General features: G+C 41.8%; 5 long non-coding RNA genes across 11 annotated transcripts; 4 read left to right on the top strand and 1 right to left on the bottom strand.

Annotated features, from left to right (window-relative positions):
* The first annotated feature begins 12,388 nt into the window (after positions 1–12,388).
* LOC123334452 lies at positions 12,389–16,244 on the top strand. 5 transcript variants are annotated; one of them, XR_006552313.2, is made up of 4 exons: positions 12,389–13,061; positions 14,182–14,271; positions 15,720–15,861; positions 15,991–16,244. It is a non-coding gene; the product is annotated as an uncharacterized LOC123334452 (long non-coding RNA). The 5 variants fall into 5 exon arrangements; XR_006552309.2 differs by having other exon boundaries at positions 12,390–13,610; XR_006552314.2 differs by lacking the exons at positions 12,389–13,061; positions 14,182–14,271 and adding an exon at positions 14,281–14,625 and having other exon boundaries at positions 15,725–15,861.
* Positions 16,245–34,915: 18,671 nt separating this feature from the next.
* On the top strand, positions 34,916–118,715 carry LOC123334449. Of its 3 annotated transcripts, XR_006552304.2 has the most exons (5): positions 71,465–71,587; positions 80,774–80,860; positions 115,950–115,993; positions 116,492–116,578; positions 117,565–118,715. It is a non-coding gene; the product is annotated as an uncharacterized LOC123334449 (long non-coding RNA). The 3 variants fall into 3 exon arrangements; XR_006552305.2 differs by lacking the exons at positions 71,465–71,587; positions 80,774–80,860 and adding an exon at positions 34,916–39,796 and having other exon boundaries at positions 117,565–118,714; XR_006552306.2 differs by lacking the exon at positions 80,774–80,860 and having other exon boundaries at positions 71,461–71,587; positions 117,565–118,714.
* Positions 69,311–71,034, bottom strand: LOC123334450. The gene is made up of 2 exons (XR_006552307.1): positions 70,902–71,034; positions 69,311–69,737 (listed from the first exon to the last, which is right to left on the bottom strand). It is a non-coding gene; the product is annotated as an uncharacterized LOC123334450 (long non-coding RNA).
* LOC123334451 lies at positions 74,687–79,843 on the top strand. Its single transcript, XR_006552308.2, has 2 exons — positions 74,687–74,744; positions 78,815–79,843. It is a non-coding gene; the product is annotated as an uncharacterized LOC123334451 (long non-coding RNA).
* A 46,569-nt stretch (positions 118,716–165,284) lies between the features above and the next one.
* On the top strand, positions 165,285–171,628 carry LOC123334447. The gene is made up of 2 exons (XR_006552302.2): positions 165,285–165,592; positions 171,352–171,628. It is a non-coding gene; the product is annotated as an uncharacterized LOC123334447 (long non-coding RNA).
* The last annotated feature ends 72,165 nt before the right edge of the window (positions 171,629–243,793 follow it).

Genomic DNA, 243,793 nt, shown 5'->3' with positions numbered 1-243,793 from the left:
ATAAGCAGGGTGACAATATACAGCCTTGACGAACTCCTTTTCCTATTTGGAACCAGTCTGTTGTTCCATGTCCAGTTCTAACTGTTGCTTCTTGACCTGGTCTAGGTGATTTCCAAAGTCACCTCATCCAAATAAAAAGTTATGTTTATTACTCTCATCATAGGAAATTCCAAGGGTTTGATAAGAAAGACAGTGAAAGTGTTAGTCACTCAGTTGTGTCTGAGTCTTTTGCAACCCCATGTACTGTAGCCCACCAGGCTCCTTTGTCCATAGAATTCTCCAGGCAAGAATACTGGGTTGGGTTGCCACTCCCTTCTCCAAGGGATCTTTCTGACCCAGGGATGGAAACTGGATCTTCTGCGTTGCAGATTCTTTACTGTCTGAGCCACCAGAGAAGCCTCAAATACATATATCTCATTAAAAGTTACTCTATCACAGTCACAAAAATTTAAGTTTCAAGAGGGGAGGACTTGGGAACTCCTCTCCCTAGGCCTGTTGGGGCCTGCATGTTGAAGACTGGAGATCTTGGCAAAGGGATGGTAAACTTCCCATAAGTGCGTTTCCTAAATCACTATGAATTCCAGCACTGAATGGGGGTTAGGAATAAAAATCTCACCTCTCTGCCCATCAAGAGTTGGTTAATCTTCATCTTCACACACAAATGAGCAAAATTGTTTTATGAAAGAAGCAAAGAGAAAATAATCCTATGGGCTGTTCTTATAGCTGGCTGTTGTCCTTTTGAGAGAGACTTTTCTGTTTGTAAATGAGGAGCTTGGCTGTGAACCAGCAATTCATTAACTGTGATTCACTGAGCACTTACTATATCCCAGGCTAGTTTCAGAGAGAAAAGTGAAAGTGTTAGCCCACCAGGTCCCTCTGTCTATGGAATTCTCCAGGCAAGAGAGAATTCCCACTGGAGTGGGTAGCCATTCCCTTCTCCAGGGGATCTTTTTGACCTAGGGATGGAACTCGGCTCTCATGCATTGCAGGCAGGTTCCTTAGCATCTGAGCCACTAGGGAAGCCCAGTCTCAGAGAGAAGAGGGATGTTATTCTTTCACTGCCACACTCTGCTTTGTTTGGTTGAGTCTGTTCGCCTTTCCTTTTGTGTCTGTGTTTTCTTTTCCTTGACCTGCTTTATTTACTCCTCCTCTTGGCTTTACTTACTGTTGCAGGAGGGGAGAGGAAACAACAGTAGCACTGCTCAGGGACTGGTGGGCAAATCCTAACCAGGGCTTTCTCGCGGCTAATAGTGAGATGGGGGCACATCCCTTTCCCCCTTGAGGCTGATTAAGCATCAGTCAAGTGAGCCCATTGAATCAGACAACTATTTCTTCTTCCAGTGCTGACACTCCTGGCCTTCCTCTGCCAGTTGGAGCTTTTTATCTGCAGAAGTTCTTTCAAGAGGATATTTATTTGTTGTAATTTAATGTAGCTTCATTATGATAAATGCCTCTAAGTAGTTTTGTTCTTACTGTGGGATTTTTTTTTTTTTTTTTTAATGTGGCTTTCCCCTGTAGTATATTCATTTCAGCAAGAGCCTGAGTCTCTGGCATATACTCATGGGACTGATGGGACTGACTTCACTCTTAGTACTTTTCAAGGGGAACACATATAAGTCTGGGAGCATTAGGACTGAGCAGGGTCCGACCTTCAAAATCCACTCTTGTGCACTGACTGGTTGTCCATTTACAAGACTGGCAGCCAGTGAGGACGTGGCAGCTCCAGAGATGCTGGGTCATTCAGATGCTTTAGACAGTATAGGACACTCAGAGTGGCTGCAGCAGGTACCTCCTGGGTTATCTGCTCTGCCCTCTGCTCTAAGAACTGCGAAGGTACGTGACTCCTTATAGCCATGTTTGCCCCTTGCCTCTGACTGATAAAGGTGGGCATTTGATTCAATGTGGGCTCACCATAGAATTTCCCTGAGAAAACAGAGTTAGGGTGGAGAAAGAGATTACTCTTTAAGGTAGCTGGACCGCTCTGAAGGAGATGTGGGCGGATTTCCCCAGGCAGAAACAGAGACAATTGTGCTACAGAGAGAAGGATGAAGTAGCTTTGTGGGTGGGGCTGTGATGGGAGATGGTGATGGCTGTTTCCCAGTTTTTCCTTTTGAGTCCTCTGAGGCTTGGCTACATTTCTATACTTCAGACATGGCCACATAGCTTTGATTAGTCTCATCACTAACAAAGGACCCTTTCCAATAGGGTATTTAGACAAATATAAGCTGGAGGCTCATATTGAAGAAAAATATTTCTTCCTATACTATTGTGCCCTTCATCATTTGTCCATTGATTAATTCATTCATTCACTCATTTAATAAGCATATATTAAGCTATACTACATACTGGGTATGTGCTCTGTAGGGACTGATGAGTGATACGGACACAGGGCCTGACCTCAGGGAGCTTATGGTCTGCTCCTGTGGCTGCCCTAGCAAGTTACTATTAGTACAAACATGGTCACTTAAAACAACAGAAATTTATTCTCTTGCAGTTCTGGAAGCCAGAAGTCCAAAAAAAGGTGTCAGAGTCTTCACTCCCTCTAAAGACTCTAGGGGAGAATCCTTCTTTGCCTCTTCCAGCTTCTGGTGCCTCCAAAAATCCCTTGGATTATAGCCACATCCCTGTCTCTGATCGCACCTGGTCTCTCCTCTTCTCTCAGTGTGTCTCTCCTCTGAGTGTCTCTTGTAAGGACACTTGTCATCGGAGGTAGGGCCCGTCTGGATAATCCAGGCTGATCTCACCTCCATTTCCTTAACTTAATTATACCTGCAAAGACCCTTCTTCTAAATAAGGTCACATATATAGGAACCAGAGATTAAGACATGAACACAACTTTTTGGGGGCTACCATTCAAGCTACTACAGATTGGTGAACCAATTTTAGGAGCATGAAACACGTTACAAAGGGAATATGTAAAGTCCTCAAGAAAATGGTGCCACAAGTTTTTGGAGGTACCAGGGAAAGCTTGTCAGAGGAAGGGACATCATCTGAAACCGGAAGGAAGAACATTACAGAGGGTGGAGCCTTACAAAGGAAGGAAGGGGGAGAGTTAGGAGAGGACGCACCTTCCAGGGAAGAAGGGGGAGGCACGGTGGCTGGGGTGGGGCATGCAGATAGAGTGGAGAGGCTGTGTATTCCCACTGCACAGCCTCAGGGCTGTCTTGTGGTTTTATCCGGAGGAAAGTGATTTGATTTGCATTTGTAAAGAGATTTCTTGGTTCCTTCCCTTTTTCTCAGCAGCCTCCAACTCCCTAATTTTCTGCTGATGGCCAACGACATCATTGGTGGGAAATCCATGACAATCCAGAAAGGCGCAGGAGAGGGAAGCCGCCTAGGTTGAAAAGTATCAAAAGCCCCCAATTAGCATCTAATGTGCCACTCTCCCCACCTCTCATCCCCTCCTGCCTTAATTTTGGTTTTGCAAATTTTAAGTCGGTAAACTGTTATTTACCTCAAGGCCTAAGATACCAATGGCAATTTAATATTGTGAAAAATAAGACGTGTCTTTGCTATTCTGACATTTATTCTTTCAGAGCTCATTATTATTATTTTTTTTTTCCTAATGAACGTTTATTTCTGTCCTTCCTCTTATCGGTTTTAACACATGCCATTTACTACCTCCGACCTGCTGATTACAGGGCTGGGCACAGGCTTACATCACTGTCAGGGGAAGGAGAAGAAAAATGGCAAAGTAAATGGCAAGATGTCGGGGCGATAGCGAGCAGCAAAATTTGCAGCGCTTAGGAGAACGCGCCACCCAAATGAAATTCCGGGCTCCGGGCCGGCGAGGTGCGGCTGAGCCCCAGGCAGGTGCCTGGGCCACGTGACTGATTATTCAAATAGGCCGATGATTAACTCGGTTTATATTGATGCAAATAATCTTGCCGGAGCCGGCAACAGCTAATGCATTTTTGGAACTGTGGTTTTCCATTGATAGCACAAAATAGTGTAGAGGAAAGCCATTTTCATAATATTAATAATGGAATTACAGAATCAGGTCACTTAAAGGAACGGCGCTGACTCAGCGAAAGCAGCGTCGACTTGACTGTGGAGATTAATACTGAGCAAAATGAAGCACAAACCTTGTGCAGCTGTCTCATGGCATGAAACACACGTCCCTTACCGTTTTCTTTTTGAAAGAGAATGAGCTTGAAAAATGGTTCGCGCTAAGTACAGTTCTCAGACGAATTTATTGCTTAGGAAAGAACTGTCCAGCGTGCTGAGGGAGCCTCTTCTGAGGTGTTTGTTCCTTTTTTCTTTGATCAAATATTGGGTTTACCTTCCTCGCCCATGCCCTGGTTTAATGCCCGCGTCTTAGAACAACTGAATGAGTGCTTAAAATTGCAAATGAAGATCCACAAATGCCCTCTAAAGAAATGAATACATTTACCAGTGAAGATCTTGTCCGGTTGATGAGATATACTGGGATGATCTCCCAGGATCTTCTGCTGGGTAGAGTGAGCCAAGATGAGCTCCTGGGAGTGTTGGAGGGCAGTGTGGGGATACAGTGGCGGGGACAAAGGAGGTGGCTCTATCTGTGAATTCTAAACAAAACAAAATAAAAAACCTTGAAAATATTTGGAGGAGGGCACAAATGTGTACATAGGGTGAGGTTCACTGCAGTGCTCTTATGAAGATGAAGCAACCAGAGATGGAATACTATGCAGATGTTGAAGATCACAGTGAAGGGACAGGAAAAATGTTCATGGTATATTAACGGAAGGAGCAGGTTACAAACATTTTAAAAAGAAAGCCAAGGGGTTCCTGTCATGATTATTTATCTAGCCCAGTTCATCTTTCTAACAGCTTGATGACTGAGAATAGGGTAAGAGGCACCTGGGTAAGAAGCCAACTGCTTCTCCTTCAGAAATACCTCTTCTCAGGCAAAAGAAGGGACTGGAGAAGAATTATGGGACAAAACGTAACTTGGAAGGGAGTCAAATGCTGTTAGAAGTTAATGCATGTCATGTTCTTTTTAAACAAGGAAAAATTGTGGCAAAATATGCAGAACAGAAAATTTAGCATTTTAACTGAAGTGTACAATTAGTGGTTTTTTTTGAATTTTCCATTCACAGTATATAAGCATCAACATTCTTTCTCAGTTCTGAGGTTTCTTGCAAACTGAGAAACTTTCGTTTCACATACGTATGCAAGGAATTGGAACAGGGCTGAAGACCCATTAAGCACAGGCTAGAGGTTGTCTGCTAATCTAGGCTGATCTCCATGCATCAGCCAATAGCTGGGTTATCACACCATGAAGCCCCTGCCAGCGGTCGCAGAGCCGTGCTGTGGCAGGATCATAGGGTGGAGAGTCAGATCAGTCTTCTTGGTTGTATCTGTCTCTCTGGTACTTTCCCGGGTTGTTACCACAGCTGGATCACTTACAGTGTTGGAGGAGGTCATGAAGAGAACATAATTGCAGGTTGGACCTCACCAGTTGGACCTGTCCTCGGAATGTACTTCCTGCCCACTGTTCTCACAGTGGAAGCCCTTTGCAAAGATGCAGCCTTGAGAGAGCAAAGCGGTGCTGAGGCCATCTTTATGGTACACATGACTGAATCCCATTAAGGCCTCTAGATAAACTTAAAATTCTGACTGGGGGGTACTGAGATCTATTCAACTTGTGGCATCCAGTCAAGTCTCCTATATAAGTTCCCTGGCTTATTAAAACTGTCACCTGCCAGTCTGGAGTGGGTTGCCTCTTTCTCTGGTCTCTCCTTGCCCTCTGTGAATGGGGGTTAGTGATGCCTGTCTTTCTTTTCTCTGTCAACAAATCTCAGGCCAGGATCTGAGCTGGGTGCTATGCTCCTCCAGGAGATAGATGGGGAGAGGGAGTGGTAATCAGTGGAGTTTTCTTGTCAAGATACACATTGATCAGGGGAATTGGGTGAACTCTATACCCACCAGGATTATGTGAGGGGAATAGGGCAAAGAGTGGGTGAGAGGATAATCCAAAGGTTAAAAGAGGAGGTTCAACTTCTAGGAAATATTCCTTTTGGTGTCCTGAACAGAGGGAAATTTTTACATTAAGGATGCTTTTATTATTATTTTTTAAACCACAGTATCTTCTTTCTTCCTTCCTTATTGTGATCTATGGTCGTTGTTTTGTTTTTGTCAAGGTGCCTGTTGGAAACACTATTCAAGCATTTCACCTGGCTGTGCCCCTGGTACACTCTTGGGTGCAACTTAGTCCCCTGGCAGCTTTGCTAGCACAAGTTTAACCACCTTCAGGATAACGAGAACACTGGGCTCCTTATTTTTAGCAAACAGAGGGGAATGCAGTCAGCAGAGGGTGATAAATACCCCTTTATACTAAACATTTCACAGTAATGAAAAAAACAACCTCTGCCTTAAAATTGGACATTTTTTTCAATGTAATTTTTTTTTCAGGGCAGACAAATTGGCTAAGTCGGGGTGGGCAGATGTAGCTCTCATCAGCCCTGGATAGATTTCCTGGTGACTGGCCCAATGGGGCGTGCAGAATTTCCGCCTGTGGTCCTCTGCTCACATTCATCAGGGAGCAGGCGAGGGGAATGTTGCTGGCAGAAGCAGCCCAGGAGAAAGGATTCACCTTTGTGAGCAAATAATTTTCAGCCCTGGGAGCAGCTGGGATGTAAAAATCAAAGCCCCCACCTGGGATCTCCACTGGGCTGGTTCATTTACACTTGAATATGAGCCTAGAGGGAAGGTAGCAAGCTCTTTGTGATTAAGGAGGGGCCACAGGTGCTCTGATGGCAGGGGCGGAGTGCTGGCAGCTCCACCTTGGGAACCTGGTACTGGGGGCTGGTGGCCTGGTTGAGGAGTCACCACACTGGGGCCTGCGAGGCACAGAGATTAGATTTTCCAGGCTGATGTTTGGTTCTCACTGTGGTGGTTTAGGCTTTATTTCTTTCATTCCAAGTGTCAACTGAAAAAAAAAAAAAGCACAGTGTGAGAGTTGTGAGTTCAGTTTCTCTGGGGCAATATGAGAGGAGCCTGGTGCATGCATGGGCCATGGTCTGGTGCTGCTACTGCTGCTAAGTCACTTCAGTCGTGTCCACCTCTGTGCGACCCCATAGACGGCAGCCCATCAGGCTCCCCTGTCCCTGGGATTCTCCAGGCAAGAACACTGCAGTGGGTTGCCATTTCCTTCTCCAGTGCATGAAAGTGAAAGTGAAGTCGCTCAAGCGTGTCCGACTCTTAGCGACCCCATGGACTGCAGCCTACCAGGTGCCTCCATCCATGGGATTTTCCAGGCAAGAGTACTGGAGTGGGGTGTCATTGCCTTTTCCGATGGTCTGGTCCATAGGGTCACAAAGATTTGGACACGACTGAAACAACTTCTCACTCATGCACGTGAGGACTGCAGCCTGGGAGCCAGCACCTCAGATAGCTCTGAGAAACTGCTCCAAAGAGGTAGTGGAGAAAAGACAGTATACATGTGATTCTGGCAAAGGGGGAGTACATGCAATCAAGCACATATTTTTTGTAGAAAGTTTCTGCTGGTTTCATAAAGCTTTTGCTAGTCACGAGAAACAATTGTCACCATGAAGGATTTTAGTGCTTTTTTAGAGATGAGGAGATATAAGAATTGGGCTCAGAAAATCAGCTCCTGAGAATATCTGACTATCTAAAGGCCTGTCCTGCTAGTTTTCCAGGAGCACAGAGTGCCTCAGTTCTGCTCTCCACCCTGAAATCCTTCAGGGGGTGTTAGAGGTCCGCAGCTGCAGCAGCACATGATTAATCCCTATAAAGGTAGATGGCAAGCCCACAGCAAGTGCTGATTTGTGGTTGACACAGGGAGAGTCACAGGGTGACTTTTTTTTTTTTATTAATAGACTTTATTTCTTAAAGCACTTTTAGGGTTATAGAAAAACTACGCAGAAAGTACAGCAACTTCTCACAGACTCCATTCCCTGTCCCATACCCACCAGTTTCTCCTGTGATTGACGTCCCGCATTAATGTGCTACATTTGTTACAACTGTTGAACAATTAACTAAAGTCCATATTTTACATTAAGGTCACTGTGTTGTTGGGCTCCCTAGTGGGCTCAGTGGTAAAGAATCTTCCCACTAATGCAGGAGATTTGGGTTGGATTCCTTGGTCAAGAAGATCCCCTGGAGAAGGAAATGACAAGCCACTCCAGTATTCTTGCCTGGAAAATTCCACGGACAGAGAAGCCTGGCAGGCTACAGTCGGTGGGGTTGCAGAGTCGACAACACACTCTCTTGTACAGTCCTATAGGTTTTTACAGTGTCCCATGGGAGCCAGTGATTTTCCCAGAGCGTTTACTCCTACAAGCAGTGCCCAGGCTCTAGTGGAGCCCTTGTGGGCTAAGCAAAGGGGTCACGAGTGTCAAGCTGTCAGAAATAAGTGTTGCTCGTCTCTGTCTAATGGGAAAAGAAGAGCTGCTCTCAGGCATAAGGATGAGTGTCACTGACCCTAAGAGAGGTCACTTGGAGAAGTGTTAGGTTTGCTGTGCAACAGGTGAGGAGTCTGCCTTGATCCCCCTCTCCCACCTGGATGTCCCTTCCCATCAATCTTTGGGTTCACATTTTCTTGGGCTATTGGGATGGGTGGTGTATTCACGGGGGCCATTGGATGATGTCAAGAGGTCCTGTGACCCCCCTCCCCCCACCCAGGACCACTGGCTTCCAAAGGCTCAGGTTATCCCACTGCATTTGATGATTTCTTGTGGCTCCCTGGGAGCAGAAGAGGTGGGATGTTCATTAGGCCTTGAAAATGGGGTTAATGAAATGAACAAAGATACAGAAGCTGGACATAGTAAGATCCAGCTTATTATGTGCTCAGTCAATGCTGAGCACTGACTATATCCTAGGAGAGTTCCAAGAGTTTTGCTCTCCATGAATTAACTCATTTAATCCTCAAAAGAACTATGTTGTTCATTATTACTACCCCTATTTTATGAGAAAACAACTTAAGAAAAATTAAGTAACGTTGCTCAGGTGAGTGGGTCTAGAGTCTTATTCTGAGTTACTGGAAGCTTAGTCAAGGCACTGTTGCTGTTGACTGAGCCCCACTGCACGTGGGGCCAGATACCTACACACACTCTTAAATTTAAATCTTACTCCAATTCTATGAGGGAAGGCATTTGTCTTGGACAGAAAGACTGAGTCTCAGAGTGGTCAAACAACTTAAGCTCAGCCACACAGCTCTTAAGTGGCAAAACGGGCTTGAACTCAGAATTCCCTGAATTGAAACTCAGACTCACTTTCTCATATATTAGTAGCTGTTGTACCTGGAAACACATCTGAATAACCCAGGGAGCGTTCATAAATCCAAACTCCTCAGTCCTCTCTCTGGAGACTGGTTTAGAAGCTTGGGGGCAGGTCTGGGAATCTGTATTTTATAGAAGCCTTTCTTGGTGGTATTGCCAGCTTATCAGGTGTCCAAGTCCATGCCTAGAGGGGACACTCTGCCCCCCACAGCAGCACCACAGTCTGGTTGGGGTGCAGGTTGCACAGCAGCATTACTTTGTGGCACATTTCAGTTAATGAAATCACTCTAATAATTTGAGTGGACGTGGGGATCTGAATCACCCCATGAGCCACTCATCTGGGAAGTCAATCCAGAAGCAGATGCAACTTTACTGACTTGCTACAAGGGTCCAGGGGGCAAGGAACCTGCAGGCCCATTCCTTCTGCATGGTGAGGCTCTCCTATCCCCCTGCCTATAGTGGATGGACCCCAAGAGAACCCAGATCACCAGCCAGAATGTGCCTCGGTGAGATCTAGAGTCTGAACAATGGCCGTCATCTCAGTCAGTCTTGGCTGCACATAGCCTTGCTTTGGGGAGACTTTTGAAAGAAGACTGATGCCTGCTACTGCTGCTTCAGTGGTGTCCGACTCTCTGCGACCCCATAGATGGCAGCCCACCAGGCTCCCCCATCCCTGGGATTCTCCAGGCAAGAACACTGGAGTGGGTTGCCATTTCCTTCTCCAATGAAAGTGAAAAGTGAAAGTGAAGTTGCTCAGTCGTGTCTGACCCTCAGTGACCCCATGGACTGCAGCCCACCAGGCTCCTCCGTCCATAGGATTTTCCAGGCAAGAGTACTGGAGTGGGGTGCCATTGCCTTCTCCGAGACTGATGCCTACTCCACCCTAAACCAATCAGATTTGAACTTCTGAGGGTGGCGATAGGGGATGAGTATTTTATAAAACCCTCTAGCTAACTCTGATGCAGGGGCCAGGTTGTAAACTGTTGATTGGATGAAGCTGATGTTTAGTTGCCTCTCTGATGTTTAGTTCTTTGAGTGATTTCTTTCCTTTACCAAGTGCTGCGGGTTAAATTTTTTTTTTTTTATTTAACTAATACACTTTATTTTTTATTACAGAGTCCCCATAGATCCTTACCTCCACACATGCATGACCCCCATCAAATGCTATTTTTGGTACAAATTTGCAAGACTTTAAATAACCAAAGGACAACTCTCAGATTTCCTATCCTGAAAAGATGCTTCCTAAAATTGCTCAGGCACAAAATTGACAGAAGTTTCATGGCAATGGCTTGAGTGACTGGTTGAATCTCCAGCTCCTCTGTGGTCACAGTGTTGAACGGGGCGGCTGTTCCTTCTGCCTAGGTGCAAGCAGGCTTGCAAGATTTCTCTGGCGGAATTTCTGTCGGTGAAATCTGCCTGTCTCAGGGACCAGTCTGGCAGGCACTCCACGTGAGTGAGCGTATATCAACAGAAATGGGCTGCCAACTAGATTTTAAAACAATCATGTTCAAATCCCCTTGAAACAAGGGAACAATTCCCCTCACCTCCACTGTTGCCCCTATTTCTTTCTAAAATTCTCTTCAGCTCTATGAAAATCTTTGCAGCAGTTTCTCAGCTTATTAAATATGAAAACATTTCACTAGGGGGCACTTCAAGACTGAGGAAGGAAAAAACTCTATCAACTTGGTGACAAAGGATTTCACTTCATCATTAACTAGGTAAATAGTCCTGCACAAAGCAAAATATAAAAAATACATAAGGAATTAAATATGTATTTAGCTGAAACTGTGATTCAATTTCTGTGGGTTGTTTCCTTGAAACCGGACATGGGAGGAAAGTGGCATTCTTGGGCTTACTGATAATTTTGACTTGAATATTAAAATGATAATAACAATAGTCCCTTTACCTGGTTTAAGATGGACACTTTGCCTACTGCAGTGCTTTAGTGTAATAGAGTGTTTAAAGCTTTTATTCCAATTTATGTTTAAGAAACGTCTTTTTTTGTTGACATTCATGAAGAGCATTAACGTGGTTCCTAGCAAGTCCCTGCTGTAGGGTTGACAGAGGATTGTGTGTGGAGGAGAGAAGGTCTACAGGTGCATCAGGACCTGAGTTCTGGACCTGGACTCGTTCTGTCCAGCAGTATGACTTTGGGCCAATCACTGCCCCACTTGGGACCTCAGTATCCTCATTTAAAAAATATATCTCTTTCTGATGGAACATGCTATAAGAATCTCCCAAGCTATCTCTTTGTGGTTTGCTTTTCTCCTGAACAGGTTATGCCCTGACTACATCCTGCCCAGGTGGGATTCTGTAGGCAGCTTCAGTGCATTCCTATCCGGAAGCCCCTTTGGGGCCAGGTGTGGACACCCGCATTCTTACCACAGGGTTCCTGCCAGCACTGGCACCAAGATTTTTGTTGCTTATCCCTCTGCTACAACCATGTGTCTTGGGGTGTATTCATTTCCTAGGGCTGGCTGCTGCATAAATTACCACGAACTGGGAGGGTTAAAACAGCAGACATGTATTTTCTCACTGTCCTGGAGGCCAGACGTCTGAAATCAAGGTGTGAGCTTGCCATGTTTTCTTGAAGGCTCTGGGGGAATATCTTTCCACATCGCCTCCACCTTCTGGTGACTCTCACAGCCCTACGTGTTCTCTGGCTCTGGTAGCACAATGGCAACTCTGCCGCTCTCTTCACGTGGTCTTTTCCATGTTTCTGAGCACCACCACATCTATCTGTCTTTATTAGGCCACCAGTCATTGGAGTAAGGCCCACTCAAATCCAGGATGACATCATCTTAGCTCGATTACGTCTGCAATGATTCTGTTTCCCAAGGAAAGTCAGAGCAAGGAGATCAAACTAGTCAATCCTAAAGGAAATCAACTTTGACTATTCATTGGTAGGACTGATGCTGAAACTCTAACACTTTGGCCACCTGATTCGAAGAGCTGACTCATTGGGAAAGACCCTGATACTGGGAAAGATTAAGGGCAGGAGAAGAAGGGGGCGACAGAGGATGAGATGGTTGGATGGCATCACTGACTCAATGGACATGAGTTTGAGCAAACTCCGGGAGATAGTTAGTGAAGGACAGGGAAGCCTGGCGGGCTGCAGTCCATGGGGTCACAGAGTCAGACACGACTGAGCGACTGAACAACAGCAACGAGGTCACAGTCACAGCACTGCCTTTATTCACAGGTATTGGGGGTGAAGATTTCAGCATCTTTTAGGGAGACGCTCAGGCTCTGATGCGCCTGCAGACCTTCCCCTCTCCTGTGCAGAAAATCCCCTGTTAATCCCACAGCAGAGACTCGCCTGCTCTACATTAATGCTGTGTGTTACGTTCCTAGTGTCTTCTTGAGAAAAGACATTTCTTGAACATAAATTTCTGAGTTTAAGCTTCAAAAAACACTGAAGTAAGCTAAGGATCCTTGTTAAATCAGATGAGAATATTATTAACCAGCATTAACATCATTATTCTAATCCTCAAGTCGAAGTCACCAGGAAGACCAAGAACCAGGGGTTAGAGCTTCCATGTGTCTTTTTAGGGGACACAACTCAACCCACAATACAGGCTGTGACAAGCAGAGCTTCCTTGGGAGGGTCGTAAGCCAGGCTCCCTCACTCAGGATAAGAAGCAGAGCTCCCAGTGTCTCCCAGCATTTCTCAAGCAGTTAGGGTTCTCTCTGCAGGCTTGGTCCCTGACTTCAGAGATGGGTCTGCTGGGTCAGCTGACTGTCAGGATATGGAGGTGAAGGACAATGACAACCTTGTTCTGCTTTCCACATTCCTCTTTTGCAGATGCTGGCTGAGTTGGCTGGACAGTGAGCAGCAAGGTGGGGGTGCCTGATGCGTTTGAGTATATCATACATTCCCGTTCTTGGGTGGTCAGCTTTGTTCTCTGCACCAGCCCTTTCTCATTTCACTCTTTGGTTCCAAGTGGTGCCTCTGGATGAAAAGTAACCCACAGGCACATGGGGAGGCTGAGATTTAGCCGGCAGGGCTAGGAGCTGTTTTCTGACTGCAGATCAGTATCAGGAGAAGCAGACATTTCTCTGTGCTGACTTGAGATCCCAAGCAAAACAAAACAGCTACCAAGCACTGCTGCTCTGATGTGCAGCCTGCTGCCCCGTGGCCTAAGAAAGCAATGGGTCAGATTGATCGCTGTGCTCTTTCTAGAAATTTCTAGGAAACGCCTGGGATGGTACAAGTGGCCTGAAGCCAGAAAGTATTTTTGCTTCTCCGAGTTGAGTGTTTATCAGATGTTTTTCCCCCATAAAACAAACTCTGTTGATTTGAATGCCATGATCTTTCCTTAAAGAGTGTCTGGTCATTATGGATTCAGTTCTGTGAACATCCACTTCTCAGTCTTTCTCCTGAGCAGGGTGAGCTGTGGGTGAAAGTTTGAATCTAACTCGCCTTAGCAGTGAGCAAGCACGTTTCCTCTTAGCGAAGCAACTTTTTAATGTGTCTCTGCCAGACACTGCTCAGAACACCTCCACCCGGGCACTTAGGCGCCGCGCTGAGATGTTAAGTACGGAGGATGGCGGGGTGTTTTTGTTGCTGTGCTCTGCAAAGCCGACTGCTTTTTACAAACACATTAAACATTAATATCTACAGAATGGGCAGTTTTAGAGTGCACAAGCACAAGTTTCCTGGACACGGATTTATTTATTTTTTATTAATGTAACCTTAGCATGCTACATATTTCTCGCGGAGCTCCAGATCTGAAAAGGCCTTGGCAAGGCCCAATGAATACTTCATGATTCCATTTAAGACCAAGGGAGCCAATAAACTCACCTCAATTTACATTTCAGCAGAGTCTTATAAGTAATGCATGTCGACCGCCTCCCAGCTGTCTCCTGGGCCGCCTAACATCTCAGCACATTCGTGGCCTTTTTGGGAGATGGAACAGAGAAGTACTCTTTTCAATCTGTTTTCTGTTTCTTTTTTCAGGTTCTCGAATCCCTGCTCTGGTGGTCGTGACTAGATGATTGGAAGGAGCTGGTCACGGAGAGCGCTGTGGTCTCTCTCCTCTCTTCCTGGGTCAGCCAACACCCCTCCCCTTCCCTCCACCCACATGGTTTCAGCATCACCCGCTGAGCCAAGCCTTTCAGATGACAGCGCAGCCCTGGGCCCATGGGTCAAGCCTGTCCTGACTCTCCAGCTTTTCTGATTCAAGCTGGTTGAGCAGCTTCCATCTCAGACCTGACTTTCTTAGATCAGGAACCCCATTTTGCTGTCTTCATGTCAGTCTCACAGCTGACGCTGCTTGTTCAGCTGGCCTGGCAAGCACGGGCTACCCTGCCTATGCCCCTTCGTCCGCTCCCTCCAGACTCCTGATCCAGGAGCTGATGACTCGGGGCCGCCCTCCTCCAACCTGCACCCTGTCTACACGGGGTGAGTCAGAATGGCACTACCCTGCAGAATCTTCCAGTGGTTTCCAACTATTCAAGGCCCACCTGAGTATCCAGCTAACAGCTGCCCTATGGGCTTCAGACTTGCCACTTCGCACAGTGGGCAGAATTGGCATAATTGCATGTGCCAATCCTTGAAATAGGCTTCCCTGGTAGCTCAGACAGTAAAGAGTCTGCCTGCAGTATGGGAGATCCGGGTTAGATCCCTGGGTGGGGAAGATCCCCTGGAGAAGGAAATGGCAACCCGCTCCAGTATTCTTGCCTGGAAAATCCCATGAACTGAGGAGACTAGCAGGCTACAGTCCCTGGGGTCGCAATGAGTTGGATACAACTGAGCAAATTCATTTTCTTTCACTTTCAATCCTTGAAATAAATATCTCTTCCTATGTATGTGTGTATGCATGTGTAATATAAATATATATAATAAATATAACTATATGATAAATACAAATATGTATATATTTATATGTTATGTGTATAAATATATATGTGTGTGTGTGTGGACAGTCACTTCAGTTGTGTCCAACTCTTTGTGACCCTATGGACTGTAGCCCACCAGGCTCCTCTCTCCTTGGGATTCTCCAGGTAAGAATATTGGAGTGGGTTGCCATGCCCTCCTTCAAGGGATCTCCCTGACCCAGGGATCAAACCCACATCTCTCCTGCATTGGCAGGTAGGTTCTTTATCACTAGTGCCACCTGGGAAGCCCATATGTATATGTTTATGTCAATTTATATGTATAGGTATATGTATATCTCTTCCCTGTCTCTCTGGAGAACCTTGACTGATGATTCTGGAGCACTCCTTTTACTAACCATCTGGTATAAGAGGCTATCCTCCCACATGGCTCTCTGTGATGTCTACACATCCTTTGATGTTCTTCTCATAGAAATGTAGAGACTAATTCCTCTCCCTTCCAGTACCAGCCAACCTTAGTGACTCACTTCTGTGAATAGAACTCATGAGCTCTGAGGCTGCATTAGGAAAGGCAATATACTGTCAGCCTCACGCTCTCTTTCTCTCCCTGTCACTCTCTGTCTCTTGCTCGTGGAACCTTCCCACCACTTTGTGAGAAAGCTCAGGACATGAAGAGAAGCCATGAGAAGGTGTTTCAGCCCATGGGCCCATCAAAGTGGCAGCTGCAACCAGCATCATCTCCAGACGTGGGAGAACAGCCTTGGGTGACCCAGCCGCCCACCTGGGAGCTGCCCCGGTGACAGTGAGTGGAGCGGAGACACTGTCCCCACAGAGCCCAGCCCAATGTGGAGAGTCAAGAGCAAAACCTCACGATTATTACTCTTTAAAGATATATATATATATTTAAATTTACTTTCTTTTGCTGCTTCAGGTTCTAGTTGCAGCACACGGATCTTTCGCTGTGGCACCTGGGCTTTGTTGCCCCCCAGCATGCCCCTGAGTGAGGATTCAACCAACCCCTGCATTGCAAGGAGGATTCTTAACCACTGGACCACCAGGGAGGTCCCTGGCGGTTGATTTTTATAGTGCAAAAGATAACTGGTGAACATTCTCCCTCTGTTTATGCTGATGGCTTCTTATTTTTCTTACTGCTCACTATTTGGAATAAAGTTATTTATTTCTTAACTTGTTTATTTTCTACCTCCTTTATTACACAGAAGGTCCATGAAGGAGGGAACCTTTTCTATCTTATCCATTTTTCCAACCTAGTGCCTGTAAGAGCTTTTGGCACAAAATAGGTGCCCAGTTAATATTTCTAGAGTGAATCGACTCTAGAATACTCTTGAATCTACTAAATTACATTCTTTTTGATTTTCCTTCTTCTCTTCCTCTCTCTCTTCTCTGCCTCAGTCATTCTCTTTTTTCTTTCTTTACTTTCTTACTTCTGCCTTTTGCCCTTCCTTTCTGATAATTTTATTACCTCTTACCACTCAAGTACTACATGAGATAATTTTCCTTGTAAAAAAGTAAAAATATTTCAGATAAAGCTGAATTCTCCTTCTCCCCATGCCTGGCCTCTTTCTTCCTCCCCCAACATCCTCACCTGTGTACTGCCTTGGCTCTCAGAAGAGAGGAGAAGCCTCCCCGACCCCTCACCCAACACCCAGTGCTACAGGGGCCTGGTCACTCCTCTGCCTCCTAGCCTCACTCTCCTAACACCACCTTCATTTCACTGGATCACTGTCCCCAAGCTCTGCCCTGAGGGGCACTTGTGCCTGAAGCATTCAAAGGGTCGGGCCTGTGCTTGATAGCCCCTTTCTCCCCGCCGCTCTGAGGCTGGGATCTTAGACTCTACGGGCAGGTGCGTCAGAAGAGTCACTGTTGATAGCAGAGCCACAGCTGCATGACTTTGATGGGGAGCAGTGGGAGGGCCTGGCACTGAGGAAGGGAGAGGACCCATCTGGACTCAACTGGCTGTGAGTGGTTTTCCCAGAGCCTTATGCCTTCGATTATAGATCCAACACATTCGATAGGTATTTATGGAGCAGCTGCTGTGGGACCCACGCTGTGCTTCATGCGAGGGCTGCAGTGGTAAATACAGCAGGCGAGTTTATGGGCTAGTGGGAGAGACAGGCAGAGAAGTGGCAAGTAAACAATTCTAATTTGACATGATCAGGGTGCTTCTGGAGATAAGTCAGGAAATCATGGTCATATCAAAGGGGCATAGGTCTAGTGTCGGAGGCTAGAGGAAACCTCTTTAGAAAAAGGAACGTGGAAGGTGAGATCTTAAGGCCAACGAGCAGCTCACCAGATGCAGGTGGGAGGTGGGGGAGAGGAAGCACAGCACAGTGTCTGGAGGAGAGAAGAAAACAGAGAGGATACGACCTCAGGCCAGAAGACCGGCAGAGTGACAGGAGCCTGGGACCTGTTTACCAGGGCTACACTTACCAGATGGAATTGTTATTAGAACTTCAGCTTGTCACCTTAAGGAGCCGGGAGGGAAGGCCAGCAGTCCTCAGCTTGGGACACCAGCACTGGGGCCCTGCTGGGCTCCCCGCGGGTGTGACCTAAGGCCTGGAGTGGGGGTCATTTCACATGTGGGTGCCAGGAACCCAGGTCAGATGTTGCCCCCTTGTCCAGGTGGTCAGGCTCTTCACATTCCCCACTCTGACCTGGACACAAAATCTCTTCCCTTTCCAGGTTTCTCCAGGAAGGCCACCTCTGTGGGTGCAGGGGAATTGAATTGCTGCTATTTGTGAAGGATGTGTGGGGTTGGGGGTGGGTTTGTGCTCACATAGCAGAGCCCAGGGCACCACACACCCTCAGACATGGGTCTTTTTTCTTCCCAGGCTTCTTTGAATGTGCCGTTGACATGGAGTCTCCTCTCTCTGCTCCTCGTTCTCCCCCTTCTTCCCCTCCTCCACCTCCCTCTTACCCTCCTTCTCTAAAACAGAGCAGTCACTTTTCTTATCTTATGCGGAGCAGCCCCACCTGTGTCTCTAATCCCAGCCCCGGCTGACCTGAGCCTGAGTGGTTTATTAAAGCATTTGCCTGATGAAAGTGGGTCACTCCCTGGAGGAGAGATTCTCATGGCAGCTGCTAAAAGGAAAAAAAAAAAAAAAAAAAAAAAATATATATATATATATATATTATTGCAGGGGAAGATAAAATAAGCCTGGAAACACTGGTAGCTTAAGCACGTAATCGGTGTGGTCAGAGCTCCCCACCAGCTGAGAGTCAGCTGAGGGTAAAGGCACCCGTGCTTCTAAACACACAGGAGTGACTTTCCCCTGGGCTCTCAATATGCTTTTGTAGGTGGTGAACTCACCTGCAGGGAAGCTATGTCACTTTAACTGGAATCATGGCCAGACTGGCTTTTTGTCTATTCTCCTTACTTCCTGTCTTTTAATTCCTCCCCCCCAACCCTTTTTCACTCTTGACATTCATAACTATTTACTGAAGGCCTCCATGTGCTAGGATTTAAACTAGGCCTTTGCTAAGGCGAGAAATACTTTCTAGATGAATGTAGGGAGCCTTAAGGGAACTGCTGCCCACTGTCCCCTTCCCCCAGGAAGTGCTCGCCTCCAGTCCCCATGGCTACCACTGGCAGCTTGTGTCCATCACAAATGGTCTTCTTATTGAGATTTTTGGTCTTGAGGTTAAGAGGCATTAGTCAGCTCTCCTGATCTAGAAGCTACACAATGTCAAGCTCAGGTGCTTTAGGGAGGGCCACGTTTCCCCTCAAGTGTGGAGAAAAGCAGGGGTACACTGAAGAAGAATAACCAATACCTAGAGAGAAAGGGGAAACTTGTAGAAGATAATCCTGGTTATAATCGTTCTCCAAGCTCCCGCCGTCATAAAGCTGGGCTGCATCTCTGCCCATCCCACAGTCTGGCTTCTTAGTTTTTCTTTGCAGTTGAGCTAATAAATCTCTGATTTTGCCAAGACTGGTTTGAATTGTGATTCTGTCACTGGCATCCAAACTAATAAAGGAGTCATTAAAATTGGACACATAAGGTACTTTGCAGTAAAAGGGCTTCTCTGAAAACTAAGAGAACAAGGCCAGAGGATTGATGACTTCATGTCATTATGACCCAGCTTAAGCGAGAAGTTCTGTGAAGTGTCTGGGTGTAGCGTCTGACAACATAGCAGGTCCCCTACCAATGTTAATTTCCTCCCTCCCTCCCATCACCTTATCTTTTCTTCCTGGAAGCTTATTTCAAGTTAGACGCCAGAAAGCAAAAGACATTTTAAAGCAGGTTTTGTGTGCGCTTTTAGATTGCTAATCTCCTAAGTGGTATGAAGTAGCCTGGGTGAGCCAGTGCTTCTCTGATGTCCTACTTTTCCATGGGCTCAAGCTGAGTCTGTACTTAATATACAACCAGAATGATATCAAAAAAATATGAATCACAGAGGCATATAGATGGGGAGCTCTGTTACAGGGAAAACATAGCTTTAAGAGAATAGTTTTTATAGAGACTCCCAATCCTGGGGTTCATAGCATCTTAGTTCGATTATTCACTTTAATTATAAACTGTTGGATTTAACATTCATCAACTTCCCAGCTATTTATCTTTATCCACAGTGACTCACTGACCAGTTTCTAGATTACCCTAGCCCCTTACCTTTAGAAATGCTTTCTTTGTTCTTATGAGGTTTGCTATTTGTTAATTCCTGACTTCTATCAAGACTGTGTGTTTTGAATACTTTTTCACACAAGACCATGGTTTGTCTTTGAACTAAATCTCCATCTTGCTGGATAGTTGCTAAGTTACAGACTTTACAATATAACTGTTTACTTTCACAATAGAAATATTTATAACAGAAGGGTTAATTGATAAAGGAACCAAGAACACTGTGTATGATAAGAAATAGCTTAGAATATATACATATGCAAAGTTGAGGGCCATGCTGCCGATTCTGAGTGACAACTATCACCAGAAATCCAAGGATTCTGATGCCTGCATTGAAACCCCCACAAAAGTCCCAGTTTAAGCTATGGTGGTGGTTTAGTTGCTAAGTCTTGTTGCACTCTTTGTGACCCCATGGACTGTAGTCCACCAGGCTCCTCTGATTTTCCAGGCAAGAATACTGGAGTGGGTAGCCATTCCCTTCTCCAGGGGATCTTCCCCACCCAGGGACTGAACCTGGGTATCCTGCATTGCAGGTGGATTCTTTACCAACGGAGCCGCTAGGGAAGCCCATTTTAACAGTGCAGCAGTTCTAATTGGTATGCATGGCTTGCACATGACATAAATAGTTGTAACCTTTCTGCAAAGTGCCAAGTCAGGAGATGTTAATCCACAGGGAAAGCATGGTGAGGCTGCAGCTCCAACCTGATCGGTAATTCCTGTTCTCTGATTTGAAAAAAGAGATTCCTCTCCCTACAGTAGCCCAGCCTCTATTATGCTGTGTGTGCATTAGTAAAATTGATCTCCATAAGAGTTCTTCAAACTGAATTACTTAACAGCCTTGTTGAGGGATGTTGCAGAGGGAGAAAAGTCAGCGGAACCAGGCCTTGAGGAAGCCGCTGATGTTAAGGCTGATTAAGGCTTCCGCACTTGGCTAAACGGGCCATGCTGTCGATTAGGGAAGCCGGCTGCACTTTACACCTGGAAGACAGGCCCTCTGAGCGAGGCTCCTTTTGCATTAAGACTACTCATTTGGAGGTGGTGTGAATTTTCTGTATTCATTTCAATTCACTCCTCTGGTTCCTCAGGGTAATGACACAATTCGGGCTGATTTTCAGGTGGAGAGCTCTCAACTGTTCCAATTCTAAAGTTTTCTTTTTCTTTTTAAAAATTATATAAAATTCATAATAGGGTGGGCAAAAAAAAGGGGGAAAAAAAAAGAAGAGAAATCAAGTGAACTCAGGTATTACCAAGCCAGGAGTTGTTTTGTTTAGAGTCTTAGGGTCTGGCACAGGCTAGGGGGTCCTGCAGAAAAAGACCTTAAGGTGAAAGTTGGAACCCACAAGGGATGCTTACTAGGGGCTTTGCATGGAAATACCTGAGGAGGTGCTGGGGGAGGGGAACGAGCAGTTAATTTGCTTTGGGCACAAACTTTAAGGAGGTGCTAAAAAGTTTGAGAATCAAGATACATAATATATTAACACTTTCTTTTTTTAATAAAAATTAGGGCAGAAAGAGCTATGATGAACAAAATACCAACATTTTAAATGGAGATAGGATCCAACTCTGCACTTTCTGACTTCACTCTCCTTACTGGTGTCCCAGCCCAGGTACCTTGCACACACAGCCATGTTTTCTGCCAGCAGCTGCCACCCCCATCATCGCCACACTGCCCAGGTGATAAGAGCAGGTCAGAGTTACCCTAGTGGAGTTCTCACTTTTTGTGATAATTATGACATCCTCATCCAAGGTTATATATTGTGGACTCATCTTCCACTCCACACACTGTGTTGAGTGCTCTACACCAGTAATTCATTTAATTCTAGCAGGTAAGGTAGGTGTTTTTCCAGTAGTTATGTATGGATGTGAGAGTTGGACTATAAAGAAAGCTGAGCGCCGAAGAATTGATGCTTTTGAACTGTGGTGTTGGAGAAAACTCTTGAGAGTCCCTTGGAGTGCAAGGAGTTCAACCAGTCCATCTGAAAGGAAATCAGTCCTGAATATTCATTGGAAGGACCGATGCTGAAGCTGAAACCTCAGTACTTTGGGTTCTTGAAGCGAAGAACTGACTTATTGGAAAAGACCCTGATGCTGGGAAAGATTGAAGGCGGGAGGAGAAGGGGATGACAGAGGATGAGACGGTTGGATGGCATTACCGATTCAATGGACATGAACTTGAGTGAATTCCGGGAGTTGATGATGGGCAGGGAAGCCTGGTGTGCTGCAGTCCATGGGGTTGCAAAGAGTTGGACACGACTGAGCGACTGAAATGAACTGAACTGAACTGAAGGTAGGTGTTAAGAGTCCACAGGTGTGGAGACCAAGGCTCAGAGAGGCGGTGTCAATCAAGACCGAGGATTCTCGCTAGACTGGTGCGATTTCGAGGCCACGCCCCTAACCTTGCAAACACTCCAGTTCCACTGCGAGCCGAGCTTGAGAGGGAACACGTTAAGGGCTGCTAAAGAGTCTAGGCAGAATTTAACCTGATTGTTCTCTTATTGATGCAGTGCTGTGTACGCTCTCCTCAGACCTCTCCAGTAGTGGAGGATCCTTGCTTTCTGCAGCAGTGTTCTATTTTGGGGACGTTTATGTTTTTATTGTGGAGAAGGCAATGGCACCCCACTCCAATACTCTTGCCTGGAAAATCCCATGGACGGAGGAGCCTGGTAGGCTGCAGTCCATGGGGTCGCTAAGAGTCGGGCAGGACTGACCAACTTCACTTTCACTTTTCACTTTCATGCATTGGAGGAGGAACTGGCAACCCACTCCAGTGTTCTTGCCTGGAGAATCCCAGGGATGGGGGAGCCTGGTGGGCTGCCGTCTATGGGGTTGCACAGAATTAGACACGACTGAGGCAAAACTGCCCCCTCATCACCTCCATACATTGTTCCCATATTTGTCTTTTGGAATAACTGTTTCTTTGCCTGTAATACCTTTTCTTGCTATTATCTGCTCTCTGAACTTCTAGTCATTCCCAAAAACCCACATTAAATATCCCCTTATTTATGTATATTTGTCAGATTCTCTAGATCAGTTGTTCATCCCCCATCTCTGATCGTATGGCATTTTATACTAGTTTAGGTTCTCACATTTACTACATTTTTGGGTATAGTTATTTGTTTTCACATTTACCCCCCACTAGACTGTGGGCCTTCAGTCTTGTTTATCATCGGTTCCCAAACACTCAGCCCATTGTTTGGTACACACTAAGGCCTCCAAGAAACACCTGGAGTAACAGGCAGATTTGGCCTTGGAATACGGATGAAGCAGGGCAAAGGCTGATAGAGTTTTGCCAAGAAAATGCACTGGTCATAACAAACACCCTCTTCCAACAACACAAGAGAAGACTCTACACATGGACATCACCAGATGGTCAACATCGAAATCAGATTGATTATATTCTTTGCAGCCAAAGATGGAGAAGCTCTATATAGTCAGCAAAAACAAGACCGGGAGCTGACTGTGGTTCAGACCATGAACTCCTTATTGCCAAATTCAGACTGAAATTGAAGAAAGTAGGGAAAACCACTAGACCATTCAGGTATGACCTAAATCAAATCCCTTATGATTATACAGTGGAAGTGAGAAATAGATTTAAGGGCCTAGATCTGATAGATAGAGTGCCTGATGAACTATGGAATGAGGTTCATGACATTGTACAGGAGACAGGGATCAAGATCATCCCCATGGAAAAGAAATGCAAAGAAGCAAAATGGCTGTCTGGGAGGCCTTACAAATAGCTGTGAAAAGAAGAGAAGCAAAATGCAAAGGAGAAAAGGAGAGATATAAACATCTGAATGCAGAGTTCCAAAGAATAGCAAGAAGAGATAAGAAAGCCTTCTTCAGCCAACAATGCAAAGAAATAGAGGAAAACAACAGAATGGGAAAGACTAGGATCTCTTCAAGAAAATCAGAGATACCAAAGGAACATTTCATGCAAAGATGGGCTCGATAAAGGACAGAAATGGTATGGACCTAACAGAAGCAAAAGATATTAAGAAGAGGTGGCAAGAATACACAGAAGAACTGTACAAAAAAGATCTTCACGACCCAGATAATCATGATGGTGTGATCACTGACATAGAGCCAGACATCTTGGAATGTGAAGTCAAGTGGGCCTTAGAAAGCATCACTATGAACAAAGCTAGTGGAGGTGATGGAAGTCCAGTTGAGCTATTCCAAATCCTGAAAGACGATGCTGTGAAAGTGCTGCACTCAATATGCCAACAAATTTGGAAAACTCAGCAGTGGCCACAGGACTGGAAAAGGTCAGTTTTCATTCCAATCCCAAAGAAAGGCAATGCCAAAGAATGCTCAAACTACTGCACAATTGCACTCATCTCACATGCTAGGAAAGTAATGCTCAAAATTCTCCAAACCAGGCTTCAGCAATATGTGAACCATGAACTTCCTGATGTTCAAGCTGGTTTTAGAAAAGGCAGAGGAACCAGAGATCAAATTGCCAACATTCGCTGGATCATGGAAAAAGCAAGAGAGTTCCAGAAAAGCATCTATTTCTGCTTTATTGACTATGCCAAAGCCTTTGACTGTGTGGATCACAATAAACTGTGGAAAATTCTGAAAGAGATGGGAATACCAGACCACCTGATCTGCCTCTTGAGAAATTTGTATGCAGATCAGGAAGCAACAGTTAGAACTGGGCATGGAACAACAGACTGGTTCCAAATAGGAAAAGGAGTTCATCAAGGGTGTATATTGTCACCCTGCTTACTTAACTTATATGCAGAGTACATCATGAGAAACGCTGGACTGGAAGAAGCACAAGCTGGAATCAAGATTGCCGGGAGAAATATCAATAACCTCAGATATGCAGATGACACCACCCTTATGGCAGAAAGTGAAGAGGAATTCAAAAGCCTCTTGATGAAGGTGAAAGTGGAGAGTGAAAAAGTTGGCTTTAAGCTCAACATTCAGAAAACGAAGATCATGGCATCTGGTCCCATCACTTCATGGGAAATAGATGGGGAAACAGTGTCAGACTTTATTTTTCTGGGCTCCAAAATCACTACAGATGGTGACTGCAGCCATGAAATTAAAAGACGCTTACTCCTTGGAAGGAAAGTTATGACCAACCTAGATAGCATATTCAAAAGCAGAGACATTACTTTGCCAACAAAGGTCCGTCTAGTCAAGGCTATGGTTTTTCCTGTGGTCATGTATGGATGTGAGAGCTGGACTGTGAAGAAGGCTGAGCCCGGAAGAATTGATGCTTTTGAACTGTGGTGTTGGAGAAGACTCTTGAGAGTCCCTTGGACTGCAAGGAGATCCAACCAGTCCATTCTAAAGGAGATCAGCCCTGGGATTTCTTTGGAAGGAATGATGCTAAAGCTGAAACTCCAGTACTTTGGCCACCTCATGCGAAGAGTTGACTCATTGGAAAAGACTGTGATGCTGGGAGGGATTGGGGGCAGGAGGAGAAGGGGACGACAGAGGATGAGATGGCTGGATGGCATCACTGACTCTATGGAAGTGAGTCTGGGTGAACTCCGGGAGTTTGTGATGGACAGGGAGGCCTGGCGTGCTGTGATTCATGGGGTTGCAAAGAGTCGGACATGACTGAGCGACTGATCTGACCTCTGATCTGAAGGCCTATTAAAAAATGCTTTTGTGAAAATCATAGAGTTAAACAGATTAGCCGGGAACACTCAAAGTTTGTTACAAAGAAAGGAAGTCTGAGTCTGAAAGTGAGTCACTCAGTCGTGACCAACTCTGCGACCCAATGGACTATACAGTCCATGGAATTCTCTAGGCCAGAATACTGGAGGGGGTAGCCTTTCCCTTCTCCAGGGCATCTTCCCAATCCAGGAATCAAACCAGGGTCTCCTTCATTGCAGGCAGATTCTTTAACAACTGAGCTATCAGGGAAGCCCATAGAGAAAGGATTTGGAGTCAAATAGAACCATGCTTGAATCTAAGTTCTGCCTCTTCTGTTTCCTAGATGAGTGCCCATGGACCAATCATTTAAATCCTTGTTTTCTTCCCTGCCCTATTCTCCTTCCTTATCTCTCTTTCCATCTTTGCTCGTTACCTGTCCACAGGTAGCTTCTTGCAGTGCCGTAACAGAGCCTAGGACCTGGCTAGTTCCTATAGACAGTTCTTGGAGATCCCATGTTGAGGCTATTCCTGAAGTTTGAGGATGGACTCTGCAAAGAGAAAGCTATGAGATTCTATGCTGCTGCCCTGTACTTTCTCAGGGGGCGTCAAAATGACCCTATAAAACCCCTCCCCAAACCCAGCATTGATCTTTGATTTTAATAATGCAAACTGTGGCAGAGAGAAATCCTTCTTCTAAAGTGGAGAAGCCTCCAGTGATGTGGGGAAAACCAGCAGCAAACGACAACCCCTGGACGCCTGGAACTTTGGGGCCAAGTTTGCTTATCGCTGCCACTTGCTGGAGCACAGTGAAGGTTGAAGATGAATCTTTTCCTCTCTTCCTTCCAGGTGGCGCTAGTGGTGAAGAACCCGCCTGCCAATGCAGGAGACTAAGAGACACGGGTTCCATCCCTGGGCGGGGAAGATCCCCTGGAGGATGGCATGGCAACCCATTCCAGTATTCTTGCCAGGAAAATCCCATGGACAGAGAGGAACCTGGAGGGCTACAGTCCATAGAGTTGCAAAGAGTTGGCCAAGACAGAACCGACTTAGCACACACGCATGTGCCCCCACCCCAAGTTTCCATTATGTTAAGAAAAGGGCTTTAAGCACTGGCTCTATTTACAGTTTTATTAGATATACTTGATTGCGTCTGTGATATGAAGCCTGGGGCAAAGCACTGAATTAAATGTCAAAGAAACAAATACACAGAAAACTTCAGTGAATTGCTGAGATATGTGCACCCACATATCTCAGTGGGCTCTGTGCTAAGAAACAGACACCCAAATCTGTGCGAGAAGCACAGAGCAGCCCTTATCCTTTAGAAAATTCTGAGCCTGAGTCCTGTCATTGCCAAGGTCAGCATTTTAGGAATTCTGCATTTTCAAAACTTGCAGCCCAGGTGATGGAGGGCATGAAATTCGCATCTCTTGTTCTACCACCTCCTGCTGCTTTTGAGCTCAGTAAGAATTTCAGAATGCCATTCTTTTTTATGCCTCCAGTTAATTCTGCACCACAACCTGAGGCAGTACCGACATGTAAAAGATGATTCCACAGATTGTAGCCACCATGCTGTTTCCCATGTCTGACAAGCCCTGGGCAGTGAGCGACTGCAGGAGGCGGGGAGGGGGACAGCGGGAAGAAGAGGAAGGTGAGCCTCCAAAGGGGCCAGGGGGAGGTTATGGGAAACGAGACTCTGTTTTTTGTAAATCTGTATGCATGGTGGAAATATGTTGTTTTTGTTTGTCTTGTATGTATCATTTTGGTGAATAACTCCTCTGCTACTATATGGCTTTGAAAGTTTGGGGTGGGGGGTAAATAACAAGTGAGATAACATTGTTTCTGCAGATCTGCACTCCACCCTTCTCTGCCTCTCTGCCTAAGAGGCTGAGCTGCAAGACCTTCATCTCCAGGGTTCTGGTTGGTTCATCCATTGAGAAGTGCTAAGAGGGGATAGGAGCTGGGAGAGTGAGCCCCCTTCCTCCTGTGTTCATTCTCGATAAAGCTCTGGTCTCTGCTTCTTCAGGTGCCTTCGACTTACTCTGGTAACATAGCCTGGTCTTGTCTCCCTTGATGTCCTTTCTGTCTGGGGAAGTGAAACTCCTGGCTGTGCCCAGGGTAGGACACCATCCCTTGTCAATTTCCCCACTCCTGCCCACATCTTTATAAACTGCCCCTTTGTTTAACTCTCCTCGAGCTTCCCAGGTGGTGCTATTGGTAAAGAACTCACCTGCCAGTGCAGGAGACAATGCAGTTTCGATCCCTGGGTCAGAAAGATCCCCTGGAGGAAGACATGGCAACCCACTCCAGTATTCTGGCCTGGAGAAGGCCATGGACAGAGGAGACTGACGGGCTACAGTCCATGGGGTATCAAAGAGTCAGACACGACTAAAGTGACTGAGCGTGCATGTACCATTGTCCCACTGAGTGTGCTGTTTCTTATTGTCACCCTGACAGATACACAGCATGTCTCATTTCCCCTCAGTATCCCTCTAAAATGAAAACAAAACACCACGGACAGGCAGATCACCCAGACTAGTTCCTTCATTTCTTTAGAGATTGCTGTCGATGATTTCTTATGATCCAGGTTGTTCTGGGGGTTAGGAACACCAGGATGAAGGACAGACCCTCCCTCTATCCTCATGGCTTTTATATCCTAATGGGAGAGACTAAACAGAGACAGACCTGAGGTCATCTCATACTCTAAAGAAAAGGAAAGAATGACATTAGAGCCTAGCTGGGAGGGTGTCGGTGGGTGGGTAACATCAGATGGGGTGGCCAGGGAAAGTTGAGAGGCACCGTGAATGACAATAAAAATGGTGACAAGTGCAAATTACATGGAAAGGACAGCAAAGTGCCAGTGAATAGGAGCAGAAATGAGCTTGGTCTGGTTCAAGATGAGAAAGGGGTCAGTGCAGCTGAAGTTCAGAAAGCCAGGACGTGCGGGTAGGTGCTGAGGCCGTAGAGGTGCTGGCCCTGATTATGTGACCAAGAAAATCAGGGGTTAGATCTTATTCCGAGTGGGACAGGGGCCATTTTAAGATTTAAAGATAGAAGTGATGTAATCTTTTTTTACATTTGTAAAAAATCCCCATGGTTGACATCTCAGGAGGAATGCTTGGCTGTACAACCTCCAGCCCCATCTATGTGTGTCTTTGACTGTCATCCTTCACAGCTGGCTGCCCTGGCTTGGGGAATGGTGTCCTGTGTACCACGTGATCAGGTAGGAAGCTGACCGTCCTCTTTGACTGCTCCATCTCATTTATCTTCATCCATTCAGTTGCCACATCCATCCTTTCTGCCTTTTTTGAAATTCCCCTCCTGGCTTTCATCTCCTCTGTCCTTACTTAGATTGTGAGCCTCAGCTTTCTCACCCTGGATTTCTGCACATCAGCATCTCTGCCTTCAGCCTCCTGCCTCCCCCGTCCATCTCCCACTTCTCTGACAGGGTTATTTTTATCAAACACACTCCCCAGATTCTTGGTTTTCCTTGACACCTCACTGCGTCCCTGGCCAGCCAACACTTAGCCTTTGCCCGTGATGCTAACAAGTGCTCTGTGATCTTGTGTTTCCTCAGAGGATATGCTACTTCCTTCACTCTACACCTTACCGCTGATGTTCCCTCTCCCTGGGATGCTGTTTCTCTGCTTGTCTCAGTCATAGCTGGTTTTCGCAACACCTCTTGGGTAAAGCCAGTTGTGAAACCCCAGCCATGAGGTGGAGTTGGCCCGTCCTCCTTACTTCTGTGAGCAGCACTATTTTGGCTCTTGTCACACTGTTTGGCAACTCACTGTTTGCTTGTTCATCTTCTCCATGTCCCTGGTGGCCCAGATGGTAAAGAATCTGCCTGCAATGCAGGAGACCCGGATTCGATCCCTGGGGGGTGGGGGAAGATCCCCTGGAATGGCAACCCACTTCAGTAATCTTCTTGGAGAATCCCATGGACAGAGGAGCCTGGCAGACTACAGTTCGTGGGGTTGCAAAGAGTTGGACACAACTGAGAGACTAACACTTTCACCTTCTTCTCCATTAGCCTGTGGAGGGGGAGCAAGGTGGAGTTTTCAAACACTAGCAACCAGGAGTGCAGGGGTACCAGCCCTTTGGAATGGAAGCCTTGGAAGGGGTCCTGGGGACCAATGATTCTGCAGAAGCCCCAGAGCAGGAGTGGCAGGAACACTTGTCTTGGGCCTTGCATAGCAGTTATTTTCCAAGTGTTATGGTATTGACTTTCCAGCACTTTAGACGCTGTTCAATAAATCTTTGTTGCATGATCGAAGGATGAATAACACCCTACCTTCCCATGAAGCATCCTCCAGTCCTTGCCCAACAGCTCTTTCCCTGTTAGAATGGAAGGCTTCCTGAGAGGCTTCCCTAGTACTCTCATACCACCTTGCCTGGGGGCGAGGAGCTACTATTTATTGAGCATTTGCTATAAACACAGGGCACAGTGCTAAACACATGTCTCCTTTAAACATCGTAGACTTCAGTGAGAAAATAAAGACAATATCGAGCACTTCCATGTGTCAGACCCAGTTCCAAACATGTTTTAACTCAACTATTCCTTATATTAACTCTAAGAAGTGTGTATGTGTGTATGTGTGTGTGTGTGTGTGTGTGTGTGCTCAGTCACTTCAGTCATATTCAGCTCTTTGCAACCCTACGGACTGTAACCTGCCAGGCTCCTCTGTCCATGGGGATTCTCCAGACAAGAACACTGGAGTGGGTTGCTATGCCCCCCTCCAGGGGATCTTCCTGACCCAGGAACCAAACCAGCATCTCTTGGGTCTCCAGAATTGGCAGGCGGGTTGTTTACCATGAGTGCCACCTGCGAAACCCTAACTCTAAGAGGTGAATATTATTGTCTCCACTGACAGATATTGAGATGGGGGCCCAGAGAGGTTAAGCAGCTTGTTTAAGGTCACACAGCTGGCTGGTGGGAACTCTTGTCAGATTCTCAAGCTCATGCCTTAATGACTGAGCTAGTCTCCCTCTACCTGACCTTGGTGATTGATGGATAGGGTAAAAGTTGGAGGTTCCCCTGGGGTTCAAGATTCCTGGACTTCCTTTTAACCTCATTTACACACTTCACACTTGCCTGAGAGGGGCTGGCATGGTGAAGGTTTTCACAGGTGTGTGCTGGGTGATGGAATGAATGAAGGGAGGGGCAGAGGTGGCAGATGCTTGGTTTTCTATCAGCTGTGGGGCTTCTGCTCCGTCTGTACTCTTTCCTGAGAATTCTTGTTCTTCACTTTGGATTTTTGCTCAGCGGGGAACATTTGAAGGTGTTGAACCCTCATGGGCCATGCATGTCAGGCAAACTCCTGAGCTATTATACAGCTCTAAATATGTACCTGAAATGGTCCCCTGTGTTTTATGTACAATGACTCATCTAATCCTCAAGACCGCTCTGTGATAGAGGGGCTCAACGCATCCCCACTTTACAGATGATGAAATGGAAGCACAGAGAGGAGAGTTCCTGTCCCAGACCTCTCCTCTTGTGGGGGCCAGTGTTGGGATTGGAGCCCAGGCAGGCTGGCCCCAGAGTCCACTCTCAGCAGACACTGCAGGGCAAAGGGGAGCCTCTGACCACAGCCCATGCTGCTGCCTGGTCAGCCCTCATGGGCCTGGCTGCTGCCTCTCCTTTGGGACAGAGTGATTTGGAGCTTGGACAGACTGAAAACTCAAAACGGCATTTGCTTTTGTCTTCCACCTCCTTTTTAAAGTTACTTGAAATCTTTTAAAGACAGTGCCAGTGACATTAAAAACATGAGCAATACCAGGGAGAGTAACCTTGGGCCCAGCTACTTGACATCTCTGTGCCCCAGTTTTCCTGTTGATCAAATGGGGGTAATAACAATACATGTTTCGCAGAGTTGTAGGGATGAAATGAGTTAATACGTGCTAAAGGCTTACAACGGTGCTGTGTACACAGTAAATACTCAATAACTCTCTTTTTGTTATCTCCTCTCTTTCCTCCATTTTCCTTCTTCATTTCCTCAGGGAGATCTTTCTTAAACCCTAGATAAGGTCAGGTATCCCTGAGAAGCTTTTTAATAGTGCTGTCCTTCCTATTTTGTAATGCTTTTTGCAATTGTGTTTGCATATATATATATATATACATATATATTTATACATTTAAATATGTATATGTATTTAAGGCATTATTCTAGATCATCAACTCTGCAAGTGCAAGGTCTGGTCTCCTGTTCATCACTGTACCTTACTACTTGGGCTTCCCTGGTGGCTCAGTTGTAAAGAATCCACCTCCAATGCAGGAGCCATAGGAGATGCAGGTTTGGTCCCTGGGTCAGGCAGATCCCCTGGAGGAGGGCATGGCACCCATTCCAGGATCCTTGCCTGGAGAATCCCATGGCCAGAGGAGTCTGGAGGACTGCAGTCCATAGGGTCCCACAGAGTCAGACACAGCTGAAGCGACTTAGCATGCATGCATGAACCCTAATGCACATCATTGTCCTCAGCGCAGAGCAGACACTCAGTAAGCATTTCCAGAATGGGTACTGTGAGAGAAGTTCCCCCACCACCCAGGACTGGATGCTGGCCTCCAGTCACACTTAGTCTTCTTTTCACTACAGCCCAGCACTATTGCTTCCATAGCCCCTGCCAGCCTCTCTGGAAGGAATCTGGAGAAGTTGTGTGTACCATGAGCTGGACTCAGGGCACCTCCCCAAACATCTCTCTCCTGAACCTTCTGCCCACTTCCATCAGGTCCATTCTCTTCCAGCCTTCTTTTTTTTCTTTTTCTTTTCGGCTGCTTGGGGTCTTAGTCCCCAGCCAGGGATTGAACTCGTCGCCCTTGCATTGGAAGTATAGAATCTTAACCATTGGACCACCAGGGAAGTCCTTTCCATGGGACTTCTTGATCTCATCTTGTTCCACGTGACTTCTCTGTTCTTTTTCCTAGTTTCATCTGTTACTTCCTCACTTTTAACTTACTCTTTCAACATAGCACTTTGGGGCACCTCTTCAGGTGAGTTCCTGAATGTTTTATTGTCAGAAGGGCTGAACAGAAAATGCCTTTCTACATTCACTGGCAATATGAGAATGGATCTTTTGCTTTGGTTCTTATCAGACTTACCCTGCAGACCCCTCTGTGTATCCTCAAGGTTCTTCAGGCTGGAGTTGAGCAGGAAGTGCATTTAACAAAACCTTCATTTGAGGTCCCAGAGACCCAAGCAGCAATGAGCAAGGCTTGGTCACTCTGTGAAGACAACTTCAGAACAAATGGATTGAAAACTTGGCAAGCCCCTGGTTCCTGAATCTCTCCTTGCCCAACATGTCTTTGATTCAGAGCCATTCTATATTCACGAGTGTGGTAAGAAATACTGTTTGAAAACATCTCATTTCACTTTTCAGTACATTTGCTTTGAACCCCCCTTAACTTTCCGACATTTTCTTATCTATATTGTACCAAAATTTAATTTCTTCTCTCCTTCACAGAGATGGATGGGCACGAGCTCTCTGCTGACAGGATGGTAGATGGATTTATGCCCGTAATAAGAGGTAAGAACAGAAGGGACTTTCTTTGGCTTGTGAAGAAATCAATGCCTCTTGAGAACCAGCCGAGACCGAGACCTCTGGTGTTCCAGCACAGAGTCTGTGGCCAGTGGCACCTTGGATGAGGCTGGAGGAGAAAACAGGTGCATCTTCCTGTCTGGACTCGGCTGCCCGGCCACAGTCAGGATGGAGTCAGGGAACCTGTGAGCTCCTTCCTGGGTCTCCATCCCAGGCTGACTCCTGTGAGGATGCCAGAATTTGGGAAAAGAAGGAAAACAAAATAAAAAAAGGAAATATAGGCTTCACAGGACATTCAGGTTTAATCCTGAACCTCAAGGTGTCCCAGCTTTGGGCTCTGTGTGCCCTGTCCAGCACATATGACCCATCCCAAAGCATTTCTCTGTACTGTTTATCTCTGTTGATTCAAATACTGTTTCAGTGCAGCTTTAAAAAAGTAAGAGGGCGGATGGAAGACACCAGGGTGTTTTCTTCAGTCTCAGACAGGCTTGCAAAAGCAAATGACAAGTCCAATCCAGCTCTTCCATTTCCTCTTCTCTTAGTCTTTTTTTTTTCTCCTGTCCACATTTTTTTTTCCTGTCCAAAAAAAAAAAAAAACAAAAAAAACAAACAAAACCAAAAAGAAAAACCACATTCTTGTGACTGAGTATTGGAGCGGCTGGTACAGGTTAAGTTTTAGAGAAGTGTGGGCATGCTTGGTATCGTAGTCAATCTGAAACAATTTTCAGAATGCCAGGCCCTTTCTGCACTTTTACTTTCTTTCAAATGAAAATAGCTTTATTGTTTTGACTGATTGGAGAGGTAAGCAATCTGTGTGGTTTCCTGGGTTAGAATTCAGACTGAGGTCAAGTTTCTTTTTATATTTAGGTAAAATGGCTTGACACCAGCTTGCTACTGCAGAAATGCATTGGCTTTCCTGGGGTCTACTTGTTTTTCTCCTGTGTCAAGTCCAAGAATCCAGGAACTGACTTGATTCAAGCTGTCAGTCCTGGTTACAGCTGCCTGGCGTGGGGAGGCATGGGTAGCCTCTAGTCGGGTCTGTGGATTGTGGCCCCCAGACCAAGGCGGGAACCAGAGTGCTCTCCTTAGTCACTGCGGTGATGTCAGCTGGTAGGTCTCCTAAGGGTGTCTCTTTCTTCAGGGAGTTCTTGAGATTCTATGAAAGTAACCTGCCCACTATTAGAATGACCACTAAAACTACAGTTTCTTTATTTCTCACTTGTCTGATTCTTACCACTGACCCCTTCTGTCAAAATATGAGCCTGCCTATGTGCATACCACACACATATAGACATACATACAGACACACACAGACACATATACACAGATACACACAGATACAAACAAGACATCTGCATCTCCCGTTACCCCCACAGAACTCCACTTCCTAACCTTGGCTCCACCTCCTGGTATTTAAAGTGTGGTCCAGGGCCCAGTAGACCCCAAGCTTGTTAGAAATGCAGAGTCCTAGGCCACACCCAAGGCCAATTGACTTGAAATCTATCTGTATGTGATCTCTACTGATTCATATGTGCTTCTCTCCTTCTGCTGGGAAACCTTGCCTTTTCCAGCCATCAAAGGCTCTTTGGATGTGGCTTGCCTTGCATCTGGGCCAATACCCAGGGTCTGTCATGTTCCGGTCTGCCCAATAGCCTCCATCCTGCTGTGGTTCCCCCTCGGAAGGTCTTCTGGACCCTGGAGGGTGAGTCTTGTGTGTGTGTTTCAGATTCTCTTTGATCTCTGATTCAGCGCAGGTGAGGAAAGTGGTTTGTCTTTAGAAGACTGCTCTGGAGCTTGAACTCGCTCAAAGCCGTCTCTAGATGCTTCCAGGATGCACCGAATTTAAGGGAGGGAATCCAGGCATCCAGATTGAACCCGTCTGGTGTCCTGCATCCTTGGGCTTTGGCCCAATGATCTTCCCTAGCATGTCTGTCTGTATGCGCCGTGGCATAGCAGTTACCCTCCAGAAGTCGAGAGAGGGCAGCCCTGAAACCTCTCACGAGATAGTGACCTACCGGTCCCCCAGAGCCTGATTCTCCCTTTGTTTTCAGATGATACACTTGGAACTAAAGCCTCCTGTTGCTGCAGGTGAATGAATTCCCCAGACTCCTTGCTTTGGTGAGGACGTGTTCTGCTGCTTTCAATAGAAATCCAGCGACACTGGTGTAACCAGATAGAGGTTTATATTCCTTTGCTAACAGTGTGTTCAAAGGGGGGCTGTCCAGGGATGCTCTGGGGGCTCTGCGATGCCATCAGAAACCAGGCCCCTTCCAGCTCCATGTGCCACCATCCTTAACATGTGGGTCCACCCCCAGGCACCCCCGGGCATGGGATGTGTACCACAGGCAAGACGAGACGAAGATCTGGTGCCAGATGAGTCTGTTACTGTTTGTGTCAGAAAAGCAATGGCTTTCTGGGAAGCCATACCCTGTGCATCTCATTAACCCAAATTGGGTCATGGGGATGTGTGAATAAGGGAGAAGCGAGCCTGGGGTTGGATAGATACTGAGCAGAGTCTTCACAGCTGTAATTCAGGATGTATTGCCAGGTGGTGGCCTGAGTTGATCGGATGTGGGAGTGATTGGGGAGTACAAAGGAAGAATTCAGAGGCTGCTCTGATAGTCTGGGCAAAAGTGAGGAAGATGTCCTTGTGGATGGGTGAAGCCCACATGGGCCAGCTACAGGAAGGACCCCCATCTTCATGGTGACACCCCCAAGCCCCCCGCTGCCCTCATGTGGACCCTGTGGTTGCCTCTGGGTTCATTTCTGCTTTTGTTTGCCTTCTACACAGCAGCCGTAATGATCTTTAAAAAATACATACATCCAAACTAGGACAAGTGACTCTCTGTGGAGAAATTAACTGACAATATGTATTCAGTCAGGCTCTCCTGTCCCACTCTCTCATGACCTCATATCTTATGTTCTGTAAACAATGATATTGCTGAACTTGGTAGCACTGGGCCTGTGCACCCACTTGGCCATGGGCCACTTTTGTCTGTCTTAGTATATCAGTAGTCTTTGAAGACTCGCTGCTGCTGCTGCTGCTGCTGCTGCTGCCCAGAAAGAATAAACAGGTCTGCAGTCCCCACACCTCCTTGAGTCTTTTCTGTCTTCCCTGATTGTACCTTATCTACCCTGGGATCAGGGAACAATTTGAGTGGCAAGACAATTGGCTCAGTCAGCAGGATATCCAGCAGGTAGGGAAGCCTGAGGCTCCAATGGAAGGAAGAAGCCACCACAGTGCATTGGGTACCCGGTGGCCACTGTCCTCTCGGCATGGGTCCCAATGGAAGACTGGGAGGCGGTGAATGGGTCACCGGATGATATTGAAAAGACATTATAGGTGGTGAGCTCTCGCTTTCTGGACAAAGCAGCCGTACATACTGCTGCTAACATCGTGAGGTGGGTTTTATTGACTGCCTTGAAGGCGAACATGGAGAATGCTCTCCCTGATGCTGCGTGAGTGTACAAAAAGTATTGAAAAAGCTTTATAAGCGGCGAGGTCTCGCTTGCCAGATAAAGCAGCATGCGCTGCCACCAACACTTTGGGGTGGACTTTGTTGAACATGGAGATGCTCTCCGTGATGCTGTGTGAGTGTGTGAACTGCAGAGATGGGCAGAGGAACTAGAGCAACAGGTGCAGTTGCTAGAACAAGAGCTGCATGGCCTTGGGGGCTATGGTGTCTTGGACTGGGATTACAGAATGCCAGGTGACTCATGCAGGGTGCACCTAATCAAACACACAGCCTGATGAAATGGATTGATGCTGCCATCTGCACCATGTGGACGAAAGCAGGAGAGTTCCTGGATTCCGTGAGTAAATGGCACACTTATGCTGAGTTAACCCAAGTGGTGAGCGAATTGGGCATGAGACAGGGCATGTTTAACCTAAATGCCCAGAGCCCAGATGATGAACGTTTTACTGGCTGTATTCAGGATGCTGTTTTAACCAATGCTCCGCCCACCTATTTTGGATCCTTGCCTGCTGTACTTACACCCTATTTGGGGCACCCCGTCTGGCTAGCTTGAGAAACACAAAGGGGCCGTGTCAGGCTAAAGAGGTTAGGGCTGTGAAAACCCTGAAGGTCAGCCGAGCTGACAAATGCCCCATCTGGGTGACACAGGCGCAAATGTGGGCTGATGCACTAGCAGCAGGACTTGACAGAAATAAAATTGACAAGCAACTAATGCTGTACTCCTAGAGCTGTGGAAGCAATTGAGACCAGAGCAGCAGTTTACTAAATGTGGAAAGTGCCCACAGCATGAGGAACAGGCGGTTCAAATAGAGGACTTTATGCCAACTGGAGATGTCTCTGCTGATGCCCTGTTCCATTTTGAATAGGGCTCAAACCAAGGTGCCTGCCTAGAGAGCCCAAGTGGGGACTGGAGGCTCCTTGTGAAACTTGCAATTCCCTGGTCACCGACCAATGTACAAAGAGTAATGGCCCTGGTTGACACCGGTGCTGGATGCAGCCTGGTACCTGGCAAACCAGAACAGTTTCCTGGCCGCAATGCATATATTGATGGCTATGGTGGCCAAAACATTGAAGTAAAGGTTGTGTCCTTGACATTGGAAATTGGGTGACTTTTTGTGCAAGTGTACACAGTGTATGTGTCCCCAGTTCTGGAATATATTTTGGAGATAGAAATCTTGCAAGGTCTTGTGCTGTGGACCTCTGTGGGGGAATTCCGTCTCCAGTGCGTGTTGTGAAGGCAGTCATGAGGGGATATGCCAAGCATCCCCCACAGGTGTTGCCGACACCCCGGAGGGCAGTGACTGTGAGACAATATCGTCTACCAGGTGGCCACAGAGAAATAGATGCCACCATTGCCGAGCTAACAAAAGTGGACATTGTATGTTCTACACAAAGCCCATTCAACTCGCCTATGTGGCCCGTCTGGAAGCCTGATGGCTCTTGGTGGATGACTGTGGACTACAGGGAACTGAATAAAATGGTGCCACCTGTGCATGCTGCTATGCCATTTATCCATGGCTTGATGGACCAGTTAACTACAGCGCTGGGCACTCATCACTATGTGGTGGACTTACTAATGCTTGTTTCTCCATAGTTATAGCTGCTGAGAGTCAAGATCAGTTTGAATTCACTTGGGAAGGGTATCAGTGGATGTTCCAAGTCCTTTCCAAGGATATCTGCATAGCCCAACAATATGTCATGGTTGCAAGAAATTTGGAAGAATGGAACTGCCCTGCATCAGTGAAACTGTTTCATTATATTGATGATGTGCTACTAATTAATCTCTGATTCTTTTGCAGATGTAAAACAGTGTACTGTAAAGCTGTATCCTATGATGTAGACAGTGTACTGTAAAGGTTGTAACCTCAGATTTAAAAAAATGTAATCATGTGGGTGAAACAAGCTCTTCCTAATGAGGTGATGCCTTGGCTACACAGGCACCTACCATCAAGCAGGGACAAAAGCCAAGTAGGCAATTGCCAGAGGGTGGGATCTTCCTATTTCTTGGAGAGAAATAGCAGATGCCTGCCATGATTGTTCCACACATGCCCGGGAAGTGCTTCACCCCTGCAGGCTGGCAGCCACTGATGGACAGGTGGTGAGGGGAGAGTTCCTTTGACTCGGTGGCAAGTGGACTTTGTAGGGCCTCTGCCACTATCAGAGGATGCCAGCTTCACTTTAATAACTGTAGATACAGCTACAGGTTTGCTGTTTGGCCATGCAAAGCCGCTGACCAATGCTGTACACTTAAGGTGCTTGACTGACTGATAGCCATGTATGGCTGTCCTCTGATTACAGACAGTGACTAGGGTACTCATTTCACCAGAAAGGAAGTGCAAGACTGGGCACAGAGGCTGGGAATTCAATGGGTATTTCATGTCCCATATCACCCACAGGCATCAGGCATGAGTGAGTGATACAATGGTTTGTTAAAACAAGGCTTGCGGCTGTCTATTGATTCCCTCCCTCCTTAAAGTGGTGGACCTGATGCCTATGGGGGGTTTTACGGGTCCTCAATGAAAAACCATGCAGCCTCCCTGGTCGAGGCTCTTCTGAATGGAGCTGCTGCGCTGATACAACTGCAGATGGCAACAACAGATATTCTCCGAAAACCTGGCTATGGAACCCAAGGTAATATCTTGTTGCCAGCCCCAACGGAGATTGCACAAGGACAGATGGTGGACTGGACTTGGCCATGGAAGATAAAGGCCCACCCCATGCGTTGGGTAGCTCTCCTAGCCCCATGGGGGCAGAGGCTGCAACATGACTTTCAGGTTTACCCTGGGTGACAAGCCCCTGGCCCCTTCATGTGCATGTGACCTGGCCAGGACCACAGGGAGCTGCCTCAGTGTTGAAAGGTGCATTTGTACTCTCCCTGTGGCCTGTCATGAATTTCCCTATTATGCTCCACGTGGAACCACAGGATGTAAGCAATCCATGACGTGCAACGCCTAGCTGGAGACACACTGCAGGAGAGGTGGGCCAGCCTGTCCAGTACCCGGCACTGGGTTTTGCTCTGTAGCAGCTGTGCAGCCTGCACTCTAGTGGTTTGTTGTTGTAGCCCTTACTGTTGTTGTGGAATGTGCAAGCATTCTGGTGCAAGCAGCCGTGTGCACCAGAAAAAAGCCACAGGGGGTCGAGTCTGTGTAAACAGTGGGACAGAAGACCCGAGGAGTGGATTGTGGAGAAATTAACTGACAACACAGGCTCAGTCAGGCTCTCCTGTCCCACTCTCTCATGGCCTCATACCTTATGTTCTGTAAACAACGATATTGCTGACCTTGGTAGCACTGGGCTTGCGTGCCCACTTGGCCATGGGCCACTTTTGTCTGTCTTAGTGTATCAGCAGTCTTTGAAGACTCGCTGCTGCTGCTGCTGCTGCTGCTGCCTGGAGAGAATAAACATGTCTGAAGTCCACGCAGCTCCTCGAGTCTTCTTCCAGCTTCCCTGATTGCGCCTCATCTACCCTGGATCAATGAACAGTGTGAGTGGCAAGACACTCCCTTTGCTTGGTTTGAGTTTCTTCCCATTTCATGTATAAACCCTAAATCCCTACCATAGCTGAGGAGGCCCTAGCACATCTGGTGCCTGAGGAACTTCTCACCTTGTCCCCTACCAGTCCCCTCTTCCCTCTGCTCCAGCCACACAAGCTCCCTCTGCTTTTCACCTACACTTGATCTGGCCCCAGGACATTTGAACTCTTCTCCCTCACTCTGCCTCCAGCACTTTGTTCCCCAACATTGGTGCCCCACAGGCTCTTTCTCATCTTACAAACGCCATCTCTTCTGAGAGGTCTTCCTTGATTCCCTATCTAAAGTCATCAGACACACCATCACCACTTCTTTTCTGTGGACCCTTCTACTGTTTATAGCACATGTGCTTCCTGGGAGTGGAAATCTCCATCTTATGCACCCATGTCCCTGGTGCTCAGAATGGCGTGGGACACACACAGGAGTGCTGAGCTGCTGTGCTGTGCTTAGTCGCTCAGTCGTGTCTGACTCTTTGTGACCCCATGGACTGTAGTCCACCAGGCTTCTCTGTCCATGGGATTCTCCAGCCAAGAATACTGGAGTGGGTTGCCATGCCTTCCAGGGGATCTTCCCAACCCAGGGATCGAACCCAGGTCTCCCACATTGCAGGCAGATTCTTTACCATCTGAGCCACCAGGGAAGCCCAAGAATACTGGAATGGGTAACCTATCCCTACTCCAGGGGATCTTCCTGACCCAGGAATCGAACCAGGGTCTCCTACATTGCAGGTGGATTCTTTACCAGCTGAGCTACCAGGGAATCCCTAGCAGCGCTGTAGCTAGTTGTTACCTGCAGGTGATGAGATGAATTAAGGACTCATTCAAACTGCGGAGGAGGAGCTGGTGTGCCTTCCTCAATGTGAGACAGGAGACTAAAAGCAGGGTCAGTGCCCGAAATGCATCCAGTGGGCTTGGCCCCTGGGTGAGAAGCCCAAGGTTTCGTAAGCAGGCATCCACCTCAGATGGGAAAATGGGAGCCTAGAGCAGGATCTGGAGAACAGGTGAGTGGTCAGAGACTGGAGCAAACGCTGGGCAGGCAGGTGCCTTCCAGGAGCCTGGTGCCATATGGCTTGGCTACTTTCTGAGCAGAACAGTCCCATTTGCCCAGTTACAAGTTGTCTTTAAAGCCCTACCTCATGTATCACCAGTTCCTTACTTAATGGCTGATTGATTCTGAGGGATGAGGGGAATCAAGGAGGCCACTCAAGCTCTTAGCAAGGTGACAGTGACGTGGGTGATTCTGTTGACTAAAGGGGATCACGAGGAGAAGTCATTGGTTTAAGACATATGAGGATGAGTTGCTCAGGGTATTATGGATGCTTCTCCAGGCCTCCTGTTCCTGGGAATGTGAGTGTAATGAGGGGTGTTTGCCTAATCACTCTGTGATCCCGCTTTCCTTTCCCCTCTTGTGGTCTGGCTGAACCACGTCTTCCTTTTCATGCTGTCTCGGCAGCACCCCCACTTCCCCCACCTGGCTCCTTCTGCCTGGTGACACTTCTCCTGGCCCCTTCTGGCTCCCTCTGGGATAGATCTGTGGGCTGTCTGTTTCTTGATTACACGGAAGCAAAATCAGGACTGATTTTTTTCCTCCAGTCGTGAATTCTGGTGCAATGGAATTGCTTCTGTAGCAAAAAATAAAGAGTACTGACGTATAAATGGAAAGCAACCCTCTGCCCACTGCTGAAGGTTTAGTCTGGTGTTTACAGGAAGCCTTGTGGCAGGACTTCACCAGGCTTTCCAGACTTTGTGTAATTACCCTCCTCGTGTGCTGGAAAGCTGGAGGAGGGCACAAACCATTGGTGCTTATATAACAGAAGGAGAAACTGAGGCTGTGTTTATTCTTGTAAAGAATCAGTGAAACAAAGCAAGGCCTGACTCCTTGCCTTGACTTATTGCTCAGAAAGGAGGGTGGCCATTCTCAGGGAGCTACCCAGCACATCGTTGGGGGTCTGTGGGCCAGGTCTGAGGTTTGCCCAGCCCCTTACCTTCATCAAGAACTTCAGGCCAATCAATCTTTGGAAAAGAGCCAAAGCCTTAACCGTGGAGCCTGACTGGGTCAACTTTTAATAAAAAGCATCTGTTCACAGCTTTTGTGGGTGATGTGCTGGTGTAGAAAGACAGTTTAAATCAAGCAAAGATGAGGCATAAACCCTGGAGAGTTCATTGGGTAGGAAGCTGGTGGCCCAGAACCAAGATTAGCTGGTACCTAGGTAATTCTAAGCACTTGGAGCAACAGAATAAAATGTTCCTTTTTTCCTGGCTGAGTTCTGCCCGCATCTGCCCTTGGCTATGATGCACTCCATCTCCATTTCCATCTGGCAACTCACTCATCCTTCAGGTTAGCTTGTGCTTCATCTTCCTGAGATTGTCCCTGGGTCCTGGTTGGAGGGAAATGCACATTTCCATTACAGGTTTGTGTACTTATTGTGCTTTCTGCCTGGAAGTTTTTGCAGAGTTATCTGTCTGACATCTTCCCTCACTTCTTCCAGGTCTCAGTTCCAATTGGACCGCCTCAGAGATGCATTCTTTGATCACTGCCTATACGAACACCTGCACTGATCTCTCTCCTTGATGCATTTTCTTTAGAGACACTAATATTACTTGATTCTCTCTCTCTCTCACACACACACACCCCTATCTACCTACTTACCTATCATCTATCTCATTGTCTATGCAAATTTTGGTCTGTAACCTCCATGAAAATATAAGCTTCATGGGTAGAGTATAAACTTAACGGTCTTGATCACAGCTGCTCTCCAGTTGTGCTAGCCTAATGCCTGGCATAGTTTGTTCAACATGAAAATATTTGTCAGTGAGAAAACTGATGGATGCCTGAACTCTGTGTAGCCACAGCAATCTCTTTTTACTTCTATTGTAGCACTTCCATATACTTTCTATCTTCCCCTTGAGACTATAAGTTTTTTTTCTTCTTTTTTTTGGAGCAGGAAATCCTATAATTTCTTTTCTAGAACTGCTTGCCCTTTGCTCAGAATCTGGCACAATGCAATGCTCAGAAGTATGATGGGTTGGTAACCGACTGACTTTCTGAATGTCCTGGTGAGAGACAAAGATGGACCAAGGTTATGGCTGTGGGGTCAGAGAAGGGCCAAGTCAGTAGCAATTAGTGACAACTTGTATAGGACGGGAAGTAGCAGAGGGGGTTGTGCTTAACTCTGACAATTTCAGCAAGAGGGGCCTTGTGGGTGGTGATATTAACTGAAATATCAAACCCAGGAGAAGGTGCAGGTAGTCAATGGGAAATGGGGGGTAACTCATCTTAAGTCATTTGCATTATCTGACCTCCAATAAGCAGTTATCTTATCGTGTTCTTTTTATCCCCACACTGAAATAAAAATAATATTTTCTCCTTCTTTTCTCAGAAGGATGCCATTAAATAATTTTAATACATAAATAATTTTGTCAAACCAATATTAATGCTTATGATGGGCTAAACTTTATGATGAGACAATGGATAGGAAAGTTGCTTACATGCTTTGCCCCCTTTGTTTCGGAGTGTCTTTTCTCTTTATCTCACTTTATTAAATGCCCTGAAAGATGATGCTGTGAAAGTGCTGCACTCAATATGCCAGCAAATTTGGAAAACTCAGCAGTGGCCACAGGACTGGAAAAGGTCAGTTTTCATTCCAATCCCAAAGAAAGGCAATGCCAAAGAATGCTCAAACTCCCACACAATTGCACTCATCTCACACGCTAGTAAAGTAATGCTCAAAATTCTCAAGCCAGGCTTCAGTAATATGTGAACCATGAACTTCCTGATGTTCAAGCTGGTTTTAGAAAAGGCAGAGGAACCAGAGATCAAATTGCCAACATCTGCTGGATCATGGAAAAAGCAAGAGAGTTCCAGAAAAACATCTATTTCTGCTTTATTGACTATGCCAAAGCCTTTGACTGTGTGGATGACAATAAACTGTGGAAAATTCTTCAAGAGATGGGAATACCAGACCACCTGACCTGCCTCTTGAGAAATTTGTATGCAGGTCAGGAAGCAACAGTTAGAACTGGACATGGAACAAGAGACTGGTTCCAAATAGGAAAAGGAGTTCGTCAAGGGTGTATATTGTCACCCTGCTTACTTAACTTATATGCAGAGTACATCATGAGAAACGCTGGACTGGAAGAAGCACAAGCTGGAATCAAGATTGCCGGGAGAAATATCAATCACCTCAGATATTCAGATGACACCACCCTTATGGCAGAAAGTGAAGAGGAACTCAAAAGCCTCTTGATGAAAGTGAAAGTGGAGAGTGAAAAAGTTGGCTTAAAGCTCAACATTCAGAAAACGAAGATCATGGCATCCGGTCCCACCACTTCGTGGGAAATAGATGGGGAAACGGTGGAAACAGTATCAGACTTTATTTTTCTGGGCTCCAAAATCACTGCAGATGATGACTGCAGCCATGAAATTAAAAGATGCTTACTCCTTGGAAGGAAAGTTATGACCAACCTAGATAGCATATTCAAAAGCCGAGACATTACTTTGCCAACAAAGGTCCATCTAGTCAAGGCTATGGTTTTTCCTGTGGTCATGTATGGGTGTGAGAGTTGGACTGTGAAGAAGGCTGAGCGCCGAAGAATTGATGCTTTTGAACTGTGGTGATGGAAAAGACTCTTGAGAGTCCCTTGGACTGCAAGGAGATCCAACCAGTCCATTCTGAAGGAGATCAGCCCTGAGATTTCTTTGGAAGGAATGATGCTGAAGCTGAAACTCCAGTACTTTGGCCACCTCATGGAAGTGTTGACTCATTGGAAAAGACTCTGATGCTGGGAGGGATTGGGGGCAGGAGGAGAAGGGGACTCAGAGGATGAGATGGCTGGATGGCATCACTGACTCGATGGACATGAGTCTGAGTGAACTCTGGGAGTTGGTGATAGACAGGGAGGCCTGGCGTGCTGCGATTCATGGGGTCGCAAAGAGTCAGACACGACTGAGCGACTGATCTGATCTGATCTGAACTTGGACATTTTACAGGGTAAAAGTAGCTACGCTTTGTTGTTGTTCAGTCGCTCAGTCATGTCCCACTCTTTGAGACCTCATGGACTGCAGCTTATCAGGCTTCCCTGTCCTTTATCATCTCCTGGAGCTTGCTCAGACTCATGTCCATTGAGTCAATGTTGCCATGCAACCATCTCATTCTCATTGTCCCCCTCCCCTCCTGTCTGCAATCTTCCCAGAATCAGGGTTTTTTTCCAATCAGTTGGCTCCTCACATCCAGTGGCCAAAGTATTGGAGTATCAGCTTCAGAACCAGTCCTTCCAATGAATATTCAGGGTTGATTTCCCTTAGGATTGACTGGTTTGATCTCCTGGCTGTCTAAGGGACTCTCAAGAGTCTTCTCCAGCACCATAATTTGAAAGCACCCATTCTTTGGTGCTCGGCCTTCTTTATGGTCCAACCCTCACATCCGTACATGATTACTGGAAAAACCATAACTTTGACTAGATGGACCTTTGTCACAAAGCAGTGTCTCTGCTTTTTAATACACTGTCTAGGTTGGCCATAGCTTTTTGTCCAAGAAACAAGCGTCTTTTAATTTCATGGCTGTAGTCACCATCTGCAGTGATTTTAGAGCCCCCCACAAAACAATCTGTCACTGTTTTCATTGTTTCCCCATCTATTTGCCACTAAGTGATGGGACCATATGCGAAGAATTATGGACCATTTCAATGTTTTTTTTTTTTTTGGCTAGGGGAAGTAGAGAGAGAAAATGGAGTAAACTTTAGGGTAGGGTCTCCAAACTCTGGAATCTAATGCCTGATAATCTGAGGTGGAGCTGGTATAATAATATTAGAAATAGAAGTGCGCTAAATGTAATGCACTTGAATCATCCCAAAACCATCCTCCCCACCTCTGGTCTGTGGAAAATTGTCTTCCACAAAACCGGTCTCTGATGCTAAAAATGTTGGGGACCATTGCTTTAGAAGACAGCATTTGATTTATGTCTATACCTTCCATTTGTTCATCTTTTATACATATCTTTTGTGATCTTCCAGTTTTGCTTGTACCATTTTCTGCCAGACTTTGAAAAATAACATATCTTTGTAATTTCAGTTTTTTCCCCAAACTAGAACATCAAAACTGAATACCTTTCAAAATGTAAAGTTTTTATCTTATTAGTTTATATGCCAATTTTCTAAATATATAGGACATAGAAGAAATGGCTCCATGGAAAGATTTGGGCTTTTAATCTGAAGATTAGTTTCTATATAGTTTACAAAAATAAGTATGAGACATTATTCCACTGAGGGAGAGTGATCCAGATCATAAAATTTCTATTTCCATTCCTACGTTAATCATAACATATTAGAAACACAGACTTTAACTCCCCAGTTTTACCATTCTTATGTAGTACAAATTGTTTCCCAGATTGTCTAGTTTCGATTTGAAATATTATGTTCATAAAACTCCGAGGAGCACAATTTCTTTGTAATGCCTTCCTCTCATCACTGCTGCTGTGTATAATTTATGTAGCATCTCTGACAGTCTTTGTGCTTTGTGTAGCTGAGATTCCAGTGTTAGGTCTTTACCCTGAAGAACTTAGAATTCAGAATCTAAAGATCCATGCACTGTGAACAATAAAGCCAGAAATGATGGTGGTGGGTGGAGGTTTCAAGGTCTCTCTAAATCTGCTCTAACAAGGTTCTCACATCATCATTGAAATGGGTCCTTTTTGTACTCAGTAGCCAGGATTAAAAATGGGACCTTGGGTAACCCCAGTTCTTTTTCCTGTGAAGCTATGAGAACTTGTCAGGCTCTATAGTCTTAATTTTCATGAAAACTTATCAGAGTGGCAGGTTGTTTAATTCATAACAATGAATGTCTGCCCCTGGGTACCATATGTACTATTTTACCTAGCATGTAAATTTCCTGGGGGAATAGCCTATGTGTTTTGTATTTTAAAAATACTTTCACTATGTTAGAACTATGTCTAAGTCTTATTATTTCAATATTGAGTAAAAGAATCCCTAGCAAAATGTTTAAACAAACATAAAAAAGGGAATTCATTGACTTAAGAACTTAAAAAGCTAAGGGGTTGTCTGCTTCATGTGTGGCTGGTTCCAGGCTCAAATGATGTCACAAATGATTGTCAGGTCCTGGTGTCTCTCCATCCTTCCATTCTACTTCCCATGGTTTGTTTTTATGGTTGTCAGCTCAGCCTTCTCCTCTTGGTGGCAACCTGGCTCCAACTAATCCAGGCCAGAAGATAAGAAGATAAGACAGCTTTTCTCTATATTTCTCTGTCTCTGTCTCTCTGTGTTTCAAGCAAAAGTCATTAGTTTTAATTGCTTATCCATCCCTGACCCATCATGGTAGCTGAGGATGTAATGTTCTCATTAGCCAGACCAGGTATGGCATTATTATTGATATAATCTAAGCATCATCAGATGAGAGTGAAAGAAGGAGTATTTCACTGAACAAAATTGGGCTATTATTTCTGTATAAGAGTGAGGGATGCTGGCTAGTCTATCAAAAGAGATAGTTGGTAATCATTTACTGACAGATGAATCTGAATCATTTAAATTTGGACTGTCATTTGGATTTCTCAAACCCTCATCAGGAACTGCTAAGAGGACAAAGCAACATATTTATTTTCATCAAGTCAATATTCCTAAGAAAGACTGCTAATGCAGGACTGTTCAGAAACTTTTATATTAACAGCCTTGTTTTCAAGTCTAAATTAACCATAAGAATGTTACTCACTGATGCATTCAGTTAATCAGTTATCTAGACCAGTGTCACCCGTTTAGCCAAACTTTGAGGGACAGAAACTGGTTTCCTCTGCTTTATGCAATAGTGTTTGGAACCTGGATCCTGGTGGCGTTGAACAATGCTATTGAATGAGGGTAGTTATGTAGAGGTCTCCTGAGTCTTCATTTTCAAATAGGTAACAGAACACTGCAAGGCTGGTGACAGGACACGACACTTCTAATATGTTCCATCACTTGGGGAGGGTTTTTGTAAGTTAAATGAGATCTCCTTTGCTCTTCCTTTAGGCCAATTCCCTTGCAAGGCAAGACATTTATTTCTGACCTTAAGGCGTCATCACAGGGAGCTGACAGTGCCTTCTGGGGAAGACCTAGCTTATCTCCTTTGTGTAGCAGTCTCTGAGGTCCCAATTCCCCATTCACCAGTTAAACTCAAATCCAGGTTAACTGTGCCTATTAATTTGTAGACAAAAATAACAGTTTAAGTAGCAAGAAGGAAGTTTGCCCTTAAGGGAATACCCAAATGCTATACTGGATTCTCACCAGAACCACCTGCATCAATTTTAAAAGAGTTTTTACCAGCACAGGAAGAATTTTCTGCAAACGTTTGTGTTTGTGGAGCTTGTTTACCTCAGCTGGAAATTGCAGTGGGTCGCAATTTGAAGAATGTTTACTTTTTTTCTTCTAAATCATACTCAGTGGTAATTATTGGGATCTGGATTTTGTTGTTCTCGTCTGAAAGTGGTGGGAAGTAAACTTAGATTGGGTTCAGACTCTGGAGACCTGATGAAATAGGAAAGGTGTAATTCCAAATGATTTCTGGAAGGAGAGAACAGATCTGGAAGAGTTCCTGTAGTTTGGGCCCCTCAAAATAAAGTCTTTGAGAGATATCTTTGGGATATCTTAAGATTGACCCTTAGGTATTACATGAGTCAGAACATCAAAGATTCTTTTATGTTTAATTGACTCTAGTTAGTAAGTTGCAAGTCATAATTGTCAATGGAGACTTCTTAAAGAATTTGTAGTAAAAGTTTGGCATAAAAATTTTTTTGGTCTTGGTCCTGCAATTGACAAGAATTTCAGCATCCCGGCATACCTTCTTTCTTGAGGATCCCAGGGAATCCAAGCTGTATAGTATCCGGCGGGGTGGTGGTGGATGGAATGGTTTGCACATATGTACCAGGGTGCCAGAAGTGGTAGGATGTCAGAAATTAAAGCCTCAGAATATCAGATTTTGGATGAATCTTGAGGATCTCCTTCAGTATTTTTGTACTATGAAATTAAAAATATTAAAAAGATATTTTCTTTGCACATAGTGCTAAAATAGTGGATGGTATGTGGTTAGAGAAAGCCACCTTAAGCAGCATAAGAGACATTTTCTTCAGTTTAAGAACTAACCTTCAATCTTGTAAACTTCGTTGTTTTCTTTTCTGAATCTACTAAAGGAAGAGTCTTTTTTTTTTAACCCATGTGTATTCACATTTTATGGCTTCCCAGGCGGCACTAGTAGTAAAGAACCTGCCAGCCCATGCTGGAGATGTAAGAGATGTGGGTTTGATGCCTGGGTTGGGGAGAGTCCCCTGTTGAAGGCATGGTAACCCACTCCAATATTCTTGCCTGGAAAATCCTAAGGACAGAGGGACCTGGTAGGTTACAGTCCATGGGGTTGCAAAGAGTTGGACATGACTTAGTGACTCAGCAACAACAATATTCACATTTAAAGAGTATGGCAGTAAAAGTAATGTATGCAAAATATTTCATTTATTCACCTACATTTTCCACTGGTCTTGCAGTAAGGCAAGGCCGAGTGATCAGTTTTTGTTGGTGGACTCTGTATTTTCCTCTTCTGGTTTAAGACATAGATGAGTAGGTGTGAAATTCCTGTGCATTCTCTTTTGCTGTTGTCACTCAGGAGGCCTTGTGTTCTACCACATGGTACAGTTCAGCTGGGTGGATTTTCAACTTTTGAGTTAATAAGTAAGAGCATTATCCCCACTCCACCTCCCCCCACTGCTAGCCCCGTGAACTTGTAGCAAGTTAAGGCACTTAGATATTGGGTTTGTTTATCACTGCAGCAGAATTCCACCTAATATACTAATTGTATGAGATTGTTGTATAGAAATCAAATGCTGATTGGTTAAAAAACCTTTTATTTTGTATTGGGGTATAGCTGATTAACAATGTAATGACAGTTTCAGGTGAACAGAGAAGGGACTCAGCCATACGTATACGTGTATTCATTCTCTCCTTGAATCCCTCCATCCAGGCTGCCATATAACACTGTGCACAGTTCTATGTGCTGTACAAGTGGTCTTCTTTGGTTATCCATTTTAAATATAGCAGTGTGCACATGTGCATCCCAAACTCCCTAACTGTCCTTGCCCCCAGCAACCAAAGGTTCATTCTCTAAGTCTGTGAGTCTCTATGTTTTGTAAGTTCATTTGTATCCTTTCTTTTCAGATTCCACATGGAAGGGATGTCATAGGATGCTTCTCCTCTGTCTGACTTTCTTCACTCAGTATGACATTCTCTAGGTCCATCCATGTTGCAGCAAATGGCATTCTTTCTTTCTTTTTAATGGCTGAGTAATACTGTATTGTGTGTACCACATCTTCTTTATCCATTGCTCAGTCAATGGACATTTAGGTTACTTCCACGTCTTGGCTATTGTAAAGAGTGCTGCAATGAGCACTGGGGTGCATGTATCCTTTCAGATCATGTTTTTGTCCTGATGTGTGTGTGTGGTAAGTGACTTCAGTCATGTCTGACTCTTTATGATGCTATGAACTGTAGCCGGCCAGGCTCCTCTGTCCGTGGGATTCTCCAGGCAAGAATACTGGAGTGGTAGCCATGCCCTCTTCCAGGGGAACTTCCCGACCCAGGGATTGAACCTGGGTCTCCTGTATTCCAGGTGGATTCTTTACTGTCTGAGTCACCAGGGAAGCTTTTCTCCAGATATATATAAACAGGTCTATCTATCTATTTATTTATCTATATATCTATATCTGCAGATTTTAAAGTTAGGAATGATAAATGTCAGTGTTAAAGGGCTGCACATCTGAGACCTTAGATCAGTGTTTTCTTTCCTTAAAGAAGATCAGGTGTTCATTTCCTAGGGCTGCTGCAACAAATTCGCACAAAACTGATGGCTTAAAACGACAGAAATTTCTTTTCTTACAGTTCTGGAGACTGGAAGTCCAAAATCAAAGTCTTGGCTGGACCCCATTGCCCCTGAAGGCTCTATGGGGGATCTTTACTTGCTCTTTAAGCTTCTGGTGACTTCTGGTATTTCTTGGCTCATGGAAGCATAGCTTCAATCTTTGTCCCCATCTTTATATAGCCTTCTTTTTTTGTGTGTGTTTCAGTGTCTCAAATTTTTCTTTTTCATTATAAATCCAATGACATTAGTCACTAGAATCTAGGATTTTAGACACTAAATCCAATGACTCTAAATCCAGGATGACTCTATCTCGAGACTTCTAATTTAATTACATCTGCAAAAATTCCAATTTCCAAATAATGTCACACTTACTGTTAAGTGTGGCTGTTAGGACTTGGAAATACCTTTTTTTTTTTTTTTAAATTATTGGAGTATAGTTGATTTACAATGTTGTGTTAATTTAAGGTATACATCAGAATGAATCAGTTTTATATATATATATATTCCCTCTTTTTTAGATTCTTTTCCCATAGACGCCATTACAGAGTATTGAGTAGAGTTCCTTGTGCTATTTGGTAGGTCCTTATTAGTTACTCTAGTTATTATTTATTTTATATATAGTACTGTGTATATGTCAGTATCTTTTTATGAGATAAAACTCAACACACTAGAGACTACATGGGACATCAAATGACAGTCAAAATATTGTTTGTTCAACATGGACTCTGAATAAACGGAATTAGTTGCATGAGTTATTCTATTTCTTTAGGTTGACTTTGCTTATCTCTTCTCTGATCCCTTTTTTATTAGTCTTAAAGTTATAATTCCAGTCTTATTTTCCCTATTTCTAAATTCTTGAAAATTTCTCATCAGCACCTCATGTACTACATGTATCAAGAATTTCTCTCAATAGTGAGGGAAACTTCTTCAAACTTGTAGCTGCTTCCTTCACTTTGTTCCTAGTCTATCCTCCACCATGTAGTTTAATAAGCATTTATTTTTACATGCCAATTCTTAATAAGGTATTGATACATGAACTGAAAAACATATTTTTTATTCACTTTTCATAGTTTCTGTTTCTACCTGAAGGTATTTAACAATATGTGAGATAACTTTTGCCTTTTTCTCTGTACTGCTGTTTTTTCCTTTTTTTTTTTTTTTTAAGCAATCTTTCTAATATAGTTGCCTCTGGCATTAAAACATACCAAGACTACAGTTTTCTCCTACTTCATACTATTTCATAGAGACAGAGTTAGGAACAAAAGCCTATGTGACTAAGATTTGAAATTGAGGAGGAGGGCCCTAGGAGTGGGGAGTGGGGAACTAGGAAAAGAGAGTTGGAATTTGCACTTGGACAAAATTGTAGGGTCAGGATAGCAAAAGTCACTTGAAGTCGCCTTCTAGAAGTTGAGGAGGGAGCCAGCAAAGGCCCTTATTGGTTTTTCCAGTCCACACAGGATGAGATGGTTTGATGGCATCACCAACTCAATGAATAGGAATTTGAACAAACTCCAGGAGATAGTGAAGGATAGGGTAGCCTGGCGTGCTACAGTCCATGGGATTGCAAAGAGTCAGACATGACTTAGTGACTTAACAACAGCAACAGGACTGGGGGCAATTACTCGAGGGTGAGCAATTTTGAAGAGTGTTTTTCTTAGTTGTGGTTTGCTGGTATGCTTTGGATCACAGATCCGTGCTTTGGAGACCCAACTATTTTAACACCATTAGCATTTCTGTAATCATTTTTTTTTCTCTGTTAGATTTTAATAAAGCTCTTGATGAAAATGTCAGGCTGTCTTGGGAATGACGTGTGTATACATTTTCAGGTCACCATTTTAAAGAGAGGGCCACGGGGGCCTCTTCTACGGGAGGTGAGTCAGAGTGAGAAAACTGGAAGGAAAATAAATGCAGTTTTGGCTATTGAGAATGTTTGTTTCTGTAATTCCAACTTGCACCTGCTTTTGCTTTCAGGCATTATCACACCAAACATATATGGGGGAAGATTAGATTCTGTGTGATTCAAGTGTTCTTTTGGGAGAGGGAGGAAAAGTAACAGAATCGCTTGCGTCCCTCTTGTGGGTGATAGGAGGAATATAAGGACCAACTGCCAAGTTCTTGAGGCCTCAGGGGCCTCCTTTTGGGATCTTATCTTTGTCTGCAGGACCTGAAGGAAACTTTGATAATGGCAAGTGGTAGGTTGGGGAAGTAATTTTCCTCCATCTGGGTAAAGTCTGCGTCTGTTATACTAAACGGGGAAAGAAAACACCTAGAAAGCATGCTCTCATCCCCGCAGTCCACGTCCTGGCACATATGGCTAATTAGACTTTGTACTTTCTCATTGACTTTAGATCAAGCTTTATAATTTTCAACATAGCACTTAGCTCAACCATCATCAGTCAATAAGACTTGATGTGCTGGGGAAATGTAATTGCCATTTCTGAAATAGACTGCCTCTATTTCAGTTTCCAGAAGGCAGAAATCAAGTCTTGACCTTATTTGTATTTGTAATAGCACTTAGCTTAATTCTGAACTCAAGGTGTTGCTCAGTGATTTGTTGGGAATAGCACCGGGTAGGAGAAGGCTGAGGATGGCTTCCTAATTGCCAAGGCGGCCAAGCACAGCCAGTTCCCAGACAGCTGTGAGGCTGTCCTTCCAGATCCTGAGGTTCCATTTTGGTTGATTTCTAGTAGGAAGAGCTTCATGTTTGCACCTTGTGTCTATACCATTCTGAGGTTCCTTGTTAAAAAGGAATCATGGTAAGCTATCTATCATATATAGGATGGATAAATGACAAGATCCTACTGTATAGCACAGGAACGATGTACACTATCCTGTGATACACTATAATGGAGAAGAATAGTTTTTAAAAAAGATACGTATAACTGAGTCCCTTTGCTGTGCAGAAAAGATTGGAATAACATTGTAAATCAACTGTGTGTTGTGCTGCTCTGTGCTTAGTCACTCAGTCATGTCTGACTCGTTGTGACCCCATGGACTGTAGCCCACCAAGCTCCTCTGTCCATGGGGATTCTCCAGGCAAGAATACTGGAGTGTGTTGCCATGCTCTCCTCCAGGGGATCTTCCCAGCTCAGGAATTGAACCCAGGTCTCCCACATTGCAAGTGGGTTCTTTACTGTCTGAGCCAGTAGGGAAGCCAAAATCAACTATACTTCAATAAAAAAGAACTATGAAATATATTTCTTTTCAAGAAATATTATTTGGAAACGTTGATATTTTATTATTGCTAACAAGTAATTTTCTACTTTCCAGTCAATAGACTTGTCCACCTTTATACTCCCAGTGCTAAGTAGAGTGTCAGTCATATAAGTGGTGCTCAATAAAGTGAATTTACATGTTGGATCTTCACATTTTCAAAAGGCTCTTGAACTTAGAATACTGGTATCTAAATATCTTTTGTCTCCCTGATGACAAAATAAGAGGAAAGTAAATTAACTGCAATGATCCTTCCATTAAACAAAAGCAGAATTCTTCCTAGGGAGAGTGGATGAAAATTGAAAGGGTTAGTGAGTGAAGGTCAAATTTCTATTTTTGGGGGGACAGCTTTTAAATACGTCTCAGCCTGAAGGTAAGAAGAGACTAAATGACCTCTCTAAGTCCTTCCAAACCTGGAGACACTGTCTTTCTAGAGAAGAAAGAAACCCTGGAGAGCATTGACTGTTCTAAGCAATTACTTATATCAAAGAGCATTGTTATCCCGTGACCAATGGCTAAATGGCAACAGAATAAGGACTCTCAGGGGCATCCTGAAAAATACAAGTGAAACCTTAAGGTCAGGAAGTTATACTCATTAAGCGTGATCTCCTGGAGATGAGTGAGTGTACTTACAACACTGCTAATATTTTATCAAGAGTTAAGGACCTATTAGCATTTTAATTTGCGATAGTGGGTTTGCCTAGGTTCTGGTACACAACTGCTGTCTCTTTGGCTGATAATATTGTGTGTGTGTGTGTGTGTATGTATGTTTTTCTTGGGCTTTTATTTCCCTTTCTCATTCTTAGCCTCAATTTGGTAAGCTGTAGTGACAAAGCTTCAAAATATAGCCATTGATCTTTTCTTGATTGATTGCAATTCCTTAAATGAGAAATCTCACTTTGCGAGAGGATTGACTAGGAGAAAGATTTGTAATTTCAACTTATAAATCTCTCTCTTTTGATTTCCTGGTTTCTTGGTTACCTGGATGGGAAGCTAGTAACTTTTTTTAAAGAGGCATATGGAAGAGACTGTCTAGCTGTCCATCAAACTCATTTTGTCTTCTTTCTGAGACTGTGTTTAGACCGTATTTGCCATACTATCTCGGGCTTTCCTGGTAGCTCAGCTGGTAAAGAATCTGCCTGCAATGCAGGATACCCCGGTTTGATTTCTGAGTCAGGAAGATCCCCTGGAGAAGGGATAGGCTACCCATTCCAGTATTCTTGGGCTTCCCTGGTGGCTCACATGGTAAATAATCTGCCTACAATGTGGGAGACCTGGGTTCGATCCCTAGGTTGGGAAGATCCCCTGGAGAAGGAAACAGCAACCCATTCCAGTATTCTTGCCTGGAAAATTCCATGGACAGAGGAGCCTGGTGGGCTATTGTGCATAGGGTCACAAAGAGTCAGACACGACTGAAGTGATGCACGCGCACACACAGACCCACTTGGGGAAAATATCTGGTTGGAAAGATTACATGGCTCATTCCCTCTTCTCCCCTCCTTGAGTCCTGGGAAAGTCTATTCCAAGAGACTATTCCTCCAACCTTAACATCTATAACTGGTTCTTGTAACAGAGACCTTAAAGAAAAAACTTTGCAAGAGAATAACCTTCTTTAAGTGATTCAGAAAAAAATCTTCTTCTTAGGGAATAACTGTACTGTCATTTAAATATAAACTCACTGTGGGTTTGAAAACATTAAATGTGACTAGAAGGTAAGATTTAATCTTGGGGGCTAAATTTCACAAGGACATCTTCATGGGGAAAAATAAAAAGCCCAAACCACAAGGATGCAGTAAAAGACTGAGAAAAAAGGAGACTACAAAGGTTTCTCAAGGACAACTTTTGTCTGCAGTTCCTTTAATGAACTAGAAGCTGAGGCTAAGAGAAACGATTATGTGTGTGGCTGGTGGCAGGTGGCTTTATCACATCACAGACCCACCTCCAGCCTCTAGTTTATTCGTTCTTATGCCTACAGATGTGGTTGCTCCAGGAGTTTCTTTCCTAACAGAAGGGGCAGATGCAATACCCAGCTGATGACTCGGAGGCCCTCAGAGCTGAGTGAGGGCAGACATAATCTTTTCCTTGGTGGTTTTTTTGCCAAGTGTGCTGCTATTTGCACATTTCCCTCCAGCTACCAGAGAAACAAACCATCTCCTCTGGGATACCACAGCCTCTTTGTTCAGATATTTATCATAGTGTTTGGCACTTTGCACTGTGTTATCTTTCTCCCTGCTTTGCCTCTCCCACTAAATCTGCACTTTTTAGAGGAAGGGACTCTGTCTTGTTTATGAAACATTCCCAGAGCCGAGCACAGTTCTTGGCAGGCTACAGATGCTCAATAAATATTTGCTGAAGGAATGAGTAAATAAATGTATGAATAAAATAATTAACATGCACAGAACAAAAAACATAGTCACTCAGCTGTGTCTGACTATGTGCAACCTCATGGACTGCAGCCTGCCTGGCTTCTCTGTCCATGGAATTCTCTAGGCAAGAATACTGGAGTGGCTTGCCATTCCCTTCTCCAGGGAATCTTCCACACCCAGGGATTGAACTCAGGTCTCCTGCATCACAGACAGATTCTTTATCATCTGAGCTACCAGGGAAGCACATAACAGGCTGAACATAATTCTGGGAATTAAAAATATGACGATCTCTGAACATCCAAAACACCAAAACCAAAATGCAAAAAAAATGTTTTATTTATAACATTTTTGTAACTTTGGATTTGATAATTCTTGGAGTAGTTAATCAACTGTATGAGGTAGTTATTTTGTTTGATAGGAACTGAGGACTGATTGTAGGGACTTAAATGAATTAAGACTTTGTTTTCTCCTATAAACAAAACCCAAAAGTAGGGGATTCATACCAGCTGCAGCAGCATTATGAAGTTGTCAGGCACCCAAACCTTTTCTCTTTTTCTGTCCAAGCCATCCTTAGCGTGTGGCTTTCATTGTCAAGGTTACCAGAGGGCTGTTGGAGATCCTGCTAGTATGGATACAACTGTATGCTGTCTCATATTGTCAGCTTGTTATTCAACTCAGTTTTACTTAAGAGTTTTCAATGACTGGGTAGAGCAGAGTTTCAACTCAGGTCTCAGAAGTTATACAGAATCAAGATCAGATCCTCAATAAGGCATCTCATCCTCACAGACTATAAGAGTGCTGGCTTTCATACTTGTGCTAGAGAGTATGCTTGCCTGGCATCCTTACCTTAAGCCAGGACAAATTCTGCAGGATAATTTGTAGTTCCAACAACACTGAGAGTTCAGATTGAGGCTAGGGCTTGACCTGAAATGGCATCTTTGCTGGGCTTCACCACTCTCCTAAGCTCTTATCAGTTTCTTCTAGAAGCACTTTCTTAATAAATTGCTTGCATGTGAATCCTTGTGTTAAGAATTTGCTTTTGGGGAACCTTGGAGAAGGCAATGGCACCCCACTCCAGTACTCTTGCCTGGAGAATCCCATGGACGGAGGAGCCGGGTAGGCTGCAGTCCATGGGGTCACTTAGAGTTGGACACGACTGAGTGACTTCACTTTCACTTTTCACTTTCATGCACTGGAGAAGGAAATGGCAACCCACTCCAGTGTTCTTGCCTGGAGAATCCCAGGGATGGGGGAGCCTGGTGGGCTGCCGTCTATGGGGTCGCACTGAGTTGGACACTACTGATGCGACTTAGCAGCAGTAGCAGCAGTTTGGGGAACCTGACCTAAGATAATGCCTGCTGAGGAAAAGCTGAGACAAAGTTCAAGGTCAAGAGCAAGTAACCTGTATCCAAGTCAGTCTCTATGCCTGATGATGACGCAGGCATTTGCTCAGGGGCAAAGGGCGGGCTTCTCTTTTCCTAAACCCTCAATGGTTGGTGCTGGGTGAGATCCCTTTCCTAGCTGGTGCCCTATGGCCTCTGACTTTGCTGAGGCCCTTGGCTCCCTGTCTTTGATGAGACTCAGAAGACTTTGCTGAAGATTTTTATGTAGAATCTGCCATAATGAAGAGGCTGTTCTGAGCAAAGTAATCTGTACTGCTGCCAAGATGCTTAGTGCCTCTGGTCTGACCTGATGGTTAAAGCCTACTGCACATCTGTAAAAAAGACTCATATGGATGGATCAAAGTAAACATTTAGGAACCAACCTGTGTCTGCACGTTCACACCCACAGCCCCACACTGGGAGCCCTTGTTCATCAGAAGCTTCAACAGGTTCATGAAGACTTTGCTGCCCTACATCTTACACCTTTTCTATTTCCCAGGGTTCCTGACTCATGCACCAGAAGCTCACTGTCACCTGAATTAAACATAAATGTTAGTTGCTCAGATGGGTCTGACTCTTTGTGACCCCAAGGACTGTAGACTACCAGGCTCCTCTGTACATGGGATTCTCCAGGCAAAAATACTGGAGTTGAGTTGCTATTTCCTTCTCCAGGGGATCTTCCTAACCCAGGGGTTGAACCTGTGTGTCCTGCATTGACAGATTCTTTACCATCTGAGCCACTAGGCATATCCCCTCACTAAAATACATTATTTCCTGTGTGGAGTACTGCTGTTGTCAGATGAAGAGTCAGAAAGTGGAGAGGAGATTGCATGCCTCTCAAATAACGAGAAGGGCTTGAGGGGAATGGTATGGAAATCTGGCCAGCTGATCCTCCCAAACTTACCAGCCAGATATATCATCCCACTCCTCTTCCCATCATTTTCAATTGGATTTAGGGTAGAGAGGACCCAGGAGATTTATACTAAAGGGGCTCCCTACAACATGGAAGGAAACATGAGAAGTGGGAAACAAATATTCTTCTTTATATTTTCAAACAGTACTTTGGATTTTCAGTCTCCATGACCAGGTACTTCAGGAAATGCTGCCACAGCCCTAATTCCCACTCACTGTGGAGACCAGTTTGGTCTGGGCCCATCTTGTTAGTGCTATTCTAGTTGGCTATGTTTGGATGATGAAGATGAAGATTGATGAAGATAATTCCCTATCCTCCACTGTAATCACTGAGGACTGAATATTGATCTGAATATATATTTCTCTTGAGGTATACTAATTTTTCCATTTCTGTTGCTATTATAATTTTGTCAGCTCAAACCTGTATAAAACTAATACCCCTAGATAAGTTTTACATGAACAGTTATTAAACTAGATTACTTCTTCCCTACTAGTGCCTATGATTTTTTTGAACTTAATTCAAGTGCAATAATCTTTCTCCAACTTGAAAAAATGCTAAATTGGAATGAAATCTACTTCTGCACACCTGTTTGGTAATTGTTGGAATTTTAGTTCCAGAAAAACAGAATTGCATGGATTGTGAGTCACTTCTGCTGAGGATAATCAGAAAGAGAGGAAACTGGGAGTTGGAATAGATAGGGGAGGTAGAGCAGATGGCGGAGGAAGGATGGAGAGTTTTGCAGTGAATCCTTGGGGAAGACAAAGGAAAATGAAGCACAGCAGACTCAGGATATTCAGGTGACATCTGTGAGGAGGAGGTGAGGAATTGAGAGCTGAGATGTGAGAGAGAATATTTGACAGGCATGTGATCCAGGGAGGAGGTAGAAAGCAGCTTCTGAGTCATGTAATCAGGAAGGCATTGATCATTTGAATGGAGAACCAGGCAAAGAAAAAAAGAAATAGAATTTACAAGCACTTCACTGAAATTTTAAGAAACTCAAAATTTCAAGAAAGTTAAATGGAAATTAATGTCATAATATCCATACTACTAATCTAATAATATAATTATTCTTTTATTTTCATAAATGCAAAATATATTTAAATGAGCTTTCATAGGTTCCATTCTGATTTCAGTTTCTTGATTTCTGTTCTATTATCTTAATTTCCCAACCTCAAAATCTCTGGCAATAAGGATTTTCTGAGCTTCAATCAGGAGGTTGATAAAGGGATGACAATAGTTACATTTATCACCCCTAAATTTCACCTTGTGAGCTTATAAAAGAAATGTTGATGGACTTGATCACTTAAAACTACAAGCTTCCCTAGTGGCACAGTGCAGAGGGAAACAGGCTTGATCCTTTGTTCAGGAAGAGTTCCCATGCCATGGAACAATTAAGCCTGTGTACCATGACTACTGAGCTCATGCTCTAGAACCCACAAACTGCAGCTACTGAGCTCATGCCACAGTTACTGAAGCCTGTGCACCTAGGACCCATGCTCCATACTAGAAGCCACTGCAACGAGAAGCCCACGCTCCACAACTAGAGAGGAGCCCCTGCTCTCCAAAACTAGAGAAAACCTGCGTGCAGCAACAAAGACCCAGCATAGCCAATAATAATAAAAAGATTTTAAAAAACTTCAAATTTCTTCACAGAAAAATGCAACAGGGACAGAATAAAAAGTCGAACAATGGACTCCGAGGATATTTGCAGTACATATGAATGACAAGGATTAATAACCATAATTTACAAGCTGATAAGGAAATGACATATCACTCAACTGAAAACTAGGTAAAAGTCTGGAATGAGCAACTCAGAAAAGAAATGATATGTGGACAGTAACCATGATAAGCTGCTTAGCTTCTCTGGTTTATCAAGAACATGCAACTGAAATGAATGAGAGAATATACTGGACAGCAGAGTAGCAGAAATTTATAAAGTTGTAGCAATCAGTGTTGGTGAGGATGTGGGGAAATAGGACATCTTATACATTACTAATAGGATTATTAATTTTTATATACTGTTGAAAAAATATTTTAAAAATGAACATATTCTTTGACCCAGAAATCTTTTCCAATTTCCTGTTAATTCATCCTACAAGAAGAAAAGCAAACTAGCTAAGCATATGTGTACAAAGATGTTAATTGCAATATTTTTGCAGTGGAAAAGTTTGAAGGCATCTGAATACTCATCAGTAAGGGAGTTGATGAATGGATTATGGGGCATCCATATTATGGAGCCTCAGTGAGTTATTAAAGTAACCATGTGTTTCTCCATGATATGGGAGTCCAAGATCAACTTAAACAGATGGGGTACAGAGAAAGTGTGGAGAAGGAAATGGCAACCCACTCCTGTATTCTTGCCTGGAGAATTCCCATGGACAGAGGAGCCTGCAGGCTATAGCCTATGGGGTCCTGAAGAGTCGGACACGACTGAGCAACTAAGCACAGCACAGAGAAAGTGAAATGTAGAGGGAGGCTTGGGAGCTGGGAGGGCTTTAAAGGAAGGCCAAGGGCCACATGAGCTTGGATGAATGGGATGGGGGTCAACGCATTCCTACAAATGCCTCTGCTTCATTTCCCCTTAAACATGGATGAAGAAATGTATTGTCTGCATTATCTATCGTATCTAATTCAATTCCAGATATTTCAGCTCTTACCACCTGATAGAAGAGGGTGAATAGTTGCTCTTTGCTTTGTTGTTGCTTTGTTTAGTTGTTAAGTCATGTCTGACTCTTGTGACCTCATGGATTGTAGCCTGCCAGCCTCCTCTGTCCATGAGATTTCCCAGGCAAGAATATTGGAGTGGGTTGCCGTTTTCTTTTCCATGTTGCTCTTTAAGATTTCCTAACTCTGATATTTTCCTGCCTGCACTCTTTTCTTTCTTTCTTTGATTAAGATCTTCTAAGGTGCTGAGCCACATATTCTGCTGCTTCTGGTTGGTATAAGATTATCCAGCCAAGATGACAAGGCGGAAAAGTCAGAAGACAGAAAGTTTTTAAAGTCATGTTGTTTTGCAAATGGCATTAAAGCTGTATTTACACTCACAAGGAGAATGCTGCTTCAGCATATTGTTAATTAGGACACTACCCGAGATTAATCTCCTCAAATATGCTTACTGTATAGAGTAATCATGATTAATTAGCAGAATCGGTCCACAGGATTGGTCCAAAATGAGAGGATTTGAGGACAATCTGGTTTTGTCTCCTGTTGGAAAAGCTGCAAAACTTCTAGCTGAGGCGCCTTTAGCACATAGTCCACTAGTTCATCTGAATAGGTACCATGGTATTAGGTGAACAAGAGATGATAAATAGACAGCCAGTAATACCCTTTCAATTATCCTTGTAAAACTGCTACTTAGAGACCTCAAGGGTATTAGATCAAGACACTAGCAGGCTAATGGGCAAGATGCCTTTGGAGAGAGCTTGGCACTCAGGAGCCAAAGAACTTAAATTTGCTCTAATGTCTGACCGCCACTTGGTAGCACTAACATTTCTCCCATTTTTAGAGTGCTTGCCTAGAGGTGACCCAATGTGTTTCCTAGGGATCAGTGGGATTGTTGTTAATGCTAGGCTGATTTTCTTTTATTGTTTGATATTTCTGCACAAGGCCACATGGCTGCCTTGGGTACTGCCTTATTGTAATAGTCTGGACTCCACCTGCTTAGGCCCAGCTCTGTGGACCTGTGCCTTCTCCAGCTTTGTTTTGCTGTGTCCTTCTCTGGATCATCAGGGCTTCCCTGGTGGCTCAGATGGTAAAGCATCTGCCTCCCATGTGGGAGACCTGGGTTCAATCCCTGGGTCGGGAAGATCCCCTGGAGAAGGATATGGCAACCCACTCCAGTACTCTTGCCTGGAAAATTCCATGGACAGAGGAGCCTCATAGGCTACAGTCCATGGGGTCACAAAGAGTTGGACAGACTTAGCAACTTCACTTCTCTGGATCATAGCTCCATCTCAGGTGTCATTTTGTAGCCAAATGTTGCAACTCCTGCCTCTACTGTGCTAGGTGTTCTTTGAGATACTACAATGAACAGGATTTAGTTCCAGCCATGGGCAACTCCTGGAGAAGGCAATGGCATCCCACTCCAGTACTCTTGCCTGGAAAATCCCAGGGATGGAGGAGCCTGGTAGGCTGCAGTCCATGAGGTCGCTAAGAGTTGGACGCGACTGAGCGACTTCACTTTCACTTTTCACTTTCATGCATTAGAGAAGGAAACGGCAACCCACTCCAGTGTTCTTGCCTTGAGAATCCCAGGGACGGGGGAGCCTAGTGGGCTGCCGACTTTGGGGTTGCACAGAGTCAGACATGACTGAAGTGACTTACAGTACAGTACAGTATGGGCAACTCCAAGGGTGACCTTGGGAAAGGGCTTTATTTTCCCACTCATTCTCACCACTCTCCCAAATCCATCCAAACTCAACATAGGGTATGTATTAGCCAAGATCCTTTAGAGAAACAGAACTGGTAGAATAAATATCTGTCTTTCTATCTAACAAAAAATATATATGTATTATGAGACATTGGATGATGAGATTATGGAGGCTGAGAAGTCCCATGATTTGCTATCCACCAGCTGGAGATCCAGGAAAGCCAGTGGTATAATTCAGTCTGAGTCCAGAGGCCTGAGAACTGGGGGAGCCAATGTTTTAAATCCCAGTCTGAGGGCTGAGAAGATGAGACAAGATGACCCAGCCTAAGCAGGCAGGGAGGAAGCAAAAAGGGCAATTTCCTCCATCTTCTACTTTTCATTCTATTCAGGACCTCAATGAAATGGATGATGCCCACCTGCATAGAAGAGGGCTGTCTATTGAGTCCAGATTCCAATGCTAATTTCATCTGGAAACACCCTCATAGGCACACTCAGAAGTAATGTGTTATATGGGCATCTGATGGCCAGCCAAATTGACACATAAAAATACTATCAGAGAGTGGTAGTAAACACTGGGAGCTTGAAATGTAATCAGCTTCATACAACTCCAAAGAAATATATAGAATTGTAGGAGAACTTGCTGTAGTGTGCTTGCTGCACAAATGGAACTTCTAGGTAAATCCCTGGAAAGAGATTTACTAATCAGATTACTGCCCGCTGGTCCCCATTGCCACCTGAAATTCAGGAGCCTCCACTGGACCAATATAGGAATAATAGTCTGGTGGTGGAGGCAGGGAATTCCCCAAAAGCCTCAGTCAAAAGCAGAGTGTGTACAGGACTCTAGATAAGATGTAAGTGTTGTGAGAGAAGAGAGAGTGGGCAAAATTTTTGACTGTTGTAATAGATAATCAGCTTCCCTGGCTTCCCTGATGGCTCAGCAGGTAAAGAATCCACCTGCAGGAGACAGAGGAGACGTGAGTTTGATCCCTGGGTTGGGAAGATCCCCTGGAGAAGGAAATGGCAACCCACTCCAGTATTCTTGCTTGGGAAATCCCAGGGACAGAGGGGCCTGGTGGGCTACTACTGTCCATGGGATTGCAAACAGTTGGACACAACGGAGCAACTAAGTACACACACAACAGATGATGTTCAAGAGTGGGTATGTCTCTTGATCCAAGGTAGTTTCCTTCTGAAACAAGAAAAGGGATACATAACAGAGGACTATACTTTGCTGACTCAATAAAAGAACAGTACAGAAACTCACAGGGGTTAGCTTTAACTAAGCTGCAGAACCCAAACCGCATGTCATCTTAGAGCACTGGGGTAGGGGCTCAGCCATCTGGGTCCTGTTAAACCAGGGATGAAGAACTTAAGCCTGAGGTTGAGGCTGCAGACTCATTAGCTGGGAGCTAAAGGCTGAAAACTAAGCTGTCTGTGTTTGGTCTGAAACCCTGGCTTGTGACAGTGAGCTAATAGACTCTCCCCAGGCCTCTGTCAAAAGGGGCCTTTCCTTCAGAGAAAATGGGGGATTATGTCCCTGGGAGGTTATAGAGCTTCTCTCAGGGCGGGAAGTAAATCAATACTGATGCTGGTAACAGAATCACATAATTCTGCTGACTTGCAGTGGAGTGGTGTCTCAAATATTATCCTGAGCACCATGGAGACACCCCAGGTGAAGTGTAGGTATGTGCGTGTGTGTATGTGTGTGTATGCACACACAGAATATACAAGAGCTCATTTTTCACGCTTCCTCTGGCCTTCAGAGCACTTTGTGTGTTTACTACCCCATCATGCCCTTCACTGGGGTTGTGAGGGCATTTGCATGCCCTTGCTGGTCTGTAAGCACTGTAGGAGCAAGAGGAAAAAGTTCTTGCTTTGTTTTATAATGCTCACTGTGCTAAGCAAGAGACTATGCACTGAATGGGCACAGGAGTTACAGCATCCTCCAGTAACAGGGCAGGAAGTGAGGGGGGTCTGGGGAACACGCAGAGAACAGCTCACAACCCTCAGGTTTTCTGTGCTCTGCCAGTAGTACTGAGCCACCATTGACGTCACAGTTCATAGCTGTGGTCATGAAGCACTATTTGGAGCTCCATTTTGCAAATGGTGCTCTGTGGAGCACTGTTTAGCAAGATGTTAATAGCATTTTTGCAAATAAATAAGATGATTAAGTTACGTAAAAATTTAAAATGGTCTGTATTCAAGTAAATAAATCTATGATACACTATAGTCCTGCTGGTGACTTGTGACTTAATGGTTTTTCTTTTTGTTGTTCTTTTTTAAAACTCAGCTAGACAACTAAAAAGTTACATACTTTTACTGTTTATTTATTTATTCTATTGAAATGTAGTTGGTGTCTGATATTAGGTTAATTTCAGATATACTGCACGATGATTTGATATTTGCATACATTATGAAATGACCACCTCATGTCTAATAGCTATCTGTCCTCATTCACAGCTATTACAATATTATTGACCATATTTCTTACACTGTGAATTCCATGCTCATGCCTTCCTTATTACAGAACTGGAGGCTTGTCCCTCTTAATCCCACTTATCTATTTTGTCCACTCCCTACATCCCTCCCTTCTGGCAACCACCCAGTTTTCCTCTGTTTCTGTGAGTCTGTTTTCACTTTGTTTTGTTTTTTAGATTCCATATATAAGTGAGACCATGTGGAATTTGTCTTTTTCTGTCTGACTTGATTTGCTTAGCATAATATCCTCTAGATCCATTTATATTGTTGCAAACGGCAAGATAGCTTTTTATAAGCTGAGTAATATTCCATTGTATATGTATGTACACACACACATACACAGACACTTAGATTGCTTTCATATCTTACATATTGTATGTAATGCTGCAATGAACATTGGAGAGCATATATATTTTTGAACTAGTGTTTTTATTTTCTTTGGGTAAATATTAAGAAGTGCAATTGTGATTCATTTGGTAGTTCTATTTTTTGAGGAACCACCACACTATTTTCATAGTGGTTGCACCAACCTACAATCCCACCAACACCACATAAGGATTCCCTTTTGTCCGCATCCTAGAGTTATTTGTATATTTTGATATTAACCCTTTATAGAATATATTGTTGGCAAATATCTTATCCCATTCAGTTGGTTACATTTTCATTTTGTTGATAGTTCTGTTTGCTGTGCAAAAGTTTTTTTAGTTTGGTGTAGTCCCTTTTTTTCTTGCTTTTGTGTCCTTTTCCTAAGAAGACATATTAAAAAAAAATATTACTAAGACAAATGTCAAAGAGCATACTGCCTATGTTTTCTTCTAGATGTTTTATGGTTTCATGTCTTACATTGAGTTCTTTAATCTATTCTGAGTTTATTTTTGTATATGGTTTGGGAAAGTAATGAATTACTTAGATACCAGTTACCTTTAACTACATAATTTCTCTTTCTTAGGAATTTTAAAGGGAACCAGGAACCAAAGGGGATAAGAGAATCGCCACCTTTGGCCAAGGAAATGCCCATGCTATTAATAAAATACCTGAAACCTTAAAAAAACTACTGGGAGAACAGGCAGAAAAGAAATTAAGACAGAACAAGTATTTGTAAGTAATTATAGGGGCCATGAAGCTCCAGTACTTTGGCAACCTGATGCAAAGAGCTGACTCATTGGAGAAGACCCTGATGATGGGAAGGATTGAAGGCAGGAGGAGAAGGGGACGACAGAGGGTGAGATGGTTGGATGGCATCATTGACTCAATGGACATGAGTTTGAGTAAGCTCTGGGAGATAGTGAAGGACAGGGAAACATGGTGTGCTGCAGTTCATGGGGTCGCAGAGACATGAACTGAGCGACTGAACAACGGCAACCACATTACGGCAATCAAAGTAACAGACAAATCTAACACCTCCCAAGCTTTCTGTGTCCTTTCTCCCCATTGAGTATTTTTTTTTTTTTTTGTGGTAATAATACTTAAGACAAGATCTACTCTCTTTACTTTTTGAGTGCAGTGTTGTAGAGCAGATCTCTAGAACTTATTCATCTAGCATAACTGAAATTTTATGTCCAGTGAACAATTCTTCATTTTTCCAAAGTCTATATCCTCCATTTGTGAAAATCTATTCTTGATCCGTAGCACCTGCTAAGCTGTATGATCTCATAAACCATCTCTGTTCAACTTCTGTTTGAAGAGTGTGCTCTGCCAGCTTGACTTCTACTTCTTGTGGGTTCCCTGTCTAAGCCCCATCACTCATCAGGTGAGAATGGATTGTGCACATGTGTGTGTGTGTGTGTGTGTGTGTGTGTGTGGCAGAACTGGGAGGACAGCAGTGGGGGATAAAAGAAGTAAGGGCTGTGCTTGATAAAAAAATACTTGCTTTCACTACTGTTCTATTTTTCTAGGTTCCTATTTCATCACCTCACACCGTCCTATTCAACATTCTAAACTTATTTTTATTCCACTCCCCAGCCTGCACCATCCTATCTCTATCTCTAGAGATACTATCCACATTCCCACTCATTTTGAATGCAATGTAAAGTATAAAAACGCACATACATATGCCTTTTTCTTTTTTATATGTTACTCTCATGTGTATTATTCTGTTTAGTTATCTCATTGTTCTTATTTTTTTTTTAAGATGGAAATTATTCCCATTTTTCAGATGAAAAAGCAAATACATAGAGATAAAGGTGATCAACTGGGGATCTCAGGCCATGGGAGAGTGATTGTATTTGGAATTAAATCTTTTGTTTAGTCAATAATGATTGTTTGCAAATTGCTTCATTACATTAAGGGCAATGAGGTTGGTAGCCTCTCTCTTTCCCTCTCCTTTCCAGTTCTGGGCTGTTTGACCCAACTACTCTTGGTTATTACTTTTGAAACATGGCTTTACATTTTTTTCCTTTTTGTTTTTTCTTTTAGAACATCTTTCAATTTCTCTTCTAGAACTGGCTAGTTTCCTGGAGGACTGCTTAGGTGAGCAAACTTCCCACTCCAGCCCACCTTCTTTTTCTCTCTGTAGTTTTGTTCTTCATCTTAGTTAATGACTACACTAGCCAGGTGATCATTCAAGCCAAAATTCTCAAAGGTATATCTAAATTCACAAGAAGAACTTGACGTCTTGCATTGGATGATGTTGAACAACTACCAGAAAGGGAACCAACTGTGTACTTCCTACAGGCCAGGCTTTGTATGAGGCATTTTAAGTGAGATAATGAGATTCAGTGGAACAGATTGCTGGTATGATTGGTTCCCATCCTGGAGGAGGTGATGTTGGAGATTAACCTGGAAGGACAGGGATTTAAATAGGTGAAAGGAGGAATTAACAAACCAAGAGAAATATTAAACAAGGAGCTAAGAGCCAAGTAGCCTTAATGGTTGCATGTCTTGTGTCTTTACAGCATTTTTTTCTTTTTTTAAAGTCGCTCAGTCATGTCTGACTCTTTGCAACCCCATGGACAATATAGTCTATGGAATTCTCCAGATCAGAAATACTGGAGTGGGTAGCTGTTGCCTTCTCCAGGGGATCTTCCTGACCTAGGAATTGAATCAGGGTCTCCTGCATTGCAGGTGGATTCTTTGCTAGCTAAGCTACCAGGGAACCTCATTTACAGCATAGGTCTTGTGACTAATTCCTATAATAGACTAGAGTAAGACTAATCTGCTACACTCCTTGGAAGGAAAGTTATGACCAACCTAGATAGCATATTCAAAAGCAGAGACATTACTTTGCCAACAAAGGTCCGTCTAGTCAAGGCTATGGTTTTTCCAGTGGTCATGTATGGATGTGAGAGTTGGACTGTGAAGAAAGCTGCGCGCTGAAGAATTGATGCTTTTGAACTGTGGTGTTGGAGAAGACTCTTTCGAGTCCCTTGGACTGCAAGGAGATCCAACCAGTCCATTCTAAAGGCGATCAGTCCTGGGTGTTCTTTAGAAGGAATGATGCTAAAGCTGAAACTCCAGTACTTTGGCCATCTCATGCGAAGAGTTGACTCATTGGAAAAGACTCTGATGCTGGGAGGGATTGGGGGCAGGAGGTGAAGGGGACAACAGAGGATGAGATGGCTGGATGGCATCACTGACTCGATAGACATGAGTTTGGGTGAACTCCGGGAGTTGGTGATGGACAGGGAGGCCTGGTGTCCTGCAATTCATGGGGTTGCAAAGAGTCAGACACGACTGAGCGACTGAACTGAACTGAACTGAACTGAATCTGCTATAACAGGCGGCTCAGTGGTAAAGAATCTGCCTGCCAATGCAGGATACACAAGAGTCACGGGTTCAACCCCTGGGTTGGGAAGATCCCCTGGAGAATGAAATGGCAACCTACTGGCAATGATTTTGCTGGGAGAATCCCATGGACAGAGGAAACTGATGGGCTATAATCCATGGGGTTGACTGAGTGACTGAGCCCACACAAGCTGCTATAACAGAGACCTGACAATACAGTGGCTTAATGAGTAAAGCAGTTTTTTTTCCTCTTATGAAACAGTCCTGTTGTGAACAGTCCAGGTGGGCTGGTCTGCTGTCGTCTGGGGCGCTGCCATTTTCTTCATGTTTGAAGCTGGTTTGATGTCACATTCAGGTTCCAGCCATTGGAAAGGGGAATGGGGAACACAGAGGAGGCACGTTCCATGCCCCACAACTAGGTCAAAGGGACAAAAAGAGGCTGGTTGTGTAATCTAGCTAGGCTGCCATGTGCTCTCCTTGATTCCACTTCATTTAACTTGGCAGGTTGAGAGAGTGGATGCAGGGTACCCTGCAGCCTCATAGCCATCCCAATGATTTCCTTCATTCCTTTAAAAAAAAAAGTTTTTATTGTTACACCATTGTTTATGTTTTATGTTTTTGGCAGTGAGACATATGGGATATTAGCTGTCTGACCAGGGATTGAACTGGTACCCCCCGAATTGGAAGGTGAATTAACCACTGGACTGCCAGGCAAGACCCTTCCTTCACTCATTCGAAACTTTATTGGGAGTGACAGTGGGCTCGCTGGGAGCAGGGAGAAGTGTGTGGCAGCAAGAAAATGAAAGCTCTTTCACAGAATCAAAAGCTGTGGTGTGAAGCTTACACTATGTTCCTGCTGACCACCTTGAACAGAGCTGTTCTACTTCTAGAATCAAACAATCAAAGGAAACTTTTGTTAATTTATAGAAACAACAAAGTTAACAGTGAGATTAAAATGCTGATGACTTAAAACTGTCTTCTGGTAATTTTCCATGAAAACTTTGGCATCTGCCAAGGCTTAAGGTCAGGAAGATCCCTGGAAAAGGAAATGGCAACCCACTCCAGTATTCTCGCCTGGGAAATCCCATGGGCAGAGGAGCCTGGTGTGCTACAGTCCATGGGGTCGCAAAGAAATGGACACAACTCAGTGACTAAACAACAACAACAACAAAGCTTAAATGCAAATAATGTGAAGAGATGAGAAAGTAAAGGAACACTTGGCACATTGAGAGGGTGCTCTGATGCAAAAAGCTTTCCTAGCCACACCCTCACAGTTCACATTTTATTTCAGGGGCCTATGTGTTTCTGGTTGAGATTTCACTTGAAATACACATCATGCAGTTATGCGTCCTGCCAGAGGAAGAGTTTTCTCTCTTGTAAGCTGGAATGAAGCACATCATTATTTCGCATGGCAGAACCCCGACAGCTCCCAGGCACTCCTCCACCTGAGTGTGTCTGAGAATTGTTTGTTTAGGAGACGAGAACAACCTGCTGTTTCATTTGCTTAGAATAATCCCACCACCTGCCTCTGATGGCAGGTGTCATGGGGTGCGAGGTGAGGGACCTCCCTTACAAGGATATATCCTGAGAAATGCTGCTAGAATCTGTTCTCAGGTTGGAGAGGGCACACACACACACCACACACAGAGACACACACACATGCTTGAATACATATAGCACAATCCAAACTGGAGGCAGAGTGGGTCTGGGCATGAGATGTTTTGCCCCTACCTTCTTCCCTGAAGCACACGCCAGTTGGTGGCAGTTTAAAACTTTGCACTTAAGAAGCTTAATTTTTTTTTCCAAAGAGCAAGACTCTTCTGGGCTGACATCTTCTTCACATGCAGCCTGGTGGGAATGAATCCTGTAAAAATGAGAACCAGGCCATCTCTTATCGTGCCTGAGAAGGTCAGGGAAGGGGCATTTCGCTGCTCCGCCTTGCGATGTTTTCCCTCAGGGTCCCATCTGCCTCATCAAATTCTGCTTCTGACTGGCTGATACCAGCCCCCTGGGGGTTGTTCTTGACATCTGAAATCAACAAGCTGAGCTGTCAATCTTCCCAGGCTTCCTCAACTGCGAGGGGCTGCCTTTCCTGACTGGGCATTTTGGGAGAAGCCAGAATTCCATTTTTATAGCAGCTCACTTGGTCCTCAGTGAAGCTGGCTAATTCTCAGGATTAATTGCCTCATTAATGAGGAGATTCACACAGTATATTTGCTTTTAGCCAGGTTGTCAGATACCTTTGAAAGGGTTTAATGTCAATAAAATTTCAGTGTAGCTGTTAGTTTAGTTAAGTAAGCATTTAACAACTCCACTTGGGCCATCACTGCTCTGGGAAAAGACCAAAGCAGGCTATCTGCTAAATTCAGGGTTCCATGGGGACAAGAACTTGGATCCAAGTGTAAAGAGGTTGCTCGGTGAGTCTGGGGAAATCGGGGGAGGCTACAGGAAAATGAAAATAAATAAGAGCTAGACTGAACTTGAATATTAGTCATGTATTACATAGCATGAAATTAAGCATGCCATCTGATTCACCAAATACTTGGTTCAAATTGGAAAGCCTCAGCATTGTGATTTACGGACATCCTTTTTTGCATAGTTATATCCTGCCCCAGGACATTTATATCTGCTTTTCTTTCTACATCGATGTTTTTCTTTAGGTATTTACAGTGATTCCCTCTTGAACTTTTTTTGATTCTTGATTTCAGTGTTCCTACCATGGGGAGATTCTTTCATCACCTTGTTAAAAATAGTTCGACCTGTCATCACTCTATCATCTCTTTTTGAAGTACTGACAAGGGAGCAGGTGCTTACACGTTTAACATCTGTCTTCCCTGTGGAGTGGAAGAAGGACCAGACTTGTTCTGTTCACAGCCATACCCCCAGAGCCAGGAACAATTCTTGGTATAGTGTACCTGCTCAATAAATAAACAACAATTGAATCAATGAAATATTAATAAAAGAAACAATATTAATTATAAGAAAAACTTTCCAAATACTCTCATCCAGAAATAAACATCGTTCATATGAGGAATCCACCTCATTTCAGATACTGTTCTATATTGTTGCTGTTGTGAAAGTGGAAGTGTCCGTCGCTCAGCTGTGCCCGACTCTTTCCCGCCAGGCTCCTCTGTCCATGGGATTCTCCAGGCAAGATTACTGGAGTGAGTTGCCATTCCCTTTTCCAGGGGATCTTCCCAACCCAGGGATCAAACTCAGGTCTCCAGCCTTGCAGGCAGATTCTTTGAGCCACACTGAGCCGCCAGGGAATCCACCCTGATGTTGTTCAGCTGTTGTTGTTCAGTTTGACTGTTTTTGACCCCGTGGACAGAAGCACTGCAGGCCTCCCTGACCCTCACTATCTCTCTGAGTGTGCTCACACACACGTCCATTCAGTCAGTGATGCCATCCAGCCAGCCAACCATCCTCTGCCACCCTCTTCTCCTTCTGCCTTCGATCTTTCCCAGGATCAGGGTCTTTTCCAATGAGTCATCTATACATATTTCTATTAAAATAGGATAGGACTATCAGTGCTCTTTTAAGAGTGTTTTAAGTTTAATTTCATTTGACTGAACAGAAGAGAAAAATGAAGATAAAAGGTGAAATTTTAAACGGATTTATTTATTTTTTTTTACTGTAAGAGATGTTATTTCCTAAAATATTCCACTAAAAAGATTATGCAAAATATTGACAAGTTGGAATCACTATCATTTTTTTAAAAAATTACATTTTGAGTTTGAGTTTCTGCCATAAAAGATTAGTATTCTCATATTCCCTCTTTTCCGATTTTTAAAGTTATTTCTCTTATAGTGTTCATAGTTTACTTTTTCTTTATTATCTGTAATTCAAACAATTGTCAAGTGTTTTTTTTTTTTTTTGTTTGTTTGTTTTGTTTTTAAAAGGAGTCCCTACCCACCATCAGTCCTTTCTTACTGGAGCTCTGCCATCCCTGAGGTTAACATCTGCTAAAACTCTCACTTAACTGGATTCCCTTGGCAAGTGGATTTTCCCACCAGGCCATGGGGTGGCAGTGTGGCATTGCTATTAAAGAGGGAAGTTTCTAGAGTCACCACCTGGGGTTAACATTTCAGCTCCACCATTTCCTAGCTGTGTGACCTTGGGAAAGTTTCTTACTTTCTCTGTATCTTAGTCTCTTTATTTGAAACGTGGATAATAATAGAACCTACTCCATAGGGCCATGCTGCTGTGCTGTGCTCAGCTGTGTCCTAGTCTTTGCGACCCCATGGACTGTAGCCCACCAGGCTCCTCTGCCCGTGGAATTTTCCAAACAAGAATACTGGAGAGGGTTGCCATTTCCTCCGCTCTTCCCCACCAAGAGATGCAACCTTGGTCTCCTTTGTCTCCTGCACTGCAAGCAAATCCCCCTGCAATGCAGGAGACCCTGGTTTGATTCCTAGTTTGGAAAGATCCTCTGGAGAAGGGAAAGGCTACCCACTCCAGTATGGGATCGCAAAGAATTGGGCACAACTTTCACATCACATCACATATAGGGACATGGATTAGATGAGACAATGCTCTTCACACAATCCTTGGCACCCAGTAAACCTGCCCCTCGAACTCCCCTTGAGAGATCTCATTCCTTTCAGGGTTGCCTGCCCCAAATAGCTCTCATCCTGCCTGGCTGTGGAGTCCAACAGATCAAAGATTCTTTCTTCCCTAGACCTCACACTTGAGTTACACAAATACTGCCGTTTGCTATTCCCAGTCCCTTCCAATTAGGACTTGTGAGTTCAAACGTTAGGCTGTCTATGACACATGCAGCAGTGAAACTGACTGACAGGGAGCAGAGGCAGCTGTGGAGGGAAGCCAAAGGCGGCCCTGGGAGGTGGCCCGGTGCTGTTGAACCATTTTGGAATCGTCCTCTGGAGCCTGGCAGCCCCGGAGAAGGTTTGTAGCTTGGGATGCAGCCGGAGCCTGTATCTGACAAGTTTATTTCCACAGTTGGATGTGATTTGCCTTAATGCTGGTATCCCTCCTGCCAAGGTGCATGCTGTTTGCTCAGATGTTGGTCACATTTTGATAATCATTTAATCTTTATTTATTCTGTGCACCCTGTGGTGTAGATAATCATCTCTGGCTGCCAGAGGAGGAGACCTGCTAGAGTCAATATGGAACCTGAGTACCCTTTTCCAATGGGATTCTTTTCAAGAGATGGATGTGTCGATTTAAACGGAAAGTTTCTCGCAAAACTAATTTTTAAACAGGACAGGCATTTAAAAACTTACGGCAAATGAAAAATATGGGGGAAATTTTATGTTTTCTCTTAGGAAATTCTGATTAAGGCTCCTTTTTTTTTTAATGCTTGCTGCTGCTGCTGCTAAGTCGCTTCAGTCATGTCCGACTCTGTGCGAACCCATAGACGGCAGCCCACCAGGCTCCCCCATTCCTGGGATTCTCCAGGCAAGAACACTGGAGTGGGTTGCCATCGCCTTCTCCAATGTGTGAAAGTGAAGTAGCTCAGTTGTGTCTGACTCTTAGCGACTGCATGGACTGCAGCCCACCAGGCTCCTCCGTCCATGGGATTTTCCAGGCAAGAGTACTGCTTATGTTTCGGTAATTTCTCTACTGTTAATCCTTGACAATTCAAATGTTCTTGAATCTATCTATTTCCACAACTGAATTAGAGAGATGATGATATCGAGAAGAGTAAACCAGTATAAAGGATTTTCAAATTTCATTAGTGAATTCCTGGACCTATTCTTGAAAGAAATTGGCACTATAAATTTAATTCAGTATGTGTAATTTTTTAAATTTAAGAAATATTTTTTAAGGATTTGTTATAAGGGTTATGGTGAGTGAGTGACCGAGTGAAAGTCACTCAGTTGTGTCTGACTCTTTGTGACCCCAAGGACTATACAGTCTGTGGAATTCTCTAGACCAGAATACTAGAATGGGTTCAGTTCAGTTCAGTCACTTAGTCGTGTCCGACTCTTTGTGACCCCATGAATCACAGCGCGGCAGGCCTCCCTGTCCATCACCAACTCCCGGAGTTCACTCAGACTCACATCCATTGAGTCAGTGATACCATCCAGCCATCTCATCCTCTGTCGTCCCCTTCTCCTCCTGCCCCCAAACCCTCCCAGCATCAGGGCCTTTTCCAATGAGTCAACTCTTCACATCAGGTGGCCAAAGTATTGGAGTTACAGCTTTAGCATCAGTCCTTCCAAAGAACACCCAGGACTGATCTCCTTTAGGATGGACTGGTTGGATCTCCTTGCAGTCCGAGGGACTCTCAAGAGTCTTCTCCAACACCACAGTTCAAAAGCATCAATTCTTTGGCCCTCAGCTTTCTTCACAGTCCAACTCTCACATCCATACATGACTACTGGAAAAACCATAGCCTTGACTAGACGGACCTTTGTTGGCAAGGTAATATCTCTGCTTTTCAATATACTATCTAGGTTGGTCATAACTTATCTTCCAAGGAGTAAGTATCTTTTAATTTCATGGCTGCAATCACCATCTGCAGTGATTTTGGAGCCCAGAAATATAAAGTCAGTCACTGTTTCCACCGTTTCCCCATCTATTTGCCATGAAGTGATGGGACCAGATGCCATGACCTTAGTTTTCTGAATGTTGAGCTTTAAGCCAACTTTTTCACTCTCCTCTTTCACCTTCATCAAGAGGCTTTTTAGTTCCTCTTCACTTCCTGCCATAAGAGTGGTGTCATCTGAATATCTGAGGTTATTGATATTTCTCCCGGCAATCTTGATTCCAGCTTTTGCTTCTTCCAGCCCAGCGTTTCTCATGATGTACTCTGCATAGAAGTTAAATAATCAGGGTGACAATATACAGCCTTGATGTACTCCTTTTCCTATTTGGAACCAGTCTGTTGTTCCATGTCCGGTTCTAACTCTTGCTTCCTGACCTGCATATAGGTTTCTCAAGAGGCAGATCAGGTGGTCTGGTATTCCCATCTCTTTCAGAATTTTCCACAGTTTATTGTGATCCACACAGTCAAAGGCTTTGGCATAGTCAATAAAGCAGAAATAGATGCTTTTCTGGAACTCTCTTGCTTTTTCCATGATCCAGCGGATGTTGGCAATTTGATCTCTGGTTCCTCTGCCTTTTCTAAAACCAGCTTGAACATCTGGAAGTTCACAGTTCATGTATTGCTGAAGCCTGGCTTGGAGAATTTTGAGCATTACTTTACTAGTATGTGAGATGAGTGCAATTGTGCAGTAGTTTGAGCATTCTTTGGCATTGCCTTTCTTTGGGATTGGAATGAAAACTGACCTTTTCCAGTCCTATGGACACTGCTAAGTTTTCCAAATTTGCTGGCATATTGAGTGCAGCACTTTCACAGCATCATCTTTCAGGATTTGGAATAGCTCAACTGGAATTCCATCACTTCCACTAGCTTTGTTCGTAGTGATGCTTTCTAAGGCCCATTTGACTTTACATTCCAGAATGTCTGGCTCTAGGTGAGTGATCACACCATCATGATTATCTGGGTCATGAAGCTCTTTTTTGTACAGTTCTTCTGTGTATTTTTGACACCTCTTCTTCATATCTTCTGCTTCTGTTAGGTCCATACCATTTCTGTCCTTTATTGAGCCCATCTTTGCATGAAGTGTTCCCTTGGTATCTATAATTTTCTTGAAGAGATCTCTAGTCTTTCCCATTCTGTTGTTTTCCTCTATTTCTTTGCATTGATCGCTGAAGAAGGCTTTCTTATCTCTTCTTGCTATTCTTTGGAACTCTGCATTCAGATGTTGAAATCTTTCCTTTTTTCCTTTCCTTTTCACTTCTCTTCTTTTCACAGCTATTTGTAAGGCCTCCCCAGGCAGCCATTTTGCTTTTTTTGCATTTCTTTTCCATGGGGATGGTCTTGATCCCTGTCTCCTGTACAATGTCATGAACCTCAACCCATAGTTCATCAGGCACTCTATCAGATCTAGTCCCTTAAATCTATTTCTCACTTCTACTGTATTATCATAAGGGATTTGATTTAGGTCATACCTGAATGGTTTAGTGGTTTTCCCCACTTTCTTCAGTTTAAGTCTGAATTTGGCAATAAGGAGTTCATGATCTGAGCCACAGTCAGCTCCCGGTCTTGTTTTTGTGGACTGTATAGAGCTTCTTCTCCAGGTGATCTTCCCAACCCAGGGATTGAAACCAGGTCTCCCACATTGCAGGCGGATTCTTTATTACCTGAGTCACAAGGGAAGCCCAAGAGTACTGGAGTGGGTAGCTTATCCCTTCTACAGCAGATCTTCCAGACCCAGAAATCAAACCAGGGTTTCCTGCATTGCAGGTGGATTCTTTAACCAACTGAGCTATCAGGGAAGCCCCAGGGTTCTGGTGGTTTGATAAAAATAAACAAGGATGCTTTCTATATTATTTTTTGTTTAAACAGTACTTACATAGTATTAGAATTATGTATTTCTATTTGACTCATGAGCTTTTAAAAGTAATTTTTTTAATTCTCAAAAGAACTTTATATACTTTGTTCTCGGATGTACTTATCAATTTCCTACTATCATACTTTCAAAATATATGGATTATTCTTTTCTAAAAAATTGCATTTATTTATTTAAAAAAACATGGATTATTCTTAATCAAGAAAAACATTACTTGGGACTTCTCTGGTGGTCTAATGGTTAGGACTTGATGCTTTCACTGCCATGGCCCTGAGTTCAATCTCTGGTCAGGGAACTAAGGGCCTGCAAGCTATGGGAGTGGCCAAAAATTAAAATTAAAATAAGTAAAAATACATACTTAAAAAAAAGAAAAACCTTACTAGAACTTTAGACTTTTGCCTATGAACATTATCTTCTTTAGTCTGTGAATCAAAAATTCAGTCAAGGGAGGTAATGTAGACAGAATAGAGTGAAGGGCATCTGAGAGGTTCTTTTGTTCCAAATCATCAGAGTTTGGGGTGAGTGGACCTCAAAGGCTTGACTTTCTGCTTGACACCGAGTTGGATTTTGTGCCCCCAGCTTACACTGACAGATGTAATCAAAGTTTTGTAGAGGGATTGCTGAAGACATTGTACTCTGTGTTACTCTGTATCCTCTAGGTAGACCTAGACAACTCTTTCATTTAGAACTGTGCTGTCCACATGTGAAATATGGCCAATGCAACTAAGAAAATAAATTTTATTTAATTTTTAATTAACTTAAATTTAAAAATGAATATTCAGTAATTGGAAAAGCTTTAAGTATGTTGGAATAATTTGGTTATGTGAATCTACTTTTTCTACTGTGCTGTGCTTAGTTGCTCAGTTGTGTCTGACTCTTTGAGACCCCATGAACTGTAGCCCAGGCTCCTTTGTCCATGGGGCTTCTCCAGGCTCCTTTGTCCATGGAGTGGGTTGCTATGCCCTCCTCCAAGGGATCTTCCCAACCCAAGGATTGATCACTGGTCTCTTGCATTGCAGGCATATTCTTTACTGTCTGAGCCACCAGGGAACCCTCTGTACAGTTTGTGAAATCAAGATATATTAGGTTGGCGCAAATATAATTGCTGTTTTTGCATTGTTGAAATTTGATGTTTAATATCAGAATACATTCTTAATAAATGTGGTTATTTTATAGATCATTTTAATACTCATTTCTCACTTTATGTTTTTTGCTAATGACTTATTATTTGCTATTCATTTAATATTTATTTTAAACTAGGAAATGATGTTGAACAAAAAGCAAATTTGAGTGATTTTCTTATTCAAGTTCAAAATGAGTCATAAAGCAGCGCAGACAACTCTCAACATCAACAACGAATTTGGCCCAGGAACTGCTAATGAACATACAGTGCAGTGGTGGTTCCAGAAGTTTTGCAAAGGAGACAAGTGACTTGAAGATAAGCAACATAGTGGCCAGCCATCAGAAGTTGATGACGACCAATTGAGAGCAATCATGGAAGCTGATCCTCTTACAGCTACACGAGAAGTTGCCAAAGAACTCAACATAGACCATCCTTGGTCATTCAGCATGTAAAGTAAATTGGAAATGTGAAAAAGCGCAATAAGTGGGTGTCTCATGAACTGACCAAAAAAAAAAAAGTCTGAAATGTTGTCTCTTTTTCTATGCAACAACAATGAATCATTTCTCTATTGGATTGTGATGTGTGACAAAAAGTGGATTTTATAGGTCAACTGCTGATGACCAGCTCAGTGGTTGGACCAAAAAGAAGCTCCAAAGCACTTCCCAAATCCAAATATGCACAATAAAAGGGTCATAGTCACTCTTTGGTGGTCTGCTGCTGGTCTGATCCACTACAGCTCTCTGAATCCCGGTGAAACCATTACACCTGAGAAGTATACTCAGCAAATCAGTGAGATGCACTGAAAACGGCAACGCCTGCAGTTGCGTTGGTCAACTGAAAGGGCGCAGTTCTTCTCCACTACAACGCCCAACGGCGTGTTGCACAACCGCTTCAAAAGTTGAATGAATAGGGCTATGAAGTCTTGCTTAATCTGCCTTATTCACCTGACCTCTCGCCAACTGACTACCACTTCAACATCTTAACACCTTTTTGCAGGGAAAATGCTTCCACAATGAGCAGGAGGCAGAGCATTCTTTCCAAGAGTTCGTTGAATCCTGAAGTATGAATTTTTATGCTACAGGAATAAGCAAACTTATTTTTCTTTGGCAAAAATATGTTGATTATAATGGTTCCTATTTTGATTAATAAAGATGTGTTTGAGCCTAGTCATAATGAAATTCACGGTTTGAAACCACAATGACTTTTGCACCAATATAATAGATCAAGTATTTCCAACGAAAATTTAGTGCCTCTGAGAACTGCTATGAGTGTAAAATGTACATTATATTTTAAAGACTTAGTATGCAAAAAAAAAAACCACATGGTTAATTTGTCTATTGATTATATACTGAAATGATAATACTTTGAATATATTAAGATTTTATAAAAATTAATGTCATTTTATTTACATTTTAAATGTATTTATTAGAAAATTTAAAATTGCATATGTGACATTATATTTCTGTTGGACAGCACTGGTACATACTAAAGTTTCAGGAAAAAGCTTTGCTTCTTGGAAGGAAATCGTATATCTTTTTTCTTTTCTGAAAAAACCTGGATTTTATAATCATATTAGTTTATCTAAAAAGGTAAATTCTTGGCCACCAGAACCTCACAACTCTATTTTTGGCTCAGTGTTATTTCCTCTAAGATCTTATCACTTTCATGGCTTTATTTAATTTTTTCCACTGGTCTTATCTTCCTGCTATATCTTTATTTTCTCTGGCTGTGATTTAATTTGGTTTACATCTTATTCTTGTGAATTGCACCAAAATCACGTTATGGAGAACCCATCTTCCTCATGTGGTTTGCTGTGAACCTGTCTAGGTTACAAGCATGGCAGGATATGGATGTTGCCCTGATGAAACCCTTAACGTTTGAAAGGAAAATGATAGAAACAAAGTGATTGGCATTTTGAAAGCCCAAACCTCCATAAAACTCAGTTGTGTCTGACTCTTTGTGACCCCATGGACTGTAACCCACTAGGCTCTTCTGTTCATGGAATTCTCCAGGCAAGAATACTGGAGTGGGTAGCCCTTCCCTTCTCCAGGAATCTTCCCAACTGAGGGATCAAACCCAGGTCTCCTCTGTTGCAGGCAGATTCTTTACAGTCTGAGCCACCAGGGAAGCCAATAGAACTCAACACAAGTCCTCTATTTTTTGAAAGCCACTTCAGGTTTGAGGTAAGTTTCTGGAGATCTAGAAATCTTTCCTGGAGTGATTTTTGTGTGTGTGTTTTTTTTTTTCAGGTGCCTGTGTGGCTTGTGGGATCTTCTTAGCTCCCTGACTAGTGATTGAACCCAAATCTGTATCTTCAAAAATGGCCTCAGTTCTCTGAAATATTGATGACTAAAAAGGCTCTGAAATTGCAGAGTCATTTCTTTAAAGAAGGTTACCTGCATTCAGGCAGCAGCCACCCTGTGATTGGCTGGGACCAGTGTGCTTTGGGGCACAGCTAAGTTCTTTCTGGTGAGAGTTACAGAAAGAAGAAAGGGAATGTCATTTTATGCTATTAAATTTTTTATTGAGAAAGTGACACATCAATTAACTGTTATAAACATAGAATACCTCAATTATGATGAGAGTTAAATGATAATATATTCAAGCCTAGCTTTAGGACTTAGTTTATAAAATAATAAGCAAAAGCTCCTCTCTTTAAATGTTACTTGAATAGGTTGGGATAAAAGGCTGTGATGTGAGGTAGGGGTTCAATGTAATTCTTTTGTGTTCGAAAATCTGATCATCCCTATCACTGATTCTTTACTTCTCTGACAAATATTGTTTTTCCTTCTTTCAATATCTTTAGAACTTTAAGAATTCATCTCAACTATCACAGAAAAGTAGGACAAAATTACTCTTCTCATTACTTCACCTTTTAAGGGTTAACTCCATTTTTGACAAATATCATTTAGAGAGGAACAGCATCCATGGACCACTTTTCCTCAGTAGGACCTGAAAACAGCAACTTCATTTACTGAAGGGACTAACATGTGACAAGCAGCTTGTTACGGAACTGTAAACTTTTATGGATAACTGAAAATAGAGGTTTTCCAAGGTCCTCTAGGGTTAGATAGTCACCTGTACTCTTCCTTTGTATGTCAGAAATAAGGTTGATCTGGCTGTTTGGAAGTCACTGATATCATGAGGTTATTTTAGCACCCAGAAGATAATCAATATGTATACACTGATTGACGGGCTTGAGGGGAGATGCATCTGGCAGAATCTAAGTCCCATTTTGATTTTGACAGCTCAGGGCCCACAAGTGTGTTTATTCATTTTTCAACAATTTTTTTTGCTGAGGGAAATTTGTTGCCTTTCCTTTTTGGTAAGACTTTTTCTTTAAAGAAGGGTTACAGTTCCTATAGGGCAGCTGCAACTTTACCAACTTATTTTATTTCAAGAAAATGTAATGAGCATCTATTACGGGCTAAGTGTTTTATGCTAGGCATTGGGAATCCCAAGAAGAACGAGAAACAGTTGCTTGCCCCAGGGTAACTCAACAGTGCAGTAAGGGAGAGAGATATGTATGTATTCAGGTGTAATAAATTATTGAAAACTGAAGATAGTACTTTCCAGAAGTACAAGAGTTGTGATATTTTGTAGTAGTGGACTTTGGACCCCAGATGCCATGTTTCATATATTACCCCTACGACTGTGTATATTACCTCTACGACTGTGTATGTGGGAACTGGTTACTTAACTTCTATGAGCCTTACTTTCCCATTTGTAAAATGGAGGTAATCAGATTTAACTCAGGGTTTTTTTTTTTTTTTTTCAATTGAAATATAGTTGCTTTACAATACTATGTTAGTTTCTGCTGTATGATGAAGTGAATCAGTCATATGTATACACATATTCCCTCCTTCTTGGATATACCTTCTTCTCCCACCTTTCTGGGTCATCATAGAGCACTGAACTGAAACTCCCTGTTCTATACAGCAGCTTCCTGCTAGCTGTCTATTTTATACATCATAGTGTGTATATGTCAACCCTAATCTCCCAATTTGTCCCATCCTTCCTTTCCCCTCCTGTGTCCACATGTCCATTTTCTATGTCTGTGTCTCTATTTCTGCCTCAGAAATAGGTTCATCTGTACCATTTTTCTAGATTCCACATATATTCATTAATATATGACATTTGTTTTTCTCTTTCTGACTTACTTAACTCTGTATGATAGACCCTAGGTCCATCCACAAGGGGATTTATTGTTTACAGTATAGTAGAGGTATGGAGATATAACAGGTCAATGTTTCTGTCTGGCAAGCAGTAGTTGCTCAAGAGCAAATGTTTTTAAAGGGCCCATGCAGTTGCGGTCTCTCTGCATGATCATCTAAGGCAATCTAGGGCACAGGTACTCTCCCCATTTTATTGATGAAACCAATTTATGAAGGTTAAGTTGTTTGCTCCAACCTCCATAGCTAGTGAGCCCCTGCTCATTGGAATTTGAATCCAAGTGGTCTACTCATGGAACTTACTCTCTTAACCACTTTTGTACACTGCCTTTCGATGGAATGAGTAATGTCTTCTGGCCCCACACTTGAAGGAATAATTATTTAGAGTTGAGATAATCACGGAAGGTTTCCTGGAGGAATAAGACCTTGAGCCTGGCCTTAGGTATAATAGAAAAACTTTAGTTTTTTTTTTTTTTCTAAGCTCTAGTTTAAACACATGGTATTGTGTTAACACTAGGAGGACAGAGAACAGTATTTTGATTTTCTAAAAATGTCCTGGGGTTAAAACTTATCTGCCAGCTTCCTCCTGATGTTTATTAAACTCGACGATGCTGCATTTGTCTAACCATCACATTTCACTGTTCAATACTGTGAATGACAGCATCTCCCAGAAGAGCTGTGGTGCAAAGCAGAGGATAAAGCTATGGTCCAGGGCCCGTCACTCAGGGTTAGTGCTTTCACCGCCTTCAGCAGGATATGAACATCATAGTTTAAAAGGGGGTAGAAGTTGAATTTGCTTCTTCAGGGCTATTCCTAGCTATACAGTAAATGTTCTTAATACTTGATAAATGTCAAAAAAGCCCCTCCAACTTTGCAATCTGATAAAATTGACACCTTTCACTGCTCAGGTGAGAACTCTGCCAAGCTATAAGTTTATGTGTTTCCTTGTTGATAATAGACACAGCTCATGATGATGGAAATTTGTCCAATTTGTACCCACTATGATTATTGGAGAATATTCTTCTAAAGTGATTGACAGCACACAATATAGTGAGACCTTTTTATTCCCTGTATTAATATAATATGAACTGTGAGAAGACGAAAGCCTCATTTACATAACCTGAGATAAAAGAAGGTGAAATGTTGTAATTATCCTTTCAAGCTAAATTTTCAACTGCTATTTAAATTAACCTAGGTGAAGAGCAAGTTAACCCCAAGGAGAGCTCTTGCCCCATGAAATCTACTTGAGAAATCAGGACTGTTGGCAAACTGGCCAATCAATGAGCTGTTTCCTGTTGAGATACAAGGGACTTCCCAGGTGACTCAGTGGTAAAGAATCTGCCTGCCAATGCAGGAGATGCAGGAGACGTGCATTCGATTCCTAAAAGAGAAAACACTGATTATTTCACAGTTAGGGTGGTCGGGAAGATCCTCTAGAGGTGGAAATGCAACCTATTCCAGTATTCTTGGCTGGAGAATCCCAAGTACAGAGGAGCCTGATGGGCTACAGTACATAGGATCTCAAGAGTCAGACATGACTTAGCAACTAAATCACCACCACCAGAGTGGGTCAGGAATCTAGATGAGGCTTATCTGAGTGTCTCTGGTTCAAGGTTGTGTGGTTGTAGCCATGCTGCCGCAGTCTCATCTCAAAGTTGACTAAAGGAGGGTTCATGTCCAGAACCTCTTAAGTGACTGTAGGAAGGAGTTCCTACTTTGCAGCCTGTTGGAGTGAGAGCTTCAGTTTCCTGCTGGCTGTTGATTAGAGGACTCTTCCATCAGTTCTTCATTTTGTGGACTTCATCAGATCAGATCAGATCAGTCGCTCAGTCGTGTCCGACTCTTTGCGACCCCATGAATTGCAGCACGCCAGGCCTCCCTGTCCAACACCAACTCCCGGAGTTCACTGAGACTCACGTCCATCGAGTCAGTGATGCCATCCAGCCATCTCATCCTCTGTCATCCCCTTCTCCTCCTGCCCCCAATTCCTCCCAGCATCAGAGTCTTTAACAATGAGTCAACTCTTCACATGAGGTGGCCGAAGTACTGGAGTTTCAGCTTTAGCATCATAACTTCCAAAGAAATCCCAGGGCTGATCTCCTTCAGAATGGACTGGTTGGATCTCCTTGCAGTCCAAGGGACTCTCAAGAGTCTTCTCCAACACCACAGTTCAAAAGCATCAATTCTTCGGCGCTCAGCCTTCTTCACAGTCCAACTCTCACATCCATACATGACCACAGGAAAAAACATAGCCTTGACTAGATGGACCTTTGTTGGCAAAGTAATGTCTCTGCTTTTCAATATGCTATCTAGGTTGGTCATAACTTTCTTTCCAAGGAGTAAGCGTGTTTTAATTTCATGGCTGCAGTCACCATCTGCAGTGATTTTGGAGCCCAGAAAAATAAAGTCTGACACTGCTTCCACTGTTTCCCCATCTATTTCCCATGAAGTGATGGGACCGGATGCCATGATCTTCGTTTTCTGAATGTTGAGCTTTAAGCCAACTTTTTCACTCTTCACTTTCACCTTCATCAAGAGGCTTTTTAGTTCCTCTTTACTTTCTGCCATAACGGTGGTGTCATCTGCATATCTGAGGTTATTGATATTTCTCCCGGCAATCTTGATTCCAGCTTGTGTTTCTTCCAGTCCAGCATTTCTCATGATGTACTCTGCATATAAGTTAAATAAACAGGGTGACAATATACAGCCTTGACGTACTCCTTTTCCTATTTGGAACCAGTCTGTTGTTCCATGTCTAGTTCTAACTGTTGCTTCCTGACCTGATACAAATTTCTCAAGAGGCAGATCAGGTGGTCTGGTATTCCCATCTCTTTACAGTCAGCAAAAACAAGACCAGGAGCTGACTGTGGCTCAGACCATGAACTCCTTATTGCCAAATTCAGACTTAAATTGAAGAAAGTAGGGAAAACCACTAGACCATTCAGGTATGACCTAAATCAAATCCCTTATGATTATACAGTGGAAGTGAGAAATAGATTTAAGGGCCTAGATCTGATAGATAGAGTGCCTGGTGAACTATGGAATGAGGTTCGTGACATTGTATAGGAGACAGGGATCAAGACCATCCCCATGGAAAAGAAATGCAAAAAAGCAAAATGGATGTCTGGGGAGACCTTACAAATAGCTGTGAAAAGAAGAAAGTGAAAAGCAAAGGAGAAAAGGAAAGATTTCAACATCTGAATGCAGAGTTCCAAAGAATAGCAAGAAGAGATAAGAAAGCCTTCTTCAGCGATCAATGCAAAGAAATAGAGGAAAACAACAGAATGGGAAAGACTAGAGATCTCGTCAAGAAAATCAGAGATACCAAGGGAACATTTCATGCAAAGATGGGCTCGATAAAGGACAGAAATGGTGGACTTCATAGGGCAGCTCAAAACATGGCAGCCGAATTCCTCAAGGTGAGTGAGTGAATGAAGGGAAATGAACATCCAGGACAGCAGCCACAGTTTTCCTATAACCTGATCTCACGAGGGACATCCCATTGCTTTTCTACATTAATTAGAAGCATGTCAGTAATTTCAATATGCCCTTAAGGGGAGAGGATTATGCAAGGCTGTTAAACCAGAAGATGGGGATCACTGGGGTCATCGTAGAGGCTGTCTCCCACAACATCAAATGTTCCTCCACCTTGTTTACTTCAGAACAGTGATTTTGGATATAGGAAGTGATTATTCTGTGTCTCTAGCTAGAGGAAAACAATAATCTTTACAACAAGATGCTATTTACTTAAGGAAGGTAAATTCCAGCCCTACGTTGAAACATGTGAAATATTGGCAATTGCAATGACTTTAGAGGACTGTCAATATAAGAAAATTAATAATCATTTAATGTCAAGGATGTAGAGGAGAAGCACAGATGTGCCACCTTATAAACTGAGTTAAGTCTTCTTGGTTGGCTACAGATAGCTTGTAATCATAGTTTATCAATCTTCTGTTTGCTCCGAAGTCACATGAAAACTCGTATATTTTAGGTTGATTATTGCCATAGCCTTTTCCTATACTAGGCATGGTGACAAATGTTGTTATTCTGGGTCAAATAGCTAAGTGGACGCATTCGTCTTGGTGCCCTCCTTCCCTTTCTGATTCTCATCATCTCTGCCAAGTCCTGTTGGCAAGAAGAGATATGAAACCAGTAACTTGGAAGCACATCAAAGTATTAGCTCATCCAGTGGTATTTGCATTTTAAGCCTGGCTTTGTGGAATGAAATCTTTGTCCTCTGAGGAAGGAATTTCAGCAAAACAGGTGGGAAAGAAGTGTTCTCTCCAGAGAGAGAAGCAGAGGGTAAAAAGCCTCAATTCACATTTAGTAGGAATTACCTGTCCTTCCTAAAGGTAAAGTCCGATTTCTGTTTCCAACCATTGGTCATGGAACAGTGTGCTGTGTTGAAGGTCATTACTTTTCTGGTTCACAGCAGATTATACCATTTGTTTTCTGGTATTTAGCTCCTATCCCTTGTGAAGATAAGAAAGGGACAATCTTGCTGGAGAAGAGCTCTATTATTTCTTTTATAGAGAGCAGAGATGGTGAATAAGGTGGGTTTGGTGATGGGAAAGGAAATTGACATAAATTGTGTGCTGTTCATGTCATGTTTTACTTTTATCTATGAGAAGTAAATGTTAGTATTTCTAGTTTTCACATAAGAAAATGTGTATTTAGTAAAACTGGGTGATTTTCTGCATCCTCAAAATCTGGATAATGCTAGCCTTTCCCTCATAGGGTTAATTGGATGAACACCTAAAAGTGTTGGTTAAAGGCTTGTGTTGTTCTCATCACTATTATTGCAGTTTGACAAAGTCACGTAGTTAGGAATTAGCAGGATGAGGCTATGAACCAAGATACCTTATTCAACCTTTTCTGCTTCCTCTAAAATAAGTAATTCGATAGCTGGTGATGGGATGTTGATTCAGGTGGATGAGAGAGCAAGGGAGAAGGGAAAGAATTGCAAGTAGTAGAGGAAAGAGGCTGTGAGATGGTTTATGTGACAAGAGCAGCTGAGGAGTGTGGGAGTTGATATAGGCAGACATGAATTGCTGGAGGGCTTTAAAGTCAACTGTGATTTATTTGAATTTGATATGATATTGAATGCCACGGGAGGATGTTGGGAGGATGCATTATTTGGTCAAAGCAGGGGTGGGGAAAAAGTTTTATGGGTGACATTCTCAGCTACTAATAAAGAAGGTCGGAGGACAAGAGGCTTCTTTTAAAAATAAACCAAGACCTGGGATAGGAGGAATAGCCGGCAGTAATACCTTTGTTGTTTTTTAGCCAATAAGTCATGCTGACTCTTTGGACTCTGTGGACTGTAGCGCCAGGCTTCTCTGTCTGTGGGATTTCCCAGGCAGGAACACTGCAGTGAGTTTCCATTTCCTTCTTCAGGGAATCTTCCTATCTCAGGGGTTGAACGCACATCTCCTGCATTGGCAGGCGAATTCTTTACCACTGAGCCACCAGGGAAGACCCAGGATAGGAGGAAATAGCAGGTAGATGGTACCTTAGAATGGGCTAAACAAACATTGGACTGCCTTAGTTCTTGGCCATTTCCCCCACTAGACTTAGAATCTATGACGGGTTTCATCGAGATAATGTGATTGGCACCTGGGGACGATATCCGAGCACTATGGGAATGAGCGGTTTTGCATGGAGCCAGAAATCCAGGGAGAGTTGCCAACACATCTTCAGGGTTTGATATTTGCCAGTAGTGAGGACCAAATGAGGTGTGGGTTTCTGCAAAAGACTGCACAGATGAAGTTTGAAGAATTCAAAAAGTAGAATTATCCACAGAGGCAGGGTGATTGCCAGACTGAAAGTATGGTGAAAAGCTCTGTGATTCAAGAGTTCCTGACTCACATTGGAGTCGAGATGGATTAATGTGAATTAGAGGCAGTGGAAAGTGCTGTGATGGTGAGGAGGGTGCCTGCAGTGACAAGGCTCCAGTCTTTTTCTTTTTTAAACTTTCGTTCTCCCTTATTTATTTATTTATTTTTTTTGGCCAAGCCATAGGGCATGTGGGAATCTTAGTTTTCAGGACCAGGGATGGAACCTGTGCCCTCTGCAGTAGAAGGATGGTGTCTTAACTGCTGGACCACCAGGGAGGTCCCAGAGGGTTCTAGTCTTGAAGGGACTTTAAGCTAAGCTACATGTCTGGGCTTTGTTTAGTGGAAGAGAGAGGTGAATGCCATGCTCCTGTTCTCTTCTTTATGTAGTGGAGAAATGCCAACTCCAGTGGGCTGAGAAGGGCATAGACCCTGTTTGCATGTACTAATTGATTTCCTTTTCAGGGAGATACCACCTTTTATCAGTAGGGCCACAGTTTTCAAGATGCTAGGCCATGGGAAGAAGTATTTTGTTCACCTGTGCCTTCCTGGGAGTTGACTAGATTGATTGGTTGGTCTCCCTCAGTTTCAGTCAATTTCTGAGCTCATTCAGACCTGGGCAGGAAATGTATTAGCAATCTGAGCTTCTCTGCCTGGTGGTGTCTAGATCATATTTTGGTCACAGAATCGTAAGCATCAAGGATGAGTCCTTCCTCACTCCCTCTGAGGGATCTGCTCATGGTATCTCCAGCCTCTGACTGGATTTCCTGTGAATCAATAAACCATCAGGAACCTTCTATAATTGGAGACATTATTTTTAGTGAAAACTTTTGTTTTGTTACTTGTTGCAAAGTATCCTTTCAGTTCAGTTCAGTTCAGCCGCTCAGTTGTGTCTCTTTGTGACCCCACGAATCGCAGCATGCCAGGCCTCCCTGTCCATCACCAACTGGAGTTCACTCAAACTCATGTCCATTGAGTCATCCTGGCAACTTCTTGAGCCACCTTACTTCATGTGTATTTTCTCAGTAGTCAAGATATGGAAACCTAAGGATATATCAGTGGATGAATGGATGAGAAAGATATATATATATATATATACACACATATACATACAGTGGAATTTATATACCCATAAAAAAAGAAACGCTGTCATTTATGACAACATGGATGAAATTTGAGGGCATTATGCTAAAAGAAACTAAACAGAGAAAGAAAAATACGGCATGATATCACTCATATGTGGACTTAAAAAAAAAATTTGTTTATTTATTTGGCTGTGCCAGGTTTTGGTTGTGGCATGTGAATTCTCAGCTGGGGCCTTTGGGACCTAGTTCCCTGACCAGAGTTTGAACCCCAGCCCCCTGCATTGGAAGTGTGGGGTCTTAGCCTCTGGACCACCAGGGAAATCCCCATATGTGGACTCTTAAAAGAAAAAAAAAGACTAACTCTTAGAAAGAGAGTAGAAAGTGGTTGCCAGAAGCTCAGGGGTTGGGTTTATCAGAAACAGAGGAAATAGAGAAAGATTGGTAAATGGGTACAAACTTTTCAGCTATAAAATGAGGGGGGTTTAACATATTACATATAGTTGGTAACATTATATATCTAACATTGTATATCTTATATTACTATATATAACTTATTACATGATATTTTGTTATATATAAGTTATATTATATAATCAAAGCTTTCTAAGAGAGTAGAACTTGGATGTTCTCACCAAAACCACCCCCACAATATGCATATGTTAATTAATTAGATGGTGGAATCCTTTCACAATGTGTATTTATATCACATATATGTATATCATATCACCATGATGTATATTTTAAATATCATGCTGTTTTAATTGTCAATTACATGTTAATAAAGCTGGAAAAAATCCAATTCTTAATTGCTACATCAAACTGTGGGCTTCCCTGGCGGTTCAGTGGTAAAGAAGCTGCCTGCTAATGCAGGAGATGCAGATTCAATCCCTGGGTAGGGAAGATCCTCTGGAGAAGGAAATGAAAACCTACTGCAGTATTCTTGCCTGGGAAATTCCATGGATCGAGGAGGCTGGCAGGCTCAGTCCATGGGGTTGCAAAGAATCAGACATGACTTAGAGACTGAGCACGCATGCATGACACACACACATCAAAATGTCTCCTTGACAACAGCTAAGCATCAGAAATAAGTTAAATTATGTTCAGTGAATTCTGCTTGAAAATGTAGGCAAGGAACTAATATACTTTAGGCATATTTAAGCAAAAGGCTGACGACTTAATCTTGTAAGCTTTAGTTATCTGGATAAACCACTTAAGTGGACTAGACAGACAGAAAAAAGGAGCCACTGTGATGCTATGTCGTATTAGGCGCACTCTAAGCAATTACATCAAATATTGAATAGTCACTTTGAATTTTGTCCCTCAAGAGGTGACATCAGCCTTTTGCTTCTCATTCTCAGTAGAGATCTATTCACAGTGTCTTGGATCTTTGCAGAATCTCTCAGCTCTTTGTTCAGACCCCATTTACTTTATTTCCCCAGTTTATGGAATTTGAGGTCATGATGGTTTTTTTTTTTTAAATGGTATAAAAGTTGTTAAGATTTCAGTAACTGAAGTTTCACGGATCTAGATGCAAGTTTTCTGTAGCACAATGAGAATGCCTTTAAAGTCAGTATGTTAGGTTTGACACAGTCTGTGTCAACTACAAGTTTCTACATACTTATTCTGAATTCTTTATCTGATATCAGAAGTTGTTTATTTGTCTTCTCTTAACCTCTTTTTTTTCCCTTAAGTTGTATACTTCTTCCCTGACATAACATGAATTTCTTCAGCACTGCAGTTTTGATTTGTCCATGAAATAAAGGCCTGTGCTCCTCTACATAATTCTTCAGAATATTTTTTCCTGTTGTATAAAATGCCTTGATTATTTCTGAAATCATTCTGAGGATCTATAATGTGTCCCTTCTATTTGCCTTTGGACACTTAGATAATTTTCTAAAAACCCTGAATAGTATGGATGGTTACAAACCTACAGTTTAGTCTTAAAGTTAGTATCAAAATCCAAATTCTGCAAAGACATATTCTAAAGAGTATTTCTATTGACTGTTAAAATAACAGAGCATATTATTTTAAAAACAGCCACTTTGCTTTTGAGTGCATTTTGTGTTTACGTTTGAACAATTTTCCATTTCTCCCCTTCCTTCCTTCTTGCCTTCTTTTCTTCCTCCCTCCCTCCCTCCCTTTCTTCTTTCCTTCCTTCCATAAATAGTTATCAAATACCCACAGGTGGCAAATCCTGATCTAGACACAGGTGTGTTTCAGGAAGAACAAGATGTCAGTGTGGCTGGAACAGAGTGAGGAGGTGATGGTAGGAGATGAGGCTATAGAGGTGGAGAGGTGACAGTAGACAAGATCTTGCAGAGTCTTAGAGGCCGTTGTAAAAATGTCACCTTTTGTCTGATGAGTTGTGGGGCTGTCAGAAGGTTTGAACAGCAAGGTGACATCATCTAGCTCACTGTATCACTTTGTTTGTCAATATGTTGAGAATAGACTCTAGAGGGAGGACAGACAGATGCAGGAAGCCTAGCTAGGGAACTGTCATAATAATCTAAGCCAGAGGTGATGCTTTTTGGACCAGGGTGGAAGTAGGGAGAAGTGGTCAATGCTGGATGTATTTTGGAGGTAGAATCAATAGGACTTACAGTTAGAGTAGACATGATGAGGAGAGTAGATGAGGGGAAGAAAGGACTAAGGGGGTGATTCTAAGGAGTTTGAACTGAGTAACCACAAAAAATAAAAGAGTTGCTATCATGAGGCAGGAAGAATGAGGGTAATTTTAGACATGATGGGTTAGAGATGCCTGTTAGGTGTCTAGGTGGAGATATTTTACCTACATGTGGTGGTTTAGCTGCTGAGTCGTGTCCGACTCTTGCAACCCCATGGATTGTAGCCTACCAGGCTCTTCTGTTCATGGGATTTCCCAGGCAAGAATACTGGAGTGGGTTGCCATTTCCTCCTCCAGTTTCCATATATAGTTGGAATTTCAAACCATGAGAATAAATGAGGTGTCTAAAGTGAATGATGATAGGGAAGAGTTTCCTGTGTTTGGAGGGTAGGGGGATAAGGGGAAACCAGTCAAAAAAGAAGTGATTAAGTGAAGAAAATGTTTCAAGGAGCAGAAAGTAATAAACTATGCCACATCCTGCCCTTAGATACATATGAGGACTGAGAGCTGTCCCTTGGACATGGAAATATGAAGAACTGGTAAAAATCTGCAAGAATAGACAGTTGCATTGATCTGTTTTTCTGGAAGGAAATGCAGAAGGTGGAGTAGTTGAAGATGAGAATCTAAGGCAAACTGATATTTAACTAATGTCATCAGAATCAACTGTAAGAGAAGGTGGCAATCTGAGTGACCCAGAACATTCTAACTGCTTTTCATGTTGTCTGAGAGGATAAGTATCTTGGACACTATTAATCTTCTGAGATTTATCAGTCATCAAACTTGGCCTTTCAGGTCTAGAAACTTCAGTAATGAAGGGATTTTGCAAAGAGACCCTGATTGACTAGACTCTTAAGGCTCAATCTAATTAGAACCTGGATAAAAAGCATTAAATATGCTTTCAGCTACTTTGATTGATTTTTGAATTAAATTATTAATTCATTTGTTCAAAATATTTATTAAGCATTCACTATGTATGTGTGAGTCAGTTGTTAAAGACAGAAAGATGAGTGTGGTGTAATCTTGAAGGGATAAACACATAAACCGATAGTGACAGTACAAACTGATTAGGCTACAATAGAGGGACTTCAAAGGCACTTCAAAATGCTGTAGGAACAGTAAACAGCAGAACACAGCAGGACTAGAGATTCATAAGGCAACTAAAAAGAGAAAGCACTGACACCCCACTCCAGTACTCTACCCTGGAAAAGACCATGGATGGAGGAGCCTGGTAGGCTGCAGTCCATGGGGTCGCGAAGAGTCGGACGGACATGACTGAGCAACTTCACTTTCACTTTTCTCTTTCATGCATTGCAGAAGGAAATGGCAATCCACTCCAGTGTTCTTGCCTGGAGAATCCCAGGGACGGGGGAGCCTGGTGGGCTGCCATCTATGGGGTCACACAGAGTTGGACATGACTGACGTGATTTAGCAGCGAAAAGAGAAAGGGGATTTAGACCTCCAGCAGGAGGCTGGATTGGACAATGTTGAGTGGTCCTTGAAAATTTGAACTTCATGAAAACAGTGAATGTGGTCCTCCATCTGGGCAAGAAGAGTCAGACTCACATGTATATGGGAAAATCTTTATCAGGATACAAGATAAGAGAGTCTGTATAGCCCCATGTTTGACAACACGGCTGGAGGAAGGTTAAGTAATGCCCCAAGACCAGATCAGCAATTGTTCTCGCTTTGCCCTTCCATCACTTACAATAAGAGGCTTAAGTATGGGTTACGTAATAGGCTGATGAGTTAAATGCTAGCCAGATCCAGCCAGCTGTGTTTACAAACAAAGGGGAGTGGAAACTCTCATTTCATGAAATGGAAACAAATGTTATGTCTAAGCACACCTTCAAACCAAAATTTAAAATTTTAATTACCCACCATGTCCCCCAAAACTTTTTTTTAAAGTAATATAAAGGTAAACATGACAAAAACAATGATAAAGAAAAAACCCCAGTCAAGTTGAGATTGACTGTGAAAGAGTTAAGGACACATTAGCTAGGGAGAAAAACTCTGAGGTGCCTCCCTTCCCTTCCCTTTGTACCCTAAACACATATTTATTTTGTCTAATGGTGAATTCACATCTCTTGTTTAATGCTGGTAGACAGCAACATGAATCAGATTTGAAGGTTTAAGGAGATAGTTATTATACATGGCTGAGCCTAGAGGGAAAGCCAGGATAATCATGGTGCTTTGAAAGGATGTAGATCTGCGTATTAATTAAGCAGGTTTTCCTTATGATATGCTAAGAGCTCAGGACCTGGCAATTACTTCTTTGGACAACAACCACATTCACAACAGCACTGCAATTACAGGATGAAGAAGAATTAACTTTTTGTAAAGAACTTAATATATATTTGACATTGAGCTCCATATTTATCATGAATTATCTCACTGAAACCACATAACAAATTTTCAATGAAGTAATACTGCTATTCATACTTTATAGATGAGGAAATTGAGCATCAGAGAGGTCAAATGGAGGGGGCGTTTGAATCCAGGTGTGTTTGGTTCAGTCTCTGTGCTACAAAGTTATCTGTGTCCATGATGCATCTTGCCTGTTATTCTGCAAACTCCTTTCAGTGGAATTGCATCTAGCTGACCCTTATAACTCTCCTGATGTCTGCTATAGTAGTAAACTTATTGAGTAAATTAATGAATGAATGGATGGATCCTGCTTCAGTGATTACACTTGCCCTTAAGAACTAGTATTTTATAATTCCTCAGTCAACAGCATTTTATTTGTATCCAAACTCTTGGAAAAAGGCAATAATAAAGTAACAACTATCTATATTAATTTCAACATCATCTTATTTTCAGTATTGCTCTAGGATTTCTCATTTAAAAAGGCAAAAGTCTCATTAAGCAAGAATCTTGAAACTAGCAGTGTGCAATGTATTTGTATATATAGGTTTTTTTTTGTGTGTGTGTTAATGCTTTGTGCTCTTAATTTTTATCTCTAACACAGAATTAAATCGCTTAGTGACCTGAAAATTGAAAATTTTCTCTGTATCAAGATATAAAGGATCATTTCTGGACTGAGTGTGCATAAGTGTTCTCTGTTTAGCCCCTTAGCTCTTTACCAGTCAAATGTCAGAGAGTTGTATTTTCCAGATTATTGGTCTAGGCAAAGATTATGTACCATCATGCTTCATAGTTAATACTCATATTGTTTTGAAAGCAAGGTAATTTGGTGTTTTAAAAGGGAGATAATTTTGTGTTTTCTGGCTCATTCTTCAGGGATAAAAATCAAGTAGAGAATGTGCACTTCTCATCTTTATTGCAGGGGAGACAGCAATTGATTAATTAAGTTGTCATCCAACTGTAAACAGCCTATGTCAGTTATTCTACAACTTTAATAAAGTTTTTAGAAATTTACATCAAAATTTTAATCAACATTACATGTATTATTTATAATACCTAGATAATATCTCTGTGGTGTATTTATAAGTATTGGATACGGTACAGAATTTCAAACTTGATCCTTTATTAAATTTTAATTCCCAAACTCAACTCCTCTAGGTGAGGACACAGAGGAAATAACAAAGTTCTTGTCCATCTTGGATATGAAAGTGCTCTTCAGACTCGTCAGGGCCTCTTGGAGCCCAGTGGGAATGCATCAGAAGAGTTTCCAAAATCCTCCACCACTTTGACACTTTCTATTTTTGCCTATTGAATTGCTGAGTTTACCAATATTCCTACATACTCAGCATTGTGTTCCAGCTAACTGGGAGTAAAAATACTTTACAAACCCATCAAATATCTTGGAGGAAATAGATTATCCAAAGTCCAGGATGACTTGGATAAATGGGGGGAGAAATGCAGAAAACAGCAGGAAAGGATTGAGGAGGTGGAAGAAGAGATCTGATACATAAAAAATTCATGCTGAGCCTTCCTAAGCTGCTCAAATGAAGAGTGATTAAAGCAAAACTAATGTCTTCATGTCATTTAGAGGCAGGAAGACATACTTTTTAGAGCAGACTTTAATTTTCTTCTTAGAATATATGTGAAGGGAAGGGAACATGGGAAATGCAATTAAAACAAAATTTTTGTTCAACATGTGCCGTTTAGATTGGCACTCATATTAATTCAAAGAGCGGGAAGATTATCATCAAATATTTAACATCCTTTTGTGTGAATATAACAACTTCAGTAAACAGTCTCTAACTTTTTGGAGTTATCTTTCTAATGCAGAATTAAGATATGGTATGCAGAAATCTGACCATTTAAAGACAGGGACAGTATTCTCTGTGGTTTGAGATAAGCAGAATAAACAAATCTCTTCTTATGCAGGAGCTGGGTTTGCTAGTTTGAAAAGTGCAACTTTCAAAGCTTGAATGGATCACCGCATGCTTCTCATGGGAGAATTGTTCTGTTCATTTAAAAATAGCTTTGGAATGACTAAGGCCCTTTTGCAAAGATTATTGACACCTTGGTAAATATTGAGAAGCCAGAAAAATGTTTCTTAAAATTTGCCAATGGGCAAATGGTTTCACTTATGGAGTAAACGGTGAACATTTTTCTTAAAAGAGTACAACATGAATAATGCTTTTGCTCTTTGTCTAATTTAACTGATTAGTAACCACCAAATGCTCTAAGGACATAACCATTCCTTCAAATTTCCCCTGAGGATATGGACTGTATACTGACATCTGGTGGGCCACATGGCCCTGGAGATATATTTTCTTTGGCTTAGAAAGTACAAAGGGCTCTTGCTGATTTTCTTTCAAAACAAACTAACATTTAAAAACTGGGAAATTGTTTCTAAATACCTAGATTTATGTTTTGTCTTGAAAAATTATGGCCATACCATATTTTAACACAGGCACAACTTAGTTGCAGCTACAAATGGTTGCATTTTTCCATACCCAAGTTCTTCAACTTCCTGATATTTCTAAACATTTTAATTGTTTTGTTCTTCTAAGAAACCTTTGGAGACATTTTTTTCCCCTTCTAATTACTTCCCCATCTCCATAAAATTGTAATACCATGGATATACTATGTATCTGTTTATGTACTGTGGCCCTTTAGAGGACCATAAACCAATGTAATATATAAGGATTTTGTGTTCTCAAGAATTAAATTTTGCCTCCTTGGGAATGATATCATTCCATGGAACATACATGCTGATCTAAACCCTATAGCTCTTCAACACAGAGCCTGAATGTGTTTTGTGGGACTGAAAATAAAATATATATGACAAAATTGGAATACCACAACTCTTTATACCTCTTCTGTTGTTGTTGTTGTTGTTTAGCCACTAAGTCGTGTCTGACTCTTGTGACCCCATGGACTGTAGCCTGTCAAGCTCCTCTGTCCATTGGATTCTTCAGGCAAGAATACTGGAGGGAATTGCCGTTTCTTTCTCCATGGGATCTTCTTGACCCAGGGATAGAAACCAGGTCTCTTGCATTGCATGTGGGTTCTTTGCTGACTGAGCTATCATTAGGAAGTAGTATCTTTAGACTTCATGAAAGCAAGTTCAGGGTTCAACTGTTGGGGTTTATTTGGTAATTAGGTGATGGGTTAGATTAGAGGACTAGTGCAAGTTGTGGGAGAAGGCAATGGCATCCCACTCCAGTACTCTTGCCTGGAAAATCCCATGGATGGAAGAGCCTGGTAGGCTGCAGTCCATGGGGTCGCTAAGAGCCGGACATGACTGAGCGACTTCCCTTTCACTTTTCACTTTCATGCGTTGGAGAAGGAAATGGCAACCCACTCCAGTGTTCTCGCCTGGAGAATCCCAGGGATGGCAGAGCCTGGTGGGCTGCCGTCTCTGGGGTCACACAGAGTTGGACACGACTGAAGTGACTTAGCAGCAGCAGCAAGTTGTATGCCTAATGCCCACCGAGGGGCTTTTGTTAACAATACTGATTCTTGTTTGCTGCTCTTGTAGGTGTTTCTGGGGTCAAGTGAGTCCAGAAACTATTGGAATAGAAATCACTGGGCCAGATGAACTCGTGTGATTCCAAGTATCAGCCTCTGAAGAACTAAAATATTTTAGGACCTAAAAGATTAATCCAGCAGGAAATTCATCAGATTTCTAAACTAGCTGGATACCTGGTACCAGCTGGTAGCTGGTACCAGCATATTTTGACACTTGGTGTGTGTAAGAAGTGTGTGACTCCAATATGGAGTCAGATTTGTTCTTCCTTATTACAATCATGTAAGAAAACCATGACCTCATGTCTCTGCTGTGCTGATTCTGATCATGCCTCTGTCTGTTTCATGGGCAAGCTATAGTTTTCCCAAAGCTTCAGACTGTGTGTCTTCTGCCTGAGATACACCAGAGACCTTCATGTCAGTCTTTCCAGGTGTAAATTTCCAACCCTCAATAGTGATGCTTTTCTCAAGGACATAAGCCTTGATTGCAAGCCATTGAGATACTCTAAGCAGAGAAGAGAAAAATAACGTTGCCTAATGAGCAGATCAGAAAATCCTAGGCTCAGAAGTTCCACTAAAAATCTGAGGAATTTCTCATTTGACAGCCATTTATGCTTTCACTTACTCAAGGAATTCTTTCTCTTCTGTATGAATTTCTCCTGAAGAATGCTAATTAAAGTAGACAAAGGTCCCAGAGCACTGGATCTGTATACTCTATATGGGGAAATACTGTTTCAAAAAAGACTGTAGGAAAACACAGCCTGCAGGGAAGTCAGCACACCAAAGCTAGCTGCCTAGCCTTCAGTTAGGCAGCAACTTGGCCTGACAGAAGGATTCATTTGGGAGGAAACAGAGGGTTTGCTAGCAGGGGCAGTGGTTCCTATGGTTCATTGGACTTCCTCAGACACCTTCTACACTTGAATCATGGGCATTTTAATGCTAGAGGGTCTGCCCCTGGTTGCATTGTTCTCCACCCCGATCATATGTTCTCCTTCCCTTTTCCCGATCTCACATATTCAATACCAATAATGCAAACTGATGAATAAGACTAAAACAATTTTGTGGAAGAAGCAAGGTAAATCGTCACCAAAATTAAATTCACCTTTGATAACAATACTTTGAAGAGGAAGGACCTCCAGACTCCGAAATCTTCTTGGAGTTGTGCTAACAAAAGATGGTGTTCACCTTGCTTTACCTTTTTGAGGCCTGAAGAAGGCCTCATGGCTGAGAAGTCATATCTAATTTTATTTTCTATTCAGAGCTAATACCTCCTTCTCCCTGTTTTTATTTTGTAGGCCCTCTGTTGATCTTGCACAAGTGGGCAGGTTTTTTTTTTTTTTAAATGATGATGTTATCTGTTCACTATTCAAATGCAATTTTAAATGGTTTGGCTCAGCACATTTTGAATCAAAAATCCTATTAAAGATGCAATAGTCTTCTGCTGCCTTTTTTTGCCCAGTGATTTCACATGCTATTCCTTTTTCAATTGGAATATAATACTGTATATCTGTTCAGAGTGATGTGATTTCCAGAATTGAATCTGCAGTCCTTAAACGAGCTGTTCACCTTCCTATCATGGAAATTTGGTATTCATGCATAATTCCCACCCCCCAACATTTACCAAATGCATTAGCAACCATGTGCTCCGCTCTATAACTTTTTCATTTGAAATCTTCCAACTTATTATTTTTGCTCCTACCATCTGATAGAAATCATGAAGTTGCTGAGTGAAGATAAACACCTTTGTTTCTTTCTTCCTTTTTACCCCCTAAGCATGATTGGAGATGGTAGAGATGAAGAAAAAGGGATAAAGAAAGAGTGCATTAATCATTTACCTTGAAGCCAAAAAAGTTCTGACCATTGGATTGATGGCAGGCATGTTTAATTCTAGATATTTAGCATCTACTTAGCTGCCAAATTGTACGGGTAAAGCTGTAAGGGAAAGAACACAGCTGGAACCTAAATCTGTTTCAGCTAGTTCTAAAACACTGATGGGAACACGAGAGGCTGCATTTCTCCTCTGGTAAATTTTGAACTTCTTCAGAGGACACTGTTTATTAAACAAGGCAGACTTTCTGCTTGGGCAGGCTTTTTCAATTACAGAGTCTTCCCTGCAGTATCTAGAGGTGGAATCAGAGACCACACATGCATTCCAGGCTGTGCTGGGCAGCCCAAAGCCAGCGAGTCCAACTCCCAGCTTCTCTTTCTCAGTGTGCTGCAGCCTAGGGTTGTTTCCAAGTGCATTTGACACGATTTTTGTGCAGTGAATATGTGGGGGCAGGTTGCCTGCAATAATTGGACAGCTGGGATTGCCCACTCTCAGAAGCTCACCAACATCAATTGAATCAATTGAAATAGTTGCCTTTCTGTTGTTCACAAAACATGTGTGTGTGTACATATTCATGCATGCTCATATTCATACATATATACCTGTGGCTACTCAGGATATTGTTTTTTAAAAGATTGTTTAGAAATCTGGGACTAAATTATAATGGTACATTCATTAGGGCAAGGAAATCCACCTAGGTGGCCTTGGAAGGTGGCTAATGTGGGACAGAATGTTGGTGGGCATAGTCAACATATTTTAGCTAGTAGCTGGGCAACCCCAGTTATGATAATTATGAGAAAAACAAACATAGTAATACAATAGAACAATAATAAGAACAACAACAATAATAACAACAGTGCTCAGTGCTCAGTTGTGTCCGACTCTTTGTGACACCATGGATTGCAGCCCACCAGGCTCCTCTGTCCATGGGATTCTTCTGGCAAGAATACTGGAGCGGGTTGCTGTTTCCTAATCCAGGGGATCTTCCCAACCCAGGGATCCAACCCACATCTCCTGCATTGGCAGGAGGATTCTTTACCACTATGCTACCTGGGAAGCCTGATAACAACAACCACAGCTTAATGTAATGTGTATAATCTGTGCTGAGCTTTACTGGGCTAAGTCTTTCATGAGCACAATCTCATGCATTGGCGAGAGAGAGGGTTCTAGAGCCAGACTCTGGATGTGAATCTTGACTCTATCACTTTCTGTTGTGATTTGGGACAAATCGATTAATCTCTCTGTGCCCCAGCTGCATCAACTGTCAAATGGGAATAACAATTATACCCAACTGTACCAGATTATCTGTTGTTAGCTTACTGCATCTGTACCACCTTCTAAATCTCCTGTACACTGTGAAGAAGCCTGTTCCCAGGATATCCTTTCACATACGGCTTTGGCTGTCATCTGATGAAGAGAGACACTGGTGTGATATTTTCCTGGCAAAAGAAAAGGGCACATTATGTCCCCAAAGGAGATAGTTACAGGCAGATGTGTGGGCGGGAAGATGCGAGGTTCAAAGTGGCTTTCAGGTGAGCCTACTGAGAATTTTCTGTCTCAGAGCTGCCTGCAAGATAGGCCATGAGTGTCCCAGAGGCCCGGAGGATGTGCATTAATCTCAGGATGGGTGCTGAGCCCATTTGCATAGACACATCAGATCTGGGTGGCTTCCCTAAAATCCATTGCCCAGCCTTTCCAAAAGACTGTGTAAGGAAGGCCTTGAAATTCCTTGCACTGGAATTACTGATACTTGGAACATTCAAGGTAGCTTCTGTTTTCCTGACCAAACGCTATTACACTGTCTCATACGATTGTTGTAAAAGTTTTATGGGTTAAAATAACTGCCTGGACTTGTGCTTTCCATTGCAGATCACAGTTCATAATAAGTGTTTGCTGTTTAGCCTTCATTTCAACCCCAAGAGGTGGTGACGAGTAGGGAGTGATTGAGAGTGTAAATTCTAGAGTTCATGTGACCAGCTGTGGAATGTCTGGTTCATTCAGATATGGGCCTAAAGATACTGAACAAATTTATATATCCATTGGGGAGAGGAATATCAGTTGATTTATATGATTGGTCAGGAAGCAACAGTTAGAACTGGACATGGAACAACAGACTGGTTCCAAATAGGAAAAGGAGTACATCAAGGCTGTATATTGTCACCCTGCTTATTTAACTTCTATGCAGAGTACATCATGAGAAACGCTGGGCTGGAAGAAGCACAAGCTGGAGTCAAGACTGGCAGGAGAAATATCAATAACCTCAGATATGCAGATGACATCACCCTTATGGTAGAAAGTGAAGAGGAACTAAAAAGCCTCTTGATGAAAGTGAAAGAGGAGAGTGAAAAAGTTGGCTTAAAGCTCAACATTCAGAAAAAGAAGATCATGGCATCCGGTCCCATCACTTCATGGGAAATAGATGGGGAAACAGTGGAAACAGTGTCAGACTTTATTTTTCTGGGCTCCAAAATCACTACAGATGATGATTGTAGCCATGAAATTAAAAGACGCTTACTCCTTGGAAGGAAAGTTATGACCAACCTAGATAGCATATTCAAAAGCAGAGACATTACTTTGCCAACAAAGGTTCATCTAGTCAAGGCTATGGTTTTTCCAGTGGTCATGTATGGATATGAGAGTTGGACTGTGAAGAAAGCTGAGTGCCGAAGAATTGATGCTTTTGAACTGTGGTGTTGGAGAAGATTCTTGAGAGTCCCTTGGACTGCAAGGAGATCCAACCAGTCCATCCTAAAGGAGATCAGTCCTGGGTATTCATTGGAAGGACTGATGCTAAAGCTGAAACTCCAGTACTTTGGCCACCTCATGCGAAGAGTTGACTCATTGGAAAAGACCTCCTATGCTCCTATGATTGGGGGCAGGAGGAGAAGGGGATGACAGAGGATGAGATGGCTGGATGGCATCACTGACTCGATGGACATGAGTCTGGGTGAACTCTGGGAGTTGGTGATGGACAGGGAGGCCTGGTGTGCTGCAATTCATGGGGTCACAAAGAGTCGGACACAACTGAGCAACTGAACTGAACTGAACTGAACTATATGATTGTTGAGAAGACCAAGAGAGTTAATAACACATAAAGCAAAAGTGCTTGCCACTGAGTAAGCCCTTAGTAGTAGTAGTATGTCTTGATAACTTGTCCAGAAAATTGAATTATTGGAGATTAGGGCTCCATCCATCTCCCTTGAGTCATCCAAGAGACCAGGGATTAGCTTTTGTGACCACACCTGGACTTCCTTAAGTGTGCCCACATTTCTCCTGTGATCTTCACCTTCCTCTTATACTGGCCTCCAGTCTTCCTTTAGCCACCTGATCCTTTTTGCTTGGCCTCCCTGCTATTGAATACTCTGTGTGGATTGCCTTCATGATCTGCCAATTCATGCCCCGAATACCTCACTCTGCTGGCCCCTGAACTTCCTCTAAATCATCTGTGGTATGCTAGATTGGCTGGAAGACCAAGAAATACTTGTTATTTCTTATCAACCAGTCACTGCCCCATGTAAGTCCTATAGGAGAAACAGTTGTACTGAACAAAGCAAGTTAAGTGAATTTATTTCCCTGGCTGGACCCTGGGTCCCAGATCCAGGTGAACAACTCCAGTGAGTGTGGTTGGACCATGAGAAAGTGAAAGTGAAAGTCACTCAGTCGTGTCTGACTCTTTGCGACCCTGTGGACTATACAGGCCATGGAATTCTCTAGGCCTGAATACTGGAGTGGGTAGGCTTTCCCTTCTCCAGGGGATTTTCCCAACCCAGGGATCAAACCCAGGTCTCCCACACTGCAGGCAGATTCTTTACCAGCTGAGCCACAAGGGAAGACCAAGAATACTGGAGTGGATAGCCTATCCCTTCTCCAGTGGATCTTCTCAACCCAGGAATTGAAGTGGGGTCTCCTGCAGTGCAGGTGGATTCTTTACCAGCTGAGCTATCAAGGACCATGAGAAGGCTACCTTTATTCTTAAACTGGATCCCCTCATGTGGCCTGGCACCAATGCAAACCCAATTTGTGGACCACGCTGGAATTTTAGATCATTCTAGTCCAGTCTGGGGAAAAGACAAGCACATTTTCTGCCTCTCATAATGAATCTGGACGAGTGAATTACCACCAAGGCTGATATAAAAAGATGACTGACCTATGACTGATGTTACAAGTTTCAAAGAATTTTTGACAGTAACCTAGAATAGCCTCAGATCTCTTTCTAAAAGCAGAGACAGCGAGTGACTTGAAATCAGATAGATATGGGTTAAAATGCTGGCTTAGTGACCTCATTGAGTCTGCAAGCCTTTGGGCACACTTCAGCTTTCTCATCTATGAATATGTAGTTGATTATATTAATACTTCAGAACTGTGTTCAGCATTTGAAAGACAATTTTTTGTGAAAAAGCCAAGCTCATAGTATGTGTTGAATAAATCTGATTTCCCCTTCTATTTAAATAGTTTGTCCAAATATCCTCTTTGACGGTAACGAGGAATGTAGGTTTGATTTAAGGATTAACATATGTGAGTATATATGCTTAAAACAGATTGTGAAACATCAGAAATGCTACTTGGGTGTTAGCTAAAATAAGCATTTCAATTTCATCATGAAAAGAGATAGACATTTGATAATAAGGCATGGACAACCCATAATTATACATTATAGAGGCTTAAGGATAAACCTTGCACATTGACTTGCCTGACTATGTCAATAACGGTGGGAGAGTTTCTAAATTATATTTTTTCTAAATATAGGGAACTGAATAAATCCTCCTCAAAAGTGGAAACTTTACAATTAAATTAGAAGGATTTTTAGCAAGTGTCATACTCTTGCCCTAAGGCTTCTTTGAACCAGGTCAGTGGTTTGAAAGATTCATGGGTAGCTGCAGAATTCACATCCTGGTATAAAAATTCAAAATGGTGGCTGGGGTACAGACAATTCTGTGCAAATTCCCACATTTTTGTCATTTGCAATGGTGACATTTTTCAAGTGACATCCCTGTAAATACTGAATAATAATATATCCCAGACAGAGAGCCCTCAGGGGACAGGAGAAGAGAATGAGGATGGAGCGGAATTAAAACTGACAAGAGTGAGAGACGGCCTGTAAGATAAATAGCAAGCGCGGCCCTGTCAGAGGAGCGCGGGTTGCAGAAGCGCTCAGATGACTGCTTGATTGATGGAATCGGCGGTGGAGGAAATGTCCAGTAATGTAGCAGCAGATTAGTATTGAGAGATAAATCATCCTGAAATTGTGCGCTGCTATCTCAGCCCTAATGGGGTTGAAAAACAGCGCAGTTTTGAGGGAGGTCCTGAGATAATTGTTTTCCAACAACTTGTTCCCGTGTATCGGCAAGGAAGTTAAATCAAACTCAGGACAGCATTGCAATGCCCCTGATGTAAGGACTGGGAGAGCAATAGGCTTTCACTACCAAGCAGGAATTTCAGCAGTTTTTGGACTATTTGCCAATCTAAAGGCGAGAGAGCCTCTTTGGGTTGCAAATACGATGCACATCCCTGCGCCAAAGTGCGGCTTCACTCACCCGTCTTCCTCCTGAATTTGCTCTGGTAATCCCGCAAGGAACTTCCTGGCCATCGTCAGCCTAGAGCACGCCTTCAGGGACATCGGGAAAACTGTTTTTTAAAGCATGCTATCCATGACCTAACGAGTTAGCAATTACATAGGGTAGAGAAAAGCATAAGGGAGAAAGCGGGTGGGGGCTTCCCCAGGAGCGTGCAGCGGTAAAGAATCCATCTGCCCAATGGTGGAGACAGGGTTCCGTCGGTGGGGGAAGATCCCATATGTTGGGGAGGAACTAAGTCTGTGTATCACAATTATCGAGCCTGTGCTCTAGAGCTGGGGAACTGCTACTACTGAGCCCACATGCGCTAGAGCCCCCCACCCCGTGCTCTGCAACTAGAGAAGCCACTGCAATGAGAAACCTGCCCCCCTCAACAAAGAGTAGCCCCTGCTCCCTGCAACTAAGGAAAAGCCCAGGCAGCAGCAAAGACCCAGCGCAGCCCAAAATAAATAAATAAATTTTTAAAAAGGGAGGAAGGACCCTCACTGTCATTTGTTGAGTGCCTACTGTATGTGTGTGTGGAGATAATAAGAGAGAAGAGGGTTAGCTCCTTACTAACTTCAGGAATCACAAAGGATGCAATCAGGGGAATCCATAGGAGCTGAATCTGTGAAGATGCATTGTGCTCCTGTGTGCTCAGTTGCTCAGTGTTACCCAATTCTTTGTGACCCCACGGACTGTAAGCCTGCCAGCCGTCCTAGTGCATGGTATTTTCCAGCAAGAATATTGGAGTGGGTTGCCATTTCCTCCTCCAGGGGATCGTCCCAAGCCAGGGATTAAATGCATTAAGGCAAAAAGCACTGTTTTCAGAGCATCTGAATTCTGAGCTCCTGGCTGCTCTCAAGCAGGGACTGGGGTGGGCATTTGTTCAAGTTGGAGAAGGCATCCTCAGACAAGGGGACTCTTGAGATTAAAGCACAGCATTCTATGGATTAAGAGGGATTCTTATTTTTTGCCCACAAAAATTTAAGGGTAAATGCTCCTCTGAGAGAGATACCATTGACAACTTACTTCCTATTTTAATCTGGGTGACTGTGCTGGGTTAGCCAAAAGCATGATCTGATAGGACTTGAAGGAGCTAAAGAGAATGCTTCTGAAACTAATTCACAACATATTCCTTTAGATTTGTGTAACATGTATGACATTTGAGATGCTTTTTGTATCTAAGAATGTGACAGGAACATTGTAGGTATGTATATGTATTATATATATTACATATAGTGTATAGATATTTTATATATAAATATATACATTATATGTAAAGTATAAGGATGGATTTATAAAATAAATCCATTCATATATAAATCCATATGTATAAAATATAAGGATGGATGAATATAAGACTACACATACACATACACAACTTTAATAAAAGGAACAAATCTCTCTTCACATGACCCTGAGAAGTATGTCGTCTGCCCATTTTATGATAAGGCTATTAAAGTAAAGCAAGCTAGTTTTAAAACTGGGATCACGCTTCCCCCAACCCCTATTATTATTATTTTTTTTTACTTACGATTCTTCCAAAGAAGTGATTGTTCATGTCAGGAGTGCTCCTTTATTCCTTCTACAATCTTAAGATACCAAGGCATCTGCCAGCAACAAAGGTCTGTTTCACCTTAAATACTCTGAGGTCATGACTCTGTCTAATTGCTAAAGTAACACAGCTAAATATAATTCTGAACTATATTCTTCCAAAATAGACTCTAAGGTTTTCTGCAAGTTTCTGAATAGAATATTCTCTGTTCTGGGCTAAGTTTACCCAGGCACCGAGGCAAAGAACTCTGATGCTTAATTTAGAGGAGTAGCTTGAGTTCAGGTGTGATCCTCATAATTGTTGGGGATTCAACAGGATTTCAACTTGCTGTTATCTTCACTGGTGGACAGAGATTTGCAGGGAGCTTCCTATAGCTTTGTAGCACGCTGAGATCTATTTTAATCCCAAAAAGATGTTAAATTCACTCTTAGACTATTAAACTTGGAAGGTAATCCTTAGAGATAATCTAGTCTGGCAACTTTATTCTACAGAAGTGGAAGTTGAGGTCTAAAGATTTAAAAAAAAAAAATTCAAAGCTCACACAAAGATTGCCAAAGATCAAATCTAGCCATTAGCCAGAGATTTGAAACGGGCTCTGGGCCTTGCGCTGGAGGGGCCAATTTATTCCTGTTTGCTCAGGACTTTCTCAGTTTTAAAATGGAAAGTCTTATGTAGAATTGTCATAGTCCTGGACTAACAAGGATGGCTGGTCACCTACCTTGTGCTCTCTTGAAGGTGTCAGTTACTTATTTCACTGGCATGATACGAAATGGACAGATGCTGGAGGGGACTCGCACATTGCAATTATTGATGGTATTCTAGAAACTGGATGGACAGATCCCAAGCATTCTGTTGTGAACTACCTGACATGGAGCAAATACTCAACAAACATTTGTTGAATCAGTGGATGAGTGGATACAAGCCCCTTGAAGCAGGAATATCATTAATCTATGTTTTCATTGTTACTCTAATTCTCAGAAGAGGCTATCAGTGATTTTCTGTTTTTTAACTTGCCCAGATTTTGATCTTGAGTTATTGGATAAGAGGAAGTCTTGTAGAACCTACAGGGCTGCTATTTTGCAGATGGTTCTTCCTTTGGTGTTTTTCACAGCATTTTTGAATCATCTTGGCAATATCGCAGAAAAGATGGCAAAAAGAAGGGAAAGAAAAGCTATCATAATGAGAAGTGACAGGAAGACCACTCTCTCATTGGGAATATCAGGGAGAGAACTGTTGAATAATTCAAATAACAGATTTATTTATTTCTAAGCCATTTCCCATCCCACCTTTGGAGACATCTGTAGAATAGTTCTGGATGAGGAACTATCCCAGAACTGATTTCATTGTTGCTTTGGGAAGGATCATTTGAAGGGACTACTACTGCTACTGCTAAGTCGCTTCAGTCGTGTCCGACTCTGTGCGACCCCATAGACGGCAGCCCACCAGGCTCCGCCGTCCCTGGGATTCTCCAGGCGAGAACACTGGAGTGGGTTGCCATTTCCTTCTCCAATGCATGAAAGTGAAAAGTGAAAGTGAAGTCGCTCATTCGTGTCCGACCCTTAGCGACCCCATGGACTGCAGCCTACCAGGTTCCTCCATTCATGGGATTTTCCAGGCAAGAGTACTGGAGTGGGGACAAGTTCCTTCAAATAACTTGGGGAAATCACCATGGTTTGAGGTCACTAGCAGAATTTTCTGGGTTTGCTGGTCCCAGTTGCTTCTTCCTTGCCCCAGGAAAATATGGACAGGACAAATACCTCATAGGTCTCTGGGAACAAAATGTGCTGTGCTTTCTTGGATAGACCAGCAATTTTTATGGCAGCTACTCAGTGCTTCCCTGGTGGTTTGGTAGGTAAAGAATCTGCCTGCCAATGCAGGAGACCCAGGTTCAATTCCTCAACCAGGAAGATCCCTTGGAGAACGAAATGGGAATCCACTCAAGTATTCTTGCCTGGGAAATCCCATGGACAGAGGAACATGGTGGGTTACAGTCTATGGGATCGGAAGAGTCAGGCACAACTTAGTGACTAGACTACCATCAGTATTTCTACTGGTTGTTCTTTGTTTTTTAAGTTGTGTCTGGGCACAGATAGAGGTAGGAACTGGCAGTGAAGCTCACATAAGTTATGAGTCCAGGTTAAAGTAATTTGGCTTCTTTTAAGGAATTTCTGCAAAAGTTTAGAGGTTGTAAATGGTGAAAGTTATATTTTTGGATAATCTGTGAAATCCGTTTATCCATATTATCCCCAGCCTTGTTATCACAGGTCACTGAGGGTTGGCTGTACTTGTTCCTTATCTGCCCCAAGAGGACTCGAGAAGGATTTATTATTTCTTCACACTAAATCCCTGACCATATGTGTATCACTTTGCCGAGCAGCCTCATATTCGCTTGGGGACATCCCTGAGAGATGGTCCTGTCATAAGAGTGTGCCGTGAGTTCTCACTATTACAAATACCACCTCACATTTGATAAGTCTTTACCTTTTTTTTTCCCAGGGTAATTTCACAGGTATTATACTTTTATCCACAGAATTCTACAAGGGAGGGAAAAGTGGTATTAATATCCCCATTTTCAACAGATAAGAATATGGAAAGAAATAAGGTGATTTTTCAGAATTTAATTCATGTCAGAGCTGCTTCTAGAATCCTGGTCTTGCATCACCCAGTCCTTGCTTACCAAGTCTTATATGAAGATCAGGAATTTAAACATTCACCATTTTCTGCAAGTGCTTTTGAGCACCTCTAATATTTCTAATTGAATGGTAACCATTTGATGAGATGGAGGAAATTCTTGCTTTGTTGGATATTCTTATTGGAAAAGTCCATCAAGCTTAAACAAATACTAGCTTATTATCAATCAGAAGAATTAAAATCTACTCCAATTAAGCTGAAAAGGAGTTTGTGTTGATTTAGCACTTTTTCAATGCTAGTCATTGTAGCAAGTGCTTCGGTACGTTATCTTTGATAAATTTCATGAGGTGTTTATGCTAATGTCTGGTTTTAAGATGGATAAGGGCACAAGGGGGATGTTTAGGACAATGTACAGCTTCTAAATTACAAGGCCTTATAAGCTACTTGGTTTGAGTACAAATATATATATAGTCAAGTAGTGAGCCAATTTAATTTAAATAAGATTCAATACATTTTAGCTGAGACTCACTCACTGTGCTGGAAACTGAATGAAACATAATCCCCTCCTCAGGAGTTTGTCGTCCAAGGAAAGAACTCGAACACCAATTAAAATGTGAGTACTATGGGAAGCAGTATGGTGGTTCCTCAAAAAACTGAAAATAGAGTTGCCATGTGATTCAACTATCTCACTCTTGGGCGTATATCCAGGCAAACTCTAATTTAAAAACAATACTTAAACCCCTATATTCATAGTAGCACTATTCACAATAGCCAAATATGGAAGAAACGCAAATGTCCATTGACAGGTGAAAGGAGAGGGTGAGAAGATTATTCAACTATAGAAAAGAATGAAGTAATGCCATTTGAAACAACATGGGTGGACCTAGAGATTATCATACTAAATGAAGTAAGTTAGAAAGAGCAAGACAAATACCATATGATATCATTTATATGGGGAATCTAAAACGTAACATACATGAATTGACTGCAAAACAGACGCACAGACACGGAGAATAAACTTGTGGTTGCCAAGGGGGAGGGGGTGGCGGAAGGATGGTGTGGGAGTTTGGGATTAGCAGATGCAAACTATTATGTATAGAGAATGGATAAACAGCAAGGTCCTACTGTATGAAAAGTGTGTTAGTCACTCAGTCGTGTCCAGCCCTTTGTGACCCCATGGACTGTAGTCTGCCAAGCTCCTCTGTCCATGGAATTCTCCTGGCAAAGATACTGGAGTGGGTTTGCTATGCCCTCCTCCAGGGAATCTTCCTGACCCAGGGATTAAACCTGAGTCTCTAGCATTGCAGGTAGATTCTTTATATTTGAGCCAACATGGAAGCCCACTGTATAGCACAGGGAACTATATACAATATTTTGTGAAATACTAGAAAAGAATATGAAAAAGAATGTTTATGGCTCAGTGGTAAAGAATCTGCCTGCGATGCAGGAGTTGCAGCTTCAGTCCCTGGGTCAGGAAGATCCACTGGAAGAGAGCATAGCAATCCACTCCAGTACTCTTGCCTGAAGAATCCCATGGACAGAGGAGCCTGGTGGGTTATATATAAATATCTTTGCTGTACAGCAGAAATTAACACAACATTGTAAATCAACTATACTTCAGTAAAATAAATTTAAAAATACAGTCAACAAGATACTTGGCTGGCATACATGTGGCAACTCAGCAACAACATATGGTAGAAACAATCCACAAGAAAACCATGATTATGTTATTAATGGCCATATCCCCAGAACTTAATTGTTTCTTAGATTTAGTGAATGAAAAAAAAAAAAAAAAGAAGGAATGAATTGTTCTAGAGAAGCATGTTGGAAAGAACTGTTCTGAAAGGATTAGGGAAGGTTTCATAGGAAATAATGGTTGAATTTCATATTCAAGGATGAGTAGGATATCAGTGTATAAAGTTGGAGTTCCTGGAAAAGAGCTAACAAGAGGAATATTTGCAACATCATGGGCCATTGAGGGTTCTAGAGGCTGAGAAATAATAGGCCTTGGAGTAAGGTCTAGAAACCTGGAGGGGATGAGGGGGAAGTTTGAAAAGTGAGCTAAAGAGGTAGAAAATACCAAGCTAAGGTTTTAGATTATTTTGTACTATGGAGAGCCATCTTGTATTTTTAAATAATAGAACAGGCTCCAATTTGTGCTTTGTTAAAGCCAACTCTTGTATCTATAGAGGAGAGTTTGGAGGTGGAGAAGGCCTGGGGTCAAGCCAACCACTTACCTATTTAAGAAGTACTGAGATTCTTAATTGCATTTTCAGCAGAATGGGGGTGGGAGGCAGGGGAGTAGGTTTCCACATCACTAGAGAGTTAAAGGGTAGAGTTTGTTGACTCACTAGGTGTGAGTGGGGAGGAGAGGGTGGAAGGTAAAGATGACTAAGGTTTCTAGTCAGGCACTTGGGTGAATATACTCAAATTGCACATTTACATAGTCTGTGGGTTTCTGAAAAACCCAATGATTTTAAACCCTGCTAACTAGATGGAAAAGTTTAAATTAGAAGTGCAATTTCCATCCCAAATTCATGAGTGCTTTCTCTTGCAGCTTTGCCATCTTTGGTTTCTATTAGTATATATTAAAAAAGGGTCAAGATGATGCCTCTTTTTCATTTTGTGAAGAAATCAGGGATGATAGTAATTTTTGTTTTGACATTTGCACAGTTTAGGCATGCCTCATAACCAGCTTTTTGGGCTTCACTAAGAAACGCAGTGACCAGAAGCTCCAAAATGGGATTTAGAAATTTCCAAATGATACCCAATTAAAAAGTGTTCCAGGCAAAAAAGCAGCAAACCTTGCTTTGAAATGTACTCACAGTTCCGTTTCCCTAAGATAGGGAGGGAGCTTGGCAACTCCTGGCTAATGTTAATGCTAAAAGTATTTGATTGCAGCCATAATTATGGACAAGCAAACTATGATCCAGAATTAGGATTATCGACAATTACATCATATGACTCAGAGCAGGATAGGTTCATCAGTTTCTGTCAACCATTTTGCTTGAGGCACATGTAGAAGCCAAATTTATACAGTTTAGCACAGGAAAATAGGCTAAGAAAGAAATTGCCTCCATGAGCTACTTGAAAATATGAAATTAGTTAGTTGATCACTGTGGCTTTTATCACTAAGATTATACTGAATAAATGAGAAACTCAGAATTGTAAGACTTTAAGGTAGGATGAACTCTATTATAATTCTTTTAAATTGAAGTACAGTTTACAATGTTGTGAGTTTTAGGTACATAGCACAGTGAATCAGTTACACACACACACACACACACACACATATACTTTTTCAGATTTTTTTTTCCCTTATTGGTATTATAAAATATTGAGTATAGCTTCCTGTGTGGTACAGTAGGTGATTGTTGGTTTTCATAGTAAGGATATATGTTAATCCCAATTCTTAATTTATCTCCCCTTTGGCACTCATAGACCCACAGAACTTTAGAGTTAATTTATTTTAATCATTTTACTGAGGAAACTGAGGCTCAGAGAAGGTAAGAGACTTGCTCATGGTTACGAAGGTTGTTAATTAAAACTAGAAGAAAGGAATAGGCATTCTAGATTGATGGCCCAAGCTTCATCAAAAATGGTTTATCCAATTTTATAAAGGAAAATTCATATTAATAAATTTATATTTAATGCATATGTGTTCATGACTATTGCTGGCAAATTTTGCTTTACTTTTTGTTTTTACACACAGCGTGAGATCTACTCGCCTATCAAAATTTAAAGTATATAGTACTATTAACTATATGAATATTATTGGACAGCATATTTCTAGAACTTTTTCATCTTACATGATTAAACTCTATGCCCACTGAACACCAACTCCCCAGTCGCCCCTCCCTCTAGCTCCTTGTGACCACCATTCTGCTTTCTGTTTCTATGAGTTTGACTACTTTAGATACCTCATACAAGTAGAACCATGGGCTTCCCTAGTGGCTGAGATGGTAAAGAATCTCCCTGCAGTGCAGGAGACCCGGGGTTCGATCCCTGGGTTGGAAGATCCCCTGGAGGAGAGCGTGGCTACCCACTCCAGAATTCTTGCCTGGAGAATCTCCATGGACAGAGGAGCCTGGCAGGCTACAGTATATGGGGTTGCAAAGAGTCAGACACAACTGAGTGACTAAGCACAGCACAGCACACATGAGGTATTTGTCCTATGGCTGACTTATTTCACTGAGCATAATGTCCTCAAGGTTCTTCTGTGTTGTAACATGTATCAGAATTCTCTTCCTTTTTTCAAACTGAATAATATTCCATTGTATGTACACACAATTTCTTTATCCATTCAACTGTCAATGAACATTTAGGTTGTTGCTAAATCTTGGTTGTTATAATCACTGCTGCACTGAATGTGGGAATACAAACACTTCTAGATTCTGTTTTCAGTTTTTTTGGGTAAATACCTAGAAGTGGGATTCCTGGATCATATGGCTGTTGGTGTCTCTGTTGGTTCAGTAGTAAAAAATCCTCCTGCCAATGCAGGAGACATTGGCTTGATACTTAAGCTAGAAAGATCCCCTGGAGAAGGGAATGGCAATCCACTCCAATATTCTTACCTGAGAAATCCCATGGACAGGGGAGCCCAGCAGACTACAGTCTACAGGGTCACAAAAGAGCTGGACAAGACTCAGTGACTGAATACAACACATGGTTGTTCTATTTTCAGTTTTTAAAGGACAATCCATACTGCTTTATGTAGCAACTGCATCAATTTAATATCCACTAACAGCGCGCAAGTGTTCCAATTTCTTCACATTCTTGCCAGCACTTACCACTTACATAATGGTCATCCTGACGGTTGTGAGGTGATATCTCATTGTGGTTTTGATTTGTATTTCCCCAATAATTGGTAATGTTGAGCATCTTTACATATACCTATTGGCCATTTCTGTGTATTCTTTAGAGAAATGTATATTCATGCCCTTTGCCCATTTCTTCATTGTGTTATTTGACTTTTTTTGCTATGATTTGTAAGAGTTCCTTTTACATTTTGAAAATTGACCTCTTCTGAGATACATTGTTTGCAAATATTTTCACTTATTCCATAGGTTGCTTTTTTATTCTCTTTGTTTTCTTTGCTGCTCTTCTATCCCTGACTGGCCTCTTCACCTTGCCCAGTTATTCTCTACACAGTGGCCAGAGGGGTCCATCTAACGTTAAATCAGATTATGTCATTCATTTGCTTATAACCTACCACTGGATTTCTACTGCAAAGGAAAAAAAAAAAAAAAAAGCCAAAGTCTTTTCAATGTTTCTAAGTCTCTGTAATCAGCCCCTGATTCCTCACCTTTGCAGTCACTCAGTTCCAGCTGTACTGGCTGTTTTACTGTTCCATGACCACACCAAGCGTGCTTCTCCTTCAGAGGCTTGTCCTTGCTGTTTCCTCTCTCTGGGAATGTTCTTTTCCATATCCATATGGTTTACTTTCTCACTTCCTTCTGGTCTCTGCTCAAATATTGGCTTTTCTGGCTATCCTGTATAAAATAGCAATTCTCTATCCCTCCTACACAGCTTTAGTTTTTTTACACAGCAATTACCATTTCTTATGCGCGCATGCTAAGTTGCTTCAGTCATGTTGGACTCATTGCAACCCTATCGTCTGTAGCCCTCTAGGCTCCTCTGTCTATGGGATTCTCCAGGCAAGAATACTGGAGTGGGTTGCCATGGTCTCCTCCAGGGGATCTTCCCAACCCAGGGATGAATCCTACGTCTCTTACATCTCCTGCATTGGCAGGTGGGTTCTTTACCACCAGTGCCTCCTTAACACACTGTTCTCTAGTGTAACATAGTCTTATTATTGTTATATTTTTCTGTTGCTCTTTCCCACAGCTAGAATGTAAGCTCCACGAGGGTTACAATTTTGTTGATTATATTCATTTCTGTATCTCTAGTGCCTGGCAACAGTGCCGGAATGCCAGTAAGCATGCAATTTCTCGATAAATATTTGCTGGATAAATGAATGAAAGTATTAACACATGGATCCTGTTGGATATAAACTGAACTGTAATCAGGGGGAAGTAGCCAGACCAGAAAATTCCAAACCATAAGAAATTATTGTTGATTCTAATTGTAGTTGATTTTTCTCTTACAGCTTATAACATATCTGGATGCTGAGTTTTCAGAAGATAAAGCATAGTGAGTGGTTTCAGCTATTTGAAGGACTGGCTTGTGGAAGAAGAAGTTAAGTTATTCATGAATTCCAAAGACTAGAACACCAGCTCATGGGAAAGGAACTATAGAGAGACATGCTTATTAAACAAGAGGAAGAAGGTGCTCTCTATCCATGCAGACTTTCAAAAAATGAATGGGCCACCTTGCTCAAGTAGTGAGCTCCCCATCATAGAGATGCTCAAGCAAAGACTGGATAAGTAGTTAATGGAAGGTGGAGGTCAGATCAGAAGACTTCTGAGGTCTCTTTCAGCTTTAAAATTCTAGAATTCTACAGACATGAGAGGGAAGCAAGAATGTTTCTAACAAAGTATTCCACTGCAATGTGATAGCCATTTACTGCATATCATTTACTATAATAATTTTTTCATAGCTGGGAAGTTCTCCATTACGTGTAAGAATCCAAAAAATATTAGAAAATATCTAATGTTAGCTATTTTATTTTTCCAAATTAAAAAACACCAGACCTGTGTTCGTCACTTCCCTGGGTGGACAAGCTGACAACAGTGGACTGTTGGACCCTCAAGGACAGCTCCAGCGGCAAAACTGAGAGTGGGTATCTTCATTTTTTGGTTGTATCCTTTCTCTGTGTTGAATATTTCAGGTCAGTGGCTAAGCCACCGATATGTTGTGATGGAATTGTGAGAGGAGGAAGATATTTGGGGCCATGAGTTTTCCCTATACTTTCTGGGTCAGAACCTCTCATATTCAATGTGCACAGCATCAGTGGATTTTTTGTTAAAGGTTCTGATATTGTAGGTCTGGTACAGTGTCTCAGTTTCTGTATTTCTAACGAGCTAGTGAGGGAAGCTGACCACTTTATGAATGGCAAGGTCCTAGTTCATATTCCCTGAGGGACTGTCTATGAAATTGCCTCTCTTTGGAGTCACAGGCAGCACATCTCATCTCATTCCTAAAAACATTTGGAATCATTATGATGTTTACTTTGCATCAAGAAAAGCAATGACAAGTGCTTACTAATGAAAATAAGCTGTTGAAAGGAACTGCCAATTAGACAGAAACAATTCAGCTTGCATCTCACTATCAAGGACAAAATTAATCATGCATGGTATTTTCAGTGAAGAAAGGGCTTTAAGTAAATTATTTAGTATTTATGTTTTGTAGTGGTGCATGCCTAATAAAATCAGTGGCGAAAGCAGATCGGTATAGTATGCTATTGGCATCACCTAGAGTCTAGACCTGCTGCCCTGCTGTGGGACTATGTGGGTGAAAAATCCTGACTCTTCTGTGGAAAGGACAGCGACTTTCAATACTTTTGTTTGTGGCTTCCCAAAGTGTGGCCTGCCTACTTGTGATTAGTCTAAGTCAGTCGTTTTGCCTGTCAGAAGGACCTGAGCTCAGGAAGTCCTGTGCTCCGCTTTGTTGCAGCAGTTGATCCCAATATGTAGCAATTGCCTCTTTGTCTGTTTCTCCCATTGCCTCTTTTGTCTGTTTCTCCCACTCTATTGTGGAAATGTCAGGGATGGTATCCTATCCACTGCACAGACACATTAAGGAACTAAATAAATATTTTTCAGACTGAAAGAATGAAACCTCATTTGGGAAGAAGAAACTCTGTCTCATAGCCGTGATCATGCCATCAGCTGCCCCGTGGAACGAGTCTAAAGCTTCCTCCACTGATAGTTCCTGCACCTGCTCAGGGGCTGCTCCTAACATGAAAGCCCTAAGTCTTTATCTTCTCACCTCATGTGAGCATCAAAAGAGGAGAACAGAAATTAACACAATCTGAAGAACTGAAAGATGAATTTGAGAAAGAAAAACAATGATTATCCCTGAGGTGTACATATGCATTTTTTAAAATCTTAAGAAAATACTATAAAAGTTTTAGTAATTAAAATACTACATAACTGAGAAAAGCCAAGAAACAAATCTAAATATATAGAGACTGTGGATAGTTTATTTCATAGATGTTTTAGAAAAAATGGCTATTTGGCAACTAGGTTATATCTGTCTTTCACATTATACACTAAATACAAACAAAAAACCAAACCAAACCAAAACCTTGTTGGCTTATCTAAAGAAATATTAACAAATCAAACAATAAAAGATCTAGAAAAAATATTTTTTATGGTGGGGTAGGAAAGGCATTCAACATTTAATTAAAGAAATTTGAAACTGATTTTCATGTTTGAGGCAATATTGATGAATTTCTAGTGTTAAAGAGCATATAAGAAATAAATACTCTCATATACTGCTGGATGGATTGTGAAATGTACTTAAATTGCTAAAGAGCAGTTTGGCAAAAATAGATCAAAAGTTTTCACATTTTACAAACTGGTCTTGAGAAAATTATTATAGATTTAGGAAAATGTTGATTTTGTGGAAAATGATTGGAAACAATTCAACTCTAAGGGGTTTATTAAACAAATCTTTATGCAGCCATGTGATGGAATACTATTCAGCCATTAAAATGGTGGAAAGAATATTTAATGATAAGGGGAGTTATTGACAATATGTTTTTAGGTAAAGTAGAAGGTTAGGAAACTAAACAGAAAATATGGTTCCCAATTTAAAGACAGGAAGGCTATTTGCAAAACTAATAGTGATTATCTCTGAGTCTGGGGATTATGAATGATTTAAAATTTCTATTTATGCCTTTTGTATTTTCATATTTTCTTCAATAAACATATTTTACTTTTGGAATCAGAAAGGAGTGTTAATAAGAGAACAAAACTCTCTTACAGATGAAAGTACCTTTGTGGTAATTATTAAAAATGAACATGCTAATATTAGCAATTGTACAAAGTAAGGTCAGGCTTAGGGTACTGTTGTCAACTGTTTTTTGTTTTCTTTTTTCTCCCTTAAATTAGGCTTAAACTTTTTTTTTTTTACAAAAGTACATAAAGAAACATGTTGAACAATACTTCAGTAGTCCCTAAAACAATGGGTGTTTTTATTAGTGGAATAGACCAAATTTGCTGTGGTAACAAATAGCATCTATTGGTTACCAAACTCAGCATCTTAAAATAAAAGGCTTACTTCTCATCCAGTATAAATTCCATTGTGGGTTTTTGGATGGGAGGATAAGCAGGAGATCTATTTATCTTGGTCTCTTAAGAGATCTCTATTTTGAATATTGTCAGGAGCTGGGGCACCGTTACACAGAATGCAGGAGAATCTCACATTGGCTCAGAAATGACATATGCTTTTTTTTTTTTTTTTTTTTTTTTTTACCATTCATTGGCCAGCACAAGTGGCCAGGAAGACAGAAAGTCTGAAATAGTTAATGAGCAGCACAGCATTAATGACTTCTACTCCCTCTTCTTCCTTTATCTGGGCAGGGGAGTCTAGAATTAAAATCTGAAGGGTCATGATCTGACCATGTTCAAGGTTAAAAGGATTAACATGAGCAGAAGAACAGAGCTGAGACAGAGAAAATATTGAGCGCATTTCTAGGGAAGTTTAAAAATGTCCTGTATTTCTTTCTCTACTGTGATTAACATGGAATTCTGTAGGTTGTTCTTCATCTCTGAAGTAAGGGGTTTTGAATTTTGGGCTTCTACAGCCCTTTATAGCTTAAAATTATAGCTCGAAATTATAGCTCAAAATTAAATGTTTTGGAAAGAAAACCAATAAGAGCTAACCTGGATTTGTATCCTTTATTGGCTTTCTTTTTTTTCCAGGTTATTTCTTTGGATTATCCAATTCAAATAGCTGATTTGTGACCACCCAACCCCACCCCAAATTCATATGTTAAAGCCCTAAACCCTGGTACTTCAGAATGTGACTGTATTTTGAGAGAAAGCCTTTAAAAAGGTAATTTGTTAAAATGGGTATGTTAGGGTGAACTCTAATCAATACAACTAGTGTTCTTATAACAAGAGATTAGGACAGAGAAGAAAAAAGGTGGAGAGAGAGAGCAGAGATACTAGAAACATGACGGTTTGTGGCCAGTTGCTCAGTCACGTCTGACTCTGCAACCCCCAAGGACTGTACCCGCTAAGCTCTTCTGTCAGTGAGATTTTCCAGGCATGAATACTGGCATGGGTTGCCATTTCCTCCTCTAGGAGATCTTCCTGATCCAGGGATTGAACCTGCATCCCCTGCGTTGGAAGGTGAATTTTTTACCGCTGAGCCACCTGGGAAGCCTCTGGAAACATGCACACACACAGCAATGACCACCTGAAGACACAGTGAGAAGATGCCCACCTGAAAACCAAGGAGAGCAGTGTCAGGAAGAAACCAAACCTGCTGACACCTTAGTCTTGGATCTCTATCCTCCAAAATTGTGAAAAAATATGTTGTTTGATCACTAAGTTGTGTCCGACTCTTTGCAAGCCTTTGGCCTCTAGCCGGCCAGGCTCCTCTGTCCATAGGATTTCCCAGCAAGAATACTGGAATGGGTTGCCATTTCCTTCTCCAGGGGATCTTCCACCCCAGGGATCAAATCTGGATCTCCTGCATTGCAGGAAGACTCTACCATCTGAGCCACCAGAGAAGTCCAAGAAATAATATTTATGTTGTTTAATAAGCCACTTAATCTATGGGATATTTTATGCATCATAAATACACATGAAAATCCTGAGTTTGGCATTATTTTCTTATCCACATTGACAGGTGAGGATACTGATTTCAGTGAGGTAAAGTGACTTGCCAAATTGATGTAGTTAGCTCACAGTCCTAACTATTAATTGAAGCAATGGAAGTATAAATAAAGGAAGAAAAAAAAGGTTTTCACCTAATAATAGGTGATATTTGTAAGACATTTGTCAGACATAATTGTGTACACTTTGTATGCATGAATTACTTGTTATAACAATATTAAACAGTAGCCTGCTACATAACAAATTATCATGAAACGGAGTTGCTTAGAGCAAGCAACAAAACATTAAATATCTCACAATTTCTGTGTTCTAGGAATCCAGTTACATTGTGGCTGGGGACCTCTGACTCAGGGTCTCTCCCAAAGCAGCCTTCAGGGTGTCAGCTGGAACTGTGGTCTTCACAGCGCCTCAGTCCAAACTCACTCAAGTGGTTGCTGGGAGGATTTTGAGTTTTGTTGATTATCGTACTGAGGACTTGGGTGCTTGTTGGGTGTTGGCCAGATGCCTCCCTTAATTCCTTGCCATGTGAAGCTCTCATGTGGCATCTTTTTACGTGGCAGCTGGTTTCCATCAGAGCAAACGAGAGAGAACAGAGAGGAGGACAAGACAGAAAGGCTTAGTCTTTGTAACCCAATTTCAGGGGTGACATGACCCTGAACACTTTTCCATGTTCTGTTCATTAGATGCAAGTCTCTAGGCCTGGCTTACACTCAGCAGGAAGGGATTACAGAAGGGCGTAAATACCTGAAGTCAAGGGTAGTGGCTGTCTGCCATGGATGAGCAAACAGAAGCATGGAATTGGTAAACAATTTGCCCAAAGTCACACAGATAGTAAGTGGCAGAGCTAGGATCAAAATACAAGTAATCTGACCTCCCTGGTGGTCCAGTGTTAAGAATCCACTTGCCAACTCACTGGACATGGGTTTAATCTCTAGTCCAGAAAGATTACGCCCGCTGCAGCACAACTAAACCCATGTGCTGCAGCCACCGAGCCCACACACTCTAGAGCCCATGCTCCACAAGAGAAGCCACCGCAGTGAGAGAAGCCGGAGAACTACAGCTAGAGAGTAGCCCCTGCTCGCTGCAATTAGAGAAAGCCTGCCGCAGCAATGAAGACCCATGTAGACAAAAATACATAAATAAAATGAAAACAAAACCAAACACACACACACAACTAGTCAGTTCTAGGGCCTGTGCTTTTAAGATTTGTGCAACCATGCTCACTATGTGTAGTAGATAAAATGTTATCAGCAATTACGTCTCAAACCCTCTTTGGACTAGAGTGTTAGTTGTTCAGTTGCCTCCAACTCTTTGCTACTCCACAGACTGTAACCTCTGTCCATGGAATTCTCCAGGCAAGAATACTGGAGTTGGTTGCCATTCCCTTCTTCAGGGGATCTTCCCAACCCAGGGATCAAACCCAGGTCTCCCTCATTGTAGGTAGATTCTTTATCATCTGAGGCATCAGGGAAGCACAAACTAGAGGTGATGGGCCAAATCCGATGTCCTAGAAGTCAGTTACACTGCTTTGGGACTGAGGGGTCTGCTACCTATCTTGGGATCAGCAGAATGCTTTGTGTAGACAGTCATGAACTACTTTGAGCATTGAGGGCCACGTGGTTTCTGCTGCAGTGCTTAAAATCTAGTGCTATAGCATAATAGCAGTCATAGGTAACAGTCAAATAAATGGCCATGGCTGTGCTCCAAAATAATTTTATTCACAAAAACAGGCACTAGGCTTATTGTGTGCTAACTCCTGTCCTGGATCTCTGTAGGCACATGGATATACCAAGGAATTCTTAATTTTGTAAAAGGTAAACTTAGTTGCTTTATCGGGATCTCATAAGTCACTAATGGAGAAGGAAATGACAACCCATTTCAGTATTCTTGCCTGGTTAAATCCCAAGGACAGAGGAGACTGGCAATCTACAGTCCATGGGGTCGCAGAGAGTCAGACATGACTTACAGACTAAAGGACAACAAGAAACAGTAACACAGGGTCTATTATATATATTCTCTAACATCCCCAATGAGGTCATTGGTCTTCATGCACACATTAATAATATACCTGATTACAGGAATCTGTCTGCAATGCAGGAGACCTGGGTTCAATTCCTGGGTCGGGAAGAACCCCTGGAAAAGGAAATGGCAACCCACTCCAGTATTCTTGCCTGGAGAATTCCATGGACAGAGGAGCCTGGAAGACTACAGTCCATGGGGTCACAAGAGTCAGACACGACTTAGTGACTAAACCACCAACCACCACCACCTCATGTCACTAAATCAAAACCTGCAGCAGAAGCCATTTTGAAGCAGTAGAAGAGCAAAGGTTGATATATTTTTCCAGGTTGATATATATTTTCCATCCCATATATATGTCCCCATGCCCTGAAGACACCTTTTGAATGCATTTAGCCATCACCATTCCTTGTGCCTTAGACAACCTGCCTGCACTTGGTGGAAGGAATGCTTCCTTGCATTTTCCTTTGGGCTTCATTCTGTTGTATTCTGGCTCATCACTTCTTTTTCCTGCTTGAGTCCTTTTTCATTCTTAACAACATCCTTGCCCTTGCCTCAGTATTTTTCAGGTTGTTGGAAACTGCATAATATCTGTTATGTTCCCTTAGGTGGAAAGGGGCCTGTGATCCTTGTGAATTCCATAAACTTGTAAGGTCCCCCATTTCTGAACAGAATGCCTGCAAACTCCAGGAAATACCCTGAGCAGGGGATCATCATGAAACTTTCCTAGAATTAAGAGTGAGCCCTGGACCCCAGTGAGTTCTAATTTTGGAAGATGTCTTTATTGGTACAGATAGAATTTAGGAAGCAAGTGAGTAGAGTGCTTTGCTCCATTAGAGGAGCAGACCCAGGGATGTGAAGTTTCCTGAAGCCAGCACTCTCCTGGTGACAATGCAGAGCCTTACAGATCGACTTCTGTGAGACGTAAATTATAGCTTAAAAAGCTAAGTACTTATTTCAGGATCTCATCAAATAGCCAACCAGCAGCTCTAATTTTAGTATGTTTTCTTTTGCACTGGAGAAAATGGTCTGCTAGGAAAAATAATATTTGTGCCTCTGCTTCAACCTTTGTAGTTTAGGGCTGGTAATAGTTTCAAATAATAATATGATCAACAGTTTCCTAGCTCTCTGCCTAGGGCATTGTTAGTCTTTTATACATATTTATTTTATTTTATTTTATTTTGTGTCTTGGGCTTCTGACACTTAATAATATAATTTACCTTGATTACACTGCAGATGGGTCTCTCCCTGACTCAATTTAAAAAATTAATACATTTAATTTTAGTAGAAGTGTGCAATAAGACACCGGGTGACTCGGCTAAGTAAAAGAAGAGTTCCTAATTATACCTCTAAATCAAATTGTGCTCTGAGTGCCCTTCTGGGGTTAAACCTTGTAGAAGTTTGGGGCATTGAGGATTGCTGACTCAGTTTTTCCCAAGCTGAGAATGGAGGGGAGGCAGGTGATCTGTATTCAACACACCCTTGAGTTTCTAAATATTTAAAATTAATATTCACTAGTCTTCCTAAAGTATAGTGTTTAGGGATGCTTAGCAATGAATGAATCTCTTTTTTTTCTCCCCTTAGGCAGTCTTCTGAATTCCATTAGGTATCACCTGCTGTTTTATTACACATTTTCTCATAATTGCTTTTGTGTAATCAGGGTTTGTGGGATAAAGGAAAAAAAATGACTAATCATATCTCAAGATGTGGAATCGAGAGTACTCTTTGGCATTATTTTATGATTATTTTAAAATGTATTAACTGAGTTCTCTTCTTTCTTGTAACAGTATTTCTCATTAGAATGGATTTATCACATTTCTCTTAATGCTGTAGTTTGTGAAACGAGAACGAATTATAGACCTTTTCAGAAGAACTTTTTAAAATAACTAGATGATTTCTCCTCTGTATCATTTGTTAGTGTCACAGAGATGAGAAAACAACTTTAAACTGATTTTTCTGGAAAGCAAATGAGATATATTTTTGGGAAGGGTGTGGGTTATGCTTTCAAGGGGTCAGGTCTAATGACCAGATTTCAAGGAGGAAACATTTTAGTTTTGATAAAGCCTCAGATTAGCATATTTTGATAGAAATGGTGATTTGGAGTCAGTTGACTTGATTGATGAACATATTTCAAAAACTCTGGTCACTTGTTTGCTGCTGCTACTGCTGCTAAGTCGCTTCAGTCGTGTCCGACTCTGTGCGACCCCATAGATGGCAGGCAGCCCAACAGGCTCCTCTGTCCCTTGGATTCTCCAGGCAAGAATACTGGAGTGTGTTGCCATTTCCTTCTCCAATGCATGAAAGTGAAAAGTGAAAAGTGAAAGTGAAGTCGCTCAGTCGTGTCCGACTCTTAGCGACCCCATGGACTGCAGCCCACCAGGCTCCTCCATCCATGGGATTCTCCAGGCAAGAGTACTGGAGTGGGTTGCCATTGCCTTCTCCTGGTCACTTGTTTGGAACTAGTTTAATTAGAACTGGGTTGGAATGCTAATTCTGAAGTTCTAAGCAGGGAAATAGGAGTGAATGGATTCAGAAAGGGGTGTGAATTGGTCAGAGTACTAAACTAACAGAGTCAAAAGTCTTTCACCTAAATATCTCGAAACATATAGTCAACTGAAAAAGAAGTCCTGGATAAGTGATTAACATTCTTTTGCTGGGACTTGAAAATGGAATGCAGAGATTACATGGAATTAGAAATTCAAGAAAGGAAGACAATAATGGATTTAAAAACACTAGGGGTTTGCTATGACCCAGAAGAAATGACGAAAGTCAAAAAGATATGAAAAGAAGGTCTTGATATCCAGAGAGTGGGGCAAACACTATTGGCATCCCCTGGGAGGTTATTAAGAATGCAATCCTAGACCTCACCTGAGACCAAATGCACTTTAACAAAATTCTGGGTGTGTATTCAGGTTTGAGAAGCATTCTTTAAAGACATTGAAAAGGTTTTCCCTTTACCAACAGGGCCTCAGTAACATACATTACATTTCCTTTGCTGTCTTTGGAACCATACTATATGATTCTGCATTAAATAATACATAAGCATAATCATGAAAATGTTTTCTGTTTTTCAATTTGTGCATTAATTTTGTAAATAAAAGCTGGTACACTCGATATTAGAGTTATAGAATAGAATGTTAAGGTCATAAACCTTGACAATTTAAAATAACAGCTCACCCATTTGCAGGGCAGTAACAGAAATGCAGGTAAGGAGAATGGACTTGTGGACACAGTGGGTGAAGGGGAGGGTGGGATGAATTGAGAGAGTAGCATTGCCATCTATACACTACCATGTGTAAAGCAGACAGCTAATGGGAAGTTGTTGCATAGAACCAAGCAGAGAGCTCAGCTTGGTGCTCTCTAATGACCTGCAGGGAAGGGATCGGGTGTTTGGAAGGGAGGCTCAGGAGAGAAGGGATATATGCATACACATAGCTGATTCACGTTGTTGTACAACAAAAACTAACAGAATATAATAAAGTAATTATACTCCAATTAAAAATAAATAAATAAAATAAATAAAGCAAGCCTGAAAAAGAACAACCACTGAAAAAGAAGGGTAGAGAAGAAAAAGAGAGGTAAAAATAGGAAAGAAAGTAATTTCCTCATATTTCATAACAAGAAGTCAACAGATATTGGTTAAATTTCAAACTCCAGAACACAGAGTTTGTTTGTCATATTTCAAGTCATAAAGCAAACAAATATAACAATATCACCAACAAAATTTGAAGAGCAAGGCAGGGAGGGAAGGTGGAAGACAGAATAGATGAACTAAATTCTTCATCCTTCACAGTGAGGAGCTAACAGGTGCTATCCAGTGTTGATAAATCACAAAATAAAGGCAGTAGCTTGTAGCAAATATGAGTCATATTCCAAAACTCCAAGTGTATGAGAAATGTTCATTTCTTTTTTTGAATCTAATGAAATAAAGCTACAATATCTACCCTGCTAATTTGATAAAAATACAATCACAGTCAGGATTAGGGATTTTCCTCCCCACCTCCACCCATGTAGTTAAATGGGCCAAGCCTTCTTCTTCCTCTGGGATACCTAGAATTTCCCAGGCTCTGTGACAAGTGGTCATGGGTAAGTCACTGAGTTTGGCTTTCAGTACATGAGTGGAGGTGATGTGTGTTGCTTCCAGGCTTGGCTCTCCCACCCCTCTTCCCTCTGCTGTTTGAGGCCACTGAGGTCTGAGAAGAGAAGGGAGCCTAGAAGAACAAGTTTAGTTTGCTGCTGCTACTGCTAAGTCAGTTCAGTTGTGTCCGACTCTGTGCGACCACATAGACGGCAGCCCATCAGGTTCCGTCGTCCCTGGGATTCTCCAGGCAAGAACACTGGGGCAGGTTGCCATTTCCTTCTCCAATGCATGAAAGTGAAAAGTGAAAGTGAAGTTGCTCAGTTGTGTCCGACTCCTAGCAACCCCATGGACTGCAGCCCACCAGGCTCCTCCGTCCATGGGATTTTCCAGGCAAGAGTACTGGAGAGGGGTGCTTGGGTTGCGGGAAGGCTAATTGGGACCACCCAGATCGACTTTACTTGAGCAAGAAATAAACTTCTATTTTTTTAAATCTCAAATATCATAAATACTTTTAATCGTTAGATTAGCTTTCTTTGAATAACACAAAGATCATGGGGGTTTCACACAAACCTTATTCCTGAGGATTCCCCTCTTGCCTTAGTCCACACACCATTGTGGTCCCTTGATGTCAGGCATCTCATCATTTCTGTGCCGTGTGAGGGCATGGACATTTTTGCTGAGGCTGAGAAATCCAGGGTCTGGGGTCTAATTTACTAAAGGAAGAACTGAAAACTGAAAGTGCTACTTTAGTTTTCATCCAAGAAGGCCTGGATGAAAAATGGAGGGAGAATTTACCCTTTATTCTGTGTTCTGGTTATTGCTTGCATCTGTAAAAATCAAGTGCATGTGATAATGTATAAGATAATTAAAAGTACTTCTCCTCCCTAGGCATTTTAATACTTTGAAGCTTAAAGAAACCCAACAAGGAGTTAGATATATGAGATATAAATGGAAATGACATGTTAGGATTCTGATCTGGCTCACTGTTTTCTCCTGAGAGAAGTTCAACAACAAGGGAGGAATAAGCAAATTGCAACTTGTATAAGAATTGTCTAAGAAGGGAACTTGTATGAGAAGGTCCTTTGAGCCTCAGTTTCCTCTTCAGTCTAATAGTCATAATGCTATCTGCCTCGCCTTTCCCAGAGTTGCTATGAGGATCCAGATCAATTAAACGTACAGAACACTTGCTTTGGACCTAACAAAAATCAATATAAAAATGATAGAGGACTAAGCACTAGCGTGGGCCGCAGGAACTCTAGTGGATAGGTGGAGGAAGACATGCATGAAAGCAAACGAGCCTATGGATGTGGAAGAATTTCAAAAACTACGCAATATGACTCTAAGTTGTAATTAATTTGGAGTTGGACACGACTAAGAGACTTCACTTTCACCTTTCACTTTCATGCATTGGAGAAGGAAATGGCAACCCACTCCAGTGTTCTTGCCTGGAGAATCCCAGGGATGGGGGAGCCTGGTGGGCTGCCATCTATGGGATCGCACAGAGTCAGACACGACTGAAGCGACTTAGCAGCAGCAGCAGCAGCATGTAACTGCAGACTTTCTAGTTGTTAAGGAGATAGAAGTATATTCTTAATCATAGGTCCATGTAAAGCTCTTAGCTTATAATTGGAAGTGAAAACACTGCTGCAGCTCTGGCTGCTACTAGAATGAATGAATAGTTCAGGAGTGAATTTTTCTTGAGGAAAAGGGAAGAAACGTGTTGATCACATTGAAAAATCCATATGCTCAAACTGCCTGCAGACTTTGTCCCTCTACCCTATTCAGCTTGGAATAATTTTTTTTTCCCTTCTATTAAGGAGAGAAGATGCAATCTTGATATTGTGTTCTCCTTTACTTAATGAAGAAGACAGGGGAAAAAAAGACATCATTCTTTTATTCTTTTAGGGCCTTAACTTCTTCAGGTTACTATCAATTAGACACTTTTTTTTTTCAATGTGCTGGCTCTGTGCTGGATCTCTGAGAACATTAATTCGGTATCACTGAAAATGGGACTGGGGATGCAAGATGGTGCAAGACAGGGCTACACAGTGAAGCGCCGCACCCCCTGTCCCCCGCCGTGTGCTGTACCGAGTTTTGTTGTTGTTTAATTGCTCAGCTGCGTCCAACTCTTCTGCAGCTCCAGGGACTGTCGCCCGCCAGGCTCCTCTCTCCATGGGATTTTCCAGGAAAGAATACTGGAATGGTTTACCATTTCCTCCTCCAGGCGATCTTCCCAACTTGAGGATCAAACCCCTGCCTCCTGCATGGCAGGCAGTTTCTTTACCACTGAGCTACCCGGGAAGCCCATTGTTGTACTGAGTAACCAGCACTTTATATTCTAGGCATTGAAGGGCTGTAGACACTTTTGAGGACAGGTAAACACATGAGTCAGGGCAGATGCAAAGTTCCATCCCAGATAGACCCTGAGAATAATGACTTAAAGTTTACAGGAGTTGATTTTCTTCCATTTGCCATATCTAGTTGGTTGGCTTGTTCTATATGATCATTTAGGGTCTCATCTCTTGCTAAGTCATTTCTTTTTCATCCCCGATACATTGTCTTCTTCATCCTCAAAACTGCATCACGGCTGCCTTCTGGGTTCCAGAAAAGAGGAAGAGGAAAGACAATGTAGAGAAAGTACACCTATTGATTAAAGTCCCAGGCATAGAAGTGGCACGCGCCACTGCTCCTCACATTGCTTTGACGATATCGTAGTCTTGTGACCACAGCTAATTGCAGTCTGGCTGGACAGCCAAGATCTGGCTGCAGTTCTATTATTAGAGTGGCTTCAGTGGACACCTAGTCATCTTGACCACAGGGAAATAATCAGGTATATGTTTTATAAAACATGACGTCTTTCTCAACACCATATAGGAAAGAGGCTGTTGAAGTCCTGCTCTATTTTATTAGAGGCATGTCTGGGAAATTTACAGTCCTCATGAGACAAAAGGGAATGATTCAAGATCTCAAATCAAGAGGTTGGGAAGTGATCCAGTGTACCTTTGTGTCTGTCATCAGGAAGGAGGTAACAACAGTTGCTATGTTACGTTTATCTCACCTACCACAATAGAGAGGGGTTTTATGTGGAGGTCAAAATAAGGTTTTTTAAAAAGCACTCTTTTCCTTCCATTCTTTATAATTGTTAACCCAATGGGTGAAGGTGGCAAGAGAGAGATGCCTGCTTTAATGAGTGGGAGTATTTTATGCTGATATTGTTTAGAATACCTGTACCAAGATGATAATCCAAAGCAGACTGACTTTTAGTCAGCTTTAAAAAATTGTCTAAAAATTCTTTGTAGGTAATCAACCTCCTTATTGCTTGTACCAGGGTGGGCTTCTCTCATGTCCCTGCCTCCTTGGCATGCCACTCATTCCTTTCCTCCTTCTTTTTTCTTTTCCTATTCTCCTTCTCTTATTGTTTTGGTCTGTTTTCATTGTCTCCTTTGTCTCTCTTCCCATTCCCTCCAAAGGCTCCATCAGCCAGACTTTGACTCCAACTCTCCAAAGGCTCCATCAGCCAGACTTTGACTCCAACCACTTCACGCAGTTAGCTCTTGTGTAGATCTGACAGCTGATTGTCAGTTCTGGTCTTACTTGACTTAGCAACATTTATCACTCTTGCTTACTTCTTCTTCCTTGCTCTTCTTGGCTTCTGGGGCACCATCCCGACTTGGGGAGAACTTCATTGGGATCTCATAACAAAATCTTTTCTTCTTGATTTCCAAATGTTGGAGAATTCCAGGCCTCGGTTCTCTGTCCTCTTCTTGTCTCCATATACATCCACTTCTGTGGTGGACTTATCCAGTCTCAGGACTTTAAATATCATATGTAACTGGTGATTCCTAAGTTTCTGTCTCTAACCCAGACTTCTCCCTTGTGCTCCAGATCCATGCATGCAACTCCAACACTTTGCATCACCGCTGGACAGACGCCTCAGACCTTACATATGTACATCTGAGTCCTCAGCTTCCCTCCACAGTTGGTCCATTGCTGGCATTCCCATCTAAGTTTATAACTCTAATTTCTCAGGCCAATAATATATATAAATAACCACCTGTGGCTTCTTTTCTTGTTTGTTTTCATGCCCATATTCAGCAAGTTGGGAAAATCCAGAGGCATTCTTTTGGAAAATGCACCAAGAATGTGATAATTATTACCATCTACACTGTCATCACCATACCAGCATCGTATGACACCTTTCAATAATGCTTCCATGCATGCTCAGTCACTCAGTTATGTCCAAATCTTTGTGAACCCCATGGACGGTAGCCCTCCAGTCTCCTCTGTCCATGGAATTCTCCAGGCAAGAATACTGGAGTGGGTTGCCATGCCCTCCTCCAGGGGATCTTCCTGTCCAGGGATCAAATCTATCTCCTGCATTGGCAGGAGGATTCTTTACCACTGAACCACCTTTCAACAATGTTACGCCTTTCAACAGTAAGTTACAATCGTCCTCTAGATGGTCTCTGGATACCATTCTTTTCTCCCTTCTCCTGTCTGGACGTAGAAGTGAGGGTGTGGAAGTCAGACCAATCCAGTCTTCTGCTCAAAATCTTCCTTTGGTTCAGTAGAATTTCCAAAGCCCTGTGACCTGCCCCTTTATGATAACCATTAAAAAAAAAAGTTTTATCTGTCCACAGCAAGGCTGTTTTCTTTGTTTTTTGGATTAGCCTTTATTGGAGTGTAGTTGCTTTACAGTGCTGTGGTAGTTTCCTCTGTACAGCAAAATGAATCAGTCGCATATATATATATATATATATATATATATATATCCCCTTCCTTTTGAACTTCTTCCCAACAGGTCACCACAGTGCATTAGGTAGATCCCTGTGCTAAAGAATCTGCCTGCAGTGCAGGAGACCTGGGTTCAATCCCTGGGTTGGAAAGATCCCCTGGGGAAGGGAAAGGCTACCCACTCCAGTATTCTGTCCTGGAGAATTCCATGGACTATGTCCATGGGGTCGCAAAGAGTCGGACACGACTGAGTGACTTTCACTTTCACTGTCCAGTAGGGAACCTAGTTATATGTTAACCTTTTTGATCTCACCTTCCTAATCTTTCTCCCTCTGTCACTGTTTCAAACATACCTGCCCCTCTTTCGTTACTCCAAGCTTCAGGCATTGGTACTGACTGTTCCCTTTGACATCAGTTATCTTCCTCCAGAGCTGCATGATTTGCTTCTCAACTTTCCCAGACTTTCCTTGCTCAAATATCATTTCAGTAAAGCCTTTTGTTACTGCACTCTATAAAATTGCAACATTTTCCCTCTTCTTTGCTGTCTTTGCTTCCATTAGCAGTATACTACAGAGAAGGCAATGGCACCCCACTCCAGTACTCTTGCCTGGAAAATCCTGTGGACGGAGGAGCCTGGTGGGCTGCAGTCCATGGGGTCGAGAAGAGTCGGACAGGACTGAGCAACTTCACTTTCACTTTTCACTTTCATGCATTAGAGAAGGAAATAGCAACCCACTCCAGTGTTCTTGCCTTGAGAATCCCAGGGACGGGGGAGCCTGGTGGGCTGCCGTCTATGGGGTCGCACAGAGTTGGACAGGACTGAAGCGACTTAGCAGCAGCAGCAGCAGCAGCAGTATACCATTTGCTTTACTGATTTTTTATATTTTCAACTATATTTTACCCTCTAGAATATAAGCTCCATGAGGGCAGAGATTTTTGACATTGTACCCTCAATGTGTAGACAGTGCCTGGCATATGGTGGGAACTTGGTAAAAAAAATTATAGAATTGACGTATAGTCCATTCTATATTTGCTGAGTGAATGGATGGTGCTCCTATCCTTCAGACAGTTCATCCGTCTCCAATTTCTTGCTTTCTTTCAACACTTTCCCTCCAACAATGACTGTTGATGATTTTTTGCTTACCATAGATTTAATAATTTCTCTTTACCATCCAGTCAATTATCTAGCTCTACCACAAATATTTTCTGAGTGTATTTTTGTGTGCTGCACTGCTCTGAGTCTAAAGCGAGTGAGAAATGGTTTCCTTTTTCAGGTTCATTTCTTGTGGGTGCCTTGGATTTAGCCTCAGCTGTTAATGAGTGTGCCTGTCAGATAACGAACTGAATCCACAATCCCCTACAACTTTTTGGAGGTCATTGTCCCTAATGGGGTATGCAGTAGGAGAGTTCTGACTGCATTGCAAAAGAGGGCTGAGGATCATTTGTTTGCTATAGTGATGCTCCTTCAGGAAACACATGACCTGCTCATTTGGAGCCTCACATTCATCATCTCTTACCTTGGCCTGAGTGGGAAAGATGAGGGAGCTTCCTCACTTTTTCTGGTCACACCAGCTAATCACATGAGTGCCCTGCAGGATGTGGGGCTTTTGGAGGAGCAACAGGAAGAGGCTTTTGTTTATTACAAGAAGACATTGCTACTCCCTGAGGATCCTTCCCACAATATGTGGACTGGAATAAGGATTCCGATTCTTTCAGGGTGAATCCGTTGAACCTCCCATTCAACCACCTGTCTTCATTTCTAGGGAGAGGAACATGAACTCTAGGGTCAAAATAAACTGCAAATTGTATCCTGAGCTTTGCCACTTTCTAGCTGTTTGGCCTTGAGTAAGTTCATTTGTCCTCTTCGAGCCTCAGTTGCTTCATCCATAAATTGGGGATAATAACAACTACTTTACTGTATTGCTGAGAGGATTCTATGATTTAATACTTGCAACTTCCCTGGTGGCTCAGACAGTAAAGAATGTGCCTGCAGTGCAGAAGACCCAGGTTCGATCCTTGGGTTGGGAAGATCCCTGGAGAAGGAGTGGCTTCCTACTCAAGTATTCTTGCCTGAAGAATTCCATGGACAGAGGAGCCTGGAGGGCCACAGTCCACAGGGTCTCAAAGGGTCAGAGACGACTGAGCGACCAACGTGACTATTACTCAGGCACTTCCTTCAGGGCCTCGTGTGTAACAATCAGGAGCAATATGATGGTCATTATTGTTATTAAAGAAGTCACTACGATTTTACTTGTATGGAAAGTTAAGTGTTTTTGTTGTGGTTGTTGTCAACTATTTTCGGAGAGTGTCTCAGGGGCACAGACTTAAAAATATTATCATTGACACAGAACAAAACAACAGCAAACTATCCCAATAGGCTCCTAAGGCTGATACTTATTTTCAATCACTGCGACTGTGGAAAGGAGAGAGAGAGGCCAGCAGAATCTTTATTCTCTGAGGTTCCTGGTGCATTTGAAGAGCTTCAAATAGCCTCCTGTGACAGGAGGAGCCACCAGTCGCCCTCCGCCCCCATGAGGGCAGGAATCGTCTCTTATCTGACAGGGGAAAGGAGCAGCCTTCCTGGCCTCTGTTCTCCCTACATACCTTTGCCCGTCCCAGACATCTTCAGCTACTTTGCACCCACAGGGATGGTTTCTGGATATCCTGCTCTATTTTTAATGCCAGCTCCAAAAATGGGTCCAGACATCTGTTTAGAGGCCAATTTCTGCAAAAACAGTCTGTTTTGTGTGTGTGTGGTTCATTGCAAAGCTGGATCTCTGGAGAAGACTGAAGAATATCATAATTTTTGTAGGAGAGCAATAAGCCTGCCTTCCTTGTACTTTTCCCCAGCCTGTGTGGGTGAACACCCAGGGATCCTGAGGGCCAGCCCCAGAAAGCGAGGAGGAGCAGGACCTTGGGAGCAATCCCATCCCCTCGCCTCACCAATCCCCACACCTACCTGTCTCTCCAGTCCCTAGAATCTTCCTTTCTAGCTTGTGGCAATGTTGGCTTTGAAATGATGCAATTATTTGCCAGAGACCAAGAATTTTTGTACTTTGTTTTACTCACCCTGTCAAGTTCGTAGCAGCAGTGTGACACAGTGGAGTGCCTAGAGCAGTAGCATGCTTTCCATTGGCTCAAATCCCAGCTGTATTTCTTTCTAGCTGTGCTTCCTTGGGCAAAACACTCAACATCTCAGAGCTCCAGTGATAATATGTGCCCTCAGGGTTGCTTAAGGATTAAGTAACATGGTTTATGAATTATCTCAAGAAACATTACTTTCTGTTATTTCTCTGTGACCTTCTACAAAACCAAATTCTTTAGTAAAGGAGGGAACACAGGTAGGCTAGAAGAATGATAGTGGGAAAGTGACTATAGAGGCAGATAGTGGGGAAGTGACTTATTGCAGAAAGTGAAGAAGAACTAAAGAGCCTCTTGATGAAAGTGAAAGAAGAGAGTGAAAAAGTTGGCTTAAAGCTCAACATTCAGAAAACTAGGATCATGGCATCTGGTCCCATCACTTCATGGCAAATAGATGGGGAAACAGTGGAAACAGTGAGAGACTTTATTTTTTTGGGCTCCAAAATCACTGCAGATGGTGACTCATCCATGAAATGAAAATATGCTTGCCCCTTGGAAGAAAAGCTATGACCAATGTAGACAGCATATTAAAAAGCTGAGACATTACTTTACCAACAAAGGTCCATTTAGTCAAAACTATGGTTTTTCCAGTAGTCATGTATAGATGTGGGAGTTGGACTATAAAGAAAGCTGAGCACTGAAGAATTGATGCTTTTGAACTGTGGTGTTGGAGAAGACTCTTGAGAGTCCCTTGGACTTCAAGGAGATCCAACCAGTCAATCCTAAAGGAAATCAGTTCTGAATATTCGTTGGAAGGACTGATGTTGAAGCTGAAACTCCAATACTTTGCCATCTGATGTGAAGAACTGACTCATTTGAAAAGACCCTGATGCTGGGAAAGATTGAAGGTGGTGGGAGGAGAAGGGAACAACAGAGGATGAGATAGTTGGATGGCATCACTGACTCGATGGACATGAGTTTGAGTAAACTCTGGAAGTTGGTGATGGACAGGGAGGCCTGGTGTGCTGCATTCCATGGGGTTGCAAAGAGTTGGACACGACTGAGTAACTGAACTGAGTCTATTAAGTGTGAATAGCACTATATGTAAAAAAAAAAAGCACAAGTATTAATTAAAAATACTTTGTAGCTAAAAAATGCTAACAATCACCTGAAAACTCAGGTTTGCCACAAACCTTAAATTTGTAAGAAATAAAATAAAATAAGGTATGTGTGTGCAGAATTAAGATAAGCATTGTGTGAGCTTTTAGGGCTGTTGTAAAAAAAAAAAGCACCACAAATTTGGTGGCTTTAAACAGCAGACATTTATTTTCTCACTGCTCTGGAGTCCAAGGTCTCCAGGTCAAGGTGTCAGCAGGGCTGTGTTGTCTCTGAAGGCTCTAGGGGAGAACCTTCCTCTGTTTCTTCCAGTTTTGGGTATTTTCTGACAATCCCGTTTTCCTTAGCTTGTAGATACATCACTCCAGAAAACACACGGCCGTCTTCTCCCCATGTGCCTTCACGTTGTCTTTCCACTGTGTCTGTCTCTGTGTTCAGTTTTCCCTTTTTTAAATAAAGATAATAGTCATTTTTTTTTTTTTTTGTCAACAAAAGTCCCTATAGTCAAAGCTATGGTTTTTCCAGTAGTCAGTTTTTCCAGTATGTACAGATATGAAAGTTGGACCATAAAGAAGGTTGAGTGCTGAAGAACTGATGCTTTTGAACTGTGGTGTTAGAGAAGATGCTTGAGAGTCCCTTGGACTGCAAGGAGATCAAACCAGTCAATCCTAAAGGAAATCAATCCTGAATATTCATTGGAAGGATTGATGCTGAAACTGAAACTCCAATACTTTGGCCACCTGATGTGAAGAGGTAACTCATTGGAAAAGACCCTGATGCTGGGAAAGATTGAAGGCAGGAGGAGAAGGGGATGACAGAGGATGAGATGGTTGAATGGCATCACCGACTCAATGGACATGGGTTTGAGCAAGCTCCAGGAGATGGTGAAGGACAGGGAAGCCTGACATGTTTCAGTCCATGGAATTGCAAAGAGTTGGACATGACTGAATGATTGAACAACAACAAAAATAGTCATTTTGAATCAGGACACACTCTAATGTCCTTATTATAACTTGAATACCTGTGAAGATTCTATTTTTCAAATAAGGTCCCATTTATAGGCACTGAGAATTAGAACATCATTGTATCTTTTCAGGGGACACAACTCAACTCTTAATAGGCATTAACAGGTTATTGTATTTTATTTCCTTAGATTTTTTTCAGTTGAGATACAAGTTAACTTTTTAAAAATAACATAGCCGCATTTATTTAAGAATGTGTTCCAATATCAAATGGCAAAGTTCAACAATGTAAAACCCAAATTACTTTTGCATCAACCTTATAATTTTACACACAGTAATGCATACATTTCAGCGCTACTCTCTCAATTCTTCTCCCCTCTCTTTCCCTCCCTGTGTCCATAAGTCTGTTCTTTATGTCTGTGTTTCCATTGCTGCCTTGCAGATAGGTTCATCAGTACCGTCTTTCTAGATTCCACACACATGCATTAATATATAATATTTGTCTCTTTCTGACTTACTTCAATCTGTATAGTCGGCTCCAAGTTCACCCACCTCATTAATAAATGCCTTCCTTTTTATGGCTGAGTAATAAACCCCTTGGACTGTAAGGAGATCCAACCAGTCCATTCTGAAGGAGATCAGCCCTGGGATTTCTTTGGAGGGAATGATGCTGAAGCTGAAACTCCAGTACTTTGGCCACCTCATGCGAAGATATGACTCACTGGAAAAGACTCTGATGCTGGGAGGGATTGAGGGCAGGAGGAGAAGGGGATGACAGAGGATGAGATGGCTGGATGGCATCACTGACTCGATGGACTTGAGTCTAAGTGAACTCCGGGAGTTTGTGATGGACAGGGAGTCCTGGCGTGCTGCAATTCATGGGGTCGCAAAGAGTCGGACACGACTGAGAGACTGAACTGAACTGAACTGAATATTCCATTGTGTGTATATATCACAAATTCCTTATCCATTCATCTGTCAATGGACATCTATGTTGCTTCTATGCCCTAGCTATTATAAACAGTGTTGCAATGAACATTGGGGCACATGTGTCTTTTGACTATGTTTTTCTCAGGGTATATGCCTAGTACTGGGATTCTTAGGTCATATGGTAGTTTTATTCCTAGTTTTTAAAGGAATCTCCAAGGAGAAAATACTTGCAAATGAAACAACTGACAAAGGATCAATATCCAAAATATACAAGCAGTTCATTCAGCTTAATACCAGATAAACAAACAACCCAATTAAAAAGTGGGCAGAAGATCTAAACAGACATTTCTCCAAAGAAGACATACAGATGGTTAATAAAAACATGAAAAATGCTCAACATTGCTCATTATTAGAGAAATGCAAATCAAAACTATGATGAGGTATCACCTCACACCGGTCAGAATGGCCTGTCATCAGAAAATCTACAAACAGTAAGTGCTGAAGAGGGTGTGGAGAAAAGGGAACCCTCTTGCATCATTGGTGGGAATGTAAACTGAGATAGCCACTAGGGAGAACAGTATGGAGAGTCCTTAAAAAACTAGGAATAAAACTACCATATTTCCTTAGTTTTGTTTTCAGAGTAATGCAACCTTCTTTTCTTTTTGTCTATTTTCTTAACCTTGGCAATGATTCTTATTTAACTTCTCAGAAGGAGCAAATAAGAACCACTGCCAAGATCAGGAAGGTAAACTATTTTACTCCTGTCTCATAATGTCTGATAACTGTCTCCCTTATCTATCTATCTGTCCATCTATGTGTTTATATATATGTGTGTCTATCAATTATCTATCTAAACATATATTCCTTTTTCACTTGGAACTTTACTGGTGACAGATATATGTGTGAACTGTATGAATGCTTAACTTATATTGGATTCTTTCCTTATTGGAGGTTGAAAAGACACTAGAAGTAATAATTCCATTGGAGAAAAACATGCTTTCCTTAAATAATGAAATAGTCTTTTCATTTAAAATATTTATTTCCTAGTGAAAGAAACAACTCTATCAGTTGGAACAATGCTTTTATGAGCAAACAGTTCAGCAACATTTTCTGGGCCAGCCAATAACAGTGGTAAACACACAACAAATCATTTCAATTTACCAACTGTTCTGAAATTATCTGACCAAGCAGAAAGCATTAATCCGGATCATGTTACAAATGGACATTGAAATAGGGTCACGAACCTTGGAGAAGATGAGGAAGAATCATCTTCTGTCTGATTTGGAATGGCTTCTTTTATCATTGTTCAGTGTTTTTGCTCTCTTTATTTGTAACTAATGGCATACCGTAGTTCAGGTCTGCTGATCTTAATCTACAAACTAGGCCATTAGCAGCCCCAGTCTGCGTGATGGCATACCAATTAAAATTAGGAGATTAAAGAGTAATGTTCCTTGCCTGAGACCAGTCTGCATACCAATGACAATTTCTCCAGCTATTGAATGAAGAAAGATGGAAATGGCAGTGGACTTGATATCATTAAATTTAGGGGACATTGAATAGTGAGTGGGGAGCAAGTCAGTCTGCTAGAGGACTGGGAATTAAAATCCAGAGACAGAAGTGTTAATATTTGTTTTACTATTTAATATTCATCCATTTATTTTTACTTTCAATAATTATTAAAACTCCATCTAAATTAAAAGGAGATCAGGCTAATAGAAAAGATAGTCAAATTCCATATTTCTTTATTCCAAATAGAATTTCAGAGCTCCTGTTTTTCTCTCTGTAAAATAAGAACAAGATACCCAACTCTGTACTACAGCAAAGGATGGAGAGATGGTTTGATGAATGAGATAAGTTTGGGATTGAATCTTAAAATTTTAAAGATGATATCCAAAGAATGATTCAGAAACAAGAAATGGGACTTCACTCAATTTAGCTTAAAAGATTGAAAATTTAATATAGGTTCACCCCATGTAAACCTAGGGCCTATGTACTATGACTCAGTATACCAGCACTTCTGTACCAGCATAGTCTAGACTTTGCTTCCCAGGTGGTGCTAGTGGTAAAGAACCCGCCTGCCAATGCAGGAGACATGAGAGACTCAGGTTCCATCCCTGGATCTGGAAACTCCCCCGGAGGAGGGCATGGCAATACATTGCAGTATTCTTGCCTGGAGAATCCCAGTGGACAGAGGAGTCTGGTGAGCTACAATCCATAGGGTCACAAAGAATCAGACATGACTGAAGTGACTCAGCACACAAGCATGCATAGTCTAGCCTCTGAAATATATCAAATAAGAATATTATTTTCTTGGGTCATTTGAAGATGATTTAAAATAACCGAATTTGTAAACTCCCAGGTGGATCAGTGGTAAAGAATCTGCCTGCAACTTAGGAGTCGTGGGTTTGATCCTTGAGTCAGGAAGATCCCCTGGAGGAGGAAATGGCAACCCACTCTAATATTCTCACTAGGATTCTCATTCTCTAGTATTCTCTGGGAAATCCCATGGACAGAGGAGCCTGGCAGGCTACAGTCCATGGGGTCACAAAAGAATCAGATGTGACTTAGCAACTAAACAACAAAAACAATTCGTTAGCTAAAGCAACACTTTCACAAATCCCTTTTGTATGTGTCTTAATTCCCAGCCTTCTCTAGATTCTTTTACTTCAACAAACTACTTTAGAACTCTTCCTGATATCTGTGCTCTTAGAATTCTTATCTATCTTGATCCATATTTTCTGACTTTTTTTCTGTTGCTGATTCAAGTAAGACTTCTGTTTTCTTCTGTCTGGCCAGAATTTTTCCTTTGCTTTCAGTTAAAAGCAACTAGGTAGCAAAGAGATAAACTTCCTTGAAGTACAAAGGAAGTAAGATGATTGGAAGTGTTAACCAAAATGTCAGAAATGGATAACTGAATGAAATCAAAGGTTTTTATTTGGATTTGTGAGGACTGCAGCCCAGGAAACATAGATTCAGTAAGCACTTATACTGTGTTGCCCCAGACTTCAAAGTGGGGGAAGCTGATGAAAGGCAGAAATGGCAAGATTATAGTTAGTTACACGAGTTGTTTATCAAGAATTATAGTTGGAGCTGAAAAGAAGAAATGGTGCTTGTTAAGTAGGAATCTGTTGGAGTGGGACATGGTGGCATAGTTACAAGGGGAGACCTTGAGACACAAAGTTGCAGCTGGCACTTTTAAAAACTGCTGGTATCCTTGGCTAGGTACTGTTCACAGAAAGTTCAAGTTCTCAGTGGTGCAGAGATGCATTTGAGACCAGATTCTCAATGGCCTCCTAGTCTATTCTTGTACGCTGAACTCGGATGTTCCAGTTTAATTTCAATTTGTCATCAGAAGAGATGGGGAGATGAAGGGGGAGGGCAAGGGGCATCTACACTCTAGTTCTTCTGGTCCCTGGTGCCCCTGGATCACTGGGGAGCTCCCAAGACCTGGGACAATGTCAAACAACTGCTGCTTTACCTCTCTCATCCTTGGTCAGATGGTCTCTCATTTATGCTTGTCTGCCTGGCTTTTTGCCAGGTTCTTTGTCATTCATCTGCCTGTATCTGGGTTCTTCACAACAGACCACCTAAAAAGGGCAGCCTTTGTGTTTTTAATGATCTTTCAGAATGAATTGCTTTAATTAAGTGATTCCCAAGAGAGAGAATCTAATAGCCCAATTTAGTGCAGTCATTTACTTCTGGTCCAATAAACTGTAGTCAAAGGAGGCAGGGTCACATGGCAGGTGCATTAGGGCATAATATAGCTAGTAAGCTTGGCAAGGTGATGATGGTGTGGGGAGAAATAAATAATGTGGTATTCCCAGTACAGAGGATGTATTTAAGCTTCTTTAAAGTTGTTTCAAACTCATTTCAGGCACCAGTACTTTGGACTTGGTACTAGGTCCTGATTATATACTAGTTGTCTTTGGACACAGACACCTAATTTACTTGGATTTGACTTAAAAGCCTGTTTGGAGGTTTCCCCATCTCAGAAATCATTGGACTGATAATATTCTCCAAGATTATGAAAACTCTTCGTGACAGTTGCAGGGAATTCATCCTTGGAGGGAATTTTTGGAGGGATAAGAAAGGGTTAGTACAATGGGAGTAGAACATAAAATCAGGGGAAGCTCCAAGCCCTTAGTGGTGTATACTGTGGAGAAACTGACAGCTTGATTTTCCTTGATCTGGCAAACATTTCCTTAAGCCCAGTTGCTGTTGCTGCTAAGTCGCTTCAGTCATGTCCGACTCTGTGTAACCCCATAGACGGCAGCCCACCAGGCTCCCCCGTCCCTGGGATTCTCTAGGCAAGAACACTGGAGTGGTTTGCCATTTCCTTCTCCATTGCATGAAAGTGAAAAGTGAAAGTGAAGTCGCTCAGTCTGGTCCGACTCTTAGCGACCCCATGGACTGCAGCCTTCCAGGCTCCTCCGTCCATGGGATTTTCCAGGCAAGAGTACTGGAGTGGGGTGCCATTGCTTTCTCCGTTAAGCCCAGTAGGAAAGCATAAACTATATGCTAATTACAATTTCTCAAACTATAATTATTGATCTTTGGAGCTAACCTTAACTTGGGCTTCTCTGGTGGCTCAGATGGTAAAGAACCTGCCTGCCAATGCAGGGAGATGTGGGTTTGATCTCTGTGTTGGGAAGAACCCCTGAAGAAGGGAATGGCAACCCACTCCAGTATTCTTGCCTGGAGAGTCCCATGGACAGAGGAGCCTGGTGGGCTACAGTCCGTGGGGTCACAAAGAGTCGGACATGACTGAGCGACTAATACATTCACTTTCACTTAGTTATGATATGTGTGTTTATTCGCTCAGTCGTGTCCGACTCTTTATCATTGCATGCATTGTAGCTCACCAGGTTCCTCTGTCCATGGGAATTCTCCAGGCAAGAAAATTGGACTGGGTTGCCATGCTCTCCTCCAGGGGATTTTCCCAACCCAAGGATAGAACCCAGGTCTCTTGCATTGCAGGTGGATTCTTTATTGTCTGGACCACCAGGGAAGCCCAAGAATACTGGAGTGGGTAGCCTATCCCTTTTTCTGGTGGACTTCCTGACCCAGGAATCGAACCTGGGTCTCCTGCATTGTGGGCAGACTCTTTACCAGCTGAGCAACCCGGGAAGCCAGGTTATGATATAGGTCCCTGAAATTCAACAGGCTATGGTAGTACTCTGAGTTCCCTTCCAAACCTAAACCAAAACAGAAAACTATTTTCTGAAAACCTAAACCAAAACAGAAACAGAAAACTTCCTATTCTGCCTTTACCAATGTGATTCATGCTACCTAATTATTCAAGATAGAAAGTGATGAAAACAATTAAAAAGTAATTATGGAAGATCAAGTGATAATGATGGTGGTGAAGATGATAATGAGTTTTGCTTGTACCATTGCAATAACCCCTTAACTATTTTATCTACTGCAAGAGTAGATGAATTGGAGTGTTATCTCTTTATAATCCATTTCTAACATGAGCCAGAATTATTTTTCAAAAATTAAAAATATGGCTCCTGATTTTCTAAAGGACAATGTCAAAATTGCTTTAAAAAAGCTCTTTGTTGATTTTTATCCTAATTCACTATCAGAATCTAAGTCTCATTAGACCATGTCTTTTCTCCTTGTATTTATAACTCACTCCAATATCGCCAGCCCTTAGAACAATGCTTGGTACAGAGTAGGTACTCAATAAATTTTGTTTACTAAATTGCATTTTACCATTGCCATTTTTATTCTCTTTCCTCCTGAAATTGATCTTTCTTATTTTTCTTATATCAGTCTCCAAGTCCTTTTATCATTTTCTTATTTCTAACTGTGTTTATGTTCATGCATGTTTTTCCCATTTTTCAAATCCACATGTTTTCCCTTTATTTCTCACATCATGGTAGAACCCTGATAAGAAAGTATCTAATTGAATCTTCCTTTAGATCTGTGTTACTTTCGTCAAGGAAAATAAAAAGAGTGTGTTCCCCTGTAACATCAGAAATATGGCCACCAGTGATATCAGTAGGAATGGCCCCGAGATGCAGACTAGGAGGGCTGGGCTGCACCATTGACTGATGAGAGTGGACACCTTGCCTACTTGTTTTGAGTGCCTCATGATCTGCTATCTACGGAAGTGCACCTGCTGAAGGTACTCTGGCTAGTCTCCATTCACGTGTCTAGCTTTTATCTGTTCCTGTGGTTTCTGTGCCTATTAAAGTTCTCAAATAGAACTTTATCATCTTAACGGTTCAGGGGAATGGTTTTTTTTCCCCTCATCAATGTTAACTTTATTCTCTTAGTTTGTTGTAGGTCTCAGAATGTGACAGTCATTTTACTTAATTATCAAGAGATTGGGCTTACTCCTTCATTTCCTTAAAACCCCCACTGTAAGAATCCAGACCTGTTCCTTTGGGGTTGGAGTAGAGGGGACAGAGTTTGTCCTTTACTTACCTTTAGTATGATGCCTCTGAATGCTCTCCTCAACTAGGCCTTGACCTTTGGACTTACATGTCCATCTTTGTATCACCCAATTTTCTAAAAAATCATGCTAAATCCCTTTAGAGAGAATCCTCCACTCTCAGTGTTCGATCATCTGATAAGATCCCTCATCCTGCGTGTTCCCCCAGGTGGTATCTGATCATTTCAGTCTGCCTTCAGCAAGAATCCTACTGAATCTGTTTCACCAGAATCCCCCTTGTCTGTAATGTTTTCTTGTACTATTTTTTTTTTTTTTTTCCATCCACTGACACCCTACCCTGCTTTTGGGCTACAAATCTCTAGTTTTCTTTGTTATATTCAGATTGAGGCTGGTTCTATACTTGGGTCTTGTTCCCCTTATTGCTATAGTTCCTGAATAAAATCTGTTCTTACTGCTTTAAGTACTGTCCAGTTGTTTTTTCCTTTAACAGAAGATATTTTATGGTTGTATCCAAAGCTCCCTCCATGTTTAGGCAACTAGAACGGAGAATAAGCTTCTTGATAACCTCAAAGTAATTTTCTATTCCTGGGAGACACTTCTTGACTTTCAGCTTTCTCTTTCCTCTAGATTTTGATTGCTACACTGAATCTTATTGATCTGGGCCCAGTGACTTTTCAGTTGCAGGAAATAGAAACCACTGTGGCTACTTTTAGTAGAATGAGTTTTAATATAAGAATCTAGTGCTTACACAATCTTTGGAAGGGCTATAGGTTTCAGACGTGGGCCAGCCCCTGGAAATGACCTCCAGAACAAGCCTGTTAGGCTTGCTATCAGGAAAACTGTTCATTGTGACAACAGTGTGGGGAATGAGGAGACTGCCCTTGGAACAGTGTCCCCAGGAACACATCACCTTGTCTGTGATTCAGGGTCAACTTCCTGGCTTTTTCTACCCCACTCACATGAGGCTAAGGGCTAGACCTCAAATGCTCCTACACATAGTAAATCCCAATATTTTTCATGACGATGTTTGCAATGGCAAATACCAAGGAAGAAGGAAGCCCTGTTTTTCATGCTCACCTTCTAAAATCTCATGACAAAATATCAGGACAGTATTTAAGATTTAATGGAAACCAGTTTATATCCAAAATGTGTCTTCAAGGGAGTCTGGGAAATGTGGCTCTTAGCTGTCCACAGTTTAAGAAGGAAGCTGGAAAGGATGGTGAGTCAGTTCATCTCCCAGAACCTGTCACCAGCCTATCAAACATCAGGATTATACTAGCAGCTCTCATTTAGACTTCAGAATTTCAAAGATGTGGCTGGAAAGTATGATGTTTTTTCTACAGGTGGAAGTATTACATCCCATGAGATCCTGTTTGTTAGCTCTGGCTTCTTGGGCCAGGGAAGAATCCCTAACCCAAGGCAGTAAATCAATTCACTAAATTAAATCTTAATTTTTTTTGGGGGGGGGTTTGATTTCGAACTAAGATGCATAGTAGGTGATTTAAGTAAAGAAGACCTAATCTGAAAGATCGGAAGCTGATGTCTGCATTATGGGCAAAGTGGAGGGTGAGTAAATAAAGCAACTCAGGAAGAGGAATAAAGAGAACAGAGAGCTCATGAACAGAGATGGAGATAGGCCCCTGAGAAACAGAAGACTCAGTTTCTGAATTTATAATTTCCAGGAAGGCCCAGCTCTGTTTAATTTCCTGTCTTTGAATGCCTAAATGCCTATTGTATCCTTATAGGAAGGATAACTCTCCCCTTCCCCACTACTCTATTTTTCTAGAGCTAGTTTGAATTTCTGTTTCTCACAATAGAAAGTTGATTATAGTAAAATTCACAACTTTTAAATAATATTTATTTAAATGTTAGCATTGTATTAGAGAAAAACTGTCTACATGTAGTATTATCTTCAATTTTCCAGGTTCTTCTCTCTCTGCTCCCAACAAGAGAAAGATTATTGTTGGCTGAGAGGGTCAACATATTAGGCCAGTCAACATTAGTGATCCATGTAGGAGCCACAGAGGATATGTGAGGGAGAAAGTTTTTGGTCATTCAAAAAAAAAAAAAATCACTGTTGGTTGAAGATCAAGGTGAGAGAGAAGTGTAGAGAAAAGGAGAGACTGTGATGGATTACAAGTGGGTTTGACATTCTTTTTAACTACTTTGGTAGTTGTCCTATTTTTCTTTGAGTAGAGTCTTCTGATTGGGTCCTGCAAAGACTGTGGACTTAAAAGTGCCACATCTGCAAAGATTACATGTTTTTATAGAGAGACTTCTGGTATATTTTGGCAACAGGTTGAAATATATATTTATATTCCAACAATATTGAAATGTTATATATTCATACCCTTGCATATATGCGTATCTCTGAGAATAAAAATATTTGGAAAGTCCTCCTACCCCTCCCCTTCATTCATAGAACATTGAGTTCACATTGCTTTGGGGACAGGTTGTGGGGAGCATTTGTCTAGAAGGTGTTATATGGTCTGTCTACAATGAGGTGGCCTGTTCTGCAAGAGATGCCTAGTTCAAATGACTAAACTGGTTTTGGCCATAAACATGATTAAGTTCCATAATAATCATGAAAACAAAATTTTCAAGAGGATTTAATTGTGGTTTGGATAGGTATAAACGTTAGTGAGTGGAACAGATGAGCATATCCTTTTAAGATAAATGCTTGTATGGACAATGAACAAGTACATCTAAAAGCTATTTCACGGGGAATTTTTTTCACTGACTCATTGGCTGGTTTTATCTACATGCAGAAAAGTACTTTAACCCTGCACCTTACAAATAGTCACTTGGAATGGTTCAATGTCCTTTGCTTGGCAGAGAGAAAAGACATCTCTGTGTCTTCTGTGTGGAGCACACTGTATTATAAAAATTGCAAACCCTTCTTTGTTTCCTGGGCAAATAACATGCTTAGGGAGCTTCCCAGGTGGTGCTATTGGTAAAGAACCCACCTGCCAATGCAGGAAATGTAAGAGAGCCAGGTTTGATCCTGGGTGGGGAAGATCCCCTGGAGGAGGGAATGGCAACCCACTCCAGTATTCTTGCCTGGAGAATCCCATGGACAGAGGACCCTGGTGGGCTAAAGTCCATGGGGTCTTGCAAAGAGTCAGACATGACTAAAGTGACTTAGTGCACACACACACCATACCTAGGACCAACTGTAGTACAAACTGCAAAGTAACCTCTGAGTTTCTGCAAGGCTAAAGGTATTGTTCACTCCCTGCTTGAAGATGTGGCCTTCCCAAACTAAGATGCTGTTGGGTTTAGTTTAAGAACCAGGAAAGACCAGTGTTTATAAATAATCCTTTGTAATGATAGTTAGTTCTTTTGAAATGGCAATGGAAGCACCAGAGCAAGGTGTTTATTTTTAATTATTATTATTATTTAACATAAAGAATGTCATTGGGGAAGAGCCCATGCCATGCAACTGGATCCACCCTGTGTAACACCTTGCTTCTAGTGAGATTTGTATCTGCTGTGGTGGATTACAAGTGGCTTTGAACTATTTTTTTTCCCCTGACTATGAGGCATGTGAGAGCTCAGTTCCCTGACCAGGGTTTGAACCCGTGCCCTGTTGGGTGGAAGTGCATAGTCTTAACCACTGAACTGCCACAGAAGTCCATGAGCTACTTTTTAATCACTTTAGTAGTTGTGCTGTTTTTTTTTTTTAATTGGATAGGGTGTTTTGATTGAACTATACAAGACTCCAGGTTTATAATGGCCAAATCTACACATACTTTGGCTACCTGATATGAAAAGCCAAATAATTGGAAAAGACTGTGATGCTGGGAAAGATTGAGGGCAGGAGAAGGGGGTGACAGAGGATGAGATGGTTGCATGGCATCACTGAATCGATGGACATGAATCTGAGCAAACTCCAGGACATAGTGAAGGATGGGGAGCCTGGCATGCTGCAGTCCATGGGGCTGCAAAGAGTCAGCCGTGACTTAGCAACGGAACAACAACAACAACAAAGACTGTGGTGGTTCCATTGTTTTTTCCTTTATTTAATTAGCTAAGTTCCTTCCCTGGTGGCTCAGAGGTTAAAGCGTCTGCCTGTGATGTGGGAGACCCAGGTTTGATCCCTGGGCTGGGAAGATCCCCTGGAGAAGGAAATGGCAACCCACTCCAGTATTCTTGCCTGGAGAATCCAATGGAGGGAGGAGCCTGGTGGGCTACAATCCAGGGGGTTGCAAAGAGTTAGACACGACTGAGCTACTTCACTTTCACTTTCACTTTGGCAGAGAACAAAAGAGGTCTCAATTGGTACTTTAAAGATGATTTAATGAAAAATTATTTATAAGTGTGTGGGCAGGGTTCAGAGTCTCCATTAAAAAGACTGAAGTATCCCAGAACCAATGAGGAGAGAATCGCAAAGTCCAGGCAGAAGTTCCCAAAGCCTGGACTAGCTGAAATGCATATTCTGGGCTAGCCCTCATGCCATCGAGCCTGGAGCCCAAAACGACCTAAAGAGCAGTGCTATCAGGAGAAGCCGAGCCAGGCAGAGAGTCCAAACCCACGAGATAATCTGAAAGAGTTAGAAGAAAGTGGAAAACAAGGTAAACTTTCAGGAACAGAATGTGGATATTTTACTTCAGTCAAAGGTTGAGAGGAGTGCTGGGGAGATTTTCTTAGCCTTTGTAGAATAAAAGAGTCAATATGGTTGAGATGTCTACCTCCTGTTCCGTTGTTACTGAAAAATCAAGCCGGTTAAGACCTGAAGTAACCGAAGCTGACTGAGCCTCATCATTGGTGATTTGGTGGAGCGCTGTGTCTCACGTCTTCCTTTGCAGTGTACTGACGATGTCACATAACCCGATAGTAATTTTTTCTGGATCCATTTTTATTTCCTGGTTCATTTAAATTAAAGATAATTTAGTTTTCAGTCTCTCATTTTGCATGAATGTTGATTAAGAAAGTTACTCACTTTTTGCTCCCACGGTGTTTGGCTACCTCATCTAAGGGCTTGGGGATCAGGAGGTAGAATGAAGTGACATGTAATGTCACTCCTGTGCCAAGAAACCCTTGAGTCATGGGTGTTGAACACATTTAAGTTTATTTCTTTCTTCAAGCACACTGTCGTGTAGGCAGGGTGGCTCTTCTTTATCTTTTAGCTATACCATCTGGAACAGGTGGCCACCAATATAACCAGTCACAGAGAGATATGGGGTATCCTGTGAAAGTTTTTTTTTTTTTTTTTTTTTTTACAAAATTTTATCCTTAAATTTACAATAGGTTCCAAGACAATACTTCATTCTAGCTATAGGGGGCAACGGATATTATGGCAGGGAACACAGATGTTCAAACAGGAATGGAACTAAGGCTCATCATTGCCTCAGGCACAAGGAACAGCTTACTTTTTGCCAGATTTCCTAATTCCACCTGTAGCCAGGTGACTTTTTCCTATGGCCTTTGCTTTTAGCTCCTCAAGTTTCTTCTGCTCCTCCTTCTGTTTCTGACTGAATGCCTTGTCCAGCTTCTCAGCTTGCTTCTTTATTGGGCTGCTTCATGCCACCTTCAAGGCCTAATATGACACCTGCCTGAGATGTTTATAACCGTGAGGATTATAGCCATTTCACTGGCTGGAACTCAGTCAGATAGCCTCAATCCAAAGGAAGTTTGAAAGTAAAATTTTTCTGGATGTTCTGGAAGAGGAAACAATAGGTCACTACTGTAGTCATGGAAGGGCTTTCCTGGTGGCTCAGCAGTAAAGAATCTGCCTTTAATGCAGGAGATGTGGATTCTATCCCTGGGTCATGAAGAGCCCCTGGAGAAGGGCATGGCAACCCACTCCAGTATTCTTGCCTGGAGAACCTATGGACTGAGGAGCTTGGAGAGCTATGGACCATAGGGTTGCAAACATTCTGACATGACTGAAATGACTGAGCATGCACACATAATCATGGAAAAAGAAAACTCAGGAATCTGGGAAAAAAACTCAGGAAGAAGATATCCTTCTTAGACAGCTAGTGTATAGTTTTGATATGTTTCTATAAGTCCTAGTCCACTGATGGGGATCCTTTTGAAGTCGGGGATTAAAGACCAGAAAGTAGCTGTAGAAATAATTTGGGTTTAATATAATAAGAGGTAGAACCTCTCATTATTACCAAAGAATTGATGCTTTTGAACTGTGGTGTTGGAGAAGACTCTTGAGAGTCCCTTGGACTGCAAGGAGATCCAACCAGTCCATTCTAAAGGAGATCAGTCCTGAATATTCATTGGAAGGACTGATGCTGAAGCTGAAACTCCAATACTCCGGCCACCTGATACGAAGAACTGACTCATTTAAAAAGACCCTGATGCTGGGAAAGATTGAAGGTAGGAGGAGAAGGGGATGACAGAGGGTGAGATGATTGGATGGCATCACTGACTCACTGGACATGAGTTTGAGTGAACTCTGGGAGTGGGTGATGGACAGGGAGGCCTGGCGTGCTGCAGTCAATGGGGTTGCAAAGAGTTGGACACGAGTGAGCGACTGAACTGAACTGAGGTAGAACCACGATGCTAAGTACTGAGAAAGAGGGAATGGATTAAGAACAACTATATTGCTGAGAATCTACAGTACTGGGAAACTGATCTGTAGACAAAAAAGAGGGGCAAATGAAAAATTATTTTCAAGAATGCCTAGCTGCATAGACATAAAGATGGTGATTTCTACATCAATGGTAGGAAAATGTGAAGAGCTGGATTTGTTGGAATCCAAGATGATAAAATTGAGTTTTGATATCTTGGTTTGAATTCCAAGCAGAACAGTCCTGGGGTTGCTTGAAGAAGTATCTGAGAGCCAAATCCATGGTAACTTAAACCATGGAAGCAAGTGAATACTTAGAAGCAGATGAAAGCATAACTACATATAGAGAAAGAAAGATTCTAGAACCAAGTTTTGAAGAATATTCTTAGGCAATGCAAAATCACATATAGCATGTCATAGGTTCTGCTTATAAGAGAATCCAAAATAAGATAAGAATGATTTCAGTAAATTAAGATTTAAAAATTAATTTTTTTTGCTGTTTTAATCATTCCTTTTAATTGATACATATATTTTTTTTAACATTTGGGATACCTGATACATGATACCTGATACCTGTTCATTTTTCAGAGCAAAGCAGTTGTCATTTAATTCTATATATTCTATAAAGTAAAACAATGATTTGCTTATTCTTTTTCCCTAGGGCAAATGATTATTTTATAGAGCCCTAATCTGTAACCTATGCCTTTGTCTGTATATCTATATAGAACACTAGCTATCTAATCCTATACTATTAAGGAATTATTTTTAACTTTCTCAAAGTTACATGGCTCCCTTCTCTCTAGCCAGTTTTTAAAATAGCCATTTCATTGAAAATAATTGGATGAGTTATGACAATGAACCAGGTCTGTGAAATGCATTTTCTGCCTTGAGTTGTTCATTTGCTTGCATGACTCTAACCTGTCTTGAAGGCAGATTAACAACAATTAACTCCAGAAGAAAAGTAAAATAATTAATAATGAATTTTAACAGATGGCACAGTAGCTAAAATGTGTGTGATAGGAAGCAGAAGAGACTAGTACTTGGAGGAGATAATTCTGAGGCATTTTATTTTTCTTGGTGTGTTGCATAACTGAAAGACTCTTTCATGATGGACTTTGAAGAAATCCTCTTGGTTTAAAACCCTTGATAGGAATGCACAAGTGGCCTTCTTTAACTACAGACTCTGAACTATCTCTTGGTTTTTCTATAGGAAAATATCAGTAAGGATTAAAAAAAAAAAGAAGATTAGAAAAAAGTATTTTCTGAAACAAGTTGTTTTAAGAGAATGTGGAGAAACTGGTTTCAGACTGAGGAAGACCAATCTCTTATCATTTTCACAAACTTGAAAAGTTTCCCGAGGCACCGGGAGCCTGAGTAGAATGACTGTAGTTTTGCTTATCACTCATTGTTTGGTAATGAAAGTAGATGTGTTCGAATGTGTTGTGATAATTATTAGCTGGAGATTTTTCCTGGGAGCTTGTCTGGTGTGTGTGTGTGAAGAGATGAAAAGACTCTTGGATTTAGGCACTGTTATTGAATTAAAAGTTATAAAAAAGATAAGATACTTTGCCTTTAGGTAGAGACAATCTAGTCTCTTCTTTTGATTGTTTATATACCCCAAATATAACAGAAAGCAATGAATGTGGGTGGAAACACAGAATGCAATATGCACAGAATATTATTTTATGATTTGCTTTTTTATTCAACAAATATTCATCCAAGCCAAAGGTGAGGAGGGGCTGAAATACAGCCACAATTCTGCTTGACACACCGTGTCCTCTAACAACTTCACAGTTGCATCTGCCCTAAAGAAATTTGTTCTACTTTTCATAGAAGATCTCTCCATGGACCAAGCCAACTGTCCGTGCAGAAACATCTGCTTAAATAAGGTACTTTTTTCTTTTATTTTTGCACAAAGTTTACTTAATAATGCCATTTGCAGCAACATGGATGGACCTGGAGATTATCATACTAAGTAAAGTAAGGCAGCGAAAGACAAATGTCATATGATATCACTTATGGAATCCAAAAAAATGATACAAATGAACCTCTCTACAAAACAGAAAAAAACTCACAGGCATAGAAAACAAACTATGATTATCAAATGGGAAAGAGGATGGTGGAGGGGCATGTATTAATTAAGAGTTTGGGATTAACAGATACAGACAACTATAAGTAAAATAGATAAAAATACAAGGACCAACTGTATGGCACAGGGAAATATATTTTAATCTTATAATAATAAGATTTTTTATAATTTAAAAATTATAATTTTAAAAAGTAATTTTTAAATCTTTTAATAATTTAAATCTTATAATATTTAAATCTTAAAACTTATGATGGAAAAGAATCTGAAAAAGAATGTGTGTGTGTGTATATATATATATAAATATGAATTACTTTGCTGTAAACCTAAAACTAATAAAATGTTGCAAATAAAAAAAGAAAAAAGCAAAGACTCAACAAATCCTGAGTGTGACTCCAGCTCTCATTCTGAAAGTCCAAAACTTAGCACGAGTTCTTGTTTATAGACCCTGAAAGCAAAAAGAATTGAAAACATTTTGTATAAACTGATTTTAAGAGTGTATTTTGTAACAGTGAGTAAAAGGGGACAGAGTACCTGTATATTGGTGCTCAGGTTTAAACAGTTTAGATTTCTTACTTCTTTTTTCATTTCTTTCTTTTTGTCCCTGGACACATCTGGAGAGTTAATAGAGAAATCCTTCAGTCTTCTCTGAATGTGACAGACTTTGTGTCTCAGTTGATTAAGAAGTCAAGCTGTGCTAATGATGGGGACAACCTTGTCAGGGTTGATTGGTGTAAAGGTCTCTAGAGGTTAGTACATATCTCAGGATAGGGACCTGTTCACCTCTATGGAAGATGATTCTAACACATCTCTGAGGAAAGGAGAATCAAAGTTCCAGGCAGAGCAAGGAGGCTACCTGGGTCAAGAGAATACATGCAGAGGGGGATCTGGGGTTTTGGATGTCATGTCTCTTGCTGAGGGAACTGGCATCTGATTTCAGAAGTACCTAAAGAATCAGAGATTAAACAAACAAACAAAAACTACAGAAAGCTGCATGTGCCTTGACATTTTATATTACACTTAGAAAGTTTAGGAAGGCTTTGGTGAGCATCTCAAAACATCTGTGTTATTACTTTACAGATCAGGAAACTGATGATAAATTTAGCATTTGGGCTAGAACCTAGATCTACTGGCAGATTTCACTTCACAATGTAGAATTAGGGTTAAAGGAAGGGGAACATTCAATCAAATGTTGTGCATACATCACACCTGATTAAAATCGGCAATTCATTCAGTTCAGTCGCTCAGTCGTGTCTGACTCTTTGCAACCCCATGAATTGCAGCACGCCAGGCCTCTCTGTCCATCACCAACTCCCTGAGTTCACTCAGACTCATGTCCATTGAGTCAGTGATGCCATCCAGCCATCTCATCCTCTGTTGTCCCCTTCTCCTCCTGCCCCCAATTACTCCCAGCATCAGAGTCTTTTCCAATGAGTCAATTGGCAATTAGGCTCTAACTAAAACCAATGGAAGAAAAATAACCAATTCAGTATTTGAAAACCTTATATGTGGGAGTTCAAATGATAACCAGATCTCTAGAGAACAAGAGGCCATAGAAAAATAAGAAACGAGCACTTGTCTGAACTTCTTATATTGTTCTAATTCAGGCTGAGCCTTGCTTGTTGGACTCAAGCAGGGGTTCTGGGAGTTCTGGCTAAGTGTGGGTGTGGAACCAGCCTTGGCACAAGATTGTAAAATGAGGACCTGAGCGAGGTCAGGAATTTAATATCCTTGGGTGATGCTGAGTTTGAGAGCCCACGCAGACAGAATGCCCAAGCAGCTACCTGACAATATTGGTCTAAGTAGTAGAAATTGAATATGAGGCAACTGGCGGAAAACTTGGTACAGCAGAGCAAGAAAGACTAGGTTAGATGGAAGGTGGTGAGTTGATTATGGGTTGACATTATGGGAACTTTAAAAGAAAAGCCTAATGCCATACCTGAAGGTGGGGATGGAAACCTTAGAGGTGCTAAGCCAGTTTGGATCTCTGTCTGTGGCTGCTTAGAGGAAGCTGAATCTTGAGATGGAGGATATGGAAAGGAATAGGTGTCCTGGGGTTTGTTTTGATGTCTGATTTAGGAAAATGCCCACTGGCCCACTGTGCAATGGTGGGTAAGTGTGGTTAGAGTACAAGATACTCACTGGGAAGATCTATTGCCTGTACCTTTTTCTTCAGACCACAAATATTTATCAAGCACCAATTTAGTACCAGCTACCCAGGATGCAACTGTGAGCATGACAGACAGTATTCCTATCTTCATAATGCTTATTATATTTACAGAAAGGAAATAAGCAGGTAGATACATGAGTAAAAGTAAGTCCAAATATGTTATGAAAACAAACAATAGAGTATCACATAATGGAAGAGATTCTTTAAAGTAGATGGTTTGGAAAGATCTATATGATAAGGGGATGTTTAACCTGATAAAAAGGATTTGCCTGTTTGGAGAACTGCTGAAAAGCATTCCAGGCATAGGAAAGAGCAAAAAAAAAAAAAAAAAAAAAAAAAAAAGAAACTGAGGAAGGAAATACTTCAAGGAACTATCTAGGTGCCGGGAGCTGGCATATTGCATATTGAGTGCATATTGCATATTGCATATTGAGTGCAGCACTTTCCACAGCATCATCTTTCAGGATCTGGAATAGCTCAACTGGAATTCTATCACTGCCGGGAGCCAGCGTGAGGAACTCCGCCCATGACAAAGGTCATGAGGAAGGAGGCTCCGCATACACAAAGGCGGGATCGAGCCTCAGGAGTCCCCCTGGAAATTCTCGAGCATCTATCCCCAAAACCAGAGTCTGCCTACTTTCTGCTTTGTGCTTTCACCTACACCTCTGACTTTACGGGGGGCTGTCCCCCACTACCTCTCTTTGAAAAAAGAGTTAGCTTACAGCTCCAGTTAATAATTCCTGGGTGTGACAGTGTTTCAACCAAAAAACTCCTTTGGAAATCCTCTAGCCTGCCTGAATAGGTTTTTCCGGCCACATGTGATTGTTCAGAGCCTCCCAACTGTGAGAGGCAGGAGATGTTCTAAACTGCCTAAACACAGATTCCTTTGAGTAGTTAAAAGATTGATTAGAAATTGTATTGGTGAAGGGTTTTTCACTTGTTGGGCCAATGTTTGCTGCTAAGTCTCCATACTCCTTACCTACTGTGTCCTTCGCAGTGTATTGATTGATATAATGGGTGTATAGAAATGTAAAATGCAGCTTTGTCCAACGCTTTTTTGGAGGCTGGTGCCTGACTTTGGAATAATCACCTTTAGAGAAAAATAAGTTTCTTAAAATGTTAACAGGCCTCCTGGCCAGAAGATGATGTCAATCACCTGAACTTTTGCATATGATAAGTTTGAAAGCCTGGCTTCGATTAGAACCAGGAACTGCTGTCCTTGCATGACTCCACCCCTTCCACCATTATCCTCTATGCATAACTTAAGATATAAAAACTACTTTGGAAAATAAAGTGCGGGCCTTGTTTACTGAAACTTGGTCTCCCCATGTCACTCTCTCTTTCAAATTCTGGCTGAGTCTCCATCTGGAGCGCGGAACCCCCCATGCTTGCTAATTATGCCTGGGCTTCTAAGATCCGACCAGGGAGGCCTCAGTGTCTCCTCTCCTTTGGGAGAACGGAAGGACGCCTGCGGCCTACGTAAGTGGTGCAAACTTCTTGTCTTGAAGTTTTATTGGTCTCCCGCGTAAACCAAGCTACTCAGCCTCTTTTCTCCACTGAATTTTCCTACTGAGCTATCCTTATTTCAGCCGCTTTTCTCCACTGAATTTCCTCACTGAGCTATCCTTATTCTATTACTCTTTGTATCCTTAATTAAAGTGTAATTAAGCACTTGTTTCCTGACCCTCGCCTATGCCGTCTCTCCTTCGAATACCCTGGATCAGCCGGGGCTGGACCCCGGCATCTAGGAACTGTCAAAAGGGCAAGTTACTAGAGCAGGGTTTGCATGGGGAGTATGGCATGTATTGCATGGGGAGGTGAATTTGGAGGTGTCAGAAGAGAGGGGACCATGTTGTACGTTGTGGGTTTGGGTAAGGGTGGAAGCCAGGGTGGTGTCCTGTCACACTTTCACGTGGCCCCTCCACACACTGTACTAGGATTAGTCTGTGTGACCAGTAGAATATGGTAGAAGTGATGGTATGGGACACCAGAGATTAGGTTATAAATAATACCATGGGCTGTATTTTGGGTGTGTGTTCTCCCTCTCTTTCTCTTTTTCTTATTCTCTCTTTCTTGGATTATCTGCTCTGGGGGAAACCAGCTGCCATCTTGTGAACAATCTTATAAAGAGGCTCACTTGGTAAGAAAATGTAGCTTCCTGTTTAAGTCCATATAAGTTATTATAGAACTGGATCCTCTAGTCCCAATCAAGCCATCAGATCACTGCAACTCCAGTCAACAGCTTGACTGCAATCTTATCCTGTGCTTGAACCACTGAGCAAACGAGTTCCAGATTCCTGATCATTAGAAACTGTGAGATAATAAATTGTTGTTTCAAGTTGCTAAACTTGAGGTACTTTGTTGTGTAGCAATAGGATCTTATATAGAAAGGAATTGGATTTTTTCTAAATACAATGCCTTTTTGAGCCACGGGAAAGGGAGGGGGGTCACTGCAATTATCACTGGCTTGAAGGTTGACCAGTTGACCTCTTGAGATTGTTGTTCAGTGAGTTTGTAGGACTTCTTCCCTGTTCAGTTCAGTTCAGTTCAGTTGCTCAGTCGTGTCCGACTCTTTGTGACCCCATGAATTGCAGCATGCCAGGCCTCCCTGTCCATCACCAATTCCCAGAGTTCACCCAAACCCATGTCTATCAAGTCAGTGATGCCATCCAGCCATCTCATCCTCTGTCGTCCCCTTTTCCTCCTGCCCCCAATCCCTCCCAGCATCAGAGTCTGTTCCAATGAGTCAACTCTTCGCATCAGGTGGCCAAAGTACTGGAGTTAGCATCATTCCTTCCAAGGAACACCCAGGACCAATCTTTTTCCCTGTAGACAATGATATATTCAGTCTCTTTATTTTTAGGGCTCAAATACCAATGGAATGAAGGTGTACTACTTGCAGTTGCCTTGCAAACAAAGACAGAACTACATTTAAAGCTTTAACAAAATAGTGTTCCTCCCTTCAGTTACAAACTGAGGAAGAGACATTTAGAATATTGTTGTCTACTCTAATCCAATCCAACGAACATTTGTAGAGTAACTTTGAGGAACAGTTCTGTGTTCAGCATTGTGAGGCAAGGACTATGAGCAGAATAACAGTTCCTGTCCTCTAGTAGTTACTCACCATCTAGGGTGGAGAGAGATTATTTTTGGCTCTGTGCAAATTGGTGGCACTTCTCTTCTCCTGACCAGATGGCACTTGATTCCTACTGTTAACAAGGAGACTAAAATTGCAAAACACCAAAAGACAAAGACTGGTCTAGGGGTTTTCTCTTCCTTTGTTTCCCAATAAATACAAGCACTATTTATATTGTTTCCTGACCTATGTAGAACTATGAGACTTTTTCCATCTAAAAAATATTGGGCCCAGGAGTTGATAAGGCTTTCCTGTTGTTAAGGTGAATGGTTGAGGGGGTTAATCTGAAGCTTATGTCTATGAAGCTTTTGTCTTAAGTCTACATACAAGTAAAGGGTGACTTATGTAAGACCAAGGATGTTCTTAACTCCTCTACTGTCTCATTCAAGGCACAGAAACTGAGTTTATCCTGATGTCCTATCAGTATCTTATAAGCTCATATTTGGGACATTGGGAAACAAGCTTTCTCCTAATTTTTGTTGTTGTTGTTCTGTCACTAAGTCATGTCCGACTCTTTGTGACCCCATGGACTGCAGCACACCAGTCTTCCCTGTCCTTCACCATCTCCCAGAATTTGCTCAAACTCATGTCCATTGAGTTGGTGATGCCATCCAATCATCTCATCCTCTGCTGCCCCTTCTCCTCCTGCCCTCAATCTTTCCCAGCATCAGGTACCCTAATTTTATGAATCCATAAACAGCAAGAAATCATAGTTTAAAAACACAGGAGACTTGAGCATCTGCATGTATCTCTTTTTGCTGTGGACACTCTATCTCTTAACTGTATATAGAGGTCTTTCATTTCTTCCTTCAGAAGAATAGACAATAGACATTGTTCTTTAATTCCTCTGATCTCCAGGAGAAGCAAAACCTTTACCTGGCAGTGACAGGGAGGCATCAGCCTGTTTGTGGAATTTTTCCCTAAGTGCCTCCTAAAGCACAAGCAAACCCAGAACAAACACTATCAAGATAAGATATGCCATTGGAGGCACATACTTCAAGGTGCCTTTGAGATTTGGGGACCTTGTTTGGAGTTCTGAGCAGTCTTAATAAGCAGGTCCATCATCTCAGTGAAAAAGGAGATCAAATGGGTGCACCAAGGCAGAACTGATTGGCTAAATTGCCAATGGCCACAGAACGATCCAGCAAAAGCCTGGCACTGGGATGACAGAAACAGCTGTATCCAAGCTGCACTGAAATCTGTCTCTAATTACATTCACCCAATAAAAGCTTGGTTATTTACCACTGGAAAATGGTTCATAATGGTACTTACATCTCTCATCCTTCTAAGTGATTTTGCCAAGTTCTTTTCTTCCTCTGGGTTTGAGGTGCCAAATGTTGAGAGAGGACATTTCCAGAATGTTCTATTTCTTGCCTGGCAACAGTGTGAAATCATCTAGTAATTGTGAATGCTAAGGGGATATTTACTTCTTAAAAAAAGAACCAGTCTTTTACCAGGGCATTACTGTTATCTGTGTTGTAGGAAGATAAGGCAGCCAAAGTTCTTCATTTATCCAATGGCAGGCAGCCCAGGTTAACTGTATGTTTCTGAGTTAGTCCTAGTGACTGCCACTGGATAGAGGTTTCCACAGTTCCATTGTGAATAATGTACTACTCCATTAGCCCCGGGAGTGACATTAACAGGTCAATAAAGGCCTCATAAAATGTTTTATATGCCAATGTCAGTCAGCATATAGCAGGACACTGGTAGTCATTAAGCAGGCGGTGTCTGCTGAATGGTGTTCATTTTCAGTCTTGTCAGTGTTATGTTCTTAAACAGAAGTGTTACCACCACACATGGGGATTGTACTGTTTTCTGAAGTCTCAGTCTTAGCCCAACCAACTGCCTGGATGTAATTTGAAAAATGACAGTGAGCAGATTCTATATAACATAGTGGTTACTCTGATTAGCTTTGGGACCAGGCAGACTTTGTTTTTTATATGATGTGAGCATGAGTTCCTTAATCTTACTGAGCCTTGATTTCTGCCATGTATCAAGTGGGGATAATAACACAAATAAAGTAAAAGGAGAATGCATTTTCACCATTCCTGGTTCCAAGGGAGATATGCACCAGGCTTTCATAATATATGCAAAATGCTTAGAATATCTAGTATACATTAGATAAGTGGTTTTTATCATTGGAAGAAATTCTGAGCCCCTGTTTACCAAAAGCGAAATTGAAAGGTGGTTGATATCTCTGGTTACTCTATGAATTCATTGTGAGAGCAGGATTAAATGTTCTGGTCCTTGATTTCTTGTCTGATGTGGTTTTCATAATCTTTATTTGTCTTAGATGGTTTATACTGAAAAGATCTGTGTAGGAGTCATTTTTGCAGATTTTGTGTTAACAAAATAAATAGAACAAATTTCATCTTTTTCTCTCAAAATAAGTTCTTTACATTGGCTAACCCACTCATTTCATCCTTCCCATCCTTTCTCAACCCACATAGGCCTCCCCTTCACTGTTACTCCTCTTGAGACTGAAAACTTGTCAGCTGGCATCTGCTGATGGCAAATGCTTTAGTTTTCCTTCATTAGGAAAGAATCTCAAGAAATACAGTTAAAGGGAGCATAGGAATAAAACACAGAATTAGCTTGTTGTTTTTCAGTTTGCTGCTTAATTCCTTTTCAACTCATTAAATGTATTGGTAAGTCTGAGAATAGGCAATTGGATTCCATTTCCCTTGCCAGTTTGGATCAATTGGAATGACTTTCTGGAGCATTGTCTTCTGAAGGCTTCTGATGGTGTGTTTAGATTCAAAAGTGAAAAATTGTTGTAGTCAACTTAAAGTGAATCCCATGAGTGCATAAAATGAAGGAGATATTTGCTATCCATGTCTTAAGGTTTCAGGTTAATGGTAATGACAGAAAATCTTCTAGGGTGAGAGTCATGGTTGACTCAATTTGATTCATCCTAACATACATTCAGTGCTTTGCATTTTGGTTCTCAAACTTATTTATTTATTCAGCAACACTTGTTGGGTACTTATAATATTCTGGGAATTTGTTCAGTCAGAAAGTGGATTCCACCTACAATAAACAGGGTGTACCAAGTTCTATAGTTTACCACTCATGTGTTGTATCTCTTTCTCTTCCTTTTATTTGCCATTATCTCAGATCAGGGCCTCATCATCATAACCTGGGCTGTTATCATCATGGGTTTCTGGGCATTAAGAGGAAACCACTCCATTCCACTGGCAGCACAGCTGCTTAAGGTCTTGAAACGTACAAATTCTCCCAAGGAAGGGATGAAGGAATGCTGAGGGAATGGAGATGGAGAGAGAAGAGAGACAGAAGGTAGAACTAAGTGGATAAGTACCATCACTGACAGATTATTGGGAGGAAAACAAAACTTATTTGAAGATAGTTTTCAATTAAGCACAGACACCAAGAAAGACAAATTTTCTCTTTCTCAAAATGTCGTATAGACACATGCCTTTTTTGTCTTTCTTTGTAAGTAGTAACAACTATGACTGCTAGTCTCCTAAATGACGCCCTAGCCATCATCTTACCCCATTCACTCCATCCATCCCATGTTGCTAGAAAAATTTTTCTAAAATGTATTACTTCCCCAGCTCTGTTACTCCTCTGCTTAAAATCCTTTGATTCTCCCCTTACCCACAGTGGAAGTTCTTTGTAAGGACCTATCAGTGTATTAGTATAGTTGGTGGAGTGTGAACTGAACTGTCTGCAACTAATTGAGTTAACCTATTGAAGATCAGTAGTAATTTAATTTTCATTGTGAATTTTGCCATTTTGAACTCCAACATCTTTCCTGAATGGAATAGCAAGAAATGAGGTTATCTGTAGTTTTCTTCTCTGTCATGAGATACAACATGTGGCAACTACCAGCAATGACTGTGATGATGTCATTCAGTATTTCACTCAAATTCTGGGATTTTCCAGGGATATGTGTCCTGAATTGCATCATCAATTGTCACAGATTTTACAGTAGAACAGCCTCTAACTCACCAAATAAATTCCAAATTCCGTGAAGACTATATAAGAACTTCCCTGATATTTTATCTCTTTAGACAAATCTCTGAGAGTACCAGTTCCTCTGTCTACTTGTTCACTGTGGTCTCTCCTTCTGCAATATTTTCACCCTCCCCTTCAATCCACGTGGTAAGGTCAAATATTTTAAAATCACAATTTATTTCAAGCCTTACTTTCTCTATGATGTTTACCTCGTTACTTCCTCCCTGACTCTGGTAGAATTGACTGCTTACACAATTGCACAGGAATTGGAAGAATGAGGTCTTTTCCTTGTGCATCTCTCTCTTTTCATCCCTCCATCATTTTATCAGGTCCCAGTAGGAAACATCTGTTGCATGAGTCAGGAGACTTCAGGGCCTGCTATGGGAACAAAGAACACCAAAGTCTCAGTGGGCTGCAGTGACAGAGGTTTACTTACTGCTCATGTTCCACGTCTATCATGAATTGGCCAGGGTCTCTTTCCACATCATCATTCAGAGACTTAGGATGAGTGAACAGCCACCATCTTAAAAATAACTGGCTACTGTATCAGAGAGAAAAGAGGATTTCACATAAGCCACTAAATCCAAATGCTTGCATTCCCCATCTATCAGTTGTAACTTTTTTTTTAAAATTTTATTTTATTTTTAAACTTTACATAATTGTATTAGTTTTGCCAAATATAAAAATGAATCCGCCACAGGTATACATGTGTTCCCCATCCTGAACCCTCCTCCCTCCTCCCTCCCGATACCATCCCTCTGGGTCGTCCCAGTGCACCAGCCCCAAGCATCCAGTATCGTGCATTGAACCTGGACTGGCTACTCGTTTCATACATGATATTTTACATGTCAGTTGTAACTTTTAACGTGATTCCATCCAAGCACAAAAAAGCCAGGAAGTGCAGATGACCTTGTTCATATGGAGCAGAGACAGAAATATTTGGCGATTATTTAGCACTAATTATGACTATATATGCTCCCCCCACCAGTAAAACGACTCATGGTTATCCCCTGGAGTTTTGAGAGGGACCTGTTTTCCTGTGCACATTTATATGGTGTATCTGGATGCAATTGACATATTATTATCAAGGAGAAGGGAGGGGTGGTGGTTGGATAGATAACCAACAGTGTCTTTGAAACTTTATTCTTTCACCTCCTGCAGCTAACTTCTGGGACTGGAAGGGTCTAGGAGTTCCATAGAGCCTAGTGTAATGCATTTTCAGTTCCATGGAGAGCCATGTTGCTCTGAAATGAATAGACTGCCAGATATTTCTCTAGCAAAGATGGGTTTTATTAGTGATTATCAGAGAATTGCAATTAGGGGTCTGCAGCCATGGGGAATCATGTGTGAATCCCCCCATGGCCAGGAAAGGAGAACACTTTTACAGAGGGGAAAAGAAAGTTAGGAGGGCTCTAGTAAATGGAGCCCATGGCTTTTCATTGCTATGGCTGAGTCCTTGCTAGGAAAGGAGTCTTCTTTCTTTTGGACTCTGCTATTAATATTGTAGGGCATGAGAGCTCCCCCTTCTGGTCTCCCAACTCTATTTAAGTGAGATTTCTGTTCAAGTTTATAACACTGAGAGTTCAACTTGGTGCTCTTTGACAACCAAGAGGGGTTGGGGGGAGAGGGGTCAGGGGGAGGTTCAAGAAGGAGGGAACATTTATAAACTTACAGCTTGTTCACGTTGTTGTACGACAGAAACCAACACAACATGGTAAAGCAATTATCCACAAATAGAGAAAAAAGTTTTACATCCATGATAAGATTTGCATAGCTGAAATCTCTCTATAAACCATTGCTTTGGGAACCTCCTATATCACATCTACCTGGGATTCACAAGTGATTCAGTGGTAAAGAATCCGCCTGACAACACAGGAGACCCAGGAGATGAAGGTTTGATCCTCAGGTCTGGAGGATCCCCTGGAGGAGGAAATGGCAACCCACTCCAGTATTCTTGCCAGGAAAATCCCATGGATAGAAGAACCCGGTGGACTACAGTCCATAGGGTCACAAAGAGTTGGACACGTCTGAGCATGTATTCACTTAGTCCAACAACCCAGTGAGCTAGGTGCTGTTTTCCAGAGGGGAAAACAGACAACCAGAGAGGATAAATAAACTTGCACAAGGTCATAGAGCTAAAATGCGGTGGAGCCAAATTTAATGCCTGCCTGCAGCCTGACTCTGGAATTCTTGTTCTTTCTTTTATTTCTGCAGCCTCTTACATGAACCCCCTGGAATTATATTAACCTCTTTTAAAGATGTTTTTAATCTGTACCCAGCGCCATCCAATGGTATTCTAATTTTGTTTTCTGCTGTGCAAACCACATTTCTTTTTGTTTTAAACACTTCTCTATCTACAGTTTTAAGAGAGGGTATCCAGGGTTTATCTTCTTACACAGTCTTACTCTGACAACATGAGGGTGTTTTGCAGTGACAGTGTGCTTTAGTTCAGAAAAATGGATGGCACAGTGATTCTTCTGCAGTGGGAGATTTATACATATTTCCTCCTCTCTGTTAACAGGATTTATTCATACGCCCTGAACAACACACGCCAAAGGCTGCATTTTTTTACTCCCCTCCATTCTCCAAAACAGTCATTAATATTTAATAAATAATCATTGCTATGACTTGAAATGCTTGCTATAACCAGATCAAACAAGGCAATCAGTTTTTACTTCTTAAAGCAATGGAAGGCAGTTAGTTTATTGTGTCTCTTTCAGAGAGTTTGGGTGGGGGTTTCGGCCCCATCATTACCACTTTATTATACATATTAGTTGAAAAGACAGAAATTAACGGTTGATGACTTCTTCATTGATATCTAACATTTTTTTTCACGGACAGACTCTAATAAAGCAGTCAGTTAGAGCTATTAGACATATTTTAGGAGAATTTTTTGATGCATATCTTCACTTAGATTATGAAATTTAAATCATTGCTGCTATCAGTGTGAATACTAATGATATAGACTGCCAGATGGAAACCTTTCATAAATTTTCACTTTTCTCTTACAGTCAGTTGTAAATCTTAAGTAAATGACTTCTTGGGTGAACTATGTTGATGTCAGCTTTAATGCCTTATGTCCACACTGATTTCAATGTCATAAGTACCTGGAAGGCAGGCGACTCTTAATTAAATGTCATTTTCTTTTTCCATTATTGAACTAGAGCGGAGTGCAGACTCTGCTGGCATTGTCTGTGGCTTACTGGGGAAAAGCTCAGCTCTTGCTTTGTCATAAGCGGGTTCTTTGGAGCTATTTAAAATGCTTTGGAGTCATGCAGTTTCTCCTCTCTTAACAAAAACAGTCTCTCCCAATGTGTCTTTCAGATAATAAAATACTGTTTCCTTAGCCCTTTGTTCTCCATTTTGACAAAACATAATCTGTAGATTTTTGCCTCATTTTAACAATTTTTTTTCCTTCTGAAACTGATGTTTTAGTTCTCCTCAGGAGTGCTAATCTCCATATGAAAACTACACTACATAAAACTTTTTTTTCCCCTATAGGGATATATCAGTATTCAGACCGAATCTTCCAAAGGACTTTTCTTACCAATTATGAGGAGCTTCTGGTAATGCATGGTTACTTATCACTTGCATTTCTTGTGGAGTTTTTTCCTTTTATTTGCTTTTTCAAACAGAGCTGAACTTTAAGAGGTATTATCCCTTATTTTTTCTTAAACAAAACAGGGGACAAAACAAAATTAAATGAAAGATTGTTCAAATGTTTCTCGTCCTCGGAAACTCAAAGGAGAAAGATGATAAAACTCAACAAAAATATTTAGGTGAGTCAATAAATATTCCTGGTAGAAATCTTAGAAATCATACAGGTATGACAACTTTTTACAGTTATTGAGTTATTTTCTCACCAGTTGTTTGTTTATTGATTTGGTTTACCATTAAACCTATGAACCCAGTGATAAATGTTCTTCCTCTGTTGTTATAATGTAATGCATTGAGCTTTCCTTGAAGCTTCATTAAAATTATATCTAAAGCACAGATTATAAGAAAATGATTAATAATACAATAACATGGACTATTGCTCTGTGGAACTGTTTGGAGTTCTGGGCTCCTTTTATCAGCCCTATCGTCTGTTTTGTTCTCTGCTTCCACCCACGCAGGGAAGCAAATGCCCGTCATCTTTTTTTTTGTTTCCATCAAGCAATAAGAACCGTCCTTCTGTAGAAACAAAGGCACTGACAAAACATTCTACTCCATTAAAATAATTTTCTGACATGGTTTCTATAATTAGTGTATTTCAGTTTCAACAACTGTAATTAAACCTGACCTTTAAGCTAATTATGTCTTGACATTTATGATTTTAAACTGGCTTTCCCTGTGGTGATGGCATGTTATATTCTGGTTGTAATGAATAGTTTTGTAGTATTTACCTGTTGTCAGAGGGTCTCTGTGGTGGCTTGAAGGGGACCACTTCCTGCAGGATCCTGTCACTAGAGACATATGGTGCCACTCTGTAACACTATTATCTGCCACAATACCATGTTGACATTGAATTTCTGTAAGAGTGTTTTGATATAATTACAGGTACAGCAAAATCCTTACTGGAAAATTTCAAAGAATAGGTCAAAAATGAACTCAGCCTTTGAGGTTGATAAAGTGTTGATAAAGCTTTCTTGGGGCCTAATAATTTGTGGAAGGTAAGTAGGATGAAGCTTCCTAGCTGCCATGAGAGACAAATTGTGTCAAAGGATTCCGAGGAAGGAGAAATCAAGATGGCGGGCTGGTCTTATTGGCTATCATAAAGATTGAACAGTGGTGTTTTTCTTTGTTTTTTATTCTCTCCTAGGGTACTTCCAGCTCAGTTTTTTCTTTTCAATAATAACAACATAGCTAACATTTATCAAGCACTTACTGTGTGTCAGGTACTGTGTTAAACACTTTACATGTATTATCTTAACACTGTAACAGCCCTATGAGGAAGGGATACTCTAGAATCTAGCACAGTCAACTCAAAGTCCTTTGATTTTCTTCACTATGTTTTTTTCTTGGCTGTGCTGGGCAGCATGTGGAACTTAGTTCTTCAACCAGGATCAAACCCATGCCACCTGCAGTGGAAGTGCAGAGTCCTAATTACTGGGCCACCAGGGAATTCCTTCTTCAAATGATAAAAGCCTATATTTGGTGAAGTCAAATAATACTTTGAAGTATTAGAGTCTGTATTTCTTTTATTCCCATTTTCTTTACATGATCACCCCATTCAACTTCCCTACCTCTCCCTATTAATCAGAGGCATCCACAATACTTTTAGGAACTTCAAGAAACTATCAAGTTTGATTTTCTGACCTTGAAAGTGGGTCCTAAGAAAGCATGGCTGTAACAAGAAAATTGGAGAGAGGATAGAGTAAGAACTAGAAAGTCAACCTGCTCTTCTTCCCACATCACTAAAGGCAGGTCCCTGCATGAAAGACAAAAGCAGGGATGATGGGTGACCTTAGTGGAGGGGAAGTAGGAGGCTGATGAGTGAATGGGAAAGGTGATGTAAATCAGGTGGAGAGGTGGTATAGGGTAAAGAATACAGGTAGCTACACAGAGCACAAGGGAGCATCCTTGAAGCCCAGTCATCATAGGCAGATCACTTGCTGCCAATGGAGAGTATGGCTGAATTTCAATATCCATGGGTTCTGCATTTGCAGACTCAACCAACCTCAGATCAAAAATATTCAGGAAAATAATTCCAGAAAGTTCAAAAAACAAAACTTGAATTTACTGCATGCTGGTGACTATTTACATAGCATTTCCATTGTATTTACAACCATTTACATAACATTTACATTGCATTAGGTTGTATAAGTAATCTAGAGATGATTTAAAGTACATAGAAGGAAGTGAGTAGGTTATATGTAAATAAAGGACTTGAGCATCTGTAGATTTTGGTGTCCACAGGGTGTCCTAGAACCAATCCGTAGAAGATATTGTTAATGTATATCTTCAGGTGGGCAGAGAAACCATGCAAGTGTGGCCATTAGCCTTATTGCCCTTGTGAGATGTGGACTTTCCATGGAGAGATGCCTGTAGGTAGTTTATGGATTGTCCAGAGGGAAGGCACTTATTATGATACCTCACTGAGGCCATCTAATTGCTCTGGGAGGACATCCACCTTTTTCTGTGGCCTGAGACATACAATTGTTGTTGTTTAGTTGCTCAGTCATGTCCTACTCTTTGCAACCCCATGGACTATAGCCTGCCAGTCTACTCTGTCCATGGGATTTCTGAGGCAAGAATACTGGAGTGGATTGCTATTTCCTTTGCCAGGGGATCTTCGGGACCAAGGGATCAAAACCACATCTCCTGCTTGGCAAGTGGATTCTTTACCACCTGGGAAGCCCATGATATACATAAAAGCCCCAAAATAAAGAATAGATGTCATTTCACACAAAAGAAAAGTCAGGAGGAACCAGAGCTCAAATTGCCAACATTTGCTGGATTATAGAGAAAGCAAGGGAATTCCAGAAAAACGTCTACCTCTATTTCATCGACTGCACTGAAGTTTTTGACTGTGTGGATCATAACAAACTGTGGAAAGCTCTTTCAGAGATGGGAATACCAGACCATCTTACCTGTCTCTTGAGAAACCTGTATGCAAGTCAAGAAGCAACAGTTAGAACCCTGTATGGAACAACTGAGTGGTTCAGGATTGAGAAAGGAGTATGACAGGGCTATCTACTGATACCCTTTATTTAACCTATACTCTGAGCACATTATGAGAAATGTCAGGCTGGATTAGTTACAAGCTGGAATCAAGATAGGTGGGAGAAATATCAACAACCTCAGATATGCAGATGATACCACTCTAATGTCAGAAAGTGAAAAGGAACAAAATAGTCTCTTGATGAGGGTGAAGGAGGAGAGTGAAAAAGCCGGCTTAAAACTAAATATTAAAAAAGCTAAGATCATAACATCTGGCTCCATTACTTCATGGCAAATAGAAGGGGAAAAGGTGGAAGCAGTGACAAATTTCCTTTTCTTGGGTTCTAAAATCACTGAGGCTGGTGACTGCAGCCATAAAATCAGAAGACGGCTGTATCTTGGTGGGAAAGCTATGACAAACCTAGACAGTCTGTTAAAAATCAGAGACATTACTTTGCCAACCAAAGTCCGTATAGTCAAGACTATGGTCTTTCCAGTGGTCACGTACAGTTGTGAGAGCTGGACCATAAAGAAGGCAGAGCACCAAAAAATTTATACCTTCAAACTGTGGTGATAGAGAAGACTCCTGAGAATCCCTTGGACAACAAAGAGATCAAACCCATCAATCTTAAGGGATATCAACACTGAATACTCATTGGAAGGACTGATGCTAAGCTGAAGCTCCAGTATTTTTGTCACCTGATGCAAACAGAAGACCCATTGGAAAAATCCCTGATACTGGGAAAGATTGAGGGCAGAAGAAGAAGGCATCAGCGGATGAAATGGCTTGATGGCATCACCGAGGCAATGGACATGAACTTGGGCAAACTTTGGGAGATGGTGAGGGATGGAGTGCTGCAGTCCATGGGTCACAAAGAGTTTGATTTGACAGGGTGACTGAACAACAACACCAAGAGGGGCAAAGATGCTGTGGGAAGAAAAGTCCAAGCTTCATGCTTGAATGGGATAAGGTGGTTAGGGAACCCTTTCCTACAACATGAATTGAGATTTAAGTTCCCATTGGATATTTATTTTTATCTGAATAATTTTGGTAAACAACCACAAAAGCTATTCTTCAAGATTCAACCAGTGGAACTCTAATGGTGGGATTAGAGGCAGAGGGATACTTGAGTTCAAAGGCATTTTTAAACTTCTCTAGATTAGACTCTATGTGTTTCTTCCTCTTTGCATAATATGAAGATGAATCTGCTTTCTAGGCAGAACCATGAAATCACCAGAAACTTAGATGTATGCTTCCCCCACAAGGGGGAAACGTATGCAAAGAAATAAGTTTTAAACCTGATGTGACCACTGACTAAGCAGTGGGTATGGGCTTAGTGAGTAGGATCAACAGACAAAAATAGGAGCAGGCAGATAAAATGTGGCTGAAAAAGTAGGATGGAAATTTTGCCAAAGCTAGTCTAATTTCAGAATTGTTTGGTAGTCTTTTTAGCACCATGTTCTTGAAAGTATGGAGACTTGGCTGTGGATGGTAACAAACCAAGTGTACTCTAAGTCACTGAGCAAGTTAGCTACTAAACAAGTTAGTAACTAAGTTACTATAACATTGTGTGAAGATGTCTTGGCCTTTGCCTCACTTGAGAAATGCTGGGCTGGATGAAGCACAGCTGGAATCAGGACTGCTGAGAGAAATATCAATAACCTCAGATATGCAGAGGACACCACCCTTATGGCAGAAAGTGAAAAAGAACTAAAGAGCCTCTTGATAAAAGTGAAAGAGGAAAGTGCAAAAGTTGGCTTAAAACTCAACATTCAGAAAACTAAGATCACGGCATCCTGTCCCATCACTTCATGGCAAATAGATGGGGAAACAGTGGGAACAGTGAGAGAATTTATTTTGGGGGGCTCCAAAATCACTGCAGATGGTGACCTCAGCCATGAAATTAAAAGATGCTTACTCCTTGGAAGAACAGTTATGACCAACCTAGACTGCACATTAAAAAGCAGAGACATTGCTTTGCCAACAAAGGTCCGTCTAGTCAAGGCTATGGTTTTTCCAGTAGTCATGTATGGATGTGAGAGTTGGACTATAAAGAAAGCTGAGAGCTGAAGAATTGATGCTTTTGAACTGTGGTGTTGGAGAAGACTCTTGAGAGTCCCTTGGACTGCAAGGAGATCCAGTCAGTCCATCCTAAAGGAAATCAGTCCTGAATATTCATTGGAAGGACTGATGCTGAAGCTGAAACGCCAATGCTTTGGCAACCTGATGTGAAGAACTGACTCATTTAAAAAGACCCTGATGCTGGGAAAGATTGAAGTCAGGAGGAGAAGGGGATGACAGAGGATGAGATGGTTGGATGGCATCATCGACTCAATGGATATGAGTTTGAGTAAAGTCTGGGAGTTGGTGATGGACAGGGAAGCCTGTTGTGCTGCGGTGCATGGGGTTGCAAGAAGTTGGAGATGACTGAGCGACTGAACTCCACTCCACTCACTTGGGTAGATCTCAGACCATGCTTCAGTGTACTCAGTTCATGTGCAATGGAAGGAACTGATGGAGGGTTGGTGACTCTAACCTACTGGCAGTGAGAAAGGAGGATAACAGTGATTAGAAGAATATTAAAGAGTTCAGGTCAATAGCTATTGGAATTTGGGATCACCTCCAGGGATTGTCTTAGCCTAGTGCTTGGTGGTGGTTTCAGATATTACTGATGGCTCACCCACATCACTAAAGTGTGAGTGCTGTGAAGCCAGGGACGATTGTTACTTTTGCTTAGGTTTATTTGTTTTCTTTTCATTTTCAGTGCCTGAAACCAGTCATGAATACATCTGGTTGAGTAAGTCCAGCTTTTGGAAAATATTCGCCCTCTCATGAAAGGGCCATCCATGTGTGGCTTCTCACTTCATTGTTCTAATCACCATCTCTCTGTTCCAGTGTCTGAGGGGAGTCAGCCTAAAGAGTTTGGAGGTTTTACAAACCTCAAAGAGAGACAAAGCCTTGATGTTTGGAAATCCGTTGCCATCATCATCTGGTCAAGGCAGTGATGACTCCTGGGGCGGAGGATCCCAGACCACCCCAGCTGTTGGCTCACAGGGGGACTTGGTGGATGGACTGATGGTTAATTTGTTGTCCTTCCGGGACAGCCTCTGTAGAAATGGGTCTGCTACGCAACAGCACCTCACAGGAGACTAATAGATGAATCTTACCTGCACAAGTGTGTTTCATGGGTCAGATGTCTAAACACGATCCCTGTAGCTCTGACCCCTGGTGGATTTATTTTCTAGACGTTACAGTTCCTTGGTGTCTTGAAGACTATAGCCTGTAAAATGAGTATTGGGTAAGACAGCTAGCCAGATTGCCATTCTGGTTGTGTTATTGTTCTGTAACTCTGCTGAGAAGGTTCAGAAAGCTGTAAATCCAATGTGAATTTATAGCGGCAGACTGAAGTGTAACTGATGACAAGGTATTTCCATCATTTACTTACTCACAGGGGATCCCCAACACACCCACATCCACAGAGCTGGTCTATCATGAGTTAAAAGTAACATCCCATTTAAATTACTTGTAACACAGGCCGGCTCTAAATATTCACCATGCATCTATTCACCTCTGTAGCTTACAGCCTTTTCTGACCCACAACTTTACATTTCTGTGCCAGCAGTTCATTCTTTATCAGTAATGATCTTTCCAGAGCAGTTTGATTTGTCTGTGCAGTGACACATGATATTTGGATTAACTGCTATTTATTTCCTCTCTGGCTTTGCACGTGGAGCTTGGTGACATGTTTCACAGGAGATCACCTGTGATGAAGACAAAGGTCAGTGGAAAGCTGTTCAAACAGAGAGGTTTGGCCTCGAGGAGTCTGTCTGAACCTCAACTCTCGACCTGTCCATTGACTATGCTTGCTAATTGGGTCTTCAGTGCAAAGCAAGGAACGATGCTCAGCATTGCTAGCTATTTGTTTAGCCAGAACATGAAAATCAATCTACCAATGAGCAAAAGGGCATAGCAAACAACATCCCTGTGGAGCTGGGTGTTTTTGGCCTTGGCATTCAACACATGCGGTCTGAGAGCTCCCACAACCTGTGTGCAGATGTGGTTCACATAATTAATGCGATGCTTGCTTCTTGCATGAAGATTTTTTTCACGATATGCAGGGCTGGTGAGAGATGGATAAAGAAAGCAAGGGAGCCTGAGGTTAGTAGAAATAAGTGACCTTGAAGGTTGTTTGGGTCCAATTGAAATGATGGTGTGCATTCTGAGGTACTGTGATGTATTCTTTTCTTTAATCGGTCAGATGTGAAGGATTTTACAGCTCGTGATGGAAGATAAAGCAAACACGAAACAAAAACCCTCTTTCTGAATATATTGCTCCATTAAACTCTAAGGAAGTAGCTTGTCTGGCTTGCCAAGAACAAGGTCAGAGGATCCTCTTGGCTTCTGGGTCCCTAGGTTTCCTTCACTACCCTCTGGCTGTTAGCTTTTGAGAGAAATTAAACAGTTGATCTCATCTGAAAATCACATGGAAAGGGCAAATTTTTTTAACACACAGAAAATGAAAAAATAAGCTCTTGACTTTTCTCAACTTAATGCTGTCAGATCCAAAGGAAATTAAAGACGCATACATTTGGCTTTAGGAATCTGATTAAGGAAATACCTTGGAAATTAGCCCTTAGTGCTGGACCTTCTTAGGTAGAATTTATTAGAAGGATCCTGAGTGGCAGGCATCTCTTATTTTCTGCTCCTTTCTCAAATGCTTGATGCTAAAGCAGGTACAAAACGGGAAGGCATATTTTAATCAGGGGGGTGTTTTCAAGGCTTGCAACAGAAAGTTACATTGGATCTCTCCAGGAAGGCGTTTTTCTTAATAACAGCACCTCGTTTGCCCACTGTAACCTTTGAAATTTATCCCTAACCAATTCAACTTCACATGCTTCCTTTTTAACAAAGGGAAGAAAGAAGAGAGAAAGTAAAGAAGGAATAAATCGACTGTAATGTGGCAGATGCCTTTCTTGTGCTTATAATTGTGTAAAGAAAGAAAATGATGCAGTAAAACTCTGCAGATTTTATTTGGTTTATTAGCTCTGACTGCATCTCAAGCTGTCTGACTGCTCCAATTTTAGACAACACATGACATCATAATTGCTTCTGGCATTTTACAGTAATAGATACTGGTGAGAATTACATGAGCACCTCCCCTCCCCCCAACTATATGATTACTTCTTTGGAAAATAGCAACCTCTCATTTGCAGAGCATGCACATTTTGACAAAGGTAGTTTTCCACTATATTGCCTGCAAAGATAGTCTGCCCTATTTAAGTTTGAAGGCAGCTTTCTCTAATCCACCAAACAGGTTCTCAGATTTTCACATTGCATCTACCAGCATATTCAGTGCAATATGCCTGTCCAAAGTCCTGAATAATTAGCAAAAATCAGCCAAGACCAGGGCAACAATTAATTTTTCCTCAGAAAATCCAGATCCCTAAGGTGACAGATTGGATCACTTTGTTGTAGTTCTGAAATAGCATTCAGATTCTCAAAACACATTGAGACATTTACTTTCCCTCTGCATAGATGACCTCCTATATGCTGAAGACCCAGTTAATGAACCAGTGGCAGGGAGATGGCTAAATGAAGTCACCAATGAAAATTTGAATTTACTATGACCCAAGCATAGGATGATAAGGATATTTTCACAAAGATGTGGAACTGATGCAGACTTTGACTGCCACGCAGCAGATTAGCATTGTTAAACTGCGTCACAGCCCAAACAGTTCCTGGCTTGAATATTTATTATGTTCTTTAATCTTGCTGAGCAAACAACTAGATTTATGAGCAAAGGAAAGGAGCTACTTTTTCAAGGACAGATGTGTCCAGAGAGACTTCATAAAGACATTCATTGTTGGAGCTGGCAGGATTGGTAGAATCATTTAAACCTCTCCTTTCCACGTGGGGCTAGAGAACCAGAGATGGTAAGTGACACTGAGGGTCACATAGCTATTCTGTAGTAGTATTGAGACTGGTTTTCTAGTTTCTGATTTCTATAGAATTCTTCTCACTGACACAAGCACCCTTGTAGCAGGGGAACAGCCTGTGCACCTACAGTTTCTGCTAATGTGCAAAAATCACATTGATGTAGTGATCCTGAGCTGCTTTATATGTTTTCTGTTATATGTGTCTCTTAGACACCCCTTAGAGTTCATGGGGTTCTCGAGGCAAGAATACTGAAGTGGTTCGCCATTCCCTTCTCCAGTGGACCACATTCTGTCAGTATTCTTGCCCTGAGAACGCCATGAACAGTATGAAAAGGCAAAATGATAGGATACTGAAAGAGGAACTCCCTAGGTCGGTAGGTGCCCAATATGCTACTGGAGATCAGTGGAGAAATAACTCCAGAAAGAATGAAAGGATGGAGCCAAAGCAAAAACAATACCCAGTGGTGGATGTGACTGGTGATAGAAGCAAGGTCCAATGCTGTAAAGAGCAATATTGCATAGGAACCAGGAATGTTAGGTCCATGAGTGAAGACAAATTGAAAGTGGTCAAACAGGAGATGGCAAGAGTGAACGTCGACATTCTAGGAATCAGGAAACTAAAATGGACTGGAATGAGTGAATTTAACTCAGATGACCATTTTATCTACTACTGTGGGCAGGAATCTCTTACAAGAAATGAAGTGGCCATCATGGTCAACAAAAGAGTCCAAAATGCAGTACTTGGATGCAATCTCAAAAATGACAGAATGATCTCTGTTCATTTCTAAGGCAAGCCATTCAATATCACAGTAATCAAGTCTATGCCCCAACCAGTAACACTGAAGAAGCTGAAGTTGAACAGTTCTATGAAGACCTACAAGACCTTTTAGAACTAACACCCGAAAAAGATGTCCTTTTCATTATAGGGGACTGGAATGCAAAAGTAGGAAGTCAAGAAACACCTGGAGTAACAGGCAAATCTGGCCTTGGAATGCGGAATGAAGCAGGGCAAAGGCTAATAGAATTTTGCCAAGAGAACGCACTGGTCATAGCAAACACCCTCTTTCAACAACACAAGAGAAGACTCTACACATGGACATCACCAGGTGGTCAACACCGAAATCAGATTGATTATATTCTTTGCAGCCAAAGATGGAGAAGCTCTATACAGTCAACAAAAACAAGACCAGGAGCTGACTGTGGCTCAGATCACGAGCTCCTTATTACCAAATTCAGACTTAAATTGAAGAAAGTAGGGAAAACCACTAGACCATTCAGGTATGACCTAAATCAAATCCCTTATGATTACAGTGGAATTGAGAAATAGATTTAAGGGACTAGATCTGATAGATAGAGTGCCTAATGAACTATGGAATGAGGTTCGTGACATTGTACAGGAGACAGGGATCAAGACCATCCCCATGGAAAAGAAATGCAAAAAAGCAAAATGGCTGTCTGGGGAGGCCTTGCAGATAGCTGTGAAAAGAAGAGAAGCGAAAAGCAAAGGAGAAAAGGAAAGATATAAACATCTGAATGCAGAGTTCCAAAGAATAGCAAGGAGAGATAAGAAAGCCTTCGTCAGTGATCAATGCAAAGAAATAGAGGAAAACAACAGAATGGGAAAGACTAGAGATCTCTTCAAGAAAATCAGAGATACCAAGGGAACATTTCATGCAAAGATGGCTCGATAAAGGACAGAAATGGTATGGACCTAACAGAAGCAGAAGATATTAAGAAGAGGTGGCAAGAATACACAGAAGAACTGTACAAAAAAGATCTTCATGACCAAGATAATCACGATGGTATGATCACTCACCTAGACCCAGACATCCTGGAATGTGAAGTCAAGTGGGCCTTAGAAAGCATCACTACAAACAAAGCTAGTGGAGGTGATGGAATTCTAGTTGAGCTATTCCAAATCCTGAAAGATGATGCTGTGAAAGTGCTGCACTCAATATGCCAGCAAATTTGGAAAACTCAGCAGTGGCCACAGGACTGGAAAAGGTCAGTTTTCATTCCAATCCCAAAGAAAGGCAATGCCAAAGAATGCTCCAACTACCGCACAATTGCACTCATCTCACACGCTGTAAAGTAATGCTCAAAATTCTCCAAGCCAGGCTTCAGCAATACGTGAAGAGTGAACTTCCAGATGTTCAAGCTGGTTTTAGAAAAGGCAGAGGAACCAGAGATCAAATTGCCAACATCCGCTGGATCATGGAAAGAGCAAGAGAGTTCCAGAAAAACATCTATTTCTGCTTTATTGACTATGCCAAAGCCTTTGACTGTGTGGATCACAATAAACTGTGGAAAATTCTGAAAGAGATGGGAATACCAGACCACCTGATCTGCCTCTTGAGAAATTTGTATGCAGGTCAGGAAGCAACAGTGAGAACTGGACATGGAACAACAGACTGGTTCCAAATAGGAAAAGGAGTACGTCAAGGCTGTATATTGTCACCCTGCTTATTTAACTTCTATGCAGAGTGCATCATGAGAAACGCTGGGCTGGAAGAAGCACAGGCTGGAATCAAGATTGCCGGGAGAAATATCAATAACCTCAGATATGCAGATGACACCACTCTTATGGCAGAAAGTGAAGAGGAACTAAAAGCCTCTTGATGAAAGTTAAAGAGGAGAGTGTAAAGGTTGGCTTAAAGCTCAACATTCAGAAAAGTAAGATCATGGCATCTGGTCCCATCACTTCATGGGAAATAGATGGGAAAACAGTGGAAACAGTGTCAGACTTTATTTTTGGGGGCTCCAAAATCACTGCAGATGGAGATTGCAGCCATGAAATTAAAAGATGCTTACTCCTTGGAAGGAAAGTTATGACCAACCTAGATAGCTTATTGAAAAGCAGAGACATTAATTTGCCAACAAAGGTTCGTCTAGTCAAGGCTATGGTTTTTCCAGTGGTCATATATGGATGTAAGAGTTGGACTGTGAAGAAAGCCGAGAGCGGAAGAATTGATGCTTTTGAACTGTGGTGTTGGAGAAGACTCTTGAGAGTCCCTTGGACTGCAAGGAGATCCAACCAGTCCATTCTGAAGGAGATCAGCCCTGGGATTTCTTTGGAAGGTAATGATGCTAAAGCTAAAACTCCAGTACTTTGGCTACCTCATGCAAAGAGTTGACTCATTGGAAACGCCTCTGATGCTGGGGGGGATTGGGGGCAGGAGGAGAAGGGGACGACAGAGAATGAGATGGCTGGATGGCATCACTGACTCGATGGATGTGAGTCTGAGTGAACTCCTGATGGACAGGGAGGCCTGGCGTGCTGTGATTCACGGGGTCACAAAGAGTTGTACATGACTGAGCGACTGAACTGAACTGAGACACCCCTTTGTACTGGCCTCTGGGAGGAATAGCATGAACTTCTGCAGTCCTCTTGCTACCTGAACCACAGCTGGAATACTGTGGCCTGGCGTTCTCTCTGCCTCATCAAATCATCAAAGTGCATTTATGGCTCCTTCCTTCAAGACCCTCCCCTCATGTATGGCTGTAAATAATGTGGGCATAAGTAGCCATATATTACAATGTGAGGCCAGAGACAATGGAAGTAAACACTCTTCTGGGTCTCCAGAACCCCTTAAATCTCCTATAGGGTTCTTAACACTTTCTACTTTGAATTATCATCTTATATCTGATATAAACTGCTCTTTACTCTATTGCATATGGCCAAAATTTGTATTATTATGTCAATTTTAGAGATAAGTAAGAATTTAAGAGACTTATCCAAGATAAATGAAAAATTACTAGCTGACTGGCTGGCTTACCAGTGTTGAAATCGAGATATCTAGTTCCTAGGAGAAGGCAATGGCACCCCACTCCAGTACTCTTGCCTGGAAAATCCCATGGACGGAGGAGCCTGGTAGGCTGCAGTCCATGGAGTTGCTAAGAGTCGGACACGACTGAGCAACTTCACTTTCACTTTTCATTTTCATGCATTGGAGAAGGAAATGGCAACCCACTCCAGTGTTCTTGCCTGGAGAATCCCAGGGACGTGGGAGCCTGATGGACTGCCGTCTATGGGGTCGCACAGAGTTGGACACGACTGAAGCGACTTAGCAGCAGCAGTCTAGTCTTACTTCCAGCCCCACATTTCTTTACAATGTCTGGCACATAAACAATGATTAATACATTTGTTTTGAATAAATGAGGCAAAAGTTAACTTCCAAATGCTTCCATTTTTATAGTCAAAGTTACGTTAATCTCAGAATGTCCTGGAAAGAATTTATCATCTTCCCTGACACAACTGTTTGCAAACTTTTGTTCCTTATTTTACAAGGAGACAGCCTGCTTATCCATCTGCTCAAAGCAAAAACCTGTAAGTCACCCATAATCCAGGGAATCCTCCCAAACCTGGCTAATTCTTTCCTCTGTATCTTGGTTTCCACCCTCTCTCCCTGCTACTGCTCTCCTAGATCAGGTGCTTATCATCTCGGACTCACTCATGCAGAAATCTTCTTAGAGGACTCTCTTCCATAGGGTTTACATCTCCTCTGCTGGTTCCTAAAAGATCCGCCGGTTCTAATTCATGAATCTGATTATGGCACTCTCCTCCATCATGGCTTTCCCTTTCAAGGATCAGAATCTGAAGCTATTTATATGGCATGCCATACATTTTATGAACTGGCCACCACTTGCTTTTATAGAGTTGTCTCTTGCCAATCTGGACTTCTCACTGTAAACTCTAGCATTATTGAATGGTTGTCATGGGTCACACAAGCTCTTTTATACTTCTAAGTCCTTGCAGCTGCTGTTCCCTAGAATGCCCCCTTGTTTGACAGAGTTTTAATTTACAAAAATGTTATTTTGAAGACATGTAGCCATTTCTTCTACCATTAATGTCCATGTTCTTTTCACAATGTCAAAATGGAATTTTAAAAGTACCTTCAGGATTTTTCTCTCAGGCCAATGAGATACCATATATACTTACTAAGACAGTTAAAATTTAAAAGACTGACTATGTGAGCTTTTGGGGAGGATATAGTTGAAATAGAACTGTCATACAATGCTTGTGGAAATGTAAAGTGGTACATTTCCTTTGATGCTTACTTTAAAAGTTAAGCATATACGAATACCTACTGTATGACTCAGCCCTTAAAGTCTTTGTTATTTACCTAAGAGAAACAAAAACATGTGTTCATATCAAGGCTTGTATACTAATGTTCATAATGGTTTTTGTTATAGTTCCAAACTGAGACCATTGAAATGTCCATCAACAGGTGGTGGTTAAATACATTGAGGTATATCCTCAAGATAGAGGATTGCTCTGTAATAAAAAGGAATAGACTGTAGATATACTTTACCATATAAAAGAGTATAAAAATAATTACATGAATGATAGAAGCCAGAAAAAGCCCAGTAAATACTGTGTGGTTCCATTTACATAAAAATCTAGGAACTACAACCTAACACATAGTAACAGAAAACTGGTAAGTTGATGCCTGGGGAAGAGGATGTCACAAGGAGAGGATGGGGAAGAAAAGGAGGAATGGATTAAAATAGGCCATAAGGAAGTTGTTGGAGATGATACATTTGTGTAGGTACGTTTTAACAGGTGTTTACATGCGGAGAAACATTACATTGATACATTTTAGATATGTATAGTTTACTGTATGCCTATTAACTGCAATAAAACTGTTGCAAAAATTAGGTTCTAAAATCTAAAAATAATGAATTTTCAATTGTGAAAATTTCAGGCATTTTGGTTAGTGAACTTCATGTCTGGAAATGAGGAAAGAAGCGGAGCATCTTGCTGAAAAGGATTAAGAAATATCAAATTGTTTTTTCTGGGATTTTCTTTCTGTGTTAGGGTAGGTGGAGAACACCAGTGGCTCAGGACTGTAGAAACTTGTTTCCTATTCTTTGCAAGTCCTTGGCTGGCAGTGTTTTACATGATAATTCAGGGACCTTTATCCTTCCATCTGATGGTTCCATCATCCCTCAAGACCTCAGGGTCTTCTCTTGTATCTTGTCAGCAGGCAGAGGATGAGCAGGTAGATGGTGGCCCTGGAGGGGTTACATGGCCTGGGGCTAGAAGAGAAGGACCTCATTTTACCCTTACACCCATACATCCCATTGGCCAGAACCCACCTCAAGACCACACTTGTCACCAACAGGTCCAATTGCCTGTCCAGGGGAAAAGGGAAATGCCTTCCAGTCTCTAGCACACTCCTTACGACTACCCTCACCTCTACATTTCTTAAGAACCCATCACCACCATTTGACAAATACACTCATTCATTATTTAATAAATATTTTCTGTGTACTTCCCAAGTGAGCATAGACTGCAGACCTGGCCCCTGTCCTCATTTTATTTACAGTATCACAAAGGGATATGGTACACACGAGGAGAAAATATTAAATAGATATATTTATAAGCGATTCATTTTAATTGAAGTATGTGTTACAAGAAGAGTGATCAGGCAGAGTATCCATGGCCTCTGTGTAAATAAGATGAACATTTCACTCATCCAGCTCTTTTTTATTGAACACAAGTGTGGGCCGCTGAGCCTTCATGGTACAAAACATCCAGTCTCATAAGTTCTAGTCATCTCTGCACTTGCGGAGTTTATAATGAATTGAGGAAATAAAACACCTTCACAAGGAGCTCTAATAAAAGGTCTTTTAGTAGTGTTATAAGAATTTGGAGTGGTGACAACTAGTTACCCAAAAGTTACCTTTCTTCTGGTGAGAAAATACACTTCCCAGCTGTGATGGTTAATTTTATGTGTCAGCTTAACTGAGCTAAGCGGTGTGGAGACGGCTGGTAGAACATTATTTCTGATTGTGTCTGAGAGAGTGTTTCCAAAAGATATTAACATTTGAATAGGTAGACTGAGGAAAGAAAATTGCCCTCATCAATGCAAGTGGGCATCATCCAGTTCACCTGAGGTCTTGAAAAGAACAAAAAGGCAGAGGAGGTGTGAATTTTCTCCTTTTGCTGGAGCAGAAACAACCATTTTCTCCTGCTGTAGAGTATAAAGCATCATGCCCTGGTTCTCGGGACTTTGAACTTGAACTGAATTATACTGCTGGCTTACTTGGTCCTCCAGTTTGCAAATGGAAGATTACAGAATTGTTTAACCTGCATAATTGCATGAGACGATTCCTGTAATAAATCCCCCCCTTTTCTCTCTCTCTTACTGATTCTATTTCTCTGGAGAACACCAAGTAGTACACCATCCTTCCGTGCAGTTAGGTGTGGCCATGAAATAAATTTTATGAGAAAAATGTGAGCAAAAATGGCATATTCAAATTTTATCTCTCTTGCTTAAAAGAACATCACAGACCCTGGATTCTTGCTATTTCTACTTCCTCTGAGCTCTTTTATGTGACTCATCTTCAACTATGTGGATAAGGATAATGACCCCAAAGATGGCAGAACCAAAGGACAAAAGGAGTCTGGGTTTGTAAATGATGGGGGCTCACCTGGACTGCTCATTTCAAGAATCTTATATTGGAAATCCATACACTTTCATCTTATCCAAGCCACAATGTTTCTGGGGGTTTTCATTACAAGAGCTCAGTTTTCACTCCTAAGTCATTCTGAGAAATACAAGAAAAAGAGAGATCCTTTCCTGCTGCAGTGATCAGGGGATGCTTCATGGTGAAGGGAACATTTAGGTTCAACATTTTTTCATGGGTCAAGGAAAGGGGACTTCAACAGAGGAATGAGCCTAAGCAAAGTAATGGGGCCAGGAAAACATCAGTTAACCAGAGACTCACATCATCACACACAACTAGAGACAAATTCATCCTCATCTCCCTCCCACCATGCAGGATGTAGAGGTCTCTAATTTTAGAAGTGCCTTTTCTGTTCTTTCTAGTCTAAAGATGTTTAATAACCTGTAGGGTTGGCAACATACTTAAAATTATTTTTAGACTTTTTGGTGAAATTTGCCATTATAATTAATCTTTCTAAAAAGTAATACTACTCATAACCCCTGAAGTATTGCTGCAGTGAAATGAGGATAATTGAGATAATTGGCTCTATGACTCAGCTTCAAGTTTTCAGACAGGCTGTATAATCTGGGTCACTTAGAATTCCAAGCATTAATCCTCTGAACATCTCTCCATCATCTACTTGTACTCAGTTTTGTGGGTCAATGGGTATAGCTTACACTTGTTTTAAAGAGATTTTCTTTGAGACACAGACATAGATAACAGGCCCATGGACAGAGCAGGGAAAGGAGAGGGTGGAACAAAATTAGAGAGTAGCATTGAAACATACATTGCCACATGTAATAAAATAGATAGCTAGTTGAAAGTTGCTGTATACACAGGGAGCCCAACCTGGTACTGCTCTGTGACAACCTAGAGGTGAGGGATGGGGTGAGGAGTAGGGGGATATTCAAGAGGGAGGGGACATGTGATTCACGTTGATATATGACAGAAACCAACACAACTTTGTAAAGCAATTCGCCTCCAATTAAAGAGAGAGAGAGATTTTCTTTGCTCCAAGCTGAATTGCATCTCCCACCCAAATTCATATGTTGAAGCCTTACCTGCATTACCTCAGAATGTGACTGTATTTGAAGATGGGGTGTTTCAAAAGGTGATTAAGTTAAAATGAAGTCTTGAGTGCTTCCTAATCCAATGTGGCTGGTGTCCTTAAAAGAAGAGGAAATTTGGACGCAAAAGGAGACAACAGGGATGCATGTGTATAAGATGCATGCATGTGTATAGAAGAAAAACTGCATGAGAACATGATGAGATGGAGGCCATCCAGCCAAGGAGGGAGGCCTTGGATGATAACTTCCAACACTCTGATCTTGGACTTGCCAAGCTCCAGATCTGTGAGAAAATACTTTTCTGATGTTTAAGCCACCTTTCAACCTGGAAAGCAATTAGTCATAACCCAATAACACAAAGCCCTAAATTGACTAAAATTCCTTTTTTAAAATTTTGTTCTGGGGAAAGAAAGAAACCAGGTGGGATAGTTGATTTTTATTTACATTGTTATTAATGGTAATAACCACTAATAATTAGTTCCTATGGTAAACTATTATTTAATAAGCACCTAGTTGTGTAACATATTCTGCTGGGGCCTGTGAGGTAAGCAAAGATAAAACAAATGCTTAGTTTGTTCTCAAGCCATTCAGTTTAATAGCTAAAAGAGGACATAAGTTTAATATAGATAATAAGAGCAATGAGAGGGATATAAATATTTTTCCAAATTGCAGGAAATCTGCAATTTAGGGGAAAAATATTTTTTTTTCCAATCAAGGCAGATCACAGTCTCAGTGGATTTTGGATTCTGTCTCCTACTGTCGATACAATGAAACTAATGTTAAGAAGGTGATCCCTAACTTATTACAGTAAGATTCACTTATGGTTTCTTGGACTGATGTAGGAAGGGTTTGCGAGCAAAGAAATGAAACAAGATATTTTATTCTTGCACTACCCGGAATCACATCAGTAAGCACTTCTGTTCCCATTAGCTATGGGCCTCCTTGATCTTACCCAAAGGCCAACAACACACTTTTTAGTGCCTTCAAAAATTCTGTGTTTTAGGAATTTTGAAAAGGAAGTTGCAAAATCTCTTACTGTTTGACTACACAGGATGTCAAAAACAGAGAAAAAGAGAAGTGATAAATAAAAAGGATAGTTTTCTCTTGATTCTTGTAATAATTGTAATAAACAGAGACAATATTATCATCCCACTTTACAGACTGAGAAACTGAGGTACAGAAAAATCAAGTGCTGTGCCCTATATTACACAACTAATAAGTTTTGGGGACAGGATTTTAGCTAATTCCAGCAGTATGCAGAGAAAGTATGCTTCATCCTGCATTGTACTCCTAACAATAGTGCAAAAGTGAGCAAAGCAAAGTGGCAATAGGTGAGAAAATGCAATGGACGATAAGCATATGAAAGGATATTCATTCTCTTTCTAGTAATCAAAGAAAGTTTATAAAAATATACCAATGTTATCTGTGCCATATAACATCTGTAGTTATTGTTCAACTCTTGTTAAAGCAGGAAAGTAGCCCTAGAAAATATATAAAAAATGAATGTAGCTGAGTGCCAGTAAAACTTATTTACAGAAATAGGTGGCAGGCCAAATTTGGCCAGTGGGCTATAGTTTGCTGACCACTGCACTGTGGTATTCTAAGGAACATGATAAAATTACAAAAGGAACAGATAACAGACAAGAAGAAATATCCCAGATATGATATTAAGGAAAAAAATGCAAGCTTCAAGGTAATATGTCTGGTAGAATACAGTTGTTATAAAGAATTGTAGAGAAAAATGCACATGACTGTTGTATGTTGACTTGTGTATTTCAAAATGTAGGTTGGAATATGGGCATAGTGCGCTGATGCAAAATGTGGGCTGTGGAGACAGACTGGGTTTTGCCCTGCTTCTACTGTAACATGTGTGACCTCGGGCAAGTTACTTGCCCTTGCTTAATTCTCCTTACATGTAAAACGGGGACAATAATACACCTCCTCTGTTGTTATCAGAAAATATGAGTGCTTGCACAGGGTCAGTACCCTATGAGCACGTCGGCACAAAGAGCAGTTATACTATGGCTTATCTACTTGCCCTCTCATTTCCATCGGTTCTTTGACTGCTCATGTGCTCTTTGGGGCTGTGAACATCCTCCTACTTTCTGTTCCCACTGATGACATGCTTTTCTTTGCCCTAGGGTTGTCTGCTATCCTCTTCTTTTCCTGCCTTAGCACCTTCTCTGTTCTTAGCTCTGGCTACTCCTGTCCCAGCTGAGTCTCTCACTAGTTCATCTCTCATAGAAAATCGACACCTTTGGTGAATATTTCCTGCTGCCCTGGTACTTGAAACAAGGATCACCACCCTCAAAACGCATCCCTCACTGCTGACCCTGAAATCCCCTGACTCTAGGCAGAATCTGGGCACTGGGATGCTCCTCTTTACACTGGATGTCTGCCATACACCATCTCCAAGCCCCGCATCCCCTCATATACTTTTTGACCTCATTTTTTTTTTTGTTTTTCCCTTCACAGAAGTGTTTATCCTGATGTCCAAGGATCTAACCAACTTCCCTAAATTCTATTCCTGTTTCTCCCTAAAGTTCTGCAAAGGGAACTCTTAGTAAACTGTCCTAACATGCTAGAATTGAGGGCAGCATATATACCACTAGCATTTCTCCACTCTGTCTGAAGTGCTCAGACCTTTGCTACAAGCTGCACTTAGAATATTCTTTGAATTGTGATTGTGGGGTAGGAATGAGGAAGTAACCCTTGAAAACGAATGCATTCTTTTTCTTCAATTTTAATATTTTTACTAGTGTCAACAGGCTTTGTTATCAGTTAGAGATGACTGGGGTCTAGGGTTCAGGGAAACATGTCCAGATAACCGTCATAAGATACCAATGCCTTCTGCCATCTCAGCTGCCTCAGGTGACCTTCCCTTCATGTGGGATGAGTTGCAAAATTCATGTGTGTCTGGCTTCATCAACGTTTACTGCTTTCTACCATTTCATCAGAAAACACATGGTTAAAGCTTGTACTTGCACCTTCTAACCTCTCTGAAGAAGTTTGGCTTTTCTTTTGTTGAACAGAAGGCTTCCCCAAGGGGGAATAATGTTACTTGATCCCCACAGGAATGCATCCAAAGATCACAGAAAAGACTGCAGAAGAGCAAGACATTGAAAATTCAGGCCTTGCCCAAGGAAAAAGCAAGCTTAATAACTAAAATCCTAAACATATTTTGTTTGTTACTCATTGCACTATATAGCTCTTTATTTTTTCTCAACTCTTCACCCACATTCTTCCCACTGGAAATGTTTGGCCTTGGAATTCAGATAGTTTGTTTCACTTATTAATATTTTTTAAATGTAATTTGGGAAAATTACCTGACCTTTCTGAACTTTAGTTTATTTATTTATTTTTGCAGAATGGAATAACCATAGCTACATCCTAAGGAAGTTATAGATAACTGACGCTTACTGAGCTCCCACGTGCACCATGTATGTTATACAGTAGTGGACGTCCTTTATCCTGATACATGGCATCCATTCTCTTTCCCTCTGATAGGGTTCCGTTTCCTGTGGGAGGTTTAACTCTCCCTAGGTCTGTGGCCTCTTAGTGGGGGTGTCAACTCAGGGTCTCCTTTCTCAACCTTGGAGTTGATGGGATTCCTTTTGCCAGATCTTTCTTTACTTCACCCAATATACCTAAAGGAAAGTTGTTCATTCAGTTGCTAAGTCATGTCCAACTCTTTTGCAGCCCCATAGATTATAGCTCACCAGGCTCCACTGTCCATGATATTTCCCAGGAAAGAATACTGGAGAGTGTTGCTATTTCCTTCTTCACGGGCTATTCCTGACCCAGGGATCGAACCCATATCTCCTGCATTGGCAGGCAGGTTCTTTACCACTGAGCCACCAGGGAAGCCCCAAAGGAAAGTCACATAATTCGGATATGGTTAACCAGAGCTTCTGGTTTGGGATTCGTATATATTGAGCAAGGTAACTGGCAGATATAGCTAGAATTCATTCATTGCTGGTGCCTTCACTGTGATACGGTAGCATGCTTCCTGCCCTGAACACTTTCTGGGAATCTGTAGCTGCTGAGAACATGGTCCTTTAGCTTTCATTAATCTTTTTACTTCCTCCATTTTTTTCTCCAAATGTTTTTTCTTCAAGTCTTTTTTTTTTTTAATTTGTTTGCAACAAAAAATTCTTATATATAGACACTATCATTATTTCGGTGCTTCTCTGGTGGCTCAGATGGTAAAGAATCTGCCTGCAATGTGGGAAACCCAGGTTTGATCCCTGGATTGGGAAGATCCCTGGGAGAAGGGAATGGTTATCCACTCCAGTATTCTTGTCTGGAGAATCCCATGGGCAGAGGAGCCTGGTGTGCTGTGGTCCGTGGGGTCTCAAAGAGTAGGACACGACTGAGCCACTAACACTTCCACTTCACTTTCATCATTATTTTATTTGATTCTGACAGTAATCCTATGACATAGGTACAATAGTTATTCCTGTTGTCCCTATGAAGAGACTGGGGCTCCAAGACACCAATTAACTTACCCACATCGTGTAGTAGAGGGAGAAGTTGGAAGATTAAATAAAGGAGTGGAAGATTAAATAAGGTAGAAGCAGTTGAAAGTGCCTTTCACAGTCTTTAGCATAGAGTATGCACTTATCAACATACATTAATTAACTCTAAAATTAGTTCTGAGTCTTTGTATTCAATGAAAAGTGACCACCTACTATGAAGGGGAGAAAAGTAACACATCCAGTATAAGAAAGTAGAAAGTAAGGCGGTGACTCAATGGTTTATAATTAATACATATATATAAAATATACGAGGAGGGTTCAGGATGGGGAGCACATGTATACCTGTGGCGGATTTGTTTTGATGTTTGGCAAAACTAATACAGTGTTTGAGGTTTAAAAATAAAATAAAATAAAAAAAATACAAATATATAAATGATATATAGAACAGATTACATATGTTATATATAATTTATATATAATATACAAATATATATAAGTATATATGCAAATATATATAAATTTATACAAATATTGTTCATTTGTTGAAACTTGGACTTTTGGGGGGCATGTTCTCTGCTCTGGAATTTCACTGTATTTCTAAAGAACATTAGAAAATTTGGGTACTCAAGCTATATTGAGCAAGGTCTATTAGAAACAAGCCACAGAGTTTGGATTCAAATCCTTTTTTGGTGACTTAGTGTGGTTCAGACCTTGGAATAGCCATTGCCACATCTTAAACACCCCCCTGATACCTTTGCTCTGCAATAAGCAAGAACAATCATGGAGCCCTCCTAGTCATCCCTGGAGAGCATATATAAGAGCAGTCAGGGGAATGTTTGCAAGCTAATTATGTAATGGAAATTTCACAAGGTAGCAGGGACTGGTAAAAGTCTAACAGTATGGCAACCGTTTCAATAAACTCTGTTATTAAGTTTATCTGGACTTCTGTGTATCATAAGAGGCCAGTTTGATTTCTTTTCAGGCATATTTTTGTCCAAGCAAATTCAGGTTTTGATTTATTCATATTTGCTTGTCTACTGATGTATAATAAAACCCCAGCCTCCTTGGGTGCTGAATGTACATGGAAACACTTTTCAATGGGGTAAATTCCAAGGGGGAAGTTGAACAGTATCTGTTCTTTTCCTTTTCTTCTTTAGGTGTTTTGTAGTTACTTATCTTTTCTTTAATTTTTTTTAATCCAACCCTAATATAGCATGGATTCCATACTCCCTGTGGGTGATTGTGTTGAATTAAATCTGACCTTTTCTGAATGGTCATTTTGGTGATTTGGAAATGATGAAAGAGCGACACTTGATTAGTATAATCAGCATCATGCTCTCCAACTTGTTGCAAGGCTATTTTCCTTTGCAGTAAAGTGGTGTGGACTTGGAGGACTGAGGGATGGCCTGGCTTTCTGACTGTTCTGCTCAGTCAATATGTCAATAATTGGGGAGGGGAGGGACATGTTCTGTCTAACTTAACCCCTGGCCTTTGCACACACTCACTTTTCAGTTGAATGCCTGATCATGCTGGAGCTGGCTTTCACATGCACCTCTTGTTAAGGCTGTGACTGACTGTCTTTTAAAATAATGAGGCCAGTCTGCATGAAATGCTCTGTGGAAGGAACAGGCTTCTTCCATGCACAATAACACTTGGGTTTGGGCTCTGGCATTCTGATAAAGTTCTGCTTTCAGAATTTCCCTGCAGCCTGGCCTGCCATAACTGCCCATGGTCTTCTCTGATAGGGGAACGTTTTCTTTATAGAATGGGTATCCTCCAAAGTGGTTTCAAGGGTCCTTCTGGAGTGTCTACTGGCAGAATGGGAACATACATTTGTCCTCAAAGCACACTCCTCTGGGGATGATTTATTCTACAGAATAAATTGCCCAGAGGAACTTGGGAAAGGGACTTGAGATGGTTGTATTTATTCTCCATATAAAGAATAAGTAACATTCCCTGATAATGATCAGTGTACTGAAAACACATTTTAAACCAAAATAACATTACTGTTGCAGAGCTCTAAAGAAATGTTTACAGTCTTTCTTTATGTGAGCAATTGCAAACATAGATTTTGTTAGGTTTCTCAAATGTTAACAAATTACTCTGAGTTTTAGGTGCAGCTGTGTCACCCACCAGGGAAGCCCAATAAGGTTCGAAGGGGATGATAATTACATTTATGACATAGGGAATTTAAAATATATTTAAGGCATTTAGCATAATAATCACACAATGAATGCTAATATTAATACTATTGCTATTATTTTCTTGAAAGAGAAACTATTTGTAGAAATGCAGGTGAATTCATTGCTGTTTTATATTTGACTTTTAGACATCAAAATACATATTTTCATAATTTATTGAATCGTGAAGCCCTAAATATTAAGTGATTTGACCAAAGCCAATGTAGCAATTTCAAAAATCATGTAAATTCTTTGACTTTCTTCTCATCAAGAAGTATAAACTTCTTCCTTTCTCCTTGAATATGGATAGGACTTAGTGGCTTGCTTTTGAATGCTAAACATGGAGGAATGCAGGGACGTGAAAATACGTGACTACCCAGGTCATAAAAGGCAACCCACCTAGCTCTCTCTTGTGCAATGCTCCCTCTTGGAATCTAGCTGTCATGCCTCAAGAAAGTACAGGCTACCCAAAGGTATTTTGGGCAGCGTTGGCTGTTGAAGTCCCAGCTGATCACTGGTGTCAAGAACCTGACTGAGGAGTGAGGACAGCTTGGCATGACTCCATCCCCAAGGCACTTCAGACCCCAACTTCATGGAAAATCCTGAACAACACCCACCTCCAAGACCTAAAATGTCCAAGACCGTGAGAGGAAATACCGATAACTGATTACTGTTGTGTATGGCATTAAGTTTGATGTGGTTTTTATTTCACAATAGCTAACCAAGACACTCAGTTCCTTTGACTTTTGTCCATTGTTTTGATGGCTTCCTTAAAATAATTTCTTGTTTTTCATTTGGTTTAAATTATAATTTACAAAATGCCCTTATTTCAGGCATACTGAGGGTCTTAGACTATTTTTAGAAAATAAGATAGCTGGGAAGGATATCAGGGCTTATTTATTTGAACTTACTCATTATGCAGATTAATAAATTAAACCTCAGAGATTTCATTATTTAGGACCATTGTAAGTGGTGAGACACAATGCTTATTTAGAACTTGTTAAGTGTCTAAATGCTGCATTGTAGATGGCCATGATAACAGTCATAAGCAATGGCATTCCACCAAGTTGTTCCCACATGCAATTGACTGACAATGCAGAGCTGGTTATTATCAGGTTCACTTGATCAAATAATTTGGGCTTCCGTTTGATTTTGGAAGGCCTGTATTATGCGTGAGGAATGAATTTATTTTCTAGTACCCACTTCATTTTGTGCTTTGTCGACAGAATCAAAATACTCACTTAAAAGCATACAGAAGTGCATACGACTGCATACGATTATTCATTTGTAGACTTTTACATTAGAGTTTGAAAGCATTTTCCCCTTTTCTCTTGGAAGCTATTGGAAGAAATGGATTAGAAAATTGAACACTAGAAAAGACAGAATCAAGGTGTGTGAAAAACAGGATGTTTGCTGAAGAAGCCAGTCTTCTGTGGTTGGGTGAAGGAATACATCTTGCTATCATCGACAGCACAGTGGTCTCGCAGAATCCTGGGGGAAGATTGCAAGAAGGTGATGGGAAATTTCTATTTTTTGCTTTTGCCCACTCTGCATTTATCAGCCCGAGGGATAGAAAGTTAATCTCAAGTTACCTAGTTTGTTTTTTTTTTTTTTTTCCCTGCTGCTCCCAGTGCTTTTTAGCGGCTGCTGCTCCTCTGGTTCCCTGGGGCTGAGCAGAGGAGGAGGCCTTGAGAGGCCCAGGTGCCACCACAGAGAGCACTTGATTCATTAAACATTGAGCCAGTTCTTCTCTGCTGAATGCTCAGCAGTCTGGGTGCGATTTCAGTGGTACCCAAACATGCCTTTCATAATGATACATTCTTAAATTTCTAAACCTTTTACACCTTTAAGATTAAGTGACTTATTACAGGTTTTAAAATATCTTTTGCTCTGATTTTGGCTAGCAGATTGATTAATTGATTTGTGATTTCCATAGATTGTATGTAGTTTTCCACCAGCTGTTAGAGATGAAGAGTTGACCTTGAAAGACAGCACACTATAATTTTTGGATTTGTGCCAGATTATCCAAGCATAGATAAGATGGCCAAAGAAAGAGGGCCTGAGGATGTTATTTCTTCTTGGTCAGTGGCCCATGATATAGTAGATGTATCTCTGATTACACAAGGAGAGTAAAGTTAGCTACCTTAGGGATGGCCCTATGGTTCAGGGATGTGAGTCATATGAAAAAAAAAAGCCACGTTGGGGTGAAGAGACTTAACTAAGTTCAATCCCAGTTCCATCACCTATGAGACAATAGTATGTCACTTAATTTACTGGAACCTCAGGCTTCTCATCTCTACAATGGGAATAATACTAATAACTTTATCAATTAAATGAGATGCAATTCATTGAGCAACTATCAATTGAACACTTAGAATTTATTTTTCTTTTTTGTTTGCATTGCTTCTTGATAACATAATCTAGGCCAAATTTGAATTGAATGCTGATAATCAAGCTGAGAAAGAGACAATAGGATCATTTCATTTTTATTTTATATATAAAATAAAGCTTCAAGTTTAAGAAATTTTAACTCTATTGAAAACAGATATTTTATCTGTCTGAATCTCCTATATTAAAAGCTCTCTTTGAAAAGGCTCTTTAATTGTATCTCCTCCCCTCTCCTCACTCAGACACAATTTCCAGGGAGAAGCAGTACTTTATCCCATTCTGTATAAATTAGTTTCAGATAAACTTAAAGCAAATCCTCCTGACAGTGGTATTACTTTCATAGCAGATGATGAAAGCGTAGTACTACAGTTATTCTACATTTTTTTTTCAAAGAAATGACTCCTGCTGAGTTTCATTATTGCAAATACTACACTTCATCACAGGAATGTGGCCAAAGCCCAGTGGCTGAAGGGTGAATGCACTGTTACTTGTACAGGATGAAGCACGGTAATTGTTAGGATGGGTGAAGGAATAATAAAGATCTCTGTTTTCCTTTTTTGTACACAAGATTGCAATTCTGTGTCCTACCAAAATGCAATCCAATTAAATGTATGGGTGTGAACTGACAAGGCCTGATCAATTGCATTCTAGAAGGAAGACTGAAGTTTCTTATTTCTTCTAGGTTACATTAATGATCCAGGGTTGAAGCACTGTTGTATACATTCTAAGAATACAAAACAATGGAGTTGCAGCTGAGGTGAAAATCTCCTGTTGTTAAGATTACCCTTAAAAACTCTTAGGATGGCAGCTCACTGGATGTGACATTTGTGTCAGGAAATCCACTGAAGGCTGTTTCTCCTCCAGTGTTAGAGGAGATGGAGCTTCTTTTCTTGGCATTAATTTTACTTTTATATATATTTTTTGGAGTGTCATTACTTTGCAACATGTGTTAGTTTCTGCTGTACAACAAAGTGAATCAGCAATATGTATACATATATGCCCTCACTCTTGGACCTCCCTCCCACCCCACCGCTCTCCCACCCATCTAGATCATCACAAAGCCCTGACCATATGACCCAGCAATCTCACTAGTGGACACATATCCTGAGAAAATCATAATTCAAAAAGACACATGTATTGCAGTGTTCATTGTAGCACTATGTACAATAACTAGGACCGGAAGCAAGGCTTCCCAGGTGGCTCAGTGGTAAAGAATATGCTTGCCAATGTAGGAGTTGCAGGAAACATGGGCTCAATTCCTGGGTCTGGAAGATCCCCAGGAGTAGGAAATGGCAACCCCCTCCAGTATTCTTGCCTGGAGAATCCCATGGACAGAGGAACCTAGCGGGTTATAGTTCTTGGGGCTGCAAATAGTTAGACATGACTAAGCACACACCCACCTGGAAGCAACCTAGATGACCATGAACAGATGAGTGGATAAAGAAGATGTACATATATAAAATGGACTATTACTCAGCCATAAAAAGGAACAAAACTGGGTCATTAGTAAAGCAGATGGATCTTGCTTTGGTTGGGCACTAGGGGAAGATGTTAGCTTGCCTTTGAGACAGGCTATATGAAAAGCAGCCCCCTCTCTGCCCTCCATTCACACCTTGGTGAGGTGAGCACTTCCACTGGGGAGGCTCATGAGTCTACTGTGAGGTGGCTGTGTCTCTCCTGTCGTTGTTGTGCCCGGGTGTAGTAATGGGGAGTAGGATTTTGGTTGAGATTAACTGCATTCCTCATGTGGTTATTTCCTTATCTCCCTGTCTCTCTGACTTCTCTCTCTTTATTTTTTAACCTAAGAGCATATCTTTATTTTTTTTATTTTTTTAAAAATTATTTATTTTTAATTGAAGGATAATTGCTTTACAGAATTTTGTTGTTTTCTGTCAAACCTCAACATGTATCAGCCATAGGCATATACATATCCCCTCCCTTTAAGAGCATATCTTTAAAGTTTATAAAAACTATGTCTGTATGGGTGCGGGGGAGGGAGGAGAGGGTGGGATGTATAGAAAGAGTAACATGGAAAAATACATTACCATATGCAAACTAGATAGCCAATGGGACTTTGCTGTATGACTCAGGGAACTCAAACTGGGGCTGTTTAACAACCTAGTGGGTGGGATGTGGAGGCAGGTGGGTGGGAGGTTCAAGAAAGAGGGAACATAGGTATACCTACGACTGATTCATGTTGATGTTTGGCAGAAACCAACACAATGCTGTAAAACAATTACCCTGAAATTAAAAATAAATAAATTTAATTACAAAAAATACAAAAAATTAAACATGCATATAATAGAACTCCCCTAATTACGCACTGAGATCTGTCATTATTTTTAAGCTCCTTTGTTTTCAGACTCAGGATTTATTAGCACTTCTGATTGACATCCTCTTTTATCCCTAGAGCTCAGAGTCTCAGAAGGCTGATAGAGGTTTGCTGAAGGGCTGATGTACAGTCTAGGCTCTCCGAGACATTGATCCTTACCAGTGTCTGCTCAGCTCCACAGGGGACCACGGAGCTTTCTTAGGCGGAGTGGAACTGTTTCTTTTGTTCAAAAATATTCAGTCTTTTCCCCTGTCATAGCAAATAATTTATTTAATACAGTCAGTTACAGTCAGGCACACACACAAAAATCATTAGTGCTTCATCAAAGCAGAGACAAACTCTATTTTTTTAAAAATAGTGCCACCTAAAAGGAGTTACTTGTTTTGGTTTGCAAACCGGATATTTGGTTGAACCAAATATCCACCAAAGTTGAACCTGGGAACCCTAAAATTTTGAGGTAGCATGGAGCAGTGGAAAGAGCCCAGGACTTGTACCCAATTGAATGTGACTTATAGGCCAAACTGATACTTACTATAAGCCAGATTCTGTTAGATGAGCTTTTCATACATTAGCTCATCCTTAATCTTCCCCCAAATCCTATGATGTAAGACTATTATCTTTATCTCCATTTTAAAGTTGTGGAAACAGAGGCAGAGATATTAACATGCTTCAGTCAACATTCAGAAAATGAAGATCATGGCATCTGGTCCCATCACTTCATGGGAAACGGTGGAAACAGTGTCAGACTTTATTTTTTTGGGCTCCAAAATCACTGCAAATGGTGACTGCAGCCATGGAATTAAAAGACACTTACTCCTTGGAAGGAAAGTTATGATCAACCTAGATAGCACATTGAAAAGCAGAGATATTACTTTGCCAACAAAGGTCCGTCTAGTCAAGGCTATGGTTTTTCCAGTGGTCATGTATGGATGTGAGAGTTGGACTGTGAAGAAAGCTGAGCACCGAAGAATTGATGCTTTTGAATTGTGGTGTTGGAGAAGACTCTTGAGAGTCCATTGGACTGCAAGGAGATCCAACCAGTCCATTCTAAAGGAGATTAGCCCTGGGTGTTCTTTGGAAGGACTGATGCTGCAGCTGAAACTCCAATATTTGGCCACCTGATGTGAAGAGTTGACTCATTGGAAAAGACTCTGATGCTGGGAAGGATTGGGGGCAGGAGGAGAAGGTGATGACAGAGGATGAGATGGCTGGATGGCATCACTGACTTGATGGACATGAGTTTGGGTGAACTCCGAGAGTTGGTGATGGACAGGGAGGCCTGGCGTGCTGCGATTCATGGGATCGCAAGGAGTCGGACATGACTGAACTGAACTGAACTGAACTGAAGGGCTTCCCACCTGATGCAAAGAGCCGACTCATGGGAAAAGACTCTGATATTGGGACAGATTGAAAACAGGAGGAGAAGGGGATGACAGAGAATGAGATGGTTGGATGGCATCAACTCAATGGATATGAGTTTAAGCAAACTCTGGGAGATGGTGAAGGACAGGGAAGCCTGGTGTGTTGCAGTCCATGGGGTTGCAAAGAGTCAGACACGACTGAGTGACTGAACAACAGCAACAACATAGGACTTCCCAGGTGGTGCTGGTGGTAAAGAACCTGCCTGTCAATGAAGGAAATGTAAGAGACTCAGGTTCAATCTCTGGGTCCAAAAGATCCACTGGAGGAGGGCATGACTACCCATTCCAGTATTCTTGCCTGGAGAATCTCACGGACAGTGGAGCCTGGAGGGCTATAGTTCATAGGGTTGCAAAGAGTCGGACATGACTGAAGCACTTAGCATGTATGCACACAATCTGATTCAGTTCCTACATATTAAACGGCTGCTTCTCTGTTTCCCCCTCTCTCTGTTTCATCTAATCCTCATGATAACTCTGCAATGCAACTACTATCATCCACAGATAAAAGATAAAATTACAAAATCACCTGAAATTTACCTGCTCACATGAGAAAGATTCAAGGCTTGGGTCCAGACATCTCCAAACAGTGATAATTGTCAAAATACTATTTCAAAGAGGGACCTGAGCTGAAGCTGTGGCTTTGCCTCATACAATCTCCGTGACCTCCTGGCCATCGCTTATTCCTCTGAAGCCTCAGTTTCTTTATCTCTAAAGTGGTGATGATGATCAGCTCTGCTCATCTCACGGGTGTGAGGAGAGAAGCAGGTGAAATGATATAATAGTGAAAACTTGTTTCTTACCAGTGTTTGGGTCATTCTGCCCTTTAATTTTCCCATCAGTGTTATAGCCTGCTTCCACCTGGAAGAGCCCTTTTCTAAACATGGGAGTTACTTCCCAGGAGGGACTTGGGTGGTGAAGTATGTGGATCTGCCTCATTAATCTATGTGGTAGAGAAGTTTCTAATTTTCTTGACTTTGCTTGGGAGTCCAGGCTCAGGAGGACCTGGAGGATAAAAAGAAGCTACCTAAAATATTAACAGCTTTTTTTGCAAAAATGACAAAATATTTTGAGGCAAGTGTCTCATAAAACAGCATATTATGGAAGTTCCTCTCGATGAAGAACGTTTACTCTCATGACACGTTATAACTTTGTAATCTGAGCTATTAGAAAACAGAAGGCCCAAGGACCCATATATGACATCTTATAAGGATGATGTTATTTTAAAACCTCGTAAAACTATTGACAACTGTTCTTTAAATTTTATTTTATTTATTTATTTTCCTCAGTGCACTTTTTCTTTTATTAAAGAGAATTCTTAAACAATACCTTTAAAAACAGTATATGTATTCTCATATAATTTTTGCTTAGTATAAAAGAGAGCATCACTTTATGAGAATACAGTCCCTAAATTAGGACTGGAATTGACATATACATATTACTATATATAAAATAGTTAGCTAATAAGGACCTACTGTATAGAACAGAGAATTCTACTCAATAATCTGTAAAGGTCTATGGGAGAAAGATCTAAAAAAGGGTCAGTCAGTTCAGTTCAGTCACCCAGTCGTGTCCGACTCTTTGTGACCCCATGAATCGCAGCACGCCAGGCCTCCCTGTCCATCACCAACTCCCAGAGTTCACTCAGACTCACGTCCATCGAGTCAGCAATGCCATCCAGCCATCTCATCCTCTATCGTCCCCTTCCCTCCTGCCCCAATCCCTCTCAGCATCAGAGTCTTTTCCAAGGAGTCAACTCTTCGCATCAGGTGGCCAAAGTACTGGAGTTTCAGCTTTAGCATCATTCCTTCCCAAGAAATCCCAGTGCTGATCTCCTTCAGAATGGACTGGTTGGATCTCCTTGCAGTCCAAGGGACTCTCAAGAGTCTTCTCCAACACCACAGTTCAAAAGCATCAATTCTTTGGCACTCAGCTTTGTTCACAGTCCAACTCTCACATCCATACATGACCACAACTATTGACAACTGTTCTTAATTTTAAAATATGATTCTGGGAGTCTCAAGGTGGATGCAAGTGAGGGCAAGAGTTGGACTCAGTTTTAGGAATGGGATTTATGAATGATAATCCAGTATCAGTGAAGGCAATGGTACCAGTTGAGTGGTAGGTTGATTTGTAGAGTAGATGAGGAGGTAGCTGGGTCCAGATTCTAGAAAAGATATTTAAAGTGGTACTTAAGTTCATTTGCTCTCAAGAGCTCCTGGAACCGTACGGAGCCAGCTAAGTTGCCTCAGTCCTGTCCAACTCTTTGTGACCCTATGGACTGTAGCCCACCAGCCTCCCCTGTCCATGGGATTCTCCAGGCAAGAATACTGGAGTGGGTTGCCATGCCCTCCTCCAGGGGATCTTCCAAAGCCTGGGATCGGACCCATGTCCCTTATGTCTCCTGCATTGACAGGCAGGTTCCTACCACTAGTGCCACCTGGGAAGCCCTGGGACCATCTTCACACTAAATTCCTACATTAGTTATCTACTGCTGTTATCTATTCTGTTGGCTTTGCCTGTGCATTTTCATGTGACTGCATTGAGATGGCTGGACCTCTCTTTCTATGTGATTCTTCATCCTCAAGGAGGCTAGACTGAGTCATGGCGGGGTCAGCATTACAAGAGGACAAGCCCAAACATATAAGCTCTTTTCAAGTCTCTATTTCTGTTTGCAGGTGTCTTATGGGCCAAAGGAATTCACATAGTCATGCCCGAATCTGCAACCCCATGAACTGTAGCCCACCTCTGTCCATGGAATTTTCCAGGCAAGAATGTTGGAATGGGTGGCCATTCCCTTCTCCAGGGTACCTTCCTGACCCAGGGATCAAACCGGCGTCCCTTACGTCTCTGCACTGAGGTGGATTCTTTACCACTGGGCCACCTGGGAAGCCCTCTGATATATACAAATGAGGCACTGCCAGTGGCATTCTGCCCTTCTGTAGAAAAACAAAGCAAGATAAAGTGAAGCAAAATACAAAGGGTAGGAGGGTCTCATAGCAGTCATGGGTCCATAACAATTCTGAACTCCAGCCTGGCCCACCATATTAGGGCTCCTTATTCCAAATAAAGAAGTGTTGCTTGCTGAGGGTCCAATTCTGCCACCCCCCAACCCACCCCCAGCTGTTTCCTAATCCATTGTTCTCTGCAGCTTCTGTTTTTACCCTCTGATCTTTCTTTTTCCAAAAGAAATGGCCTGTATTTGCAGCTAGGTAGCTTTCTCCATCCACTTGCTGCTGGTAGAGCCCAGACTCTATTCATTTTGAACTGTCTATACCCCTGTTAGTCCAAGCTGATACATTATTACATTTGGTCACTCAGTGGGAATTCTATGAGTCTGACTAGGTTCACCCATGCCCCTAAACTCACACACATACTTCTTTTTGAGGCAGACCTTTATTTTGGACTGAGTGTCAGGGTGCTGTGGGACATTGCCTTTAAGATTTTTAGAAATTCTTTATTCTCATGGAGAGGGTCTAACTAGGCACTCTGCTAAATCCTTCTGAGGTCTTAACAAAAGCTCTTATAAATACACTTCTGATTTGATCTTAACCCTGAGGCCAGGTCTCACTTTTTAATCTTTCACTGACTAATGATAGTGAAAATGTGAAATAGTTTTGTTTTTCAACTCATTACATCCTGGGTTTTGTTTTTCAACCCATTGCATTACAACCCATTACATCTATATTTCCTTGCAATTCTGCCTGCAAACTGAACAATTCTCTCTGTAAATAATCTCTCTCTTGTTTACTCAAGTGAACCAGTTGACACTTTCACCGTTCTACCTGGAAGTCCCCTTAGTGATATCCACATGTCCGTGCTCTATCTTACAAATAAATATAGGCCATAGTATTTCCAGTTGACTTCACTACACACACCATGAGGAACTATCCTCCCTACCTCCAAAGGCAGTTTTTGCTCTGTGGTAAACAAGGCTAAGGTTTTTCCTGTGGTCATGTATGGATGTGAGAGTTGGACTGTGAAGAAAGCTGAGCGCCGAAGAATTGATGCTTTTGAACTGTGGTGTTGGAGAAGACTCTTGAGAGTCCCTTGGACTGCAAGGAGATCCAACCAGTCCATTGTGAAAGAAATCAGCCCTGGGATTTCTTTGGAAGGAATGATGCTAAAGCTGAAACTCCGGTACTTTGGCCACCTCATGCGAAGAGTTGACTTATTGGAAAAGACTCTGATGCTGGGAGGTATTGGGGGCAGGAGGAGAAGGGGACGACAGAGGATGAGATGGCTGGATGGCATCACTGACTGGTTGGATGTGAGTCTGAGTGAACTCTGGGAGTTGGTGATTGCCGGGAGCCAGCATATTGCATATTGAGTGCATATTGCATATTGAGTGCAGCACTTTCCACAGCATCATCTTTCAGGATCTGGAATAGCTCACCTGGAATTCTATCACTGCTGGGAGCCAGCATGAGGCACTCCGCCCGTGGCAAAGGTCATGAGGAAGGAGGCTCGGCATATGCAAAGGCGGGATCGAGCCTCAGGAGTCCCCTGGAAATTCTCGAGCATCTACCCCCAAAACCAGAGTCTGCCTACTTTCTGCTTTGTGCTTTCACCTACACCTCTGACTTTAGGGGGGGCTGTCCTCCACTACCTCTCTCTGAAAAAAGAATTAGCTTACAGCTCCAGTTAATAATTCCTGGGTGTGACAGTGTTTAACCTACAAACTCCTTTGGAAATCCTCTAGCCTGCCTGAATAGGTTTTTCCGGCCACATGTGATTGTTCAGAGCCTCCCAACTGTGAGAGGCAGGAGATGTTCTAAACTGTCTAAACACAGATTCCTTTGAGTAGTTAAAAGATTGATTAGAAATTGTATTGGTGAAGGGTTTTTCACTTATTGGGCCAATGTTTGCTGCTAAGTCTCCATACTCCTTACCTACTGTGTCCTTGGCAGTGTATTGATTGATATAATGGGTGTATAGAAATGTAAGTAGTAGCCTCAATGTTTGTAACCTTGGACCCTTGAGTTAATTCTTTTCTTGATTGAGCCCACCTCACCTTTGCCCTATAGGAATGCAGCTTTGTCCAATGCTTTTTTGGAGTCTGGTGCCCGACTTTGGAATAATCACCTTTAGAGAAAAATAAGTTTCTTAAAATGTTAACAGGCCTCCTGGCCAGAAGATGATGTAATTCACCTGAACTTTTGCATATGATAAGTTTGAAAGCCTGGCTTCGATTAGGACCAGGAACTGCTGTCCTTGCATGACTCCACCCCTTCCCCCATTATCCTCTATGCACAACTTAAGGTATAAAAACTACTTTGGAAAATAAAGTGCGGGCCTTGTTCACTGAAACTTGGTCTCCCCATGTCACTCTCTCAAATTCTGGCTGAGTCTCCATCTGGAGCGCGGAACCCACCATGCTTGCTAATTATGCCTGGGCTTCTAAGATCTGACCGGGAAGGCCTCAGTGTCTCCTCTCCTTTGGGAGAACGGAAGGACACCTGCAGCCTATGTAAGTGGTGCAAACTTCTTGTCTTGAAGTTTTATTGGTCTCCCGCGTAAACCAAGCTACTCAGCCTCTTTTCTCCACTGAACTTTCCTACTGAGCTATCCTCATTCTATTACTCTTTATATCTTTGATAAATATTTATAAATAAATAGGTTGCCGACGCCGTCCCCACTTCGAATACCCTGGATCAGCCGGGTCTGGACTCTGGCAGGTGATGGACAGGGAGGCCTGACGTGCTGCGATTCATGGGGTCGCAGAGTCGGACACGACTGAATTGAACTGAACTGAAACAAAATAGTGACCCCTTTTAAGAGAGCAATGTCTTAATCCTCAAAAACTGTGAACATATTACTTTATATGACAAAAGGGACTTGGCAGTAGTGATTAAGTAAAGGATCTTGAGATAGGGGAATCTGTCCTGGGTTATTTGGGTGGGCCAAATGTAATCTTAAGTGTCCAAGGGAAGGATAGAGAGAGGAAGACAGATGTTGATTTAAAAGTGATACATCAATGGATTTGAAAATGGTTGATGGGACCACAAGCCAAGGAATGTAGGCAGCCTGTAGAAGCTGGAAAAAAGTTAATTTTTTTTTAACCTAGATCTCCCAAAGGGAATGCCTACACTGTGATTTAAGCTTAGACTCATTTTAGACTTTTGACTCTTAGAACTGTAAGATCATGAGTTTGTGTTGTTTTAAGGCACTAAGTGTTTGGTGATTTGCTACAATAGGTGACTGGATGAGTTCAGTCTTTCTGAGTTGAAAGATTTCCAACAACTGGACTCAGAGAAACAAAAGTAGCGGTGCCTTTTCTTTTTATCTTCTTTGTTTCTTTTCTTTTTTTTTTTCTTTCAGCCCAAGTAGCCAGTTGGAGATTCCAAATTTTTACTAGAATGCCAGTTAGTGTACATGTAGTATTCTGTTAAAGCTTCTATTGGTCTTTGGTGGGATACTTTACTGTACATTTAGTATTCTATTAAAGCTTCTATTGGTTTTTGGTGGGATATTTTAAGCTTTTTCTACATATCTTGCTCTCTATTCCTCTTTTCCATTAAAAAAATTTAAAAATTCAAAGAGGATGTTGTTTGTTAATGCAGCCTGGCAGAGAAAGAATTAAGATCCACGTATGTTAGCATAGCTAAAATTTGTGTTATCTTAGCCATGAAATTCTAATAAATCAGTGAACAAATGAAACTGTGTGTGATAGAACCATGACCTGCAAATCTTTTGTCTGTCAGTTTCATGCTTGTGTGATTATTAATAATGGCTATTAATGCATTCATGTGGAAAGGCTAATCCATAGCAGAGAAGTAGCAGCTCTCACCTAGGATCCAACTCTGGGGCTTGTAGACTATGAACCAATCACCGCACTGGAAGACTGAGTGTTTACTGGGGACATGCATTTGGGACACACCTGCCTGTATGCTTTGCTCACTGACCAGAACAACCCAGGCAAGAGTCACAGCCATTCCGAAAACTTTAATGGTTTGACAAATGAGCAATTTATAATAAGCTGCACAAGAGTTCCTAATTTAATTTCTTAATCTAACTACTGTGAGAGTTCAGGGTGTCAATGTGTCTTGGGAACATTTAAGTGAAAATGAGAATTATAAGTAGAATTTCAGTCCTTTCTGAGGATAGAGAAAAATGCCTATTATTCATGAATCTAAGATTACTCTTTTATTGATTGATAAAGATGTATTTCTTCAGTGTTCCAAAGAGTGTGTGTGTGGCCAGCCAGCAGCTCTTCTCTGCACTGGCAATGCTTGGTCAGAGGAAGCGGATTACTGGGCTGTGGGCAGGGATGGGGCAGGAACTAGTGAATGCTTAACAACTGGCTCTGGAGGTGGGAGGGAGAGCTCTGATTAGTAACATTTGCCAATTTTCATGATGAAAACTCCCACTATGACCAAAGTATGGAGAAGGCAATGGCACCCCACTCCAGTACTCTTGCCTGGAAAATCCCATGGACGGAGGAGCCTGGTGGGCTGCAGTCCATGGGGTCGAGAAGAGTCAGACACGACTGAGTGACTTCACTTTCACTATTCACTTTCATGCATTGGAGAAGGAAATGGCAACCCACTCCAGTGTTCTTGGCCTGCAGAATCCCAGGGACGGCGGAGCCTGGTGGGCTGCTGTCTATGGGGTCGCACAGAGTCAGACACGACTGAAGCGACTTGGCAGCAGCAGCAGCATGACCAAGGGATGTGCCCCATTGGTGCCCATCAGCTGCCACAGTGTGCACTATCAGTTACTTCTCTGCAAAGAGATTCCAGGGGCAGAAGCCACACAGAAGGTGTTTCCATCTGGGGCTCTTCTAAACACTTGCATTTGAATTTTAAAACATTTTTGAAACAGTGAAGTTGAGAAGTTTAAGTATTCCTCTTCCTTTCTTTTGTGTTTCTTTCTTTCTTTTTTTTTTTTTCTGAAGGAAAAATAAGTTAAAACCCCAATGATAACATGAAGGACAATGCCATTTTTATCCTCCTAGATATGTCTTTCATTAAAGACCATTGAGACCAAGTTTTGAGTGCCTTCAAACGTGGAATGCTTAACGAAGCCACCATACCAAACAACAAATCCATCTAGGTGATTGAAACCCTTGCTGGATATATTTTTTGTTTTTTACTGAACTGTGGTTCCAGCTTTATTTTTTAGAGACATGTTATATGAGAGATTAAAGGATTTTTTTCAGTGATTCATTTAAGTCAATTATGAATAAGTTGACATCCCTGGGAAGCCTTTGAATATTTTATGATGTGTACCAATGCCACTGCTGACTGGAGACATTCCCCAGTGCAGCTTCCCAACTCCATCCATCTTACAGCTGCTATGCCTAAACATGATTATAAAACTATTAAAAGGACTTCCGCAGTGGTCCAGTGGGACTCTGAGCTCCCACGTAAGAAGTCCAGGTTTGATTCCTGGTCAGGGAACTAGATCTCACATGCCGAAACTAAGACCCAGTGCAGCAAAAAAAAAAAAAAAAAAAAAGTTTTTTAAATTGAAAAATGTAAAACCATTCAAAACAGAGTGAGAATAAAAGAACCCTGTAATATGATCTCATTGTTCTGAGTCCCTTAAGGTGGATGCTGAAAGTGTCAGTTCTGACTTAGATTCTTTGTAGATTGGGTTGGAGTTTATCTTATCAGGTGTTTCCCCAAGGCTGTGGTTAGTAGGGTTGAATTAGCTGATGTCTGAGAAGCACATGCTGTTTGTGTTCCCCAAGAAGTAACTGTTCAATCATAATTCAAGGATGTGGTGGTGTTAGAACTTCTAAGGAGGCCTAAAATGACCCAGACCCTGTCAGTTCTTTGGATGGAGTGTGTGGTGCTGTCTTTTCCTTCATCCCAGGCAACAGCTGGGGCCTACATCACCTATCATAATCCAGGCACTGAAACTGGGGACAGGGGAGGGATGATTAAGCCACATGGCCATCAGGATGTTCAAAACAATGTGCAGTAATATGTGATCAAGAAAGTTTTTCTTAGTTGTTTATAATAGTTAAAAATTTGAAAACAATATAAATGTCCTCAGTCAGGAAGCTAAAAAATTAAATTATGGTTGAGTGCAAGTGAGCTCAGTCACTCAGTTGTGTCTGACTCCATGCGACTCTATGGACTGTAGCCCGCCAGGCTCCTCTGTCCATGGGATTCTCCAGGCAAGAATCCTGGAGTGGGTTTCCATGCCCTCCTTCAAGGGGATCTTCCCAACCAGGGATTGAACCCATGTCTTTTGATCCCTGCATTGCAAGCGGATCCTTTACTGCTGAGCTGCCAGGAAAGACCCACAGCTGAGTAATACAACAAAATTCTATGCAACCACTAAAAATATTAGCATGAATGTGTATTTATGTATTAGGTTCTCCAGAGATGTAAACTTGTATCTCTGGAAAGCCAGTGGTGCAATTCCAGTCCCAGTTTGAAAACCAAGAATCAGGGGAACTGATGGTACAGGAAACTGATGTTGCAGCTCAGTTAATCAGAGAGAGTGAATTTTGGGATTGAATGATGCCCGCCCACACTGGGGAGGGCAATCTGCTTTAATTTACTAACTCAAATGCTAATCTGGAAATGCACCCCCAGACACACTTAAAAATAATAGTTAGCTACATATCTCAGAATCCATGGCTTGATCAAATTGACACATAAAAGTAATTATAATTTACTAGCCCCAAATGAATGAGTGATATATAATTAAGTAAATACATGCAGTATATCTCATTTATGTAAAAGATGTGTATATACATATGTGTGTGTACTAAGTCTCATTGGTAGCGTTCTAGTCTTTGCAACCCCATGGACCGTAATCCTTCAGGCTCCTCTGTCTATGGGATTCTCCAGGCAAGAATACTGGAGTGGGTAGTTGTGCCCTCCTCCAGGGGATCTTCCAGACCCAGGGATTGAATCCAGATCTCTTATGTCTCCTGCACTGGCACCACTAACACCACTTGGGAAGCCCATATATACATATAAATGCATACAAATGACTGGAAGGATTAAGGAATTTGGGGATTATGAATTTTTTTTTTCTATTTTGTCTTTCTACATTTGTGCATTGAACAGACACCATGTAATAATGAAATAATGCAAAAGCTTAAAAATAAAGAAGAGAAAGTTGTTATAAATACTCAGAAGATCTCAGAGAGATCTCCATGAGGTTCTGGCCACACCCTTGCTTTCCTAGATTAGTCCACCCTTCCTTCCCCCCATTTTTCTGTTTCCCCTTTCCCCTACCCCCTGATCCTCCCTTAAAAGAAATGCAATGCGAACTACATGTGGCAGATTGAACGGTTTTGCTGCTTATACCTAAGGATTCTCCCCGGGACCATATTGTGAAGATGGAGACCAGGACACCAGAGTTTTCTCATGAAAATCAGGAACTGTTTAAAAAGTGTCCAGCAGGGGAAAAGGTCACTGCTGGAATTTAGTGGGTGGGGTGCAGGGTACGGGCCACTCTGGGCAGCACCAACACAGACTCAGACACCCAGACCTTCCTCTCACTTTCCCTTCTCTTCTCTCTCTTCTGCTCCAGGAGTGCGGAGCCTGGGGAAATCCTGAACGAGCTCATCAGGATGCAGCTGCTGGTCGGCTCAATCCTACTTAATGTCTATGTCAGCACATCCCTCGCCTCTTTTAAGTCTCAATCCGAGAGCTGTGTTTTTAGATTTCTGAAATGGAACTGCGTCTCAAGAGGAGGATTAGCCAATTGGCGAAAGAACAAAGAATCAATTTAGTTTCAAATAGTTCCTTTAATGGTGGTGCTTTGCATTCACAGTAACTTGCCAAAGCACTGTGTGCTTTTGTCCAGAAACCTCATGGAGCCCAGAGTGGGCTTGTTTTTCTGCTGTGAGGCAGGGAGGGGTTGCAGCGGACCCCTGCTTTCTGTTCGATGAGAAGCTGAGTCAGAAAAGGATAAAACTTTTAAACTATCTGAAATGTGATGGCAACTGCTTAGGGTATTTCTTGGGTGTTTTATCTTCAATAAAAAGAAGAAAGAAAATTATCAAAACCTATAGGGAGAGGACAGTTAAAGAATTTATAGCCTTGCCTATATGCCAACTAATTGATTATAAGAAATGATCTAACAAGGTCCTCTGGCACTGAAATATATCCTTAGCAACATAAGGATTCACAACTGATGCTTTAAAGTAAAAAGTCTGTTATTGCACAGTTAGCCAAATAATTAGGACATGTATCACATTTGAAGCTGAAACTGGATTTGGGCAACATTAGCTAATAATTGAAGTCAGGAGTAATGCCAGACTTTGAGTTATATGAAGAAAGCACTAACTGATTCTTTAATGTTGCCACAAGAAATTCCATCCCTTGCCCAGGATTAAATGATGCATGTGATTCTAGCACTTTTGTTGATTTGTTTTGCTCTCCAACAGTTTAAAATGTAAAAGCAATAGACATGTTGGAAGAAATGAAAAAATACGTATACTATATAATTTTCTGAACAGCTACTAAATGCCAAGGGCTTCCCTAAGGCTCAGTGGTAAAGAATCCACCTGCTAATACAGGAGATGCAGATTTAATCCCTGGGTCAGGAAGATCTCCAGGAGAAGGAAATGGCAGCCCATCTAGTATTCTTGCCTAGGAAATCCCATGGACAGAGGAGACTGGCAGGCTACAGTCCATGGGGTGGCAAAGAATCAGACATAACTTGGCAACTAAAAAATAATACTAACTAAATGCTAAACACCAGATATCGATTACTTCTTTTCAAAATAATAACTGTGAAATGTAGATTATTACTCCCATTCATCAGGTTCAGAAATCAAGGCTAGTGAGTTCCATCTTGCCCAGGACCTTCCAGCTAGGAAGTGGTTGAGTCAAGTTTTTAACTTTCCAGCTTTGAAGGTGCCTGGCTTCTGATAGGCCACATGACTTTCCATATATGTCAATAGCACCCACATATAAAGAGAGTTGAATTTTAGAAAACATAGAGGTAAGAGTGAAATGATCCAGAAAGATTTGTTCAGCAGGCAAATGTGAGGTGAATCAAGTATGTAGGTATTAGGATAACGGAGTATATAAGTATACTCTTTAGTATATCAGTATATTCTCTGCTGCTGCTGCTACTGCTAAGTCGCTTCAGTCGTGTCCAACTCTGTGCGACCCCATAGACGGCAGCCCACCAGGCTTCCCCATCCCTGGGATTCTCCAGGCAAGAACACTGGAGTGGGTTGCCATTTCCTTCTCCAGTGCATGAAAGTGAAAAGAGAAAGTAAAGTCGCTCAGTTGTGTCCGACTCTTCTCAACCCCATGGACTGCAGCCCACCAGGCTCCTCCATCCATGGGATTTTCCAGGCAAGAGTACTGGAGTGGGGTGCCATTGCCTTCTCTGAGTATATACTCTGAACCCTTTCAAATGATAAAGCATCATTTCACCTATGTAGAAATGAGAAAGGTAAGGTTAGATGATGGACAGAAATGTCAGGGTGAGAACCAAGACATGAGTTCTTTGGAGACTGGGTCCTGCCAGAGCCCAGCATGAGCCTCCCTAGCAGGGACTCGAGTGAGTGTGTGCTAAGTCACCCAGTCGTGTCTGACTCTTTGAGATACCATGGACTGTAGCCCGCCAGGCTCCTCTGTCCTTGGGATTCTCCAGGCAAGAACACTAGAGAGGGTTACCATTTCTTTCTCCAGGGGACCTTCCTGACCCAGGGATTGAATCCACATCTCTTGTATCTCCTGCACTGGCAGGCAGGTTCTTACCACCAATGCCACCTGGGAAGCCTTGCAGTTCCTTGTACTTAGTCCCTCAGTCGTGCCTGATTCTTTGCGATTCCATGGACTGTAGCCCACCAGGCTCCTCTGTCCATGGGATTCTCCAGGCAAGAATACTGGAGTGGGTCACCATGCCCTCCTCCAGGGGATCTTCCTGACACAGGGATCAAACCCAGGTCTCTTGCATTGCAGGAGGATTCTTTACCCTCTGAGCCACCGGGTAAGTCCTTGGTGTTCCATAAATATTTTCCAAATGAGGAAGCAGAGTACTTCAGGACATAGAAGTTGGGAACCTAGATTGAGGCTGAAATTACCAGGACATAGAATCCAGTTTTTCCAGTTCTGAGTAGTCCTCATATAGACTGGTAGTACCTGGTTCTGTTTAATTTAGAAAACAATCCAACCTAGGACATTGTAGTGCAGGAGTTCTGCAGCAAACTTTCATGGATGGGCTTGGTTGGGGAAGGAAATTCTATATCGGGGAGGGTCAATCATAGTGTTTATGCACGATACAATTTTTAAGGTGATATACATTTTTTTCCTTTTAAGAATGCTGAATATTATTTCATTTTATTTTTGGGATAGCTTTTTTTGTCTCTTCTTTTTATGCTGGTAAGGTATATATACATAACATAACATTTACCATTTTAATCATTTTATCCACAAATATTGGCTATGTTCTTTGTGTTGTACAACGATGCATCCTTGTAGTCTATTTTACACCCAGCAGTTTGTACCTCCCATTCCTCACCCTGTATTTTCCCTCCCTCCCTTCCCATTGGTAACCACTAGTTTGTATCTATGAGTCTGCTTCTTTTTTGTTATATTCACTTGTTTGCTGCATTTTTTTAGATTTTACATGTAAGTGATATCAGAGTGTATGCACATTTTAATGAGGAGATATAGCCCATAGCCTTTATCAGATTCTGAAGGAGGGCTCCACGTTATTAAAAAAAATAATAATGATAATAACATGAAGTAAAGGGAAAAAAAGATCCAGAGACTGGCTTTTCCAGTCTACTCATTTTCTTCTTTCCATCCTCAAAAATACCAAAGTTATTTCCGACTGCATTCCATTCTTAATGCTTCCTCTTTCCCTAAATGCTATCACTCCGACATTTTGTTCAAGTAACTCCCCATATCCTTTGGAGTCTAGAACTTTGATCACATCTTTCCTGACTACTTTAGGTTCCATGGATTTAATTTCTTCCTGTTCTGAATTCCTGTAGAACTCATGGTGTATCCTATACAATTTCTCAATGAATTATATACCATCTATACTTGTTGTTTCATAAAGTGGACTTTTGCATGCTAATAGATTAACAGATTCTTAGGCATAGGGACCATGTAGACTAGTGGCTCAGAGTGCACATGTGACTAAATCTTTTTCCCTTACCATGTGCCTTTAAGCAAGTTATTAAACCCCTTTATCTCTTGGTTTTCTCTTCTGTAGAATGAAGATAATAACAGAAACATCACCATTTAGTTGCTGAAAGGATAATGAGGTAATGCATAAAAGATGCTTATTATGGTTTCAGTAAAACAATATATTGATTTTAACTGTTACAGCATATTTATTATTGCCTTCTATTTTTATTTTCTACTGCAGGGGCTTCTCTGCTCTCACTCTGGAATTGCAAGACACTGGGAAAGTCTGTTTAGCCTCAGTTTCCTCATCTTTGAAACACATAATAATACTTGTGGGCTTCTCAGGTGATGCAATGGTAAAGAATCCACCTGCAAATGCCGGAGATGCAAGAGACATGAGTTTGATCCCCGGGTCCGGGAAGATCCCCTGAAGGAGGAGATGGCCACCTGCTCCCGTATTCTTGTCTGGAAAATCCCATGGATAGAGGAGCCTGGTGGGCTATATTCCATGGGGTCTCAAAGAGTCAGACATGACTGAATGAGCATGCATGCAATAATATTTTTAAATAGGTTTCTGGTAATGTTCAAGTGAGATAATGAATGTAGTGTTGTTTTGGAACCCTAATCTCACAACAACCTCAGCCAGGTCAGAATCCTTCCCTAGATTTTCAAACTGAAGTTTTAATCCCAGTTGTGATGTGTAAAGCATCTGAGATAAGAACTTCCAGGAGCAAAGCCACCAAGCTTTCTTACTGGAGTTTGGAGAAAACACAGCTGATACCTAGAAAGAAGCTGATCTGGGAGAGGGAAAGAGGGTTGGATGTGGTGAGCCCCTGAGTCCCCTCACCCTGGGTTCTTTCCCCACCTTCGTGCTTTACCTGAGTCAAGACCCCAATGCCCTCCACTGACCTCTACACCCTGCTTTTCCAAGAAAACTAGTTAGAGCCAGGTACCACTCTGGGTTTCTGGAGTAGCCTTTGATGAACAGCAGGGGCAAGAACAAAGCTATCAATTCAGTAAGAGAAAGGATGGTGGTGTGAATTTCTCTCCAAGTTTTGTTTCCAATCAAAAGAGAATTGGAAAAAATCTTGGCAACTTTAGAGAGAAGGCAGGCAGCATCTCTGCCACTGTCCAGACTGAGTGGTGGAGGGCCCAGTACCCTTCTCTCCACTGAATTCGAGGTACATGTATTCCCCTTGACTGTGGAGCCCCCAGAAGTTTGGGAGAAGCTCTCCAATGCAGTGAAAGCTTGCTCCAGCAGACTTGAATCCTTTCAGATGGCGACAACAATCCTGACCCTTTCAGTTTGGTAAAAAAAAGACACTAAAGTTTTGGGGGTGAAGGAACACTGAGGCTTCATCAGTTATGCTGTGAGGACTCTTATTAAGACATATTTGGTTCTGTGGCCACAGAAAGGTGACATACTTCCCAGAAACTAGGGATTAGATTCCCTTTCCAGCAGGAAATAAATATTCCCTAAATGCCTAAGCTGAAACCGTGAAGCTCTAGTCAGAGCTTTTGCACACATGTGTACTGCACATACGTATATGAGGTACCTGATGTACATATATGGTTTTAATATATCACTGTGTCCTGGGAGCTACAGAGATGTATAAGACTTGGTCCAGGACACCATTTCCCTCTCTATGCTGATGATCATTTCATAACTCTAAGGTTGTAGGGATCACAGCAAAACCTGCATTTTATGTATTTTTCAGAATAGAAATTTACCCTCTTGGAGGCAGGGTCTCAGGAGTCTTCATTTTTATACAACTGATTTTCAAGTAAGTGATTATGAAAGTAATAAATGTTTGTGTCAGAGAACCTGAAAAAAATGTAGAAAAGGCCAAGGAGAAAATGAAAATCACCCACCAGGAGACCTTAAAATGAAAATCACCCACCAGGAGACCTTTTTGAGAGGAAAAGGATCCTTTGGCTATTTCAATATAAACTCCTTTGCATTCAATTCAATTGGAAAGGCATTCACTGTGCCCTGAAGACCTCTGTGCTGTGTGTTGATGGGAATGCATATTGGAGTAGCACTCAGCTCTCTGCCAGGACCTGGTGATGGAGGAAGGGCTCTAGCGATAGTCCTCATTGTCCTGTGAAACTCGCACTACCTCGAGTTTGACTGTTAAAACGACATTCCAGCCTAATCACACTTGTCACATTTGCCAAGCCACTGAGGGCTTTGTCGAAGAACAGAAGCCTTTCAAACTCCAAAAACAGGCTAGATAAAATGTAAAGCAGCTTTTTATCTTTTTTATCTAACATTAGCCTCCAAATGACAAAGTTCAGGTGAAACAAGACGGCACTGCAGTGAACAACTAATGGCGAAGGTGTACTAACTTGCCTTTTCATTTCGATGACTTGGGGGAGGAGGCCGTTGCTGGAAAGATCTGATGCAGATTGGGGCAGACGATTAACCGGCTGGGTGTCTCCCGTGGGTGGGTTGAAATCACCCTTACCAAATTGCCTGAGACAGGTTGTACAAAAGCTATCAGCTGCTACTAGCTTTTGACTTGCCACCAGTTTCTTCTAGTCATTCTTTATTATTGTCTTCCTGCATAAATGCTTCTGTAAGATGATTGCATTTATTCTTTGGGTAACACATGCTTGGGAGGAACTTACATTTTCAGGGAACAATTTAGGGTAAGAGAAGGCAGTGGGGGTTGGTGGTGGCAATGCAGAGGCTACAAATGAGTTTGACAATTATGGGTATACACAGGCAACTTTGTTTCCAAATGACTCTAGGAAGCTATGGAGCATCTGTGTCTCCTGGAGGTGGTTTTAGTGCCTCTGTAGAAGGATCTCTGCTCATAGGTGACACTGCTGTAGGTGAGACAGATGCAGTGTCTCCATGTGTACCCACCACCCCCACCTACATACCTTACATCAAGCTTGAGCAGAGCAGTCTGGGGGAGCGGGGTGGTAAAACACAACATAATAAAACAAAAGAAATTGCACACAGTAATGAAATACACAAGCTAGAGAGGATTAGTAAGTAACTGGGATAATGATTTGGGGTCAGCTCTGTGTTTTAAATTATAATCTGAAAATAAATTCCCATCAATTCGGAAGAAATAAGCATGTCCTTGTGAATTGTCCACAGCCGCTCAGATGCTGATTATCTTTCTTTTCTGCAGGCATTTTGGGGAAATAAGCAAGGAAAAGAAATAAACCCCCACTGTTTGAAAAGCTTCCTTTCATACAAGCCACTGTGTCTACTGCCCAAGGCAGTAAGGAAGTAGTATACTGGTGACAAGAATCCAATTTTTCTGTTCTAATTCCTGGAGCATCACTTATTCCTCATTGTGGAATTCTTATCATGCACTATCAAAAACCAGGAGTCACCCAAGTAGAAGAGTGTATGTCAAAGGAGCCAAGCTTGGAAATATGTGGGCTTAGGGGGAGAGACAAAGAAACCAAGAACTGTGAAAAACACATCACAGCCTCAATATAGTCCAAAGTCCATGACGCCAAATAAAGCTGGGAGAGATGGCTCTTTCTCCTCTAAGGATGCAGGAGACTTCATGGCTGCCCATGTTCCTTTAGGCGGCTGGAGTAAGTATGATCCGGTTCAGGTGTTGTGTGACTTCAGTTCTAAGGGCTTCACTCTTGGAACTCACACCTTATCCTTGCATCCATTGCAGAATTAAATCCTCCTGACTTTTTAAAGAATTCCACAATGAGGAATGAGTGATAGTCTGAGAATTAGAACAGAAGAATTGGGTTCTTATTACCAGCATAGTACTTCTTTATCACCTTGAGCAACTTCTTAACTAACTTCAAAACTTTATTTTATTAAACATGGAACATGTTATCTCCATCACGGGGTGTTGTGAGGATCAAATATGATAATGTGTCATTTAAAAACCTATGAAGAGAAGAGTCTTTTGTGAAATCGAAATAACATTTCTCTATTGTCTCTATTTTGACTCAGTTTGGTATTAGAAAGAATGTAGGTTTCTATTCGAGACAGATCTGCAGTGCTAGGATTTTGGTTTCTAGATTCAGGTTTGAGCACAATTAAAATGGAGGCTGCCATTAACCGTAAGATTCCATACAACTCTCTTGGATGTGTATTTCTCTGCTATCCTATTTTCCCTCATTATCGGAGTGTAGTAAAAAGAAAGCCACGGACTGAGGGTAATTTTTTACCGAGTGTACTTCAGACAACTCAAAATCAATAGTTGTTTTTGTTGAAGGTGCCCAGGAAAATAGAACAAAAGGAATCATAGGTGTTTTGAGGCTAATGGTAAAACTTTATGCTGCTTCATAAAATACATGGTTGAGTACAAGTGAAATTGTATTTCATTATAGTTTATCATTGTCTGATGATGGATAATACTGCCACTTGTAAAGCTTGATATTTAGTATATATGTGGTCAAAGAACTGAACTCTCTGCTTCTCTCCTCCTAGTGGCTTAGGATTAATAAGGGCAGCTGGAAGACCTGAGGCTGGGCTTGATGGAGGAAATGACAGACTGTGTGAAGGCAGCTAGGGCTCCAGAAGAAAATTTTTAAGGGCTCCAGAAAACAATTTTAATGACAACTTCTTGCTCAAAATGTCCTTGGCATAAAGTGGGTAGTGGTAATACCAGTAATAATAGTAATAGCAGTAGGTAATAATCATAATCATAATTAATGCACATTTATGAAGCACATAGACTATGTCAGGCTTTGCTTATCATTTTACATCTATTACCTCATCTGAGCCTCATCTCACAACCTCGAGTTAAGCACCATTATTATTCCCATTTTACTGGTAAGAAAACTGGGTCCGAGAGAGACTAACTTCCTTCCTCAAGTTTGCCCAGCTAGTAGGAGTACATTTCGTTTCAGTGAAGTGGCAGAAGCTGAGTAGTCACTCATCAAACCTGTTTTTGCTACTTCTTGGGCACACAGGTTGCCTTTCCCAGCTTCTATGCAGATAGTTGTGGCTATGGGCCAAGTTCTAGCCAATGGCTTGAGAGGGAAGTGATGTGCACAAACCTCATCAGGACTGACCTATGTAGCCTCCCATAATCTATCCTCTAGGCTCTTTTTCTGTGTTGTCTAGGCTTAGAGGACTCTAAATTCAAGGGAATGGCAGAGATATTAGCCCCAAAGAGCCTGGGACTCTGACGACGTGGAGGAGAGGTGTCTGCTGTAGAAGAGCACTCGCTTTCTAAATTCAACTTTATCTAAATGAAAACTAAACTTCTATTATGTCCCACTATTGAAGTGTTGGTACTTATTTGTTACAGCAGCTTTTTAGCATTTATTCTTAGTCCCCAGTCAGTATATTCCTGGAAAAGATATCCTATTGAGTAGTATACTGCTCTCTACTCCCATGAATGTTTTCTTAATTTTTAAAAAAATTTTTACTTTATTTTTTATTATTATTATTTTTGGCTTCACCATGTAGCACGTGATATTTTAAGCTCCCTGACCAGACATTGAGCCTGCAGCACTTGCAATGGAAGCATGGAGTCTTAACCATTGAACCTCCAGGGAAGTCCCCATGCTTTGTTGTAGAAAGAAGTGCACTTAGGAAGAAAAACTAAGTCAACAGGTATTCCGTATTTAAAAAGCATGGTGATGGAGAAGTGTATGATGTCGTTGTCAGCTGGAGTTCAACGAGATTTACTATAACATAACTTCAGTCTTGTGTTCTTTCTTTTGTTCCATCTTTCTTTCTTTCCTTCTCTTTCTGCTGCTGCTGCTGCTGCTGCTAAGTCGCTTCAGTCGTGTCTGACTCTGTGCGACCCCATAGACTGCAGCCTGCCAGGCTCCGCCTACTAGGTGCTTATCGCATTCAAAGAAGAAAATAAATATGCCCTCAAGGAGCTTAGAGTCAAAGGGTGAGTCAAGATAAATAAATCTATAATTATACTACAGCATGGTGAGGACAGCATGCCTGCACTGTGGGAGCACAAAGATGTACTGACCTGAGGGGCGAGGAAAGCTTAGAGAAGTGGGGTGAAGTGAAGTCGCTCAGCCGTGTCTGACTCTGTGATCCCATGGACTATAGCCTACCAGTTTCCTCTGTCTATGGGATTTTCCAGGCAAGAATACTGGAGTGGGTTGCCATTTCCTTTTCCAGGAGATCTTCCCAACCCAGGGATTGAACCTGGGTCTCCCGCATTGTAGGCCGACGCTTTACTGTCTGAGCCACCAGGGAAGGGGGGTACTGAGCAGAATTTCCTGGGATATGGGACTTCCAGTGTAAACCCTAGCAATTCCCATATAAATCTGGACAAGTTAGTCACCATATGTGGAGATAATGTCATTTTATTTCCTCAAAGGAGAAACATGTGTTTGGAGAGAGCATCCTAGACCAAGGGCCAGCACGTGTGCTGGAGGAAACAGTGCAGACTGCACTGTGGAAAATGTGGCTGGAAAGTTAGATGAGAGACAGGTTGTAAAGGACTTTGTAAAACATGTCAAGGAGCTGAAGGGCTGAAGGCAACAAGGTAAAGAAGGAAGCCACAGCAGAAGTCCAATGGAGTCAGGTAGAGAGGAGAGGCCATTTGGATAAGTATTTAGAAGGCAGAATCTTAAGTACTTGGTTGTTCATGAAACAAAAGGATTGAGAGAGAGAGAGAGAGAGAGAGCAGATGCTGGATGACCTGCAGGGTTTGGAAGAGTAATATCCTAGTGACTAGAAATTTGGCAGAGAATTGCCTTGCTCCAAGCCCATGTGCTGTGTTACATGCCTGCAGTCCCACTGTAGGGCCACCCCACCCTCCTTCTCCAGGCTGAGCAGCTCTTCCTTGGAGGGCTCAGCAGGGTGCCTTCTGCACACTTCTTGGCATGGTAGAGCTAATGCACAGTAACTACTGAAGTCATGCAGTGAAGGGCTTATAAAACTACCTTAGAAAGGCAGGCAAGTGCTAAGGAAATGAAGAATGTACATAAAAGAAGAATTGGTATTTAACAGTTGATATTCAAGGAAAGAAAATTATTTTGGCTTTAGCTTTATCCTCTCAAAAGCGCCACATGGAAAATGATATCTTCAGGACCTCTTCTTTCCAGGTACCATTGCATTCTCAGTCACCCATAATAGTACCATTTCCACTCATCTCTCAGGAAAGAGGCTCTTTCAGCTCCCAGTGTCTGTACCCAGGGGCCCTGATTCCATGATCTTCTGCAAGGGCTGGTGGGGGTACTTGAACTGTCCCAGGCTTTAAACTTATCATTTTACACACATGATTTCCTTTGAGCTTCACCTCACAGCCTCCTGTCAGGTCATATGCACAGGGAACTGCAGTCAGAAACTAATGTAATACTTTAAACTGTTACAGATTTTCTCTACTTGATTATAAACTACCTGAGGTCAGGGACTGTATTTATTATTTACTTTCCCATTTGGCATAGGGCCTGGCCAATAGTAGATGCCTCAGGAATGTTTGTAGGAGCAGTAGATGGATTGGTTCCTCCAAAGAAAACAAAACAAATGGCAGGAAGAAAATTCAGCCTTGATAGCTAATTGCCTATAATCAGCTTAAGCACTCTGGATTGGGGAAATCAAAGGACTATCTTCCCAAGTTTCCCTACGTTTTTAATATTTGACCAAAGAGCTATTGTAATCTATCATAGTCTCTGCTTAGATAAAATAGCATATTTGTACAAAAAATGTTGTTGTGAGGTCTTGGTGCAGAAAGGACAAAAAAATTCCATGTGAAGAAAATGGAATAGAAATTGCTGAAAGTTATATGTCTCATTAGATGACTAAGATCTAGAGTCTGGGTTTTTGGGCTGTTATTTGTTTCTTGTGGCGGTGGCAGAGGCTCTGTCCTGATTCACTGTTGTATGTTCTAGCTGAGTGTGGGACATGAATGTCAACCTGTGGCATGACTACAGTCAATTACTTAATTAAAATTTATGGAGCACTATTTATAGAAATATGACAAAAGGGAATCAGAGAAACAAGAAAAAAATAGGTGTGGATACTGACCTTGATGAATATACATTTTAGCTGAGATTTTAAAGAAGTCAATACATTTATTTAAATAGTTATCTCTCTTCATTTTGCTTTTATTTTGAAATAAACTTTAATGGGCAATTTCCTATGTCATTAAATTATATAATCATGTTGATTAAAAGTCAACTTTTAAGCATACCAAATATTGATGGGGAGATTGAAATATGGAACAAATTGGTGACATCAAAAATATATGTTAGAACAGATGCTAGAACCTCTTTTGTTCAAATGTAAATTTTTCTTCAAGTCCAGGCATAGGAAATCATGACTAGTGTTAAAAGTAATGGACAATCTTCTGGAGCCTGGTAAAATGTTTGTAATCAAGAAATATTTATTAGTCTCATGCCTGTTGAATTGCTAGTAGTTTCTTGCACAGACTTAGAAGTAAAAACAAAAAAATCTATTTTTATCAATTTCAGCTTATTTGTGACTTAAAAATGAGCATACTTTAGTTTTCATAGTGATTTTCAGGATATACCTTGTTTTGAAATATAAAAGTATAATAATAATAAAAACTACTCTCTATTATCAGATCTGAAAAGCAGAATCAATAAATCAACCAAAGAGTAAATCATTATAACTTTTGCCAATTGTGCTTTCTTCACCAAGGTATAGGTATTATGAGTGGGAGTAATTTCATTTCTTTGCATGCATGCAAAGTCACTTCAGTTGTGTCCGACTGTTTGTTACCCCATGGATTATAGCCTGCCAGGCTCCTCTGTCCATGGGATTCTCCAGGCAAGAATACCGGAGTGGGTTGCCATGCCCTTCTCCAGGGGATCTTCCCGACTCAGGGAATGAACCTGCGTCTCTTATGTTTCCTGCATTGGCAGGCAGTTTCTTTACCCATGAGCCACCTGGGGAGCCTGGTTTCTTTAACTAAATGCAAATACAACATTGGTAATATCTTTTAAAGATGAAAATTAATCAGTAAGACAATTTTCAAACCAGAAATTTCTTTAAATGTTGTTCATTGCAAAGGTGTGAGTTATTGATTTGAGTTCAGTTCAGAATGACTGGGAAGATAAGGGGATCAAAAGAGAAAATCAACAACAGAAAATGCTGCAGGTGAATTAATTCATATTTTTTTGGTTTAATGGGGAATTTGCAGCCCTTGAAATGAAAATATCTTCCCTGCACAGGAAAGTGGTAATAAGAGTCATACCCTAGTTGCTAGCAGTTACTGGGATAGTACCATTCCCTGCATCCTAATTATCCCAAACTTGGTTTCTTTCTCTCCAGAGGAAGGCAGGCCATGAAGAAGTGGAAATGTGCTTTGTGTAAAATTAGTTACCTTTTATGCCTTTGAAAAAACTCTTTAGGTCTTGGAGATTTGCACAAAGTATGCAGTTAGACTAAGGCTTAACATGGACCAAGAGATTACAAGATGGAGGCTAAGTCATGAGAGTAACTGGAAACTCAGATTTTCACATCAGAAGGGGAGAAGATGGCTCAAAAAGTAGAGAGCAGTTAACTCCTACTGTCGCATCAGCAAGACACTGTGGGGCTTTTTACTTTACAGGGGTCATGGTCTACTATACGTGTAGGGTCCATATTACACTATGTCATATTCCTTTATGGTTCTGTGCCACAGTCCACATCATAATGACTGTTTTCATAACCACCCCCTTCCTTCCTCTCCAGCATAAAAGCCTTCTGAGATCCCAGCCTCTCATTTTGTCTTTCTATAAATCCAACCTCATGGTTGCTAGGGGTGATCTTTTTAAAAGTGTAGACTTGAACATACCACAACCCTATACAATATGCTTCAGCATTCAACTCCCTGGCATGGTACAGGACATTTTTCACAAGGTTCTCCTTACTTTAGTGGTCTCCACTTTTGCCGTTTCCTTTCTTTCACACATAATCTAGCCATTCCAACTACCTCTGCATGGATCAGAACATTTTGTCAACACTCATTCTTCTCTTCTAGTCCACCTAGAAAATTGTCCTTTTCTGGGAAGCTTCCCAAACTGAACATGTCTTCTCACAGGTCTCATGCCTTATTACCCTAAACCTCTCCAGGTGGGAATGACATCTCTGCAGGAAGACTGAGACCTCCTGCCCTGTGCTGACAAGCAATCTACAGGGACAAATTAGAAAAGCCGCAGCTCATGGGAGCCAGAGCTTTAGGTGTTTCACTAATCATGCAGAAAAATCCATCTTCCTAGCACTAGTGTGTGCCAAGTAAGGCCTTTTATTATCATCATTATAATAATGGTAATCATCATCACCCCTTGTTTGCTATGGACCTGGCACTGTGCTAAGTGTTTTTACATGGACCATCTCCTTGCATCATCACAATACTTTCATTATCTTATTATCATTATGTCCCCCCACCATTTTATAGATGACGGAAGTGGGGTTTGGACAACTTAAATGATCTGTCCAAGGTTACATAGCTAGTAGTTAGGCAAGTAGGAGTTGACCCTCAGTTGTCCAACTATCTTATTATAAAACACAATACAGCTTTTAATTAATTAATTATTATTATTATTTTTTTTACCATCTGAGCCATGAAGGGATCCCATCAGCTTTTAATTTTGATCTATTCATAGGAAAGGATGAAAGGGTAGCTTGAGTTCCTTATAAAGGTTAATATCTGCCTTTTCTATTTCAGCATATGGAGTATATCTCCTTCAAACTTGCATCTCCAGCATCTGTCATTGTCCCTAACATATATCAGTAAACACTTAATTAAATTCTGAATGAATACTGGCCAACATGGGTACTCTGTCACTGTAGATTAGGGTAGATATATAGCAGGGTTATCCTAAACAGAACAAGTTTTCTATCTTAAGACATCTGAATAGGATAATGTAGAGCCCAGAGGACTTATGTTTATTTGATCCTAATTTGATTTGGGGTTTTGTTTTGAGACTTGTCAAAAGAAGCAACATCTAAACAAACTCAGTGTTCACAAGTATCCTCAATAATAACCAAGAACTTTTAGAAAATAATTTTTTTTTTCTTATAAGGCCTAAGCCTTTCTCTTAGATTTAAAACTGTACTTAAACTTGTTGGAGAGATTCAATCAAGAAAATGTCACACTATGGTTCCACCTACTTGCTAACATTCAGGCCCACTTAACAAAGAGGACTTGACATTAGGGGGGAAAAAAGTCTCACCAAGATCCTAGAGATTTTTAGTGGCAGTAGGACTCCTTCAAGGAGAGTGGCTTTGAATGTTCTGTCCTTTAATATAAAACATCACTCAGCAAGCTGCACTCTCTGATAATTTTTATAACAGAATATAACACGTTTTTCCAGCAAGGTCAGAAATGTCAATAAAAAGGGACAAATGGACTTGCCTGAGATTCTCAATTTTGAAAACAGTCTGATCTCTTTAGTACACTGGTGCTGAGGCTTGAAAAGCAAGTATATGTTCAAAGGGACTCTGGAGGCTGCCCTAGACTTTTAACCAGGACATCGGCTTGAGTGGCCAGGGTATCCTTTGGGGAATAGTGTAATACTTTGACCTTGGGTCAGGGGATATTGGCACCCAGGAAAGAGTGTGTTACATGGCTGCCCCTGGATCTGCCTTTGATTTGAGTTTGACAGTGGTTAAAAGAGGTTTGGGGTAAAAAAAGAAACTTCCCACATAACTAATGGACTGTGTTATTTTCTACTTATGCATAACAAATGAACCCAAATGTAGTGGCTTAATATGACTCTCATTTATTATCTTATGGTTCTGTAGGTCAGAAGTTGGGGCAGGCTTGGCTGCCTTCTTACAGTCTTACAGGCTGAAATGAAGATATAGGCCAAGTGGTGCTCTCATCTGTAGGATGTGGGGAAGAGCCTACTTGTACTCTCATGAGGGATGTTGGGAGAACTCAGTTCTCTGGAGCGTAGGTTCTCTGAGATGTAGGAATGGTTTTTGCTGCTCACTAGTGGTAAAGAACCCGCCTGCCAATGCAGGAGACGTAAGAAATGTGCATTGATCCCTGGATTGCGAAGATCCCTGGAGGAAGGCATGGCAACCCACTCCAGTATTCTTGCCTGGAGAATCCCATGGACAGAGTAGCCTGGCAATCTACAGTACATAAGGTTGCAAAGAGTTGGACATGACTGAAATGGCTTAGGACGCACACAGGCATATACCCTCAGCCCCAGGAGGCTGCTCTCAGGTCCTTCCGTGTGGCCTCCTACAACTTCAGACATCAACTGCACACTGAATCTTTCTCACTTTTGGAATTTTTCTTTCTCTTCTTTGACCAGCCAAGACAATTTTTGCTTCTAAAAGGCATGAGTGATTAGAGTATACCTTTGCAGCTATCTTTGTATTTTAAGGTTAACTGATTTGGGATTTTAATTGCATTTACAAAATTTCTTTATAAGCAGTGCCTATAAAGGGTTATAGATTACAGGTTACAGGTTTTATATTAGTGTTTAAATGAATAAGTTGGTACTAGCAACCTTAAAGGCCATTTTAAAATTCTGCTCACCACAGGACCAATGTAAATGATTTGTTTTGCATGTACTACTCAGTTTAAACCTTTGAACAATCTATAAGGACACAAATTAATTGCATAATTCACTCAGTAAGTGATGCAGCTGGCATTGGTTCCCAGTCTATTCTGAATCTAGAATCGGTGCTCTTCCTTGGTAATAATTGTAACGCTATTCATAAGAACAGCACTCTCTGTGTACCAGGAATGGCTATTTCTCATGTGCTAACTCATTTCATCTTCACAACAACCCTGTAATTGGGAACTATTACTGTTCTCATTTTGTGGGTGAAGAAGCCACAGAGCAGCCACTGAGCTTTCAGAACTCTCATTGGCATAACACAACTGCTTCAGTTAATCTCAACTTCTTTATAGCAGCTCAGCATGTGGCCATTCAAAGATAACTCAAACACTTTACTAGTATCCACTCTGGGTGCTCTCAAATTTCTTAGCTACTTTACTTCTCTTGTTGGCATGTTTTCCTCACTTGCACAATGAGGTATGACATCTCTTGAAACTTTCATGGTGTTGAGACAAAGATTGTCTAATAGGCAAAGAAGACTCTACTGAAGACTATTCCAATAAGGAAGAGAGGCCAGAACACAGTCTGAGCTTAAATGCTGAAACCAAGAACTGGAGAGCTTTTAAGAGCAAACATGAGGGCAAATTCCAGGCCGTCTTTGTTTGCTAATTGGCTTCACTGAAAGAAAAAGTAAACTTTCTCATGATCTGAGGTAGTTAGACAGCTTGGAGCAAGGTGCCTGCCAAAGTTTGGCTCCTGCCTTATTGGGGAGACTTAGACATAGGGGCATCCTGACCTCCAAGATGACATTTCCATTGGATGGCTCCCAGGTCCTTGAGAAAGACCTTCTTGTTCCCTAAAACTGGCAAGAAGCTTTTAAAAAGATTGACCTGTCAAAGGAGCAAAGAAAGAACTGACAGATGTTTCTGAAGTAAATGCTTTAAGAGATGGGAGGTCAGGGCTTAGAGTCAGGAAAAAGTTTGTCTAAAGTTTAATTGGACAAGGAAAATGGTAAGACCGTCTTGGTTGACCATGAAGACCAAACACATAATGTATGCTATTGTACGTTCTAATCTGAAAAGTAATATTCATTGTCACACCCTCCAGGAAACTCTCTTTGACCCTTGAAGTCTAGATTCTGGGCTTTTCCTCTGTAGTTCCAGAGGTCCTGATCTGTCATGTGTAATATTATATTATGTCAAGCTGCTAACAGCCTAGGGGTCCATCAACAGCATTACAAGCAGATATATAAACAGATAGCATATATATATATATATACTGTAAACAAAAGTATGTATAAACAGGTTATATACCTGTATGTATACAAATACTATAACCATTAAAGATTACATTGAAGAAGAAATCTAGTAACTTGTTAAAATGTTCATAATAGATTGTTATGTTAAATAAAAGCAAATTATAAAACACTATGAAAAATATAATCCCAATTAAGTAATATAACAAAGAAAACCCTCTGGAAGCATATACTTCAAAATGACAGTATTTATCTGTGGATAGTGGGGTTATGGATGATTTTTATTTTCTTCTTTGTGCTTTACCATGTTTTTGAATTTTCTACAATGAAAACATATTACTTCTGTCACCAGAATAAAAAACACAATTTTACACAAAGAACTATGGACAAAAAGAGCCACAAAAGCATTTTTTATGACTCCCCAGCTTTAATCTAATGGAGGCAGAGTGCTTTATAATGTTTCCTAAGTAAGTTTTTGTTGTTCTTTTGATACTATCCTTCTAGCTGTTCAAATGTGGACAGAGACCAAACTGACAAAAAGATTTCCATGCTTCCTGATTCATTGTTTAGTGCATGGGCCAGTGATGCTGTAGGAAAGAAGGTTTGGGGGAAGGATATATAATTGGATTGTGATTAACCTTTCTTGCTCTGGCTGTGTTTGCATCCTTAGCCTTGAATTAATGTTATTAGTTGATTGACTAATTAATGGAAATGTTTATTTGCACCAGTTGGCCCCCTGGCCAAGAAGAATTGTTCAGAAATGGCATTAGCTATATTTGTAGGTAATGAGTTTACCATCATAAGAGGTATTCAAGCAGAGTCTGAATGACCACTTGTCTGAAATGTGATTGAGAGACTTCTAGCCTCATATAAATCAGCTAATTACCTTTGTGAGACTTGAGATCCTCCCTCAAACTAGAGAGTTTCAAGGAGAAGGGAGTTAATTATCAGGTTCCCTCTCCTGTAATCCCTGGACAGAACAGGAAGCACAATGAGGCTCCTAGGAAGTGAGATGGGGGAACTGGGAAAGTCTTTGCCAGCCAAGACCATCAGTCTCTCCCAGGAGTTGTGAGGTAGCTCTTCTTTGCTTTCTTCTGCAATGGCATCTTGCATGATCTTTGCTAACCCAACCTCTAAGCCACAAAATCTTTCCTCTAGGAAACTGCCAGAGACTGTGTCCTTAGATAAAAAAGAGAGACAGAGAGAGATAGAAAGAGAGAAGACAGAGAAAAACAGAGAAATTTCAATTCAAGCAAGTGCCTGTGGTCAGGGGAGAAACCACTATCGCAACTTAAAGTAGCGAAGAGTACATCACTTGGTGAATATACTCAAGCCTTCCCCTCCCAAGGCACCTATGAATGTGTGTGTGTGTGTGTGTGTGTGTGTGTGCGCGTGCGCGCGTGTGCGTGCTTAGTTGCTCAGTTGTGTGTGACTCTTTGTGACCCCATGGACTGTAACCCACCAGGCTCCTCTCTCCATGGTATGCTCCAGGCAAGAATTCTGGAGTGGTTAGCCACTTCCTGCTCCAAGGGGATCTTCCCAACCCAGGGATGGAACCTCGGTCTCCTGCATTGCAGGCAGATTCTTTACCGTATGAGCCACCAGGGAAGCCCAAAGTGTCTATACATGGGGCAAATTTTCACAACAGTTTCTATTTACAAGAATCGATATCATCACTGACTCAATGGACATGAGTTTGAGTGAACTCCGGGAGTTGGTGATGGGCAGGGAGGCCTGGTGTGCTGTGATTCATGGGGTCGCCAAGAGTCGGAAACGACTGAGTGACTGAACTGAACTGAACAGAACTGAACTAAAAGTCATGGGAGGATCCCTTGGAGAAGGGATAGGCTACCCATTCCTGTATTCTTGGGCTTCCCTACAAACTCAGTTGGTAAAGAATCTGCCTGCAATACTGAAGACCTGGGTTTGATCGCTGGGTTGGTAAAATTCCCTGAGGAGGGCAAGACAACCCACTCCAGTATTCTTGCTTGGAAAATCCCATGGACAGAGGAGCCTGGCGGGCTACAGTTCGTGGGGTCACAAAGAGTCAGACATGCAGGAGCAACTAAGCACAACACTGCATCTAGAATCCAAAATGGCTTATTGAAATATTTCAGCTCAGTTTTTCAGGTTATAGGCAGAAACTTGTGTTTTTATCTGTGTGTTAATCTGAAGATATTTCCTATATTTATTCAGTGAGCAGAGCCAGCTAACCAGAGAATTGATAACATCTTTGAAAAGATAGAAACCATGAATAAATATAGAAAACACTGGGAGTAAAGTTACCTCCTTTGTGTCACAGCGAGGCCTCAGGCTACAGGTGCCGGATCATTCTATAACCTTCAACAGTATCCAGCCTCCTTCATCCATTACCTTTGCCTGGAGCTGCGAAGATCACTTAATTATTGATGCCATGTTTTTCATTTCCATTCACTTCATCACTTAATCAGCAGAGTTGTAACGCCTCTTCCCCTAATACATCTTCATTTTCGACCCCATTACCTGTACAGGCTCCAGAGCCTCACCCGCTCATGGTATGGCGTTTCTGTTTTCCAGGTGCTTTCCCAGGTCTCTGGCAATCTGCTCCCTGCTAATGGTGCAGATGGGAGAAAAGAGGGCGAGCAGAAACATGAGGGAAGAAGCAGATTCTCCTGATGAATGAGAGGTCCTTGGGGAAGCTGCTTTAACACTGTCAGGCACAGTGAAAGAGCAATTTATGGAGTCCTGTTGCACGAAATTTTTCTTACCTTTCAAAGGGGTATTTTTAAAGCCTGCACTGGTATTGACTTTTCCTCTTGAGGTTAACACCTAAGCAAGCTCAGAATTATAATGATAAATATCACTTTTTGGCCCTGACATGTGCTAAGCACTTTGCACGTATTAATTCATTTATTCATCGTAAGAAGTCTCTGAGAAATGTATTATTATCCTTGTTTTGCAGAAGAAAAACCTAAACCTCTGAGAACATAAGCAATTAGCCAAGTGCCTTGGTCCATTTGGGCTGCTATAAACAAATACTATAGACTCGGTGGTTCATGAATAATGTAAACAACAGAAATTTATGGCTCACAGCTCTGGAGGTTGGGAAGTCTTAGATCAAGGTGCCAGATATTCCTTGTCTGGTGAAGCCCAGTTTCCTGTTTCATAGATGGCTGTCTTCTCTCTGTATCCTTGCATGGTGGGAGAGCCAAGGGGGTTCTCTGGGCTCTCTTTTTTAAGGGCACTAAATCTCATTCACGAGGCTCCATCCTTGTGACCTAATCACCTCCCAAACCCCACCCTACTGGGGATTAGATTTCAATACATCAATTTTGAGAAGCCTGATGTGATATAGGCAATGTTACCTTTAGTGGAAGACATGTTATTTTTGATAGAATAGTCAGAGAAAGGCTTTCTGAAGCAGTGATAATTGCTGAGAACGGAGTGACTCAGTGGCATCTCCAATTGGGGGTGACCCTGCAGGAGCTGTGGCAGTATTTTTACATGGGCATTACTCTGTTGTTAGTTACAACAGAGTAATTTTTGACTGTTCAAATTAAGTAATTGCACAATGAAATTTGTAGTGAGACCTCAATATGGACAGTCTGTGACCGGTATGTCACTTTTTTGACCCACAGGAAACTTACTTCCAGCCAGATTCAGGGTAGCTCTTGGAGGTACAAAGCAGCTTACCAAGAACTCTTGGGAAAATTATTCCATTTTTAAAGTCTTAGATTTCTTACTTGTTCATCCACAAAATGAGCAGGAAGGGAAGTGGGCATTGGAAGGAAAGCATGATATTTCATCTCTTTGGTGCATCTGTGAATCCTCACCTTTGATTCATCTACCAATGTTATTCCAGAGCTATTTGCATTTGAAAAAGTAACTAAATCTGATATGTATTAACCTCTAGTCCCTAAACATTTTCTGGTATGGAAATATTGTGTGGAAAACCTGAAGGAACTTTCTGGCTAATCCAATATATACACTCTTAGTCCTCACAACTTTACTAAGTAGCTACTTTTATTATCTCCATTTTATAGATTAAGAAACCAACATGCAGAAAAAGTAAGAAAAGGAAATAGTGAACATTCACTCTTATGCGGGGCTACATGAGGTGACTTTAAGATATGATCTATTTCATAGCCACACTAACTGCCTACTAAATGTCTTAAAGTCTTCATTTTACAAACAGGGAAACCAAGGTCCAGTGAGCTTATATGATTAGCTCAAAAGATGCAAAGAAAAAGGGCAGAGCCAGGGTTTGACCCTAGCTCTGTGCTGCTGCTGCTGTCCCTTCTTTTGCCATTCATCATGTGTAGCTGGCAGATGGTGATGGTTCCCTTACCAGCAGTGAGGGACTATGGACTTCTCTCTGCTCTGGTGGATACATCACTCCTAAAGGACACTTGGCACATTTCCAGTTACAATGCTGGGCTTTGTAAATGTCACTTGAGTTAAGGGGCTCCAGTGTCTAATTGCACCCATCAATATCACCAACTAGTACCAACCTCATAGATTTTTTTTTTTGAATGAGGATTGATATACCTAAAGTGCCTCATCCATGGATCCATAAGAGGTATCTGATGAATGGTCTTCATTGTCGTTATTGGGGAATATGCCTCTTTTTTCATCCGCAAACCTTGGCTCAGTCCTTTACGTTGGATTAAATGTAAAATACATGCCTGATGAATAAATAAATGAATAAATTAAAGAGTAGCAAGCTAAAAACTGGGAGTCTGGGGACCTGAATAATGAGTCCAGGCTCTGTCATCATTACTGTGAGACCATTCAAAAGTTACTTATCATTTTTGAGTTTTCTCCCAAGTATCATGGGGGAGTTGTCCAGAATGGTCTCTATCACCCTTTCTAATCAGGGATTCTTAACTTATTTAATTTAAAACCCATAAAACCTAAGTTAATTTTCCTGCTCCCATTGCTACTTGGAGACTGTTGTTGTTGTGCTTGTGCTCAGTCACTTAGTCTTGTTTGACTCTTTGCTGCCCTTTGGACTGTAGCCCACCAGGCTTCTCTGTCCATGGAATTTTCCAGGCAAAAATACTGGAGTTGTCTGTGATTTCCTATTCCAAAGAATATTCCAGAGTCATGGATAGAACCCATGTCTCCTGCATTGGCAGGCAGATTTTTTACCACTGAGCTACCTAGGAAGCCCACTTACCTGTTTCATCTGACACAAAAAATACCTGCTTTCTTGCTTTTGTGTGGGTTCTTTGTGTGTAGACTGGGTTTCACATTTTGGGCTTTAGGACAATAGGGGATATCTCTCCTCTCCTTTCATTATATTTGTGTTCCTGGTTCTCAACTGGGGTGAGTTTGGCCCCAAAGGGGCTATTTGATAGTCTGTAGACACTTCCGATTGTTACACTGTGGATGGGATGCTACTGGCACCTTGTAGAGGCCAGGCATGCTGCCAAGCATTCTACGATGTGCAGGATAGTGCTGCTCTGCCCCAACAAAGAATTATTTGGCTCAAACTGTCAACAGCACCAGGGATGAGTGGAGAAGATATTTGCGATAAATGAGACCCTCCTAACACAGGGCTTGAAAGCACCGCTTCTCGTCATCTGCTCTGATAGCAGGATGCTCGCAAACAGAAGTCTGGGCTTAGTGATTAAAGGTGCACATAAAAATCCCCTGGTGCTTTAAAGGATTCAGAGGCACAATGAGGGAGGCTATTACTGTGTGTCACACTCCTGTACAGAGCAAACGCATTACCCACCTGTAATGAAGGATTTCTGAATAGATAAGGGTTGCAGCCTCTACAGGGGAATGTTTTAGCTGGGGGTATGCAGATTTTAGCTGCATGAATAATATCATCATTAATGGGAATTATTATGCTACCCTGAACTAGAAATTTACCCCTGAATGGGTAGCAATATCCTACAGATGGAGGCCATTGAAAATCTGTTTCCCTGGCAGGATATGTGGAGAAGGATTGCATGAGAAGCCGTGTTGGCTGCCGGCTCATGAATGGCTTCAGGCCAACAGGTCTGTGCAAGGGACAGAGTAGGGCCAATGGGACAGCATTTACCAATAACCAGTGTGAGCAGGGGCAACACCGGGAGAGGCCATTGGTCTCTGGTGTCCCCCCTCCCTTGAAGCCTTTTCTGATCATGTCCTAGTGCTATGGCTCTGTCTCACTTCCCTAGGACAGCAGCTCTCCTGCAAATTCTTCAGAAAATGCGTTAATGAATTTATTCTCTCTAAGATTCAAGGACACATGACCTTCTGCAGGATAATTTGTGATTTAGAGGACTGTTGTCAATGAGGCACTCACCACTGAAGGGTAGATGTTTATTTTTGTAGAGGGTCTGCAAGGGTGCCTCCAAGGATATAATCTGCATCTGCCTGGATCACTCAAGTCTTGATTTAAGTTGCTGTGGACTCATTTCTTACATATCACAATTTCTAGACATTTAGTGCATAAAGAAGGGATGAAGTGGAGATGCTGTGTTGGAAATGGGGTGGGGCACCCAGGAGTCAAGCCACTGGATTCCTGCCATACCACACCACACCATGCCACACCACGCTAAGCTGGGGATCCTGGGGCACCTCTCTGGAATCACACAGGCTCCCAGGAGCAGTGCTTCTCAAGGTTTTCCTCATCAAACCCCATTCATAATATGGGAAGAACTCTGCTCTAGGAGGGAGGTGAAGGCCCTGAGAGCTGAATGTGTCAGCAATTGTCTGGCTTGGGAAGCTGTGCCAGAGAGCATAGCATGAAAATCATTGCCCTTGGGTGACCTTGACAAAGCCTGGCCACTCAAATGCCTTGAGACTCAAGTAAGTAGAAGATTACAGCCACAGTGTTAACTGATATAGTAAACGCTAGAGTAACAGAGAATTCAAAATTCTTTAATGCATCAAGTAAGTATTCCTGGACACCTACCATGTACCAGCTGCTCCTCTAGCTGCAGGAGAGACAGGGCTCTTCAAGGAGTATATGTTCCAGCGGGGTGGGGGTGGGAGGGGGACAGGGAACAAACAGACCACAAAGAAGTGTGTCAAATATATAATCAGTGGGGTTCATAAAACAATGCAGGGCAAGTGACTAGTTTGTGTGTGTGTGTGTGTGTTGCTTAACTAAGATAGAGTAGTCGGGGAGACTGTTCTGAGGAAGTGGTCTTTGGTCTTTGAGCTGGAGCTAACCGTGGCAAGTGCTGGTGGAAGAGAGTTCCAAATAGAGAGCCCAGTGTGGGTGAAGGTCTGAGGTGAGAATATCATCTGCATGCTCAAAAAACAGCAAGAAGCCTGATTTCTATCTAGGAAAATGTTTAATCATCCCTGCCGATTTTTAGTTGATTTGACAGCTTCTATATTTTTTGCATTTGACCCTTGCCTCAAGCCCATGGGTCTTCTTATAGTCTACCAGATTACCTTACCTGTCTCTTGAGAAACCTATATGCAGGACAAGAAGCAACAGAACTGGACAGGGAACAATGGACTGGTTCAAAACTGGGAAAGGAATACATCAAGGCTGTATATTGTCACCTTGATTATTTAAATCGTATTCAAAGGACATCATGCAAAATGCTGGGTTGGATGACTCACAAGTTGGAATCAAGACTGCCAGGAGAAATATCAATAACCTCAGATATGCAGATGATATCACTTTAATGGCAGAAAGTGAAGAGGAGCTAAAGAGACTATTGATGAAGGTGAAAGAGGAGAGTGAAAAAGCTGGCTTAAAACTCCATTTTCAAAAAACAAAGATCATGGCATCCGGTCCCATCACTTCATGGCAAATAGATGGGTAAAAAGTGAAAACAGTGACAGATTTAATTTTCCTGGACTCCAAAATCACTGCAGATAGTGACTGCAGCCATAGAATTAAAAGAGGCTTTCTTCTTGGAATAAATTCTATGACACATCTAGATAACATATTAAAAAGCAGAGACATCACTTTGCTGACAAAGTCTGCATAGTCAAAGCTATGGGTTTTCCAGTAGTCATGGTACAGATGTGAGAGTTGGACCATAAAGAAGGCTGAGCACTGAAGAATTGATGCTTTTGGTCTATAGTACTGGAGAAGACTCTTGAGGGTTCCGTGGAGAGCAAGGAGATAAAACCAGTCAATCCTAAAGGAAATTAACCCTGAATATTAATTGAAAAAACTGGTGCTGGTGCTGAAGCTGAAGCTCCAACACTTTGGCTGCCTGATGCCAAAAGCTGACTCATTGATAAAGACCCTGATGTTGGGAAAGGCTGAGGGCAAGAGGAGAAGGAGGTGACAGAGGACAAGGTGCTTGGATGGCATCACTGACTCAATGGACATGAATGTGAGCAAGCTCTGGGAGATAGTGAAGGACAGGGAGGCCTGGCATGCTGCAGTTCTTAGGGTTGCAAAGAGTCGGACACAACTTAGTGACTGAACAACAGCAATCTACCACTGGTTATTTTCACACACATGGAAGTGAGGCTTGGGGAAGTGGAGGGGTAACTTGGCCAGCTGGGGTGCTTGGGACTTTGGAAGCATTGAGCTAATCATAAAATTTTAACTCATCTTTCTCTAGAAGCCAAGAGGTACATGGATATTTGCAGACAGATATCATTTTGAGTTTATGTTCAGAACTTTTAAAGGAAGGATTTCATTTATTCTTCATGACAAACCAGTGTGGTAGGTCCTGTTATAATTCTCATTTTATAGATAACTAAAGTGAGATACATAAAAAGCAAAGAACTTGGGCAAAAATTAGGAGTAACAAACACAGAAGCAGAGTTTGAACCCAGGCACATTCCATTCAGAAGACATGAACCCAAGCACGTCCTGAAGCCCACATTCTGAAGACAACAAGGATGTTCAGGCCAGTTGTTCAAAGGTTTAAAGGGGAGGTGGGATGAATCAGCCTTTCCCATCTGAAAAGCAAGGGCCTCTACAGAGGCACTGGTGGGTCCTGTTTCATTCTAGCAGAGATCTGTCAGACCCTGGAGGACACATTGCAGTGTTCTTTGTATTTAAACACAAGAACCAGTGTCCATTTTCATTTGAGGCAGGGTCTTCTGCCAGCGGGTAGGGAAGTCCCAGTCATCACTGCTTGGAGTGTCACTCAGGCCACTCTCTATCCAGCAAGTCTGTTTATTGAGATATGTGATCAATGAAAGATAGAAAAACTTGAACTTCAAAACACTGGATTCCTCCAGCTTCCTTTAAATGTACTCCCATTAACTGCCTTGTACAAAAAAGGAGTACTTTGTAAACACAGAGGTGACAAGCTCATGTTCTGCAATGACTTTTCTTCACTGCTCCTTCCTTATGTCAGAAAACAGATCCCAGCCTTGTGAAACTCAGCCTCCATTTGGAGAAGCTGCAGACCCGCTCCCCCTACCCCCAACCCCCAAAGTTCTCTTGTGCTGGGGCATAAAGGAAGAACCTTCTCTCCTCCTTCTTCCCATCCTCCCTCTCCCTTGTCATGGAGTTAGCAGGGCTGAAGTTCAGATGAAGCTTCCTGCATCTCCTGAGGTTAAACTCTGCACAAGGTCCTAGGTGGATGGCTTTGCAAGACCAGAATAGCAATGTCAATATCAAAACACACAGTATTACCTGGGAAATTCACTTCTACTTGGGATAGTCAGAGTGCCTCCTCACAAAAGACAGCATATGATCCTGGTATTTTAAAATAAGTCAGTTTGCTTAACAATTGAACCTTGCAAACTCCAACTCCAGAGAAGGAGCCATTCGGCAGCTGTCTCCTTGGGTAGCTTTCCTCAAGCGATGGCGGTGCTAACACAAGCTTTGGGTACCACTTCGTAGTTCTTATCAGAACACAGAATCTATTGTGCACAATTCTGTCCTTACAACCTGCATGATCTTGGAAAGATCACTGGAAATATCAAAGCTGCATGCATTGTCTTGGTAATATAATAGGATAATAATACTCCTACCAAAGGATAGATTGTTGTAAGGCGGATCAGGCTGGGTTCTGAGTGGCAAGCAACAGAAACCTAATCTGGCTGAGTTAAGCAGAAACGGCATTCACTGAATCACCTGAAGTGATGAGGAATTAGGCATGGAGGCAGAAAGAATAATGGCCAAAGTCAAGAGACGCTGTCAAGGGATACTATCATGGATAGTGGTGGAATTGCTGCTTCTTTTTCTCGCTGGTTCCTTGTTCATACTCTGGTGCAGGCGTAACTGGTTTTCTGAAGTTGGAGCATATTGACTTTGGCTGCAAGGGTTTCAACTTCCAAAGTGAGAGGCAGTTTCAGCCTTGCAACAAGACTCATCAGGAGGAGAATTACTCAAATGTAGGGGAGGGAATAAGATGATGGGAAGCCAAAAATAAATACAAATATTTACTCTCTGAAGATTAAGTGGGATTATATTCCTGAACAGAATCTAGTGCACAATTGGTCCTAAACAAATATGAGCTCCATTTTTACCTTCCTCTGGATCAACATGTTTACAATTTATGGTAATATTAATGGAATTTATAAAGCATATTCAAGTGACTTGTAGTGCTGACTTGCTCATTTATTATCTTTTTGCTGTTCTAAGGGGATTGTACTTTTAGTCCCTAAAAGCTGTAAATATTTGAAAGACTGAAGCTTGTGAAACTTGAAAAATATCATTTTATTTCATTTGCATGTTTTGTAGACTTTGCTATAACTTTGGAAACTCTGTCCTTATTCTTCCTATTCACTGTAAAAGCTCGACTTATATTTCCAATATTTTGAATGTGACAGGGCTTTAAATATGAGCTTTATGAGAGCTGATCAGTGTACAAAGATACTTTGCAATGTGATTTGTGTGTCTAGAACTACCCTACTTGTTTTCTTCCTTAATCACTCTCTGGAAATAAATGATCACTTACAGAGACACATGCAGACTCTCAGGCCCTTGGGGCACCTTTTTAGTGACTGGAAAGAAAGAGACTAACTGTGTGGGTGTTGAGTCCAGCCCAATTCATCTGCTCTGAGTTTCCCTTTGGCTGTTCAAGTTGTTTAGGAAGCAGGATAAATTATTATTACAAGAATAAAACTGAGTTCAAACTCTTTTCATCACTCACCAGTTGTGTGACCTCAGGCAAGTTATTTAACCACTCCGAATCCCAGTTCTTTTATCAGAGGATAAGTCAGAATTTTGTAAGACACTATCTATTAAGTGACTTGTATAGTGCCTGGTTTATAATTTGTTATCAATCAATTGGCGACACAGGTACCACTGAGGATATATTTTTGTTCTATCCTGCTAAATCTATTGTATCTCTTTCCTTCCCACTAAATATATGAAATGACCACATGATAATGACAAAAACCAAACACTTTGAGGAGACTTTAATTAATTGGCCCTCCTGAGGTTAGTAGAGTGCTCTGGCCAGAGAAGAAAATCCGTGCCAATAATGACAGATAATGTAACTAGAAGTCATTGATGGATCTTTAGAATTGATTGGTAAAAAAGATTCCAGAGTTTTAGACTTGTGCAATAGGCTCCAGGGCTCCTCCAATGGTTCCGTGGGTAAAGAATCTGCCTTCAATGTAGGAGACACAAGAGAGGTGTGATCAATCCTAGTCGGGAAGATCCCCTGGAGAAGGAAATGACAAGCCACTCCACTATTCTTACTTGAAAAATCCCATGGACAGAGGAGCCTGATGGGTTACAGTCCAAAGGGTCGCAAAGAGTCAGACACAACTAGCGACTAAGTACAATAGGCTCCAGAAAAATTCCTCAGTATCACAGTGTGTGGTTAAGGAACAGGTTCCGTTTGGGAAATTTACACAACAAGAATTAGCAAGAAAATAAAGTACACAGTCCTGATATCTTTCATGATCCCCAAGGAAATGTGCTTGAGGACCAGGTACTCTGATGGGCAAACCTCAGGGATAAATATCAGAAGAGGAAACCTGTCCCCTATTCCTGTGCTTTCGTATAATGGGCTACATCTGGAGGTTTGTGTCCCTGCAAAATCCCCATGTTGAAATCTTAACACCTAGTGGGTTGGGGTTAAGAGGTAGAATTTGGGGACGTAATTTGGTCATGAGGATGGAGCCCTCATGAATGTAATTAATGCTTTTATAATAAAACCGCACAGAGATCCCTTCTACCATGTGAAGACACTTGGAGAGGGTTCCACCAGAATCTGGCCTCTCTGGCCCCTTGATCTTAAACTTCCAGTCTCCAGACTGTGAGAAAGAAATTTTTATTGTTTTATGTTACCCAGTCTAGGGTATTTTGTTACAGAAGCTCAGACAGACAAAGACAGAAAATCTAACATGGGACAGGGGCCTTGTCAAGTGGGTATGATGTGGAGGGAAAAGACGGATATGCTGTTTGGAATCCAGATTCTCAGGACTTAGGTGCTGCTATTACAGGGGTTGTCTGGGAAAACTAGCTTCCCCAGGACCCATAGATTTTGGGATGTGTGGGTCATTGCAGGTCCTCCTGCTGGAAAGAACACCCCCTTCCCACTGGCAGCTGAATTAAGGAGAAGTTTTTCTTGCTGAGGGAAGGAGTAAACCCCAGTGCTGCTGTTGCTGCTGCTAAGTCGCTTCAGTCGAGTCCAACTCTGTGCAACCCCATAGATGGCAGCCCACCAGACTCCCCCGTCCCTGGGATTCTCCAGGCAAGTGGGTTGCCATTTCCTTCTCCAATGCATGAAAGTGAAAAGTGAAAGTGAAGTGCTCAGTTGCAACCCCATGGACTGCAGCCCACCAGGCTCCTCTGTCCATGGGATTTTCCAGGCAAGAGTACTAGCTCCTATTCACGCAATCCAGAGAGAACCCCTGGAATCATTTTTAGATAATCTTGTTGATAATATCTCATAGAATTAGTTTAATAATAACAATAGTACTATTGTTGCTTTGATACTATTAATATCTTGTTTCCTTTTCTCTTTATTTTTTTAATTGAGGTATGGCTAATTTACAATGTTACATTAGTTTCAAGTGTACTGTAAAGTATATATACATATTGCTATTGTTGCTTAGCTGCCAAGTCATATCCCACTCTTCTGTGACCCAATGGACTGTAGCCCACCAGGTTCCTCTGTGCATGGGATTTCTCAGGCAGGAATACTGTAGTGGGTTGCCATTTCCTTCTCCAGGGGATCTTCTTGACCCAGGGATCGAACCCACATCCCCTGCATTGGCAGGCAGCTTCTTTATCACTGAGCCACCTGGGAAGTATGTATATGTATATATATGAAATTCTATTTCTTAATTTTTTCATTTATTTTCTTTGAACTTTTTACCAAGAACTACTATTCTTAGGCTCCTGCTTTTTATCTGTCATCAGATTCTCCCAGGAACCTTGAAAGGTAGACATTAGTAAGTTCGTCTTGCAGATGAGGAAATGAGTGGCACAGAATTGAAATGATTTGCTAAAGTCCTCGCCACTAACACCTGATCAGGTTGGAACTGAAGCCTAGGTCTCTGCTTCCAGGGGTTGAGCTCTGTTGTCTGCTAAATGGTTGCCTAGAGATATTGAAGAAGGAGGAGGATTGTACCTTTTCCTTTGTCACGAAAGCAACAGAATGCCCTGGTTTTCTCCCACCTCTGTTAGGCTCAGAGGAGTGGGGCTCTTTGATGCACTGAGCAGTCAGCATCAGGAATCGTAGTTAGTTCACTGGCACAACCAGCGAGGAAGCAGTTATGCCCAGTCAGCCCTCATGAAACACAGACTAGCAGAAGTGTGACTGCGATGTTATGGATATCAGCCAAGATTATTCATGCAAATCTACAGCCCTGCTAGTAATTCACTAACAGCCCATTTGATTTAGTCAGTCAACCAAATTAGCCTGTGCATGCTACTTCCCATATTGGTTTTCACAGTCATTAATGAGAGAAAAGAAAAAAAAAGGATACCTGAAAAGCATGCCCAAAAAGTGAGCATCACCGTTTAACTTAGCTCTAGTGCTGTCACAAAGAATGTCTGTCCCGGGGACTTGCCTGGTGGTCCAGGGATCAAGACCGCGCTTCCACCACAGGAAGCATGGGTTTGATCACTGGTTGGAAAACTAAGATCCCACATGCCTTGCAGCCAGAATGTAAAAAGCAAACAAAAAACCACTATTGTTTTAGCCCAATCTCTTTTTCCTGTGGAACTTTGAACTATATCCTTCACTGAATACTTATTATGTCTTAAGATATCAGAAATTGTAACTGAAATCTTGCAGTTGCTGCAAAGCCTCAATTTATAATCAAAAAGGCCTGTCACTCCCTGGTGGCTCAGTCCATAAAGAATCAGCCTTCAATGCAGGAGACCTGGGTTCGATCCTTGGGCCTGGAAGATCTCCTGGAGAAAGAAATGGCAACCCACTCCAGTTTTCCTGCCTGGGAAATCCCACAGACAGAGTGATCGGTGGCCTAAAGTCCATGGGGTCATAAGAGCTGGACACGATTGAGCCACTCACCAACTTGCGGGAGGGTGGAAGAGGGAAAAGAAAGGTGACCAAAAGACACACTTGAAGATGAAAGAGAATTATATGTTGGCAAAACTCCAGTCTGTTCTAACTAATTATTGTGATACACAGAGGAGAGAGAGAAAATGAGGAAGAGGAGAGAGACAGAGTCAGAGACAGAAAATAAAGTTTCATCGGTACATCTGAGACACTTGAACATGCAAAGGCAGAGATAAGAAATGTGAGTCTCTCCATCCTCGGTCGGTAACTTATCAATTGCATGAGTTGTTCACTAATGAGCCATCTTTGAAAAGACCAGCACCAAAATGTTTCTATCCCCAAATGTGTTGACATGTTTAAAATGGAACATGGATTTGCAAGAACACTCACGGGTGAAACTAGAGAAAAAAAGTTTGGAACCTTTGACTTATTTCTTGGGCTCACAGTCATATATTATTCATGTTGATAATTAATTGCAAGGTCTATTCACATCACAAACATGGAAAAGGCAGAGTTCAAAAGAATGCTGTCAGTTCATTGCGACGAGGAACTGTTTTTCTAAGGGGAGAAGTTTGTAACTCAGTTTTTCTGACTTGTGCTCTGCCTGGAAATGAGACAGGCAAGGGATTTCCTCAAAACTTAAGAGCTTGGCACGATCACTGTAATAAAAATGATGAGAGAGACAAGTCACTGTCTTTTTGGACCTGGGTTGAAGAATTCAATTGGCAGTATGATGACTATAGCTGCCACAGCATAAAATAAGATCTTGATTTTTCCAAAATGTAAAAAGTAAAGCTAAAATGTACACACAAATGCACTCATATTAATGAAGCACTCACATGGCAGGGTCACTTTTGGAACCTGTATGTGATTCTCAAAGCTGTGGAAATGAGCCCTTTTATTAACCCCTGCTATCTGGGGTTCCCCCAGGTTCCTTGGGTGCTGGGCCAGGAGTAATGAGGTCTCCCAACTTGAGTGCAGCCCAAGTGGCCTTTGCCATAACTTATACTTTAGCTTTCATTTCTAATTAATGTCTAATATAAAAGGAAATGGCAACCCACTCCAGTATTCTTGCCTCGGAAATCCATGGACCGAGGAGGCAGGCAGGCTATATTCCATTGGGTTGCAAAGAGTAGGACATGACAGCGACTCAACAACAACAGCAATATAAAATGCACACTGGTATATAGATATGTGCCAGACACTGATCTAATCATTTTACATTTATAAATTAATTTAGTTCTCACCATAGCGCTGTGAGGGAGGTACTATCTTGTCTTACAGATGAGAAAACTGGATTCTAGAGAAGATAGTTTTCTTCTCAAGTCACAGTTCTGACTCAAGGCTTTCTGGAATACTCAGTCCACTTTTTAATACTTTGTTCTGTAATTCAGAACCTTATCATTGACGATCACTTTCCTTCAAGCTGCATGAAAATGTTATCATTGTATTAGGTTTTTTCCTGATTTCAAGTGAAAGAGATAGAACCCAAACTACTTGAAGGAAAAATGAGATTTTTTTTCCCTTAAATTCATAGAACTGCAATTTTCAGGTGTGAAGTCAGGCCTAACTTTAAGCTTACCTGTTTCCAGATGTCCCAGGGACATTGTCAGGATGCTGTCTCTAGCTCTCAGATCTACCTTCTCTGTGCTGGCTTCATTCTCAGGCAGCATGTATTTCATAGGTGGTGGATAACGTCTTACATTCCCCAAGCTGAGCAATGCTACCAGAACTTTCTGCAAATTAATAGGGTCCTAATAGTTCCTTCTCTCTACAATTTCAATTGAAATAGGGATAGAGGAATCTGATACTAGAAACATTGCCGAGGTTGTTATAGTCTCAACAACTCAGAAGGGTTGTTGAGACTATAACAGATTGCTTCAATCTGTTAAAAAGATTGTTACAATCTTTACAACTATAAAGAGATTGTAACTATCTTTTTAAATTCAACCTATTTATTTGCTAATAATGAAATTAATTATCAAAGTATTAAAAAGTGGCAAATAGATGGGGAAACAATGGAAACAGTGTCAGACTTTATTTTCTTGGGCTCCAAAATCACTGCAGATGGTGACTGTAGCCATGAAATTAAAAGATTCTTGCTCCTTGAAAGAAAAGCTATGACCAACCTAGACAGCATATTAAAAAGCAGAGACATTACTTTACCAACAAAGATCTGTCTACTCAAAGCTATGGTTTTTCCAGTAGTCATGTATGGATGTGAGAGTTGGACTATAAAGAAAGCTGAATGCCGAACACTTGATGCTTTTGGACTGTGGTGTTGGAGAAGACTCTTGAGAGTCTCTTGGACTGCAAGGAGATCGAACCAGTACATCCTAAAGGAAATAAATCTTAAATATTCATTGGAAGGACTGATGCTGAAGCTGAAACTCCAATACTTTGGCCACCTGATGTGAAGAACTGACTCATTTAAAAAGACCCTGATGCTGGGAAAGATTGAAGGTAGGAGGAGAAGGGGACGACAGAGGATGAGATGGTTGGATGGCATCACCGACTCGATGGACACAAGTTTGAGTAAACTCCAGGAGTTGGTGATGGACAGGGAGGCCTGGCGTGCTGCAGTCCATGGGGTCGCAATGAGTCAGACATGACTGAGTGACCAAACTGAACTGAACTGAATGAAATTAAGAAGAAAAGGCTTGGTGGAATGGAAAAATATTTGGATTTGAGGGTGAGTATGATTTTCCCTTTCATTTCTTATATATGTGATTTTGGAAAAGTCTTGCTATGTACTGCTGCTGCTGCTAAGTTGCTTGAGTCGTGTCCGACTCTGTGCGACCCCATAGACGGCAGCCCACCAAGCTCCCCTGTCCCTGGGATTCTCCAGGCAAGAACACTGGAGTGGGTTGCCATTGTCTTCTTCAATGCATGAAAGTGAAAAGTGAAAGTGAAGTCGCTCAGTCGTGTCCGACTCTTAGCCACCCCATCTACTGCAGCCTTCCAGGCTCCTCTGTCCATGGGATTTTCCAGACAAGAGTACTTAAGTGGTTGCCATTGCCATGTACATGGAGTCATAATAGATAGATGAGATTAGGTGATCTCTCAGGTCCTTTCTAGCTCGTAAGTTCCTTGACTCTATATCAGATGGCTTTCCTAAAGGGTCATGGCTATTTGATGAAAACATTTTGAATCGTCCCTTCGATCTTTGGGTCCCCAGTTTCATATGAGACACAGACTCCTAAGCATGCTTTCCAGCTAAGAATAACAGGAAGTCTGCTGGTGGATTTCAGTAGGGGCTGAAGTCAGGAGATTTCTCTCTGCATTTCAGCCAAGTCTGGGGAAAAGACAATGAAGAGAAGAAGAAAATGTAACAAAATTGTTAAGGAGGCATTAGGGTCTCTTTCTATTTTTTTTTAAAATGGGCTGCTTTATTTATTTATTTATTTATTTTGATGGAGGGCAGCAATCTGTGCTTATGAGAAATCTTAAAACAGTGCTTCTCAACCAATGTCACCACCCCCAGGGGACATTTTGGACATTTGTAGGGGTTATTTCATTGTCTCAATGGTAAGAGGACCCCAAAGCCATCCAGTGGATGCAGACCAGAGATGGCAGATGTCCTGAAGTGAGCTGGCTGATTTGTCACCTGTAATGTCTTTTGCCTGAAGGCTGAGTTCTCCATTATCTGATCTATTCTTCTTATTGGATTAAAGCTGGGTAGGTTGCCCAGATGTCAGGGGTCTTAGTCACAATTGTAATCTGGAGATCTAAAACCTCTAAGCTGGGAAGTGAGGATAACTTAATATCAGGGGCTAGTCTGAAGCTTCAGAGATCAACAAGAGGGGCCAATTAGCAATGGGCACCGAGATGTGATGGAGGTGGGCTGGCAACAGGAATTCAACGACTCTGAGGAAGAGATACAGCCTAAGAGGGGAAGATGGAAAAGATAGTTTCAGACCTAAACTCTTCAGACATATTTTATTATTTTTCCAGTTGTTTCTATAAACCAGAATAAACAAACTCACAATTGAGAAAGTATCAACTGAAATGCCACTTTGGGTGGTTTCCCAAGATAAATTTAACTACCAACATAGCTAGACTAGAATGGCGGCACATCTATTATGGAAGCGAGTTGAGAATTAGAAGACTGCCTGGTTAGCACAGCGCCTCAACAACGGGAGTTTGTGTCAGGGTGGTGCTTAATGTCTAGTGATAATGAGCTAAGGTAACTTAAGTCTATTCTCCACAAAAGTGACATTCAGGAGCAGGAGGACTCAAGCTCGTGAGCCAGGCCCCGCTCTTCTGCCAACACCAGGCTCTCTGACTCTGCTTTCCTAAACTTCAAGGAGCCCCTTCTCCATCCCTTCCCCTCGGTCCTCTCATTCTTTAGATAAGCTTCTACTTTTCATTCGGAGAAGGCAATGGCACCCCACTCCAGTACTCTTGCCTGGAAAATCCCATGGATGGAGGAGCCTGGTGGGCTGCAGTCCATGGGGTCACTAAGAGTCGGACACGACTGAGCGACTTCCCTTTCACTTTTCACTTTCATGCACTGGAGAAGGAAATGGCAGCCCACTCCAGTGTTCTTGCCTGGAGAATCCCAGGGATGGGGGAGCCTGGTGGACTGCCATCTACGGGGTCGCACAGAGTTGGACATGACTGAAGTGACTTAGCAGTTACTTTTCATTACGTAAAGTCCATTATGATTTACTTGCTTGTTTATACAAAACCATTGTGTCTTTCAGGCATCTGTTGTATATTTTACATTTCTTAATGTTGACTTTATTGTTTAATTCTCAAAAATCACACTATATGTTGGTGTCACCCTTATTGATTTCTGTTATTTGTAAAGATATTTTGATCAACACTTTCCTCTAAGAATTCATGATTGATTCATGGAAAGAGAAATGAAATTAACCCAAGTGTGTTTTGGAACTGTCCCTCTCTTCTGTCACTTTGCTGAAGACAATTTTACTTCCCACATTTACCTTCTGCTCTTTGAAGTGGGTCCTGCTGTTGTTAGATTTATTTCTTAAGTTGCTATGGTGTTAAATACCTTTAGATTTATGACATCTTTGTTAGACTTCACTTCTTGATTGATCAAAAGAGAACTTGGAAATGAGAGCTCTGAAAGCCTTCTTATTTCTAGTCTCAACAAATAACACTTATGTGGTTCTTCTCCTTGGGCTGGGTTTCATAATATCAAGGGAATTGGACTTTATAGTAGAAGGTTTTACAATGATATTTTAATGGGTCATTTAAAGAATGAGAGGGACTCATTCTCCTAATCAGTTACCAAATGGTTTTTAAAAGATGTCTGGAGCCTAAACTACACTGCAAAAGATGTGTGTGTGTGTGTGTGTGTGTGTGCGCGTGTGCGTGTGTGTAGGAGTGGGTGTTGGGGCACAAAACATACTGTTACTTGAGAGTTCATGGAGTTGCTTTTCTTTCTTCCTGCTAGTCGCATTTAGTAGTCATGTACTATAAACTTCAGTGTGGTAAATAGTCTAATGGCAGTGATTCCATTGAAGTGAATTAGTTTACTCTCAGAGACCTCAAGGGAAAACAATAAAGTCATGTGAAGGGAATTATTTTAACCACTGATTGAAACAAAACAAAACAAAACAAAAACTTCTACCTACATGGGAAGATTTGCTAACATTTGTTTTTCTTTTCTGGGGAAGGATTTTTATAAATTATGCATTTGGAAAATTAACAATATAAGAACATATCACAATCCTACAGTAACAGATATGACCAAAAAAGCCATTATAATGGCATTATTTTTAAAATGATACTGGAAGAATATTAGGTTAATTCCACATTAGCTGTAGCATTGTCTGCCAAAAGAGGAAATATCAACTTGAAAAATTACTGCTGCAACATGGAAGCAGATTATTAAAACTGTCAAGTGACAAGAAAGCTGAAGATCAATGGGTGGAATTAAAACAAACCTTGACAGCAATACAAAAAAGCTGGAGTTGTTGTTCAGTCCCTACACTGTGTCCAACTCCTTGCGACCCC

Source organism: Bubalus bubalis, chromosome 7, assembly GCF_019923935.1.
Source record: "Bubalus bubalis isolate 160015118507 breed Murrah chromosome 7, NDDB_SH_1, whole genome shotgun sequence".
NCBI lineage: Eukaryota > Metazoa > Chordata > Mammalia > Artiodactyla > Bovidae > Bubalus > Bubalus bubalis.
This window is presented reverse-complemented; position numbering and strand designations above follow the sequence as displayed.